We start from the raw sequence: 288,358 nt of genomic DNA on the forward strand, positions 1-288,358 counted from the left end.
GCTTCTCTGCAGGGATGAGTGAATGTCTCTCAGGCCCCTCTCAGCAAAGAAAAAAATATCGAGGATTTCGATTCTCTCAGCTCTCTCCACATCCCGTAGTCGAGCCATGAAGGGCGTTTGCTGGCGTCCCCTAACCTAACCTAGTGGCCGGCGATAGGTAAGGAAAAAAGATTTAAGTCTACAGATTTCCCCTCTCGGTGACCCTATCTTTCAGTAAAACCGTCTAAGATGCTTCATACAGTCAAAAAGAGACAAATGAACAGCTGTACGTGCTATTTATGTTAAATTACAGACATGTTTTTATTAAATAAGCCACTCACCGTTAACTTGATGGAATAAAAATGACCAATTTCTTGTTTTTTTTTTTTTGCCAATTAAAAATATACGCTCAAATAATTTAGGAGACTAATCAAGAGCTATTTGAAACCCACTTCTATTTTGTACCTAAAATATAAAAATTGTCAGAACTGAGCCATTTTGATTTAAAGATATAAAAAGTATTATTACTGTGAGGCTTTTCAAAGATCGTTTTATGCGAGTAAAATGGCCCTGTCAAGTATAACACACAAATGTGTATGTGTAGAAATGTTTTGCATCATGCCCAGTAGAATCTTTTTTCAATTTAAACTGCAAGGAGAAAAAATGGACAACTTTCCTTTTGGATTTCCACATGGTTTCACATACATCAATGACAAAATAGTCAACAGGGAGCCCAGAGCTGGGCTTCACATCTAACTCTGAATTTCTTGCACTTATGGTCATCTGTCTTCTCATCTATCAACTAGGATAACAAGTCCTTCACACAAGTAAAGGGCTAAAAGTTAACTACTGGAAGGATGCTACTCATATTTTGTCCTTGTTCTTAGAAAGAAATGCAATGTTGACCCTGCCTCATGCTGTTTTCATCAAATGGGCACACAACATACAGAATGGAGCCAGACAGGGCAAGATCTGGTCTGGCAGGTGGGAGGAAGGAATCTGAAGGGGATAAATGCCACCAAATGGCAGGAAGGCCAAGTGGCCAGTGCATAGGCAAAGGAGTGGGAGGGGGTTGAATGGCATGTAGTTCTGCCTGAATGCCAGGAGTCAAACCCAACGCCATAGCTCTCTGCATTCACCCCCATGAAGGTCACCACCTCTCAGTAGACAAGTCCAAACAGTCAACATCTAAAAGGCCTAACAAACTTCGGTGACACTTCCCGGTCTCCAGATGGCACTAGGCAAACCACCAACTGGCTTCCTTATTAGAAGGGAATTCCTCTGGAAAATAGACGTGAGAGGCCACCTCTTGTGCAAGCAATGAGGTTGTGAGCTTTTATGACCTCCAATCCCCACCTGGTGAGTAGTGGCCAGGTTTTCTCACCAACACCCTTTGTCCAAATATTTTGAAGACAGTGGTGTTGAAGAATGAACAAGCTGTGCAGTTTTAAAGTAGAAGGCCAGTTTAGTTGCTACTTTGGCTATCAACCAATAAATGGCAACAAAATATTTGGTTCACTAGAAAGATTAGAAAACAATAATTGAAAAGGGACACCATAAGATAGAACTATAAAAGCGAAACTCTAATCTGGGTTTAGATGATTTTTAAAATGTATTTTTAATTTAAAAACCATGAAAAAACTGGAGGTAGAGTAACAGGCTTTACGACATAAAACTGCCCAACTTAGCTCCATTATTACATTCATAATTACTTCAGGGTTTCCTCTGCCCTATCTTTGGGTCCTCTGTGAACCTGAATAAGTGTTTTTCTCCTCTTAGATGTCCATCTCCCACCCAGAGTAACTGGGTTCTCTTGCCCCTTCAAGTCTACTGAGTTTTATCCACCTGGGCCACTTTCTCATTTTGCCTTTCCAAGCCACTATACATGATAATTTGTTCCAGGCCAGCTCATTCCTTCATTTACATTGCTCACCACTGAGAAGATACTCAGTTTTCTGCAGAATGTAATTAAAGATACTACAATTTTTAGCAGCTGCTTAAAACCCTTCCTGGCTCTCCAAAACCTTTATGCAAGTTCTTCAGGGTGGCATACCAGGTCCTCCGTCCACCATCAAGCCTTCCTTTCACCTTTCCAGTCTTGGCTCCTTACAACTTCCACATTCCAATCTTCTGGCATTAAACACCCTGCAGTCATCCTAACATGGCCTTGCTGCTTCACACCCTCCATGTCTCTGCCTGGGATACCTTGATAACCGCATATCCCACATCCTTGTGCCAGCATTGCAGCTACCCTATCTGTGACACTTACCTATCCAGGACTGCCCTACCTTTCTGGTCTATAATTGCAGCAGACCTCTCTGACCAACCCCAACTTAGAACCACCTTCCATGTCTCACTCTCTAGACTCTCCCTTTTCTTCACTGACCTTCAATATTAAGTCTTGTAATCCTAGTGGCTTAGATTGAGACACTAAGAATAACCATAACATTGGCCAGCGCCACTTATATCAATTTCCCCCTGCAACCATCTCCCACATTTTTTTCCTTTGAAATCGCTGTCAAGCAAAGTAATCGTGCAAACTTTGAAAATCATTTTAAATAATCAAGTAATTTAAAATACATTTGTAAACTACACTGATTCCACATGTCCCAATTAGGCTTATTCCCTTTTCTAATGTTATATTGCAGAGTTAACAGTTTCACAAAAATAGTTCACTTGAAATCAAGAAGCTGGCTGCATAAGAGTCCCTTCTGTCCTTAGTTTTCCAACCAGACAAAAAGTGTTCATTAAAGAAATAAAAAGTAATCCAAATTTGTACCAACGATTTGGCTAACGAGAATTGCCAAGTACAGGTGTTGACTGAGGCACCTAATAAAACTAGGGGAAAAGAACCAAGGAGGTTGGTCAGGATTTGAAAAAACTAGTCAGAAATGGAAAAACAAAACATACAAATAGACATGGAGAAATTAATTAACCACTGATTTCAATGTGGCACAATAAAAATAATCTCTTCCATTTGTATAGAACACTAATTTTCAATGCGACTTCTACATATATTACCTGCCTCCCAGGCTAGAGAGGGTGACACCCCCATTTTACAGTTACAATAGTCAAGACAACAGGGCCCTGAATCTTGATGACGTCTGGGCTAAACATAAGAGCACCTTTAGCTGCTGTGGTTTCTTATCCATAAAACACAGCTATCTACTCTACCAGCTTCACAGGATGGTTGTGAGGGAACAAGTGAAACTGCTTTGAAAAAGTAGTAAATGCTAAACAAATGCAAAGAATCATCAATCAGAGGATGGCAGGCAAATAGATGGTAAAGTCTGAGTGTAAGAGTAGAATACAAAAAAGTCAAAAGAATGGCAATAAAAGAAAAATCATTCTTAAGAAAGACCAATCTTATTCACTGGACCATTCTCTCAGCTTTACTGTACATTACAGTTCATTTTTGAAATACAAATTTAAACCTTAAATTTTAAATACATAATTCCAGGGGTTAGCGGACTATGGCCTGCGGGCCGTTTTTGTGAAGTTATACTGGAACACAGCCATGCTCACTAGTTCATGTAGTCTACTATGGCTGCTTTGGTGCTACAATGATAGTTTCAACAGAGACTGTATAGCCCTCAAAGCCGAAAGTATTTACTACCTAGACCTTCACAGAAAAAGTCTGCAGACCGCTGCTTTATTTAATTGTGGAAAACTATTATTAAGTTGTTCATTTGCCTGTCAATAATGGGTTATCCCTTATGCTTGGTTCATGTTTCAAAAAGGAAAGAAATAAGGAATCCAAGGGAAGTACATTTAACTTTTTATTACTTTTTAAAAATCCAAATTCAGATAAATTAACACACTAGGTTAGAACCTCAATGGTATTGGATACATTATATAGTGGATTTCTATTACTAAAAAGCCAGTTGGAATATGGCCTATACGAACCAAAGAGTGTATACAAAATGGAAGTGGTCATCAGGCAATAATTGTTTCCTTGGAACTCTGCACCGACTGTCCATGCTCTGTGGGGACTTACACATTCAAGTTTGACACAGTTGAAAAACCAACTGGAGCTGCTTTTCCAAGAATGTTCTGTTGTCCTTCAAATAGAATTCCATGTTATTTCTTTCTTGCCTTAAGCTCTTATATCTTTCAAATGACCTAAGCTGATGAACTGGAGTAAACACAAACTGCTACAGTTATCAATGAGCAAGCCTAGTTCACCAATACTTCAAAATAAACAGACTTCACAAGTTTATTTCCATTCCTAACAGTGGAATAATAACTTAATTTTGTTTACTTTTGTCTTTGTAGATTTCTGTCTGCAGCTCCAGTAAGAATGCCAAATCAGATGGCTTTTAGGAAATGCTCATAGGAGAGAACTAGTTATTCCTCACACTGAATTTAAGTCTTACAAGATTTCTGCAGGTTCATATGTTAACGTTCTGATTTAGCCTACCTGTAAGTCTAGTTTATTTCTGTACACACTTCCAAATAATCTTCATAAATTTTCACTTCTCTAATTGAAATATAACACCTTGACTGATGAAATATAGTTTCATAACTATAGAATTTTAGTGAAGATATAGAACATTAATGAATACTTGTGTTTTAATACATCACTACTCCTATTTATTACATGTTCCAATAGGCCAATAGAATGAAGCACTAAGACACGGTGAAATCTAAACTTAAAACCCAGATGGAACTGCCATATAGATTACAAATGGGTCTCCCCACCACAGAATTCATATACAAAAGCCCTTCGGTATGTAGCTTTTCCTGAACAAATACATTAATACACTTTTTGTTTTTTACATTTGTAAAAATTCAAGGTTTTAATAACATTTCTTTGCAAGACATTTGGTATAAGGTGGTTAATAAATATTAGAAAACAAACACTGTACCAAAATGGATATGATTTGTGAATAAACCCTAAATAAAGTGGCTTTTGGAAGAACTGGATTTTGCAGCAACCAACTTTATAAAGAGGTCCATCCACTCTCAATGGAAAACACCCAAGCATACCATTCACTAGGTTCGGATATCACCACAATATAATGAATTCTAAGAGTATGGGGTTTGATTTATGGGCAACCCCAGTACAATCTAGGAGCCCAACATGATAAAAAATACTAAAAGAATGCTTCACCATTCCTCAGGCCATTACATTTCCACCTTATCCTACTCTTGTATTAGGATATATGTATATAAATGTCAACTACTAATGTAGTTAAATTTCAGGAGAAGCATGCTTAAAGATACACGAGGAATGTTTAGCCTTAGTTTTTGATAGTATTATCCAAAGTGTCAGTTGAAAGAAATTAAGCAAATAATGTTAACAAATGAAAGACAGATACACAGCAGTAGTGGGGGTATAAAAACCTCACCTTTCAATTAACTTGAATAATGTTCTATTTTCTATTCTACAACTGAGCGCTAGGGAGCTAAACTATTTGTGAATTACATCTTTAAGAAGACACACGCACACACGCACACACACACATACACTTATTCAACCCCTCTATGCAGCCAAAAATCAATACAAGCCCTTTTCTAAAAGACTTTAAAGGTGATTAATATTCATTTAATGCTCTTAATGTATTTGGAAATCAGAAAATTATTTTTCACCACAGATTCCAAAGAACTTCAAATAGAGCTCAATTTAGTAGAAAGAATTGGTGTACCTGAAAGCATTTAACCCACACATTTTCAATAAACCCTACATCTTACCTGCAAGATTCATATCATGAGAAACAAATTTCATTTTATTAAGACAAAAGCTTACTGTCCAATTTATACTCCCATCAGACAGACTATGTATTGGTATGTTAAAAGTACTTTTGAATAAAAGTGGTGAGAAAGAAACCAAAAAAGTACTTTATATATAGTTAAAAGGTTACATAATATAAGCAACTAAATATTAACTTTTAGTTTCTTTTTTATAAGATCTTAAAGGCAAGTCAGAAGGAAGAGAAAATGGAAGTACCAATAAATTACATTTAATATACCATTTTGGCTTCAGAAGAGGATTTACCTACAGCTTCTGATCAAATTTGTTGGATCATATCAATCGTACTTAAGTGGTAAGAAATCATACTTTTCACCTTTTAAAGGACTTACATGTCACAATATAGGATGTGGAGTCCATCAATATATAGATACATATTTTGTAATGAAAACATCTTGTGTAACTATTAATTGCATGATTTTCATATTAAGGTTTAAATACAGGTGTTTTGAGTCTTTCTAAAAATAACAATATAAACTATTGTTTTAGGTGGTCATTTGCATAGCAAACTATTAAACTAGAAACTCAGTGGTTCTAGGAAAACTTCATATTATGAATAGTTCCAGAAAAATGTATTCAAATCACTTCTCTTACAAAACTGTAACCTTTATTTGTTGATCCAACAGTATGTTAACCACTTTTACCCCATCCCCACTTTACACGGTACACCAACCTGAACAGATTTTGTGCCGCAATTTCATTCAAAGGGTTTGTCATTCACTTTATGATTGTGCTGGATAATCCAGATATAAGCAAGTCTGGAGATTTTAAAATATGGGTCCCCTGTATGAGAGTAGCATAGTTTATAGTATACTTTTAAAAATGGCATTCAGTAATTTTGCCTTTTGAACAGAAAGATATCTTCAAATTGCAAACACATCTATTTCCACAGAACAATTTGGTCAGGAAATTTTATTTGAACATTCTAAAGCAATAATGCTTTAGATGTTACTTAAGTGTCCCAGACAGGATTAACAAAATTAAATGTCTCTAAATTACAAATTTGGCTCCTGTAGGAGTCTCAGAAAATAAACAGAAGAAAACAACCCCCCTCCCAAAAGAAGTATGACACACACATTTTGAAGAAACCCCAATGTTTCATGCAATGGTAGGCAAGATGTAAAAGGCCACCCAAATCACACATTTCTACACCAATCATCATAAGAAAAAAGTACTCCATAGTCGATCTGTACATCCAAATGCATTTGGGAATCTATACCTACGTTACATTATTTAATGTTATATACATTTATTACCCACCCCCCTTGTTTTTAATAATTTCTTATGTAAAACCTTCATTCAAACCCAAAAGATGTAAGACTAACTTGGGGGGAGAAAAGATAATCACTTTAGACATTCAGTTAAAATGTAGTTTATCTAAATCTCAAAATGTTTAATAAAAACAAGTATCTTCTCCATTTAACACTTTGCTTTCTAACTGTACAGTAAATTGCATTGTAGAGAGTACACTTCTGTCTTCAAACTGTATCTTCTTTGGATGGAATTAAGATGTAACTGTATAGTTTTAAGATAAATAAATGGGAAGTTGGTCCAACTAAGATGACAGCAGATATATTACATGCAGGATTTAATATTTTCTAATTCTCTCTTTTAAAAAAAAGGATGCAGTTGGATTGGGGAAAAAAAAAAGTCAAAAAAGAACCCAGATTCAATATATAAAAATGTCCCACAATAGGTCGACAATGGCAGTAAAAATAACAGGAAAAAAGTAATCTTTCTGGAACATCATTTTTCAATAACATAGAAACACTAAGTGCCAGGAAGATTCCTATTCATGTAATTTTAGCATCCAAGTTTCCCTCTATTTATTTTATTGGAACAAATGCTTTAAATAAACTATTTGTCCTCTTCACTGAAGAGAGCTGGTCTATTTCATCTTTAATGAGCTAGTTTTTGGGAAGATTAGCCATGTACTGTAGTAATGCCTACTGCATAAAATCCAAGCATTTGCTGTGAACAGTTGGAGAAAGCAGTCAGGAAGAACCTAGGATCAATGGAAATAGATGTTACTTTAAGCCATCGACGAAAGAGAGACCCACAAAGTACCCAGTGTGTTAAAGCCCAAATCTCTTCTTGCGTTTGTTTGTTTTTGCTGTGCAAGTTCCACCCCTATGAAAAAGAAATTGATCCGAAGTTCCAGGTTTTCTTGGGTCTCTAGTCAATTTTCACATTAGTATAGATTTTTCGGACAAAGGCACTTGTTCCCATGTAACCAATCGCTCCTGCAAAGATAAAATAAGATGTTCTGAAACAAATACATACAGAGCAGTATCCATCATTTAAAATCAGTAAATACTCTATGCTCTGGAAAGTTATTCTTTTTCAAAGAAAATATCTTTATGTTAGTATTCTCTCTGAACTTACTAAAACTGTATCATTTGCTCTGCAAATCACCTGATACCATAATACACTGAGTCTGACCATCATACGCCAAGTCTAATCAAGTAGCAATTATTTCTTGTATAATCAGTAACTACAGAATTAAAATACATCTCTTATAAAGCAAGAATAATTTGATAATGGCAAAAGGTTGTTAAATCAAAAAACATGCCTTCTTTGATTTGAAGATATATCATTCTAGGTCATTAAAGTAAAAATCAATATATCTTCCCAAAATCCAATAGATAAATAGTAAGAAGTGACTGAAAATTCTCTTAAGGAAGGACAGGGAACCATGTCCCAATAGCAGTTGAAGCTCTAGAGAAGAGGCATTTTCCAACAGCTTCTTTTTTAAGTTGTAGAAGCTGTGTAGTTGGTAGTAGGGATGACATATTTGCGGGAATAGATAGGACAGAGAGGTAAGTGGGTCAGAAGTTTTGAAATGCTGTTTTTTAACAATTAGCCTCAACCAGAGCTTAAAACACCAGAAATCAGGGATGTTTGTTTTGTTAAATAAAATATTTATCTCCTGTGTCTAAAAGAGTGCCTGGCATATAAGATACTTGGTAAATATTTGTTGAATGAATGAATGAACTGGATGGTTCTTTATTGCAAATATAGGTTGGTGCAAAAGTATTTGCAGCTTTACAACTACTTTTGTACCAACCTACTAAGGGTTCTTTAGGACAATGCAGTTGGTTATTGAACTGTCAGAGAAAAAATCTCCATTGGTCTTAGGAATTTATGATGTCACCCAATATTATTGAAAGCTTAAAAGAAAACCTTCCATTAATTAATAATAGTAAGTGCACACATAAATGCCTAATTAGTCACCCTTGAACCAATCTTTTAGTGAATCTTTTATTCACTAAACTGGTGAATGAAAGGCAAGAATCAAGCATCTCTCCTGTTTCTCCTATATATGAACTATACCCCAAGGCTACCAACTGGTTGATGAAAGGAAGGTTATCCTTATGGAAGTATTCCAGCTAACAAATATAAAAGGAACAATAGAATTAGAATATTATAACCACTAATGAATTATCTGAGCTAGGCAATAACTATCAATGGCTGCTAACTTCACAAAGTAATAGAACCAGAAATTATGTGCTTCCCTGATAAAAGCTTACACACCACCTGTTAAACATTCTTGGACAAGTATTCTTGAGTATGATCAAGCCTACAGATCTAACTACCACTTGAAGAAATTTTAAATGACACTTCAGCAATATGATCAGCAAAATCCAGAGTGTGGAAAATTCTACAGAAATTGTTTAAGTTTTAAAAATAAATTGCAAGTGAGAGAGAGAATATCTATAGATTAAAAGAGCCTTAAGAGACATTTTAGCCAAGCAATGCATGAATCTTAATTGATCTCAAAGCAAACAAACTATATTTAAAAAGAAGTCATTACAAGTGTGGTAAATCTGAACACTAACTGAATTATTGCATCATATTAAGAGATTACATTTATCTTTCAGGGAGAGACATATACTGAAATATTTACAGTTGAAATGACATAAGGTCTAAGATTCATGTCAGAATAAAAGGGGGGATACAAAGTGGGAATATAAATAAAACAAGATAGGCCATGAGTTGATAATTACTGACACTGGGTGTTAGTACATGGGGACTCACTATATATAGTATTGTCCCTATTTTTGTATATATTTGAAAGTTTCCCTTTATTAAACATTAAAATACAAAAAACCAAAGTGACAAAGCAATACTATTTCCACTTATTTTTGCAATGACTAGTCATTTCTTTTATAATAGGACATAACAATATTACATTTTAAAATATTGATAATGCATTTTAGAATAGTTACAATACAATTCTTTACAGGATAAGAGAAAAATCATTCAATTTTGTGAAAATACACCTGAATCCTTACGACATGAAAAGATGTATAAAATTTTAATTAGCGTCAAAAATTTTAATGGTATAATACTAGTCCAATAACCAAATCCAATTTTCCAAATGTACAAAACATTGTTCCCCTTTGAGCAGAAATATGCTTAAAATCAAAACAGTATCAACCTAGAGAATCATTTTTCCTAATCTTATGAGTACCTCAAGAATAAACTTACAAGGGCACGACTTTATAAAAAGAGAATACTGAATATGCCCTCTAGAAAAGTAAATATCTTAGGAATAATAGAGGTGCACTTTTAAACTTAATTCCTCAAAACAAAAATGCTATGCTCATAATATCCCACCTTAATGTAGTCATTTTTTCCTACATTAAAAAAATCAACAAGTATTTTTGTTTTAATATTTGTTTTGTTTTAAATTTGTTTTACTGACTTAAGCATTTTAGCAACATAAATTGATGGATATATATAATTTTTGTATTATGATGACATTCTAATGAGTTCCAGTCTAAACAGTTTCTCCCCACCTGTCCCTGAAAAACGAAGCACTGAAGGCATATAAACCCATTAAAGAATAAATGCTGGGACATTGCCAGAACAGCAGGGAACTGTAAATGTGCCAAGATTTTCAGGCAGCAAGATGAAATTTCAGCAGGAAAAGCACTCAAAAAATTTAGCTAGATTCATTCCATTTTCTTTGTAAATGTCAAGATGTTACCTCTCTGGGTCTTCCTAAGATCACATATAGAAAAAGTCAAGTCAAGAAAAATTTTTTTAACACTCTGCATAATCGATTCTATACCTCACTGAATGCTGGTGATAATCAAGAAAAATCTCAGATAAAATAAAGAGGAGTCCAGTGAACAATACTCTGAAGAAAGGATGGCAAATAATACTGAAGGAACCTTCTGACTGCCCAAGAATAGGGACGTTTCCACCTGACACAATGTAGTTTTAACCTTCAGTCCCTCTCATCTTTCCCTCAAAGTTGGTTACTAATTATCACAGGGAATGGCTATCACAGCAGCTATAAATAAACATGTGACTATAACATAGAGAATGATCTTTCCTTGTGGAATGTTTCACTACTTTACAGACAATCTCATTTGTGTGTGCACACACACGTGATCACATACATAGTGTATATGAACTGAACAGGCTCTTTTGATGGAGAAACAAAGCAATCTTGGTACCCCAAAGGTGTCCATAAATGTCACACCAAGACCTAGCTTTTAATAAGATTACCATATCTTATATATATCTTATATAGCCAAAGGTGGAATTATCAAATACACACATACATACATAAATAGCCAATGGCAAGTAACAGAAAAAGGAGGAAAATTATCCACTCTCTGAAAATGTTTCTACCATGATTAGTCCCGCAGCCTTACATCATTCCTACAAAGTGACTAAGGGATCAGTCTCATTTATCAAGTAAAACGCATCATTCCTACAAAGTAATTAAGGGACCAGTCTCATTTATCAAGTAAAACACTGAACCCGAAAAAAAGTGAGTTACTTGTACGAGTTTCCCTTAAGTTACCTCTGCAGGGACTTAGAGTCATAAAGTTGTTCTGAGATGAAAACACAAGGTGTGGAATCCCACAGAGACTGTGCAGAAACACACACAATTCCAGAGCAGAAGGAAGCCCAAGGACTTTCAGCCTTCATCAATAGCAGCAGCAGCTACCCCTCACTGAGCATCTACCAGCCACCTGATGTTTATCCACATTTAATCACTGAATCCTCTTTATAGCCCTATGAGGTAGGTATTATTTCTATTTTGCAAATGAGTAAAGTTGAGGAAGAAAGGTTAAATAATTTGGCCAGAGTAACATGGCTATTAAGTGGGGAATTCACACCCAGAATAGACTGACCCCAAAAGGCCAGCTCTTTCCATATCTCACCATGTAAATGGCTATCCTTACTACCTAATAACAGTCCCAGCACTACACTTAACACTATTCCTCACAACCACTCTGAAAAGATATGCCCATTTTACAGATAAAAATGAGACTTAGAAAGGTTAATGTGACCTCCATGGCCACAAAAAAAACTGAGCAACAGCATGGACATTTATTCCAGTGCTTTCAGGCTCTCATGCTTATGCCTTTCCCATTTATCATACTGTTTCCAAAAGTTCTTTATTTTCTAGCTATTTCACACATTCTAGAGACTCTATCATATGGTGAAAACTATTACCTCTTCCTTTTAATAGATAATTATGATAGATCCATAAATAGTGGTTTTATCCCCACTTTACAAAAGCTTAGAGAGCTTGGGGAACTAGATCAAGGTGGAAAGCATACATATGGTACAGCTAGAACTTAAGACCAGTCTGTAGATACCCAAGTATGCAATCATAACAAGTAAACTGTGCTGTCTCCTAGGTGTCTCCTGGTTTCTCCAAGAATAGGCTGAGAAGTTTCCAAACAGCAATCATTCAGGCAACACCTTAACATGCCTACATCATGATCTTCCATTGAACCTAAGCTTTAAAAATTGCCAATTCTCAAGCCAGGCACAGTGGCATGTGCCTGTAGTCCCAGCTAGTTCAGAAGCTGAGTCTCTAAAAACAATAAATAAAATGAAAAAGCCAATTCTCAACATGAATGAAAAACTGTGATATGAAATTTTGTGCTACACAGAATTACTAGAATTTCTATAAAAATAGAAATTAATAAGGTAATAAATTATGTTGTGGGGGAGAGTCAAAAGGACTGAAATCAGACTCGGGTTTATTTTGGTGTTTCTGATCAAACAACAGATAAAATTTCTTAATTTCCAATTACTGTATTTTTCTGATTTAGAGAAACTCAGATTTACTCATGATGTTCAAAGAATTTCAAAACTTACCACACATTATCCCCAAGGCTGTGCTAAATACTGCCATATATCCAAAGTAAAATGATGTTTGAAATAAGCCATACATCCTGAAATAAAACAAAATATATATAGGATATCCATTTTTACTTTCAACATGAGGTCTTAAATATTAGTATTTAAAGGACAAATTTAGTTTCCTAAATAAAAGGTGAAAAAATGTCTCCACTTACTTTGTTTTGAAAAAATAGTAGTAAAAGGAATACATGTAAACATAGATTGCAGTTGATGCAGCAGAGAGAAAACTTGTCCATTGCCTGGTGGGGGGAGGGGGAGAGAAGATAAATCTCTTTTGAATGAATGGCACTAAAACAAAGATTTTAAAGCAAAGAATTTAATAAAACATCCTTTAAAGTCCTTTAAAACTTATTTAAAAAACAAACGCATAGACATGGTATTTAAATTTATCAACAAGGAGAACATCTAAGAATTAGAAAGCTCAATCTTGAATTTTGTCAGATTCCTTATTACCAGTGACCATAAATACACCATTTCCTTTTTCATATCTAAGTTTCCTTGTGTTTAGAATGGAGCAATGCTTCTCATAAAACTCTTTTCATATCAAGCACTTTGTAAAAAATATTTCTAAACAGTACTCCATTAATACATTAAAAATTTGATATTGTTTTTTCTCTAAAATATGTATCATTTTTATAACTGGAAAAAAATCCCTATGCTATTTTAAGTAACAACATTTCTATACAGCTCTTTACTCCACTTGATAGATTTCAAAGGAAATCTTATTTTAAAATATTATGGTTCCCCAAATTTCTTTCCACAAATAGGTACTTACCACCTGTAATCTTCTGCATTTAGTAGAAAATATGTGCACACAATAGTCACACAGACAGTCACAATGCACAGGATAACCAGCACCAGCATCATGAAGCCATAGACATAATAGATCTTATATGCCCAGAAAGACGTGAAGATGAAATACCTAAGTAAATGCAATAAAGACACAGGTTTCCAGTCTTTATTCTTAAAGCTCACTCTGCTCTTCCTAAGTCTCACATTTTAGTTCTCATTTTTTTTCACTTAATGACTTTCTTTCAAGTATCTTCCAACAGTTTCTCTTACCATGTCTTCATCAATTAAATCCACTAGAATTCTCTCAAAAAATATTTTCTTGAATAATCTTTGAAAAACTGATTCTTCAGTAGGGCATTCACCTCTACACAAACTGAATAAAACAGAAGCTTAAAGAAGTATAATGTAGAAAAGAACAAATGAAAATAGCTAAAAAATCCGTATTTGTATCCATATTGTTTTGTAGATACAACACAATTCAAGCAATGTAGTTTGTATTTTATTAAATAGAAAATAAAATACTCTATTAAATAGAAAAATAAATTAGAGCAATAATGTATAAAATTAGGAAAAGCAGGCCTAAAGAAGATTCACACTGTCTTCAGAGGACAGCAAGGGAAAAGGCTTTAAGATTTTTAATTAAGAAAAAGATCTTTCACTCTAATCCATTATCAAGTCATCATCAAATTACAACAGAGCCTTTCAGCCTCTTTTCTTTTTCTTGTTGCCCAAGCTGGAGTGCAGTGACACAATCTCAGCTCACTCAACCTCCACCTCCCAGGTTCAACAGATTCTCCTGCCTCTGCCTCCTGAGTAGCTGGGAATACAGGCACGCACGACCACGCCCAGCTAATTTTTTGTATTTTTAGTAGAGACGGGGTTTCGTCATGTTGGCTAGGCTGGTCTCGAACTCCTGACCTCAGGTGATCCACTCACCTCGACCTCCCCATCATTCATTCTTTCAACAAATATTTACAGAGCCCCTATCATGCATCAGGAAAGCAGTGAGAACAGAACAGTAAAGACAACAAAGTCTCTACCCTCAAGAAGATTACTAGCTGGTTGGGAAACACCAGTAAAGACCATGATACACTGTGATATGTGCTACACGAATGCACATAAAGAGCATCTTCCCACTGTAGCTGAATGGGGCTTTATGGGGGAAGAAGAATCAGATAAGGAATGCGGAGGGTAAAGGGAGCTAGAAGAATGTTCCAGGTATGCCAGGCATGGTGACTCACGCCTGTAATCCTAGCACTTTGGGAGGCTGAGGCAGACAGATCACCTGAGGTCGGACGGATCACCTGAGTTCGAGACCAGCTTGACCAACATCATGAAACCCCGTCTCTACTAAAAATACAAAATTAGCTGGGCGTGGTGGCGCATGCCTATAATCCCAGCTACTCGGGAGGCTAAGGCAGCATAATCGCTTGAACCTGGGAGGCGGAGGCGGAGGCTGCGGAGAGCCGAGATAGTGCCACTACACTCCAGCCTGCGCAACAAGCAAAACTCCGTCTCAAAAAAAAAAGAACGTTCCAGGTACAGGAGCAGCAAAAGCAAAGGTGAGCAAATAAAGGGAATCCACTGCATTTTGAAAAACTAAAAGTAATTCACTATGGCTAACGCTTTAAATGAAGGGGAAAGTACTAAGAAATGAAGTTGGAGAAGTGAACAGGGCCAGTTCTTATGCTATAAAGACCCTTAATGGCCATGTTATGGTGTTGGGACCTCACCTCAATTAAAATAAGAAGTGTTAAGCAAAGAAACGACATGACACCTTAAAAAGACCACTTTGGCTAACAAATGGGTAGGAGAATGGGTTTGAAGGTGGACAAAACAGAAGATAAGTTGAAGAAACAGCAGAGAAGTTATCCAGTGGAACACAGTGCCTGGAGAAGCACGAAGACATGTGGTTCAGAAGTACTGGGGACAGGGGTAGAAGGGAAAAAGAAGTCACAGGTCAAGTCTGGATGAAGGCACAAAGCATTGTCAGACTGGAACTAAAGAAGAAGTTCCTGAACTGACTTTAATAAACCACGAGTTACAGAGACACACACTCCAACTCCTAAGGCACTTATGCCCATAGCATATGCAGAGCTGGTAAGTGACAACCAAGAGTTGGTCCATATCTATTTATGTCAGTTGTACCTGTTAGTACCATTAGACTAAACTGACTAAATTAAATGTTACATAAACCAATAAACATCAGAGTAAAAAGGATGTGTGGTTACTATAAAAACTATGTTGAATGCTTTGGAAAAATTCGATAAAGTGAGTCCCTTTAAAAAGTTATAAAATTCGATGTGATTGAGATGGCTATAGACTGGGGGACAAATGTACAAATCTAGAAGGATTCTGCACTTAGAATGCTTCAGATAGGACTTTATGTTCTTGCTTCACTTTAAAAAGGCTGGAAAACACAGGATCTGTACTACGAATGTCAAAGGAAAAAAATGAAAAAATTCCAATGAAAAAAAAGACCAAGGCTCTATATTAAAAAAAAAAAAAAAAAAATCAGTGAAGGACGTACATTTACTTGTCTTAAAATAAAATACTATGTATGTATCTTTTAAAATAATTATCTTACATGAGCCAACTTTTTCAATTAACCAACTACCAAATCCAATTACGTCTGTTAAGGAGACTCCTACCATACAGGAGACAATCAGCAGTGGGGCATCTGGAAACATGTAAGGCTATTTTAAGTTGTCACAATGACTGGTGTTTAGTGGACAGGAGCCAAGAGTGTATAGCTGCAATACCTGAGAAAGTCCCATACGGTGAACTTTCTTGCCTAAAATAACCAGAGCATTCCCATCAGGGGGCATGGGGACACAGACTAAGAAAAGAAAGGCTTTTTTATTTTGCAATGGTGACAAAGGATGCAGATGTAAAGCACAGTAAGTGGCACAAGGTGGCATACCTCTTATCTCTAAATACATACACACTTCCTAGCACTCCTGCAGGCCTCTATGGAAGGAACCTAGGAAATGACTATGCATCAAAAGATGTCAGGGCCTAGACGGACTAGTAGGTAATGGTTTACCTAGTTCCCTAGATCCTCAGAAATAGAAATATTTTTAAAATACAATAAAAACCAGGAATTCCTTAAATCATGCATATGATCAAAGGCTGGTCTACCATTCTTTAACACATAGTTTTGATTTCTAAGATTTCCTCTTAGGTGAGGGAGGTCTAGAATACAATACAAAAAGGTATAAACATCACTTGAATATTTAAGAACACAGCCAACAGCTACCTTTATATAGCCTATTCCCTTTCTGGAATCATGGAATTAACAGACTATTAGATGTTCTCCCAACTGATGACTTTACATGTTCCCTAACTCCTAAATTGTCTTACTATAATCAAATCCCTCAAAACATAAATACATTATCAAAACTTACATTTCAATAAAGATTGAACCAAAAGGTAAAATTCCACCCAGGCAAACAATAACCGCAGGCTCCATGAACCTGGAAAATATAAAAATTAACAGTAAACTTCTAGTATGATTTCCATATTATATCAACACTGATAACAGAAAGCAGGTACTTGACACTTAAAAAATCATCTCTAAAGGATAGAAACAAACCAGTAAAATGAAAAGCCAAAACCCAAAGAGGCACAATACATAGGTGGGACTTCAAATTAGCCATAGGTTATAATCAATATTCTTTCTGCATTAAAGACTGAGACAAGTATATGAAGAACACAAATTACTGACACTGGCAGAACTTGAAAAAGTCTCTAAGTATTCCCTCTGGTTCTACTAGACTCCCATAACTTCTTAGAAATCTACAGGCATTTATTCACAAAAAGCCAAAGGGAAAGAAATGAAGAGTCTAGAGACCTCCATTTGAAATAATGTTTCCCAAATTGTGGCCTTGCCATCTCTTTGCTCACTCTCTCCTTGGTTCTATAATTCGTTTTCCTACAAATTATACAATTAAGGTATTATGAGTTCTCATTTATAATGGCACCAAAGAAATAAGAAACAAAATTGAAACTTCATTCATTCATTCCACAAACATTTACTGACTGTAATTGGTAATTCCCCACCTGGATGCCTTCTCTTGTCTCTTATTTCTCTCCTGAAAGCATTGGCTCAAATGTTCTCCCTTTAAAACCTTTGCTCAGTCTCCCAGGAAGAGGTGGGTCCTTCTCCCATTCTTCCACTGCCTCTTGAAAATACCTCCACCACAGTACTTACCACGCTATACTGTAACTGTCCAATTCCAAATACGTGTGTGTACATATATATAAAAAACCTCACTAGATTATAAACCCTGGCAGGCAGAAGCTATTCATCTAGGTATTTCCAGTGCCTAGCACAATACCTGGCACAAAAAAGATCCTAAACTAATAACTATGAAATTAACAAACTAAAAAACTGAGAAGAAAATTGTAAAATTTGAGAGATTGAAAAAAAAACTTAAAAATCATTTAATGTAGTCTTCTTACTTTACAGGAAGCCAAGACCTCACAGAGGTTAAAACTGATCTGCCCAAGGTGACATAGTCAATGAGAGGTAGATCTAGTATTCAGATTTAGGTTCCCAGGATTATACTCCCCAAAACAGAGGCACACACAAGCCTTCCTATACCTAATTGCAACGCATCTCTGGTGAGGAAGCTCTCACCAGACCTCTCCTTCACTGGCCCTAGTGACTTAGAGGAACTTTTGTGACTTCTGACTATGCTTTTCCTTTAAACTTACCCTTCCCAGTAAGGATATTGATGGGTCCTAACATACTGATTTACAAAAAAAAAATTACTTTAAAAAATAAACTACAGGCCGGACGCGGTGGCTCACACCTGTAATCCCAGCACTTTGGGAGGCCAAGGTGGGCAGATCACGAGGTTAGGAGATCGAGACCATCCTGGCTAACACGGTGAAATCCCGTCTGTACTAAAAATACAAAAAATTAGCCAGGCGTGGTGGCGGGCACCTGTAGTCCCAGTTACTCGGGAGGCTGAGGTGGAAGAATGACGTGAATCCAGGAGGTGGAGCTTGCAGTGAGCCGAGATCACACCACTGCACTCCAGCCTGGGCCAGAGTGAGACCCCATCTCAAATAAATAAATATATATATATAAAAATAAATAAAATAATAAACTACAAAAGTTCTAACCAAAGTCTCTCATAAGCACCAATCTAAGGAAAGAAAAGAATATGACCATTTCAAACTATAGGGGCTATTTTATTCATCCTCCATTTCTATAAATGTCTACATGCCTCCATGTCTAGAAAGGACAGAACAAAATTATCACCTATTTGTATAAGCACCTGAATATGCTGTACTTATAATCTGGTAAAATATCTAGGGACAGAGACTTTATATATATATCTCCGTTATTATAAAAATGTAGAGTCTACTTACTATACAACTGTTCCTATAAACAGGGAATGTAATAAATGTACACTAAATTGTACAGTACTAAAATATCTGGAAAGATAGTAAATATTTCAGATTCTGCATGTGATAGCAACTCTGACATTACTGATGTGCCAGCTCTGATGTTGTACTATAAAAGCAGCCACAGAGAATACGTAAACAAATGGGCATGGCTGAGTTCCAACAAAACTTTATAGATAAAAACAGGCAGCAGGCCAGATCTGGCCTGCAGGATTAGTAAAACTGCAGCTTTAGTTCACACCCACCTCTACACCATAGGAAAGCATTTGACTCAACTGTAAATGGCACGATATTCAGAAAGTGGAATAAGGGTATAATTTATTATTACTCTTAACAATGCAGGTTAAAGGAAATAGTAAAATGAACTTCTTAGGCTCAAACTTAAGATTGTCATTCTCATAAATACATACCAATTCTAAAGTTACATGTACACAACAGCCTTAAGAACTTATATATTGTGTGAAACAATCGCATAAGATTTAGCATTCTCTTTACCATTTTTTCTCCGGTATAGGACGAGGCACAGCATTGACACGACAAGGAAAGTTGGGCTGACCTGACAGATTTCGGCCAAGTATTGTACCAACAAGATTTAGAGGAAGAATAACAAAAAAACAGATGCAACAAACGGCCACCTGTAAATTAAATAAAAATGTGTGATTACTCAGAGACCAATAACATTAATATAAACAAATAAAAGAGACACAATTTAAACACAATTTGATCACAAAAGAAAATGTTTAAGTTCAATATGAGCTAAAATTGTGCAAGAAGTACACTAATGAAAACAAAAAGGTGTGCTTTAAAATATTAGAACTAAACTGAAACAAGTTGAACTAGTTCTTATCCAATTTGGTTTTCCATTCTTTCCTATTCTTCCACACTATCTCTGCCACAATCCCTTTTTCTCCTCTTTCACTCTCAGCTGTCATGCTTTTTTAATATATTTATCCATTGTCTTTCATTATTATAACCAACTTACTTATCTGGCTATGCTTTTTGAGCTCATAATATGCACTAAGAGCTTTATATGTGTTATTTCCTTATTTTACAGATGAAGGAAAGGAGACTCAGAGAAGGATAAGTAACTTCCCATAATTGCATAGCTAGTGGAGAGCCAGACCAAAATTTCAACTCAGATCTGCCAGCCTCAAAGCCCACGCTCTTTTCTATTCTACACTACCTTGGAATCCTAATAGAAGCAGATCGCTATCTATGTGTCACTAGTAAAATAGTACAAATATTTTTCTGCCCATTAGTAGTGCAAAGTCTAAAATTATAGAGAAGACCATACGGAGATTCTAGAACCAAAGTGGCCAATTAGAAACATATTTATTTTTGTGACTTTTTTTCTTTATAAAATCAGCTCTTTTCCGGCCAACCATCTAATTAAGATCATTTCACTCTGAACTTCTGTAAAATGGAGTAGAATTGAATCACCTCTAAGATCTCTTTAAATTACACACTTTAGGTTATAATAAATAGAAAGTAAAAGTGAGAGAAAAACTGAATGAAACATGTGAAGACACTGATTGAGAGAAATGAAGAGATATGGGGTAGGAAATCCACAGTGACTGCACAAGAAGGAAAGATCTCTTTGAACCAATATTATTAAAAATTCTTCCTTAGATCCTTTTGTGTGTGTAGATGTGTTTTTAAACAAGCCAAAGGGTATTGTCATCTCCTTTTCAGATAAAACATAAATATGTGAGAGTTACAGAGCTCCATAATACCATTTTAAACATCACACTCAGGAACTCAATTTATCTGTTTCAGTTTAGGCCTAGGCCTATGAATAATATGAATTTATGCTCACATTAAAATACATGAAACGTGAAAAATAAGCAGGTGTTTTTAAGATAGTTTAAGCATTATGTTATGAACTATACATATGTCGTAAATATGGGGAGTGATAAATTCCATCTCAATTTTTGCTTTTACTTTCTTAATAACTACAAGACTCATAAACCTTAACACATTGTAATAAAGACCTATATATTTTTCCCTTAGTTTACCAGAACTCTAATTTCAAATAAGAATTAAAGAGAAAATGAAGAAAACATTCCTATGTTGAATTACATGGTCTAGAAGAATGGTTTTCAAACTGTTTCAAAGAACTCTCAGGTCCTACTGAAGAGCTTCTGGGATTCCACAAGCATTTGATTTGAGTATCCTCTTGAAAATAGTTTCTTTTAAAATACTTTCAACTGTAATAAGATATATATAGATCAAAGGAGTTCTATACCAAGTATCAGTACACTGGAGATATCATAGCCAGGTTAACTTGTTTTCATGCAAATCTCAGAATAAAGTTTCTCCTGCTTATCTCTGTGTATATACTGAACTGAATGAATTTTGTCACTGATTAGGAAGGCTTGTAATGCTATATTGGTCTTTTATTCTATCTCCTTCACCTCATCCCAATTAAGGCCTGCACATATTTGTTCACTAAAAATTGTATAAGCAAAAGTACTACTACAGCACAATGTGTGTGACAGACAATTGAGTGGCAGCTGAAGTGAGGGCACATCTTGCCTTCTGTGCACGTAACAGTCAATAAAGGAACCTACTACAGTCTCAAAAAGACATTATCAATTGCTTAGCATTTGTCAACATTTTCCCTTTTGTTGTCCAACTTTTTAATATATGATAAAAAATGTGAGCAGTTTGTTAGAAATAGTGATTAAGCTGTGAAACCAGTTCCCTACTCCTTTATGTTCAAGTTCTGGATGAAGTTACTTGAAAAATACTCTAAGATTGCAAGGCAAGCTGTTAAAAAAAAAAAAAAAAATTCACATGGAATGAACTCATTTGTGAAGTAAGAATTTTTCTCAATACTGATAACTAAATAAATTGGGTGCTGAAGATAAGTAATAGCTTACTTTATTCATACCCTTGATATTAGATTTGTATTCATCACAACCTTATTGCTCTTATTAAATTTAGAGTGTTAAAAATACTTAATTTGTAAAATACACTAATAAGATCATCCTTGTATCTGTTTTCTGTCTGGGCTTCCACATTATTTTGAAATGAAATTTAGCAGCTAAGAGGGTCTAATATATTGGTGAAAACCCTGGAACTCAAATTAATATGGGGCTCTCCTCTATTCCCCTAGTGACTGTTCAGAGGAGAGTGAAAGCAGGCAGTGGGGAGAAGAAAGATTTACTCCATGTTGAGGGCCTCCCTTATCTACAACAATAACAAGTTAGAATCAAGTACTGCCTATTGGTGCTTAATACCCCAAAGATCTACATACTGATCACATCTTCTCAATCTCAGACATAAACCAATAATTTGGCTATTACTTATTCTATCTTTGCTTCCAGACTGGCCTACAGGCCAATATCTCTCATAAACTTAGATGTAAAAACAAATTTTAGCAAATGTAATCTAACAATATATAAAACAAACAATATATCATGACAAAGTGAAGTTCATCAAATGAATGCAAGACTGATTAAAGATTAGAAAATTAATGCTTTCACCATATTTTCAGAATTAAAAAAGAAAAATCACCGATCATCTCAAAAGATGCAGAAAATGCTGTTCTAAGATCGAACACCTATTCAAAATTAAAAAAAAAAAAAACTTGCAGCAAACTACAAATAGAAGGGAACTTTTAACAAGCTGATGAAAGGTATCTACAAAAAAATTAGCTATTATTTTAATTAACGGCATAAACTAAATGTATTATTTTAATTAACGGCATAAACTAAATGCCTTCCTGCCAAGATTGGTAACAAAGAAAGGATGTCTGCTCTTGACACTTCTATTCAACATTATACTACAGGTTTTAGCCACTGCAATCAGACAACAAAAAGATAACAGACATACAGATCAAAAAAGAGAAGTGAAACTGTTTAAATAATTTGATAATCTATTTTTTTAAATAACACTATGTACCCACAAAAATTAAAAATAAAAAAATTTTTGATCTATGTAAAAAACTAAAGTAAAGCAACTAGAACTAATAAGTGAATTTTGCAGGGTTGTAGGATACAAAGCCAATATCCCAAAAACTGTTTTCCTACATATAGTCAACACTCAAAAATAGGGTGTAAACTGTTCAAGTCCACTTACAAGTGGATTTTCTTCTGCCTCTGCCACCCCTGAGACAGCATCCCTGAGACACCCTTCCTTCTTCTTCCTCAGCCTACTCAATGTGAAGATGATGAAAATGAAAATCTTTACTATGATCCACGTCTACTTAGCAAATACATTTTTCTCTTCCTTATGATTTTTCTCTTTTTAAGAGACAGGGTCTCACTATATTATCCAGGCTGAAATGCAGTGGCTATTCACAGGCACGATCATGGAGCACTACAGCTTCAACTCCTGGGCTTAAGTGATCCTTCTGCCTCAGCCTCCTGAATAACTGGGATTACAGGCACAAACCGCACACCCAGCTAACCTTATGATTTTCTTAATAACATTTTCTTTTCCCCAGCTTACTTTATTGTAAGAATGCAGTATACAATACATAAAACATACAAAATATGTGTTCATCAGTGAGGCTTCCAGTCAACAGTAGGCTTATTTGTAGTTAAGGTTTTGGGGAGATTTTCAGTTGAACGGGCAGGGGGTAGGGGTCAGCACCCCAAACCTCATATTGTTCAAAAGTCAACTGTACTCTCATGTGCCACATAACAATTTTTTTTTTGGTCAATGATGGACCACGTATCTGACGTTGGTCCCGTAAGATTATAAGACTGTATTTTTACTATACCTTTTCTATGTTTACATACACAAACACCACTGTGTTACAATTGCCTACAGTATTCAGTACAATAAGATGCTGTACAGGTCTGTAGCCTTGTAAGATTAGGCTATAACATACAGCCTAGGTGTGTAGGAGGCTATACCATCTAGGTTTGTGTAAGTACACTCTGAGATGTTCACACAATGAAAAAATTGTGTAACAACTCATTTCACAGAACATATCCCTGGCATTAAATGATGCATGACTGTAATAGCAATAAACGATCAGAATTTGAAATTTAAAAATGGCCGGGCATGGTGGCTCATGCCTGTAATCCCAGCACTTTGGGAGGCCAAGGCAGGCGGATCACCTAAGGTCAGGAGTTCAAGGCAAGCCTGGCCAACATGGTGAAAGCCTGTCTCTATAAAAATACAAAAATTAGCTGGGCGTGGTGATGCACACCTGTAATCCTAGCTACTGGGGAGGGTGAGGTAGGAGAATCGCTTGAACCCAAGAGATGGAGGTTGCAGTGAGCCAAGATTGCACCAATGCACTCCAGCCTGGGCAACAGAGCAAGATGCCGCCTCAAAAAAAAAAAAAAAAAAAAAAACAAACCAGAAATCTAAAAAATATCATTCACCAACAGAATAATATGAAATACTGGAGAATAAATTCAACAGAAGATGGACAAAACCTGAACACTAAAATCTATGAAATGTTGCTGAGAAAAACTAAAGATATCTAAATAAGTTAAGAGATATACTCTGCTCATTAATCAAGACTCAATAATTTTAAGATGTCAATTTTTCCCAAATTGTGCTACAGATTCAATGTAATCACAATCAAAACCCCAGAAGACTTTTTATAGAAACTGGCAAGCTGCTTCTAAACTTTATATGGAAATGCAAAGAATATTAGAAAAGCCAAAACAACTTTGAAAAAGAATTGATTTCAGGACTTTACAAAGCTATAGTAATCAAGACAATGTGGTATCAGCATTAAAAACAAGACAAATTGAAATAGAACAAATCAAAATGAAACAAGAGAAAATCCAGCAATAAAAATCCACACATACATGGTAAACTGGTTGTCAACAAAGGTGCTAAGGCAACTCAACAGAGAAAGGATAATCTTTTCAACAAATGGTGCTGGAACAACTGAACAGTCATATATAAAACAAAACAAAACCCCTCTGACCCTTAACTCACACTACATACAAAATTGGCCAAAAATGGATCCTAGACCTAAACTTAAGAGCTAAAACTATAAAATTTCTAGAAGACAACATATAAGGAAAGCTTACTGATGTTTAGTTTGGCAAAAGACTTCTTAAATAAGAACAGAAAAAGTGCAAAGCATAAAAGAAAAAACATACCAATAAATTAGACTTTAAAATTAGTAACTTTGCCCTTCAAAAAATATTCTTTAGATTATGAAAAGACAACCCACAAAATAGGAGTATATACTTACAAAATACATATAAGACAAAGGACTTGTATTTACAATATATAAGAACTCTTATCACTCAATAAGACAATCTATTAAAATAGGCAAAAGATCTGAACATTCATTAAATAAAATATACAGATGGCAAAAAAGCAAATAAAAGATCTTCAACATGATTAGTCATTAGGAAGTGCTAATTAAAACTGAAACACCACTATATACTCACTAGAATAGCTAAAATTAAAAAGACTGACTATATCAAGTGCTGGCAGTGATGTGGAACAACTGGAATTTTCACAGAATGCTGACAGAAATGTAAAATGCCAAAACTATTTTGGAAAAGTTTAGCAGTTTCTTGAAAACTTAAACTACCATATGACCCAGCCATTCCACTCCTAGTTATTTATCCAGGAGAAATGAAAACATAAGTCCATAGAAAGACTTGCACATAAATACCGTAACTTGATTTGCAATAGCAAAAAACTAGTAAATTACTGGGTAAATGGATACATTATGGTATAACCATGCAATTGAATAATATTGGGCAATACAAAGAACAAACTATTCATAAATGCAACATCAGGCCGGGTGTGGTGGCTCGTGCCTGTAAACCCAGCACTTTGGGAGGCCAAGATGGGTGGATCACCCGAGGTCAGGAATTCAAGACCTGCCTGGCCAACATGGTGAAACTGTTTCTACTAAAAATACAAAAATTAGCCAGGCATGGTAGCACTTGCCTGTAGTCCTAGCTACTAGGGAGGCTGAGGCAGGAGGATTGCTTGAACCCCAGGGGCAGAGGTTGCAGTGAGCCGAGACCGCACCACTGTACTCCAGCCTGGGCTACAGAGCAAGACCCAGTCTCAAAAATAAAAATAAAAAAATGCAACATCAATGAATCTCAAAATAATTCTCGTGAGTGAAACAAAAAAGAATATATACTGTATGAGCTATCATTTAAAGGAAATTCGGTAATGCAAATTACACTATGATAAGAGAGATCAGGCTGGTAGTTACCTAAGAATAGGGGAGAGAAAAAAGAAGTAAAGAAAGGATGAATTATAAAGGTATACAACAAAACTTCTGGATGTGACAAACGTCTTTATCTTGAGTGCGGTAATGGTTTCACAAGTGTGTGTGTCTGTGTGTGTATATATATTAAAATTCATCAAATTGTACACTTTAAATTTATGCAATTTATCATATGTTAATTTTACCTCAGTACATCTGTAAACACAAACAATAAAGGAGAAAAACCATACCCGCTGCTCTCAGAATTAAGCTAGGATTCCTTTTGACAGAAAGGAAGAAAAGAAAAATGGCCCAAAAAAAAGAACAAAAACCCATCATCACCACCACCAGCACAACAACAAAGAAAACTAACTACGGGAGAGTCTTGGTTTTCTGTTCTGTAAAATAGGAATAACCACACCACTAGCTCTGCCTATCTCTTTGGGTTCTTCTGAAAACCAGACAAGACAATGCGTGTGAAAATGCTTTGTAAACTACAAAGTGCTACACAAATATATTATTATTGATCCTTATTATAATTCATCTTCTTAGATTTGGCACATCATTTCAGTCAGGTGAGATCTTTTTAGATGCTGCCTTCATTATTTCATATTACTATTTCATTATTTTGTATTACTAGTTTCTTCCCTAGTCTCACATCCCTTTTCAATTGAATCAGCAGAACACCATGTCTCTAAGTTATTAATAATCCTTTGAATAGGTCACAGTCAAGAATATCTGTCACCTTCTACTAAAGGATAGCATGTACATACTATGGCTAATACTTCGATACTCTTATAAGGTAGAACCCACTTTCTTCCTTTCCCTCCTGGAAAAGTAAATTTGCCTGCCCAGTTTTACAGCACCTCTGCTCTCACACAGTTATTCAAACATTACTTAATATGATCTCTCAGTATCTCTGAAAGATCATTTTTATGAGCAACAAGACTTTCAAGCTAAGGCAGCTGGGTACTCCTATACAATCAACTGCCTTGCGTATCTTAGGCTTCACTTCCCTCTTACCAGGGAATCTTTCCTCTTACTTTTCTTGTTTACGGGTTATATTTTATTTGATGAAAAATAAAGAGGAAGAATGGGATGGAGCCATTCTTTTTTTTTTTTACTTTGTTACATCACTGATCCCACATGAGACTTTGATCTTGATATCTTTATAAAATCCTTTTGCTTGCTTTAGCGTTTGTGAACAGCTCACCTTAGATAACGAAGCTTTTCTAACATTAGTTTTATAGATCTTTCTGTCTTTTTTTTTTTTTTTTTTTTTTTTTTTGAGATAGAGTCTCACTCTTGTTGCCCAGGCTGGAGTGCAGTGGTGCGATCTCAACTCACTGCAACCTCTGCCTCCCGGGTTCAAGCGATTCTCCTGCCTCAGCCTCCCGAGTAGCTGGGATTACAAGTGCCCACCACCACACCTGGTTAATTTTTGTATTTTTAGTAGAGACAGGGTTTCACCACATTGGCCATGGTGATCTCAGGTGATCCACCCGCCTCAGCCTCCCGAAGTGCTGGGATTACAGGCATGAGCCACTGCGCCCGGCCAGTTTTATAAATCTTTCTAGAAAAGAAAGGTGATTAGTTCCCATGGTAGCCTGCCTCTGCGAGTTTTAAAACTCTGTAATTTGGTTCTTTGTCCTTTGGAATCTTACAATAAGATCAAAACTTAGGATCTGAGATTTACAGCCCACGAAAGAAAGACTTCATGTCTAAAACCCTTTTCCAGAAAATCTTGGCGAATCCTTTCTCACTCCCAAGGAACTCTTACAGGACCAAAACCTTTGGGTAGAGCACCTAAATCATTCTTGGACAAATTCCCAAAATAAAAAGTTTTTAGCTTTCCAGAATCAATCTAATTTTTTTTTTCTTTTTTTGAGACTGAGTCTCACTCTGCCACCCAGGCTGGAGTGCAGTGCCGTGATCTCGGCTCACTGCAACCTCTGCCTCCTGGGTTCAAGTGATCAAGCGATTCTCCTGCCTCAGCCTCCCGAGTAGCTGGGATTACAGGCCTGCACTACCATGCCCAGCTAATTTTTGCATTTTCATTTGAGATAGGGTTTCACCATGTTGGCCAGGCTGATCTCAAACTCCTGACTTCAAGTGATCCACCCGCCTCAGCCTCCCGTGCTGGAATTACAGGCGTGAGCCATCGTGCCCAGCCAGATGTGGAAACTTTCATAGAACAGAGAATTAGAGTGAAGATAACCCAGAAAAAGGCCTCAATAGCCAAGAGATCAAAGGAACAGGGGACAGAAAGAGATAAGGCCTGGGGAAGAGCACTTAGGAGGATCTGAAGACTCTGATTCTCAAATTAAGGTATTCAGTTAGTAGGGGTACCTGGCTTCTCAGACACATGGCACCTATGGTCTGGGAGCCTTTTGGCTCACAGATCCATCCCCAGATCCCAGGAACTGGAATCAGGTAAACACTACAGATTGGGTTTAAAGCAGGACAGACTAATTAGCTTGAAAGAAAGCTCTGAGCATTAAAATTTTTTAAATCCCCAAGTGATTCTAATGTGTGCCCAGGGTTGAGAATCACTGAGTTTATGACAATATGTAAACATTTCCTTCAGAATGTCAAGAAGTCAAACAACTAAAACCACAAACTTAAGTAGTTCAAGTACTTAATGAAGAGCTGGGTGAAACATTCACCTCAAGTTCTTCAAGTTCATGTTCTAAACAAGTTTTCATACTCTTAAATGGAGAACAGGAGACGGTAAAGTACATACCTAATTAAAACATGAGGCCAGGGGAATGCCCTTCCCCCAGTATTCCTTCATTAGACTAATGCAAATTAAGAACATAATATTGTAGGAGCCTGCCAAGTATCAACAGTTAGTCTTTTACTCACTAAAGATCAATTTTATAAACCTTCTCTGGCTCAGCACAGACTTTAAATATTATATTCTAATAATTTGTAATTAAATTATCTAAAGGCAAATTACACTGAATATTAACATTTAAAACTCCATTTACAAATTGGTAAAAATTTACAATTTTAGCGAGACAAAGCAACTTTGAAATACCATTTTTACCAATATCAAATTCAAAACTTTCTGAGAAAAATTTTAACAGAATCAGAATTTTAATTTTTAAAGCACTATGAAAATAATCAATTCAGCAGATGATCTTTGAGAAGTAACTTGACTCACTCTATGTACTTTCTGATGGCCTGGAACTACTACAAAGCAAATTCTTTCCCTGTCTAGTGTAATTAATTACCTTTCCCTTTTCTAACCATTATCACTTACTTTGGCTTGAAAAAAAAAATTTCCATTCTGAAACAAGTTTCAAAATATTTCTAACTAAAAGGTATTAAAGATTTAATAAAAATGTATAATATTCAATGTGTCTTTGAAAAAAATTGGACTATAAAACAAAGTCAACTGGAATTTTTGGGAAACTATTTGTTAACTCCCATATAATAGAAAGAAAACCCAAACAAGATTAAAACAGATATTGTTGGCTCTAATGGCAGTTCTATCATTAACTGCTTGTATGATTGTGACTAAGTTATTGAGCCTCTGTTAAAAGCAGTAACCACCCTGCAATTTGCATTGGCATATATATGTATGAACATGTATGCACAAGCGTACATTAAGCCTTCACTCTAGTTTAGGCCTAAAATTCTGTTTCTAGTAAAAAGGTAATACCAAGAAGAATTGAGAGACCGTGGGTTAACTCATTTTATGGGTTCTAGTTTTAATATATTTAAATAATTCAAAGCATTTCCAAGCCTGTGATTACAGGTAAGATATGCAAACACATTTTAACATCTATTATAGCAAAGTATATTATTTACAAAAATGCTTAGTGAGATTCTTTTTTTTTTTTTTGACACGGAGTCTGGTTCTGTCGCCCAGGCTGGAGTACAGTGGCGTGATCTCGGCTCACTGCAACGTCCACCTCCCGGGTTCACGCCATTCTCCTGCCTCAGCCTCCCGAGTAGCTGGGACCACAGGCGTCCACCACCACACCTGGCTATTTTTTTTTTTTTTAATTTTTAGTAGAGACAGGGTTTCACCGTGTTAGCCAGGATGGTCTCAATCTCCTGACCTCGTGATCCACCCACCTCAGCCTCCCAAAGTGCTGGGATTAAAGGTGTGAGCCACCACGCCTGGCCAATGCTTAGTGAGTCTCTAAGAAAAGTATGTTAATACAAAAAAATGTGTCATGGAAAAGCTTTACTTTCTACCACTGCACTCCCCTATCACCTTAAAACACCCATGTTTTGTGATTGTCATTATTCTTTCTCTAAAATATATTCACCAGTTCTTCCTATCTCTGATAAAAAGCTATAGCGCTCTCTTTTAAAGTCAGCCTTTCACTTTACTGGCTCACAGAATCAAGAAAAAATAAAAAGCCAACTATAGGTTTAAACTTAACCAAAATTTTATGGAGGCTAACAACAGTAGTATTCTCCTCATCTAACTTTCCAGGACTGAGTACAAACTGACTGAAACCATCAAAACATCTAACAAGACGTATTTTGGAGGGACAGTAGGTCTCAGTTAGAATGTGTATACTTTTTCAGTTTAAAAGTAAGATTCAAGCAACTCACCATTGTTCCAAAAGGAATGGCTCTTGAAGCATGGTAATAAATGGCTATGAAATTGATGAAGAAGGCAGTGCCACACACCATAGCTGGGATAAGGAATGCCCCAATAAACATCTGCTTTATCCATCTCCTTCCTGAAAAGAAAGGAAACTATGAAAGTTTAATATAATTATTTAGTACCAAATTATTTGTTTGAAATTTTAATATAAAGATCATGAAATTTAACATCTTAATAATTGTTTTAAAACAATAGCTAACAAATACCAAAGATTTTCAAGTACGTATAGTGAAATCACAGCTTCTGAAGTGGGTGCACTGGAAAAGAGCAATGACCTGTAATAAAATATTCTGACGTTTGTCTTGACTCTGCCACTGAACTGCTGTGAACTTTCATAAGCCACTCTCTCTAGGCTACAAGTTGGCCTAGAAAGGGGTTTTTATTACTGGTTTAAAATAAACTGATCAAAAAAAAGAGAAAGGGGTTTTAAAACTATTCCTTGGAGTTCTGGAGCTTCTTGGCATGCCCATGAAGTCACTAGTGAAGAAAAATCCCAGGTCCCCTTACCCCTGCTTCAACCAGAACAATTACATTTCAACAGCTTTACACATTGGAGTTTCATGTAAGTTTTCATTTAAAAAGCAGGTTATACTGCTTTAAAAAGAAGAAAAAAGTCTAAAAACCAGTGAGTTTAAAAAAAAAAGAACCTCACAAGAAACCCACTTGTGATTTTTCAGCACCCTAAGACAGGGCAAAAAAAAATTAAACGTGAAATAAAAAATAAAAAACCCTGAGTTAGATAGCCTCTAAGTGTGTCCTTAGCTCTAAAATTATAATTGTAAATATGTATCTAAGAGCATTTCTATGTGTGAAAAGAAAAAAAACCAATGTGTTTCATAAGCTCTCTCTCAGCAATCAGAACTACAGATTTATAAGTTTTACTATTTCTCTGTACCTCTGTGTATTGCCAAAATTCTATACATTGAGCTCCTAGTATTCAAATAATGAAGGGAACAAATTTTTGAACTATGTAATAAAAAAATCTTCAATTGTGCTCATATAGACCAGAAGAGAAACAGAGAGCTGTCTTTCTAATACAGCAGAGGGTAAAGCTGGCAGAAAATATCTTCAAACAGCTTAGAAACACTGAATCACTATCAAAATTCAATTCCACAATCCGCAACAGGGACCAAACAGAAAGTACCATAGAAAAATAAGCAATACCCTAATTTTTGTTTTCTGCTATATAAAGTTCTTTTAAAACATCTGTTACAGAATTATTACCTAAAATCATAACGTTCCTCCAGAAAAACTCCTTAATTCTGAGTTTTCTCTCCTGTTTCATTTCTTTTCCGGTTTAAGTTTCAAGAACCTCTCCTTTCTAACTGATAGCCAGCATTGGAACAACACAAAAAGGTAGTGATTAATTAAAGTATTACTTCTATTTAATTCCAACACCTTTCTAGCATTTTCTTTTCCTGCACTTTCCACTATCTTCTCAGATTCAGACATGTATCAACAAAACTGTGGCTGGGCGTGGTGGCTCATGCCTGTAACCCCAGCACTTTGGGAAGCTGAGGCGAGTGGATCACCTGAGGTCAGGAGTTCAAGACCAGCCTGGCCAACGTGGTGAAACTCTGTCTCTACTAAAAATAAAAAATTATCCGGGCATGGTGACACGCGCCTGTAATCCTAGCTATTGAGCAGGCTGAGGCAGGGGAATTGCTTGAACCCAGGAGGCGGAGGTTGCAGTGAGCTGAGATCGTGCCATTGCACTCCAGCCTGGGAGACAAGAGCGAAACTCCATCTCAAAATCAATCAATCAATCAATCAATCAATCAATCAATCTCCTTATCCAACTCTCTATTTCTCCCTTTCCTTCTAACAGTCAAAAAGAATCCTGTACACATTCCACTGGGTACAACCAGTAGCCCAAGTATGCATTGCTGTTTCTACTGCTCTTCAAACCCTTGAAGTCTCTGGCTAAGGTCCTGGATACCACTGGCTTCAAACTAGATCTATAGCATTATAGTGCACTGAGGACAGTGTGAAGACCTTGAGCTTCACTGTAGTTCAAATCCTGAGATAAGTCTGAAAAATCCTTGATCCCCTGGGTTGACTTCTACATTAACCTGGTTTTTGAGGCTTGATCAGACAAAATATCAGGACACTATCAGACCTCCTCGGGACACTATCAATCAGAATATAATCTTTAGATTACATTTTGTAAGACTTGATATTCCTAGACCTGAGCCTGAACTCTGTCAGCTTTCAAGAATAAGTGTAGTAAAGGAAAGTTGGGCTGGGTGTTCTTAACTTGCAGTCAGACTAAAAACAAATTTATGTCCAACTTTAAATAAATTTCCTGCTTTAAATAAATCTGTTTCTGCTGTGGAGACTATTTTGAGAGTCATAAACTAAAATTTTGGCCTAATTAATTTCCAGGTCAAATTCAAAGTAGAAGTTACCTCTTGTGTCCTTATTTCCTTAGGATGTAGTCCTATATGATAGGACTCATTTCCCATACCTGTGAGTCGAATTTAGAGACTGAACATCTACCTAAAATAGTCAGGAACCCATAGTGACACTCCCTCAGTCAATCCAAATAATTATCTATACTGAAGGTACAGGTCACATTAAGTCTAGGAAGATTAATAAAAAAGCAATGGTAAACCAAGATATAATCCTAGGCTCCGATTTCCTATAAGTGTTCCCAGTCTACTAAAAGAAGTCAGGATCCCCTAATGCTGACACTGCTTAAGATGGGCTGTGGAAAATCACAACTCCATCCTTGGAAATAGAATTTTAAGGTATTTCAACAACACTTCATTCATAAACTAAAATGCAAATCTACCAATTTTTGTACTTTTCTGACCTCAGACTACTGCAAGGAATACAAGGCATTTCTGAATGCCACTGCAGAAAACACCACCAAGGAGCAGTATCCTTGTATTATCGTATTAGTTCCATCAATTTCAGGTAATAGTAGTAAAGGAGCAACAGGATATTTAAGACAAAGTGCTCTTAGCAAGAGACTGTGACAGTGACAAAGAATAGCAGAAATCTTTGCGAAGGGTCCTTTGATAAAACTAACAGTCAACAGAAATACGTAACTTTCCTTCCTATTCTCTTTCCATTGTCCAGAAACTTTACCCACAGACCATTACACATGCCTTTATATTCCTCTATAAAGCTTTTTTTCTGTGTGGATGCATCACATGGAGCACATCTAGAGCCAGGCACCTCGCACATCTAGAGCCAGGCACCTTAAAGCAAATAGTATCAATAACTTAAATGCACTCTCCTACATACTCCTCAGGGCAAATTACATGGTGCACAAAGGAGATTATCTACTAATTATTCATAATTTTAGGAAATAAAACACGAGAATTCCACAAAAGCAAGATAGAACACACAATAGGTTTGGTAGAAATTATGTGAAATGAGATAACAAAGAATTTTACAATGGCTGTTCTGCACATTTTAAATTCCAAATATCTCACAGTAGGCCAGGCACTTTGGGAGGCCGAATCACTTGAGGTCAGGAGTTCCACAGCAGCCTGGCTAACATGGTGAAATCTCGTCTCTACTAAAAATACAAAATTAGCTGGGCATGGTGGCACACACCTGTAATTCCAAGCTACTCAGGAGGCTGAGGCACGAGAATCGCTTGAACCCAGGAGGTGGAGACTGCAGTGAGCAGAGATTGCACCACTGCACTCCAGCCTGGGTGATGGAGTGAGACTCTCTCAAAACAAACAAAAAAAATCTCATAGTATAATATTAGTATCTATAATTAACAACATGAAGTGAGAATTCGTAAGCTACCTCCTTGTCTAGCATACAGACTTCCTCCAAAATAACCATTCACTGGAGATGTAGCAGCATAGACAAATATGGCTGTACTGAGCATTGATCCCCTCCTAAAAAGGCAAAAAAAAAAAAAAAAATTAAAACCAACAATTTAAAGAAAACATCATACAGTCTATTATATTAGCATTAGTTTAATTTCAAAGATAACTTTAACAGAAACACAAAAATATCACAACCTGGACTACAAATAAAACTCAAAAGATTCTCTATAGTGAATGAATTTGTAGTTAAAACTGCATTTACATGATACCTGGCTGATCCTAATTTTTTTATCCTGCAGTTAAATGTTATGATCTATTCTAAGCAAGTATTTCACATTTATTTGGCAAAAATACTAGAAGCTGACACTAAAACTGTTTTGTGACCCTGTAAACCAATCCCATAATATGGAACAAGATGTTCATCTGTTAAGAAAAATGACTGGAACAGTCTGTTTCATAAGTTGATTCAACTGCTTATGATTCTTGCCTGCAAACAGAAATAAAATAGTAGTATAATCCATATTAAATACTATTATTTTAGATGGAATAACACTGAGACTTTCTCTGTTTCCCTCATGCTGCTGAAAATGATTTTTAGGCCGGGCACAGTGGCTCACACCTGTAACCCCAGCACTTTGGAAAGCCAAGGTGGGCAGATCACGTGAGGTCAGGAGTTTGAAACCAGCCTGGCTAACATGGCAAAACCCCGCCTCTACTAAAAATACAAAAATTAGCCATGTGTGGTGGCAGGTGCCTGTAATTTGAACTACTCGAGAGGCTGAGGCAGAACTACTTGAACCTGGGAGGCAGAGGTGGCAGTGAGCCAAGAACACGTCACTGCACTCCAGCCTGGATGACAAAGCAAGACTCCATCTCAAAAAAAAAAAAAAAAAAAGTAAAAAGTAAAAATGTAAAAATTAAAATCAGACATACAATTTTAAAAAAGCCTATAGGTCCTTCACTTCTTTGTTCACAAATATTCTATGGGCATTCCCTCCCCATGTCCCTCAAATAAACCATTTTTATCTACATTGAAAAACCTGCTGAGGGAGGCAACAGTCCTCCTTATTCATCTCTCCAAGACGGGATGTGGGGAACATCTGAAGAGGTATTTAGCCTACACCTGCCACAGCCTTACCACTCTCCACTTAAAAGTTCCAGAGTAGCAGCAGCAGCAGCACTAACAAGCTTACTCCTCACCTTCTCAAACTCCATGCCTTCTCAATATCACACTATAACAGGCACCCACATTGATACTTATCCCCTACCTTATACCCTCAAAATATTTTTCCTCTGATTGCTATAGTGACCACAGAGGCAAAGTAATTTTTACGTTATATTATCTGCTCTTTATCCTTTAGAATCATTCCTATTCAAGTGATTTATCCCAATTTTGTGTGCAAATTTTTCATTTTCTCACCACTTTGTATTATTATTTTCTCTATTTTCATTTCCGTAACACAGCAAATTAAGAAAAGAGTTCTGGAATAAGATTGCCTAGGTTCCAATCCCAGCTCACTAACACTCTTTACTAATAAAGGGTGCTCATTGATCTCAGTCAGATTATTTCTCTGAGCTTTAGTTTCCTGGTCTGTAGAATGGAAATAGAATAGTTCCTTCATAGGGTTGATGTGAAGATAAAGGGATCAAATGTGCATGAAACACCTAAAGTGAAACCTCAATAAGTTGGCCACTTTTATATAATAATAAATCCTTAATGCTTTTAGTACTTACATAAGTAATGAATTACATTCACTTCAAATAAACAGAACACAGAACAACCACTTACAGTAATTATAGGCTAAAATAACAATGCACGACTTGCCTGCTAATATTATACATTAGTGAGTGGTTTCTTATTTACAAAGGTTGAAGGTCTTTAAGTAGAAGAGCTTCTGCATTTAAAAAAAAAAGAGTTGCCGAATTGTAACATTAACATTTTGAAAAGTAAGCGGCAAAAACTTGGATTCTAGAAGAGATTATCTTCTAGTGGCTCTTAAGACTGTGATAGTACAGCCAATGTCAATTCGATAGTGATTAACTTAATCCAGTGTTTAACGCACGACTTCTTGGTAGATTTGAAATGTTTTCTTATATTTAGGGTCCAGCTTATCTGAAATACATTATGCCCGAAAATATGAACTACTCATCAGAACTCTGAAGTTTAGATTTGGGTTATTTTAAAGCTCATGTGGTAAATGAATTAGAAAGGTTATATTAAAGAAATACAACCAACACTACAGAGAAATAGGTTTGTTGGTTAATACATATTCACTTCAGTTCAACAAGCATTGACTGAATACCTTCCACATGCAAAGCTCCTTATGTAGGTACTTTGAGAATTCAAAGGTAAGTTATGACCTGATCCTTACTCTCAAGGAACTTACTATCTAGTAGAGGAAACAAATATTTAGTATACAGTTAAATATTTAATATGCAACTAAAGAGCCATTCTTTCAGCAAGGATTTATTGCTTGCCCGTCAAATGCCAGGCATATAGAGGAAAGAGTGCATTATGAACTAAAACAGAGGCATGAAATATAACTAGAGAAAAGTGTCATTCTGAAGGAGGACTTCATAAGGCCGCACCTGAAATGCCCAAATTATAATCGCTACCACCCAGGCACCAGAGTGTGTTTGCTTCATAGAGGTTGAGGCTTTCTGAGCACTGAATAGGGACCTGAGATCTTCTGTGAATGTACAACTTTTTCACATAATTCAAAGACCTCAAATTAAGAATTTCTTACAAATGGTTTTGTTTGCAAAGAAAGAATTACCAAAACTCGTGTCAAGATAGGATGCATACTGATCTAGGAGTTTTTTTTCAAAGAAGTCATCAATTATTTTTCTAACCTTATGTGACTTTTTCATCACTCTTTTTACTATTATTTACAGGGTTTTCTTCTACTCTGATGTTTTCCAGTTCTGAAGGTAAATATGAAGTAACTTAGTAACTGAAATTCTTGAACTTCTGATGAAGCTCTAATTGGATCTTCAACTTTAGAAAAAAAAAGCCTATTTACTTTGTCAAACAGCTCTGGATTGAAAGTAACCTCTGTTCATATCTTTAATGGAACATATAACCTTTATAACTAACCACAGTGTTCAGTAATGCTACTAAGTTTTGGCATGTAACAGAAAAATACAGATTACTGTTCATTATTTGTCTGTCTGCATTTATGATATTTATCATAAATTGTAAGATAAAGGAAATAAGTAACAATATAATTATGATTGACTTAAAAGATTCCAGTGATTAAAACTATTCAAGAACAATAAAAACATAATACAGTTAAGTGTAGGCACTTACTCAGTATATAAATCTTCTATCATTGCAACAATAATAACGATGAGAGACACAGCAAATATCTGACATCCAGAACCAATCAGAGAGGAAAATATCAGTGGGTGACTTGATGGTCTAAATACATCTCCATGCACCTGTTTCCATCCATATTCATCTCCTAGGTCTCTATCCTATATACAAATATATATAGAGAGAGAAAAGCAAATCATTCAGAATCAAACTAAAACATAGTAAGTATGTAAAAATTACAGTTGTAAGTTTCCTCCCTCCAAATTTATAGCTACTTAAAGAAATACAAAATATTGAAAAAATATATTCCAAACTTAGAATGATCACTGCCTTAATAACAATGTTAAAATGCTGAGGTTCAGGAAGTTGACTTCTGGTTGTGCTCAGAGAATCTCAAGTAACGGAAAAAGAAAAGGTTTAGTAACAAAAAGAAATGGTAAAATTGGGAGAACAGTGCACTGACTCTCTTAATGTCACTTTCAGACACTATTCTTGCTATTCACATCATAGCTGCAGCTCATATACAATCAGGGGCTAGGTGGAGAAATGAAAGAGAAGAGTATCAAAACCACTACCAGATCCCCTAAGAATGCAGAAATGTCCTTTAGCGCCTAGAATCTAAGAAAACATATGGGGGAAATATTCGATATGAATGTTTTTATTTAACAGTCTATATACATTTTTTTAAAAAGAATTCAATTTTTACTTTGCAACCTTAGTAAGCAAGTGCTCTTTAAACAGTTTCTAACACAGCTTGCTTCTAAAACAGTATTTCCTAAGCAATAGCACTCCCTCAAGGTAATCTGTTTTGGTGGGGAGAATCCTAATCAGATACAGTTAAGAGGCACCAAATGCTTTATCCACCCTCTGATACTTCACAATATACCCTAGTATAGTAAAATTTAAAATTTTAAACTATTTCCCAAGCCAAGCACGGTGGCTCACACCTATAATAACAGCACTTTGGGAGGCCAAGGCAGGAGGATCACTTAAGGCCAGGAGCTCGAGACCAGCCTGGACAGCATAGTGAAATTATCTCTACAATAAATAAAAAAATAGCCAGGGGTGAGGGCTTGTTCCTGTAGTCCTAGCTACTCAGGAGGCTGAGGTGGCACAATCACTTGAGATCGAGTTTGAAGTTACAGTGAGCTATAATCGCACCACTACACTCCAGCCTGTCTCTTAAAACAAATTTCCTAAATTTATTTAATGATACAGTATACCTATACCAAATATCCACTAGCTAGCACTCTATATAACACACTTTTTGTTCTCTAACTTAGTAAAAGAACTTAGAAAACAAATCTTTCCTCTGAACCCACTAAATTGAACATAAATTAATCCTTCTACCCATTCCCTGAATTTTAAGCAGTATTTAACAGTATTAGACATATTCTTACTTGGTGGCAAAACTTGGCTTGAACTAACAAGAGGTTACACTACTTATTTATCCCACTTCGGGTGAATGTTCTTATGTTTTGCTGAAAAAGAGTTAATATTATTTGATTACAGGGCATGGTTACAGACCACACTGGGCATTTTACATCTTTCTTAACTCTAAAAATCCTGAATTGTGGAAACTCAAAGACTTCCGATAAGAAATTATGACCTACCTCCCAACATTTAAAACTTAACACTCAGTTAAAATGTTTCTACAAATATCATGTAAATGTTTACTCACCATATCATCCATTTCTTCCTCTTTACTGTACCGAGCATAATCTTTCCTTAATGTTCTCATTAAAATCATTGAAACTAAGCCCACCAAGAAGATCACCATCATGAAGGAGTTGAAAATTGAAAACCAATGAATCTAAAATAACAGAAAATAAAATGTTACCAACCTGCAATATCAGCCACAAAATTCATAGGTTCCATGAGGACAACTGGATGTCAATGCAAAGAAAAAAAAAAGTCTTTAATTAAATCCTTTAGACAAAAATCCAAATTTCAGACACTTTGAGGATGAGTATTCATTATGCCAAGGGGATTGGCTTTCTTTACAATAAGCTCCCATATGTTGAAAACATGCTACCATTTATATAAATTTTCAAAATCAAATTTATTGTTAAGAAAAAAAAAGTACAATTTGGCCATATAGCCTATGCTATTCAGCATTACATGGAAAAAACGTGGGCTCTGGAGTCAAACATTGCCAACTTTTGACTATGTAACCACGGTTTTCTCATCTGGAAAATGGAGGAGATAATACTTATCTTGTAAGTGATTTGTAGGGCTTAATAATGTATATATAAAGTATGGCACCTTAGATACTCAGTAAATGTTAGTTCCCTTCCCCCTAACTGAACAATCTGAAAACCTCCTTAAAATACTAAGACTAAACTATTATAGCTGGCTGCCATGGACTTAGGTCACCATCCTGAATGATTTGCTTCACTTGCTCCAGGTTAGTTCATCCTCACCCTGTCACCATCATTATTCAGCCCTTTCCAAATCCATGTTCCATAGAATATTGAGGCATCCTTTAGTTCCTCAATGTTCTTGAAGCTCTTGGCTTTGATTTTATCCACATATTTGTTACAATATTACATCTAGATTCTGGTTCATAATCACAAGGTACTACTCAAAATGTAGCACATCTGATTTGAACTAGGTCTGTGGCACTGCTCAGTTATTTCTTTATTTACATTTTAATTCCCAAAAGATCTTTAGGGATAGTCCCCAAATTTCTCTCCTCTCTTCAAGGCCCCAATGCCATCCTTTCTGCTGCCTTCTCTTGAAGCAAATCCTGTCTTCTATGACACAACCTTTCCACATCCACTTTTTGAGGTGTTTTTCCTCTCATTTTGAGGTGTTTCCTCTCATTTTGAGGTGTTTTTCCTCTCATTTTGCATCCCAACCTCTCCACCTTTCACCAGCCATCAGCAATCTCCAAAGGTCCTTACCTACAATGATGTCTACTCCCTGGGGTTGTCATAAAGTTTAAACAATAAAGGTAAAGCAAATAGTATAGTGCCTGGCACATCATAAACACTAAATAAAATCTAAAAGTTATTGCTATTATTCTCTTTTGAAGTGTTTGCTTCATCTTTTGTCCCTCATTCTTTTCATCTTCTCACCTCCCGATCCTTTCAATGTCAATACTTTTCAAAGGAGACATGTTCCAGTTCTTCCCTCACTTCCTCCAAAACACAATACAATCTCACTTTTGCCCCATAAAATTTCTCTCAAAGGCCTGCAATGAACTTCTAAACCAATTCAGCAGCCAATTATCTGCCTCACTCTCCTTGATCTCTCTGCCACATCTGACCTTTCCTGACACTACAGCATCCTACTTCACTGACCGCTGCTTCTCCTCTTTCATCTTCTGTGCTGGCTCCTCCCATCCTTTGTGAACTTCTCCAAAAGCTCCAGTCTTAGTACTCTGCTGTGACTTCTTTAGGCTCTCAGAACTTTTAACCAGCATTCCAATGATGATGATAACACCCTCGCCCCCACCTCCCATCCCACCCCAAATCGCTAGTCTTCTTTCTCACGCAGTTTCAGGCTTTTGCTAACTACAATAATTTCCACTTGAATATCTTTCTGGAACTGCAGACTCAGACTGCCCTAAAGTACACTCATAATCTTCCACCTCATATATAACACTTGTTTCTGATTCTCTAACTTCTGCTAATGGTACTAACATTTGGCTTTGAAATTTTACAATTATCTCTGGCTCTTCCTTCTCCTTAATTCTTCACAGGTAATATTAAGCATGTATTTTTCTTCAAAATAACTTGTATCTATCCATTCTGCTTCATTCCCATGCCATCACCTCCTACCTTGATAGCACTAGTGGCCTCCTGGTTGGCCTTTTTTTTGGTCTCTCCCCTTCCTTTCAATTTATCCTGTAAAAAGCTATCCAGGAAATCTTTCCAAAGCAGGTTCATATATCACTCCTCTATTCTAAAATTTAGAGTTGTACACCCTATTTCTCTCATATCAAATCTAAACTATCTTCTCCAATATTCTATACTCCCTGTAATATGGCCATCTCACCTTATCTAGTCAACTTTTCTTTCCATTATATTCTATATTCCAATAAGGCTTATCCCTCTTCAAGAACCCACAAGCACGGCACACTCACTTCCACCTCTGTATTTTTCTTATAATTTCTTCTCACATAGGATCTACTTCTACTCCCCTTAGCAAATTCTACCCAGTCTTTATATTCCAACACAAGTACCTTCCCCTCCATGAAACCTCTTATCTACATATTCCAGTTCTTCATAGATATCCTCCTGCTCTAAAATTCTACAGGTACATACATATGTATTGCTGTGTATGATTAGGACATATGTTAACTTGGGCTAACGTGCTGAATATGTGCATGAAGCTGAAGGGTAGTCCTGGCTCTGTTATCTACCCTGAGGTTTCAGCAACGAGATAAACTCTATGGCTCTTCTTGAAAAACAGGAGACAGCCTCTTCAGAAGACTATTCCTTACTTCATTCAACAATTTATTTATTGAGTATCCAGTAAAATTATAAAGGAACCAAGAAATGCATTGTTTTTTGAAATGTTTGCTCAAAAAAGATTATATAAATCTGAGTTTATTGTAAAAGTATCATTTAAGGTTCATAAAAGCAGTCTATGATTTTCCAAAGATTTGATTTTGTTCCCACCCTGGGATGTTAACCCAGAAAAGCTCAAGAGGGAAAGAAAAATGACACATATCATCTTTTAGTCAATTTATCAAATTTTTAAAAATAAAATAAGTTTTATATAGTTACTAGTAACTATACTAATCAGACACATGTAAAATGTTGAAATTTCTAACAAGGCTCTGCTATTTTCTAATCTAAGATATACACTATTATAATGTAGTAATAACCTGAAATTTTATAATATTCCTTTATTCTAAAAATTATGAGATGTTGTATAATTGTGAAATTATTATACCAGGGAAAATGCTTCTTAAAAATAAAGAAACCTGGTGTCACAAAGGGGTTTACTAACCCTACTAATTGCTGCATGCCAGCACCCTCTAGTGTCACTAATCCTGAAGCTGCACCCTCAATTTGTCATAAATTTTAGAATGCAACTGGAGATAAATAACTATACCAACAATACTGCCTCTTACCCGCTATGTGCCAAACACTGAACTAGGTGCTTTATATCAACGTGAAATTTCCCAACAGCTCTGCAAGGTACTATAATCCTTGCTTCACTATTAAGGGAACAGAAGCTGAAGAACTGAATCATTTAACCAAGGTCATAGTAAGCAGCAAAGCATCAGAGTTTGAATTCAGCTTTAGCTCCTTTGCCTGTGCTGTTAGTCACTGTATTAGAAGCAATCCCTATACTGGTACAGTACATCATATCCCCTCCTTCTACTTAAGGAAAACGATGCAATATTTCTCTCCTTTTCCTCCTGCATTGCCAGTTTTGCAATCTCCACTGAACCCCATCAGCATATAAAGTTAATGTTTTTCTTACATTTAAAAAAAAAAAAAAAAAAGAAAGAAAGAAAAATCTCCTAATTCCATTTTCCACACTGGCTACTGCACCACTTCTTTGCTCTGCTCCCTTTAGCAGCCAAGCTCCTCACAAGTCCATAACTGCTGTCTCCAATTCCTCTCTTCCCATTCTCTCTTACAGCAGCTCTGTTCAGGTTCTGAATGCCCCACCATTATACCAAAATCATTGTCAAGTTCACCAATGACTCCAGGTTAATCCAAGTCACTTTTCAGTGCTCATCTTACTTGATCCATCAGCAAAAATTCAGAGCTAATCTCTCTATCCTCCATGATACACTTTCTTCTCTCGGCATTCAGAACACCATACTTTTTTTTTTTTTTCCCCAAAGCCTTTAACTCAACTCCCCTGTTCTTCCTAAACTCTTACTACTGCACCTAGGGCTTAGTCCTTGGTCCTCTTCTCTCTCTACATCTCCCTTTCTTAGCAATTATTACTTCCAGTCTGATAGCCACAAATATGATCTAAATGCCAATTACTGCAAAATTTGTATCTCTAGCCCAGACCTCTCTCCTGAACTCCAGGACTGATATATCCAATTTGCTGGTCAATATCTCCATTTGGATATCGTACAGACACACCAAAACGAACATGTCCCAAACTGTATCCTAATCTTCCCCTCTAAATCTCCTCCAAATACAGCCCCAGTGATGTCAGCTCCATTCAGACTGAAAACCCTAGAGTTTGTCTCAACCCTTCTTCACCTTCCTATCAATCACGAAATGCCGCCAGCTTTAACTTCAAAATATACTCACAATCTAACATCTTTTCATCACCTACCCTGCTACCACCCTGATCTGAGTTATCTTACCTCTTATCTGGATTGCTACATCAGCCTCTCCACTGGTCTCCCTGCTTCTACCATTGACTTCCTGAACCCACATAATAATTTGACCCTTTAAAAACAAAAGTCAGATTTGTTACCCCCCTGCTGAAAACACTACAGTGCTCCCCTGCCCCCTCTGCATTCAAGAGTAAAATCTACAATCCTTAAAATGACCATGGATGATCTGGCTCCTGCTACCTCTCTGACTTCATCTTCTTGCTAATCCTCAAACCACAATAAGCATATCCTCACTTTAATAGGCTTTTCAATGGTGTTGCCTCCGCCTGGAATACTCTTTCCCCTAAATATCCACATTCTTTATTTCCTTCAACTCCTTCAAGCTTTTGCTCAACAGTCCATTTCAGAGGCTTACCTTGACTACATAATATAAAACTGCAACTTACCCGACCCAATACTCTTGTTCTGCTGTCTACTTTTTCTTTTCTGACACACTTCTCTTTGAATAAAATGTGTTTTACTTATTGTGTTTATTTCACGTCTCCTCGACTAGAACGTAAGTTCCTAGAGGTATAGATTTTTGCCTTTATTTTCTAATGTATCCTACTTACCTAATACAGTGCTTGGCAGATAGCAGGTGCTCAATTAATATGTGTTGAAGTAATAAATACAGTATACCATTCTATAGTGAAAATACTAAAAGGCAGTCTTTCCCCTAAGTTGTCAATGTCCAGTGGGGCTAGAAACAAGGCAGACCTAAGAGTTCCAGTAGGGAGTGCCAATTAAGAGCCTTCATATCCTCAAATGTTATCTAAATCTTGAAATTATCTGTGTCCATACCCTATTGAGGATTGCCTGAGCATTATACTCGAGGAGAACACACAGCAGGTGGGGTTGAGGTGGGGATTGAGGTAGGGGAGAAAATTTTAGCTCCAAGAGTAGTATGCCAAATCCTTCAGTAAAGACAATCCAGGCAGGGCACAGTGGCTCACACCTGTAATCTCAGCACTTTGGGAGGCTGAGGCGGGTGGATCACTTGAGGTCAGGAGCTCAAGACCAGCCTGACCAACATGGTGAAACCCCACCCCTACTAAAAAAAATACAAAAATTAGCTGGGCATGATGGTGTGTGCCTGTAATCCCAGCTACTCAGGAGGCTGAGGCAGGAGAATCGCTTGAACTGAGGAGGCGGAGGTTGCAGTGAGCCAAGATCATGCCACTGCACAGCCCAGGGGACAGAGCAAGGCTGTCTCACAAAAAAAAAAAAAAAAAAAGACTAAATCCCAAATAGCTTAATTGTTAAAATCTCTGAACCCTGAGGAAGATCAGAAGTAGTGATAGGTTCCAGTAGAGTCCAAGAATGGAACCTAACAGTAATATGTAAATCTGAGACAACAAAAACTTATGGGCCATCTCAAAAATAGGTGATTAATAAACTTTAAAATTCTAGTCTAAAAGATTAGATCAACCGCCCTGTCTGGGAGGTGAGGAGCGCCTCTGCCCGGCCGCCACCCCGTCTGGGAGGAAGTGAGGAGCGTCTCTGCCCGGCCGCCCCATCTGGGAAGTGAGGAGCGCCTCTGCCCGGCCGCCCGGTCTGGGAAGTGAGGAGCGCCTCTGCCCGGCCGCCCGGTCTGGGAAGTGAGGAGCGCCTCTGCCCGGCCGCCCCCTCTGGGAAGTGAGGAGCGCCTCTGCCCGGCCGCCCCATCTGGGAGGTGAGGAGCGCCTCTGCCCGGCTGCCACCCGGTCTGGGAGGAAGTGAGGAGCGCCTCTGTCGGGGCGGCCCGGTCTGGGAAGCGAGGAGCGCCTCTGCCCGGGCGGCCCCGTCTGGGAAGCGAGGAGCGCCTCTGCCCGGGCGGCCCCGTCTGGGAAGCGAGGAGCGCCTCTGCCCGGCCGCCCCGTCTGGGAGGAGAGGAGCGCCTCTGCCCGGGCGGCCCCGTCTGGGAAGTGAGGAGCGCCTCTGCCCGGGCGGCCCCGTCTGGGAAGCGAGGAGCGCCTCTGCCCGGCCGCCCTGTCTGGGAGGTGTACCCAACAGCTCCGAAGAGACAGCGACCATCGGGAGCCGGCCATGAGGACGATGGCGGTTTTGTTGAAAGGAAGGGGGGGGGGAAGTGTGGGGAAAGGAAGGAGAGATCAGATTGTTGCTGTGTCTGTGTAGAAAGGGGTGGGCATAGGAGATTCCATTTTGTTCTGACTAGGAGAAATTCTTCTGCCTTGGGATGCTGTTGATCTATGGCCTTTCCCCCAGCCCCATGCTCTCTGAAACATATGCTGTGTCAACTCAGGGTTAAATGGATTAAGGGCGGTGCAAGATGTGCTTTGTTAAACAGATGCTTGAAGGCAGCATGCTCTTTAAGAGTCATCACCACTCCCTAATCTCCAGTACCCAGGGGCACAAACACTGCAGAAGGCTGCAGGGTCCTCTGCCTAGGAAAACCAGAGACCTTTGTTCATGTGTTTATCTCCTGACCTTCTCTCCACTATTATCCTATGACACTCCCATATCCCCCTCTCCGAGAAACACCCAAGAATCATCAATAAATACTTCATAAATTAAAAAAAAAAAAAAAAAAAAAACAAAACCCAAAGCTCACCTAAATCTGAGTACCCAACAGAGAAGCTGCACATACATGAAATAGCAAATAAGACTGTATAATAAAAAGTGCTAAATTGAAAAAAAAAAAAAAAAAGTAAAAAAAAAAAAAAAAAAAAAGGAAACCACAGATGAAGAACTAAAGGAAATCAGGAAGACAATGTAGGAAAAAAATGAGAATATCAATAAAAAGACAGAAAATACAAAAAAAAAAAAAAAAAAAGATTAGATCAAAAGAAAGCAGCGGCAATTCAGGAAGAAATTCAGAAGAACAGATATATCCCCTTATGCCTTGTCTTTTTATCTCCATCCTTGAGGAGGAAACCACCAAAACAAAGTGTGACTTTTGCTATAAAGAATCAAAACTACCTGTACAAAACCAACACTAATGCCACCGGCTTTATGAACTAAAATTCAGCAAGTATCTGTCGGTGGGGGCTGGGGAAGTGGGGGGCCATTTCTTCCCATTCTTGATGTTTCTTTCTACATGGAAGGATTTCCACAAGCAGAAATTCCTGATCTCAATCTGTTCTCTCATTACCTCCTTCTGATGCATACATTCTGTTCTTTCTCACACCGTAAGTTGTATAAGGGCAAGTGCCCATGTAGGGAAGCCTATACTATACTCTCTCTGAGTATGTTAAGTCTAATTCTGAGTTTCAGTAGTAAGAAGCCCACTTGATCACAGATAGATATAAGCCACATTCTCCAGTATTCACCTCATTAGAAGGCCAATGCGCTATCCATTGCGCAACGCAGCCATCTAATATTCACCTTATTAGTGGTATTTTGGCTTCCCGTATGTTATATTCTTCTTTGTGTATCTCTTAATTGGTTTAAACCACATGCACAAAGAAGGAAGTTTTTGATTGCTCCTCTAAAACTCCCCATCACCCTTATGATTTCAAGCTCATACTTTAAATCACCATTAGCTAAATCTTTCAATCCACAGTCCTCAACACAGTGCCCTGCAAATGACAGATGCTCAATGTTTGTTGAACGAATTGGTGCACATAATCAATGTCTTAAAATATACTATTTACCTACCCGATGTTGAAAAAAGGACGGATCAAGATATTTGTCAAATCGATCTTCAAATTTCACATCTGACTTTTTCCATTTTACCTAAAAAAAAATTTTTCATTTGAAAATAAAGGCCAGTAAACAAATTAATAATCTGATGACAAAACTCTGAGCAAAATATAGATTTACACACACTTAGAATTAAAATTCACTAGAGAAACGGAGGAAAGTTACTTACAACATGAGAAGTGGAAACAGTTATGATAAAACTAATCAACTTTTCTGTTTATTGACAAAACTTAACAACTCTCCTCAGAGGGGTGATTTCAATTCTCAAGGACTGTTTACTTTTGTTGACTTACATATTATGACCTGATAAATGTGATATGAACTGAATTAGTATAAGCTCATATCACAAGTGTCTAAATCAATTAAAATAAGAATCTGTACATCTGCCTGGTGTGATTCTGTCCTGCACGGCTATTCTCTTGAGCAGAAATCATTTATCTCCGTCTGCCTTCTCTCCCACCTAAGTGCATGCTGCCACCCCATGGAAGATTCGATGGAAATGGACATGAGCCCCCTGAGGCCCCCGAACTATCTTTTCAGTTGTAAACTAAAGGCCAACAAAGATTATCACTTTAAGGTGGATAATGATGAAAATGAGCACCAATTATCTTTAAGAACGGTCAGTTTAGGGGCTGGTGCAAAGGATGAATTGCACATTGTTGAAGCAGAGGCAATGAATTATGAACGCGGTCCAATTAAATAACACGGGCACGTTTGAAAATGTGCCAACGGTTTCCCTTGGGGGCTTTGAAATCACACCACCAGTGCTTTTATGGTTGAAGTGTGGTTCAGGGCCAGCGCATATTAGTGGACAGCATTTAGTAGCTGTGGAGGAAGATGCAGAATCAGAAGATGAAGAGGAGGAGGTGAAACTCTTAAGGATATCTGGAAAGTGATCTGTCCCTGGAGGTGGTAGCAAGGTTCCACAGAAAAAAGTAAAACTTGCTGCTGATGAAGATGATGATGATGATGATGATGATTTTGATGAGGAAACTGAAGAAAAACCACCAGTGAAGAAATCTATACAAGATAATCCAGCCAAAAATGCACAAAAGTCAAATCAGAATGGAAAAGACTCAAAACCATCAACACTAAGATCAAAAGGATAAAAATCCTTCAAAAACAGGGAAAAAAAACTCCTAAAACACCAAAAGGACCTAGTTCTGTAGAAAACATTAAAGCAAAAATGCAAGCAAGTATAGAAAAAGTGCATTGAACCGTCCAGGGCACTACTGGTAAATTAAGCCCAAAGATCGGGAGAAAGGAAAAGGAGAGACAAATGTAGTCCATACTGAGTATCACCAACAATCCAGACTGAAGTCTTCTATTTTAATCTCAATCTCCTTTTCTGATTTGCCACAGATGCCTCTTCAGGCTGGAAACAATCTCACTCTTGGTTCCCTAAAGCACTTTCTTCTGACTGCTGTGATTCAGTGAACCTTGCCCTTTGCTTTCTATTACTTGTGCATTCGCCTCTCCTCTGACCATGTTCTGAATCACCTTTGTATCTCCTTAGCTGCTCAATAAATATTTGAATGAATAAAAAAAAGAATCTGTAAATCTTGATATTTTTAGACTGCATTACTTTTATTACAACTATAAAATTTCTTCATTAAGTTTAGTTATACAAGGATTATTTGCATCAGGTACATATGCACAAGGCTTGAAAAACTTTCAAAATTGACTACTAGCAATGGACTCATTCCAGCTACGAGGCAATAACTGGCAGAGGCTACCTACACTGAGTTTCTCTCTCATTTCTACTATTTTTAAGCCTAAGAGAACAGAAATAGCCTGACAGTTGCTAAAAGGCCCTGACAAGCTCTCACTGTGCAGGAGTATATTATTCCAACTGACAGAGAAATCCATAATAAACTATATCTATCCAGCAACTTTCAATACAGCATCACTTCTATCTGCAACATTAAAAAGGAAAGGGAAACAACACGAAGTACTGCAATCTAAAAATGTAACCATAAAGATATGGTTTTTTTTTTATGGTCATAAAAATATGACTGGGTTAGTCTAATTACCCAGTTACAACAGTAAACTTGGCTGTACCAAATGGTTTAGGTCCAGCAAAGGCATAACTGGTATCTAATACTACAGACCTGAAGCAAATCCTCTCTTTGCTTTTAGGAGGCTTACTTAGGTACACTGAGAAAATATAGTTTTAATAATATTCTGTTGCATCCCATTTCAAGCTACATTTTCATTTACTAAAGTTCAAAGCCACAAATTGTTGACATCGGGTCACAAACACTACTTCCTACATTAAACTATTTGAATACTTACAGAATATGACATCTGGATTTTAGTATTTGGAACCAGTTTCACCTTTCCTTCACTAGTTAGATTAACATCAACAATTCGATTTCCATTAAAACCTATTTCAAGTTTTTTGTAGGTCCAAAGATAGTAATCTTCTCCATTTTCATCAGCCTCACCAACAATACCTACGAAAGAAAAAACACTTTATACAAGGTAATACCACTTAATATTTAAAATATCCTACAAGCTAAATGCTCATTAAGTTTGTTTTTTTTTGTTTTTGTTTTTGTTTTTTTTCACCTCTGCCCTCTCTCCCTCCCTGGCCACTCTTGGCTCCCCCTTCACCTTCCACCATGATTGTTAAGTTTCCTGAGGTCTCCCCAGAAGCCGAGCAGATGCCGCTATGCTTCCAATATAGTCTGCAGATCCGTGAGCCAATTAAACTTCTTTTCTTTTTAAATTACGTAGTCTTAGGTACTTCTTTATAGTGGTGTTAGAATGGACTAATACAACTCCCTAACATCTCAAAATTTCAGGGAAGTGCTTACATCACCATCTGCCAAGGTTACCCAGCTATTAGTGGTCAAACCAAAATTAAAATCAAGGTTTCCAGACCCCTAGTCTAGTACTTTCTCTAATAACCTATGATCTATCCATTCCCAGTAAGATGTACACATGTATATATGGGTACCAAAACTTAACATGTCTCCTTTTTATACCTCAACTACTGGATCTGTCCCTGGGAAATCAGCAAAATAAAAGGAGTGGTGAAGATAAATGGTAATAAGGATACAGTTTAAAATTATCACTTCAATCACAATTTGGGATATTGGAAAAAAAAGATCGACAATGTTAGGGAAATATTATAGGTGGTAGCTGAGGATACATCTCTCATGCCCTCAGACTGCCAGCTATTTGTCCAATGTTCCCCACCCAAGCCTAAACAGTTCCCAATAGCTTTATAAGTTACTCCCCCTACACTTTAGTGAGTATTAGGGAAAAATATAATCATATTTATAAGATATTATTTATTAACCAAAGTGATTCTAATTGGTACAAATTCAAGGAGTATAGTTTTGTTTTGCTTGGGATTGTAGGGGGATAATGAAATCCTTCTTTTATCTTTATTTTTTATTGAAACAAGGTCTCACTCTGTCACCCAGGCTGGAGTGTAGTGACACAATCATAGCTTACTGCAGTCTCAAACTTCTGGGCTCAAACAATCCTCCTACCTCAGCCTCTAGAGTAGTCAGGACTACAGGCAAGTGCCACCACGCCTGGGTAAATGTTTTATTTTTTTGTAGAGATGAATCTCGTTATGTTGCCCAGTCTGGTCTCAAACTCCTGGCCTTGGCTTCTCAAAGTGCTGGTATTACAGGCGCCAGCCACCACACCAGCATGAAATCCTAATAACTAATTTTTTTTTTTTTTTTTTTTTTTGAGACAGAGTCTCGCTCTGTTGCTCAGGCTGGATAGAGTGCAAGGGTGCAATCTTGGCTCACTGCAACCTCCACCTGCTGGGTTTAAGCAATTCTTGTGCCTCAGCCTCCCAAGTAGCTGGGACTATAGGTGTGCGCCACCATGCACAGCTAAATTTTTTGTATTTTTAGTAGAGACAGGGTTTCGCCATGCTGGCCATGGTGGTCTCGAACTCCTGGCCCCAAGTGATCCACCCACCTTGGCCACCCAAAGTGCTGGGATTACAGGCGTGAGCCACCGCACCCAGCCAATAATTAATTTCATTAAGGTTTATTTACCTATCTACTCTGAAAACCAGACTTTAGGGGTAAAGACATAATTATATCAAGTAAGAAGCTACTCTCTAAAAGGCATTTAAAAGACTCTGAAACCTTTACCCCACGAAAAGTCAGATACAAAGTTGTTTTTTTTTTTTTTTTTCTGACAAGGATTCTCCACGGTTCAGACATTCAAGGACATCCAAAAGTATTTCCCCAAACAGGGCATATTCTAAAATCCCAGGGCTATAATAAATTTAACACAGGAAAGCACAGTTGCCACTGTTGCTAACGAGCCCCACAGCTATGACTGAAAAAACCTAAAGCATGATGGCTTATCCCTATATAATCCCAGAACTTTGGGAGGCTGAAGCAAGTGGATTGTTTGAAGCCAGAAGTTTGAGATTAGTTGAGGCAATAAAGCAAGACACCTTGTCTCTACAAACACACCAAAAAAAAAAAAAAGAGCCAGGCGTGGTGGTGTACACCTGTAGTCCCAGTTGCTCAGGAGACCAAGAGAGAAGGATCACTTAAGCCCAGGAGTTTGAGGCTATAATGAGCTATGATGGCATCACTGCACAAACCTGTAAGCAAGGAAAAACAACAGGGAAGAAACCTGTTCTCTCAAATATGAAGGAGGCCCAAACCCATGGGTTTCCCTGAGCTACAGGCTCAGAAAAATCTTTAGTGAATATTCAGCACATCTTCCTATCACTGTCAGAGCGGATCAGAGAAATGTCTGTGTTACCATAATAGTAACTGCAGTCATTTATATGATATACTTACTCCATATACCTAATTAACATGCAACACAGTAATGATGATGCATATAATTATCTCTTGATATTAACTTTCTAAATTTCATCTTAGTATGATATTAAATGCTGATCTGATATGTTCAGACTTTGACAGTTTACTGCTCATGATGACAGTAATCTGCTAACAATTTTAAGCATTAGAAGAAACATTCATTATACATAACAACAGATTTCCAGAGACAAAAGAAAGAAACAATTAGAGAAAAATGTGATCAAACATATTGGCCATGACAGCTGGCTATGCTTTGCATTATAAATAATTTAATCAAGTCCAACATAAATGATTTTGGATTATTCATAAATTGGCATTAACTATTCCATAGCTCTTCTCCATTAATATGGATAAATAAGAGCAAAAACATAAACATTTTTTAGCAAAATAAGCCATTCAAGAAACTATCATATCAAGAAACCACACTACCACAGTACCAACACAAGAAAAAGACAGAATGAAACTTCAAAATACTATTAGTCCCTTTAATTGTATTTAAAAGAACAAATTAAGATATTAAAAAAATGGAAGCAGAAGAAATTTTTAGATTGTTCTAAGCACCTTCTCATTCTTGAATCTGAAAAGTTATACTATAAAAAAGTTATATTTTAGTCAAGTTTCATGTAACGCATGGCAATGTCAAAAATTCTTCAAGCAACAGGTGACCATAAAACTGGTATTAAAATCATTCTATAAAAAACGGTGAAAACACATTTACATCATGATCCAGTACACAATCACCTTAACAGAGTCATTATATAAATTCTGATTATGCAAATTTTCCCAAATCTTAAATACAACATACAATACTTACCCCATATTGGTAAATCATCTATGTACATCTGGTACCAGTAATGATTTTTTATGGCATATACAAATGCATCTCTCTTTTCTTTATCTAAATCAATTTCACAGTAAGTGGCTGGCATCACATCATCTGCACAAAATAAAAATTGCAAATTAGCCCACTAGTTTGCAAAATAGTTACTTTAAAAAAAAAAAACAAAAAACAAGAAAAAAGCCAACATTTCCTAAAGTTAAAACTTCCATTCACAATAGCTGAATCTGAGTGATAAATATGTGTGGGTTCAGTGTACTATTCCTCCCTTTTTTTGTGTATCTTTAAGACTTTATAATGAAAAAATTTTAATCATCTTTATTTTCAAACATTACCTAAGTGAAATCATCCCTTATATAAAGAAAATTATGCAAGAAAATTTATAAAGTAACTTTAAAATAAATTCATTTTAAAAACAAAAAAAGTTTAAACACATAACAAAGTTTTTATTTAATATATATATACAAAAGCTCAAGAATATGATCATAAACAGAGATAACCATTTCTAGCTATAAGATCTCTCTGAGATAAACATTGATTTTAACATTCTTGGAAAGACAAGTTACTGGAAGCCACAGATTCTATGAAAACACCCAGTGACTATTCATAAGCAGGAAGATTAAAAGGCAAACCTCTATTCAGCAAGCATCACTGTTTATAAATTGCCTTAAAGTCCCCTCAAGATGAGTCATTTTCCACCCCTGACTGCTTTCAAAAATACTGCTACTATAATTCTATTCAGATGGTTTCTAATGTACCTATGTTTTGTAATGTACCTATGTTTCTAATAAAACAAAAGAAAATCCAAAAAACCTACAAATACTAAACATGTCAATCAAAAGAAGTTGTTTTGGTATATTAAGCAATTAGAAAAAAATTAAGAAATCATTCTGAACAAGAACAAAAAAGCAAGTACAAGTTTGTTTTTAAGTTCTATACTATATTTGTACTATAATATTGGTTATTTGAAACATGAAATGCAATTTCTCTAAAGAAACATTATTAAACTTTTTATTGATCAAAAGTTCTTAAACATAAATTGTAGCTACATCATTTAGTGGCTCAAAGAAATAGCAATCTAATTTATAACTCAAGATGCCCAGCAGTATGTCTCCCCAATCCTTAACAGAGAGAGTAGCTTCCCATATTATAGACCAACCTAAAGTGGGTACCCCAAAACTACAACACCAAAGATGGCAGTAAACATTGAAGTCCCATGGAAGAATGTCAGGGAAATACTCTCTCACCCTCAAAGTATGGGAAGAAAATTAATTTGTCTCCAACAACAACTCCCACATAGATTTTCTTTCTGCCCAAGCCCTCCTAGGCAGCAAGGAATTTAGGATTTTCATGATGGCAACAACAAACAAACAAACAAACAAAAACTCTGAGGCTGACCAGTGAAGCAACAGAGGGTTAAAAAATGAGATTGCTCCAAAGGGTTTCTACAGCAGGAGCTAGAAAAACTGGCAGCAAGAGATCCCCAAATGGGATCTCCATGGAGTATGATAATGAACAAAGGCAGCAGGCAACTGCAGCTACAGAAGGGATATTCAGAACCAAAGGAAGGTCCAGGTTTAAGGGACAACAAATGGCCACAGTGGCAGTAGGGGACCTCACAGCTACCTCTGCAAAGCCATTGAATTCCTTGCCGTTAGAAACAAATATTCATTGATAATGGTCATTAACAATGTGGTAGATTTAAGTAGGAAGCTCTAAGATATATACAGTATGGCTTTTTTTTTTTTTTTTTGAGACGAAGTTTCGCTCTTGTTGCCCAAGCTGGAGTGCAATGGTGTGATCTCGGCTCACTGCAACTTCCACCTGCCGGGTTCAAGCAATTCTCCCGCCTCAGCCTCCTGAGTAGCTGGGATTACAGGCATATGCCACCAGGCCTGACTAATTTTTTGTATTTTTAGTAGAAACGGGGTTTCACCATGTTAGCAGGCTGGTCTTGAACTCCTCATCTCAGGTGAACTGCCCGCCTCAGCCTCCCAAAGTGCTGGGATTACAGGCGTGAGCCACCGCACCCGGCCAATCTGTATAAAGCTTTTAAAAGATTCCTCAGAGTCTGGATTTTAGTCCAACTCTTTGTTTCCCAATTGATGTATCTGCCTCTACGCTCAAGCCAAACTCAATTCCCACACACCCTGTGCTCTCTTGGCCTCTAAACTTTTTTCCTCATGCTGTTAACTCTACCTAAAATGTCCAGTCTAAAATCCTCCCCATCCCCCAGTCCTTTCCTCCACAAAGGAATCCCTGACTCCCCACTCCCCACACTTCTCATACCCACTCCCATACCTCCCTTATGGCACGTAGGCCTGTACCATTTTCTACCTCATACCAGTACCTTGCTCCTCAAAAACACCATTAGGTCTTGAGTGCTTTGTCCATAACTGATTATATCCTTTTTATCTCCAGCCATGCCTGCTCTAGTACCCTGCACAGACTAGGCACTAATAAACAAAAAATTTTAAGAACATAATTTTCCATTTATTTGGCAACGGAAATCACTACACATATTAGGGTATGTACCTATACACGCATCTGTGTATGAATAGTGTCTATGTTTGTACAGAAGGAGAAAATGCCAATTTATAAACAAATGAAATTTTTGAACAGAGTCTCTCAGAAGGATTGACAAAGAGGTCTTGAAGAGTATCTTTAACTCATGTAAAGTCTAGAAACGAAGCGTGTTAAAAGGGAAAATCTATTACTATGACAGGCTATATAAAAAGGGTGTTGGTTGGTCATATCTTAATGAAATTCCTCTTCCAGGCAGGTAGACAAATACAAACATCACAAATAACTGAAGAGTCTCCGGCTGCCCAACTGAAACAGCATTTCCCTCAGGAGGGAGCCAATTTGAAGATAACTAATGCAATGTGTATGAATATGCCAAATCATTATTCAGCACTCTATAGATCTGGAAAACAATCTGAAAAATCTACCAGCATAAATCAGTGCTTTAAAATTATAATAGGCTATATCTTTCGAAGGTGAAACACACATCCATGAATTCTGAAAAAGATGCAATTAAGATTTTACTAATGTAAATAGTTCTTACCAGGGAAAAAAACAAAGTAGTAAAGTGGCAAATGTTAACCTTATTTTTCAAACAGAAAGCAAGGTTAGGTAGATTCTGAACACTACGCACTAATAATCTACCATCAATCCCCAATAAAACTCCAGGCTAACAGTTGAATAGGCAGTGAAAGCACTGAGAAAAGAAAGTAGTAATTATTCATGAGTTCTCTAAGAACACAGTATGCCATACTTTGTTTACTTTCTCTTTTGATAACATTACATTTGGAAAATGAGAAACAGTCTACCTCTAATTCAGCAGCACTTGGCAAAGTCTCTCTTCAAAGAAATCAATATATAAAAATTTATAGAGAAATGGGCAGAAAGGTGAGGTTTATTCTGAGCTCTAGTATCTAGTAGCTATGTGAATAAAAAGCAAGTTATTTAACTTCCATGAACCTCTCAGTTCCCTTAATAGAGACAGCATCTATGCTATCTCCTTCCCAGAGTTAAGAATTAAAAGCATCAGGCCAAGCGTGTTGGCTCACACCTGGAATCTCAGCACTTTAGGAGGCCCAAGGCAGACTGATCCCTTGAGCCCAGGAGTTCGAGACCAGTCTGAGCAACATGGCAAAACCTCATCTTTACAAAAACCAGAAAAATTAGCCAGGCATGGTGGTGTGTGCCTATAGTTTCAGCTACTCAGGAGGTTGAGCCCGGGGAGGTTGAGGCTGCAGTAAGCTGTGATGGGACCACTGCACTCCAGCCTGGGCGACAGTAAGACCCTGTCTCCAAAAAAAGAAAAAAGGATTGAAAGTGCCAATATATTCACAGAAAGTGTTCTTAAGTTTCCTTGGGCCTCACACCCCTTTGAGAATCCAATGAAAGTGATCTTTCCCTTGCCCACCCCCTGAAAATGCACATTCACATACAATTAAGGTAGAATTTCAGAGGGCCTGAAGACCCCAGAAACCAGAGCTCTTGGTTGAACTATGCATACCCAGAGCATACTATAGTGCTGGAATGCAGTAAGATACTCAATAACTGCTGAATTAACTAGAGGAAAACAAGAACTGGAAAAACTGATATATTCACGGTTAATTAAATAACTATATAAAGAGTATTGATTAACTGACCAACCTGACTAGCAGTATAAACAGTGTAATTTTTTCTAAATGACAGTTTGGCAACATGTGTCAACAACTGCCTTAAATATGTTTATACCCTTTGATTCACTAATTCTACTTCCAAGAATTCATCCTAATAACAGATTCAGAGACGTACTGAAATACTTATGTGCAATAGCAGAAAAAGAAAACCAAAGAAGGATGGAAGGAAGGATCAAAATATCAAACAACTAGAAAATGGGAGAAAAGGCCGGGTGCAATGGCTCACACCTGTAATCCCAGCACTTTGGGAGGCTGAGGCAGGCAAATCACGAGGTCAGGAGATTGAGACCATCCTGACCAACATGGTGAAACCCCGTCTCTACTAAAAATACAAAAATCAGCTGGGCGTGGTGGCACGTGCCTGTAATCCCAGCTACTTGGGAGGCTGAGGCAGGAGAATCGCTTGAGGTTGCAGTGAGCCAAGATCACACCACTGCACTGCACAGAGCGAGACTCCGTCTCAAAAAAAAGAAAGAAAATGGGGGAAAAAAACCACAGTATCCAAGTTACACAAGACTATGTAGGCACATTTAAATGAGTAATTAACAGTATGGGGACAAGCGCATAAAATGTCAAGAGAACAAAAGCAGAACAAAAACTACATATAACTTACTAAATGTGTTAGAATGTGCTTGAAACAGTGTCTGGCACATAATATGCACTATATAAGGATTTGTTAAATAAACTTTAAAAAACATATATAGAATGAACTCAACTTTTACATATGTAAAACAATGTGGATAAACACAAACACAGAAGGACTGAAGAAAATACAACAAAATGTCAATGGTAATTATATCCAGGTTTATATTTTCTTGTAGTTACTAAATTGTGTATTTGAACTTGTATCACTGTTAAAATCAGAAAAATATATATGCATATACATTCCTTTAAAAAACAAAAAACAGAGATGCCCATATTTATCAAATCTGCAGTTAGTACAAAGTATAAGAAATCGGTAATAAGAATTGACAAATTTCAGATTCAAATTATTTGGTCTGGCTAAAACACTTCGGTTGAAACCAACAGGACAAAATATCATACCAAGTTCCCAGACTTCCACTTACAAACAAGGCAGATTTAACCACAAGTATATTTCTTCTCTCTCCTAAAACCCATCAAAACGTCAGTGAAGGAATAAAAAGTATGCTAAGTCCACAAAGACAAAGAGAAGAGACGACAGTGGGAAAAAATATATATATATATACAAATATATATATATAAACATATACATTTATAAATATATATTTATATATAAATATATTTTTATATAAATATATATTTATATACAAATATATTTATATATAAATATATATTTATAAATACATATAATTATAAATATATATAAATATATAAAAATATAAATATATATAAATATATAAATATATATAAATATATAAATATATATAAATATATAAAAATATATAAAAATATATAAATATATAAATCTGTATAAATATATAAATATATAAATATATATAAATATATATATATTTTTTTGAAGTGGAGTTTTGCTCTTGTTGCGCAGGCTGGAGTGCAGTGGCACAATCTTGGCTCACTGCAACCTCTGCCTCCTGGATTCAAGCAATTCTCCTGCCTCGGCTTCCCGAGTAGCTGGGATTATTACAGGTCCCCGGCTAATTTTTGTATTTTTTTGGTAGAGACAGGGTTTCACCACGTTGGCCAAGCTGGTCTCGAACTCCTGACCTCAAGTGATCCACCCGCCTCGGCCTCCCAAAGTGCTGGGATTACAGGCCATGAGCCACCGTGCCCGGCCGTGGGAAAAAGATTTTAACAAATTTTTAGGAAATGGAAAACAGTTGTAAGATGACAAACTACTAATAAAGCAGGAAAAACATAACAGGAGAGTGATGCCTGTAAGGGAGGGAACTGGTGTCACAGAACCCAAGAGACACTCAGGACTTGGAGGCACTACAGACCTCAAAAGCTAGGGGGACCGATGTAGGACTGAACACAAAGGGAACTGTATTAAAATATTAAGTATGTACATAAACGGGTTGGATGGCCAGGTCCCCTCCTCTACCCTTCATACAGCTAGACACATACTGTACCCTCAACTTATCCCTGTAGTAGACCAGTGGCACCTTCCTCTAGAGAACTTAAACCAGAGGGGCTCCAGAATCAGGGACAGCAGGAATAGCAGAAGCTAGGGACTGAAAACAGCATGGGGGATTACCTGAAGTAAACATCTTCCTGCTGAATAAGTAAATCTGCCATCCCCCCACTCCCTTTTCCTCACCCTTTGGCAATCAGGCCTATATTCCCCAGGCAGATATATGGAGGGAAATACTGCATAGTGAAGATAAGAACAGCCAAGATTGAGAATCACTGAACTAAAAATATATAAGGCTCTAAACAGCCCTTGGCATCTCTTCCTATCTGCAGTACTCTCAACTTAACAATTAACTCTAAAGAAAAAAATACTTGTAAAATAATTTCAGCCCTCTGTTAAGTTGGGAAATTCAAGGAAGAAAAAAATTCAAGGGAAGATCAATAAAATAAACAGAAAGAAGGAGTCCTGTAGAAGTCACTGATTTTTCCACAATTAACACACTTCATTATACTGCAGAAAATTCTCAAATGGGGGAAGGGGCAGGACGGGTGGGTGGTGATCTCTTCTAGTTAAGAATTACTATTCCAGATCATCTAATGTTCATAATGAACCAATTATTGTAACAACAAGTAGGCACAAACTGTCTGGGTGCTAGACAATTTATTAAAAGCATACTATGTCTTAACAGCTAAGGGTGCAATGGTGAACAAGAGTGCTACTATAATAGGCTAGTACAGCAGTGTGGGGATAAAGCAAAGTCTATAATCAATAAACTAACATTTCATAATCGCAAATACAAAATCAAGTTGGAGCTACAGACCCATGCTATGTGCTATTAGTATTCCTAATTACCACTTTTCGAATATAAACTATATACCAGGAACTTTGATAAATGCTCTACATGCATTCTCATTTAAACCTGACACTTCTATCAAATACATATTATTTCCCACACTCGACAGATAAGCAATACGAGATCAAAGAGGTTGAATAATTTGCCCATGACCACACAGGTAAGCAGAGGCAGAGCTGGATGCATCAAGTCTCTCTGACCCTAAAGCACATCTTCTTTCCACACTATGATGGCAAGGTTCGAAGAGGTACCCTCTAAAACTGGAGGGTACTGAATTCAAACTATGATGGCAAGGTTCGAAGAGGTACCCTCTAAAACTGGAGGGTACTGAATTCAAACCAGGTTCAAGGATGCCTAACCTAAGTCAGCCCTTCTACATTTAATGCATTTTCTTAAAATGGTCTCAATTTAGCATTTTTGTCTAGTGCTAGAATATAAGATTATTAGCAAGAAAAAGTTGTGTATAAAATCTTAAGTGAGAGGCATCCTGTATTAGAGTTAGACTATCATTAGTTCCTTTAAATAGTCTCTTTAGTAATCTTCATTTCACAAAACGATACCAATCCATGGAGCCTGACACAATCTAATAGGTTAAAAAAAGATGTGTGTGTATGTATATGTAAACACGTATGTATGTGTACATATAGTTTTCTCTGGTTTCACATTTCCAAAATTTTGTTTTATTTGAATATGCCTTCAGAAGAATCTTTAAAAGTCAAATATTCAAGAGATGAAAGATTAAGAATACATGGTAAATATTCCTATAGTTCACAGGAGACATAATGTTCCAGTTTCTATTATTAGTATGCTATGATACACCATGGATAAATCACTTTATCTCTGGGCTTCTGGGAGAGGGAATTGGATGACACAATTTCAAAGGTGCATCCTATTTTTTAAATGTTTGGCTAAGTGACAATCTACAACACTTTTCAAAGCATGATCGACTTTATCTTTGAACACAGCAAGCAAAGAGCTACAGTAGAGGGAGAAGATAAATCTAATCAGTATCTACTACTTCATCTGGACCACTTAATTTAGCAGCTTCTTTAGCAGCATATCCATGCTGGAGGTGGAAACTTGGTAAGACCCTTAGGAATCACCAACTCTCAGAGAATAACACTTGGCCAGCTTTTCTTTTTTTAATCTAAAAGTGCTTAGCTTAGTCTGAAAAGAAAATAAATCCCACTTCTTTACCCATGAAAACCATATTCCTCTATTTAAATAATCTCTCCATCTCAGCCTCCAGGAACTAATAAAAGGGGGTTTAAGATTGCCGAATAAGGCACTGGTACCAAAACAGATACATAGACCAATGGAACAGAACAGAACCCTCAGAAATAATACCACACATCTACAACCATCTGATCTTTGAGAAACCTGACAAAAACAAGCAATGAGGAAAGGATTCCCTATTTAATAGGGGGTGTTGGGAAAACTGGCTAGCCATATGCAGAAAACTGAAACTGGACCCCTTCCTTACACCTTAAGCAAAAATTAACTCGAGATGGATTAAAGACTTAAATGTAAGACCTAAAACCATAAAAATCCTAGAAGAAAACCTAGGCAATACCATTAAGGACATAGGCATGGGCAGACTTCATGTCTAAAGCACCAAAAGCAATGGCAATAAAAGCCAAAATAGACAAAAGGGATCTAATTAAACTAAAGAGCTTCTGCATAGCAAAAGAAACTATCATCAAAGCGAACAGGCAACCTACAGAATGGGAGAAAATTTTTGCAATCTATCCATCTGACAAAGGGCTAATATCCAGAATCTACAAAGAACTTAAACAAATTTACAAGAAAAAAAACAAACAACCCCATCAAAAAGTGGGCGAAGAATATGAACAGACGCTTCTCAAAAGAAGACATTTATGCAGCCAATGAACATACAAAAAAAAGCTCATCATCACCGGTCACTAGAGAAATGCGATTCAAAACTACAATGAGCTACTACCTTATACCAGTTAGAATGGCGATCATTAAAAAATCAGGAAACAACAGATGCTGGAGAGGATGGGAGAAACAGGAACGCTTTTACACTGTTGGTGGGAGTGTAAATTAGTTCAACCATTGTGGAAGACAGTGTGGCAACTCCTCAAGGATCTAGAACTAGAAATACCATTTGACCCAGCAATCCCATTACTGGGCATACAACCAAAAAATTATAAATCATTCTACTATAAAGATACATGCACACGTATGTTTACTGCTGCACTATTCACAACAGCAAAGACTTGGAACCAACCCAAATGTCCATCAATGATAGAATGGATAAAGAAAATGTGGCACATATATACCATGGAATACTATGCAGCCATAGAAAAGGATGAGTTAACATCCTTTGCAGGGACATGGATGAAGCTGGAAACCATCATTCTCAGCAAACTAACACAAGAACAGAAAACCAAACACCTCATGTTCTCACTCGTAAGTGGGAATTGAACAATGAGAACACATGGACACAGGGAAGGGAACATCACACACCGGGCCCTGTCAGAGGGTGGGGGACTAGGGGAGGGATAGCATTAGGAGAAATACCTAACGTAGGTGACGGGTTGATGGGTGCAGCAAACCACCATGGCACGTGTATTCCTATGTATCAAAACTGCACGTTCTGCACAAGTACCCCATATCTTAAAGTATTAAAAAAAAAAAAAAAAAAAGATTGCTGAATTAAGTACTCTTCTTTAGTAAATATAGATGAGGATCTCAAAAACTAATGAAATCTGTACACAGTAGCAAAGTAGGATTCAGGAGTTCTGCCTATTCTCTCGTTGGTTCCCCTTTAATAAACTAGAAATATACACCAAATATGGAAAAAGAGAAAGTAGATGATTACATATAGTACCAAATCTCAAAGATCACATTTTCTAGTTTAAGTTTTCTTGTTATTTGTGACTAAATACTTAAATTACCTAATTAAATTAAAACACAAGCCTCAAAGGTATGTTTACAGTGATTCATAAAATTACAGGCCACGCCACTGTGGTTTAAATTTACAACTTAATTTTATAATTAAGCCCCAAAGACTATAAACGGGGGGATGGGGAGGGGGGAGAATGTAAATAGATACAGTATACCTATTTTCAACAATAACTGAGCAATTTTTAAAACAAGAATAAAATTTAACAACTCGAAATTAAAGTAACATTATCTTTGAAATCTCATTGACATTCTTCTCCCCAAAGTACTAAAATAATAACATCTTTAGTACTAAAAATACCAGAAGTCAGTTACTATTCATATTACACATGGAGACAATGAAGTCAAAACTGCAGTAAACAATTTTACTAAAATGAATACAGTACCAAAAAAAAAAAAAAAAAAGAGGAGGATTAAAATCCAAAGCTCCTGTTTACAGGATCCATGATGTATTCAAAAACCAAGACACCTAATCAAAGATCCTGCAAAAATTCAATTACTCAAGCTTCCGTTCACCATGCTAAAAATGCCTGTGCAGGAAATACACTCTCTGACAAACTTCACAGGGAAAAATGAAAGTATAAACACACTCAAAGGACCTGATAAATGGATACCTGCATAATAACTAGATAAGATGAAGTATTTTCCCCAAATTTAACAAGTCTTTGACTTAAAATTTAAATATCCTATAGGTATTAACAGGATAAATTAATACAACACTGATAAATAATACATGCTAAGCCTGTGGTACAAGTTTGAATTTGAGGCTTCACACAAGAATTTTAAGTATCCACGCATCCCATTACAGCCTCAGACCTCCAGAAATTACTTTGTTAAATATCTATGGAGGTCTTCCCGGGCCACATGTGTCTAATCAATAGGGGGTTTACTAGAGAACACTTTTCAGAAGGAAGTATGTGAAGGAAATACAATTTTATTAACAATTATCTATTTTATTATCTTATAAATATTCAAAGGAAATCTTTGTTAATTACTAATATACTTTCCTAAATGCAATATACCTCATTTACAGACTAAAACACACTTTAGAGTCTAAAGTAGTGGTTCTCAACTGGCGGCAATTAGCAATGTCTGGTGACTTTTTTGGTTTTCACAACCGGAAGGTGCTACTGGCATCTGGGGGTACAGGCCAGGGACTCTGCTAGACATCCTAACATGTACATAACAGCTCCATACAACAAAGAATTATCCAACACCAGAGTCAATAGTGCCAAAATATGAAACCCTTGTCTACAATCCGAATTGCACTGTAAGGACTATTAAGGTTTACTTACCTTTAAATTTAATATCCAGACCACTAAATTCCAATTCAACCCCTTGAAGTGCTTCTCCCAGAGTTTCATGGTAATGACTGATACTTTTTTTTGACCCCACACAGAATGGAAGTGAAAAGTACTTATATGTTTCTTGACGATTATGGTAGGGCCCAACAGTATTCATCCATAAGACAACTTCCTCTTTATCTTGATACTGAAACAAGAAAAGCAAACAAGAATTAAAAAAAAAAAAAAAAAAAAACTAATTCAAATTAAGGGAATATTTGTTATGTGTTCTAAACAAAAGTGCATCATCTCTGTTCAGGAAGCTATAAAATAAAATACTGGAAGCTTAATCCGATGATGAATGTCCACATCTTAAAAATGAAACTTTGTGAATTTTAAAATTATATCCTCTGATTGTAGTCTCAGGCAGATACACCTTTCCCAAACTTTGTTTTATAGAAGACAGTGTTTAAGCCCAATAGCTCATAAGAGTATGTCTATTATTTACATTTATACTATCAAATAATGGCAAACCTGCAACCAGCATGATTCACCATGCTAATATAGACAAGGAAGGACGAAACAAAATCAAGTTTATCCAGAACCTCATGTTAATCAATTAAAAAAAAAAAAAAAACTAATGTTGCCAGCAAGCATAAATAAAATTTCATCTCCTTGTGAGACTTTCACACAGCCACTGGTCAAAGTACTACAGAGGACAGAAATGACCAAACACAAGGAAGAAGACTGCTATAGAACCTCCACAAGTCCATTCAAGCCAACATTCTATCTTGTTAGCAGCCTGAAAGACATGCACTATATGCATATTTCTTTGAATAAGTAATTACGGAACTACATATCAGTGAATATTATACATGGCTAAATCTGAAGTGTGGTCAATAACGACTTTGAGTAGTTCCAAGGTACAAGTGGGAGGCCTGTCAAAGATTTCTAAGATCTCGACAAGTTTAAAGTTCCAATGATTCTATGGAAACTGATTACCATGGTAATTTTAAAACTAATAATTCTAAGTAGTAATATAAATTAAAGACAACATTGGATGCATTTAAATCAACTAATAGTGCAGACATTAATTCACTGAACTATTACTTACTAAGTGCTTAGCATGTGAAACAACTGTGTTTATAACTGAGGATACAGCTTTGAACAAGATGTGTTCCCTGCCCTACTGGGGGAAAGATGGGCATTAAACAAGCAATAATAATAAGGTAGGTTGCTATGGAGCACATAATAGAAGAAGTTATCCAACTGGCCCACTATGAAATCCTTATCTCCAGTCCTCCATCTAAAACTAGTTAATAAATAAACATTTTCAATCAAAACCTAACATCTCCAAAACCAAACTCACCTACCCAAATCCAATTCCCCCAGCTTCATTTTTCTAATGGTACCACCATTCTCTCAGACATGGAGACTCAAACCCCAAATCTCTCTGCACTCTAGGGAACCCAAAAACATTAACTTGTATGTTCTTACCAAAAACATCTGCCTTTTTCTTTTGATTCACACGATTATCACCCTAAGACTTAGACCTAGTCATCTCATTTTCAAACATAAATGCCTCACTGTTCATGTAAGACAACAGCCAGGTCATTAAGGAAATAACAAATGATCTCACCTTTTGAACACATGTGACAGGTACCAAGTATCGCATTAGGTATTAAGAATATAAAAGTAAGTAAAATACTGTCGTTTCCTTAAGAAGTTCATAATCCACAGTGGAATCAGACAAGTAAATGATTAACAAAGAAAAAGTAAGTATTATAATTAAGGTAATAAAGGGCTATTGTAGCAACAATAAAGGAATGATTAAATTCACTTTGGCAGAGAAGGTCAGGACGAATAACAATTTGGAAAATCATAAGCTGTTTCAAGGGAGTTCAGAAAAACAACTGTAGATAATCTTCACATAGGAAGTAATGAATCAAAGGTCTAAATGTTAATGTATCTGTATATCTGCATTCATTACTATTCTTTTTATTTGGGGAGACTGACAAATTTATGTATGCCCCCACTCTTCCATCCAATGCTCATGGCCACACAATACTAATCAACCAAGTTACTCCTTTCTGCTGAACATAGATATTGCCTCAGAGTTCTCAAAACAGTGCTCTAAACCAACCACTACCAACTAATGAGAGTTGGTATTAGAATTAAAACTTGTTCATAGCCGGGTACGGTGACTCACACCTGTAATCCCAGGACCTTGGGACGCCAAGGCAGGCAGATCACTTAAGGGTAGGAGTTTGAAATCAGCCTGGCCAACATGGTGAAACCCTGTCTCTACTTAAAATACAAATATCAGCAGGGTGTAGTGGCACACGCCAGTAATCCCAGCTACTTGGGAGGCTGAGGCAGGAGAATCACTTGAACCTGGGAGGTGGAGGTTGCAGTGAGCCTGAGATTGCGCCACTGCACTCCAGTCTGGGTGACAGGGCGAGACTCAGTCTCACAAAAAGAACCTATTCACCAAGGCAAATAGATATTTAATAAATATGATGGGAAAACACTGAAGAAATGCTGAAATGTAAAGTTCATTGGCAACTTGGTAAAAGAAGCTTGAAGTATGTGAAATGATTGATACGTACCCTGACTGTAAGAGTATCTTTTCAGAAAAATAAGGGGAGGTAACATAATTCATCTATTTAAGAGCAGAATGTTGAATGAGACGACCTATTAAAGAGCACCTTGCCATTAACCCTGCTGAGTCTGCAGAAATGTTATAAATGTAACTTGTGAAAATAAGCACAAAAATACTTTTTATATAAATTCCAATACTTTTCCTTTAAAAATAGACAACTTTTTTTTTAAAATAAATACCTTTAAAAATAGGGCATCCATTTATTTTATACAAATTAAAACATAAGGACTAAAATAATTTAAGGGTCCCAGTCGATGTTAAACCACATATTCCGAAGTTACTCATTTTAAACATTTAGGAACCCTTAACAGAGTGGTAGAGTTGTGATGTGATGCCAGTACTGTAACAAAATTTATAACATTTTGTAGTCTAAGATTCTTTCTGGGAAGAGGACTGAAACAGTAATTAGAAATTCACATACTGAGGGTTTAGGGTGAATAGCAAGGCAAAAATAATGCTTCTTTTCTTTTGTTTTGCTCCTTATTATGCAGACTGTGGTTTAGTACAATGAACTTAAAATGTTTACTTTTCATCGCAGCCCTTGATTGTCCCTGAGAATAAGTGCTTCCAAGACAAGATCAAGAAGAGTTCTCTCTCAAAAGAAAATGTTTTAAAATATTTTGAAATTAAAAAATACCAAAAGACTTCACACAACTTCTGAAGGAGAAAACAAAACAAATAAAAACCTTTCCTTTCCCTAAAGCTTTGATAAAGCCCCTGAGCTCCACAGTCTGTGGGAAGAGAGTGCTAGGCCCAGAAGAAGGTGGGGTGGAGTCACAGAAGCACAGCAGTGAATCAGGGGATCCCTAAGCACGATAATAATCCCTTTCAACTGAGGCTTCCCTGGGAAACGGCCAAGTGAGAAGAGGCCAATTCAGGCTACCGGCATTCTTCACCTACTTATTTTCCAGCTCTCAGAAGAATCTCACTGCTACACTTATGTCGTCCGCGCTGGCCAAAACGGTTTATGATATTGTCTTCCTCCCTTTTCTGCCTCATCTTTTTGTGTGTGTGTGTGAGACGGAGTCTTGCTCTGTCACCCAGGCTGCAGTGCAGTGGTGCGATCTCGGCTCATTGAAAGCTCCGCCTCCCAGGTTCAAGCCATTCTCCTGCCTCAGCCTCCTGAGTAGCTGGGACTACAGGCGCCCACCACCACGCCCGGCTAATTTTTTGTATTTTTTAGTAGAGACGGGGTTTCACCATGTTAGCCAGGATGGTCTCGATCTCCTGACCTCGTGATCTGCCCGCCTTGGCCTCCCAAAGTGCTGGGATTACAGGCGTGAGCCTCTGCGTCCGGCCCCGCTTCATCTTCTTTCTTTTGTCATTCCCCTAAATTTAGAATGCCCTCTTTTCTCCACTTAGCCAAATTCTACTAATCCTTCCGAAATGCTCAAATCCTCCTTTTTCAAATCCTCAGGTAAAGCCTTAACTCACCAAACCCTAACATGACATATCTCACCATTTTTGTAATAATAACATCACTAACTAACAATAAATACATACTATGAGCTAGGTATAGTTCTAAGGTCTTTATATGAACATTTAAATAATCGTCTCAAAATTCTATAAAATAGGTCCTATTATTTCCCTATTTTACAGACTAAAAACAAAAACAAAACTAAAGAACAGAGATGTTAAGTAATTTGTCCAAACCAATCAGCATCAAGTTTAAAAGGTTAGTATTTTTGCTAATCCCTAGTCAGCTTCATTCATTAAAGAGCAAAAAACTAAATCAAGGAAATATGAAAACAGTGCCAGGTGTACAAAGCAACTAAAGACAGTCCTGAACACCGAATAACTTTTCCATGTGAGCCTTTAATCTGCCTGAAAGAAAAAAACCTTCTAAGAAGCTATTTGCACTCTAATCTCAAAAGGAATGACCTTTATTCTCAAGAAGTCACCAATGTTGGGCCCCTCTTATTTAAATACTGTTTATGTGTTGGGGGGGTACCAAAGTTTTCCTCCTTGACAGAGGTAATGAATTAATTATTCTCAGGAGAAATGCTTTAGAAGATAATATGCTTACGTGGTCATGTGAAATCTGAATAAGAAATCACAATTTACATAGATGGGCAAAGGACTGAGGGTTCAGAACAAGCAACCAAATGCTATTCTTCACTTTCATACAAAGGGGAAAAATATACGTGTTTACTGCAAAATAAATGTTCCAGAAATCATAATTTCAAAGCCTTTAAATTATTAAAACACACATCAGAATTCTAATACAAATACATTAGAAATGTAATTTTGAATAGTCTCTTGAGATAACTACTCTCTCTCAAAAATAGCTTTGTACCTAAATAAACTTTCAGTCTATCATTGAGTAGAGCTGAAAATAGGACAACAAATTACAGCATTTAACAATCTACATTAGATAACTCAAAAATTCACTTACAGTAAACAGCTTATACTCTTTATAAATTTTCAGTAAGTTTTAAAGAGTTCCTATACTCCCAACGGAGACAAAGACAAACGGTTTCCATTCGCCAAAGTAAATCAAACAAAACATTTCTGAAATCACTCAGTGATATAATACAAAGTATTTATGAGGCAGAGGCTGAGTAAATGATTCTAGTAGGCATCCAGTCTGTCCAACATTAGAAGTCTCAAGATTACCAGAAGTACACTGGGCCACAGAGAAATAGGGAATTTTAGCCTAGGTAGGACCCCCAAATCAAAACAGGAGACTATGCATCTTAAATGAATAACGGCCTGAGTTTGTTCATTGTGCTTCCACACTGCATATCCTTGTCACTAATAGTTCGCTAATTATTCAAGTCGTTCAACAAGCACTGATCAAATACTATTTGTGCCAAGCACAGTGCTTGCGTATGTAACAAACCAAAAAAATAAAATCTGACTTTGTGATCTTGTTAAGGAAACAGAACCCATAAAAATTCAAGGCTACAGTGCAAACCATAAAATGCTCTAAGATTCCTGTGCCCCTAAGTACTGGGTTTCTGCTGCTAACACCTTTACATATTATAACTATGGAATTACATGTACAAGACAGGTAGAAAAGACAAGACTGGCGATCAGGAAGCTCTGATTCTTTCTGTGGCCTTGAGCAAGTCTCTGAACCTGTACAGGCCATTAGGAAAATGAAGAGTTTTGGATTAAATTTTTGAGTCTTTCTAGTTCTAAAATTCTATGATTCTCAATCTGAAATCGTTTTTAATGGAGTCCTTCAGAATCTTAAGAGACATAGTAATCTAACTCTAGATGCTTCCAAGTGCTCTGAGTTTTAGAAAACCAAATAAGCATAAACATACCTTTCACTGAATATAAAGAAGACTATGTCCCTTCAATCACTTATTAAAAGCCTGTCTTCCACAAAAGTGTTAATTTTCATTTCAAACAACGTCTGTAATGCATATGCTTCAACTTTTAAAAATTAAAAGGAACACATTTTTACATATTCTAGATATGTACATACAGTCAATAGCACATTTCCTTTTCAACACTCTTCAGAGAATATTAAAATAACTTTGGATAAATAAGCACATAAAATATATACATATATACCATAGGGTCAGGCACAGTGGCTCACACCTATAATCCCAGCACTTTGGGAGGCCGAGGCGGGCGGATCACCTGAGATCAGGAGTTCAAGACCAGCCTGACCAACATGGAGAAACCCTGTCTCGACTAAAAAAATACAAAATTAGCCGGGTACGCTAGCGCATGCCTGTAATCCCAGCTACTCAGGAGGCTGAGATAGGAGAATCGCTTCAACCCGGGAGGCGGAAGTTGCAGTGAGCCGGAAGTTGCAGTGAGCCGAGATCACGCCATTGCACTCCAGCCTGGGCAACAAGAGCGAAACATAGTCTCAAAAAAAAAAAAAAAAAAGAAAAAAAGAAAAAGAAAAAGAAAAAAAAATACCATATGGGTCAGATAGCCACCTGAATCCTAATTCAAGTAGGTACAGTAAGAGATATCAGGGGCTTTGGGGAATGGGCATAAGGTACGGTCCCTTCTTAGGACAAGCTATATAATTTGTGGGACCCAGTACAGAAAAATAGAGAGCCCCTTGTTCAAAAATTTAAAACTTCCAAGATGTTACAGGACAGCATGAAAACAAGCTCTCACACAGTCTTGTGTGACGACTATTCAGGGCACGTGCCCATGAAGTCAACACTATCGCTCCTTAATGCTAACCCAAAGATCTCAGGAACAACTCATCATGGAGCCACACTCATTCGAGCATTTAAGCACTTAAAAATCAATATAGAGAACCGCTCAATACCTAGTGCTTTACTGTTTTATTTTTAGGATAAAGAAGAATAGAGCATATGGTGGCTCACAGTGTAGAAGACTATCAACTCAGAATGCCTAAGTTCAAATCCCACCTCTACCCCCTACCAGATGTGTGTTATCTGCAGGTGACCTCACCTCTCTAGATTCACTTTCCTCATCTACAAAATGGGCATATTACTCACCTCATAGGTTATTAATAGATGAGTTAATATGTGTAAAATACTTAGAACAGTGCATAGCCAGCAGGGCATGGTGGCTCACACCTGTAATCCCAGCACTTTGGGAGGCCGAGGCAGGCAGATCACCTGAGGTCAAGAGTTCAAGACCAGCCTGGCCAACATGGTGAAACCTCGTCTCTACTAAAAATACAAAAATTAGCCAGGCATGGTGGCAAAGCACCTGTAATCGCAGCTACTAGGGAGGCTGAGGCAGGAGAATTGCTTGAACCCAGGAGGCGGAGATTGCAGTGAGTGGACATTGTACCACTGCACTCCAGCCTGGGTGACAAGAGCAAAACTATGCCTAAAAACAAAAAAAAAACAGTGCATAGCCCATTTTACTACAAAAGACATAGCAGGTATTATCTGGAAACAATCTTCACAGACAATCTAAAAGGCCAGCTTCAGCTTCTAAAAGTTATTGTTTGATAATTCAATTCTACACATATTTACTAAACACCTACTCAGCAACTTCCCCACACCAATGTCTCCTCTTCCTTTAGTATTATTCTCTCTTTACTAGCTACTTCTGCTTCTTTGATAGAAAAAAAATAAATAAAACTCACTTGACCATAGCCTTTTCAGTACTATTATCTGGCTAAGAGGAATGCCTAGTTTTTGAGAAATATTTTCAAGAAATTTAGAAAACGCAAAAGATTTTGGCTAATAGTGAAAAATAATATAAATGACATCTGAATTTTATGCTTATTTTTAGACGCTATTCTTCCTATAACTTTTTTTTTTTTTTTGCTTTTTACAATACATATTTGGCCAGGTGTGGTGGCTCACGCCTGTAATCCCAGCACTTTGGGGGGCCAAGGCAGGCAGATCACTTGAGGCCAGTCGTTTTGAGTTCAAGACCAGCCGGGCCAACATGGTGAAACCCCCTTTCTACTAAAAATACAAAAATTAGCTAGGTGTGGTGGCGCACGCCTGTAATCCCAGCTACTTGGCTGAGGCACGAGAATCGCTTGAGCCCGCGAGGCTGAGGTTGCAGTGAGGTGAGACAGCACCACTGCACTCCAGCCTGGGCAACAGAGTGGGACTCTGTCTCAAAAATAAATAAATAATAGGTATTTAATAATGGGTAACCAAATAAGAGCAGTTCAATGTAGACATATAGTAATATAGATTCTAAATTTTTTGTCTAGCCACCATCTCATATATACCATATTCTCTTTCGTGGCAGTCAACAAAAACCTTTTATCAAATATCTTATATTCAATTACTAGAATAAAAAATTGAAATAGTCCTAGCAATAAAACTGCATTGAAATTACACTTTTAATTTGTAAATTATTCTAAAGCCTTTATATACATCCAATTTGTAAAATTTTAATTGTTTCCCTATTTACAGCAGTGTAAGTCACAAGATTACAAGATTAAAAAGTAGAATACATTACACTTTTGAGCTTATATGCCTGTATCACGGAACTACACATTGAGAGTTCTGAGTTTCATATGGTAAATTTTCCTAAGTGTTTTTTTAATTGGAAATATATTAGTAATAATATCATTAAACAAAAGGATGGATGCCTATTGAAAATTTAAAAATAATCAAAGACCCAAATCTATACATGGTCCCTGTATACCATGTGAAACAATAGCAGTTCTTAAACTTTGAGACAGCTTATCTGATGAAAGAAAACAAAAGGAAATCGTTTTAAGCTGTTTAACCTCCCAACAAAATTATCTTAGGTGAAACACCCCAAGTACAGCATAAAAACATGTCACCAATTCAAGATTTGTGTCTCTAAAGAAATATATACCTACACAGGTAAGAAGTTTCTGGCTGTGACCGAAGGTAGAACAGTCAAAAGTTTAGAGCTTTTATTAGCTAAAATAAGAGCCCAGCTAGCCAAGGGTCCAGCGAAAAGTTTTGTTGATTACAAATAAAATCGGGTCCATTAAATAGATAAGGACGACTGCTTCATTTCCTCACTTACCAGAAATGACATAAGACTCTCTCAGATCTTTCTTATTTAGTACAAACACAATCTCTCATGGAAACTCCTATCATTAACAGTAAAGGTATAAAAAACAATTACTCGTCAAGCAAACTCTCAACTTACCTGACCTTCCTGCCTTGCTCAAGTCTACCACTCTGAAAATCACAGTTACAGCCCTAAGTGAAAGCCACCTGAAGAGTCGTTCACATGCATGTTTTGTTGTGAGAATACCAATTAAATAAACTGCCAGTCACCTTTAGGCCAAATGCAAAAGGGACTGTTTCTGGCCCTGACCTGAAGACTGGGAAACGTCAAGACCCTTTACTGTCAGAAGCTGCCTTAGTTAGAGACTATCGGGATGGGGGTCTCACTTAGGGGCTGGAAGGTGAAGAGAAAGTTACAAAAAAGGCCTAGGAATTGAACGCGTGTAGGTTGGGTGCACTTACAAGTAAGTGTAAACTGCTCTTCAATTCAAGTTTATTAATGCTGCCCCACCCCAGGGTTTTAATCCGGTCTGGGCAGAAGCGGGCGAAAAAAGCCAAAGAGGACCATCAAGTGTAGCATATTTCCTGGTTAGTGGTTGCCGGGTAATCACGATGCATCCATCTTCCTCCGCGTCTCAGCCCTCAGTAGCCAGAAGGCAGTCTCCTTCCCTGGGGGGCAAAAGCCCCGAGCCCAGCCTGCCCGTTGCCCGGCTCCCGCGGTGGATGAACCCCAACCCTTCCCAGGCTCCTTCCTGGCCCCAGGGTCCCAGGACCCCCGAGACCCTGGGGTGCGGCGCCACTGAGGCCCAGGCCGGGGGAAGGAGGCCCTGGCACTCGGGAGCGGAGCCCTGTCCCGGGAGCGCACGGAAATGCCTCCACGCTCCCAAGGTTCCTGCTCCGCCAGGCCCAACCGGAAGGAGTCCTCGGGCCGCAGCGGGGCTCCACCGGGCCGCCGGGCCCTCCGGGCTGCGTGGGGCCTGCCTCAGTGGGCAACTGGGGAGCTAGCCTGGGGCGGCCGCGCTGGCCGGGGCGCCTCACCGTGTGTTCGTGCTCGTCCGCCCGGGTCCGGGGCAGCAGCAGCAGCAGCAACAGCGCGGCGGCCGCCGCCACGCCAGGAGCGCCAGGCAGCGGCCTCATCCTCCGCGCCCCTCCGGCCCGGAGCCGGCCCACCGACTCCTCCTCCGCCGCCGCCGCCGCCTCCGCCGCGGCCGATTCGCATCCACGGGGCGCGGACAGACGCACAGGGCCCGGGCCCAGCCGCTGCCTCCTCTGCCGCCGCCGTCGCCGTCACCGCCCGCTCCTGAGCCTCCCCCGCCCCCCGCGCCTCCTCAGCCTCTTCCTCTGACTCAGCCACGTCATCCGGCCACCCCGGCACGCGCCGGAAGTGCCTCGCGACGCGGGGCCGCCACCGCCGCCGGGCCGAGGGAGGGCCGGGCAACCGCCACCTGCGCGTCGGCTGCCTCTCGGCTCCTGGGAGCCGCGGCGCTACCGGCGTGGTGAGCACTTGGGCGGGCGCCGAGCAGGCTGGGCCCCGGCGCAGTGGCCTGGCCTGGAACGCAAGGCGGAAGCCGCCTCCGGGCCGCGTCCCGGTGTTTCGGGTTGTGTAACCTTGGCTAAAATGCTTAAGCTTTTTCCCTGGCTGCCAAATGGGGCCGATCGTCTGACCTGCTGCCTCCGGAACTTGAGGGATCAGATCAAATAACCCTTTCCTGGCGCTCGTCTGCCGCTGTGAATGAATCACGGGCTCCTGTAATCACCGTTAGGAGAGATTGTTAAACTCGTACAGGGTTGGATGTTTTAAAGTTACTGAATACTTACTGGACCCCTACTATTCAATCAAGACATGCTAAGTTAGCTTGCCATTCTTGTTCATTTATGTGTTTACTTAACTATTTCTGGGTCTCCTCTTCCCAGTCATAAATACCTCTTGGAGTGTAAGCTCCTTGGAGCAGAGATCCTGTTTCCGTATTTCCTGTACCTAGAACAGTGCCAGATCCGTAGTAGAGACTCAAACAAAAAATCTTAAAAAAAAAATAAGAATGTGGCACCACCATTTACACAGGCCTCTAAGCCAAAAATCTGGAACTTGTCAGATTGTCTCGTCTTCTCAGCCATCAGCAGTCAACAAGTTCTAGCATTTGGTCTCTTAAAAGTGGTTCAAGAGTTTATTTTTCCTCTCCTTCCTCTGCCAGTACCAATCAATCTTCCATATCACTATGTATTGCAAGAGTCTCACAAGAGGATATCCATCACTGACTGATCTTCCTCCCCTGTTTATCATCCCCAACAGGTGCCAGAGTGATCTTTCTAAAAAGAAACCAGATTATATCGCTCACTCCCTTGCTTAAAACACTTCTTCAATGTTAGGTAAATAAATCATGGAGTCACCACGAAGGTTTTCATCTGCCAGGCACTATTCTGAACGATATTGGCTCATTAAATTCTCACAGAAACCCTATGCAGCAGATACGGTGAAAATGTTCCTGTTACAGATGAGGTAACTGAAGCATAGAGAGCTTGAGTGGCTTGCTGAAACACCAGACCCGCTCAGTCTGGCTCCATAATAGGTCTTTTTGCTGGTAATGATTTACCAACTATACAGCCACTTTAAAAAAAGGAAATAGGTAAGTACTGGCATGGAATGATAACCAAGAGGTTCTGTTAAATTTTCAAGTTGAAGAAAATAAGAGTTTAATTTCATTTTATATGGCAATATGTTAGTCTGCCCATAGAAAACAAACTGAAAGATTATGACAAACCATTATCAGTGGTTAACTTTCTACTTTGTACATGCCTATAAATGTTTGGTTATTTTTTACAGTGAGCATGTGCTAACTATGTAATCAGAAAAAAAGTTCCCTGCTAAAGGATGAAGTCCAAATTTTTGCCTATTTTATCCCTAATTTATTTCCCTAACTTTACCTTCCACCAATCTCTATGCTCTGCATTCACCCGTATATATTTTTACACCTCTGTGCCTTTGCTCTTTATACTCCCTTTATCTGGAATGCTCTGCTTCACCTTGTGCCTTAGATATTATCCTTTCAGACCTAGCTGATGATCACCTCCTCAGTGAAACCTTGCATGATCCCTTGGGAAATGGAGCATTCCTTCTTTGGGATTTCAATAGCATTTGGCGTGTTGTTTTGTAATTATCTATTCACATTTCCTCTTCTATACTGCATTCCAACCTTTTTGATTGCAGGGACTATGATTTGTTTGTCTTTATATCTGTCCCAGCTGCTGAGATAGTGCTTGTCACATCATAGGTATTCAACTCTTTGCTGAATGAATGAAGACATTAACAAGTGAAAAGTCAAATAGCATAGCAAGATTTGAAGAATGCTTTCTAGATAGTGTAAGAAACATCACAAGGCAGTACATGATTAATTGCTGAATGAATCATACACCAGTAATTGCTGTAGAAATCAGAGGAGGCATCGTATACATCTTTGTATATCCTCCCGAGCACCTAGCAGGGTGACTTGCTCATAGTGAAAGCTCAGTCAATTCTGTGAATGAATAATCACTGCTCTTGAATGAAGTGATGATGTGCAATTGAAGAACAAGCCGTGTAAGTGCTACATTAAGATGGATGTGTAGTTTCTTAAGTATCCATCACCACCCTCCACAGATTTGAGGTAGTATGCATGTGGCGGGTGTTTTGGGGAGGACTGGGTTGGCAAATGCTTGCAGGTAGGGAGGACACAAGAAAAAGTATATTCATTTAGGGAGGAGAGATTAAAACCAGGAAACTACACACACAACAAAGAACAGGCATGACAGTGTACTTCTAAAAAGGAACACAAAAGGTGGCCAACTGTGCAAATGGTCAAACAGGCAGTAAAAGCAATGGGCAATGAGAGAAGTGGGAAGAAACCCTATTTCAGAGGAGTATTTGGGAAAATTTAATGGATGGAAGAGCAGGTAGAGCCGTTAATTCAACGATTATTTATCAAGCATCTACTATGTACCAGGCACTCTGGTAGGTACTAGGGGAATTATGCTGATAAATGGCATTAGGGGATACAAGTCTGACAGCAGTAGGTGTGGAAAGAAGGAAAGGGAGATAAAGTAACTGATTAGAGTAAAAGAAGTGTGGCTTCAAAGATCCTAGGTGCCTGATGACCTCAACAGGACAAAACACGGCTCAGGTCACCATCAAAATTAGGGTTGTTTCACTAACTGGGGAGTGAAAAACATTAACATACCTTATTTCACAACTTATTTTATCTGGGTGAATGACCTCATTCCCTGACACCAAAAAGGATGGCAGCGGTGGGGAGGAAATGCCAGTGAAAGGAGATCCCACCTCCCCCAGTGGCTATACAGCCTCTTTCTATGGTAGCTCTAATAAGACTCCATTTTGGTTAAAGAGCTTATGACCAGCAAGCAATCCAGAAAACAAAAATGTCAGTCTTATTTTCATTCTGGGTAAACATGATCATCAAAACTATTAGGTATGGGGGCTAGGCACAGTGGCTCACCCCTGTAATCCCAGTACTTTGGGAGGCCGAGGTGGGCAGACTGCTTGAGCTCAGGAGTTCAAGACCAACCTGGGCAACAGAGTGACACCTCCGTCTCTTCAAAAAATACAAAAAAAAAAAAAAAAATCTGTGCATGCTGGCACGTGCCTGTGGTCCCAGCTCCTCAGGAGGCTGAGGTAGGAAGATGGCTTGAACCCGGGAGGTGGAGGTTGCAGTGAGCTGATTGTGCCACTGCACTCCAGCCTGGGTGACAGAGCCAGACCCTGTCTCAAAAAAAAAAAAAAAAAAAGTATTAGGGTATGGATTGACCACATATCTTCTGATTTCTATCATCAGCTACTTTTTCTTTGAAATTCTATTTCTTCTATTTCTTCCTTCTACTTTGTTATGTTTGTCTTGCTAGTTATGTACTTCAGCAGGGTGGGTGACAGTTCATCTATTGCTATTTGCCATTTTCCATCTCCACCGTTTCTGTTCTGGCTGTAATGTTCTAGACACAGATCTTCATGATTGCTCTGAGTTCTTTCTTTAGGAAGCCATTACTGAGAACATTTAGTTCTTGGACTGAAGAGCAACTAAGGCCATTAGTTTCTTTGTGTGGTTCCTCTTTCACCGTCTCTCAGTTTTTTAACTGATATAACAGTGAGACAGAGCAAGGAACAGCAGGTGCCACATAATAAAAAGAGCCTTGCCAATTAGGTGGTGATGCCACTAAGGCTGTCTCCCTGCTTCTTGTGATAAAGAAATTCCACACCCTCTTTCTGAGACTTAGACTTAACAGAGTTGAAGAGACCTAGACTGTTACCAAAGACACAACTCTCCACTTCATAGGTGATGAAACATAGAACAAGGTAGTCAAGTTATGTGAGCTCGTCAAGTAAGTAGCACACCAAAATAAAAGACCAGGTTTCCTGGCTTCCAAAACAATCTCTTCCCTATACCATGCTAACTCTTACTGCAGAGACAGCAAAGACATTTTATCCTAAATGGGCTTTGGCGACTAGCCTAAATATTAAATTTGAACTCAATTGAACATGGACACAAACAATGGTCACCAAGTCCCAGAACAGACTGTGTGAGCCCTTTGAGGCATTCATCCAGCGCTGTTTTGGAGAAATCTCTATTTCAATCTATTCCTATACGTTAGTTACTGAAAAACAATAGACAACTGCAAAAACAAGTTGACCTTTTTGTGTTCCTTGAGCCTGGTCACAAAGGGCCCTCGTGACTGGACCTCATGCCAAACAACTAGTTACAAAAAGAGCTAGGGTTCCAGACTGCGCCAAAGCTTCATGAGACCTCTCCTTGTCTGCATGGACGAGTGGCTGACTCTGGAGCCCAGGCTGTTGCTTCCCAGTCTGGTGGTGAATCCTCTATAGTCTGGTGAGTGTAAATACATATATATATCTTTTCCCTTCTCCCTTCCCGTTGCAATTTGCTTATTATATCATTTGCTTATTGTATCATTTGCTTATGTCTGCATTGCCATTTGGGATAAAGCTTGTTTACCCTTAAAGGTATTGTGTGTGTGTCTCCTCCCCACGTGCATTTCCCACACAGAACACCTAAGAACCTATTTTTTATTATTTTTACGAGAAATGAATTCCAAGTTGTGCCTCAGAATTCAGAATATATCTTTCAACCTCCTACTCATCCCCTTACTGTCTGGCCAGCAGGAATGAATGAAGAAGACTATTTTATGTTCTTAATAACTTGCTTGGAAATGAACAGAGCACAATTTATCAAACCAAAGCAAATATTTATACAGGCAGATCCCTTAAAATTGAGGATTAATGTTTAGGAAGAATTTTTTAGAATTTTCCAAATTAACCACTTGTCTTTCTCAGAAATAAATCTGTTACTAATGCTTCCTCCACCAACCAGCTGCAAAACCACACGCTATTCTTTGAAGGAGGAACACAGAAAACCAGCTTACTTCCTGGGGCATTTGGGAGAGGGATCTAAAAATCCTAGTGATATGGGAATGACTAGAACCTTTTTTTTTTTGTGTAACAACAAAGCTAAAAGGGGGTGTGTAACTTAGCTTGACTTGTAAAAATATTCGTAGAAGTCATCTATATTTTACCACTTTGTGTAACTAAGGCAGAGCATTAGAGATTATTCACATCATTAAATATGTCCAGTTAAATTATTAAATTACAACACCAAGCTCTTGTTCATAGTCTCTCAGTCTTCAGCTGGGCACGGTGGCTCACGCCTGTAATGCCACCACTTTGGGATGCCGAGACGGGCGGATCACTTGAGGTCAGGAGTTTGAGACCAACCTGGCCAACATGGTGAAACCCCATCTCTACTAAAAATTAGCTAGGCGTGGTGGCAGGTGCCTATAATCCCAGCTACTCGGGAGGCTGAGGCGGGAGAATCACTGGAACCCGAGAGGTGGAAATTGCAGTAAGCCAAGATGGCACCACTGCACTCCAGCCTGGGTGACAAGAGCAAAACTCTGTCTCAAAAAAAAAAATAGTCTCTCAGTCTTCATACTTTGTTGCTTAGTTGGATTATCTGCTCCTAGGTTTTAATATAAGATGAAATAAAAGTGCTGGCCTAGGAATTGGAGGCCAATTTACCTTAGGGGCAAAGGCAATGGTGGTGAATATACCCAACAGCTTCACTTTCTATGGAGCCAGCTTGTAAAATCTTGGGCAAGGATGGTGGCAGCAGAGCTGTCTGCCTAAGCATCATGTAGAAAACTTTTTAATGGTTTCTTTGGACCCTAGCTTGCAGTGTCATTTCTGATCCTCATTGTATTGGAAATCCATGGTTTTGTTACATAATGTATTCCTAAAAATGTGTACACATGTGTTGAATATGTGGAAGTTGAATATATTTATGTTATAAATGAGCAGTTCTCTTTCTGGAAAATGAAAATTTTCACCTCATCACTACAGACATTCTTTGATAACACAGTCCCAGTGTTTCATCCAAATTCTTTCATTTTCTTCTTTTACATATAACCAACCATTTTGGATGTTAAAGGAACAACCAGTGAGGGCTTAAGATCTGCCGCTTTTGACTTGGCACTCCTGATCAGTTCCATCCGTGTCTCAAGTGTATCACATTCATGAGACACAGGCTTGTCATCAGCAACTTCAATTTTATGTTTTCTACTTAGTTTTATATAAGAATACAATGCAACAAAATATTCATATATTGCACAAACAGTGATGTGCATACAAAGATGCTAACAACATTGGCTGGTAATAGGCTTTACCATGTTACGATCTAAATGCTTGTTCATCAGAGAATGTACAAAATTCTAAATTTGGCATCCAAAAGGGGGCTTACAGTTATTGAATATTCTTCCCAGCCCTATTTTTAATCAAATTCAAGTTTGCCTATGATGAAGACTATAAGTAACAGGGCAAGCATACCAACATCAAAATTCTTCTTCTTATCTCACGTGCCCCTATTTCTCCCAAATAAGTGACAAGGAGAGTAAAAGGATCACTGAGGGAACATTTGAAGAATGCTACTAAGTGCCAGGCCCTGTACAAGGTAATTAATTACTACAAACACTCTCGTGATGGACATGGCCAATAGTGTATTTTATGTCAAAAAACAAAAACAAAACCCAAGATTCCAGAAGCTGTTAAGAGTCCTTGTTTCAGTACTCTTCAGTATGAGTCCTTATTTGCAGGACTGAGGAATGAAATTGAGAAAGAACCTTTAATCATTAGAAAAGGACCCAATAAAACTGTACTTAAATGGATCATTAATGTGGATTTTTTACATTCGTGTGGGATAGAGAATAATCCCATGGGAAGCAAACACATTTCGAATATTTTTTAAAGAAATAGTTCTGATTCTAATTTTACTGTATGTTTAGGCATCATTAAGGACCTCTGATTTGAAGGTAGATTTATGTGCCAGGGACTCCAAATTCATGACATATTTTAAGGCTCCATATTCCATGCAAAAATGGACTTACTGAGCATGGTGGTAATAATAAGTATGTAAAAAAGAGATAACTACAGTCGTACTTTGGTATCCATGGGGGATTGGTTCCAGGATCCCCCAATATCAAAATCCACAAATGCTCAAGTCCCATATATAAAATGGCATAGTATTTGCATATAACCTATGCACATCTTCCTGTATGCTTTAAATCATTTCTAGATTTCTTATAATATCTAATACAATGCCTACACATCACTATATTTACATGAATTCAGCATAGTTCTTGACATGCAGCAAATTCAAGTTTTGCTTTTTGAAACTTTGTAGATTTTTTTTCAAATATTTTTGATCCAAGGTTGGTTGAATCCACAGACACAGAACCCATGGATTTGAAAGGCTGACTGTATTTCTATTTGAGGTTTGTTTTTCCTCCTCAGAACCCTCAAGGAAGAAAAAGTCAAAGGTCCTCCTCTCTCTATGACCAGAAATAAAACCTATAAAGGAAATAGAGCACTAAGTGGGGTCCCTGGAATCCCCAGCTTCTGGTTTCCAATGACTTCTAGATGTTCTCTGGAAACATAACTGCGTTGAAACCATACTGAAGTATAAATTCCCAAACTGAAAAGAAAACAAACAAACTTGGTAGTCTCATGCCTGGGAGATATGGAAGATGGAAAATTCTGGAAGACCAATAGGCACTGATGAATTTCTACATCTGGGCATTTCTTGAGGGAGAGAGGGCCTGGCTATTTGGAGATGGAAAATGTGGTGACCTAGAATGAGCAGGCCCAGTCTAGACTAACCTCTTTATTTAACCAACTGAATTCAGTCTTGGTTCCAGACTTCCGTGGAACCTCAGATTTGCCTTCTGTATAAGAGGAGTTTATACTAATCCCTCTCTAGTCTTTTTCAGTTTGTTGTGTGTGACCAGCCCTAGCACTTAAATACCCTGCTGAATATACAGAAAAAGTAGAAGAATTATTTTAAAATTAGGTCACTTATCTTCTTACTTGAATACTACAAGTCTTACACTATAACCTCTTCTAGAAATGAGGCTGAACTAGCAAATACATAAAGACTAATATAAGTGCATTTCAGTAAAATCACTGGTGAAGTACATTTATGATCATTCTTTTTAGCCTTCTGATATGGCAAATTAGAGGTAAGTATTTCGATTAAGTCTTCATCCTTTTGGCAAACAAGTATATGGTTCGATACACTTGGTGATGGTGAATAAAGCCCTTAGTTTTTCACTTCTTCGTGCCTTAATAAAATCTTCGAGGCAAGCCCAAACCAGCAGGGCTGCAGCATTATCAGCAATGAGAATGGATCTTAAGGTCAACAGTCGTGCTGTAAAACTCAACATGAAGACATCATTAACAGGCTGAAGACTGTGAGTCTTAAAGTCCTGAAGTAGGCAGGTTTTAGGAGGTGGAATCAGCGTCCTCTGGGTGGAACAGGTGGAGGAGGATGGAAGGTCTCCCTGGTCGGAGGCCTAAAATGAAAGATAAGGCAGCTCTATTTAAAAACTAATTTGATTAAATAGTTCTTAGGAATGCACAATTTGTTGCAAACTTGGTATACTATGCAAAGGACACAATCCTCAATGAGACAGGACACACATATGAATGTATGAGTGACACGCATGCTAGCTGTGGCTTGCAATCCTGGCGGCACATTAGAAACACCAGTGGAGCTTTTAAAAATACCAATTCCAAGGATCCATCCCAGACCCATTGCATTCTAAGCTCTAGAGGATAGGACTCAAGCCACAAAGCTTTTGAATAGTTTCCCTCCCCAAACAGCTGTCCTCACCAACCCTTTCATTATCTGATGTTTTGCCATCTTGGGGCCTTGCTGACCCTAGAGAGACTGCCCCTCCCAGGATAAGCTAATTCCTAGAAACAGCAAACAAGCTACCTGCCTTCCAGTGCTAAATATACCTTTTGTATGCAAACCAACCAGTCCAGATGCATGCCCCAACCACCTCCTCTATGGGGCTTTCACACTCCACTTTATGGGGCCACCATCTACTTGCCCTTATCACCCTAGGCCAGGTACCAGACAACTAGAGTCAGCCCTTATGCCTCATAGCCAGTGAAATTATTCAAACCAGCCAATTCTAAATCTCACCCAGGCTCACCTGTTTTGTCCCATGGAAACCACAATAAAAGCTCTTGTCCACATTTTCCCCTGCTCCTCTGCCTCCTCAGTGGCCCTCATGCTTCCCCATGTAGCCCCCTATGGGTTGATGTACCCCTGTTTTGGGATCTGTGAGTATAACAAACTATCTTTTCAATGGCAGTTGTCTCCTGAGCTGTTGACTTTGCCATACCTAAATAATAGTAAAACCTAGGTTTTAAAACACCAGCAATTCTAATAGCCACTTGGGAGACACACTGTAGTAGGGAGATCTGTTGAGAGAGGAATTGGAATTTCTAAAGCCTGCTTCTCATGACTGCTTCCTCATGAGATAACTGTTATCCCAACTGTTACCCCAACTCTGCATCTGCCTTCCTAGAAACTTCCCTCCATGTTATTCTGTATGGTTTTTGAACAGTCTTAAATGACATTCCAGGTAGACTAGGGTGAGTCTATTTACAGACAGGTTCAAGGATTACAGATGGCATTTCCACGTGTGTACTGTAAAACCAATATTTAATTCCCTTGGAAGAAAGTCAATAAGTCAAGAAAAAGAGCTTTGTTAGGTGCTATAATTGAACTGTGCCACCCTGGAGTTGCATACTTGAGGATTGATTGAATCAATGAGTAAATATGTACTAAATGTGTCTTGAATGCAAGGTTTGTGTAAGTCAAGGAAATGACAACTGAGTTGGGAAAAGAGGGGCTGCCTCAGGAGCAAGAGAGGGAGGCAGGAGCAGAAAATAAGAATCACAGACAACCTTGGGAGGTCCCGCCCTAGTCCCAGGATTAGATGGCTTTGTATGGTTGTCACTGAGTGAGTGAGCTTTATACCATGAAAACAAAAGGATGGCCTCCTTCTATCTCTTCAGCCTGCCCTGTGAGTTTGGGGTTATAGGAGAAAGCCAAAGGGCATGATACCACTTTTACCTAAGCAAATTTAGCCTGCCCACCTCTCTGCCACCTTTCTTTCACTCTTTCTTTCTTTCAACAAACACTAATTTACTTTATATCCACTCCTGGGTATGGGATATAACAGCAAGTAAAGTGGTCATGGAGTAGGCCCTCAAGATGATGCAAGTGTGTGGATGAGACAGACAATAGGCAAAAATCAGTAAACTCTACGCAGCATTTTGATAGGGGAGGTTCAGAACCTACAGGAACATATAGCATAGACATTTATGCATATATCTCTGTGTGTGCAAGTTCAACACCTCTGCAGTTGTTTTCTCATCTGCCAAACAGAGGTAAAGATCCCTACGTGGGAGTACCATGTGAGGCTTGGAGATGACAGTAGGAAAGTAGGTAGCAGTTTCTGGCTTGGAGTAGGCACACAACAAGTAAAGCTAATAATATGATAATGATGATTAAAGATCTATTTTGAAATCTGTTCCCCAGGTATGCCCCATGAGCCTTACATTTTATCTTCTACCACAAAGACAACCATGATTTCCTCCCGGCCCCTCTTCGTCTTTCTGCTGCCACACTGTGCAGCTGGGGTGGGCCCATGGGCATACCCTCTCTAGGTTTCATTCTGAGGAACAACTCCACCTAAAGATTGGAAGCTACATCTCAAGGAAACTTATTTATAATTTCAGACCTATAATTATAGTGGGTTTTGTTTGTTTTGTTTTTTGTGTTTTTTTGAGACACGGTCTCACTCTGTCATCTAGGCTGGAATGCAATGGCGCAATCACAGCTTACTACAACCTCAACCTCCCAGGCTCAAGCAATTCGCCCACCTCAGCCTCTCAAGTACCTGAGACTACAGGCACACACCACCACACCTGGCTAATTTTTTTTTTTTTTTTGGTAGAGATGGGGTTTTGCCAAGTTGCCCAGGCTGGTCTCAAACTCCTGAGCTCAAGGAATCCCTCCTCCCTGCCTCGGCCTCCCAAAGTGCTGGGATTACAGGCATGAGCCACTGTGCCTGGCCAAGAGTGTGAAGTTTCTTTCACTCATCTATAACCCCCCTGCATATTGTGGTAGATGACTTGATGGCTACTTTTTTAAGAGCTCCGGAAGTCCAACCCAAACAGTACCAATCTATCCTTCCATCCATTCACTTAATACAGTGAGTATCTTTTAAGTTCCTAGTATGTGCCAGTTACTCTGCCAGGCACTAGGGATAGGAGGAAAAAAATTAAAAATCAAAAATGGTGTCTCACAGGTTCGCCATTCATTGAGGAGACACATCTACACAAGGGTTGCAACACGGAGTGTATTATCAGAGTACAGAATATAATAGAAGTGCTTGGGAAACCAAAAGAAGATTCACTCTGCATGGGAACATTAGGGAGGGCTTCACAGAGGAGGTGATGTTTGAACTGAGTCCTAAAGGATGTATAGGAATTTTCAAAGCAGAGAGTAGAAGGGAGTAGGAAGACAGCATTCCAGGCAAAAGGAACAGATTGGGCAAAGAAACAGTACAGAGTGGCAGAGCTCACTGGGAATGCTGAAGTGGCAGATCATCGGTGAATACAGGAGAGGGGTAGGACTTGAGCTAGGCAGAGCCAAAGAATGCTGAAATACACAGAATTAAACGTGAAGGCTTTTATGCCAGGCAATGGCATCATCAGCTATTCCTGTTCTAGAAAGGGCACTCTGGCTGCAATGTGGAGGAGGGAGTGACTGGAGGAAGGGAGGTAAGTGTGGGCCTTCAAGAATGAACTTAGGCACTGGCAGATGGAAAGGAGGGTGGATCTGACAGCTGAAAGAGCAGCAGAACGGACAGAGCCTGAAGACACTGGATATGAGAGCTGTGAGTGGGGCAGGTATCGAGGATGACTCCCAGGTTTGGGGCTTGGGGAAGGGAGAGAATGGTCCCACTGTCTCAGGCTGGGAACTCATGAGAAGAAGGCAGTTTGGCGTAGAGAATGGTAGGTGGGCTGATGAGTTCAGTTTTGCACAGGCTATGTTTGAGATATTGGTGGGGTCCCTGAGTGAAGATCCCCAGTCAACTGCAGGAAAGAGAAGGCTGAGATGGAGATGGAGACTTGGGGTCTTTGTCTGCTGGTGGCAATTCAAGCTCTGTGATAGCATGTAGAGAGAGCAGAGGCAAGGACCAGAACCGGGATGGAGTGGGATGGAGGCTGTACCACCAGTGCTGTTTGGTTTGGGCCAGGGGTTAGCAGGGAGGTTAGAACACGGGCAGAGAAGAGACGCTGATTCCCAGATCTGACAGTGGAGTCTAGGACACCAAGATCAGCCTTCAATCCTGTCTGTAAGCAGGTCAAACATTGAAGTCATTCTGGAGAGAGTCCCATTTTATTATCTGCTCAAATATCCCCATATTTTATTGTGAAAATTGCATACTCACACGTCTTTTTCACACCAAAAATGCACCCAAACCCCAAGTTCTATCAATTACAAACTGCTTTGTAAGCATTGTTTCTTTAGCAAAAAATGTTTTCCTCCTTTTCTCTCCCCATCTCTATCACAACATGCTTCCAGACTCCTCAAACAACTCAACCACCATCTCTTTTTACACATTTACATGCTTCCTAGTTTCTATCCTTTAATTTTTGGAACCTGTTTCCCCGGTTGTTTTCTCTTTCTCTTCTGTTAACAAAATCCTACCAAAACCTTGTAGCTAAAGTTTTAAACTTGACAACTCTTTTGTCTTGGTACAATTAGACAACTGCCTCCAAAGTCCTCATCTTCAGGAATAAAAGGCCTTGGATCTTGAACCTCCTCCCCTAATACTTAGACTTTCTTGGAGAGGTATAAAACAATGCCTATGAGATGAAGTCTGGCAGGTTTGCCACACAGAGCAAGTCTCAGCCCAATCTCAAGCCCCAGTTTCTACATCTGCAAAATGGGATAACACTAAATACCTACCTCTTAGGATTGTGGAGAGAATTAAACAGGATAATGCATTTAGTATGTTTAACCGAATATCTGCCATATAGTAAGTCTCAATAAATAACAGCATTTATCACCATCACTGCTCTTGGTAAGCCCTCCAATCACCAACTATGTAATAATTTTCAAGCAACAGAGCACAATGCAAATTCGGGGATGGGACTAGATTACTGCTAAGCTTCCTTCCAGGACTAATATTCTAATCCATGCCTTCCAGTCTACACCAGGAAAGCATGCCCGGTGGGTGTGGCACAGCTTGGGCCTGGGCGATGTTTGAGTAGCAAGTGCCAACACACAAATGTTGCTGGGAGCACATGAGAAAGTGATAAATAGCAAAGGGAGAAATGGAAAGATCCTTAGCACAGAGCCAGCCTCTCTTTCCAGAAAACCAGAAGAAAGGCCTCCTTGTTGCACTTTCTCAACAAATTCCACTGATGAGCTTCATCTGAAAGTTTCAAAATGCAAAAATCAAAACAAAACACAACCCTGGTTGAAGAAAAGCTTCCTCCTTCGTTATGCCCCATCAACACATGAACATTTTATTTTAAACATCAAAGAGTTAACTCCTAAGACAAGCCTTGGCTTTTATTCCCAAGGGCTCCTTTCTGCATCTGTGGACACACAGCTAGCTGTGACCACTTTTTCCGTTACTCCACAAGACCGAACCATAAAAAGGTTCCTACCAGAGGCCCAAGTATCATATAAACAAAGGCATACATCAAAATCTAGTAAATTAGTCAAATTCTTTAGTCTAATGCTCATCTCCAAATCCCTAGATATTAACTCCTCTCCTGTTTAAAAAAAAGAAATGACTTATATTGCTGAGTTCTTACTATAGGCCAAGAACTCAATGCTTATGATTCTGCAGGAAGTTCTGTTATTATCCCCATTTTATAGACAAGGAAATTGAGGCTGGGCATGGTGGCTCATGTCTGTAATCCCAGCACTTTGGGAGGCTGAGGCGAGCAGATTACCTGAGGTCAGGAGTTCGAGGCCAGCCTGGTCAACATGGCAAAACCCTGTCTCTACTAAAAATACAAAAATTAGCCGGGCGTGGTGGCAGGTACCTGTAATCCCAGCTACTCGGGAGGCTGAGGCAGGAGAATCATTTGAACCCAGGAGGCGGAGGTTGCAGTGAGCCGAGATCACACCACTGCACTCCAGCCTGGGTAACAGAACAAGCATCTATCTCAAAAAAAAAAAAAAAAAGGAAATTGAAATACATGAAAGTTAAATAGTTCTTGCAAGTTTGCAAATAGCTGCTAGAGACTTGACCCCAGGTAGTGGGGCTCTAGAGTCAGGCTTCCCACCACCATACGATGTAGCCTGTCACCTGCATTTTCATTTCCAATTCCTTCATATTTTCTGTTCCCCAAAAGGCACTGTCCCTACAGTCCAGCCAAGGGAATTAGTTATTGGAGAGTTGAATTCTAGCCAAACAGATAAAAATGATTTTAAAAGTTGGCATTTTTCAATGTATTTCATTTATGAAACATTGCATTTGCTATTTAAAGTATTTGCAACTAAATAATGCATCACTTAAATTAATGAAGGGTCCACACTGAAATGTGTCCAATGGAGCAGGCATTTCAATTAGCTCTGTGCTTATTCTTTTTTTTGAGACAAAGTCTCTCTCTGTCACCCAGGCTAGAGTGCAGTGGCATGATCTCTGCTCACTGCAATCTCTGCCTCCCGGGTTCAAGCAATTCTCCTGCCTAAGCCTCCCAAGTAGCTGGGACTATAGACGTGTGCCATCATGCTCGGCTAATTTTTTGTATTTTTAGTAGAGATGGGGTATCACCATGTTAGCCAGGATGGTCTCGATCTCTGGACCCTGTGATCCGCCCGCCTTGGCCTCCCAAAGTGCTGGGATTACAGGCATGAGCCACTGCGCCCAGCTCTGTGCTTATTCTTTAGTCATCTTAGGTGTTTCCAAATCCTATTCTCCCCTAGGATTCAGAGATAAGGGAAAAATTTCGTATCAGTTTTGATGTTACCTCTGTGAGGCAGCTCTCGGAGGCACCCTGGGGGGTCTCTCGAGGGACATGGTGGGTGTCCCATCCACTTGTGGGGGGCCTGGACTGCGACTTCTGGTAACCTCAGGGACTTCATTGTCCTACAGCAAACAAGATGAGAAAGAAAGGCGAAAACTACATTCAGCAACCAGTATAGCTGGACAACCATAACTCAAAAGCCCCTTGGTCCTCCTTAGGCTGGGGCTGAAGGTTGTTCGCAAATTGATAATCAACCCAGCTTTCCATTTCCTCCTGAAGTCACTGAGGGAGACAATCTGGCCCCAATGATAATTAATTGCCTGAATTCTAATTCTTTGCTACTCAAAGTGTGTTCTGTGGCCGGTCAGCATCAGCATCACATGGAAGCTTATTAGAAATGCCCACCCAAGGACTCTTCTCAGAAGGCTTCAGAGTTGGCAGTGACTCATGTGGCCCCTCCTGCTTGTCCCAGCCACTGGTCCCTGGATCAAGCTAGACACACGTCCCAAATTGGGCCAACTTGGAATGGGGCCTCAACCTAAAGCAGCAACTTACTCCCTGCTCGGAGGCCTAGTGGACTCGGGACTGTGGAGAAGCAGAAGGCAGCGGTGTGAGGGGAAAGAAAGCGGATGTGCAAAGAGAAGCAGAGACCAAAGAGCTTTTGGGCCTGGGATACACAGAACAGTGACCCCGGCTCCCTCTGGCAGGTCCTGCAGCTCCTAATCCAGACCCGGAGCATGGCCCCTAACCCTGGATCCCCTGAGACTCACCTGCTCCTTCCCACAGATGCCCCTTTTGGTTTCACTAGTAAGAGTGGATTTCCAGCTGTCTATTTCCTTCCTTCCTTTCTTTCCTTCTTTTCTATTTATTGAGGTGAAGTTAACATAAACTTAACCATTTTAAAGTGGACAATTCAGTGGCATTGAGTGTATTTACAATGTTGTGCAACCTCTATCTAGTCTTAAAACATTTTCATCACCCCAAAAAGAAACCCTGTGTGATGGTGAATACTGACTGTCAACTTGATTGGATTGAAGGATGCAAAGTATCGATCCTGGGTGTGTCTGTGAGGGTGTTGCCAAAGGAGATTAACATTTGAGTCAGTGGGCTGGGGAAGGCAGACCCACCCTTAATCTGCGTGGGCACCATCTAGTCAGCTGCCAGCCAATATAAAGCAGGAAGAAAAATGTGAAAAGGAGAGACTGGCTTCGCATCCCAGCCTACATCTTTCTCCCATGCTGCATGCTTCATGCCCTCAAACACTGGACTCCAAGTTCTCCAGTTTTGGGGACTCGGACTGGCTTCCTTGCTCCTCAGCTTGCAGGCGGCCTCTTGTGGGACTCTGTGATTGTGTGAGTTAATACTACTTAATACACACACACACACACACACACACACACACACACACGTTCTGTCCCTCTAGAGAACCCTAATACACCTGTCCCCATTAAGCAGTTTCTTCCCATTCCTCCTCCCTCCAGCCCCTGGCAACCACCAATCTGCAAACTGTCTCTGTGGATGTGCCCACTCTGGCATTTCATATAAATGGAAACCTTTTGTGCCTGGCTCCTTTCACCTGGGTTTCTATCTCTTGCGATGAAATGACCCCTAGGACAAGATAAGTGGGGTGGAGTCCCAGCTCTCACCTCGTTGTCCCCTTCCATCCCGCTGCTCACACTGAGGAGGCTCCGGGTGCTGGAGCGGTTACTCGTGCTACCTAAAGGGCAGAAAGAAAATCAGCCGGATTGAGGATTCCTTCAGGCTAAAATAAAATAGAGAACTCTAGAACTTATTTAGTTTTATTGATATAAATAATACATAAGCTGTAAGTATGCGGTTCTTCAAACTTTGGCCATCTTATACTTTTTGTTTTTTTAGAGACAAGGGTCTTGCTAGAGTGCAGTGGCATGATCACAGCTCACGGTAGCCTCAAACTCCTGGACACAAACGATCCTCCTGCCTTAGCCCCCTAAGCAGCTGGGACTACAGGTGTGTGCCACCACACCTAGCAAATTTTTTTTTGTTTTTTGTTTGTTTTTTTTTGTTTTTTGTAGCAACAGGATCTCACTCTGTTGAGCAGGCTGGTCTTCAACTCTTGGGCTCAAGCGATCCTCCTGCCTCAGCCTCTCAAAGTGCCAGGATTACAAGTGTGTGCCACTATGTCCAGCTTTATACCATTTTATTAGAGTTCAGTTTTTCTTTCAGCGTGAAACAAAATTATTCACTTTTTGATGACTAACTTTGGCATTACTGCTACCATTGACTGAGGGCTTTGAAAATGTGATTGCCATTTAACCCCTATGAAAATCCTGTTTGATATTAGTGCTCCAATTTGAAGGACAAGACAGCAAAGGTGTTCTGATTCTCAGCTCTTCAGTGGTATTTCTAAAATCTGCAAACTAACTTTGTTGCTGCAGTTTTTTACTTAGGAATTCTAGCAAACAGGTATGTATCACCCATGCAGACACACCTTGTAATAAGGGGCCAGACCCTTTGACACAAGACAAAATGCAAAGTACACACTCAAAAGTATAATTTTTTTTTCCCCAAGACTGAGTTTTGCTCTGTTACCCAGGCTGGAGTGCAGTGGCACGGTCTTGGCTCACTGCAACCTCCGCCTCCCAGATTCAAGGGATTCTCCTGCCTCAGCCTCCCAAGTAGCTGGGACTACAGGCACGTGCCAGCACGCCTGGCTAATTTTTGTATTTTTAGTAGAGACAGCGTTTCATCATGTTGGCCAGGCTGGTCTCAAACTCCTGACCTCATGATCTGCCCATCTCAGCCTCCCAAAGAGCTGGGATTACAGGTGTGAGCCACCATGCCTGGCCCTCAAAAGTATAATTTATGTTCACGGTCAGAATTGTGACTGTGAGTTTAGGCACTTGAGGCTTTTCAGTTGGGAATTTATCACCTGTACCATTAGAATAGTACCATCCAATAGAACTTTCAGGGCATCTTTTACTGTGTGTTACCCAATATGGTAGCAAGTGGGAAACATGGCTAGTGCAACCAAGGAAATGAATTTTACATTTTATTTAGTTGTAATTAACTTAAAAATGTAAATAACTGCGTGTGGCCAATGGCTACCATACTGGACAGCAGAGCATTAGAATAAGCCCCAGCACATGGTGATCTGGCAGAGAAGAAGAAAAAATAAGAGTTAATCAACAAAAACTAGGAGATCTTAACTTTCATTTTCCAATATTCTCAGTAACAACATAGTCAAGATCTTAGGTTTGCTGAATTTCCACTTCAAATAGCTCCTGATCATGTAAGTTTATAGGTAGTCAAAAAATAGTTTTGACTGCATTCTGGTATCAACTTTGACCGAATTAATTTAGATATTAGCTTGAATAGAGCAGGTTAAGATTATAATTTTGAATTCTTTTTTGGGGACAGATTTTTAAATAAAATAATACATCAAAATGTTTCTATAATCCAGGGGATGCAGAAGTTGTTTATTAAGGGTGCGGTGGCTCATGCCTGTAATCCCTACACTTTGGGAGGCTGAGGCGGGTGGATCACGAGGTCAGCAGTTCAAGACCAGCCTGGCCAAGATGGTGAAACCCCGTATCTACTAAAAATACAAAAATTAGCTAGGCGTGGTCATGGGTGCCTGTAATTCCAGCTACTTGGGAGACTAAGGCAGAGAACTGCCTGAACCTGGGAGGCAGAGATTGCAGTGAGCCGAGATCATGCCACTGCACTTCAGCCTGGGCAACAGAGCGAGACTCCGTCTCAAAAAAAAAAAAAAACAAAAACAAAAACAAAAAGGAACATGTGATCCTGTCCCTTTCTACTCGTTACCCATACACAACACTGTTCAAGGACCAGGCTGTCTTTTTCTCCCTACTCTTCCCAGCCCACTCCTGTCCATAAGTCTAAAACCTCCTCAGTCTCCAAGGCTCAGGACAAATGCTATCAAAACCTCCCCACATTCCCCTAACTAAAAGTAGCCCCTCGGGCCCACAGGCCCCCATCCCTCTGTGGCTAAGCTTCCCCATGCCATTCCTCATTGTTCATCACATTCCCTTACGATGAGCCATAATCCTTTTGAAGGTTATCTACTAGCAAGAAGTCATAAAGCTGCCACAGGCACCGGCTCCATGACTCCGGAAACTCATACCCATCAGTTCCCACTGTCCCTTCTGCTGGCATTCTTAAATCTTCAACCCCAGTGTTTGGCTCTGAACCTTGGCCCTGGCCCTCCCCTCTCCAGGCTGATGACTTGCTTGCCCAAATCCCCTCTAGGCTACACAGTTGTTAGGAGACTCTGGCCCTAACTCCCATCATCTTCACACTTGCCAGGGGGAAGGGGGGCAGTACCCATCCCTTGGTAGGCTTCTACCGTCAGGGGAGAAGTATCGGACAAGCATCTAACGCCATGCTACTCTTGTATGTTCCCTTCTCCGTTACAAGCCTCCTAAAGACAGGCTCTGGTTCTTTTTCATCTTTGGTTCTCTAGCATACAGTCTAGCTCAGTATACACAGAGCTGTCCTCAGTATTTGGTGGATCAATGAGTGAGAGAAAAAAATGACCATATAAAAGTATAATATGATTCTTAAGAAACTTGGTTACACTTGAAACTAGCATCTGTTTTAAAAAAGAAAGAAAGAAAAAAGAAACTTGGGCCAGACAACCTAGGAGGTCAACAGCCTTTCTGTCATGAAATTTTTGTTCTCTTAAACATAACACTAATATCTGGCGCTTGAATTTTTAGTTATAACCAGATTTAACCTGCAACTGTTTTTCTGTGGTTCCCAAGAGATGACAGCTGCACCATAATAAAAACAGTGCTTTTTTTAGGGTGTGATTCAGGGGGTTAAGGGGCAGTTGGTGGATAAGCTGGGCCATCCTCACGCTCCCTCCCTGCCATGGGAACTATTTCTATTTGGAAGGCAGTACACCCCCACAGGTGAAAGCACAGGAAGATATGGATGTGAATCCCAGACCCCCTGCTTGCTTGCCAAGAGACTTGGGGCAAGTCGCCTACCCTTTCTGCTCCATTTTCTTATCTAGAAACTCACAGCACCGTTGTATAAAATGAACCCGAAAATATGCTGACATGCTTGGCACAGGGCATGCAAAGAGAAAGCATTTGATTAATGGAAGCAGCTATCTACACCATTATCCATTTCAAGATGGTAGACTAACCACCAGTGACCCCCAGTCAACCCCCTGCCCAGGATCCACACCTTTATATGCTCCTGCCGCACTCTAGCTTAGCCATGTGACCTGCTTTGGCCAATATGGCATTAGCAAGTGTGATGCAAGCCAAAGCTTGATAGGCACTAGCACACTGGAGCTTTTCCTTTTGGCCTATTCCCTCTCCAGATCTTGTTGCCATATAAAAGGCTATGAATTAAAGGCCACGTGTAGAGAGGCCCCGGAGGATGGGAGGTTTCCTTGGATGTTCTAGCCCAAGCAGGGCTTACTGCTGAATGCTGGCTCATGAGTGACCCCAGCCGATGCCACAGAGGAAAGATGAACCACCGTCCCCACTGAGTCCTGTTTAAGTTGTAGGATAAGGCATAAATAAAGGGTTGTTTTAAGCCACTACGTTTTGGCATGCATGGTTTATTGCATGGCAAGAGATAACGGAAACTGTATAACAGGGGCCGGGTGCAGACTACAGCCACAAAGTAGAGTAAAATCCATTGGTCTGTCATTTAGTAACATTTTCTAACCAGATGAGCCAGCCAACCCTGGGCACTAAACCACTGCACAAGGGGAAAAGTACAGTTTATTCTTCCCATCTTCTTCTCACCCCAGGCTATCCCCCAAAAAACATATACAGAAAATCTGTTCAATTACTCTGGACCTGAAATTAGTGCATTTCTCTTGTTAAATTTCCAGCTGTCACTCTCCTCCCCCACCCTGGGATGCACTGTTCTCACCCTGAGAGGGTTCTACCACTTCTCCTCTCCTCCTCCACAGGTCTGAGAGACAGAGATAGCCACCTGTCCCTTGCCCCTTCTGCCACCTGTGATCCCTGAGGACATCTCTCCCATTCCTGAACTTGTAAGAATTCTCAAATTGCCCCCAGTGGGCTTTGCATACAAATGATCACCCCCATTATGTAAAAGGAAGTTTTCTCCTCTGTCCAGACTAGACTTCCCAGGCAGTCATGTGATAGGCTGTGGGTCTGTTTTGACAGGTAACAATGGCAGAGACATTCACCTGAAAGAGAAAGGAGCTAGGATCTACTCGCACCTTTGCCATTCACTGGCTATGTAACCTTGGGCAAAATTCTCTCTTTCTGGGTCACAAATACCCCATCTATAAAGGATGAAGGAAAACTAGCTCAGAGGTTCTTGACCTAAGTCCATGGGTGGGCAAAATTGTGTGTGTGTGCACACAGACACATGCATACACCTGTGCATGTGTCTCGGGGACACAGCCAAAGTATGTATCAGATTCTCAAGGGGCTTTGTGATGCAGAAAAGATTAAGAACCCCGGGGTTAGATAACCTTCCTGCTCCAACATGCATTATGGGGTTCTCTGCCCGACATTTAAGGAGATATGAGTCCTGAAATTCAGCTGCTCTCTGGCTCTTTTATTGCTTTCCTAGCTGCTTTGTTAGCACTGAAATATATGAAAGAAGAGAAACTCAATCTATGTGGCTTGTGAAACCAATGTGTCTGGAGTCAGCTAACACTGCCCTGGATATGGGAACAAAGCCCTCAGCTCCTGCATGGTGCATCAGGCTGTATTGTCTGTGCAATCAGATGACTATTGAAGCTTTCTAGCCAAAAGGAAGGCATTTCCTAATTAGATCCTCAACCTGCCTGTAAAGTTGGAATGTTCAAATTTGAGTTCATTATTTTCTTTTTTCTTCTTTCTTTTTATTTTACTTGAGTCCATTGTTTTCTGATATTTCTGACTCTGTGCCCTTTCCTTTGCTTTATCATAGTTGAGGAAGCAGCAAAGAATGGTGGCTAAGAGCCTTGGCTCTGTATCCAGAATGAGTTCAAATTCCGGCTATTCCACATTAGCTATTTAACCTAGGCCACAGCACTAAGCCTCTTGCTTCCTCCTCAGTAAACAAAGATGACAGTCCCTATTTCATAGAGCTTCAGTGAGAATTAAATTAGATAAGCTATAAAGAGGCTTAGAATATAGTAAATGCTCAATAAATGTTACCTATTAGTATTAGGTTTTGATATTTAGAAAAGGGCTAGAGTAATAATTATCATGTAACTGGGCTTCATGGGTTACAAAGCAAACCTCATAGTCAAACAGTAACTCGGCCTCACCTTTTATACCTCTCAAACCCAAACCAGCCCCACTGGAGATCTCCTGGGCTCTTAAGAGGATGTTTCCTAAGGTCCAAGGGTACCAGCTGGAGCCCACTCGAGAAGACCCCACCCCCGCACCCCCAGCTGCTCACTTGCTGTGCTGGAGGTGCTGTCTGTTTTCCAGTCTCCTCGTCTCAGCTCCGTCCTGGGGGGAATGACACTTTTCCTGGGGCCACTCTCATAGACTCCAAACTCCACTTTTGCAGGCAGGTGCTGTGAGTGCCGAATTGGGACCGTGATCTCCAAGTCTGGAATTGGAGGAAAGAGGGATAAGCTGTCAAGATACCAGACTGTCACCTGCCAAGCTGCTCAGCGGCTTCCCTCCACCTGCCTCTCTCACAGGAGCCTGCAAGGGAAGGGGAAGGGAAAAGACGATGGGAGAGGGAGGGGCCCTGGGTTGGTGGCCCCCTCCCCTTCAGCACTGAAACTACTGAATTCTGTGTGGCTGTCACTGAGAGACTGAAGAGAGGAATAGAATAATGTGAGAAAGGGACAGAGAAGCACTTCTGCATCAGGGAGCGGAAAGAACAAACCATAAGAGAAAGGTTTGGGCTCTCAGCCCTGCCACTTAGCATCTGTGGAACTCCAGCAAGACAGTTCTCCTGTCTGAATCACTCCCCTCATCTGAGGAGGGGTATGTCCATCCTTGACTGTAATAACAGGCTGCCCTATGCACCAAGCAGAGTTCTGAGAGCTATGGTATTTTTCATTCATTTAACCCCCACAACACCCAATAAATAAATATTATTATCATCAATGCCAGCAAAAACTAAGGTACAGAGAAGTGACGTAGTATGTCCTGTCAAACAGCTGGTAAGTGGCAGAGCTGGGATTTGAACCCAGGCTCCTGAGTCCAGGCTCTTAACCACTGCTTATACAGCCTCTTGCTCTCTGCATAAAGAATGTATGGTGGGTGGGTGGGTGGGTGTGGGCTGGGTGGCCCACACGCACAGTAATGACCCAGAAAGCTAATGAAAGGAGGTCCTTCAGGCCTATGACAGATTTTGTGACTTGCAAGGCCCATGGGGTAAAGAGAGCTGATGCCTTTGTCGAGCAAAGCACTGACCGGACCTTCTTGCTGGCTTAGCCCTGCCCAGAGGTTGTCTCTGTTCCTCCCTACATTTCCAATGCTGGGTTCTAGGAGCAGAAAACAGCAACTCTGATGAGTAGAAAAAAAGTCTGGGGGCAGCAGCACCAACTTCCTCCTGAAGGCAAGATGTGCTCCTGCCTCAAGACTCCCCCGGCTGCCTAGGACCTTCTCAAGCCCAGGGGCAGGGTTTATACAGCGGTGGCTGTACAAACTTGGGTAGAAGAGGTGTTAGCTTTGGGGATGTGTGCTTTTATCTTCTGGTACCACTTCCTCCTCCACCCCTACCCTTCTAGGGGACAGGCGTGGCAGGAAGTTCAGAGAGTCCGGGGCAGAGGTGGCTCCACCTACCAAAGCCAGAAATCTGGCGGGGTGAATGGATAAACTGGAACAGGATGAAGGAGCAGTGAGAGGACAGGGCACACCAAGTCCCCCAGAACATTCTGCACAGAGAATGATCAGAGTGGATTGTTGGCTTGCATAGGCACGAGCCTTCCTCATCTGGAGACTCCGGCTCCAGGTGTAGTGTATGGTCCAAGTGTCCAACCAGCTTCCTAGGGTTTTGTGTAATCCAGGTCTTTTTCACATGCTGGGGCTCTCTTGGCTACAACCATGCCGTGGAAGCACCCACCCCAGCTTGGAGTTACTTGGACAAAAGATAGCCAGGGGCACTCTCACATGGGTGGCACCCACAGTATCTTAGAGACCAAATGAGTGTCAGTCTTTTTTTTTTTCTTCCTGCTCTGACTTAGATTTTTAAAAATCATTGTTTGTTTGAGACGGAATCTCGCTCTGTCGCCAGGCTGGAGTGCAGTGGCGCCATCTTGGCTCACTTCAACCTCTGCCTCCTGGGTTCAAGTGATTCTCCTGCCTCAGCCTCCCGAGTAGCTGGGACTACAGGCACGCGCCACCACGTCCAGTTCATTTTTGCATTTTTAGTAGAGACAGGGTTTCACCATGTTGGCCAGGATAATCTCAATCTTTTGACCTCATGATCCACCCACCTCAGCCTCCCAAAGTGCTGGGATTAGGCATGAGCCACTGCACCCAGCCAAAAATCACTTTTTTAAAAGGGAGATTCTGGTCTGCTTAATTAACTTCAAGGAGGCAATTTTTTAACCTCAACTAGTTCTATAAAGAAGGAAAGTAAAATACACAGGAAAAAATAGGGAGTCAAAAGTTCAAAAAATCAGGTAGAACCAGTCCGAATGTTTATAAAATCCTGATATTCTTTGAATAAAGGTACAATGCTAGGAATAGTTATCATGATTATATTGCATAGTGCTTTCCCAAAGTGCATTTATATGCATTATTATATCTCCTTTAAACTTCATGACTTCTCCATTAAGTAGATAAGTCAGGTTATAGCACCCAGTGAGGAAACTGAGGCACAGAGTGGTTAAAGGAATTGGATCATAAAGTGATTCAGTGACAAAGCAGGAATCAGAACCCAAGTTTCCTGGGACCCGGTTAGCTCCTCTACGTCCTGCTCCACAGGACACACCTAGAACACAAATATTGATTATCTTCTCTGTGAGGCCATGGCTCTCACCAGCCCTTCTCTAATTTCCTACGCCATCAATGCTCTGTACCAGCCCAGTAAGAGCAAACAAATCCCTGGGGTTGGAGAAAAACGGGCAAGTTATTAAGAACAGTCTTAATTTTTAATTCTCTTTGGCATTCTAACCCAAATTAAAGATTACTATTTTTTCCCTAAGGCAAACGAAGTTCTCAAATGAATAGTCAGTCATTGTGTTTAGAATGGGTTACATTCTTAGAAAAGATCCTTTAAGCACAAACATTATTCATCAACCCTAATTTTCCTATAATGTTATCGTGTGTCAATAATATGTCATATTTACTCAACCATAAATGATGCCTTCTCTTTGGCAAATGCTGCCCTTCAACCTCAGCATGCAGTACAGGGTCCAACTTCTAATTGCCTGAGGCTGTTTCTCGTAGCAGAATGATGAGTGCCCCTCCCCAAGCAGGCCTCCACCAACGGCTGATGGGGGCTGGTGTATAAATGTCCCAGCTGTCTCGTTGCTCAGGTGGGTGTTCTCCACTGACTCCTCCTTGTCTCACTTCTCCATCCCCTACCACTTTCCCTGGGATCACCTCCCACACCAGCTATTTGCTCTCAAATCCTTATCAGGGGAGAAAAGTTCTAGAAATGCAAGTGGTAATGCTGGCACAACACTGTGAATGTACTTTATGCCACTGAATTGTGTGTGTGTGTGTATATATATATATATATTTTTTTATTTTATTATTATTTTTTTTTTGAGACAGAGTCTCGCACTGTCACCCAGGCTGGAGTGCAGTGGTGCGATCTTGGCTCACTGCAATCTCCGCCTCCCGGGTTCAAGCGATTCTCCTGCCTCAGCCTCCTGAGTAGCTGGGACTAGAGGCACTTGCCACCACACCCAGCTAATTTTTGTATTTTTGGTAGAGACAAGGTTTTGCCATGTTGGCTGCTCTTGAACTCCTGGCCTCAAGTGATCCTCCCACTTCGGCCTCCCAAAGTGCCGGGATTACAGGTGTGAGCCACTGCACCCAGCCTGAATTATGCACTTAAAAATGGTTCAAATGGTAAATTTTATGTTATGTATATTTTATTACAATAAGCACCACAGACAAGGAGGCCCTTGGGGCTGACAGGCAGAACATTCTCCCATATAGATTGCTTGCCGTCCCCGGTCATTCTTGTTTGGTATCAAATTATATACAGTTTAATCTCTCAATAGTTGTGACATTGATTAAAGCCCCTGATATAAGAAGTACAAATACTTAACACCCGTCTCCCCAAAATATCCTTGTCAGAGGGTCTGCTTCTTGGAGAGTGGGGGATGGGGGCTGGAGATGAGCAAACTAAGACATGCTCTTTTGGAAAAATGTAGACATTGACCATTCTAATTTAGACTATAGCTACTGGTGGGTATAAATCACTTGTTCAGAGCCTGAACAGCCTTGGGTGAACCTTGCATAATGTTTCAGAACTTGTGATTCATTCTGGATGGCCCTGCCTGAGAGGACCTCAGCCAGTGTGTGGGCCTCTGTGTAATCATGTGTGGACACTTTGAGGAGTAACTCCCATGTGCCAGGCACTGCGCTAGGCACTGGTTATACCCTAACTCATTGAATGCTCCCTAATGGGGTGGGCACTTTCACTTTTACCATTTTGCAAAGGAGGACTGAGGCTCAGGGAGGTGACATAACTCGCCCACAGCTCCCAGCTAGTGAGGGGTGAGCAGTGAGCAGGAATTTGACCCCAACCTCGCTGGCCCCAGAGTCCATCCCTGTACCACTCTACTCCTCTGCATGTGCGTCTGTCCTGCTTCAGCACCTCCAGTGGCACCAGGTGGAGCCCAGATGAGTGGTCAGGATGTGATGAGACCCAGAAGGCTCAGGTCTTGAGCCCGGATGGCTGAGCACATGTGACTCCAACACTAGGTCTCCTGGGCCTTCAAACACTGGGTGTACCGCCAAATCACAGGTTTCTTGATGCTGTCTGTATTTAAAAACCTGAAATGTCTCATTCCATCAAGACTTCTATCTTTGGGCTCATGGACTCTAGTTTTAAAAAGCATCTCAGCTCTTTTATCACTGAGACCCCTATTATCTGACCCTAGGATGTCTGTGCAGATCTCGAAACAGCTTTCCTGCCTTGTCTCCTTTCTCTCCCTCTCAACCAGGAGGACCGACAAGTGTGAACTCAGGTACCAGCAGCATAAATTTAAAATCCAGACACCCAAGCAGAAGACATAGGATGACCTCTCTGACCTTCTGCGATGGTTAAAACCTCTTAACCCCTCTTCTCCCAAAATCATTAACATTCACTAGGTTAGTTCTATCTTCAAAACACTGTGTTAGGCATGGTGGAACAGACCCTAGTAGGGAAAGCCAGACCTGTGTGAATACAAAGATAACTGACTCATTAGCTACCAGATGGTGAAGCTAGTGTGTCATAGGTCTCTGTATTTGGCAGGGTGCCTGGTGCTTGTTAAGTGTGGAATGAATGAGTGGTATCACCAAACAGTTTCCTGAAACCGACCATTCCAACACAGCCTTCTAGAACTCCATCACTGTACTGTTCTGCACACTGGGGACTCCACGGAGCACACAGCAGACCAGTTTTTGTCCATGTGGAGCTTCTAGTGGAAGGCAGATGGGGTGTTGGACCATAACCTTGAGAACAGAAACAAAAGATGATTCCAGTCTGTGATATGTAAAAAGAGAGGACGCCAGGGAACAGAAAGTGAGTCACAGAGGGCTACTCTGGGGAGAATGGCAGAGAAGGCCTCTGATGAGGAGATGCTACACTGAACTCTGAAGGATGAAAAGGGCCTGAAGGTGAAGATGTGGGGAAGGGCAGGGGAATGGCAAGTGCACAGGCCCTGAGGGAGAAATGCTCTTGGCTTGTTAGAGCGATAAATAGGAGTCCAGGGACTGCAGCACAGGGTTTGGGGGAGAATGGAGGATGAGCTCAGGGGTCAGATCACATAGGGCCTTGTAGGCTGTGAGCAGGAATGTGTGATTTTACCCTGAGCGGGACAGAAGCCCCTGGAAGGCTTTGATCAAGGGCATGGCATTATCTGATTTTTAAATTTTTTAAACATCATTGGCTACAATGGGTTAACTATAGAGGGGCAAGAGTGAAGATGGGGAGATGACTGAGTGGCTTCTCCCTTAGTCTAGGCAAGAGATGATGTGGCTTGGCTGCAGCAGTGCCATAGGAGATGGTTAGAAATGACCAGATTTAGGATGTGCTTTGGAGGCAGAACATCTGTGGACTGCTGATGGCTTGGATGAAGGAATGAGGTGATAGCAACCAGAGACAGAAAAAGAGAAGTGCCAGATGAATGGAATGGGTGGGAGGTCCCACATATGCTTGAATGAGGAAGGAATACCATGGCCTAGAGTGGTCCAGGAAGGTGTTACTGAGAAGGGGCTGCCAGGGCTGGGTCTTGCAGCCCAGTAGTTTTCATAAAGGTGAGAAGGAAGAGGCATGGCATGAGCAAGGGGCCCATGGCAGGAGAGAATGTCCCCTTTGGAGACCAGGGTGTTACCAGCCCATCTAGGTTCATGGGAGGTCAGGCAGCTGATGGCAGCTGGAGAGAGACTGTGGAAGCTGTGCACAAACAGGGCTAGATTTTAACTTGGTTCTTCATGTAATAGGGCTCCATTCAAGATCTGAGTGCCTCTGAAAGCCTTCTCCTGCATGCTCCTCTTGCTATAAGGCTGGCCTCGGTTAATCACAGAGGCCCACTATGCCAGAGGCTCTCTGTGGGAAGATGCACTGGGGGCAAACGCCAACTTCTTGCTCAAGGGTGGTGATGCCACATGGCTGGCACAGGGGTAGGCTTAAGGGGAGCGGGGGCCCAGTCCATAGTGTGTACCACTGGAATTTGTGGCCCTGCTATTGCACCATGGAAGCCCTGCTACACCTGGGGCATGGGCTTCTGAAGCACTATATGGTGTGGATGCAGATGACGCCATTGCTCACCAGAATCAGAAATAGACACTGGGTAAATGGGATTTTCTCCCTTCTCTGCTTAAAAAACATACGTCCTCCTAATTGCCAAGGGGAGAGTCAGGTGTCTGCAGAGGAAGTATCACCATCCTATTTGAGTGAAAAGATGGAAGGATGCAGAGTTGAATCCACTTATTCACTTCTGGGCATGTCTTATGTACCAGGTACCAGATTGTTTACAGAATAAATAAGATATAACCATTGTCCAAAAGGCCTTTACAGTCTAGTGGGGGACCCAGATCTGTAAACAGTGTGACGAGTGCTGGGCAAGTGGTCTGCCCACTCAGGCCACAGCCAAAAGGAGAGTCAAGGACAACAGATGACAGCAATGTCCCACACAATGCAGCACCCTAGGAAGCCACATACCTGTCTGCTTTCCTGATTTTTGCTTCTCTCTCTGTCTTCGGGTGATGCTGTCTCTTAGCCGTTTAAGATTTTCCTGGAAAAAAATTTGGTTTATTTTTTAAGTGTACAACAGGATGATACCCTCTGGACATGAGCGTTTCTTTCAGATTGTATGCTGTTTGCAGGGTATATCACATTCCAGTCACATTTACAACATGCAAATGAGGCTCAGCGCATTCACAGTCAGCCCCCAGAGAAATCCAAATACTCACAGAATCTGTGCCTGAAGAGAAGACATCTCTTCCACAAGAAAGTGTCTTTCCTGCCCTCTGGTTCCCAGCTCTGTTCTATATGGCCCCTCTCATGTATGCCTCTTAGCCCAGCTCACAAATACTCCACAGGTATTCCTGTCTCTGAGACTGTGTTCTCACATCACTCCCCTGACCTTCAGGGATGTTGGTTCCTCTCCATGAGTCTGGATCAAGGCCCACTTTCTCCCTGAAGCCTCCCCAGATATGCCAACCATCCAGCACTTCGGCTATGCTGCTCCATCATGTGTGCACACTCTTGTGCCTTGCCTCTTTGAGATACTGTGAGCTCTTCAAGGTCAAGAGACCACGTCTTGTACCTTTCCATAATCCTGCCATCTGGTCCATTGTAGTCATTCAATAAATGTTGAATAGACATGTAAGGGTCAAGATTGTTGCTATTTTAGTCAATTAACAATAACACCGAAGTTAAGTGCCTGAGCATTCTAGGTAAAATGTCCCGACAATCTGGCTGGAGCAGACGGTTCATGTCAGGGAGTCGCAGGAGGCCAAACTGGAAAGGGGGGTTGGTCTGCAGCTGCAGGCTGAAGAGACTGAGCTGTGTCCAGGAGGCAGCAGGGAAATACTGAACATTGTGAGCTTGTCATGGCTTTAAGGTTCTAGTGAACTAGAGAAGAAGGAACAGAGGCCAGCAGACCTTCCTGGAGACTATGGAGTATGCCAGATGCAGGCAACAGAAGCTGACCTGGGGATGTGGCTGGGGGAATGGAGAGACAGGAGCAGATGCAAGAGGACAAATGCCGCAGAGCAGGACCAAGCAGGACACACTGCTGACTGACTGTGTGGAAGCACGGGAGAAGGCCAAAGAGACTCTGAGGTCTGATCTCCCTCTCCAGAAGACAATGTGATGAGCACAGAGAGGCTGCTGGGAAAGGAAAGCGGCCTTGAGGGATGGTTTGTTGTTAGACACACACACAGCTCACATGCTGTGAGCCTGGGGCACCTCAGAGGGACAAAGCCAACTGGTGGCTGGAAACATGGAACTGGAGACACAGACTTCATAGAGAAGGAGCTGAAGGAAAGCTTCAATGTCCACTTGTGAGAGAGTGACATGAAGGAGACAGAGGAGTGGACAGAGAGGCAGAGGAAAAGGAAGATGAGGCCTCCACCCAGGAACGTCTCCACACCACCAGCCCCTGGAGGGGAGATGCTCAGGAAGTGCCCGGAGGCTCTCAGGGAACCAAACAATGTGAACCCCCATGAGCTGGGATTCTGCCGTATTGAATATAAACCCGTTGTCTGCTATGCCCAAGAGTTCTGGGCCAGCTCATGGGAAGGGAAGAGGTCTCTTAGATAGAAACACAGAAAGACATGGCACATGTATACCTCTGTAAAAAACCTGCACGTTGTGCATATGTACCCTAGAACTTAAAGTATAACAACAACAACAATAACAAAAAAACCATACTTGGAAAGGATTTACCTTTCTGCAACAATGGACTGGTACATACAGGATGATGGTAATGATAAGGCACGTAAATTATGTTCCCACTGGAAACCTGCCCTGTCCACCCCTTCTCATTTCCCTTAACCTTATCCTCAAACTACTTTAGCTGAGAAGCTTTCCAGCAGACTGAGTTAGTGGTGGCTTATACCTATTTATATTTGTATTAATTGCTTACAGATTATACCTCATATTAGCAATTACCTTACACTACAAGAAAATGTAAAAAAAAAAAAAAGAAAAAGAAAGAAAGACAGCTAACATTTATTATGTATTTACTACATACCAGTCATGCTGCTTACAGTGGCTTATATCACCTAGTCCTCCCCTTTCACATGAGGCACAGCAAGGTCAAGGTCATCCAGCCACAAATAGCAGAATAAAGATGTAAATTCAGGCTGCCAGCTCCAGAGCCCTGGCTGTTCTTAACTACTGTACCACGTGGTTGCACAACTTGGCAAGGAGCAAAAAAACATTGTTTAGCCAGGGCCAGCCTTTTCCCAGCAGGACTGCAGCCTGCTGGGGGCTCCTGACTGAAAAGCACCCGTGATTCCTGCATTCAGCTCTCCAGAGTGCCCTCCCATCCTTCAGGCCCCAAAAGGGAGGGAGGCAGCTGGCAGAGCAGGTGCCCCTGTCTTAAGGAGCACTAAAAAGGCGAAGGTATAGTGAAGGGAGCACAGGCTCTGGGGTGAGAAAGGGGAGGTTTGGACCTTGACTGCCTCTTCGCCTCTCTGAGCCTCAGTTTTCTGTAGAACAGGAGGAATAATACTTATTTCTTATGCGTGTATGAGGAGTGAAAGAGATCAGGTCTATTTAACGCTGAGCACGATGCCTAACATAGCACTGTCACAGGTCAACAAATGCTGCCTGATGACACACTTCCCCACTCTTCACCACTAATCCTGTCCCAGAAGACAGGCTCCTATCTCAGCCCTGGAGGGGTGCTGCTTACTCCCGCCTCGATAGCTGGTATGTCAGATAGCGTAAGAACAGAGATTAGAATACACACCACCAGGGTCTATAGCCATACCACCCTGAACGCGCCCAATCCCATCTGATCTCTGAGAGCAAGCAGGGTCGGGCCTGGCTAGTACTTTGAAGGAAGCAGCCTGGGGAGGTGGAAAGAGAAAGCAATAGTTCCAGTCCTGACTCGGCCCCTCACTAGGGAAGATGCCTTGAACGTGTCCCTTAACCTCCTGAGCCCCATTTCCTCCTTTTTAATACAAAGGCATTAGTGGACTAAGAATGAGCCTCCTAAGGTTGAGTTTGAGTTCTTGTTTTGTTTTTAATTATACATCATGTACACTTATGATACAGGTATGGAGTTATATATTCTCATAAAAGCTTCAAACTATACAGGTAGAGCAAGAGTCTCCTCTGACACCCCAGTCCTCCAATCCCAGTCTTCTCCCAAGAGGTGGCCCCTGGAATGGGCCTGAAGTGGCTGTTTCCAGATCTTTGTCCTTGCATTTATATACACATCCATAAAAATACAGAGTTTGTGTGTGGACGTGTCTGAGTTGTTTTAATTTGGGTGGTTTTGTATCTGCAACTTGTTTTGTTCATTTAATCATATTTCTTGGGAGTTTTCCAAGTTCTCTTTGAGTGCTAAAGTGTGATAGTTATGAGGGTATTTGGCAGTAGGAATAGAGAGAGAGACTCTGAAAAGAAAAAAGCTGGAAAGCAGAAGCAGGGAGCCAAATGCAGAGAGACACAGCAGCAGAGTTAGTGTTTGTAGTTGAGTCTTTGTTCCTGATCTCAAGCCTCATGGCACCTGGAAAAGCTACCCAGCTCTCAGCCAGGGAGCCATGTGGTTACAGACTGAGGTGACACTCATACACACTCGCTGGTTCACAATGAAACTCAAACGTTCGCAGGCACAGCCACAGGTGTCCAGGTACAGCAATACACAAGACAGCCATGGCCCAGCCCTCCGCTACTGTCAAGTGGGGAAATAGACATGAAACAAATTCCATACGAAGCTAGTTACCTGCTGGAAACGAAAGGACTCCGATCGTTTCTTCTGGTTGAGCTGCCACTCTTTGAAGTGGAGCACAGCCTCATCGACATTGACAATGCCCAGCTTCACCTGCTCCTGGAGGGTGATAAGCTGCCGCTGGCCTGGCGTTTTCATCCCCGCAAAAGGGTCATATATACTCGACTGGGGCCTGTCCCTCCATGGTCTGACGGGCGGCCCTGGAAAGGATGGCAAAACTCAGCTTGACACCTCCCCCAGTGGGGACCGCTCACCAGAATTGTAGGGTTAATGAGGCTGGTCACAGGCTCAAGAGGACTCTTCTCAAAAGAACAATTACATGTGGCCAAGAAGGGGGAGATACAACATAAAATCGGGGGAGAAGAATGCAGCTAATAATTCCAAGGCCTATCACACTAAAGTAGACAAGGCTGCAATATTTAAGGGAGGTGTGAAATCTGCTGACTCTCCCAAGTCTTAATTATTATTATTATTTTTAACAGGCTTCATTCATCTCATTTTTCTGGTATGAAAACCCTATGTTGTAGCCACAGCTGGAACCTGAGTCTTCTGCTTAGAGACTCTGGTGTGGGTCTTGAGAGATGGTCAGTGAATTCCTGGTAGGGAAACTTGGTGAATACAGTCTCTTTCCAGAGGTCAGGGATCAAGTTGCTGTCAGTCTTAGAGATGGCATCAAAGGTGGCCCAGGGTAGCAGTGCAGTCCCTGGCCAAGGTGTAGCAGCCATCAGCAGCAGCTTCTTGGGCACAGAGGCCAAGATGATGCTAGTGCCTCTGGGGGCAGGGATGAGGCACACCAGCCCAGAGCCAGTGGCCTGTCACATTGCAAAGGCTGGTGTGCGGCTTGCTGATCTTCTTCCCCCTGTAGCCTCTCTGTGCGGGTCCAATGGAGAGCTTGGCTGGGATGATGGCCCCTTGGATGGCAGTGGCTACCCCCTTGGAGTGCTTAACACCCAGACAACATGGCCATTGTAGTCCTCAAAGGCAACAAACACCTTGAACCTGGTGAAATGGCCAGCATGGGTCAACTTCTGTGCCAACATAATCTTCAGAACCCCATTCTTGAGAGATGACCCCAGGAAAAGGTCAATGATCTCAGACACTTTGATGAGCAGAGAGAAGACAGCTCTCCCAGGACTTGATCTTCATGTCTTTGGCCAGGTGGTCTAACTTAGTGATAGGCGTTGACTGCTTGTTCTCAGCCTTACCTCCATGAGCTCCAGAGCCTTGGCCCCAGCCACAGCCACAACCTTGGCCTGAATGTCACTGCCAAAGCCTCCAGGGAGGCCATCGCAGCCTGCCATTCCAGGACCCCCAGGCCCTCCCACTGCGTCAGCATCATCCACCATTTGGTGTTTTCTTGAAGAAGCAGCCAAGCCTTAATTATTGAGACGCCTTTAGACAAGCATTTCTCAGCCTTGGCACTATTGACATTTTGGGCCAGGTAATTCCTTACTGTGTGGGTGTGTCCTGTGTATTGCAGGATGTTCAGCAGCATCCCTGGCTTCTACTCCTTAAATGCTAGCAGCACCCCCTTCTTTAGTTGTGACAACCAAAAATTTCCCTTATATTGCCAAATGTTCTTTAGGGAGGGGGTACAAAATCACTTCCAAATGAGAACCACTGCTTTAGACTTAAATCCATACCCAGAAGAGAATATACTGGAAGAGTTTAGCCAGGATGCTTCTCTTAGCCCCACTGTCATCCCTCACTGTCTCTAAGCAGCATGGGGCACAGTGATTGTGGACCCATAGGCATGAAATGCCCCAGGAGACTGGAACATCAGTGCAATCCTGACACAGGCCCAATAGCATCAGGTATAAAGTAGGTGTTGGCTTCCAGCTGGCTACCCTTGGGTTGTTCCTGTGCCAACCTCTCTTCCACATTACAAATTCACAGTTCTCTGCTTTGGAGCTTCTGGAGAAATATGAAGCCAACCCTCATCTCTCTACAGGCTGTGACTTCAGTTCTGTGGGGAATGAGCTACTCGCAGCGACCATGGGGCCACTGAGGCAACTTGACGTTTCACTCAATTCATATAAGGCTACTTGAATGTAAATTTCTCCAGCAGGACTCCATTTGGGCATTGCGACTCAGGGACATAACATGAAGAAAAAAGAGAAATGGCTTCAACCGGTGAATACTTAGCCTCAAAGACATTTATCTATCATTCTACCCAACCATTCACTTATCTGTCCACACACACCCACACATCCTTCTCCCAGGTCTGCCCTTGTCAAGGCTCTCTTTAATGGTGTTGGGAGACATGGTGGAGGAAAAAACAAAATGCACAAGCCAACCAGTTCCAGTTTCCCACTACCAGAACCCTTGGGGGATGCCTTCAAATGTTTAGATGGTGTCATGGCTACTTTTCAAAAGAATCCTCAATGGGATAATACTGAGTGTTTCTGTTTAGCACAAGGAAATTAATCAAGAAAAAAAGAGCACTTAGCTCCTCAAACTTCCTTTAAAACTGTTTAGAAAAATAAGACTTCCAAGTTGTTCCCCAATGGCAAGCAAAATACCTTTTAAATAAAAGTTGAATCAAATTATAGTTTAGCTAGTATAGATAAAGTAAGTAAATAGCCCAGAAAGGCTGTATCATTAGGTAAAGACTGAGTGCTGGGCCGCCTACTTTCATCCTGTTGGCATCAACCTCCATTTTTAGATTGTACTTTTATGTGCTTTATGTACCCTTTCCACTAATTAAGGTCCTTTGTATGACCAATTTGTACAGCATCGTAGGGGACCCTGATCTCTTTCCCTCCCCCTTTACCATCAGTACAAGGCTCTCAGACAGTGCCACGCTAAAGTATCCTTGGATCTCTCTAATTAATTAAATAATTTATTTAATTTTTATCTAATTAATTAATTTATTTAATTTTAGAGACAGGGTCTCACTATGTTGCCCAGGTTGGTCTCAAACTCCTGGCCTCGAGTGATTCACCCCCCTCAGCCTCCCAAAGTGCTGGGACTACAGGCGTGAACCATGATGCCTGGCCTAGATCCCTCTATTTTTCAATGTCAAGGAGCTATTGTTACACTTGGAAATCACTGACCTATGAACACTTCAACCACACAAAAGTTCAGTTCATATAACACGTGGCTTACCTTTCCTGATGCTCTCTGAGGAAACATAGAAATTCCCAGGCCGCTCTTGACTTTTTTCTGCAAAAACTATGAGATAAAGAATATTCTGATTACCGAAAAATTATCAAAATCCAGTACAAAATAATAATAATAATGAATCCATACCTAGGACCACTGTATGTGGTTCTGTAAATCAAAATTGTAGAAAGAGGCAATTAATGAGAAGGACTAGGAATTGTCAAGTAATGGCAGACTAAACAGACACAATCTCAAACTAGAAAAACAAAGCTAGCCAGAGGACATGATCAGCATTTACAAGCTCATTGCAGAAAACGGTAATGGGAACAAGCACATGTGCCTGGACCCCTGAGCACCTGAAGCTAGCCACGGAAAATGTGAGCCTTAAAATTAGAGAATAAAAGGAAGTACCATTTAAAATGCCAGCTAGTGCCATAAGACAGAACTCTAAGCAGTAGAATAGCAAAATGTGTGCACAGCTCCAAAGAGATTAAGATGAAGTCACTTATGAGGGACAGATTCATGAAGGTTAGGAGAGAAAACTGGCACATGAGAAATGTGGTAAGATGACATGGTGATTATGGCTCCCTGGGCTCTGAAAGAGGCTGTCTGAATCCAAATACTAGCTCTGTGGCTTGTGAACCATATGATCTTGGACAAGTGGCTTGACTTCTTCCTGTCCCTATGTCTTATCTGTGGAATGAGGATGATAATCGTTCTTTCACTGGATTGTGATGAAGATTAAATGAGTTAATACATGGAAAGTGCTTAGAACAGTGCCTGGCCCATGTAAACACTCAGTGTTAGCTTTTATTATCATTATTCATATCTAAACTTTGAGACTGTTGCCAATAGTCAGCAATACCTTGGCATGCTAGTTAACCCAAGGGATGGCTCTACAATGCCTTACAGTTTATAAAGTACTTCCTTCTGTATTATTTCATCTGACCTTTGCAATAAGGCTATAGCAGAGTATTAGTATGTATTATTAGGACATGTATTAATCTATACGTTTACTATTACAATACCCATTTTATAGATGAGGAAACTAAAGCTAAAAAGGGTGAAATGGCCCAGACATTGTGGCTCATGCCCATAATCCCAGCATTTTGGGAGGCCGAGGCAGGAGGATTGCTTGAGCACAGGAGTTCAAGACCAGCCTGGGCAACACAGCAAGACCCTGTGTCAAAAAAAAAAGAAAGGTGAAATGACTTAGCCAATATCCTATGCTGAACAGCTGGAAAATGCAAGAGCTGAGAGATGAACCCAGGTGTTCTGGCCTCCAAGCCATTGCCCCTTTTGTCATCTCCTGCCTCTCTCCTTTCCTTTGCTTCTCCACAGTTTCCTAGCAAGTCCATCAGGGCTCTTGAGGAATCACCTGTGCCCCTGTCCAAACATCTCCCTACAATGAGCCATGCCATCAATACTGTTCCCTACTCCCTCTGCTATTTAGGAATTACCAGCATATATTTGCATGCTTCTTAGATTGAGTTCCCTCAGAAGCAGAACCCAAGACAAGGATTCAGGTGCAAGTTGTCTATTTGAGAGGTGATGGAGGTGAGACGGGGAAGTGGATGGTGCAATGAATGGTTGGCTATCAAGCAAGTTACACTGTGGGCAACCTAGGAATGACTAGAACGCAAGGTAGAATGAGCAACTAAGAATTCTCCCACCGGAGGGGGACAAGTAAGCTGCGGCACTCATCCATACCTCCTGTCAGGCACTGGTTGAGGGCAGCAACTCCGTGTGTTAATTCCCCAGTGCTTTCAACCTGTCCTATAAGAGGGCAGAGAAGGTGCCAGGTGCCAGAGGAAGCCCTCAGGCCGAAAGACACAGGTGCTGACAGGTAGGGTCCAGCCAATGAGCACAGAAATGCAAAGGGCTAGAGGGACATGGGCAAGAAACCAACAGTGTCTGCTGCTCATGCCAAGGAGATAATACCCAAGGAGACTGCAGGCCACAAGCACTGACAGCACCTGGCAGTACATAATATCTCACAACTGTATTCCTACCCAGTTCAGGGTTGCTGGATTTCGCAAAACAAAAATGTGTCTACTATTTGGGACATACACTAAAAACTCATTTGCCATTTATTTGAAATTCAAAGTCAACTGGGCATCCTGTATTTTATCTGGCAACCCCAACCCAACTACCTAGGGCTCTGGGTGAATGCTACCTTCCCTAGTTTATAATTCCCTTTTGCCACACCTCCAACAACATGATGATACCATCGAAAAATAGAATATAGTTCAGGAGCACAGATCTGGAAATTTTTATTTTTTCTTTTTCAGACAGGATCTTGCTCTGTCACCCAGGCTGGAGTGCAGTGGCTCAGTCTCGGCTCACTGTAACCTACACCTCCCAGGCTCAAGCAATCCTTCCACCTCAGCCTCCTGAGTAGCTGGGACTCAGTGCATGCCACCACACCTGGATAATTTTTTGTATTTTTTGTAGAGATGGAGTTTTGCCATGCTGCTCAGGCCAGTCTCAAACTCCTGGGATCAAGAAGTCTGCCTGCCTCAGCCTCCCAAAGTGCTGGGATTACAGGCATGAGCCACCCCTCCTCCTATTTCTAATACTCTTATAGTACTTGTAACCATATTATTGCAACCAAGTCCAAAAAACAGTGAAACTAACAATGCTATCAGTATCTAACTAATGTCCCAGGGATGATTAAGAAGAAGTCAAAACCTTAATTTTTAATAACATGGGTAGATGGACAGCCTAGCATAGTGGCTAAAAGCCAGGGCTGTGAAATCAGACTCCCTGAGTTCAAATTTTGGCTTTGCTATGCAATGGTTGAGCGACCTCTGTAAAACCTCTATTTCCTCATCTGTAAAATGAGATAATAATGGTCCTTACCTAATAGGTTATTGTAAAGATTAAATGGTGTGTTCCAGATAGAGCATTCTTGATAGATTTCAATAAATGTTAGCAATTCAAATTTCATAATAATATCAAGAAGGGTTTCAGGAGATAAAAATGTATTAGGGTTCTTGTTTACCTGCCTTTGCAACTGTGCGTAAATACTTCCAGGAAGGCCAGCACTGACTCTGGTCATTACTCCTATTCTAGCTCCAGAATCTGTCCCAAGATATGACCCTGTCTCGTAGGGCTGGTTGAAAACCATTTAGAAGGGGATAGTCTCTGAGCAATGGTTCAAAAAGCCAGGTCATCCAGGAAATCCCTGTTGAGAAGCTCCAAAGACTCAACTGGACATCATTCCCTGCCACACTTGCCTTTAAAAATGTATGGTTCGTTGTCAGGCAGCTGGTGAGCACCAGGAGCAGTGGTCTCTGGTCTGGGCACTGGGACAGGGGGCCTGCTGGCCAGGTCCACAGAAAAGGCCTCATCATCATCCACCGTGTGATAAACGTCTTCTTCCTGACCAAGATGGCTCTGATCTCTCTCCAGATTGGTCATTCCCATGCTGTTGCCTAGAAACGCAGAGAAAGGTGACTGAAAGCAGTGGCCAAACAAACTGGGTGATCACCAGTCATAAAGCAGAGTGACTTCTTTCCTCAGTGCTGCCCCCTAGCAAAGGACTTTCCCCAATATCACTTCCTGTATCGTCTGCTCAGAACACCACACAAAGCAACTGAGAAAACACTCATGTCACCTCCATTAACACCCAGCGATGCAGCGAAAGGACATGAGCACAAGGCTTTATCATCTCTGTTTTACTGCTGGGATTCAGTTATTCATCCCATTAGGACTAAGGAAAGTCCTAGGTAGGACTGTCAAAGCCCTAGTTAAGAAAGGTGGGGCGTTCACTGCCAACTGTCCAATAAAAGTGGTACTTCTTATCTAGGGCTTGAAACAGACTGCCCAAGACTCTCCTCTCAGGAAAACTTTTCGTTCTAGAGTTGGGGTCAGCACACATTTTTTTAAAGATCCAAATAGTAAATATTTCAAGTTTTCCAGGCCATAAAGTCTGTTGCAGGTACTCAACTGCTCTTGTGACATGAAAGCAGCCATATATAATACTAAATAAATGGTCGTGTTGTGTTCCAATAAAACTTTATTTACAAGACAGGCAGATGGCCAGGCTGTGGTTTGTCTACCACTGTTTTAGAGTTTTTTCCTTCCTCTTCACTGTGAAAACGACTTTTGTCCCCTTCTGAGTCCCATCCTCTTAGCACTCTGCTTTCTATATCTACTTGATCAACAGACCGCACCATACATTGTAAATGATTGGACAGGGTTGAAGAATTACCCACGCAATTTAACATCCTCCACCTTTGAAACCTTCAATAATAATAACAACAACAATAAATCTTCATTAACTGCTTGTTATGTGCATGGTGGTGCTCTGAGACCTAATGCATAATAACTCATTTAATTATCACAACATTTATCTCATTTTACAATGGAGGAAACTGAGTCCCAGAGGACTTGAGTAACTTGCCTAAGGTTTTCCAGCTAACTGGATGGGAAAATTGAGAATAGATCAGAGTTCATTTTCCTAATCACTATACAACACAGCCTCAACTTAGTATCTTTGTTTATATTCACCTCCTTCACCAGCAAGTAAAGTCTCCTGAGGGCATTGACCATATCTTATTTTCCTTTGTATCTCTAGCCCCAACATCCAGAACAGTGATTTGCACATAGTAAGGACTCAATAAATTTTGGTCAAATAAAAACAACACATGCATTTTAAAAAAGGTCTTACTAGAGGCAACTTGTTTACCCAAACAAGTGGCTTCACTGGTTGGAACTCCTGGCACACCTCTAAAGGGCTGATGGGGGAGCTCAGGGTAGAGGGGTCGGGGAAGGCAGAGTGCCTTTATTCACATCACCTGCCATGTATGCAGCAGCCCATTCCTTGAGGGGAGCAACCCTCATAGAGAACCAGACAATGTCTTGCATTTGTTTCTCTTTCGCTCTTTTGGCTTCCCTGCTCATGGCTATGACTTACCTTCTAAAAACTTGCGGATCATAGAGTCCTTAGTGGCCTGAGAGAAACCATCTCCAGGGATTGGGTTAGATGTACTGGCCTGAAGCATTTCAACATCTAGAAGGAAAAGGAGACTAAGAGTTATCTATTGTTCTCCTCCACAGGCAAGGAGATTTTTACAGATGGAACTATGAGGTTTGGCAACTCTCTTAAGAGATTCAAGCATTCATCAATCTATCCATCCCTCCATCCATCCACCTACTCAAGAAGGACACCCAGTAAGTGTGGGGCATAAAAGAGAGCAACGTGCCCAACCCTCAGGCTCCTCCTTGCACCACAGGTCTCAAAGGGTAAAGATATGCTTATTTGCATTTGAAAGAATGGGTTCAATTTTGACATACTACATCATCGCATTGTTTATTACAGAAAAAAATGGAAGCAGGAATACATTGTGTTTTATATATACATCTATATATATATATATATATATATATATATATATATATGGCAAGGTCCCAGGCTGGAGAGCAGTGGCTATTCACAGGCACAACTACAGCACACTGCAGCCTCGAACTCCTGGCCTCAAGCCATCCTCCCACCTCAGCCTCCCAAGTAGCTAGGATTACAGACATGTACCACCATGCCTGGTTTACAAATTGTGATCTATTCAAACAATGGAACATTATGTAACAATTAAAAAGAATGTACTGAAGCTATTTCTATCAACATAGTTACTTTTCAAAAACATAATGTTGAGTGAAAAAGTTACAGACAGGTATTATGGTATGATATTGTTTATATAAGGTTCTAAGGCCTACAAAAATATAGTACAAATTGTTTATGAATTCATAAATATGCAGTAAACACATAAATATGTTGGGAATGATAAATAATGAATTTCTGGAAGTGGTTTACCTATGGAGAGGGAGAGAGGATAACTGGATTCCGGAGGGGGTTAATAGAGGACTATAACTGGAACCATATTATTTAATTTAAAAAAAAATCTGACATAAAAAAGGAATAGAAAGGAAATACATATTCTTGAAGATTCTGATGAATCTGAAGATTCAGAATCTTCAAAAAATACAATATTTTAGATAATTAATATGCTACCCAAAGGGGGCAAAATTAGATTCTATTTTCGTATTTGCTTATATACGTAAAAAAGAAACTCTGGGCCAGGCATGGTGGCTCACACCTTTAATCCCAACACTTTGGGAGGCCAAGGCAGAAGGATCACTTGAACCTAGGAGTTCGAGTCCAGCCTACGCAACACAGTGAGACCCCATCTCTACAAAAAAAAAAAAAGAGAAAAAATTAGCAAGGTATAGTGGCATCTGCCTATGGTCCCACCCACTTGGGATGCAGAACTGGGAGGATTGCTTGGGCCAAGGAGGTCAAGGCGGCAATGAACTATGATCATGCCACTGCACTCCAGCCTGGGCGATAGAGCAAGACCCTGTCTCAATAACAACAACAACAACAAAAAAAAAAAAAAAAAAAAAAGAAGAAGAAGAAAGAAAAAAAGAAAAGAGAAGAAACCCTGGAAGGAGATATAAGAAATTAATATCAGTGGTTTTCTGGGAACTGAGAAGATGGGGATAAGTAATACAGAAAGATATTCCACTGTTCATCTTCTTATATTTTAGCTGTTCAGCCTATTCAAAAAAATAAAGAAATGCAGTATTCTGACATGTTTGTGTTACCTTATTATCCAAAAAACACACAAACAAAAAACAACCTCCTTATTTCTACTTCTTCAGTTTATGTCTCCTGGCATAGTGGATGCATTACATAAATATAATGTACCTTGATGTCCTCCAGCTCAGGGCACTACAATTCCAAATGAGGAAACAGTAAATGAATCCCGCCCGCCCGCTCTTGTCACCACTGAATTGTATAACAGACTAGAAAGTTTAGGGTAATTGTACTAATCCTGAAGCATACCTAGAGATGCATTCATTATTTTAAACATGTTCTGATAAGAACTCACGCCTAATTCATTCTTTAAAAATTCAAGACCAGAAAAATTCTACTTATATGAGACTTTCAGTTTAATTTGCTTAATTGTGTTTCATGGAACATTTTCCTCATGGAGTTAGAAAACTGGAGGCCGGGCACAGGGTGTCACACCTGTAATCCCGGCACTTGGGAAGGCTGAGGCAGGAAGATCGCTTGAGCCCAGGAGTTCAAGACCAGCCTGGACAACACAGTGAGACCCTGTCTGTATTAAAAAAAAAAAAAGAAAAAAAATTGGCTGGGCATGGTGGTGCAGGCCTATATAGTCCCATCTATTCAGGAGGCTGAGGTGGGAGAATTGCTTGAGCCCAAGAGATCTGGCTGCAGTGAGTTAGGATCACGCCACCGCACTGTAGCCTGGGTGACAGAGTGAAACCCTGTCTCAAAAAAAGAAAAGAAAAATGGGAAGGAACACATACTCTACAGGTGTATGCCCTGCTAAGAGCAGGACCCTCCTCTACCTGACCAAGACTCTGTACTGCCTTCCTTCTTCCCAATTCTTACCCCAATCTCCACTCCCACCGGCCTGACCTTGGCCCCAGTTAATTTTTGAAACTTCAGTTTGAAACTCATCATTAACCCAGCAATGAAGCACCAAGGAACTTATCCCAAGGGAAGACATGCTTGGGTCAGACACCCCTAAAGATGAGGGGAGGGAGAAACTCCACAGACCTGTGGTCCAGCTTTATACTGCCCAGTGCTGAACCCTCTAGAAAACCATACCTGTCTCAGGCCCCAGCATCTCCAAGAACCTTCTCCAGGGCATAGCAACCTCAGGACCATTTTAATCACTAATCACCAAATTTCCCAGGCTGATAATATCAGAGTGCAAACCTCACACACACAATCTGTCAACCCAGTTGACAGAGTGGTAAAAGCCTCATGCAATGGTCCAGCTATTTTCACTAACAACATTCAATTTGAGAGAGTTGATTTGCATATCGGAGAGGTAGGTGCGAAACTGAAGGAGCTATAAAGAGAATTTGGGGAAATAAAATGTGGAAGAAAATAGTAGAAGGAAGAGCAGTCCTGGCTGGGCCTGGCATGCTCATATATACAGATGCAGATTTCCACTCTGGGTACTATAACCCCTTTCCTAATGTGCTCATTTGGGGAGGAGTTAAAGAAAGAACTTAAAAAGAGAAAAGAACAAGCCAGGTGCGGTGGCTCACGCCTGTAATTCCAGCAATTTGGGAGGCCAAGGCGGGTGCATCGCTTGAGGTCAGGAGTTTGAGACCAGCCTCATGGCAAAACCCCATCTCTACTAAAATACAAAAATTAGCTGGGCATGGTGGTGCGCACCTGTACTCCCAGCTACTCAGGAGGCTAAGGCAGAAGAACAGCTTGAACCCAGGAGGCGGAGGTTGCAGTGAGCCGGGATTAACACTACTACACTCCAGCCTGGGTGACAGAGCAAGACTCTGTCTCAAAAAAAACAAAACAAAACAAAAATAAAATAAAATAAAATAAAACAGAAAAGAATGAGCACCAGCAATGAGACTTTCCACCAACTCTTTCCACGAAGAAGGACATCATTTCTATGCATTCTTGCCAAAAATTCATAACCTCGGCCCAATTATAGAAAACATCAGACAAACTCAAACTGAAGGGCATTCTATAAAATAACTGATCAGTGCTCTTCAAAAGTATCGAGACAAGGAAAGACTGAGGAACTGTTGCAAACTGAAGGAGACTGAGAAGAAATAACCAAATGCTTTATAAGATCCTAGAAAGGAGCCTGGAACAGAAAAAGAGTATGAGTGGCACAACTAGAGAAATTTGAACAAGGTCTATAACTTAGTTAGAAGTATTGTGCCAATGTGATTTCCTGGCTTTGGTAATTGTACTATGGTTATGTAAGATGTTAATACTAAGGGAGCCTGAGTGAAAGGTATGCAAGAACTCTGATGTTTTTGCAACTTTTCTCTCTAAAAGTATTTCAAAATATTTTTTTTTTTTTTACAAAAAGGAGAGGAGGAACCACTATAGCAAAACTAAATAATCATAGCTCCTGGGGATGACCCCATGATCCTCCTTTCTGTCTGCCTACACTATCAAGCTAAGTACCTTCCAATGAAACTGTGGAGCACATGTGTGTGGATGCAGTGATTGAGATGGTGCTAAATGAACCACTTGTGAAAAACAAATATTTTTATAGTCACACCTTAACTGGTGGTTAAGAGCAAGATTTTGGAAGCAACAATGTAGGTGGCTAAATATCAGCTCTGTGACTTGGTAGAGTTCTTTGGCCTCCTTGAACCTCCCTGAGAGTGTCTCACAGGATGATTAGAAGCGTGGGCATTAGGATTGAAATGCATAAGTTCCAATTGTGTTTTTCCCACTTCTGGCTGTATTGACTACACATCCACCAGTCCAACACCAACCAGTATTTTTAGGTTCAATCGAACATTCACACTCACAAGATGACCCTGGGACATGCTTGGCACCAGTCCACTCAGAAAGATATAGGACACAAGCTAGCAGGGCAGGGAAGAGACCTGGTCTTCCTTTGAGCCAGTCCTTGCACCTGACCAGCAGCTCAGATGCAAAGAGACAAGATCCATAGCAGGCCGCGCTGGTGAAAAACCTCATGTCCTACAAGAGCAATTTCTCTCATAGCAACTCCAGAGGCGGAGCTTCCAAGGTCCCCATGAGAGGTATGCCAGAGTCAATGCCCTCAGGAAAGCCCAAAGAATGGTGTCCCTTTCAAGTATTTCTAGTTCCTGTACAGATCCTCCCAGTTCCAGATGCAATTTACCAATCAGGAGCCATTTTTATTGTAGGCAATGTTGCCTGGAAACATAGTTGACATTTGGCTCTTATCAGGTTACCGGGGTAACAGAGCTAGGAAGTCAACTGAAGGTCAAAATCTTATGCAGAAAGGGAAATGATAGCTATTATATTTTCTCTTTGCCCATAATTATCTTGGGCCAAGTTTTTAAAATCCTCTCAGCTTATCTCTCTTCTTGTCTGTAAAATGGTGATAGTAATAGTACGTATCTCACAGGTTTGTCATGAGTATTAGGAGATTGCCAACTGCTTAGCACAGTATCTAGCACATAGGAAGTGCTAAAGGAATGCTAGCTACTATTATTAATATTACTATTATTTTTATTGTTAAATTCTATACCCAGGCTAATGTCCTAAACAGAGAACAATTCAAAAAAGACGATTCAATTTACACTTCTTTAAACAGGACCTTTATTTGTTTGAACCCAAGTTTTCTGCCTTCAAAGTAATGAATGCTTATAAGTTCATTGTAATATTTGAATTTCCACACATATTCTCAAAGACTTCATTATTATATTTAGCCTAGTAAAAACTATGCCTACTCAATATATTTATATTTGAATATACCTAAAGCACGGGAGGAATCTTCAGACAACAAACATCAATTCTTTACCATAGAGTTATTTATGGAAATCTGATTCACAGACAAGGCTAGCCAGGTGCAGTTTCTTTATCATGGCTTCTGGACACTAAGTACTGGCTTGACAGAGCCAGCAGGCTTCTTCCCTTCTTGGTGAAGGGTCTGGCCACTGTGGTCCAGACCAGACTTGGAGCTCCCATGCCCATTTGCCTTACACTTCCCTGACACCTATCACACTCTTTATTAGTGGCCCAAAAGTGAACACCAAGGGGCAATTCCAAAAGCTCTTTCACCCCTGCTGGCACCACTCCATGCCACCAAGACCATAGGGAGAGGCCAACCTTCAGGACAGAGCCTAAAGCCAGAGGATCCGAGGCATGGCTGGAAGAACATGATAGGGGCAAAGGTGCAGGGAGGAGAGACAGGGTGGTCTCCAGACACAGGGGAAGACCCGAAGTCAGGAGTAAAGGCACTGACAAGGGCCAGAGCCAATTGAACAGACTGCATGCAGGGAACAAACTTAAGTCAGAGAAAGGCAGCAGCTGAAACCAGGCAATTAATAGAGACCCAGGTGATGGCCACTGAGCAACCAGTGCAGGTCGGCATCACGATCAGAAGCATGGACTTTGATATCTTGGAGACCTGGGTTCAAGCCCTGGCTCTGACTCTTACTAGCTCTGTGTCCTTGGGCAAGTCACTTGACATCACTAAGTTTCTATATCTCCATCTGTAAAGTGAGGATAAGTAACAGTACCTACCTCATATGATGATCATTCAGGCCAAAGGAGACAATGCTTACAAAATGCTTACTAATAATGCCAGGCACTACATTTTCATGGGTACCATTATTATTATATTGAGGCAACTTAGTTGGTATATTAGTTTTCTATGGCTGCTATGACAAATTACCATTTAAAACAACATAAATTTGTTATCTTATAGTTCTGTGGCTCAGAAGTCTGAAATAGGTCTCACTGGGTCAAAGTCAAGGTTTTGTCAGGGCTGCATTCCTTTCTGGAAGCTATAGAGGAGGATCTGTCTCCTTGTCCTTTCCAGACTCTAGAGGCCACCTGCATTCCTTAGCACTAGGCTGTCTTCTGCCATCTTCAAGCCCAGCAATTTTGGGCAGAAAGCTTAGCTGAACTGAGTCCTCCCCTTGATGCCCTCTCTCTGGTCTGTTTTCTGACGCCCCCTTCCACTTTTAAGGACCTTTTTGATTATATTGGGCTCACCAAAGTGATCCAGGATATTCTCTATATCTTGAAGTCAGCTGATTAGCAATCTTGATTCCATCTGCAATCTTAATTCGCCTTTGCCATGTAATCTAGCATACACACAGATTCAGGGGCATTATTCTGCCTCCCAAGATAGACCTAAGCATCAGGCATGGTCAGCCTGCCATGAATTTCCTTCCCATACTGGGCCAGTGAAGGGAAGAGAGGACAGAAATTAGGGCACACTCAAGTGAGTCCATCATGTTTACACACAAACTGGGTAGCCTTGTTCTGATATAGACATTATTGAGTCTCTAGATGTGCACTGCCTTAAATGAAGTTACCCAAAAATGATTTTTCCATTTATATTATAAAGAAAATGATTTTTAAAAATCTTTAGTTGAACATAAATATCTTTGTAGACCAGGAACAGCAGATGCCATACACGGGCCTCCATGCCCCTATTCCATTTTCATGGCAAACATCACTAACCAATCATAGCATTCTTTCTGTCCTTTTCAACACAGCACCCAGGCACTCAATACTGGCCAACTGGGGCCAGTATTTATTACAGGTGCGCTGACTCATGCCTGTAATCCCAGCACTTTGGGAGGCCAAGACAGGAGGATCACCTGACATCAGGAGTTCAAGACTAGCCTGGCCAACATGGCAAAACCCCATTTCTACTAAAAATACAAAAATTAGCTGGGTGTGGTGGTGGGCGCCTATGGCCCCAGCCACTTGGGAGGCTGAGGCAGGAGAATTGCTTGAACCCAGGAGACAGAGGTTGCAGTGAGCTGAGATTGCACGACGGCACTCCAGCCTGGGCAACAGAGCGAGACTCCATCTCAAAAAAAGAAAAAGAAAAAAAAAAAAAGAAAACTAGGCCGGGCACAGTGGCTCATGCCTGTAATCCCAGCACTTTGGGAGGCCGAGGGGGGTGGATCATGAGGTCAGGAGTTTGAGACCAACCTGGCCAACATGGTAAAACCCCGTCTCTACTAAAAACAAAAAACAAACAAACAAACAAAAATCAGCCAGGCGTGGTGGCGTGCACCTGCAATCTCAGCTAAAGAGAGTATAGGCAGGAAAACTGCTTGAACCCAGGAGGTGGAGCTTGCAGTGAGCCAAGATCGTGCCACTGCACTCTAGTCTGGGTGACAGAGCAAGACTCCATCTCAGAAAAAAATAAATAAATAAATAAAATAATAAAAAAAATAAAAAAAATTATAAAAGAAAAAAATACTGGCCAATGGGCCTTGGCATGTGAAATTATTTTTAAAATGCTCTTTTCCATACCTAATTAGGCACTAAGTCCTGGTATTAGCAGATATTATCTTTGTAATAACACTTTTTTAAAAGGTACCTGGTTACCTGGAGTTAATGAGTGATAAAACCCTCTCAGGCTCTAAATATGACAACCCCACATGTACACATAACCCGGGCATACAGTGAACTACACAGAAAACTCTGTTAAGTGAAGGGAGTCTGTTTCTAGACAAAGAGTATTTTGGGAGGGAAATCAGAATAAATCCCTGCATTCCTGGATGCTCAGGGCTTGTACTTCAGATCCTAAGCACTTAAACTTCATGACTTGCAAATTAAAAATAAACCAACATGTACTGAAACCTGCCGGTCTGAGGAGAAAGTGCAAAGTTCTTTCATTTCAGCAAAGAAAAACAACAATAATGACAAGGAGACTCTGGGGCCACAGCCTCCTTCTGGAAAAGCCAGCTATAGAGTCACACTGCACTGTATTTAAGGAGTCAGTCAGAAAGAACCCACTCCTGGAATGCAAGAAGCTTGAACAGATGAGAGAACACCCAGGCAGGCACTTAATTAAAGAATGAATCAAGAGCAATAGTGAATTCTCAAAGACACCCATATGATACTCCTCATGGGACACAGACCACTTAGCTGCAGTGGAAACTCCATCCAGATTATATGCTGTTAATTTAATAGAAAACCAAGTGAGTATATAATACAGTGAAATGTCAACTACTGAAAGACTATTCTTCTAGAAAGGCTTTCAAACCCTGAAAGTAAGCCAAAAGAATTTTTTTCCCCAGCAAGGATCTTTCGTGGTCAAAAAGAGCGCCTTAGAGCAAGGAGCATCATAGCCAAACATTCGAAGAGAACCTGGAACATAATGGGTGAATTTGCCCCCAGGTAGAATGGTTTGACTGACCATGTCAATAAGAAAGTCCAGCTTTTCTGTACCCTAAAGAAGTAATGGGATGGAAGAAAGAGGGAGAGGAAGATGTGGGAGAGATATACAATCACTCACACACACACACACACACACACACACACACTCTGTGATAGTTAATTTATTTTATTTTTTGAGACAGGGTCCCACTCTGTCACCCAGGCTTCAGTGCAGTGGTGCAATCACGGCCCACTGCAGCCTTGATTTCCCAGGTGATCCTCCCACCTGAGCCTCCTAACTACAGGCACGCACCACCATGCCTGGCTAATTTTAAAAAAAATTTTTTAGAAGGGGGTTTTCGCCATATTGCCAGGCTGATCTTGAACTACTATACTCAAGCGATCTGCCCACTTTGGCCTCCCAAAGTGCTGAGATTACAGGCATGAGCCACCATGCCTGGCCTGTGATGGTCAATTTTAGGTGCCAAATTGACTGTATTAGGAAATACCTAGAGTGAGGGTGTTTCCAGAAAAGGAGCATGAGAGTAGAAAAGACCCACCCTCAAGGTAGGCAGGCATCATCTAATCAGCTGAGGGCCCTAATAGAGCAAAAACAGACAAAAAGTGAACTGGTCTCTCCCCAGGGGCTGGCATACACTGCCATACACTCTTCTCCTCCTGGTTGGACATCAAACTCCAGGCTCTCCACCCTTTGGACTACAGGACATACACTAGCTGCTCTCCCCTCGGGTTCTCAGGCTTTCAAGCTCAGACTGAGAGTTACACAATCAGCTTCCTGGTTCTGAGGCCTTTGGGCTACGTACTTTGGACTTCTGAGTTGATGCAGGAATGAATTAAGACTTTTGGGGCAACTGGAATGGAATGAATGTATTTTGCATGTGAGAAGGACACAAATTTTGGAGGCTAGGAGCAGAGTGCCATGATTTGAATGTGTGCCCCAAAATTTCATGTGTTGGAAACTTAATCCCTCCATCCTCATGAATGGATTAATGTTGCTATCATGAGAGTGGGTTTGTTATCACAGGAGTAGCTTTGTTGTAATAGCAAGACCTCTCTGGCTCTCCTGCTCTTGCCCTTTTGCCATGTGAATACTTTCCACAATGTTATGATGCACAAGATGCCAGCACCATGCTCTTGGACTTCCCAGCCTCCAGAATTGTGAGCTAAATAAACTTATTTTCTTTACAAATTGCCCAGTCCATGGTGTTCTGTTATAGCAACAGAAAACGGACTAAGACACACACACCCACACACACACACACACACGAGAATAACAGTGTAAAATTAGAGGGCTAATGAGTGATGGCTGGCATTGGCAATGAAGAAGGGGCTGAGGATAAATAGTTTAGGAGAAGCTGCAAACAAGTTCTGTGGTTTATGCAGACAAATGCCTCAATACAGTACCCCTGGCAAACACAAAGACCCTCTGCCATGCAGGAGTGAGTCTATGGGATGCATTTGTGGTGCTGTGCAGTGAGTCACATGAAGTAGCCCACCTGAACACAGTCCCATCTGCATTCTCGAAGCAGTGTCTTTTTCCTTCATAGCACTGTCACAGTTTGTGGTTATATATTCAGTTATGTGGTGTTTTTTTTTTTAATATCCAGCTCTCTCACTAGAATGTAAGCTTTGAAAGGCAAGTTTCATGCCAGCTTGTTTACTGACTCATCATCACCTGGCACAGCGTGATTTAAACACATGAGAGGTTTGATAAATATTTGTTGAATGAAAGAATGAACGAACTAATAAAGGAAAAGCAAATGAACACATGAATATGAAGGCATTTGGGCTTTGTGAAGGAATCTGGGCATTTCCCAAGCTGAGAAAAGAGAAAGGCAATTTAGGCAGAAGGAAGAGTCAAATGCGTGGGAACATGAAAGAAAAGGCAGCTTGTAGTGACCAATGGAGTTACTGCCACCCTGAGATATCCCACACTCGGGGACATGTAATAGATGTCTCAGTACCACCTATCAGGTGGGTGAGGTCTTTGCACTGGAAGACCGACACACTATTCCACCCACAAAGTCGAGAATTACATCTTATTTTCTGGTAGCTCAAATTCAAGAAATCGTTGAACACCTATTGTGTACAGCACTGGGATAGGCACTGTGGATGATACAAAGCTGTAAGACATGCTTCCTATCGAGGCCAGGAGAGGGTAACCAGAGAAGCACGTATATAACTAGAGCCCAAGGGGATGTGTGTGCAGTGTCCCAAGGAAAGCGTGACCTGCAAGCTGTGCAGGTTCAGAGGGGAGCAAGGTTGCTGCTGGCAATGGGGATTTTATCTTTTAAATGTTAAAACATTCAATCCAGTGTGCTTTCACTAAGTCCCTATGTCCCCAACATAGTTCTTGTATTTATGGAGGAGCAAAAAGCAACAGGAAGTCAAGAGGTACACTGAGCTCGTCTCCCTGCTCCCCAGTGAGTTCTGTCCTTGCAGGTAAGAACTCATGCTGTGCACCCAGGCCCACGGGCCTTGAAGTATCTCTTGGCTCTACTCGCCAGAATCTTCCCAAAAGGGATGGCAGGAGGATGACAGAGCCTCAGCAGTCACAGGGAGGCAGGCTCCTGAGAGAAAAGGATGCAGATAGGAAAGACAGTATGTTTCATAAGCAAACCAGTAATGTAGTCATTTTGCATACAAATCATCCTTCAGTTGGTTTCAGACCTACAGGGCTGGGCTGTGAGGTCCTTTACAGTCCCCAAGTGTGCCCCCAGCTCAGACGGAACCCAGCTTGCAGAGAGGGGCTGTAATCAGAGAGCTTAGGTAAAGAAAACACTGCTGGAAATGATCTGTTACAAAGATGCCAGTTACCAAGGAGGTTGCTAAGGGAAGCTGGCAAGTTAGCTAGAGCTAAGTCAGCTCTCCACTACATAAACACTTGAGCTACAGAACCATGAGGTAGGGACCAGGGGTTCAGAAGAAAAGTTCAATGCAGGGGTAACATGAAGCAGAACAGTCCTCTGGGATTGATTAGTGAGTCTGCAGTTTCTAACGGCAAGATGATAATGCCTTTCTCCTTTCGCTCCTTTCACTTTATGGAAGAAAAATGAGGCTCTCAGGTATTGAAGCAAAGCTACAACCCACAAAGCAGATTACCCTGGAAACAGACTGGACAAGGGCCTCCCAGAACTGCCTCCCAAGGCCATTCTACCCAGAGCCTCAGAGAGGTGACCAGTCACTGGGCAAGCTTTCAACACAAAATTAATTACCTAGGTCCAGGGACCACCAGGACTACCATATCATTCCCCAAGGTAAGGGCAGGGGACAAAGAACTAAGTGAGAAAAAGATGAGGAGATAGTGAAAACACCCACGGACGTTTGCCTTGAGTTTTATTTAATGTTTGCATAAGCTTGTCCTTAATAAAGACATTTTATCTCTTACATAATAAGGTGTGAAGGTTGATGCTTTAAATATGTGGGGTCTTTTTTTTTTAATTTTTGAGACAGCGTCCCATTTTGTTACCAGGCTGGAATGCAGTGGCGCAGTCATGGCTCACTGCAGCCTTGAACGCCCAGGCTCAAGTGATTCTCCCACCAGAGCCTCCTGAGTAGCTGGGACCACAGGCATGTGCCACCACGCCCTGCTAATTTTAAAAAAAAAATTTTGTAGAAACGAGATCTTGTTATGCTGCCCAGGCTGGTCTCGAACTCCTGGGTTCAAGCAATCCTCCCACCTCAGCCTCTCTAAATGCTGGGATTACAGGCATGAGCCACCATGCCCGGCTGATCTGTGGGGCCTTGATCAAAAAATTCTTAAGAGAATTGGGAGCAAAGTTGGTTTGATAACAAGACAAGACACGTAGTTACCACCTGGTGGCAGCATATCTAAACTAAAGACTTGTGAGTGTGACGTGTGTTTGTGTGTGTGTGTGTGTGTGCATGTATACACCCACGCAAGCAAGTTCAGGGGAAGAAGAGATTGGAGCAGAATTGTACAATCTCAGGGTCAGAACCCAACACCTCTCTCCAGCCCCATTTCAATTAACACTGGTAGCTTCCCCTATAACCTTCCAACTCAGGTGGTTGTCTTGGATTCTCTTTGGAGAAGCAACCTCATTACCACCCCTTTCCCAAACTCAAGTCAGAAAGATTTGTCCCAACAACAGTTAGGTGATCTCCAAAGCAGTGATCTGAAAGTGGCCTAAAGCCTGCCACCCTAAAGCCCGTTTGTCCTGTGATTGAATCAATGAGTGAGCAAGTGAGTGAATGAACACAGCCTAATTTCCTTAATATGGTTATTTTCAGGCTCTAGGGTTACCACAGTCAATGGTGGGGCACTGATAAACGTGGCAATCTAGACATTTAGAAATAGCTCCTGTATAAGTGTCCATCTCAGGGCTGACAAATGCAGACCCTAGACGGGCAGGCCAGGAGAGCCCTATATTCCAGTGGGACAGCAGACAGATTTGCCTCCTGGGAATTCGAAGACACAGATTCCTGATCCAGTCCTCCCTTGATGGGACTTAAGTAAGTTACTAAATCTTGGAGCCTTAGTTTTCTTTCCTGTGAAATGGAGATCATCCCATTCACTAAACCCTGGGATGGTCAGATGAGATCACAGAGATACAGGCAGTCCATGGACTTTTAAAGGGCTGCCAGATGTTCCAAGTTATTATTCTGCTGGGCGGTGCTGCAAATACGCATTTTAGATTTAGCAGTTTGTCCTTCATCCTACTCCTTTTTTTTTTTTTTTTTTTTTTTTGAGATGGAGTCTCACTCTTTCGCCCAGGCCAGAGTGCAGTGGCACTATCTCGGTTCACTGCAAGCTCCGCCTCCTGGGTTCACGCCATTCTCCTGCCTCAGCCTCCCGAGTAGCTGGGACTACAGGCACCTGCCATCACGCCCGGCTAATTTTTTGTGTTTTCAGTAGAGACAGGTTTCACCGTGTTAGCCAGGATGGTCTCCATCTCCTGACCTCGTGATCCACCCGCCTCGGCCTCCCAAAGTGCTGGGATTACAGGTGTGAGCCACCACGCCCGGCCTTTTATCCTACTTCTTTATGAATTAAGCTGCCTTGTCACCTACAGAGCCACTGTTAGTAAAATAAATTATTCCTCCCCAGGTCCAAGTTGCTGCTGCTTCTGAGCCAGGAGGTAAGTGATCATTCTTAAGGTTAAACTCGACAGCCACAGAGACAGAAACACAAACCAAACCATGTCTAGAGTTAGAAAATTCAGAGTTCATATAACTGGGGAAATGAAAAATGTGGGCCGGGCACGGTGCCTCATGCCTGTAATCCCAGCACTTTGGGAGGCCAAAGCAGACGGATTGCTTGAGCTCACAAGTTCAAGACCAGCCTGGGTAACATCACAAAATCCCGTCTATATGAAAAATACAAAAAATTAACTGGGCATGGTGGTTCACACCTGTAGTCCCAGTAACTCAGGAGGCTTAGGTAGGAGGATGGCTTGAGCTGGGGAGGCAGCGGTTACAGGGAGCTGAGGTTGTGCCACTGCACTCCAGCCTGAGTAATAGAGCCAGACCTTGTCTCAAAAAAAGCAGAAAGAAAGAAAGAAAAGAAAAGAAAAGAAAAGAGAAAAGAAAAAAAAAGAAAAATTAGTGGGTTTCCTTTTCCCATGCAAAAAGCAGCCAAATTTGACAGCCTGCCTCCCCGCTGGTAGCCTCCTTCCAGCTCCACGGCATCCAGAAGCCCCCTGGCCCGGGTGACTTCACAAGTTGCCAGTTGGCTACAAAACCAGGCTAGCTCCAGAGCACACTGCTGCCTTGGGAAGCCCTGGTAAACCTCACCGATCCTGCTGTGAGGGGCCCAGCAGACCAGGAATAATGGGAGAGACACCTGTGGCATTCCCTGCAGGTTTCCAGTGCTGTGGTGGGAGCATGGCATGTGTTAGAACATCCAGGGGGACAGCAAGTGTAAGGCTCTGTCAACACTAAACTGCCAATAAAGTAGGGCATTCTTTAATTGTCCAGTAGTTTCATAGCAAAGACACAGGGCAGAAAGGATGATGCAGTCTCCAGATTCAAGTGGGTACTGGTGGTTCTCCAAGTGTTCTTTTGTGAGTGAGTCCCTATTCCACAATGGAAAGGACTGGGACTTACCCACTTCCCCGCCTGTATCTCCAACACCCAGAAGAGATCAGTAACTGAAATGTACCAGATGCTCCAGAAATGCTTATTAGGTATATGGATAGGACTATGGGCAAGGCTAGGGGGCACCAGAGGCTGCTTTGTTATCCAATATCTGGAGCTGCAGATAGGGGAGGAAAGGCTATAGAGGCTAGATGGTTTTTCCAAAAGGAACCACGACTAAAATACGTGGTGTTGGATAACAATTTCTGCAGAATATGGTCCTAATGACAGAGAAATCTGGATTCAAATCTGGGCTCTATCACTGATTGGCTGTGACACTTTGGGAATGTTCAGCCCCTCTGTGCCTCTGTTTCCCCATTTGTAAAGTGCAGGTAAGAAAAGCATCCTAGCGGGGTAACTTTCGGACTTCAGGTCCGAAATCAAGGGTGTGGATGGTAGCGTTGGTGCTTTCTCTCCCCACATCCATGCCAAGGCACAGCTCATTCTGGAAGAGCTTCCACCAGCACTTCCAAGCCTCCCAGTAGGGTGCTGGAGAGGAGCTTTTACTGCTCTTTCCCCTAAAGGAGCACCCAATCTGAATGGCAAACACCTAACAACTGCTGGACCACATCTTGCAGGTTCTGGGTCAGTGTCAAAGGCCTGCTGGCATCAAAGACTGCCTCTGGCCCTCTGACCAACCTATGCCTTCTCTCCAAGGCATCGTGTTGGTGCCTGCTCTTCCATGAGTTCATGGATGGGAAAGTCAGGCCTGCCTCCCTGTGGGCCCAGGGCCCTACTGTCTTCTTTTCAGGCTGAAGGCTTGTAATACTCAATATAGCCCATTCCAGAAATTCCCCCATCCATAATGCTGATACCTTGGTGGATACTTCTCTTTCTTGAATCTATTAATGAAAACCAGACAGAAGGAGGGCTAAGTCTCCAGTAGTGCCTCCACGTGCTTAGCATTTGATAGCAAATGATGGTAACACATGAATAAGCTTCTTAGAGGGCCTGCTGTGTGGGTCTCCTGCTTCAACTCCAGTATGTGCGTGGAGATCAGATCCACTGTTACCTAGATCAGCAGTTCTCAAGGGTGGTGGCACTGCCCCCTGGGGGCGTTTGGAAAATCTATGAGGGTATTTTGGGTGGTCACTGAGGAGACGGCATTTAGGAAAAGGGGGAAGGACCCTAGACATCCTGCTATGTGTGGGACAGCCCTGCCCAATGAAGAGATGTTTCATGTCCCTCATGACTTTCAAATATTCCCCTAGACATATATATAAGTTTTAAAAAGTACGTATGATACGTATTTATACTTATGTGTATATTTCTACATATCTGTGTATATGTACAAGTATGTCTGTATTTTTAAATTTAATGTCAGCAGATACAAGCAAAAATATAGACAAATATACCTATCATTTTATTACTAATTATTACCAATGCCATATTGGCTGGGAGTCACAAGTCACTAACTTCTCTCAACTCAGTTATACATTCCTATTGTGTTTTCAGTTTAGGTGTTGGAGGGGAACTTTTACTGCTCATTCACTTTTGCCAAAATGCATTACTTTTGCATTGGAAAAAACAAGATAATAAAAAGTGGGCAAAGTCTGTTAGACAGTTTATAAGAAAAATCATGATCCTGAAGAATGATATTTTGAAAATAAGTTTACTATATATTAATGCAATAAAATCAAATTACCCCTCGCTCCACAAAAAAATCTGCTTATTATTTTCTGAGCCTAGAACCTAAACTGTTTCACATATAAACACATCTTATTTTTGTAAACACTTAATTTTTTAGAAATTCAGTTTCTATGAAAATGGAAAGGAAATCATAAAGAGTTGTTCACCATCTAGGAAAATCCAGGTGCCAATGCCAACATTGTTCCCATCATTTGAGCCACCAAGACTGCAAATGTGTCAGTTAATGTTTGAAGCCGTTGACAGCGATTCTGAGTGTGTCTGCATCTAACCATTTTGTCATGACTTCTAGTGCAGGCATGTTTGAGTATGCCCTCTTCTTTAATTTCTCTTTCCTATTTCAATTAGGGAAGTATATTTGATTTCTGAGAATTTTATATGTAGGTAGGTTATACAATACATAAAGCTCATGTCAGAGTAGGAAAATGTTTGTTATAAAAAGGACCCATGGAGACTGAGGGCTGAGAGCCACTGACTTGGCCTCTCAGATCACGAGGCAATGACTTCATCAATTCTGACTTCCAGATATTTGCTTAAACTCTCCCAGCAGTCATAACAGAGGAAGTTTGGAGAAGAATTCTGCTTGTCACAGCACATGACTCCAGCCCTAGCTTTGTGTAAAACAGGACCTTCATCTCTCTGGGGTGAAGTGAGGGTACGTAGGGACTGCCCCACGCCGTCTTCAACCGGAATGAAAAAAGCTGTTTCTCAGCAGAAAGGTGAAAGCAGAACTCGGCTGTGCTACTTACAGAGGTCTTCAGTGGCAGCTGGGACAAAGGCAGCCATGGACTCATAGAGATCCTCGTCACAGCCAGGGTTGAGCGAGCATTTCATAAGCAGGTCTGTGGAAAGGTGGGCCATGGACTCGTACACAGCGTCAGCCTCCTCCCCTTGCATCAGTTCCTCTTTAATGTGACTCTTGAGCATGTCCACCGTTTCCTGAAAGAGAAGATGAGGCCCACGGCGCCCTGAGGCAGCCTGACTTTCTGGGTGGAACTTGGCCCCTGAAGGCACTTGTGGCCAGCAAAGTAAAGGCTCTCATGAGTCAGGATTACAATTGGTTGTGTGTATTTGTATTTTCCCACCTGACTGAAAGCTCCTTGAGGCCAGGCTTCCCACCTTTTTTAGTTTCTTTCATGTTTTTGTTTTAATCTTCATATCTTCCTACAACACTAAGCACAGAGTTAGGCACTCAGGAAATACTCATTAAATGTCCACTGACCAGAGGATACAAATTAAAAATTACTTTCCCATGGCCTGGTGTGGTGGCTCACACCTGTAATCCCAGGACTTCAGGAGGCCAAGGCGAATGGATCACCTGAGGTCAGGAGTTCGAGACCAGCCTGGCCAAAATGGCAAAATCTCATCTCTACTAAAAATACAAAAATTAGCCGGGCATGGTGGAGCACTCTTGGAATCCCAGCTACTCGGGAGGCAAAGGCATGAGAATTGCTTGAATCCAGGAGGTGCAGGTTGCAGTGAGCCAAGATCGCACCAGTGCACTCCAGCCTGGGCAACAGAGCAAGACTCTGTCTAAAAAAAAAAAAAAAGAATACTTTCCCATGAGTACCTTTTAAATGTCAGGTACAATGCTAGGTGTTTGCCTATACCCTATCTCCTGTAATCCATTCCACTACAGCTTGAGAAAGGTATAATATTCTCTAGTTTACAGACGAGAAAAACAAAGCTCACAAAAATCTAGTATCTTACTCAAGGGCTTGCAATCCTGATTTCTGATCTTTCTTCTACACCCTAGTGGTTCCTCCAAAGGGAAAAAATGACACAAGAAGGTGTGACCTTTATTGACTAGCCACGCAGAAATTCAAATGAGCTGAACAGGAATGCAGCTAAGGTGTTCTTGCCCTGTGTGCAGTCAGAGGTCACTCCGCAGCTTGGCACACTAGCCCCTGTCAGGAACCCTGACAGTTTCCAGGGGTTCCAGCCTCGATTTTATGTCCTATGTGCCCAAAAGGAGAGATGATCTTGGATAAAGTGTCCTGACATCAGAAAGGTTCTCCCCTGCCTCCCACTGCCATCCTGCCTCCATGTGATTGTGAAGCCAGAGAGGTGACTTCCCTGAAACCCCTGCACAACTTTTCCTGGTAAGAAACTTTGCTGTTTCACAATCCTTATTTCAGCATCAACCCACAAAAATCCTCATTTTCACCACCACTGCCCTAAGATAGCTAATCTTTTATTGACACTTCGTTAGTTTCCTCACGAGACCCAATAAACCAGATGACCGCTGTGAAATGTTGGAGATTCAAGATCTCACCTTTGGTTTTGATGTGGTGAAAAAAGGAAATGGGACAGTTCTAAGAGGCCATAAGCAACACAAAGGGACAGTCTTTTGGTCACAATGCTGAAGCTGCATCGGTTGAAGGTGACCATAGGGAGAAAGCAAAGATGCTATGACCTAGATTAACTTCAGCACAAAATGAAAGTGCATCTTTAAACATCCCAGTTAAATACAGCAGGATAACAAACCCTGGCTTCAGTATCAAACTAGGTGCAAATCCTGTCTCTGCCCTGAATAGTTTGTGGCCCTAAGCACAATGACCGTGCCTTTCTAAGCCGCTTTCCTCTTTTGTAAAGTAAGGCTTGCAATACTGTCAACTTCAAAGGATTGTGGTGGGGATTCAATGAGATAATACATTTTAAAATCAAATACATTCAATAAATACTAGTTACTACTATGAACACAGTAGGTTATTAATAAAAACTATTGGCATGGAAATGAAATGCTACATTTGGTACATTTGTGACTTTAAGAAAAAACTGAGTAAATACACCCAGACTGAGAGCACCTTTTAGCCTTATTTGTGTCAGTGATGCCCAAAAAAAGGACTCACACCATTTTTTTAAAAACACTTATACACCTGTAAACACTGGGAAGTCCCCTCTGTGCCTCCGTGAATCACTGTCTTGTAGATTTTCCAACACAGAGCAGAGAGTTAAGTTTCTGGGGCGATATCAGGCTCCATCCTGTCTGGAGGTCGAGAGCAAGACTGGGCTATGTTTATTGCTCCCTGTGAGGTCACAGCCCCATGCGAGAGGCTGAGATATTCTCACGTACCCTCTGGGAGTCTGTGAAGAAGGAGGAAAACCACGAGGGACTGGGATCAGGAAGAGCAGCTGCTTCCTAGGCATCAGAGGCAATATTGCGGCATGGAATAAGATGTAGACGTGGGGTGCGATCAGCCTCAAAGAAGGACCCAAAAGTCAATGTTCGAGGAGGAGCTGAGGGCCCCAAACCAGATGATCAGATAAACTGGGCATACCTGCCTGTCTTAACACGGGACCCAGGCAGAGGGTTAGAAAGAGAGAGCGAGGCTGTCAGCAGAAGGTGCGCCTTAGAGTTGCTGCCCTGATGCCTTTCCAGGTGCACAGCTTTATTGTGGTTTCTGCTGAAGAAGAAACCAAGCCCAATACAGTTCACTGGGGCCTGAAGGTGGGTGAGGCAGCATCCCACCATGGTGCCCTGGAGGCAGGTGAGGAGGTGGGGGGAGATGATCAGCCTCTACCTTCAGCAGATTCACTCTATAAAGGTTTCTGTAAATTCTTTGCGGGTGAACCTCAGTGCTTAATAGAAATGATTCCCTTTTACCTTCAAAAGAACTCTATGACTCGAACTATGATTATCTTCCTTCTGCATATTAGGAAACTGAGAGAGGATACGTGACTTACCCAACGTCACAAGGCTAACAAGTGTTGGTACAGGAATTCGGACCCAGGTCCATGTGACTCCAGACCTCATTTCTTAAGCCCACACATACTGCCCACGGCCAGAAGAGGCACATGAGGACATGCTAGAGATAAAATCTGTTCGTATTTTGGGTGAAAGGGCAGCCATACTACCACAGAGTGCATTTCCAATCCTGGGCCCCTCCTGCCTTGACCTTACCACATACTCGTCGATGAACTGCCGTAGGTCCCTGAAGCCGTGTTTCTCAGCGATGGTGTTGGGGTAGTGGCCATGCTTGTTGGCCACGCTGTATGCCTGCAGGGCTCCTGGGCAGGTGAGCAACAAGGCAGTGAGGTTCTTCAGTCCATACTTTGCAGCAAAATGCAACAGGGTGGGCAGCTCTTCATCCCTCTGATCTGAAAATTATCAAGGAAAACTTAATAGACAGATAAAAATAAAGGCACAGGGTGCCCTTGTTCATGGAGATGAAGCTGCCAAGACTAGCATGGCAACAGAAGGCACTCAGCCATTACTTATTGATTGACTGACCTAACATCTAACAGCTTCCTTCAGGACACCACTGAAGATCATGTCCTCAGATGCAGAGGAAATAATTTTTTTTTTTTTGAGATGGAGTCTCACTCTGTCACCCGGGCTGGAGTGCAGTGGCACAATCTTGGCTCACTGCAACCTCTGCCTCCCAGGTTCAAGTGATTCTCTCGCCTCAGCCTCTCAAATAGCTGGGATTACAGGCGTGCATCACGCCTAGCTAATTTTTGTATTTTGAGTAGAGATGGGGTTTCACCATGTTGTCCAGGCTGGTCTCATACTCCTGACCTCAAGTGATCCACCTGCCTCGGCCTCCCAAAGTGCTGGGATTACAGGTATGAGCCACCCCACCCGGCCATAACATTTTAATTAATTAGCAAATCTAATAATGAATACCCTACCATCTTCTCTAACAGGACTGGAGAATCCTGAGAAAAAGTACCAATTCAAAATATGCCGGGTTTGTTTAAAGGCTTAACTAACAGCCACACAGTACAATAGGAATCATGTTTTGAACTTCTCTGCAAAGTTCAGAGCATGTATTTCTTAAAGCTATTGTTTCGTGCTGATTAAAAGAAAGCTGTTCATCCTCTTAGCCCTTATTCCTAATTTCATGATAAGTACACCAAGTAATCCTGGCTATGTTCCTTAGACTTTCCGCTGCCTTTAGTTCTCAACCAGAAAATACTTCCAGACTATCACAAAAGGACCTGGGAGGATAAGTAAGATAGTATTCAGAATCTTCCTATTCAGGGGAGATTTTGAACATTGGTCTTAATGCACACAAGCCCTGCCAGGACGTCAGTTCACTCTCTAATTGGTGGAAAGCAAAGTACTCCAGAGAGGTGCTAGGTCCCCACGGACCCCTCCACCTACTGACATCTGAATACAGCAAGTTAAACTCAACCAAGAAAATGGACATGTTTGTGTTTGCGGAGCTGGGGATAAATCTCTTTTTTCATAAACGTTTATTTTTAAGCCCAACAACTTTATAGACATATATTTATATACAAATGTATATTTTTTAACATGACAAACCCAGCCTTCTATTCCAAATATGACCTTGGAATGAAGGGTCTGAAAATATTCCCAGGATCTCCAATTGTCAGGCTATGAAATACTTTCTCCTAAGCCCCAAGCTTAATAGAGAATAGTCACATCTACGAAAGTGCTGCAAGAACATTCCATAGTAGGAAAATGGGGAGAGGCAATACGAAAGAGAATCCCCCAGGAGAAGGCCTTGAAAGTCATGCAAACTCATCCTCATGGTTCTCTTAGACTATAGAAGGATGGAACGTAGGCAGAAGGTAACCAGAGACTTGGGTCCCATTTGTGTAGTGCAACCATGGCATGAAGTAACGGTGGTGTCCACAGAAACACTACAATAGGCATCCTGTCCAGAACACCAAGCATCATCCCTGTGCAAGGGGTGTGACTCTCCCAGCTCCCAGCATGTCACATGTGCACAAGAGGCTGCTCCTCCTTCATTAAACAACTACTTGTTTAGAGCCTACAAAGAGCCAGCCACCCAGGAGCAGTTCCAGCCCTCACTGAGCAGACAGCCTAGCAAAGAAGACAGACACAGCTGAGGAGTGCTAGGTCAATGGCACCCAACATGCTGGTGGTCGGGGGTGCCAAAGCAGGTGAATGGAACCTACTGGAGGTTTGGAGAAGGTCTTCTGGGGAAGTGCTACCTAAGCTGCTATAGGGAAGTGAGAGAAGTTAGCCAGGTAAACAGCAACCAAGGCAGGAAGGAAGGACTGTCTTTCCATGAGTCTAAGTGGCAAGAGACAGGTGAAAAAAGCTCATACCTCCTGCAGATCAAAGCATAGAAAAGACAAGGAGTGTGGAGAGAGATGAGGGCTTGTTTACAGGTTAAGCAGTTTGGATTTTATCTAGAAGGCAACTGGGAACCTCCCCTGACAGTACTTAGCTTACCTGCTCCTCATGCTATCCCTATGAGGAATAATCATAACAAGCTCCAGTGGCTTACGCCAAACCAATTTAAAATCACTCATTTCCTACTCCTCTGTAAGCCACCACATGTGTTTTGAGAAGGGGGCAAAGTATTCAGATTTGCAATTTAGAAGAATGAGGCTAACCAGTCAAGAATGAGTCCTTATCACAGGATAGGTTATAGAGAAGGGACCCAGAAGAGTTACAGCAGAAAGTAAACGTGTATGTTGATGGGATGCTGAAACCAGCGTGGGCTGGAATCAGCCCACGTTGGTTTCCTGAGGTTTGACTGTCAACTTACTTGTCATCATATCTTCTTCTTCCAGCTGGTTGATTCCAAAGAGGTGCAGTCCGCTTGCAGGGATATTGTTCTTCAGGGATTCGGTTAGCAGTTTATCAAGGGTCTCTGTGTTGTAGGGCACAATTTTAAAGGCCTGAAAACAAAAGTGAAGATGGTCAGATCTGAAATCCAGCTCTCTTCCATCCCACAGATTCAAGACTGATAAGCCATGAGCAGAAATTACATGCCCAGAAAGCTCAGGTTTCCTCGTAATATCCTTACCTGACACATGAATTCCACAGGATTCGCGGCATTGGACAATAAATTCCCAATTTCTTCCATGTCAGTATAATAGCTGATAATGGTTTCACACACCACTAAGTCCCCAGAATATATCTTCAGAGAAACGTTCCCAGATGAAAGGTCTGAACAGAAGAAAAGACACTATCAAAATTCCCAGGAAAAACAAGCATCCAGGGAAAAGTGGCTGTGGATATACACACTCCATCTGAGTGGTGAGAACACTAATTGGGGGCTGGAAGAAAGATCTTGGAGGTGAGCTGGGGCGGGAGTGACGGAAAGGGTGGAGGTAGCAGGTGAGCAAACCAGCACATGGGCAGGGCTCTGGGCCACAGCAATTTATCCTCATTGGGGTTGCAACTTAATTTTCAAAAAATTTTCATCTTTTTACTCACTACTGTAGGCCCAGTGCCTCAATGAACAGGAAGAAAATTTGGGTTTAAGGCACTTTACACAAAGGCCAGTGGTCACAGAAGGAGGGAAAAACCATGGGAGGTGAAACTGTGTTTCTGCCACATTGGGGCAGCTGAACTGGCTCACTGCAAGTCATGAGCTGCTGTCATGACTACGCGCTCTCCCTGGGGCGGGATGCTATACCACAGGAAGGGGTTTTGAGGGGGCAAGAGAAAATTAAAAATAACACCAACCACAGAGATTCACAAAAGAGGAAATGCGACAATAGAGGCCATGGAAAAATATTTACCCACACTAGTAATCAAAGAAATGCATATGAAAACAATGGACTACTCTTTAAAAAATATCAAAGTAGCCGGGCGCCATGGCTCACGCCTGTAATCTAGCACTTTGGGAGGCCGAGGTGGGTGGATCATGAGGTCAGGAAATTGAGACCATCCTGGCTAACATGGTGAAACTCCGTCTCCATTAAAAATACAAAAAAATTAGTCAGGCGTGGTGGCGGGTGCCTGTAGTCCCAGCTACTTAGGAGGCTGAGGCAGGAGAATGGCGTGAACCTGGGAAGTGGAGCTTGCAGTGAGCTGAGATCACGCCATTGCACTCCAGCCTGGGAGACAGAGCAAGACTCTGTCTCAAAAAAAAAAAAAAAAATCAAAGTAGCAAACATATTTAAGATGATAATACCTGGCATTGGTGGCATTGGTGACAGCATAGCAAATAAGCAATGAAGCCCTATGTCATCACATTCACAGCGGACTACTTACTGGGAGCCTTCACGGAAATGGTGTACTCATTCTCCAGCTTGGCTTCCATCCTTACAGAGGGAGAATCCTCAGGAGAAAACTCTGCTTCCGTCGCCACCCTGTCATCCAACTTACATCTCACAATAACGTAGACAGTGGTTTCTGCCTGAAACGGGAGGCCAGTCATTGTCCCCTCTCCCTCTCAGATCCCCGTAGGGTGTTGGGCCCGAGGTTCTCCCCAGTTCTCTTGCCCTAGCTCTACCTAGTGAGAGTCCTTGGGGACAGGGTGGACTCAGTGGTCCAGTGCTGGGCAGTGAACTGTTTGCTACCAGTCCCAACGAGACAAGTCACAAAAACCAAGAGTAAATATTTACAGCAATTGGATGGAGTCATTTTATGTCTGTTGAAGCTGATAATAATAACAATAATAATAATAATAATAATAAAACTTAGCCGGGCACGGTGGCTCACGCCTGTAATCTCAACGCTTTGGGAGGCCGAGGTGGGTGGATCACAAGGTAAGGAGTTTGAGACCAGCCTGGCCAACATGGTGAAACCCCGCCTCTACTAAAAATACAAAAATTAGCCAGGAGTGGTGGTGGGTGCCTGTAGTTCCAGTTACTCAAGATGCTGAGGCAGGAGAATCACTTGAACCCAGGAAGCAGAGGTTGCAGTGAGCCAAGATCGCGCCACTGCACTCCAGCCTGGGCAACAGAGGCAAGGCTCTGTCTCAAAAACACACACACAAACACACACACACACACACACACACACACACAAAACAAAACAAAACAAAAAAAACCTTAAGGCTGATACTTTATACGCTTTTTTTTTTTTTTTTTTTTTGAGACAGAGCTTCACTCTGTCACCCAGGCTGCAGTGCAGTGGTACGACCTCAGCTCACTGCAACTTCCACCTTCCCAGGTTCAAGCAATTCTCATCCCTCAGCCTCCCTAGTAGCTGAGACTACAGACACCTGCCACCACTCCTGGAAAATTTTTCTATGTTTAGTAGAGACAGGGTTTCACCATGTTGGCCAGGCTGGTCTCGAACTCCTGACCTCAGGTGATCTGTCTGCCTTGGCCTCCCAAAGTGCTGGGATTACAGGCGTGAACCACAACATCTGGCCATTTATATGTCTTTTTATTTTATTTTGCATAGCATTTCTGTTGCATTGTTTTTAATGAAATCATTGGTCCATTTCAGAATTGGACATCTTTTTAGAGTCCTTCGCCACAGATAGCTTGAGAAGCTCTGCTCTAGACCAGTCTTGCTACTCAAGGTGGAGCCAAGGGAGCAGCAGCGTGGGCATCCCCCGGAAGCTTGTTAGAAATGCAGAATCTCAGGCCCCTCCTGGCCCCACTGAGCCAGAGTCTGCATCATAACAAAATGCCCAGGTGACAAGCGTGCACCTTGCAGCCTGAGAGAAGCCCTCCTGAGCTCTGCTCTTCATGCAGTCCTGGATTTTACCACTGGGCAAAAAGAACTTCTCGGGGGATTAATTTTCCCAAACCATCGAATAGGTCTTTTAGCTTGCTTTAAGATCTCACACCAAGCCTGCCAAATGGAGTGACTCTGCTGTGCTGGTTACGTGGGGGAATGAACCTCTCAGTCTGAACTGGTGAGGGCAGGCTCTCCAAAAAACATGAGGAAAGGAGAGATTCCTGGCCATAGCAAATCCCCAGATATTCCTCCTAAGACTCTGCTATAAAGTCCTCAGATTAGCCCTTCATGACAAGGACCATGAGAGGGTGTGGCAAGCTTGGACTTTATGACAGGTGATGTGGGGGGTGATCCTGGCTCCCGGGGCTGCTGAGGCTGCACACACATGTGCTGTGGTGGTCATCCCTCCTGCTGCAGGCCCAGCCTTGTCCCACCTACACCTTCTGCCAGGGAGCATAAGAAGCCAATGAGAATGTGTGTCTCCCCTACTGACAGCCAGGACCCAACCCCGGCCTGCCCCTTCCCCTCCCCCCAGGATCCAGAAGCCTGAAATCGGCAACAAGAATCCTGGGATAACAGGCAATCAAGACAGGAGAAGGAATGAGAGCCTGGAAAAATCACAGAGGAGAGTGAAGGAGATCATGCTTTGGTTCCAACCCTCTTTACCCATGGGCACCCAAAGCCTGACCAGAGGGGCATGGGGAAAGCAGGAAGTGGCATGGGAAGATTTAAAATGGAAATGTCCACAAAGGCATGGCCAGTAAGGCAAAGGAGTGAGATAGGCTGCGTATAAAGAACAGGGACTGTGGGGACCCGCCAACTGGGGGATGCATGGCCCATGTACAGGGTTGCTCAGCCCCCGCCAGTCATCTCAAGCCTAGTATGACCAGATTCTGATTCAAAGGAAGCTGGAAACACAGATTTTTATGCCTAACTTTTTAAAATAAAATATAAAAATAAAGATGGGAGTCTCAGCATGTTGCCCAGGCTGGTCTCAAACTCCTGAGCTCAAGGGATCCACCCGCCTCAGCCTCTCAAAGTCTTGGGATTACAGGTGTGAGCCATTGTGCCCAGCCAATGCCTAACTTTTAAAACACTATGCAGTCTAGACCAGGCATAGTGACACGTCTGTAATCCCAGCATTTTGCGGGGCTGAGGTGAACGGATCACTTGAGGCCAGGAGTTTGAGGCCAACCTGGCCAACATGGTGAAACCTCGTCTTTACTAAAAATACAAAAAAAAATTAGCTGGGCATGGTGGTGTGTGCCTGTAATCCCAGCTACTTGGGAAGCTGAGGCACAAGAATTGCTTGAATTTGGGAGGCAGAGGTTGCAGTGAGCTGAGATCTCACCACTACACTCCAGCCTGGATGACAGAGAGAGACTCTGTCTCAAAAAATAAATAAATAAACACTGTGCAGTCCAAACCAAACATGTCTGATATGGTTTGGCTGTGTCCCCACCCAAATCTCATCTTGAATTGTAACTCCCACAATTCCCAGTGAGAGGAACCTGGTGGGAGGTGATTGAATTATGGGGGGCGGGTCTTTCCCGTGCTGTTCTCATGATAGTGAATGAGTTTCATGAGCTCTGATGGTTTTAAAAAGAGGAGTTCCCCTGCACAAGTTATCTCTCTCTTTGCCTGCTGCCATCCATGTAAGACATGCCTTTGCTCCTCCTTGCCTTCTGCTATGATTGTGAGGCCTCCTTAGCCATGTAGAACAGTAAGTCCAATTAAATCTCCTTCTTTTGTAAATTTCCCAGTCTCAGGTATGTCTTTATCAGCAGTGTGAAAACAGACTAATACAATGTCTATCAGTTAAATCTGGCCCAAAGAAACAGTTGGCAACCCCATGTAGGAAGTGCTTGCCCAATGCCTCATGGCCTCAGCCTGCACAAAACCACCCACAAGGGTGAGGAAGCCAGTGCTGCCCACTGCCAAGGCTCCCACGTCCTCTCGCCTCAAGGAGCCTGCAAAGCCATCTTAGCAAAGAGCTTGTATCCATAAAGGAAGCATTCTGCTGCTCTGAACTATCATAAATGCCACACGTTTTTAATTAGGAAAGGAAAAATAATGAAAAACCATCAGTACTAAGGTAGGATTCAAATGGCAGTGGCTCATCAGTTGGGCCCTCACACTCAAGTCATCTGTAATGTATGCCCCACCCCTGAAAATCTAGTCATATGATGTATGGCATTTATCTGATCCCTTTAAAAAGCAATATTGGCCAGTTGGTTTCAGCCATCAAGCTTCAAGGCACTTCCTTCGGCCATGGCAGTGGCCAGCGATGGAGAAGCAAGCTGTCAGATGCCCAAGATGCATTTCCTTCCTCCCAGCACTAGGCTACCAGGAAGAGACACAGGCCTCTAACTCTAGGGTTAGCGTTAGTGTCTGGAATGCTCCTGTCTGCTGGTCTCCTAGGTGCTCTATGTTATTACTGATCCATAGAACAGAAGTCTTAGACTGATGACACACATCTCCCTGGGCTAGTCTCTCTCTTACTCAGGGGAGCTGGGTGTCTCCAGGGCCCGGGTAACAGGGTACTCAAAAGAAATCCCAAAGGAAGGCTGCAGTTATACTGAGGTGCAATACGAGAACCCACTCTCTTTACTACAACAAATGCATGCATTTGAAAAGCCCAAGTGCTGACATCCAGCTACCAGGCCCCCAGCAGTGCCTACCCCACAGCGAATGCGGTCCGGCTGCACCACCATCAGGTTCCCAGGCGAAGTCACCGTCGGCAGGCTCTGCTGCTTCGAGTAGGAAACAACCTTCTCGTCCTCAGGCTCAGTGTCAGTGACTGAGTCACAGCCAGAATCTACGAATAGAGGACACCGCTGAATGGGAACGGCAGGAAGGAGAACTGGTGGACATGTTCCACCCCATGAGAGCCCCAAATATTGCAAAATAGGAAATGGCTCTGAATGTCAAACTAATACAAGCAGAAGGGACTGACTCAGGAAATCATGAAAGGGGACCTAATGAAGAAAAGCCAACCAGCACGTAGGCCACAAGGCAGGATGACAGCAAGAGGGATGACAATGGTGGAGGGGAAGGCCAGAAAGTCTGAGGCTGCAGGTTTAGTCTTAACCAACGGGTTTCTGGAAGCTTTACCTGCAGACTTCCTGCAGGGATGAAGAGGAGTGAGGAAAGGAAGGAGGCCCTTTCCCCTTAGGTGGGTTCAAGTAGGGACTGTCCACTTAAAGGTCATTCTTGGAACATCAAGTAAAACCTGCACTGTCCAGAAAGCCACTAGGTCTCAGGGTTATGGCTAGCCAATGTATCCCCTCTGGAAGCAAAAGTGAAAAGCAATCATTTTCAACAAACTTTAGATAAATCTAACCAGGCTCCACAGGTAACACCTGTACCATGGAAAGATTGGAGCATGCACAGAGTCAGGGCTGGTGAGCAGGGGTGTGCAAATGTGTGTGGTATTGGCACAGAATGAGATGCTGCTGAGAACCTACCAGAGCTCTAAGGCAGGGGCTCTTAACCAGAATCTGTTAATTGATAGACCTACCTCTGAGGTTGTGTGCAAGACTGTGTGTGTGTGTGTGTGTGTGTGCACGTGCATGCACACGTGTACGCATTTGCCTGCACTTTTCTGGAGATAGTTCAAAGCATTCATCAGATCCTCAAAGAGGGCCAGAATACAAAAATGGTTAAGAATGGTTGAGAGGGCTGGGTGTGGTGGCTCATGCCTATAATCCCAGCACTTTGGGAGGCCAAGGAAAGCGGATCACCTGAGGTCAGGAGTTCGAGACTAGCCTGACCAACATGGTTAAACCCCGTCTCTACTAAAAATACAAAATTAGCCAGGTGTGGTGGCACATGCCTGTAATCCCAGCTACTTGGGAGGCTGAGGCAGGAGAATCACTTGAACCTGGGAGGCAGAGGTTGCAGTGAGCCAAGATTGCACCACTGCACTCCAGCCTGGGTAATAAGAGCGAAACTCCGTCTCAAAAAAAAAAAAAAAAAAAGAATGGTTGAGAGGAGAGAGAAGTTTCATCAGTCTATTTTTTGGGTTTGCTCTTATTCATTCCTTAACCACTTATACAACCAGCCAAATGTGTAGGTACGTGAGGGAACCCGAGGATGAATCAGACACTAACCTTGCCTTCAGAGAGTCCATCATCTAAAAGGACAGGAGAGGTGAGAAGCAAGGGTTAGTTTGGCTGATTCCTGCAGCCTGGTTTCCTGGAAGAAAATTGGCCTCTGCAGAGTTTGTGGCAACTGTCCTGGTAGAATGTTAGGGTTACGAAACAGCTGCTGATAGGCACCCTAGAAAGCTGTAACCGCAGGCTTTCACCCTAGACCCCAGGTCATGCTAGGAAGAGGCTGTGCTTCCACAACCATAAAGGCCGAGGTGGGGGCAGGGCTACAGGGCCTCAGTACCACTGTATCCTATTGCTCTAACTATAAGACACTGACCCCTGGCCTGCTCAGGCCAGCAGAGGGGCCGGGGCTTCTTCCCTAGCCATGCAGCTTAAAATCTCAGTAGCCTAGAGTGGAGGTCCCGTCCCAGAGCCTGGCATCTGACTGCTGAATGTCTATGGGCTGCCCTAAAGAGCAACGGGCAATGAGGCAGGTACTCTTGTCACTATTCCTCCTCCGTGATTTTTCCCAAGACATGCTACTCCAGAATGCCTATTTGAATGCTGCCAGGTCTTTGTCCTTGTCTGTACGTCAGGCAGAATCTAGGGTTAAGAGGTAGAGCAAAGGACCCGGAGTGTTCTAAGCAAGGCGATATGGTTTTTAGCTGGGCATCAGAACCATCAGTCTCCTCCAACTCTCCTTCCTAATCCTCTTGGCTCTCCCCTCACTCCCTGCAAAAGCTAACACAGTAAGCTGCCATTTTCTCTGCTGAATATACCCTTCCCCACACCCTTCTCTCCTTGACTGATGACTTCTAAAACAGCCAGGGCCCATCACCCTGGACAGAGCTATACATGCCACCCAAGCAACCCTCACTCAGCACAGGAGCTTGTGACGGAAAAAGCCAAAAAGATCAGGGACAATTCACAGTCTTCTTCTTAAGGATTTCATGAAGTTTCAGTTAATTATTATTAGATTCCTGGACATACCATTTTAAAAAATATTTCTGAGGTTCTTCTGGGATGAGAAAGTAATCCCATGGACTTGAAACATTCAGTTACTTAAAATAGAAAGAAGCTCCTTGGAACTATTTCTTGCTCCAGAATTTTTTAGATACTATCCTGAGTGGCCACAGTGGCTGGAGTGGCTCAAACTCTTGCCAATTACCTATTCTGATATATCACACAGGTATAACCTCTTTGGGATGGACCCACAGTGCAGTCTACCATTGTTTCAACAAAGACAAATCCTTTATTTCTCCCAAAATACTGGCCCACTAGTCTATATTTTAAGAAATTTTAAGAAACACATTGAAGTGAAAAGTCTACGGTAAGAATTCATATTAAAGTGAGAACTCTGTGCTAAGAAAATCTCAATGCAGCCAGGTGTGGTAGCTCATGCCTGTAATCCCAGCACTTTGGGAGGCTGAGGTGGGAGGATCACTTAAGGCCAGGAGTTCAAGACCAGCCTGGACAACATAGTAAAACTCTGTCTCCACAAAAAAAAAAAAAAAAAAAAAAAAAGCAATTTTAATAGAAAAATATAAAGTATTGAAATTGTCTTTAAAGAAGTAAAAAACCTGACTAAATCAATAACCATGAAAAAAAGTAATAACCATGAAAAAACACTCCTCAGTTTTAAAATAATATTTAGAGTAAAAGCCATACAACCTTCTTTGAATTGAATTTAACATTTTATTTGGGACAATGTTCTTCTTTATAATACTAATTATTTCCTACCCTGGAAAACTCCATTTATATAGGTATTACGTCTTCTAGTAAAGTTTTAAAAAATAATAAAGGATAGTCCTATTTTATATTAAAGTTATTAAAAAACAGAATGGACAGAGCAATTGAATACAAGAGATAGTCCAGAATTAAGGCTTCATTCCCATAAAAACTTAATATGGGATTTTAAAAAGCATTAAAAACCAGTACAGATCTGTTCTGTGAAAGACATTGTCAAGAGAATGCAGAGATAAGCCGTCGTGTGGGAGAAAATATTTGCAAAAGACATATCTAATAAAATACTTGTACCCAAAATATACAAAGAACTCTTAAAACTCAACAAACAGAAAATAAAAAGCCTGATTTTAAAAAAGGGCAAAAGACCTGAACAGACACTTCACCAAATAAGACACATGGATGGCAAAGAAGCCATCTGTATATCTTGAAAAGATGGTCCACATCATATGTCATCAGGGAAATGCAAATTAAAACAGCAATGAAATAGCACTACAAATCTATGAGAATGGGCAAAATCGAGAACACTGACAACACCAAATGCTAGTAAGGAAGTGGAGCAACAAGAACTTGCATGCTTTGCCGAGGTTCTTCTCCTTTTCTGGTAGGAATGCATCCTTTGCCAGTAGGAATGCAAAATGGTACAGCCACTTTGGAAGACAGACTTATAAAACTAAACACAAGCTTACAAAACAATTCAACAATCATGCTCCTCAGTATTTACCAAAAAGAATTGAAAACTTACAGTCACACAAAAACCTGCACACAAATGTTTATAGCAGCTTTGTTCAAAACAGCCAAAACTTGGAAGTGACCAAGATGTCCTTCAGTAGGTGAATGGATAAAGTGCGGTACACCCAGACAATACAATACTATTCTGCACCAAAAAGAAACGAGCTGGCAAGCCCTGAAATGCCACGGAGAAAACCTGAATGCATATTACTAAGTGAAAGAAGTCAATCTGAGCCAGGCATGGTGGCTCACCCCTGTAATCCCAGCACTTTGGGAGGCCAAGGTAGTTGGATCACCTGAGGTCAGGAGTTCGAGACCAGCCTGGCCAACATGGTGAAACCCTGTTTCTACTGAAAATACAAAAATTAGCCAACCATGAGGCTGAGAGGCTAATACAAAAATTAGCCTCTCATGAGGCTGAGGCAGGAGAATCACTTGAACCTGAGAGGTGAAGGTTGCAGTGAGCTGAGATTGCGTCACTGCACTTCAGCCTGGGAAACAAGAGCAAAACTCCATCTAAAAAAAAAAAAAAAGCCAATCTGAAAACACACTGTATGATTCCAACTATATGACATCCTGGAAAAGGCAAAACTATGGATCAGTGATTGCCAGTGGTTAGGAGGAAAGAAAGAATGAATAGGCAGAGCACAGAGGCTTTTTAGGGCAATGAAACTACTCTGTATGATAGTATACTGGTGGGTGCATGTTATTAGACATTTGTCCTAACCAATAGAGAATACAACAGTAGGTGAATCCTAATATAAACTCTGGCCTTTGGGTGAGTGATAATGATGCATCATGTAGATTCATCAGTGGTAACAAATGTGCCACTCTGGTGCTGGATGTTGATGGGGGTGGGAGGAGGCTGTGTGTACGTAGGGGCAGAGCAGACATGGAACTTTGCATGCTTTCCACTTAATTTTGCTATGAACCTAAAACCACTCTAAAATATAAAGTCTATTTCAAAATATTAGCCAGGCATGGTGGCATGTGCCTGCAGTCCCAGCTACTTGGGAGGCTGAGGTGGGAGGGTCGCTTGAGTCCAGGAAGTGGAGGTTGCAGATTATGCCACTGCACTCCAGCCTAGGAGACAGAGCGAGACACTGAGAAAAGGCAAGGACAGGACAGGAAAGGGAAAAGGGAAAGGGAAAGGAGAGGGGAAAGTGAGGGGTACTATTTAGATTCTTCCTAATTCTTATAACTCCAAAATAAAATTTAGATGGATTAGAGGTTAAAATGCAAAATAAAAATAAACAAATTTTAAAAATTAAAAAGAAAATACATGTGAACATTTTATCAGTGGTTTGGGAAAATATTTGTTAATCAAACAAACAAAAAAAAATCACAATCTAAATGAGCAAGACTTGATAACATAAATTTAAAACTTTAGTAAACAAACAAAAAACTAAAGTCAAAATGCTGTAGCAGCATCATTCCTAATAGTCAAAAGGTGGAAACAGCACAAATGTCCATCAACTGATGAATGGATAAACAAAATGAGGTATGTCCATATAATGGAACATTACTCAGCAATAAAGAGAAATAAATTTCAAAACAATATGTTGTTTTATATAAATAGAGACACATTTTCTTATTATAATAGATAAATAAGGCTGGGCGCAGTGGCTTACACCTGTAATCCCTGCACTTTGGGAGGCCGAGGCGGGTGGATCACCTGAGGTCAGGAGCTCGAGATCAGCCTGGCCAACATGGTGAAACCCTCTCTCTACTAAAAACACAAAAAATTAGCCAGGCATGGTGGTGGGCGCCTGTATTCTCAGCTACTCAAGAGGCTGAGGCAGGAGAATTGCTTGAACCCAGGAGGCAGAGATTGCAGTGAGCCAAGATTGCGCCACTGCACTCCAGCCTGGGCAACAAGAGGGAAACTCCATCTCAATAAATAAATAAATTAAATAGATAAATAAATAAAAATGAATGACGTACTGACACATGCTACAGCATGCATGAATCTTGAAAACATTATGCTAAGTGAAAGAAGATAGTCATAAAAGACTACAAATTATATGATTCCAAATATATGATATGTCCAGGACAGGTAAATCTATAGAGACAGAAAGTAGATTAGTGGTTGCTTTGGGCTGGGGAGATTGGCAGGATTGTGGGACAATAGCTAAGAGGTATGAAATTTCTTTCTGAGGTGATGAAAATATTCTAAAATTGATTGAAAATATTCTAAAATGGATTATGGTGAATATTGCACAAATCTGTGAATATATCAAAAAAACATTGAATTGTACACTTTAAATGGATAAATTGATGGTATGTGAATTATACCTCAACAAAGAAACCAATGGCAGGCTGGGCGCGGTGGCTCATACCTGTAATCCCAACACTTTGGTAGGTTGAGGCAGGTGGATCACCTGAGGTCAGGAGTTCAAGACCAGCCTGGCCAACATGGTGAAATCCCGTCTCTACTAAAAATGCAAAAATTAGCCGGGCATGGTGGTATGTGCCTGTAATCCCAGCTTCTCAGGAGGCTGAGGCAGGAGAATCACTTGAACCCAGGAGGCAGAAGTTGCAGTGAGCCGAGATCGCACCACTGCACTCCAGCCTGGGCAACAGAGCGAGACACCGTCAAAAAAAAAAAACACAAAAAAACCCAACGGCAAATCACAAACAGTTTAAAAATTTGAAGTAAAAATGACAAGGGGCTAATCTTCTTAATATATGAAGACATCACGAAATCTCTTTTAAAATACCCCAAGACCAATAAGAAGATAATTCATAAAAGAAGGAATACAAATTACCTCCCCATTCAAACAAATATCATTCATTCTCACTAGTCATCATGAGAATGCAAATGAAAATACAATGCTGTCTTGCTATTTTACCTTTTCAAATTAGAAAATGCTGTGAAGTACACTCAATAAACTTTAAACTTTAAACAGTGCGGGGTTTAAAGGTGACTGGAGGACAGATACTCCCCAGCTGCTGAGGGAAGTACAAACTGCACAGTCTTTCTGGAAAGCCATGTGTCCACACCCAGAGAAAGAGAAGGCCTTGAAAATGTTCACAGCTTTTGCCACATAATTCTATTTCCAGAAGTCTCTCTTAAGGAGGAAAATAAAAGTCCAAAATAAAGATTCGGAACCAAGAGGCTTTGCATCAGTGAAAAAACTGAAAACAACCTAAAAGACTATTAAAAACATTATTTTCAAAGAGTCCTAAGTGACGTGGGTAAAAGCTTACGGCATGCGAAGCGAAAAAGCAGGATATAAAATTATATCTCAGATGCTGCAGGATTTCAATTACATAAAAAAATGCATTTTAAAAGGTCAGAAGAAAATGTGCGGCTGGATTCTGCATGCTTCTTTCCTCTCTCCCTCCCTCCTTCCTTCTACCATTTTATGTATTTTAGTATTTTCCATAGTGAGAAAGCATTTCTTTGATAATGGGGGTAGGGTAACAGAAAAAGTAGCAACTGAATCTATTAGCTAATCTTTTTTTAAAATAGGCACAAAACCAATGCAATCTATTAGCTAATAATTTTGCCCAAGAGCCCAGCTTGACACAAATGAGATTGATGCTAATAGTGCGGCACTTGGCAGATATTTCCCAGCATTCAGACAGGCCATACAAAATAAACAATTCCTTCCAGTAGGTCTATTCATTTAGTCACCTTAGATAGCCACCAGCAGCTCACTCATTTCAGGAAGTTAGGCAGGATGTCATTCATTCTGCAGGGTTATTCTGGTGGCGCTGATTGACAAGCCACAGTGGCCTCTTCCACAATGCACTACGGAGAAGGCAGAATCCCAACAGGGCCAGGGTCCAAGCACTTCAGCAGATTAAAAGTTTCCTTCAAAGGAAATGCCCACTCAGACACAAGCACTGCTCTTACCCACCTGACAGAGTGGGGTGGTCTCAGACCTTCCCACCTGAACATGTAGATCCCTCTTGGACCACTTCCTGCTTTGAAGATAATACCACCTTTACTGTCCTGAGACTCAAATAATAATGCTTGAGCGAAGGTACTCTGAAAACCCCAAGGATCCTCCCCAGTGTAAAGTATTAAGATGCCAATAGCATCCTCACTGCTTTAAAATTTCACAATATCCTCTCAGCTTTTATGAAGTCTAGAGAAACTCTGGAGAAATGATTGAAAAAGACTTTCTGTGTGCATCTGGTTCTTCAAAGTGTCATCTATAGAGGATCCATGTAATAAATACTCCTTGAATTCTATGGCAGGAAAAGTCTGTCTCTTCAGAGAACTTGAGTGCTTTCTCTTATCAGACAAAAGGAACGAGCGAACATTGGTATATTTCACCTTTGGCCCTTGCTGCCGGGTAGCTCGGTGACAAATTTGGTTCTTAGCCTCTTTCACACTGCTGTCCAGGTCCTTGGTCTTGCCTATTTCTCTCTTTTATATTGTGTTTAATGTTTAAGACTGCTTCAAATACTTTGGAGATCCAGTCAGTATATGAGTTACTGTCTCTCAAACCAGTGTCTGGTCTGCGGAAAGTCCTTAGACACGTTCTTTATGAGAATCGGTGTCTGGGCTCTTCATTTAGATCATAATGCCTTTTAAACGGGATGAAAGAATTTTTCAGATTATATGAATGACCATGCTATAAAGGGGGTGCTGCCACAGGAGTCTGAGCCTGTGTTTGTGTCTGCAATCTCTGCAGCTAGGTCATGCTATGCTAAATGTCAGAGGTTACTGAGGAAAGAAGGGGGCAGGATGATATGGAAATGAGACATTTGTGCCAACTGAACACAAGGAGATTTTCCTGTACACTACTTTATATAGAGAAATGTGGTGGGAGATCCAAGCCCCAAAATAACACAGGGGAGACGCAGCAAGACTCCCCACAGATTGGCGAGTACCACAGCCTCCACACAGTGCACAGGACGCTGCCACAATAAACCAGCATCCTCCATGACAAAATGAACGTGGTCGATTTGCCTTTTATTTATTTTATACCTATATTTGTGTCTTGTTCATTTGTTTTGCTTTCGGAGTTGGGAAAGAACAATAAACATAAAGAATTAAATATGTATGACTATCGAACATACAAATAAAAAAAGAGTTAAACAGGCCGGGCGAGATGGCTCATGCCTGTAATCCCAGCACTTTGGGAGGCCGAGGCAGGTGGATCACGAGGTCAGGAGATCGAGACCATCCTGGCTAACATGGTGAAACCCCATCTCTACTAAAAATACAAAAAATTAGCCAGGCGTGGTGGCGGGCACCTGTAGTCCCAGCTACTCGGGAGGCTGAGGCAGGAGAATGTCGTGAACCCAGGAGGCGGAGCTTGCAGTAAGCAGAGATCGCGCCACTGTACTCCAGCCTGGGCAACAGAGTGAGACTCCATCTCAAAAAAAAAAAAAAAAAAAAAAAAAGAGTTAAATATGTCTATGCATATTTAAACAACATCAAAATCATTAATTAGTTGACACTAAAGCTTCGTAATATTTATTTCCTTTAAGGGGAATCTATACACTATTTGGGTCTGAAAAAAACTGTATGAATTTTAAATGTAATAAATATATGTATGCATTTGGACCCACAACTAAGCTACATGGAGTAGCTAATGCTAGGTAAGAGCTGGTGACAGTCATTATTATTACTCATAATGATAATGATCAAAGTTCCCATTTGTTAAATATTATGGTGACTGCTCAATAGTCCTAACCTCATTTAATCCTCAGAACAACCCTGTAAAATAGGAATCAATGCTTATTCCCATTTTATAGATGAAAATCCAGTGCCCAGAAGGAATGAAATTACCCAGCCAAGATCAAGCAGCAGCACAGAGCTGAGGTAGGAATCCACTCCCCACCCCCAGGTGCCACTGCCCTGCCTCCCTTCTAGATGTGGCCCAGGGCAGTGGAAGGTGATATCACTTCCTATTCCTGGTCTGGGGTTGTGACTCTGCAGTTCATGAAACACAACCTGGAGCTTTTGCTGTCACTGACGCCTAAAGGTGCTGCCTTGTTCCGAGCAATGCTGCCCTGGTTAGGTATGCTGTGACTTGCCACCATGGCAAAAGGGCACATTCCAAGGATGGGGTTTAAGTCAAGAAATATTTCATGCCAATGGAACCATCCATGGTCTTTCATGCCCTAGTGGCCTCCAACCCAAGGCTGCACTCTCCCATTTTCCAACTGAGCTTTCACACCACAGTGCTCACTGCCTCTTTTCACTATACAATGTCTGGTACTCGGTCGGCGCTCTGGAAGGGGTGTGGAAAAGAATGACATTTGCTGATCTTGGAGAATATTTTTCAGAGGACACAAACTACTCTTGTAAGGCAGTATTAAACGTTGAGAAATGCATAAACAGGCATGGTTCTTAAAAACAACCAGAACTGCCATTTTTTGAGCAGTTACAATATGCTAGGAACTATGCAAAACACAACATAAATTATTTCATTTTATCACAGCAACTAGATCAGTATCATTCTGCATATTTTACAGCCAAAATCTAAGTACACTGTCCAAGTCACCCAGTGTGTGCTGTAAGGCAACCTGACAACAATTTAACCAAACCCATGCTGTCATCCATCTGCCAGGGTTTCCCATACCATGAGCCATGCACCCTGGTGAGACCAGGATGATTCTAGAGTGTACAGCATCAAGTTGGATGATAAAGAATTTTTTCAAGAAAAAAAAAGTGTACAGCAAACATTCCAAAACACTGAACCACACATTAAGAAAACAGTCCCCTTTCAAATCTTTCAGTTCCACTTAAATCAAAAAGAAAGACTTCAACCAGCAAAAGAATGCCTTCAACACCTCTTTACCATGCATTTCTCCTTTTGCACCATAAAGGGAACAGGGCCTTAAGCCCACAGGCGTCTGTAGGAATCTGTATACCACAGAATTTAATACCAATGTATACTTTTTATTATCTATATTTTTATATCTACCTTCTATAGTCTATATCAGGAGATACTGGTTTTTTCATGTAGAGTGGCAAGGTTTCCTTTTAAAATATACTTACTTAGAAAATATGAATTGACTTAAAGAAAATATTAAGTTAATAGCACAACAAAAAAATTTTGGAAAGAGTGGTGATGGCTGCGCAACATTGTGAAAGTAATTAATGCCAATGAATTGTATACTTTAAATTGGTTAAAATGACAAATACTCTGTTACCTACATTTTACCACAATTTTTAAAAATTAACCTCATACACCAAAAACTGCTGAGTTGTACACTTAAAACGCGTGAATTGTATGGTACATGAATTTAAGAAAATAGTAGCACTATGGTACAAACATAAGCCAAAAACAAGGTTGGTGGTTCTCAAATGACTGAAGTTTGGGAAACGCTGCACTATGCTATTTTGCTTCCATTTCGTTAAACTAATTATTTTTTAGTTTAAATAAGGTAAAGTCAAGGTGGGAAGGCAGGATGAAGGCCTGTAGCATAAACATGCTGAATTCTTTCTCTAAGTTTTAGATACAAGGAAAAAGAAAGTGAGCAGAGAAGGAAACTAAGGAGATAAGTTCAACTGAGAATTAAGAGCTTGCCACCAATCTACTCAAAAACGGAATTAAACAGAAACGGTCACTGGGGCCAGTCAGGGGAACCTGTGTGTCTCTGTGCTGGGATGAAGTAGGGGGGTATCGTGGTTCATGTTCAAGACTTCCAGTGTGGCTGATGAAAAAAAGACTGAAGAAGATTCAAAGATTTCTTAGAAGGATGCAGACAAGCAACCTAAGTATTGGGGTTCACAGAAGAAAGGGCTGTGTTTCCTCTGCATTTGTATTTTAAGTTGAGGACTCAGATTTAACCACCACACGGGGCCAGGCGCAGTGGCTCACACCTGTAATCCCAGCACTTTGGGAGGCCAAGACAGGCAGATCACTTGAGGTCAGGAGTTTGAGACTAGCCTGGCCAACATGGTGAAACACCATCTCTACTAAAAATATACAAAAATTAGCCAGGCGTGGTGGCACACGCCTGTAATCCCAGCTACTCAGGAGGCTGAGACAGGAGAATTGCTTGAACCCAGGAAGCGGAGGCTGCAGTGAGCTGAGATCGCACCACTGCACTCCAGCCTGGGCGACAGAATGAGACTGCATCTCAAAAATAAAATAAAATAAAATTTAACCACCACACAAATGGGGCAGGAATATAGAGTTACCCAAGGTCTGGAGAAGCTTCCAGAGGCTTTTCCACTCAGGATGAAATTTCTCAGCTGTGATGATGTTCATTCATCCTACCTAAGCCACAGTGATGAAACCATGAAACAGCTATTTTTCAAAGCCCCGAATAAAATGTTCCAAAACCTGAGCTTACTACGAAGTTTCCTAGTCACATAGCAAGTGTCTACACAACACATCTGCCACGTTCTAGCACTGGCCTGGATCCCACAGGAGAATTCCAGAAGTGTGTCCTGTACAGCTGTGTCCCTTAAGGAGCTTCCAATGAATTGGGAAGATGAAGCCCCGCATGAAAAAACAGGGAGGCCGGGCGCGGTGGCTCATACCTGTAATCCAAGCACTTTGGGAGGCCGAGTCAGGAGGATTGCTTGAGCTCAGGAGTTTGAGATCAGCCTGGGCAGCATTATGAGACTCTGTCTCTACCAAAAATACAAAAAATTAGCTGGGCGTGGTGGTGTGTGCCTGTGGTCCCAGCTAATCAGGAGGCGGAGGTTGCAGTGAGCTGAGATCGCACCATTGCACTCCAGCCTGGGTGACAGAGCGAGACCCTGTCTCAACAACAACAAAAAAAAAAACAGAGAGAATTATGTGATACCTTATCACCAGGCACCAACCTGTACGATGAGACTATAAATAGAACTAAATTAAGTTAATGTTTCTAAGTGTTTAGAAAAGTGGGGCCAGGTGAGATGGCTCACGCCTGTAATCCCAGCACTTTGGGAGGCTGAGGCAAGCAGATCATGAGGCCAGGAGTTTGAGACCAGCTTGGCCAATATGGTAAAACCCCGTCTCTACTACAAATACAAAAATTAGCCAGGCATGGTGGCACACGCCTATAGTCTCAGCTACTGGGGAAGCTGAGGCAGGAGAATAACTTGAACCTGGGAGGTGGACGTTGCGCCACTGACTCCAGCCTGGGTGACAAAGCAAGACTCCATCAAAAAAAAAATAAAGAAAGAGAGAGAAAGAGAAAGACGAAAGAAGGAAGGAAGGAAGGAAAGACAGACAGAAAGAAAGGAAGAGAGAAAGGAAGAGAGAGAAAAGTGCTTGCACATGAAAAATTCAGAAGTTGAGAAAAACTTCCTAAGAGATGAAGAAGGCAAGCTCCCCTCGGTCAAATAGCACTGGGATGTTGAACTTACCCTTCTGTAAAAAAGGCATGATATTTTCTATTTAAAGTAATAAAATAATTCATTGTTCATTTCCTTATCCCTTCAACAAACACTCATTATTTATCAACGAATAATAAATATTCAAAGCCTATCCCAGGCTCCCCCAAGAAATGGAAGAGTGAGAAAATTTCTGTCCTCACTGGTACTGGAGAGACCACACAGGAGAGCTGGGAGGACTTTCCTGGCAGAGGAAAAGCATGATTAAAGGCACAAAGGCACGAGAGCAAATGATGTGTCTGGGCCACAGGAAACACCTTCTATATGGGGGAAGGGCTGTGTGAGAGGCGAAGGGAGTTTGGGTGTCTGAGAGGACCCTGATTCCCATGCAGGGTGTATACTGGAGACCTGTCAGCAAAAAGTATTCAGGAGAAAAGGAAATTCTGTAAAATACAGATTGAAAATGCAGTTTATTTTTCTTAAGTTGAAAACTATCTTTGCTTGTTTTTGAAATAATTCCAGACATTCAGGCAGAATATATCAGCTCTTTTGTAAAGTCTGGTCAAAATTGAGAACACGAGTGGCTGACCACCCATCCCACCCCGAGCAAGAGCTGCCTCCAGATGCATAAAATAACACAAACGAGTGGCTAACAAAGTGTTACCAAGTCAACATCCTGCTCTATCTGCTTTCAAGAACAAATAAGATGCTATAATTAACCAATGTCTGAAAAGGTACCACAAGCATGGTTTACAGTATGCTTAGAAAATGATTCTGAAGTAGGCTATAAACATGCCTCCTGTTTACACTGCATTTATCTTGTTTACACTGGCTATTCACTCAGAAATTCAGCATCACAGCTATTGTCATGTCCTTAGAAAGCACAAAAGGAAACCTCAGACCTGGCCTTGTGTCCAGATTCCCAGTGTGTGGATCCAGTGAAGGAGCCTTTGCTCTACTGCAAATATATGTGGGTTCACAGGGTTGGAGGTGAGAGGCTTGCAATGGTGGGACTCAAACCTTAAGTTTCAATAACCCCCACCTTCCCCCACCTTCCTGGCAAACATCAAGACTGCTTTTTCATTTTAGTCATCACCATGGGTCTTTCTTCTTTGCTCACCCACCTTGGTTATTGGGTATTGAATTTCCCGTCCAACTAACCCCCTTCACTTACAAAGCTCCCAACAGAGAGTGACAGGTATACCCAACCCACAAGTCACCAGCTACCCCCAAAGTCACATACAGTCATCAGACTGATGGTAAGAGGGTCAGTGGAATGCCAAATTCTTACCCATCAGATGTCTTACTGACACTAAAGTCAGGGGAGGGAGGAGGTGACAATTATTTAGAGGTGTTAGTGTGAGTTAATTAAAGTGACATCAATCATTGTTCTCATCACCGTCGTCATCATCATCATCATCCTCATGATGCCAAAAAGATAAGGCAGAGTCCTACAGATACTTTCCTGACTCAGACTTTAAATACAGTCATGGCCAGGCACGATGGCTCACGCCTGTAATCTCAGCATTTTGGGAGGCCAAGGCAAGCAGATCACTCGAGGCCAGGAGTTCGAGACCAGCCTGGGCAACATGGCAAAACTCTGTCTCTACAAAAAATACAAAATTTAATCAGGCATGGTGCACGCCTGTAGTCCCAGCTACTTGGGAGGTTGAAGTGGGAGGATCACCTGAGCCCAGGGAGGTCGAAGCTGCAGTGGCCCATGATTGTACCACTGCACTCCAGCCTGGGAAATAAAGTGACACCCTGTCTCAAAAAACAAACAAACAAAAAATACAGTCATGGTGGTCACACTGTCTCTATGGAAACAAAGAGAAAGTTGTAGAAACAAAGAAAGAGGAATGAATCCACTCCTTCCCTCCTTCCACACTCCCATGCTAGCTTCCAGAGGTGGTTGGAGCTGGTAACTTTTGGAATGCAGGTGGGCTCACCCATCATACGCAATCGTTTTGCCATCCCAGTGTTCTGTGCCAGATGCAGACTCCTAAGGCTGCCTGATTTCACTGCACATCGGTGAATTTGCAGCGCTGGGTAGAGGGTTCTGGGTCAAGGATCTACTGACATCAGCCCAAATCTTTTCCAGCTCGCACAGACAAGGAACAGTATTTCCTTCATTCATCAGGTAATTCACCTGGCCCTCCTCAAGGTACTTAAGGTTCAAGATCAAGGGAGCAGGACAGGAGGACAGATGACCTCAGGCCTCTAAGACTTTTATCCAGCACTCCGCACCCCCTTAAATAAATGAACTATTAGCTCTAAATGAGCTATTCAAAGTGTTCATTTCTTGTTGCTGTTTTTTTAAAGCAAAGGACTATAGCTTTTCCCTTCCCCTCCCCAACCCACCCTACCTGCTCTTCAGCTTGAGCAAAAATAGCAAAACAGCTGAGGCTGCCATGACAACCAATGAAAGCACCATGGTGCCCACCCTTGTCCACCGATGATAAAACCTGCCTGCGGCTCTTCCAGTCCTCTCCCAGCTGGGGCTGGGGCCTTCTAACTTTCTTCCAGGTTCAACCTTCAGGAAGCTTTCCCAAATAGAGCTGCTCTATCCTCAACCAAGAAGCCAAGGGTCAGTTGGAGTTGTCTCAGCAGCCAGTGCCTCTGAACTTTTTGATTTGTTCTCCTTTGCTCCTTTCCGTGTCTCCAGGCACATGTGACAGAGATGACTGTCTCCATTTTGCAGATGGAAAAATAGAGGCATGGGCCATGAACTGACTGGCCCTAGTTCATAAGCTTCTGGTTTAATGGTAGAACCACATGCAGAATTCAAAGCTCCCAACTCCAGATCTGGTTAGCAGAAGAACAGAAGGAACAGCCACTCTCAGAAAACATGACCCAAAAGGGGAAAAGATTCTGCTAGGTGAGCTGCTTTCCAGCCACAGACTGACATTCCCTCAACCAGTCTCTGGGATATAAACCTGGGAAGGGTTGGAGGAAAATCTACTTCCCCACCATGGTAAATGGGCTGCACAAAAACCCACCTCTATCCTGGATTCAGCGTCTCGGGCTGCATCTACCATGCACAGGCAACCAGAAGAGCACAGGTAAGCTTCCTTGGCGGGGTTTATCAGGATCCTTAGGGAGCACCATCCAACCTGCATCCCATCTCCACACCTGTGAGAAAGTGCTCCCCTCCAGGCACCCAGGTCTGGAGGCCTGCAGGCCCCTGTTTCCTCGTTCAGGAAACCCCAGTGTTGCTAACGAAGCAGGAGCTACCACAGCCCCCCGAAAGGCTTCCTCTTTCTTCATCTCTTTCCGACACTTATAAATGTGCTTCCTCTCCCTATGTAAATTTCGTTCAAATGGCACAACACAGGCTTGTCATGAGGCCATTAATAACTCACCTTTTCACAGGCTCTTCTTGGTTTCCTGGTTCAGGAATCAATTCTTATCTAGACAGACACTGACGTCTGGCTTTACTGGTGTGAGGACGGACAAATGGGCTTTGTTTGGGGCAGGCCACATAAATGTGATTTATTTTCACTAAGTCAAGAACTGAGAGGCTGAAGGCAACTCTTGACAATAACTAAGCAAAGAAATTGAGAGTAAAATTTCTTCCCTTTTGTCTCTCTCCCACTCAATGGTCAAAGTCCCAGGAAAGGCTGAAATGGTGTTTACTTTCCCCCACTTAGGCTGACCCTTCGCATTCTGACCAGCTGAAAGGATGGAAATGGCTGGTCAGTTTCACTTTCCACTTTCAGGAAGGGTAACTTTCTGTTCTCATCCCTCACCATGAAAGGCTGCGTCTGGCTTTGTGGCTTGGTCAAGGCTGGGTGGAGGTGGGGGTGTGATGTTTCTTGGTGAAGGGCTTAAAGAAATATGAAACAAGATGGCATTCCAAATTCTGCATAAATATAGGCCAAAATCAAAACTCCTTTAACCCAGGAGTTGCTGGCCTTAGTGGTCCAATATTAAAATCAGGGCTATTAAGGCCAAGACTCTAAAGATATTCTACAGTATTTCCTAGCAGCACAAACGCAATTACTAACAGATTCTGGAAAAGCACATTCAGCTAAGCCACGGAAGACCTGGATTCAAGTCCCATCTCTGCCACTTCCTGGGTAATCTTGACATTTCTAAGCTTCAGTTTCCTCTCCTTTAAGATGGGTTTATTTATGCCTGCCTGGTCTGTTGCACAGGCTTATTGGAATTAAGTGATCAACATGCAGAAGCCCTCTGAAAACTGAAAAGTGCAAGACAAAGTTAAATCAATTAGTGTTGTTTATCTGTTGACCAAATTGTTCTTCTAATAGACTGTGATTTCTTTGAGAACAGATTCCCTGACATTCATTCATCTTTGTATCCCCAGGGCTTAGAATATAGTGAGAAATCAATAAATGCTTCTTGCATGAATGGATGAATCGATGAATGAGATAAGACCAACCACCTAAGTTACTAGCAGGGAAAGCAACACCTCAGGGAGGACCACTGTAAGGCTTTGTGCCTGGAGGCTTTTAGTGTGGAATCTGGAGAGAAACAGGAAACTGTCTAACCCTCTAATTTATGATACCAGCCTGAACCAAGCTGCCCTGAAAATTCTGCATGGTACACTGTGTTAGTCCCAGTCTTCCGAAAAACAAAAGCTAAAATGAGATTAAACATACAAGGTGTTTTGTTTTGTTTTGTTTTGTTTTGTTTTGTTTTGTTTTGTTTTTTGAGACGGAGTCTCACTCTGTCACCCAGGCTGGAATGCAGTTCTGCAATCGCGGTTCACTGCAACCTCCACCTCCTGGGTTCAAGCGATTCTCCTGCCACAGCCTCCTGAGTAGATGGGATTACAGGCATAAGTCACCATGCCCAGCTAATTGTTGTATTTTTAGTAGAGATGGGTTTTCACCATGTTAACCAGGGTGGCCTTGAACCCCTGACCTCAGGTGATCTGCCTGCTTCAGACACCCAAAGTGCTAGAATTACAGGTGTGAGCCACTGCGCCCGGCCATACAAGGATTTTGTCAGGGAAAGTGCCTGGGAAGGAAAATGGGGAGGGAAGGTGGGAAAACCTTGTAGCTGTCTGAGCCCAAATGAATAAGAAGGGGAAGGAAAGTTGGGTGGAAGCGTCCTAGACCACTGAGCAGGCTAAGGAAAGTTGTGCAAATCTGTCAGGGAGTCTTCAAACAGAAGTTGGCCATTGGCAAGTCTTGCGTCTTCCAGAAATGGGCCTAGTATCCCTGCCATGCTCAGTTATTGACTGGGAGCAGCCTGCAGGAAGCAGGGCCTTGGTCAAAAGCTATGATGGATTCAGAGGGTGGCACAGGAGCCCTTGGTCGGTTCTACTCCCAGCAACTGGAGATCTGCCAGGCATATTCTCATGGCCACCACATACATGGCAGTGCTTCAAAGCATGGAGTTTAGGGTCCATGTAAATGGATTGAGTTCCTGCTATTACTGGATGGCTATCTTGGGCAAGTTACTTGATCTCCTAAAGCCTCATTTTCCTTATTTATAAAATAGAGATTATAATTCCTACCTCTCAGGACTGTTATTGTTGAACACTGTGTCTGCCACACAGTAAGTGCTCAATAAAAGGAAGCTGTCATTTCTCTGACTGTTAATATTAATAACAATAATAATAATATATTATTCACAAAGTACTTCTATTAGCAGTTAGGACCTAAAAACAGCCCCCACTGTTGCATACTCGTATTAGAATTATATAAGGCCATCATAGGGACGTGGGACATGGCCTAAAACCATAGTTTGGCAGTATCACAATTCAAACAACCAAATCAGTTTGCCTACAAATGAAAGGTCAGAGGGACTTTACCAGTTTGGCTCTTTCCATGAGGGGCTGCCAGGGTGGGTTGCATTGTGCCAGAACCTGCCTACAACCACAACTCCTCTCCTGTCTTCTGCTTGCCGTGGTTCACTGGCAGTGTCCTCAGCCTGTCCCGTGCCAGCTGTGAAACCACATCTGTCTCTGAAAGCAAGCATTGTCAGGAACCTTCACCCCAAGAACAGGATCATCCTCAGGCTCTGAGAGACAAGACTCTGCTATGCTGTATCCATTGTAAGCACCTATCTCAGGACTTTTTGCTTGTCTTTATCTGTGTGACCTTGCTTTTTTTTTTGACTTTGGCCAACTGATAGTGGTCATTGCTGGCTACTGCTGGCCGGTGGCCTTACATCTTACCAGAGTCACAGAGCGTCCCCTTGTTGGGCTGGCTATGACCCGAGGTCATTACAGATTTCATGGCCCCAGCTGAGCCAGCTCGGGCCTCTCCCAGCCTTGCTGATCCTCAGGTCTTAGTGACAGAAATGACCAAGAATCTATAAGAAACTCCAGACACATGGAAGCCAGGCTCTTACCTCTTTCACTGCTGCCTTAGAGGCCTTTTTTCCAACTCCCTTTTCCAAGAAGGTCACCAAAAACACACATGGGGATTTTCTGGGGATTTTTTTTTTTTTTTTGGTGTTTTTTTTTTTTTAAGAATGACCTTGAGTTACTCCAACTGAAAGAGTGCAAATTAAACTTAAAAACATTTATTTTGTTTAATAATTAACAGCTTACAAAGCTGGTCAAGCTGTATCTTCCAGAATAATAATCCCCATTCCACAGGGACTTCTTTTCTAGGGAGTTTTAAGTTTCCGTATTGGAGCTGGAATCTAACTGTTGAGCTGCCAGTGTCAACCTGAGATTGGACAGCATAGGGCACAGAGTCAAGGACGGACTGAACCCTCCCAACCAAGCCAAACTAGGCCTTCCCATCTGAGGAAAGAGTGGGTCATGCTGGGGTGGAGGGAAAGCCTCAGGGCAGGAGAACAGGCTGCCCACTTGTCACACAGCCTCCAGCAGGAAGACCGAGCCCATCTCTGAACACGGTTTGTTTTTCTCCACTGGTCCTCCAAGCCAGAGTGAGGAAGGGCTGAGCCCACCTGATGTCAGACATGCCCAGTGTTTGAGAGGGGGAACTGCCATCATCAGGGAGAAACACCGATTCAGCCAATCTTCTGCCCCCGCGACACATAAAAGTATGTGCAAACTCAGTGACTAGCCTCATCACACCACCTTCTTTTGCCTCTTGTTTGCATTTATCCTTCCCACCAATCGAAAAACCAATCATGTTTGGTTTCTTTGCAAATCCAAACTCTTTAAGAAATGATACCCTGAAGTAAAACTTGGGCGTTCTCACACTCATACCCCGAGGTCAGCTGTTCAAAAACCCACCATTCACCACTTGGCCTTGGGTGAGCCACTTCCCCTGGCAGAGTCCAGTTGTCTTCCTCTGTATTAAGACAGAGTGGAAAATAACTATGTGATTTCTGAGGGTCTGTCCTGCCCTGATGCTCTTTGAGTCCACTGACCTTGCTAACTACCTCCTCACTAAGCGCACGCACACAAACACACACACACACACACACACAAAAGGCCTTTGACCTTCTGCAAACATTTATCTCCAACAAACACAGTTTGGTCACATGCAATACAAGACATGAAGTGAGACAACACACTTTCCGGTTTAGAATCACAAGCGTGAGGACAAAACATGGTTTTCACTGTTCATTTACGTACAGTTATAGAAACCACTAGAAACCTAATCAACATTGGGATCAGGATCAAGAAGAATCTGTCCCAGGGGTTCTCATCACCTCAGAGGGAGGTGAGAGTTTTTGCAAAGGTCTTGCCAGAATGATGAATTAGAATGGAGAAATTGTGTAGCTTTTAGAAGCATAGCCAACATTATATTACAACTTTATTTATTTATTTATTTATTTTTAGAGACAAAGTCTTGCTTGCTCTGTTGCCAAAACAGGAGTGTAGTGGTGTGATCATGGCTCACTGCAGCCTTGACCTCCTGGGCTCAAATGATCCTCCTACCTCAGCCTCCCGAGTAGTTAGGACTACAGGCATATGCCACCACACCCAGCTAATTTAAATTAAAAAAAAATTGTAGGCTGGGCACAGTGGTTCATGCCTATAATCCCAGCACTTTGGGAGGCCAAAGTGGGCAGATATCTGAGGTCAGGAGTTCGAGACCAGCCTGGCCAACATGATGAAACCCCATCTCTACTAAAAATACAAAAAAATTAGCTGGGCATGGTGGCATGCACCTGTAGTCCCAGCTACCAGGGAGGCTGAGGCAAGAGAATCACTTGAACCCAGGAGGCGGAGGTTGCAGTGAGTCGAGATCACACCACTGCACTCCAGCCTGGGTGACAGAGTGAGACTCTGTCTCAAAAAAAATTTTTGTAAAGGCAGGGTTTCTCCATGTTTCCCAGGTTGGTCTCAAACTCCTAGGCTCCATGGATCCTCCCGCCTTGATCTCCCAATGTGCTGGGATTATAGGCTTGCACCACTGCACCTGGCCTATACCATAATTAAAATTTTAAACTATTATTTTAATAAATGCACTATAGAAGGAGGGTGTGAGTCAAAACGGAGCATGGGTTAAAACAGGTAGAAAATTCCTTCCTTGGGATCTTGCAACCTATGACCCACCTCTCCGCCACTCCTCTGAGCCTCTGTGCCCACTGCCTGAACACCTTCCTCTTTTTCACTTTTCCTTTTCATGATATTGTAGTCCTTTGTATGTTGTGTTTTGCCAACCCTGCAGTCACAATATAGTTTATTTCCTCTTCGTTCCGGTTCAACAACCTTCCAAAAGTAGAGACACAGACCCCTGTAGGGGAAGAGGAGAGCAACCCACTAATACCAAGTAGGCAAGGAGCACCTGGAAGGTTCTCATACACAAAAACCTCCCCCACCTCCACATTCAACTAATAAAAGCTTCATCTGAGTTATCACACTGAGGATGATGCAAATGCTCTGGGGAAGGTTCAGCTTCACAGACAGTCACACTTTAGTAAGAATTATTTTTGAATCTTAGATGATCAGAATTTGAAAGAACCTGAAGAATCATTTAGTGCAAATCACACTGAAGGATTTTTTTTTATCATGGTCAACCTCTACTTGAATATTACAGAGACAAGAGCCCCCTTCTTGAGTCTACTCCACTGACGTGCATTTTGAATTATTAATATCTGGGCTGGGTGCAGTGGCTCCTGTCTATAATCCCAGCACTTTGGGAGGCCAAGGTGGATGGATCATTTGAGGTCAGGAGTTTGAGACCAGCCTAGCCAACATGGTGAAACCCTGCCTCTGCTAAAAATACAAAAATTAGCCAGGTGTGGTGGTGAGTGCTTATAGTCCCAGCTACTCAGGAGGCTGAGGCAGGAGAATCTCTTGAACCTGGGAGGCGGAAGTTGCAGTGAGCCAAATCTCGCTGCTGCACTCCAGCCTGGGCGACAGAGCGAGACTCCGTCTCAAAAAAAAAAAAATTATTAATATCTGTGAAAGCTCATCCTTATCTTTAGTCCAACCTTGCAGAATCTGTTAAGATAGTTCTGCTGCAAGCAAGAGAAATCCCAACTCAAAATGCCTTAAACATTAAGGACATTTATCTCCTGGAATCCAAAGCCCAGCATTCAGGCAGGTTTGGGGTTGGTAAATGTTCAGCCACAGCACCAAGGTCCCAGGTTCTTCCCATTCCTCTATTCTATCATCTTCAGCACAAACTTCATTCTCAAGCTGGTGGCAAGACAGCTGTGGTAGCCACAGGTTCACTTCACAACAAGGTCCAGAGGAAAAGAGAAAAATATTCCCACGAGCATGGAACAGTAACTCTTCCCTTCATTCTAACTGCTCCAACTTAGTTCACATGACCAGTCACCGTTCCAGGGGAGTGCCATGCAATCCCCAACCTTGTAATCACCCAGGGTGGAAAGAGTGATGGGACTCCCACTATCATGTCCACCCTTCCTGCCTCCCAGCAACCTCCACCTCAAATAGAGATCTCCCTTACCCTGCAACTCAGAACACAGCCTCAGCCCTTTCCAAAAAAATGGCGCATAAATGGTTCCAAGCTTCTTGGCTGTTCTTCTCTGGACATATTCTAGTCAGCCAGTTTCCTCCTAAAAAGGTGGCACCCAGAATGGAACACCATTCTTGGTAGAACATACTGAAATTATTCTAGGACAAAGGAGGCGTTCTCTTATTAAGGTAGCTTAATACTATGGTAGCTTTTAGCGGCCACATCATACTACTGATTTTTTTTTAACTTTTAAGTTCAGGGGTACATGTGCAGGTTTGTTATATAAGTAAACTGATGTCATGAGGGTTTGTTGTACAGATTATTTTGTCATCCAGGTACTAAGCCTAGTATCCAATAGTTATTTTTTCTGATCCTCTCCCTCCTCCCACCCTCCACCCTCAGGAATGCCCTGGTGTCTGTTGTTCCCCTCTATGTATCCATGTGTTCTCATCATTTAGTTCCCAGTTATAAGTGAAAACATGCAGTATTTGGTTTTCTGTTCCTGTGTTAGTTTGCTAAGGATAATGGCCACCAGCTCCATCCATGTTCCTGCAAAGGACATGATCTCATTCTTTTTTATGGCTGCATAATATTCCATAGTGTATATGTACCACATTTTCTTTATCCAGTCTACCATTGGTGGGCATTTAGGTTGATTCTACGTCTTTGGTATTCATACTATTGATTTCTTTTTAACAGGTACTCAACTATAAATTCTGCAATTCACTTTCACATGGTGATGCCATGTTGGATTTCTGCTGTGCTGCACTAGTTCAATTGCATTTATGGACCTAAAAGCAGAACTCAGGATTATCATATTGAACTAGAACAAGATAATGTTGAATAATGCTTCAGTCACTCAGTGTAAAATCTACCCAGTCACCTACGAGTGTTATCCATCAATAAATCTGTATTCATTTGCTAGGGCTGCCATAACAAAACACCACAGACTGTGTGGCTTAAACAATAGAAATTTACTTTCCCACAATTCTAGAGGCCACAAGTCCAAGATCAAGGTGTCAGCAGGGTTGTTTTTTTCTCGGGCCTCCCTGCTTGGTTGCAGATGGCTGGCTTCTCACTCTGTCCTCCATAATCTCTTCCGTGTATGCACACATCTGTGTCCTAATCCCCTCTCCTTCTAAAGACACCAGTCATATTGGATAAGGGCCCATCTATATGACCTCATTTTACCTTAATTACCTTTTTAAAAACCCTATCTCCAAATCCAGTCTGGTTCTGAGGTACGAAGGGTTAGGACTTCCAAATACGAATATAAGGTAGACAGAATTCATCCCATAACAAATGTGATGTCTGACTTCTGTGTATGCCTCAAAGTCAGAGAATAACTGGCCACAAAACCTAAGACCAGGGCTGCTGGCTTTCCTCTGGACACTCCCTCAAGGACGACCATTAATCCAATTATTTTCTCATGTTATGCTGAGATCAGTCTCATGTTATGCTGAGATCTGGAGAGCAGATTTCAGCTAGGTTTGGGAGAGTGTTGACGAGAAAGATCATTCTGGAAACTTGGGCCCAAAAGGGGGCTCTAGTAGGGTGTTTCCACAGTCAAGAGTAGGTGACTCTGGATATGAAGGCGCTGAACCGGAGGCTGCTACGCAGAAGATGAGTCATAATGGAGAAGGGTAAAGGAAGAAGAGCTGGAAGGTTATCAGAAGGCAAATCTGGTGACTTCCCAATTTTACTTAGGACATGGGTAGCAGCAACTGCATCTGGAATACTTTAAAAATTATCCTGAGTGCCTGTATCACAGAGTGACTATGCCTGTATGCAATTACCCAGGAGGGCAGTGATGACCACATTTTGCTCAGGGACTTAAAGATCCAGGTTTCTATAGATGTGTTAATGAAAAGTAATTGGTATACTTTCTCACTCTTATAGACTTTAAAAAATATGGATACATAAATATATGTATATATAGAGAGAGAGATAGAGAGAGAGAGAGAGAGAGATAAACAAGGGAGGGAGGGATGCACTATTAGAGCAACTACACACAAATACCAGAGAATGAAATAGCTAGCACTACAGAGTAAGATTTCGATAAACAAACACCTGTTCATAGATCAGTTACTCCTGATCTTTAAGTGTCCCTTCTTAGATTAAATGGCTTAACTTAAGGGGCAAAGCCTGCTCTCCAGGTCGATTTACAATTCAAATGATTGAAGCTTTAGGGTAACTCGATGTTATTACTCCTCTGCTGATATTTTTTTCTTTCCTTCTTGCTGATAAGAGCAGGTACTCAAAGGATGGGAATCGTGACTGGAGGGTCATCAAGATGGCTGAGTCCAGCTCCTGCATCTGTTGCTTGAAGCTCCTTTCCCACATGCCAAATGCCTACTTCAAACCAATGACACTGGCACATGGGAGTTCACCTTTGCAAGAGCTGCCTTCTCTCCAAGGATGCTTTCCCTTCTTCCGTTTCCTCAAGGAAGAAGTCAAGGGAAAAGAGAAGCACCTTTCTTCCTTCCCTGCTCTAATTTGTACCGTCTCCCCATGATGAGATAAGCCTGTGCCGACTGATACCTGGGTGTGGAGCGAGCTGCATGTGACCCCGTCATTCTTTTTTCTCTTCACCCCATTAATAAATGCTTTTTAGCCACTTCACCAACTGACCCCAAGCCTCACCTCTGGTCTCTAATCAAAACCTTAACAGGGTTTTCCATAAACTGAAATTTACATTCAATCATCACCATAGCAACCATCACACAGCATTAGATACAACTTTTCCATCTCTGATGTAATCTACTTTTTTTTTTAAAAGAGCTGCTTTCCTCTTCAATTGCAAATCCAAGCTATTCAGAAGAAAACCATTAAAAATCTATTTTGAAAAAACTACATTTAAACAGACTGTGTCAAGGTTCTTAAAACAGGTATTTGAAGTGGTTTCTAGACACTTAGTAACATACACTTATTCCCCCAAATGGCAGCCATCATTGCACAAGTCTCCAGGATTTGGTCCAGTGTTAAGAATCGAACAACGCTTCTGTGAAAACTGTCACAACCAAAACTTAAAAGGTGCCCTGAGATAACAACTGCAAGCCAGGGCATACAATTCTGTTAATTTCTAAAGGATGTCCACATCATGTCTAAAAATAAATAAATAAAACAAGGTTGGACTGTACAGTGTGTAACTGGCAAATCCCCCAAAATTTCTGGAATTCACCTAGTCATCCAAGAGGAATTATTCAATTGCTAAAGTGGCTTAAGACTGTGAGAATAGGCAACTGTAAGGAGAGTACGCCACAGATAAAGAGATAAATCCTCATTCAAGAAGTCTAAATGTTTCTCACTCTATGAGTACAATGCTGTAAGAGAGGCCTTGAATATTCAGAGATGTTGGAAACGTATTTCAGATTTAGAAACAGGTAAGAAAAGACACTTTCAGAAAATGTACTGACAAAAAAAAATCTACTTATGACACTAATCCCACTAACAAATTAATGAACCCCAACCCATCTCATCACTTCTATATATCTCATTCCATTGCTACTTAGAATCCCAGAAACTGGGCAATTCAGTTGTATTGAAAATTGAGATAATAAAATCAAGTCAATTTTCCATAAACTAAATCATTTTATTCTATGTATTTACAGCCGAACTGTGATGTAGTGATAGTCCATTCATTTAATTCATTCATCAAGCATTTATTGAGCACTAGATGCTACCACGTGCTGAGAGCTGCATTTAATAAAGATAAGTGACACATCATCCAAGACCTCATTACTTTTCTAATTCATAGGATGGCAGATGTTTTATGCTCAAATGTCAGGGAAGTTGTAATCCATTTCCTCTGAATAAACATTCAAGACTGTGTCTATATATAGGAAGTAATGCTGGTCACATGACTGTGCTACTCATTTTAATAACTCCAGTCTGGACACTTGAATTAGACTGATGGCTAATAGTCTACCACTTTTATTATTAAGACCTGGTAGGCCTCACCACAAGGCATTTATTTTGAGATTTCTGAAAACGCCCTGACTTAGTTCCAGTGCCATTCTGCCATTTAGGAGATAGGGCTGAATTCCACCCCAAACAACAAAGAAGCTCCCCTAAATGCTCCTAACAGTTAAGCACTGTGTAGAGCAAAGAGAAGCCATTCTTTTCTATTAAAGACCATTGGCATAGCTAGTTAGGCAATGTGAGCAAGGAGTGGGTTATTTCCAAATAGTTGCCAAAGTATCTTACATGCCCAGAAGTGAGAAGTCTTGCATATTAAGTGTGATAATATATACAAGAAAAACACTAGCTCAGGAATGGGATGCTGGTTTCCTCCCGGGTGCCAACTCTAGTGGAACGGCAGTGGATGGCCACCCCCCTGAACGAGGCTTGTGCTAAGGCCAAGGCCCAGCTCAGTGAGACAAGATGCCTTGATTCACCAACAAAGTCTGATCTGGGAGCAGACAGGCTGTGCTGTACAATGTGTTCCACTGTCCAAGGCAGCCTGGACCATGCTGCAGAGGGAGAGGCAGACCTATGCCACTGAGTTACTGGAGAGAGTTTGCAGAAATAATCAGAAAGAACATCCCAGTGCATTCAAAGACCAATGAACCTGTGCTGGCAATCTTAAGAAAAACTTTGAGGTGCAATTGGCAGAACTTAAGACAGAATGGGTACCTGCCAAATTGTTGGAAAAGATAAGAGCCAACCAAATGTATTCCATATTGAAATTTAAAAAAAACTTCACCAAGAACCATCAGCAATGGAAAACCTAAATAAGATCACAGAAATTAAAGATCGCAGCAGTTGAGGTGGCACTCTCTGATAGATGTTGCCAATTAACAAGACAAGCTGAGGATAAGGATAAAATCCTTTTGTAAGAGTTGAACCAATACATGCATTGCAACCAACACCAGATTCTTGGTTTTTTGTTTGTGTTTGCTTTTTCAAAAGATCGGTAGGAAGATCACAATCTCCCCAACACAGCCTCCTAGAAATGATGCAGATGTGTGGCTTTTGTGGTGGAAGGAAGCAAAGAATGTTTTGGGTATCTTCTGTAAACTTACTGCTGCTTTTGAAAAATATAAATAAATATATCTACAAAAGTCACAAAATTCAGCTTATGAGTTATTTATGTTACGGTTTTCTTTTTTTAGAGTTCCTTAGATAACCAGTATCAAATCTAAAATGATCCTTTCATGGTTTGGGAGTGGTCATTCCAGTGGTCATCAAATTCAAGATGCACAAACCCATCGCTGGTGTGAACTAGGCAAAGAGAGAGCACCTCCAAATCTCCCCCATCCTGGGACTTCATTGTTCAGGTCCACAAAGCTGGGAGAAGCAGAGGCAGCCAGGCTGCGGTTGGGCAAGAAAGGACACAAACCATCTTCATCTGCCCACAGCCCCTGGAGCCATAGTTGTGCTGGTAGCCAATGCTGATGAAATAGCAGACACAAGCCGTGGGTGAGGAAGGTGGTGGCAAGGAAAGAAGTGAGATGTGTCTCCATTCACTATCTCAGTTACATCTCCCACAGCCCTGCAAGGTGGGCATTTTCACTGCATTTTACCCATAACTGAAATGAAGCCTATGAAAGTCTTGCCCCATAACCCAGAGCTGGTGACTAGAGCTAGGATTAGAGTTCTGGCCTGCCCTGGTCTGAATCTTAGGCTTGCAGCTTTGGCCAACTGAGTTCCTTCATATCCAGGGTCCATGTCCGCATGTCCTTATCCGATGCAGCTGTAGGGAACTAGTTAATTCTGACAACACAGGGCAGAGAATGGAGGCATCTGCAGGGATGACATGTGTGCCCATCCCTGCTGAGTAGTAAGTCCCAGATGCTGAAACTAGCCACCAACAGACTAATGCCCACACACTGGCTGAGCTCCTGAGACCCTGGACAGCAGGGCCTGTCTTTGCTACAGAATCTGTAATCCCTCTGCCACGTCCCATATAGCACCAAGTCCTCACTAAATTCAAAGAGTGGGTGTTTAATAAATACATATTAGTGGGAGGGCAGCAGAAGCACCTGAAGCAAATATGAAAGTGCATTTGACGCTTTATTTAGATCATGAGTGTTCTGAAAGCATTTTTTTCCTTCACAATTCAGGATGTAGGCAGTCAATGCATATTTGTGTCAGATAATGACTGTCACCCTAACCAGACAGTAATTTAATCACTCTGTTCCAAAGCTGCTTCAGCAGAGAACTAACTAAAATATCTGTGCTCCAAGACGTCAACCCAACAGCCAGCCAACTAAACAGCATTTACACTAAGATCTCTGAGAGCTCACACTGTGCTAAGCGCAAGGAAAATCCCACAGAATAATAATACTTGGGCCCTGCTCCTACCGGACTTACACACTCTAGCTTGGGAACCAAACTGGAATTCAGGAGACGATTCGATAAATGAGTGTTACCCGTGGGTGTACCGCAAATGAGCTCCACAGGAGTCCACAGCAAAGAGAAACCACAGGTAACAGAATTTGAGTTGGATGGGCTTGGGTGGTAGGACAAAGGAGAGAGACAAAAAAGATACAGATTTTCCCCCAGCCTCTTAAGAACATAACAGCATTCCACAGTATCCACAAGAGCACCCGTAGCTTTTGTGATATTCACCCAGTCAGCCCTCAGCATTGTGCGGCTGCTTGACTAGGACTACTTTATGCCCCTACCATCCTCTATTAAATACCAGAGACAGCACAGTCAGATTCCTGCAGACTGCGTGTGCAGCTGTGCATCATATCTCTTCCACTCAACATCTAGAATGCAAACCCAAACCAACTTGGTTCATTAACATTTGCAGCAAAAATACATAAAATTTCAACATGGATCCCACATGGGCCCGCTCTGCCCTGTGAAGGGCAGAATGGATGGAGGTGGGTGTGCCCAGGCCGTGCCCAGGCCGTGCCTTTGAAAGCCACTGCCTTGAACACTCCTTTTTGCCTCTGCGTTTTAGAAACTGATCTCTTGATCTCTGTTAGATGACTGATTAAGATCTCCTCCTTTCAAGGATGAATTGGAGCCTTCTTTGATTTTGCATCCCTAGCACAGAGCCTGGTCCACGGTGGGTGTTTGATAAATAGTGAATTAAGGAACACATCCATTTGTCCAGGCCCACCCTGTGAGTGCCAATCTCACACTTCCAAATGTCCACTCTGCAGTGATTTTGGGTTATGTCATCATTACCAGATCAGCACTCCTGAGAGTGAATGCCCAACCCTCCTCCAAAATTAGCTGCCCCTGTAGACTATCATTTCTCTCAGTGACTGTATTCTTCCAGTCACCCACGCTCAAAATCTTATCTTCTTGTCCTGCTTTCTCTATTTTTCCCATTGAAATTCCCTTCTAAATCTCGTACACGTATCTCTTGCTTTCTAATCCCAAGGCCACCATCCGTTGAGGCCCTAACCACCTTCATGCCTGCATTAAAGACTTTGTGCACTAACTTCCTCCACAACTCAGGGAAGCATGTAAACACTAGACCCACCCTTCCTTCCCTTCCGGCTCTGTGGAACTCACCACTGCTCTTCCTTCCTCCGCATGAACTGCACATGGAGTCTGCCCATCCCTCTCTGCCATCAGCCCTGTCCCTGCTTTATCCTAAGGCCTGAACTTGGAGTGGCATCTGGGTAGGCAATGGTTGGGAAGCTAGTTAGGGTGACTTATTCACAGAGCTGGTTTGGAGCAAATCTGATAGGGAGGCATGAAGGGGTGGGGGACAGGAAATTTCCCTTGAAGAAGCCTTGGCAGAGTAAGCACACTCTTTCTCTTCAATGTTATGTTTATGTGCCGGGGAGCTATTGCAGATTTAGGGACAAACAACTCACCCATCCGCCCGCAAGCACCTCATGGCATTTTCACTGTTTATTTGACAGGCACTTCAGGGCCTTTTGCTCCTCCCAGCCAATGTCATTCCCCACCCAGGATAAAGATGAGGCCTTGCAAAAACACACCACCTGAGCCCTCTATAGTTCGTAAATAGTGATAGTAAAGGGGGTTGGTGATAAGAATCAAAGGGCGAGGATAAGATGTCACAGGAACTTAGCACTTGCTACTATCTCAATAAAATATGAGCCCATGGAAATGTGCTATGATATATTCCTCAGAAAATGTTTATAACATGGCTTTCATTTCTTTCTAAAATTAATTTTCTAATTAAAACATAAAAATTACATATATTTACCATGTACACCATGATGTTTAAAAATATGCACACATTAGGCCAGGCGCAGTGGCTCACACCTATAATCCCAGCAGTTTGGTAGCCCGAGGCAGGTGGATCACTGGAGGTCAGGAGTTCAAGACCAGCCTGGCCAACATGGTGAAATCCCATCTCTACTAAAAATACAAACACTAGCTGGTGTTGTGGCACATGCCTGTAGTCCCAGCTACTCAGGAGGCTGAGGCAGGAGAATGGCGTGAACCCAAGAGCGGAGCTTGCAGTGAGCCAAGATCGCACCACTGCACTCCAGCCTGGGCAACAGAGCTAGACTCTGTCTCAAAAAAAAAAATTCAACACTCTTAAAATCCAATCCTTTCTTTCAGTGTCATCCTCTCCATGAAGTTTTCAACTGTCCACACCATTGAAAGCCCTTTCTTATTTTGCAGATTCTATGTACATGCCAGTCCCACAGCAGGCAACTTCCGTGCTTAGGAACTGAACTCACCCACTGAGTTCTCCGTCTTCCCTCTACCCCACAATCATGCACCATGTCCTGCTCGTCCTGTCTGCTTTTTACCCCTCCAAAGTGTTCCTCCTTCTCCTTACTCACTGCCCCTGCTCAGCGCAGGCCCACAGCACCTCTCCCCTGAAAGAATGCAGCAGCCACCTGCCCAGGCTCCAGCCTCCAGCCCTGCCTGACATGGCCATTCCAGGTGTCAGTGTTCTCTCTTAAATCTAGTAGAATTCTATTCTCTGTTACTACTGTCCAGGAATCCTAATCTGCCCTTCAGGGCATCTTCAGACAACACTGTTCTTATTTCCACATAAAAGTCCTTCACATGTTTGAAGGTAATTATCATGTATCTCCTTGGTATTTTCTTCTTTAGGAAGACAGCAAAGTATAAAGGATGAAACTCTGAGTTCAGTGTTGGAGGCCTGGGGCTTTTGATTCTAACCAGTTGAGTATCCTTGGGCAGGTCATTTGTCAATGCTGAGCCTCTGTGCCTCAGTTCCACCCCACCCCAAGTCTCGCTCTGTCACCCAGACTGGAGAGAAGTGCAGTGGTGCAATCACAGCTCACTGCAGCCTTGACCTCCTGGGTTCAAGTGATCCTCCCACCTCAGCCTCCTGAGTAGCTGGGACTATAGGTGTGCACCACCATGCCCAGCTAATTTTTTGTTTTTTTTGTACAGATGGGATCTGACTATGTTTCCCTGGCTAGTCTTAGACTCCTGGGCTCACACAATTCACCTTGGCTCCCAAAGTGCTGGAATTATAGGTGTGAACCACTGCGCCCAGCCCAAAAGTCCAAAATTAAACACTCCCAGTTCTTTCCTCTATTCCTCAGGCCCAGGCATGTTTCCAGATCGCTCATCTTTGTATTGCTTGATAAGAACAGCAATCTCCTTTTGGGAAAATCTTGACCCCTCCACATTCACCAAGTGGTGTGAATGGCAGCTGCCAAGTTTTTAGAAAGCCCACACTCCAGGCTACCAGAGTGGACCAATCATAGTCCTCTAATCTCCTGGCCACAGTTAATCCGCCTAGAGTAAGGCACCTGACCAATTAGATCCTACCCTGAGATTTTTAAATTTTGGGCCAGAGAAAATAAATATTGGTTCCTTTTTAGGGCTGGAGTTGGAAGACGTGAGGTATGGAAGCTCCTAGGGGCTGTAATTCTTCTTCTTGGAGATGACTCATCAGAGAGAATGACGCCAATATTCGGAGACACAGAAATGAGAAGTGGAGAGGTAACCCCACGGAGTTCCAGTCCTTGGCTCCAGGTATCTCTGAGGACCAACTGCACCCCTTCTCTGACCATAGCTTGCTTAATTCCTCTTTTTCCCAGGTTGGAGTTCCCTCTTTCCAAGCAAACAAGCACAAAGCAATACATTAGCCTTTCAAAGCAGGCCTCACATGGAGACAGCTGAGGCTCGTCTGTACCTCCCCCAAACCCTCAAACTAACTCCCCACTCTCCCCACCTCCCGCAAACAGCAACTCCAGATGGGTAAATGGAGTTTGTGTATAATACAAGAAAGGATGTTATATCTTACTATATGGCCACTGTTCCCAAGGGAAACTCAAGATGCATCTTAGAGCAATTGTGCCCCTTGTTGATTCATACTGAGCATGTGGTCACCTCAGAACTTGAGCTCTTTTTCATGTAAACTGTGGAAGCCAATCCTTTCCCTTTGCCATGCTATGATTGTACAGTTGGGTTTTATTTTTATTTTTTTCTTGGATGGGGGAGGTGGTGGGCAAGGCTTGGGACCTAATTGCAATAATTCAACACTTAACTTAGTTAAATGTTATACATTGGACTGGGGCCAGTGTTCCAGCCCATCAAGATTGTTTTAACTCAGGATTCCATCACTGATAGCAGAATTTCCCAACTGGTCTACCAAATAGAATGAATTACAGATGTGCCAGGATATTCGTTCCTTTCATTCTTTGCTTGGTGAAGTGAAGCTTGGGACACTTAACCCAAGTTAGTGGCTCCTAACTCTTATCATTTTCTGAGTATTCCTATTTCAAGTTTCCATAGTTATGGTAACATTGGGAAGGTAAATGTTTTATAACATAAAATTACTTACTAACAAAAAAATGCTCATTTATGAAATCAGTCCCTACTTAAACATCTCTGCTTGCTTAATCTTGGTGCATGTTTTCATCCATCAAGTCATATTTTTGTTGCTTAGTCTCTCCCAGATTTATGATTTCTCCACAATAAACTATGAATGCAATGTGATTTGGTTTTACAGGGTAATTCTAGATTTTGCAAAAGAGAAATTTTTTGCAGTTGATGAAAGTGATGTTGGAAAACTGTATCACAAGTAAAGCTGCTGACGGTTAGAGAGGTTACCTACTGGACAGAAGAAAACCCATACAGATGCTTTCCAATAATCAAAATCGAATAAGATTACATGGTGGTTAAGAGGAGGCCTTAAGAAAATTGTAAAAGTCAAGTGTGTTGTGAATCATATTTCAATACAGCTGTTTTAAAAACCCAAATGTGAACTAAGAAATGTTATATTATGGCTGGGCGCAGTGGCTCACGCCTGTAATCCCAGCACTTTGGGAGGCCAAGGAGGGTGGATTACAAGGTCAGGAGATAGAGACCATCCTGGCCAACATGGTGAAACCCCATCTCTACCAAAAATATAAAAATTAGCTGGGCATGGTGGTGCATGCCTGTAATCCCAGCTACTTGGGAGGCTGAGGCAGCAGAATCGCTTGAACCAGGGAGTAGGAGATTGTAGTGAGCCAAGATCGCCACTGCACTCCAGCTTACTCTGACAGAGCAAGATTCCGTCTCAGAAAAGAAAAAAAAGAAAGAAATGTTATAATGTTTTAGCATAAAATTACATCATAAAAATGTACTCAAACCCTCCTGTACAAAACCTAACAACAATTGATTTAGTCCTTGTGGGGTTTTAGAATTAGCCTATAAAAGGGGTATAGCTCAGTGGCAGAGCATTTGACTGCAGAATTAGCCTATAGCTGAAATTATAATCAAAATTGTGTTAATATAATAAATAAACTTATTTTCTTAATATTTAGTTTTGTTTTTCAAAATAAAAGTCCCAATCAAGAATTTATTTTTGTATTTACTATGAAATTTTGACCCAGGCTTAATTGTATCCACCTTAAGTGAGCTTTTCCCAGGATCAGTTGTCTTCAGATTATGAGGGCTTCCTAAACCTGCCTTGTTGCCATTCCTGCCATTGTTGCAGCTTTCATCCATTGCTCCTTGCCCTGTCCACTGTAGAAACATAGAAAAGGCCCTGCCCCTCTGCTCTTCCATGTGACAGGCCTTCAAAACTCTAATGATAGTTCTCGTGGCTCCAATAAAACTTCTTTTCTTTACAACAAGTTCACTTCCTTCAACTGTTTCTCATCTGACAGAATTTGAAATTCTCACATTCATTCTATTCAATCATTCAACAATTTATTGAGAGCCTGCCATGTCAAGTACTGTTACAGGCCCCAGGAAGACAGCAGTGAGCAATTCCCCCAACTTCCCACCCCACCCTGCTCTTCTGAGGGAGGCTTCCATTCTGTTAAAGGGACAATAAACAAAATGGGCGAATAAATGAATGGATGGCTGGACAGATGGATGGATGGATGGATAACTGGACGGATAGATGGAAAGATGAATAGTTGGATAGATAGATGAGTGGATGGACGGATGGATGGATGGATGGATAGATGGATGGTTTGTGTGTGCACTCCTCAGTCAGCCTGCCACTGAAATGTTGAATACTTCTCCAGATAAGCTGACAAATGTAGGGTAGAGGAAGAGCTTCTTCTCTGATGCCAATACTTCTGTTCATAAACCTTCACGTAACACTTTCTTGGAAGTGACATTGCTCTGTTGACTCATGTCTTCAACTAAAGCCACGAGATCTTACATATGCTACTCTTAAAATACATATCCCTTTATCCTGTTCTTGTGCATCTGTTGGACTCTGTGCAGAATTTTATATTGATCCTTATTACTTTGCAATAGACACATATTTAGAATGTAAAATCTGCAAACTGCAGGAACATATTAATATATGCACATCAGCATCACTGCTGTCTACAAACTTAAGAAGCAAAATGCTAATTTTAAAATTGAGTGCTTGAATAAAGCTACTCTAAAAGTTTAGATAGTCCTAATTACTACTCTGAAAAAATGACTGCCCTGCCTGAAAGCCCATAGTTAACCTGGGCTCTAGGATACCATTAAATAGCCAAGCATGTAACATTTGCCATAATTACAAGCTGGGCCTTTTCTTCTCTTATTCAAGATGGTTGCTCAGGACAGTCATTTTTTTCTTTAAAGGATGCTGTAAGGACCTATCAAAGAGGCCCCCATGATATCACAGCTCTGCTTTATGATTCAAAGGGAGCATCTTTCATACCTCTGGATACTCCTGGCATTAAGTAATTAATAGGGTAACTGGCTGTTTAGTGTCCCTCTCCTGCTAGGACGCATAAACTTCACAACAGCAGGGGGTGCATCTGACTTTTTCATCAAGTCTCCCCTGGATCTTGCACAGTGCTGCACCCATGACAGACACTCCATAAACTCAATAAATATTTGATGAATATAAACATAAATTTACAGTCTCATCTATGCCACTAACTAATATTGGGCAAGTCATCTAACTCCTCTGGGTCCTACTTTGTTCATTTTAAACTAAAGGGATTAGTCCAGATGATCCCAAAGTTTCCTTTTCCCTCCCCTCCCCTCCCCTCCCCTTCCCTTCCCTTCTCTCCCTCCCTCCTTTCTTTCTTTCTTTCTTTTTTTTTTTCAGGGTCTCCCTCTGTTGCCTAGGCTGGAGTGCAGTGGGGCTGTCCTAGCTCACTGAAGTCTTGGATTCCTGAGCTCAAGCGATCCTCCCATCTCAGTCTCTCAAGTAGCTGGGACCACAGGTGCACGCCACCACGCCTAGATAATTATTTTACTTTATTTTTGTAGAGATGGAGGTCTTGCTATATTGCCCAGGCTGGTCTCAAACTCCTGGGCTCAAGTGATCCTCCTGCCTCAGCCTCCCAAAGTGCTGCACTGGCCCTTTTCTAATGTTCATATTCCATATTTCCATCTTGTTGACTCAATGGCTTCTTGCCTCTGTTCCCCATCAAAGACTCTAAAGCTAGATTGTTTTGCAGAGTATGGGCAAGTTTTAATCACATGCATACCCTGGACCATGGGAAAGACTAGGGCAAAACACTCTTTAAAGGATTTCTATAACCTACAGGGACTCCTAATTCAAAGTGACTACAAAAAAAAAATAAATATTTAGGCTGCCAAATAACTATACAGTTATTTCAGCATTACATTTTTCCAGAAAAAAATCTATAACACAAAAATACAATCACAGTCAGAGATCTTTTCTGGCAACAAACCCAGGCTTTGAGCAAGGATATTCAGAAAATTTTAGAAAATAAAAGGAAAACCCTGGTTCAGAACAAGTTAACAGGTTGGTTCCGTTTGGAATACTAAATGCCAGATCCTGCAACAGAAATGTTATCCCACATTTCACATGCTCTAAAAGCCGAGTCAATTGCTAGTGCTAATATTATTCTGTCTGCTAGTTATGATGAACGTCCTTCCTATCTTATTGCAAGCTTTAACTACAACTACAGCCTCAAACATTAGCTGTACGTGTAAAAAGAAACTTATTTTAGTCTAATTTAAAAGTAGAGCATTTTCATTTCATCATCAGCCTCCCCCGCTATTTCCTGTGTTATCAGATGTTGGAGAGTAAACCAGCAGTCTGTGAAACTGGCAAGCTGGTAGACAAAATAGGCACATTCAACCAGCATTTTCTTAAATAAGAACCTAAGATGGTCTGACTTCTTAATGGTGATGGAGAAGATGCACATATTCAGAAGTTATAAACCCAGAAGAAAAAGTACCAAGGAATTCCCAAAATGACTAACCCAATTCTAGAGGTTTCCTCCAAAACTCTATAGATTGCCTCACTTTTATGCTCTCCTTTAAAAAAAAAAAGACACAGCCAATTTAATCTCTGCAGAGACAGACCTATACATATCCCAAGGAACTAACAATTCCAATTGTTAACTAGCTCCTAGACTGGCATACTCAATTCTTCTGTGGGACAGGTTGTTGTATCTGGCACATTTTTAAGTATGGACACAGAAAAATACATGTGCTGTGTAGGCTCTTGTTTGAACTTGAAGAGTAATTTTCTGTTTAGAAACACCCTATGTTACCGAAGACAAATTTGCTCCATGGAAATGGTTGACAATCCAAAGGGCATCAAGCCCCTACATAGGATGCTCATGGGAGGGACATCTTTTCTGCAATTGGGACATTCAAAATGGTCCCAAGAGTTAGGAAAATGGGTAATAACTCATGAATATACTCACTCCTCCAGTCATCCATCCAACCACCATTTACTAGGCATCTACCACACATAAAACATTGTCAGTAAGAGACCAGTATTGTTTTTCTAAACATAAACAGTGAAAATTTTAAAAGTCCCCAAGTTTTCCCCACAGAACAGCAATTTTGATCAATTACTGATTTTGTTCATTTTTCTGTGTCTTAGAAAACCAACTGTCCTATTTCAGTCTAAATTTTACCAAACTGGCTGAAATTGAAAATTTTCTGACCAGAATGAAGACCATATGACAAGCCTATTGTGGTTTCAATAATTTCTCCAATGGGCAGATCAAGAATCATTTAAGGCATTAAATCATCCTCTTTCCTGGGCCATCTCAGACCTACTCTGGGTCATGTGAATGGCTGGTGGAAACCAAATTGAAAAGCTGTGAAAACATCCTGTAATAACAGGGAAATTAACAAACCCATTCTGTAATGCATATTTACCCCCATTTCCTCTGCCCCCATTATCTTTCTATGAACCCACATGCATAAATCTTCATGCAGACCATAGTAAACAGTACATGTAAAATGTTAAATACATACATTCCTTCATACCCACACAGATAATGGTATAATGTGATATACTCCTAAGACTCAACTTGAGCTAATGTCCATAAACAGAAAGTTATTATTAATGCATTTAAAGTTTCGTTTAAAATTCTATTGTGAAGGATAATTGGTTAGCTGAAATGAATATACTACCATACCTTGATAGGATTTGGAAAAATATTAGATCGAGACCCAGTAATGAAATGCAAGGTATGTAAAATCACACATAGTTGGAATTAAGAAATTTCATGGCTGTAAATGTCTGAGATGTCAACATATTTTCCCCATAAGCATTTTAAAGAGAACAAAAATAGATCCAGAGTGGCCAAGTGAATTGCCTCAGGTGGCTCAACCAGTTTCTGTAATCTGGAAATACACACCCTTATTCTCTTACTGATTGTCATAAAGATTGTAGTAACCTAAGAACACATCAGCCTAAATTTGACAAGAGTCAAAATATGACTCAGTGATAAGTAGCTGTTCTCTCTTTATAGGCATTAGCCCACCCCGAGTGAGTGACGGTGCAGTCATTACAGCAATAACACAAACCAATACCACGTTGCTTCCACTTATCACATCACCCTAATGAAGCTAAGGAAAAAGGCCACCAAGTCTGTACACGTGAACTTAACTTGAAGTGCACCCTACTTGGATTATCTGAGTGCAAGCCCAACATCTTCCTCTAGATTCTGTCATTTTTCTCTTCAAAATTCCTAACTAAAACAGGCTGGGTGTGGTGGCTCATGCCTGTCATCACAACACTTTGGGAGGACAAGGGGAGGACTGCTTCAGTCCAGGAGTTCGAGACTAGCCTGGGCAACATAGTGAGATCCTATCTCTACAAAATAATTTTTTTTTTTAATTAGCCGGGCATGGTGGTGCACGCCTGTGGTCCCAGCTATTCAAGAGGCTGAGATGAGAGGATCGCTTGAGCCTGGAAGGTTGAGGCTTCAATGAGCTGTGATGGTGCCACTGCACTCTAGCCTGGGCAACAGAGCAAGACCCTGTCTCAAACAAACAACAAAAAGTAACACATGAACACAGAAAAATTAAAACACTGGAGAAATGTCTAAAACAAAAAGTTCCAAATGTCCTCCATCCACCCAAAGGTAACCACTATCAACAGTTTTTTGTGTATCCTTTCAGGAAAAAAAGTAATGCATATACCAACATAAATATATTTCTTTTTAAAACATACCTAAATCACATTATACTATACACACTCTTCTGTATCTTAGTTTTTTTCTTTTTATAAATCCTGGCAGACTTTCCATATCAACACAAACAGAACTGCCTGGTTCTCTCTGAGGTCTGGATGGTATTCCATTGCATAGACGCAACAATAATCTATTTAACTGGGCCCAAGGCCAAACATTATTTTTTGAAGGGCAGACAAGCAGCCTGGTTTGATTCTGTCTTCACAAAGGCTGCCAGGAGCTCCGTTTCATTAGTTCTGATGGTAAGCTGTCATTTCGAGGACAGAAACTCTATTGTTAATCAAAGCCAATTTTGTCTCAACTAACATTGTATTTCTGGAGCTTGGGAACACAGCTAAACAGGTGACAAAATATAGAAGGGAACAAAGAAGCGGGGAGTGGGAAGGAAAAACAAGAAAGAAGAGGTCAGTAGTGAGGGAAAGAAAGAAAAAAATAGGCCGGACGCTGTGGCTCACATCTGTAATTCCAGCACTTTGAGAGGCCGAGGCAGATGGATCACCTGAGGTCAGGAGTTTGAGACGAGCCTGGCTAACATGGTGAAACCCCATCTCTACTAAAAATAAAATAAAATAAAACAAAATAAAATAAAATAAAATAAAATAAGCTGGGCACAGTGGTGCATGCCTGTGATTCCAGCTACTTGGGAGGCTGAGGCAAGAGAATTGCTTGAACCTGGGAGGCAGAGGTTGCGGTGAGCAGAGATCATGCCACTGCACTCCAGCCTGGGTGACAGAGAAAGACTCTGTCTCAAAATAAATAAATAAATAAATAAATAAGTAAAATAAATAAAGCAGTGTTATACAACGTTCCAGCACCTGGCAGATGCTCATTCAATACCTTTGAAATGACTGAATAAATGAATGAGTGAAGAAACTAGAATAAGTGTACTTTTAACACTTAAAATATTAAAATATTAGGCCCGGCGTGGTGGCTCACGCCTGTAATCCCAGCACTTTGGGAGGCCGAGGTGAGTGGATCACCTGAGGTCGGGAGTTGGAGACCAGCCTGGCCAACATAGAGAAATCCCATCTCTACTAAAAAAACCCCACAAAATTAGCCGGGCATGGTGGCGCACACCTGTAATCCCAGCTACTTGGGAGGCTAAGACAGGAGAATTGCTCGAACCCAGGAGGTGGAGGTTGCAGTGAGCCGAGATGGTGCCACTGCACTCTAGCCTGGGAAACAAGGGCAAAACTCTGTCTCAAAAAAAAAAAAAAAAAAAAATTAAAATATTAACTGATATATGGCTCCTATTCTCTGAAAAGCAAACATTCTTTTTGAGCTTCACTGTCCAATATGGCAGTCACTGGCTACACATGGCTACTGAACATTCGAAATCTGTGTTGTCTATAAAACACATACTAAATTTCAAATATAAAAGAAAGATGTAAAATATCTCAGTAATTGTTATATTGCTTATATATCAATAAGAGAATATTTTAGATATATTATTACATAAACTATATCATTAAATTAATTTTACTTGTTTCTTTTTACTTTTTTTAAATTACTGCAGCTGCTAAAAAATTTTGAATTTCACATATGGCCCACATTATACATTTTTTGGATAGCGCTGGTTTTGAATGTAGATGCCGTCACAGCAGTGACTGTCTTTCCTGCTCTAACTCAGCACCCAACACAGGGCCTTGAGAATATAATAGATGCTCCATAAATAACCATCAGATGAACAGTTGGCTCTGATATCTACATAAGGCAATAACCAGGCCTTGGACTACAAGACAGGAGGCCCTCACCCTGATCCTAGCCCTAATGGAAAAGCAGGTGTGTGACTTTGGGCAAGTCACTGAAACTGCCTGGGCCTTGTTTCTGTCATCTTTAAAACGGAAATAACATTAACATCTGCCTTATAGGGAAGCTACACAGGCCAAATGAAATAATGTCGATAAAAGGGTTTTGAAAGAGGGTAACACAGATGTCAGGTCCCTCCTGAATTCTACTATTCTCTTCTAGTAATAGTTGCAGGAGAAGTGAGATGCAAAAAATACTGAAACAACAGGGTAAGAAATTGACCGATAAAATTCCTACATCTGATGTTTCCATTCTGGCATACATTAGAAAATTCAGACAGAGACAGGTGCAAACTTGAAATTCTCACACGAACGGAAATTTCAGCATTCATGACTCCCTTTTCCCCGTGGCTCACCAAACACAGTTGACATAGGAACTCACAGACACTTCTTTGAGGGACCATGAAAGTGTAACGTGAACAGGAGAAGGCCCTCTCTGGGTGGCCGCCAAAGCGGCAGGAGAGGCCGAGTTTACCACCCCACCAAGAGCTCTCGGCTTTGCAGGAAAACTGTAATCCTGGGCGACTCTGAAGGCTCAGGGGAAAATTTCCATGGGCACAAAATCTATTGTAGGCATCAGTCCTCGTTAACTATTCCAGGAGCAGCAGGCAGTGACTCACAGTTAGGAGTGTGAACAGCCCCTGATTCTGCAAGGCAGTTAGGGTATCAGGCAGGGGAAACCCCAAGTGACTCTTGGACAGGCTGTAGCTTTTTGGTGACATTGGAAGGATTTCACCATCCCAGCTGGTTATCTTCTTCCCAAATCAGAAAGATCATTTCAAAAAGGAAGAGAAAAAGAAAGCGTCCTTCAGCAGGGGGTATTTAAGGAGGATCCTGGAGGAGGCAATTGCAGAGTGGCTTAAACCACAGCAGAGAAAGAGCAAACCCAACAGCCCACAGGCACAAGGCACCAGGACAGCAGCACCACAATCGTTGCTTTCAAGAGATCCAAGCCTAGATTTTCCCCTCAGTCCTGCAAGGTGCCCCATAAGCCCCAGAAGTCATCCATGACTTACCATCTGCAAGGCCACCACACCGAGCAGAGCGCAGCAACTTCCCCTTTGCTCAGAGGGTCTGACTCCCTTCTCTTCTCTCAGGGCTGCTGCTTGTCACGTGCCAAGGCCAAGCTCTGAGCCCCTTGGGACTACTGTGTCATGACCTGCCCATAATAGCCTATAACAGACCACAGGGCCTGAGCTATCGCAGGCTCCTGTGACCCAAAAACCAAAAGACAAGACACCAGGCATGGAGCAAAGCTCAAAGCCGGGCTGCACAGCAGAACCAACTTGAAGGCTTTTTCAAATTCATATTCCCAGGACAAACCTCTAGAGATTCGTATTCAGTAGGTCTGGGGTGCGGCCCAGGTATCCACATTTTAAACATAGTGCAGGGAAATTGCCAATGCTCAGCCTGACTTGGAAATTTATGGCCTGGAGCACTGAGGGAAGCGTCATTTTCTCTGATCCTTTGTCTTCCTTGAGCATTCTTCATTCTTTATCTCAGTGTGGAAGAGGAGGGTGGAGAGGGAAGACTTAGGGGAGAAGTAAGGCCAAGTGTAAGCTTTCTAGGCCCAAAGGCCCTGTGTTCCAAAGTGAGTTCCAGTGCTTACCCCAATCATTTAACCTCTCTGAATCTTAGTTTTCTCATCTGCAAAATGGCGCTGAAACCATCTGTGCACTTGGGGTTGTGGGAGGAATAAATACATGTAAAACACCTGATGCATTACACAGGGTAACTGTCATAAAAACCATTCATCTTCTTATGAATTCTTTCCCTGAGGAGAGGAGGGTACACGTTCTCCATACGACCATCTTTGCAAGAGAAACTACAAATGTAAACAACAGACTGAACCAAGCATAAAGAGAATAAAATAAAATAAATAGCAGTAAGGAAGGCGGTAGATTCAGGTTGCATGGGGGAGGGTGGGGAGATGCTGAGAGCAGGCTTGCAACCCTGTCTCTGGGGGCTCTATAGCAGTATGATCCAGAGGAAATTAACAGAGATTCACAAAAATTTAGGCATGAAGCTGTATGAACATTTATTGCAATATTATTTATAAAAGGGGAAAAATTAGAACTTAAAGGGGTTTTTTTCTTCTTTAACATTATGACAAACACAAATTATTTCAGAAAAAAGTTTCTTTTTAAATTTAAGAAAAGTTACCCAATGGAAGATTTTTCAGCTATAAGAAAGAAGAAAATCTTGCCATTTGTGACAATGTGGATGAACCTGGAGGACACTATGCAAAGTGAAATAACCCAGATACAGGAAGGCAAATACAATATGATCTCACTTATATGTGGAATCCAAAAAAGTTGAACTCATAGAAGCAGAGAACACAATGGTGTTTACCAGGGACAGGGGTAAAGAGGGGGACTTGGGGAGATGCTGGTCAGAGTTGAACTTTCAGTTTTAAGATGAATAAACTCAGGCCAGACGTGGTGGCTCACGCCTGTAATCCCAGCAGTTTGGGAGGCCGAGGCGGGAGGATCATGAGGTCAAGACATCGAGACCATCCTGGCCAACATGGTGAAACCCCACCTCTACTAAAAATACAAAAATTAGCTGGGCGTGTTGGCACGTGCCTGTAGTCCCAGCTACTCAGGAGGCTGAGGCAGGAGAATCGCTTGAACCCTGGAGGCGGAGGTTGCAGTGAGCCGAGATCACGCCACTGCACTCCAGCCTGATGACAGAGCGAGACTCTGTCTCAAAAAAATAAATAAATACATAAACTCTGAGAATCTAGTGTACAGCATGGTGATTATAGCTAATAATACCACATTTTTTACTTGAAATTTGCTAAGACTAGACTTTAAGTGTTCTCACCACACACACACACAATGGTAACTATGTGTGCTGATGTATGTGTTAATTAATTTGATTGTGATAATCATTTCACAAAGTATATGTATAAAAAAACACTTTGTACACCTTGAATATATACAATTTTTATTTGTCAAGTGTACCTCAATAAAACTAGAAAACATTAATTAATTAATTAGTTAATTAACTTAGGAAAACATTTTGGAATCCATTTGATTATAGCTGAAAGCATTTTTAAATATTCCTTTATTTTTCTTTTTCTTTGAGACAGGGTCTCGCTCTGTCTCCCAGGCTGGAGTGCAGTGCCGCAATCACAACTCACTGCAGCCTCAACTTCCAGGGCTCGAGCAATCTTCCCACCTCAGCCTCTCCAGTAGCTGGGATCACAGGCACATGCCACCACGTCCAGCTAATTTTTGTATTTTTTGTAGAGACAGGTTTCCGCCACATTGCCCAGGCTGGTCTTGAACTCCTGGCCTCAAGCAATCTGTTCCCCACAGTCTCCCAAACTGTTAGAATTACAGTTGTGAGCCGCTGCACCCAGCCCTTATGTTTTCTTTTAAACTGTAGTTTAATATTCAGACTAGAACATTAATATCAACAAAGGCAGGCCAGATAGACATATCCCTCTAAATTTTTCCCATGGAAATCAAAGGCAAAATATATGATACTTGTGGGTACCATGAGAGCTTCTGAAACACAATGGGAATGGAGAGGGAGGGGCGAGGCAAGGAGAAAATAATGCATATAAAGAAGCAGACAAGATCTCCACTGTAATACTATTAATAAATAATATTAAGAGAATTCGGTTTAATGCTTCCCTCCACCCTCAACACACACACACACACACACACATCACACGAATGAGAACTTTTGCAAAAACACTCAATATCACCCACAGAGTCCTTTCCCACACAGTCTAACAGAATCTATTTTTATATTCCATTGAGATTTGAAGCAAAGAATAGAGCCCCAGTAAAAAGAGGAAATAATTTCTGTGCTGTACCTGGGGTTTTCTCACTTCCTTATTTTAAAATAATCTTCCAACAAGTCCAAAAAGTCAGATCAATAGTCCAGTCTTCTATGCACAGGTATACATCACTGCAGACATTTTGGAACTAAACTGAATCAGTTAAAAAGGTTCTCGGTAAATTGCCATCTTCTTAGAAAACTTATAATGATATATTACAGTGCTGGAGGCTGAAAGAAACCTTCCAAATCATCTGGTCCAACCCCATCATTTTACAGATGAAGAACTTGGAAAATAAACTGGCTGATCCAACACACTGAAGACTCTAATTAAAACATGTGCTTAATTTTAAGGTGGCTGACAAATTTGGAGATTGGGGTGGGAAATAAAACCTCCAAAACATATTTTAGTAGTAATTTTGATCAAGGGGCTTATTAAATGAAGAAAGAGTAAAGATTGTGATCTCAGTAGCACCCCATCCCAACATCTAGAAACCTGAAAGATTGAAAACTGCCAGAGTGAACGCACCGAATCCATGAGCAGGGTCAAAGGAAGAGAACGCAGGAGCTCTACCCTGAAGTCTGATGGCCTAAGTACCAAATACTGGCCTAATTTTATACCTAACTGATGGGTGTCCAGGAGCTGCCCTGATGTGATGGTGCCTCCATTTCCGGAGAAGTGGAGATTAGAGAAAATACTTCCCATGCGACAGAGGTACATGACCATTGATCTGACAAAAGAAAGGTGGCTTAGACCCCTTGTTTGTACTCACTGGTACCTGGACCAGCAGCATCAACATCACCTGTGAGCTTGTTAGAAATGCAGAATCTGGCCGGGTGCGGTGGCTCACGCTTGTAATCCCAACGCTTTGTGAGGCTGAGGCAGGCAGCTCACTTGAAGTCAGGAGTTCAAGACCAGCCTGGCCAACACGGTGAAACCCCATCACTACTAAAAATACAAAAATCAGCCAGGCATGGTGGTGCATGCCTGTAATTCCATCTACTTGGGAGGCTGAGGCAGGAGAATTGCTCGAACCCAGGGAGGCAGAGGTAGCAGTGCCGAGATTGCGCCACTGTACTCCAGCCTGGGTGACAGAGCGAGATTCTATCTCAAAAAAAAAAAAAAAGAACAGAAAAGAGAAAAAAAAAAGAAATGCAGAATCTTGGCCCCACCCAAGGAGTCAGTATATGCATATTTACAAGATCCCCAGGTCCTTCTGTGCACATTAAAATTTGAGAAGCATTGTTTAGCTAGCATAGCACCAAAAGAAAGTATAATTGACTACCTGTAATCTAAGTTTCAAGAATAAAATAACCTCCTCTACTCTATTACCCACTCCACTCTCTTTGATCTTTAAGCTTTACTTTAAACTTTAAATGGTCTAAAATTTAGCCTAAATTTTAAATGGGCTTAGTGAATATCTCATTAAATAGTCCTTTTTATCAAAAGGTATCTCAAAGTTAAGAAAAATATACATATAGACATGTAAATATTCTGGGACTTTTATCATTTTAAAGGGTTACATAAATTATAAATTGAGGTATTTTTCATGCTATTTACTGCTGGGGTCTGAGTAGGAACATGACCAGTATTTCTTCAGCTGGGAGTCAAAAACCTCAGGTATACCAGGTGAAGGAGGAAAACTGAATTCAGAAGAGAAATGTGTTCCTGGTGAAAAGGGGAACTTTTTGTAAGGGAATGTTATGATCAAAAGGCTGTAAAGGTCACATGGCCCAACCCTGGTCCCAAAGCTAAATCCCTTTACAGCACATCTGCAGTATCTACTCTCTTACTCCTGGAGATGTGGCGCTTACCACTTTCAAAGGCAACCCATTCCACCTTCACACAGCTCTAATAATTAGAAAGTTTTTCCTAAAATGTGTCTCCCTCTAGTTTCAATAGCCCTACAATCAATAACTCCACAATTATTGTCTCTACTATTAATTCATCCCCATTATCAATTTTCCATTGCATTTATTTATTTATTTATTTTGAGACAGGGTGTCACTCTGTTGATCTCCAGGCTGGAGTGCAGTGGCTCAGTCACAGATCACTGCAGCCTCAACCTCCCAGGCTCAGGTGATTCTCCCACCTCAGCCTCCCAAGTAGCTAGGACAACAGGTGCACGCCACCATGCCCAGCTAATTTTTGTATTTTTTGTAGAGACGGGGTTTTGCCATGTTGTCCAAACTGGTCTCAAACTTTGAAGCAGAAATCCTTCTGCTCCAGCCTCCCAAAGTGCTGGGATTACAGGCATAAGCCACTATGCCCAGCCAATTTTTTTTTTTTTTTTTTTTTTTGAGACGGAGTCTCGATCTGTCACTCAGGCTGGAGTGCAGTGGTGCAATCTCGGCTCACTGCAAGCTCCGCCTCCTGGGTTCACGCCATTCTCCTGCCTCAGCCTCCCATGTAGCTGGCACTACACGCGCCCGCCACCTGGCCTGGCTAATTTTTTGTATTCTTAGTAGAGACGGGGTTTCACCGTATTAGCCAGTATGGTCTCAATCTCCTGACCTCGTGATCCGCCCGCCTCGGATTACAGGCGTGCTGGGATTACAGGGATCCCAGCTAGGATTACAGGCGTGAGTGCTGGGATTACAGGCGTGAGCCACCGCTCCCGGCTATGCCCAGCCAATTTCTTATTGGGATTTTTTTTTTTTAACAGAGAAAGTCAAAGAAACAAGTTTCACGTATTTATTTCTCATGGGACTGGGCAGCTGGTGGTAGTAACGTATATGAAAATATTAGCTTTTGCTTTTATTTTGAGGTACCTTAGGAAAACCTCATGTATGCAAGAGGAGTATTTTAAAAAAAGATGGGTTATCACAAGTTATAGGGAATGTACCTAAGGACACAATTATCCCAGAAATGTAGCATAGGGAGAATACTGTCTTTAGACACTGTTCTAGCCCTAAGCCTCCTGGGAGTCAAAGCAGGTATGAAACGGGGCAAGAAGGTCATACTTCAAAAATATTTAAGATTTTCTGGCCTAGGTGAATCACAGATTTTTAGCCTTGGGAAGTGTCTGAGATCAAGTCTAAATCTGCCACTTACAGAAAAGGAAACTGGAACTCAAAGAGGCAAAAGGACTTGCTCAGTACTAGGCATCTGGTTAGCAGCAGAGCCGGGTAATGCAGTGTCCCTAACCCTGGTCAATGCTCTTTTTCTACACTGCCAGACTCTGAGTATCAGGTTTGTTAAGAAAGCCTGTTCAGCAAAAAAAATCAGGAATATGGCATCAGAGTCAAGGCCAACCAAGGGCCATGGCTATGGAATACCCAAAAAGCAAACCCAAGCCATCCTAGCACCGACAGAGATCTTGAATCCCCAAATTCACAAACGTAATACCAGACAAGAAAGTTATATTGAGGCTATAAGCCTTCCTTCCTTCTCTTCTCTTTCTTATAATTCCATTTGTCTCTATATCCATTGATTCTGAACTGCAAAGATATCCCACTAAGCAGCTTATTTTAATCTCTCATTAAAGTAATCTCTTTCTGATGAGAAGTTCCTGCTCTTAGAACAGGAGCATCCTGTAAATGAGTTCATTCTTTCCAAGACACTTGAAGCTAAAGGCTCATAGCATACTGAACTACAGTCTTTGGTAAAAAGTGAAATATTAGAAGAGATCAATTTATCCAGGCATTGAATCACTGGACACATCCAAACAATATTAAAATAATCCTTTTTACTATCTACTTCAAAAAATAACACTACTGTATTTTTTTTTTTTTTTTTTTTTTTTTTGAGACGGAGTCTCACTCTGTCGCCCAGGCTGGAGTGCAGTGGCACAATTTCGGCTCACTGCAACCTCCGCCTCCCAGGCTGAAGTGATTCTTCTGCCTTAGCCTCCCGAGTAGCTGAGATTACCGGCACGCACCACCACGACCAGCTAATTTTTGTATTTTTTTAGTAGAGATGGAGTTTCACCATATTGGCCAGGCTGGTCTCTAACCCCTGACCTCATGATCCGCCCACCTCGGCCTCCCAAAGTGCTGGGATTACAGGTGTGCACCACTGCACCCAGCCACACTACTGTAATATTTTAAAGAACAATCTATTACAGCATACAGTGTGAGATGCCCAGTCAGTGGCAATATATCCATGGTGGGTTCCAGCAGCTGGCCTGCGAGATCCTAATGGACCGATGCAATGACATAAGATCATCCACAGAAACAACCAGTTGTATCTCAGTTTTTTGTAAGTTTGGACAGATCACAATTCCTTCAAAGTAATGAAAGGCAATCATGCAAAAATGAATTATATGCTTTTTCTATCATTGTCTTTCTAACGTAACGATAAGCAAACCCTAGAAAAAGTACTAATCCAGGTCCCGGCATTTCAGGTGAGACATGTTTTACATTCACACTAGTGATTTATGTTACAAAATGAGAAGGAATCTTACTTTGTTAAAAGACATGGTCATATTTATTGGTTTAGAGTAGCCAATTCCTGGGATAAAAGCATCTAGGAAGTTACGTTACCTTTTTAAGGCCACTGAAAATTAGTAAATTCTTGATTTCGTTTATCAGATGGCATGGGGTGGGTGAGACAAATTAACGCCCAAGTCACACCAGGGATAACTGAGGCACAGTTAAATCAGGACCATAATTTTCCAGGCTTCTTTGCTGGCGTCAGGTATATAAGAGCTCATGTGGCAAGAGAACAGAATATAAACGCATAGCCCATTCATAGCCCACAGTGAGGCAAAAATAGAAAACAAAAAGAGGCCGGGTGTGGTGGCTCATGCCTATAATCCCAGCACTTTGGGAGGCCGAGGCAGGTGAATCACCTGAGGTCAGGAGTTTGAGACCAGCCTGACCAACATGGTAAAATCCCGTCTCTCCTAAAAATACAAAAATTAGCCGGGTGTGGTGGTGGGCACCTATAATCCCAGCTACTCGGGAGGCTGAGGCAGGAGAATCACTTGAATCCAGGAGGTGGAGGCTGCAGTGAGCTGAGATCACGCCACTGCACTCCAGCCTGGACATCAGAGCAAGGCTCTGTCTCAAAAAAAAAAGCAAAAAGAAAGCAAAAAGAGGAAGAAAAGCTGTGATATGTGTCCATCCCAGAGCATGTCTTCTGTTACTGTTAATCAGAGTGTGTGTCACACTTCCTGGGGCCACTGAAGTCACTAACCCCAGCAGAAAGGATCGGAATTTTCCTACTCTAAAAGGAGAAATGGCAAAATATAGAAGCTAGGCTGGTGGGAAATAGAGAAGAGGGCTATTTCTCTATAAACATGTTATCGAAAAAAAACAATGCCTTGGCCGGGCATGGTAGCTCATGCCTGTAGGCCCAGCACTTTGGGAGGCTGAGGCGGGTGGATCATTTGATATCAGGAGTTCAAGATCAGTCTGACCAACATGATAAAACCCTGTCTCTACTATAAATACAAAAAAATTAGCCAGGCATGGTGGCATACACCTGTAATCCCAGCTACTCAGGAGGCTAAGGCAGGAGAATCATTTGAACCTGGAGGCAGAGGTTGCAGTCCACTGAGATCACACCACTGCACTTCATTCAGCCTGGGTGACAGCGGGAGACTCCATCTCAAAAAAAAAAAAAAAAAAAAAAAAAGCCTTTTTCTTAACAAAAATGTGAAGGTTGCGTGATGATAAAATGGAAGTAACATGCAAGCAGGAGAGTGGGCAGTCTTGTTCCTCACACCAACAGCAAACTAAGTCTCTGCCTCCCACCCCCACTACTTTCTAGACTGGAACTCTGTCCTGTGTCTTCCAAGGCATAGAAAATTCTAGAAAGGGCTGGGCGTGGTGGCTCACACCTGTAATCCCAGCACTTTGGGAGGCTGAGGCAGGCGGATCACGAGGTCAGGAGATCAAGACCACGGTGAAACCCCTTCTCTACTAAAAATACAAAAAAAAAAAAAATTAGCTGGGTGTGGTGGCGGGCGCCTGTAGTCCCAGCTACTCGGGAGGCTGAGGCAAGAGAATGGCGTGAACCCAGAAGGCGGAGCTTGCAGTGAGCCGAGATTGCACCACTGCACCCCAGCCTGGGTGACAGAGCGAGACTCCGTCTCAAAAAAAAAACACGAAAATTCTAGAAAGAAGGCCTTTGCCCTAGTACAGAAGACAAGGGACAGTGTCCTCTTCCTCTCTTGATAGTCCAGGAGAGCTGTCCTGCCCCTATCCCACCCCAGAAATAGGCTGCTCTAAACCCATAAATATGACCAGGTCTCTTAACATAGTGAGATCCCCGCTCATTTTGGAATATAAACTTACACCTAGGACCTGGATTAGTAACTTTTCTAGGGCTTGCTTATCTTTAGAAGAAATCCTTACCTTCAGAAATGGCTTTTTTCACAGCTGCCACGTAGGTCTCTGGCTCATCGTCACAGGTGAGCTCCTGCCAGTGGGCCCAATCTGGAAAGAAGTCTAGGAACTCCTCGCTGTCCCGCACGCCGCAGAGCAGCCTGACCACGCGGTGCGGAGGATGGAAGGCTCTCTGCAGCAGGGGCAGCAAGGCGGGCTTGTGGAAGTGCTGCACCAGCTCTGCGGACAGCAGCACCACGACACAGCGAGTGCTGAGGAAAAGGCTTAGGTCCTCTGCCGAGAAGGAGGCCTCGGGGCCCAGCCTGTGAGTCAGTATCTTCTGGCTGCGGACCTGCCGACTAGACAGGAACAGGGTCTGCAGGTACTGGCACCATTCCTCGGCATCCGGGCTATAGACGATGAGGATGTCGCATCCTCTGGGCACCCCTGGGCAAGAATGAGGCACAGAAGCATGTTAGCACACCTCCCCTTCTAGGTGGCTCCCGAGAGCCTGCAAAGGTAGAGCATCCAGACGCTGGGTCTGGCACCCACAGTCTTTCATGGTGTGCCTCCAGCACACCAGCATACCTCACTCACGCATTTCTTTCCCCATTAACAGTCTGTGTTCCAATCATACCAGACTCCTTATCTTTGCCCAAACATACCACGCTTTTTTATTATTTATTTATTTATTTATTTAGAGACTGAGTCTCGCTCTATCACCCAGGCTGGAGTGCAGTGGCCCAATCTCGGCTCGCTGCAACCTCTGCCTCCCAGGTTCAAGTGATTCTCCTGCCTCAGCCTCCCAAGTAACTGGGATTACAGGTGCCCGCCATCACGCCAAGCTAATTTTTGTATTTTTAGTAGAGATGGGGTTTCACTATGTTGGTCAGGCTAGTCTTGAACTTCTGACCTCAAGTGATCCACCCGTCCCCGCCTCCCAAAGTGCTGGGATCATAGGTGTGAGCCACCAGGCCCGACCCCATACTGTTTTAGATCCTTGCACGAGCTACTGCTTCTGCCTGGCATGCACCTTCCCCCCACACCTGATGCAGTATGAGATCATAACAATAACAACAATAATAATAAATAATAATAATCGCAAGAGTAAACACTTATATAGAGGTGACTATGTTCCAGGCCCTCTTCCAAGCACATTGCCTACTAAACTCATTACATCTTCACAGCAACTTTAGAAGGTAGTTACTATTATTAGCCCATTCTTTAAAAAAATGAGAAACCTGAGGTGTGACAGGTTAAGTAATTTGCACAAGATTCACAGTGGCCAAGTAAGGATTTGAGTTAAATTAGATATTTCATGTAAACTGCTAAGCATAGTGCTTGTCATATAGAAAACCCTCAGGAATTGGTAGCTGGTGTCATTATCCTCACATGAATATAATAATGTGTCATATTAAAGTGCATGGTAGTTGTGAACTAATGCTGTGACCTCCACAATACAATCTGCAAGGTGTCCCTCACCACACCTGGCCCATAACATAGGTTTTCTTCCTCTAATAAAGCACAAATGCCAAAAAGAGAGTCAAAAAGGGCTTTCAGGGATCACTTGGCCCAAACTCCTCATTTACAGAAGAAAGAAACACTTCATCTAGGAAGGTTAAGGGACTCGCTCAACTTCATACTCTAGATTACTGGCAGAGCCAGAACTGATGCTCACGTTGTTCCCTGGTTCCCAGTCCAGCCTCCTTCCCAACTCACCTGCACCACCCATCAGGAACTATGTCAAGAATCTTACGAGTAATAAGTCATAACTTCCAATTACCAAAGTTCAAAAAAGCTTGGCTCTTAATGTAACTGTTACCACTGTTTTGGGTCATCATCTCTCCATGAATTCAACAAACTGTTCTGTGTGTGGTTTGGAAGAGGTGAGTATAAAGTGTCCATACAACACAACAGGGAACTCAGAGAAGGAAGCTGGTCACATTTTATGAAGGTTGGGAACCACCTAAGTTGTAGACTAAAACAATTAAACGCTAGGCCTGGGCCGCATTTCATTGATGCTTCCTGTTGAAAACGACAGAGGCAGGACTTAGGCAAGACCTAGAGGCTCTGAAAAGATCATAGGATGAATCCTCTTTCCTGCCCCCATCCAACCCACCACTACATTCAAACCAAAAAGCAACATGTACAATGCAAGCCCAACATAGTTCTGATTTCCCCCAGGATGATATTACCAATTTTTTGTTGTTGTTGTTGTTGAGACGGAGTCTCGCTCTGTTACTCAGGCTGGATGGAGCGCAGTGGCACAATCTCGGTTCACTGCAAGCTCCACCTCCCGGGTTCACGCCATTCTTCTGCCTCAGCCTCCCAAGTAGCTGGGACTACAGGCGCCCGCCATCACGCCCGGCTAATTTTTTTTTTTATTTTTAGTAGAGACAGGGTTTCACCATGTTAGCCAGGATGGTCTCGATCTCCTGACCTTGTGATCCGCCCGCCTCGGCCTCTCAAAGTGCTGGGATTACAGGCGTGAGCCACCGCACCCGGCCATATTACCAAATTTTTAAAAATAGCAAATAAAACGAATGTTTGCAGTTTCATTCTTTTTTTGAGCCCCCCTGGTTTTCTGGAGCCCTAATCCAGTGCTAATATAAAGCCCACAGTAGACTTCTCAGCAGGAGCAAGTTAATCAGCCTGAGAGTATTTTTGAAGGGAAGGTGTACAAATCTTTTAAAAAGGCAATCTTAGACAAACAGTATAGAACTGGCGAAAACCAGTCAGCAATTCTGACGGTGCCCTGGACATTTGTGGTTCTGTCACGGTCTGTCCCCTCACTTGTGAACATAATGATCCTTTTCAGGAATGCCTACCCTGATTCCAAAGCTTACACAGATTAAGGACAAAAAGTTAACGCACCCGTGCTGCAGCCTGCCATAAAAATAAATAAATAAATAAAAATCTTTGCTGCTTGGATCTTTTTTTTTCTGTGTAGAATATTTCTTTATACCTCAATGGAAAAATAATTTCAAGACTATAGAAGGTATAACATTGGCAAAGCTACATAACTATGCAACTGACACTGAAAAGCAGAGTTAAAGTATCAGAACATATTTACCTTCTTTCTGTCCTTCCTTCCTATGTGGCTGGTTTATCTTAAGAGGCAAACATTCTTCTAAGTGTGAAGTGTTATTGCAGATGTGTGTGCATGGGCACGTGCCATCAGGTAGGAAAGGTGCAAGACTTTACATTTCATTATAACATTAAGGATGCAATGTTAGTGATGCTGTGCAAGGAGCCTGGAGCATTTTGTAAAAATGCAAAAGTGAAAAAGGGTAGCCACCACCTTCCTCTGCATACATATGCGTATCATCTCAACAATTTGTGCTGTAGGCAGAAGGAGAATAACATCTCAGGAAGGGATGGTTGTGGTCCCATATACTAGTGATGAAGAAACCATAAGTAGTGTTTTCAATAGGGTTGGCAAGTGATGGCAAAAAAGTGAAGAAGAGGGAAGAAGAAAATTTCCTAAGCACAAGAAGAACCCTTAAGAAGGCAGCTTGGGGCCAGGCCCAGTGGCTCATTACTAATCCCATCACTTTGGGAGGCCAGAGCGGGTGGATTGCTTGAGCTCAGGAGTTTCAGACCAGCTTGGGCAACATGGTGAAACCCCGTCTCTACAAATAATGCAAAAATTAGGCCAGGCGCGGTGGTTTATGTCTGTAATCCCAGCACTTTGGTAGGCCAAGGCGGGCGGATCACGAGGTCAGGAGATCAAAACCATCCTGGCTAACACGGTGAAACCCCGTCTCTATTAAAAATAAAAATAATAATAAAAAAAAAATTAGCCGGTTGTTATGGTAGGTGCCTGTAGTCCCAGCTACTCCGGAGGCTGAGGCAGGAGAACGGCGTGGACCTGGGAGGCGGAGCTTGCAGTGAGCCGAGATCGCGCCAGGGCACTCCAGCCTGGGGGACAGACTGAGACTCCGTCTCAAAAAAAAAAAAAAAAAAGGCAAAAATTAGCCAGGCATGGTGGTGTGCTCCTATAGTCCCAGCTACTCAGGAGACTGAGGCAGGAGGATTGCTTGAGACTGAGAGGCAGCTTGGGTTTGGGGGCACTGATTGACTTAGTAGTAAAGCAACAGCTTTACACTGTTCTAAAGACCACATGGCCATGAGCGATTACTCCAATTTTATAAGAAGAATTTAGTGACCCAAAAGTAAGTGAACATTTTTAAAATGATAAACTCTAGGGCCACTGAGGGAATGGGTACTCATTTCCCCCTGGATCCTGTCTCACCAGTTAACAGCAGATCCTGCTCCTCTGTGAACAGCACATCATAATACTTGCTGTTCATTAAAGACTCCAAGTCAAGGGCTGGCCGCGGTGGCTCGCGCCTGTAATCCCAGCACTTTGGGAGGCCGAGGCAAGCGGATCACCTAAGGTCAGGAGTTCGAGACTAGCCTTACCAATATGATGAAACCCTGTCTCTACTAAAAATACAAAAATTAGCCGGGTGTGGTGGCATGCGTCTGTAATTCCAGCTATTCGGGAGGCTGAGACAGAAGAATCACTTGAACCCGGGAGGCGGAGGTTGCAGTGAGCCGAGATCGTGCCATTGCACTCCAGCCTGGGTAACAACAGCGAAACTCCGTCTCAAAAAAAAAAAAAAGACTCCAAGTCATCAAGGAAAGTTTAAATTGTGATTCAGCTCTGTTTCCTGAGCACTGATCATGTGTTAGTCACTCTGTTAAGCATCTCATGTACATTCTCTCATTTAATCCTCAGAACAATCCACAAAGTATATGTTATCAAAAAGCCCCATTTTACAGACACAGACATTAAAACTCGTTGAAGATTTACTGGTGCTGCTGCCCAAGCGCACACTGTTAGTCAGTGCCAGAGCAGGGATCTGACTCCAAAGTCCATGCTCTTAATCTCTAAGTTGCACACAATTTAAAAAGTCAAGGAAATACAGAATATAGTTTAGAAAATACAGTCAATAAAATACATCTAGTGCCATGGGTTTCTCATACCATTCTCCAGTAAAAGGATCCAGAATTCCTTAGTGAAATGATGGATTCTAGGAATGAGTCTAGGATTAAATATTTCCTGGGGCAGGAAATATTCAATATGAGCCTGGAGAATCTTGTAGTGCCAGAAAGTAACTGCTCAAACAAAAATTCAATGACAGGCATATGTCAAAGGAACACGAGTCAACTCAAAGCGCCCAGTGGCAAAAGCTGGAACCATTTGAGCAACAAAATAAATAAAATAATATTGAATTATAACCCAAAGCATAAAAGAAATATACAGGAGTCCATACTGATACGAAATAAATAATTGAATAAATACATTGGGGAAAAAAGACAAATCTCCCATGCATAACAATTCCGAATAATTTATGTAGATAGATAACTCCACCCTCAAGGAGGTAGAGTGTAACTCCTTATACAGAGAACTTAGTGTTTGGCTGTGTCAAGTGAGTTCTTTCCAAGGAGCACAGTGTGGAAAGGGAGAAAAAAAAAAAAAGAGTAAATTTATAATAGAGAAACCCAGTGATCAAGGTCAGCATCGACAGTCACAAATCATGTTGAGAGTGTGTGCCCTGAATACCACGGGCTGAGACTGCCACTTTACCTCTGTGGTCTTCCTCCCTGAAACCCAGCACCCTGGTCTAATTATGGGAAAAAATATCAGACAAATCCCGACTGAGGGCCATTCTACAAAATAACTGACCAGTACTCCTCAAGACTGTCAAAGTCATCAAAAACAAGGAAAATCAGAGAAAATCACAGCCTTGAAGGGCCTCAGGAGACATGACTACTAAATATAACGTAGTACCTGAGATGGGCTCCTGGAACAGAAGAAGGACATTACATAAAAACTAAGGAAATCTGAGGAAAGCCTGAACTTTTAGTTATGAATAATTTATCAATATCAGTTAATTAATTGTCACAAAAACCACACTAATGTAAGATGTCAATAATAGGTGAAACTGGATGTGGTCTATATGAGAACTCTCTGTACTATCTTTGTAGTATTTCTGGAAATCGAAAACTGTATTTAAATAAAATTTTATTTAAAAGTATCATTGAGGCCGGGCGCAGTGGCTCACACCTGTAATCCTAGCACTCTGGGAGGCCAAGGCGGGTGGATCACGAGGTCAGGAGATCGAGACCATCCTGGCTAACATGGTGAAAACATGTCTCTACTAAAAACACAAAAAATTAGCCGAGAATTGTGGCGGGCACCTGTAGTCCCAGCTACTCAGGAGGCTGAGGCAGGAGAATGGCGTGAACCCAGGAGGCGGAGCTTGCAGTGAGCTGAGATCATACCACTGCACTCCAGCCTGGGCGACAGAGTGAGACTCCGTTTCAAAAAAAAAAAAAAAAGTACAATTGAAATAAAAAGCACTTAAATCTCCTATATTTAAAAAACAAACAAACAAACAGAACAGCTATTCAAAATGTCTCATTCCTGGCCAGGAACAGTGGCTCATGTCTGTAATCCCAGCACTTTGGGAGGCCAATGCAGGCGGATCACTTGACGCCAGGAGTTCGAGGCCAGCCTGGCCAACATAGTGAAACCCCAACTCTACAAAAAAAATACAAAAATTAGCCAGGCGTGGTGGCATGTGTCTGTAGTCCCAGCTACTCAGGAGGCTGAGGCATGAGAATTGTTTGAACCTGGGAGCAGAGGTTGCAGTGAGCCCAGATCGTACCACTGCCCTCCAGCCTGGATGACAGAGTGAGACCCTGTCTCATTAAATAAATAAATAAATAAATAAATAAATAAATAAATGCACAGTGTCTCATTCCTGGGGTTCTAGTGTTAAATTCAATTCCCTTTGAGCGAAAGTATTTGAGGAGAAATTAATTACTGCCTCAGACTAGTTAACATTACAACCTATTTGGTCACTAACTTGTGGTGTAACTTAGACCAATTACTAAGTCTAGGCAAATTTGCCTTGATGTAAATGAGGACAATGAAATCTATCACCTTCCCGAATATTGCTGTGCTGGGAAACTGAAAGATGGGGAAGTTTTTAAAAAGTCCAAAGTGAAAGTTCCAGTCCCTTTCCGTTGTGCTGGGTAACAACATAGGACTAAATGTTTTGTCACCAAGTCTGCCTTATATGGGGGAAACTCCTTTCTTCAGCAATAATCCTTTTCCTTTAACCTTAAGTAGTTTTTCCACTTATCCCCAATCACGTCTCTCTTTTTTTTGCTTGTTCATTTATTAAGAGAAATGAAACACATGAGCCAACAAGGAGTCCACAAGCCCTAGACAGAAATGAGGAAGGGTCTTTCTTTGTCCTTGTAAAACATAAAGAACAGATTTGGCTACAGAAGGAGAAAGAAATGGATCACAGCAGAGGAAGGGGAGGCTGTAGCAGCAGGGAGTCCATGGGGTAAAAAGCCGGGGCTGAAAGAGAGGTGCCTTTGCAGGATTCTGAGCCCAATGGAGGGCCGAGCATGGTGGTTCACACCTGTAATCCCAGCACTTTGGGAGGCTGAGGAGGGCAGATCACTTGAGGTCAGGAGTTCAAGACCAGCGGGAAGGTGAAACCCTGTCTCTACTAAAAATACAAAAATTAGCTAAGCATGGTGGCGGGCGCCTGTAATCCCAGCTACTCGGGAGGCTGAGGCACGAGAATCGCTTCAACCTGGGAGGCAGAGTTTGCAGTGAGCCAAGATCGTGTCACTGCACTCCAGCCTGGGTGACAGAGTGAGACTCTGTCTCAAAAAAAAAAACAAAAAAACAAAAAAGAACTCACTGGAGAGAAGTGCAGACAGGAAGTGCCAGAAAGCTTCTCAAACCACTCAGCCCAGACCATTTCTTCAGCCTATAGGTGACTCTGGCACCCCATTCATCCATCCTGGAGCCCCATGTTTGAATCTGAACACCATATTTGAAGAGGGATGAGAGATAGGGAAGGTGACCAGGATAAGGAGAGATGTGGTCAATCATATCAGGAGCTTCCCACCCCAGAAGGTGTTCAAATTTAGGTACTGGCAAGAGTATTGAGAGGCCTCAAGGATCACGTGGAAGTTAAGATCACAAAAAGATTAAAAGTCCCTTCAAGCTCTATGGTCCTGTAAGTCCAGGAACAGTAGAAGGAACTAGAGAGAAGACGAGCCTTGGAGAGAGGGGGCAAGAGATGGTATGAGAGCTGATACACAGAGGAGAGAGTACTAGTCTTTCTTCACCCAGCCACAGACTTGGCCACTTGGGAAAGTCACTCATGGATCCTCTCTCTTTCCTCTCGCTCACGTGTAAATACACAAGATGCCATCAGGGGCCTAGAGAATCTTGTGGAACAGGCCGAGTCCATTTCATTTTATCTTCCTACCCAAGGTCCTTTCAAAGACAGGGAGCGTAACTTCCCCTGGATCTCAACAAGCAAACACGTCTTTCAGAAAATAATATAGATTAATGCTTCCCCTTCAGTGGAAGGGAATTTAAGAATTAGGCCATAAAAAGGAACGAAGTATGATATAAGCTACAGTGGGATGAACTTTGAAAATATTATGCTATGCAAAGGAAGCCGGTCACCAAAGACCACATACTATGTGATTCCATTCATATACAAGCCCAGAGTAGAGAAATCTATAGAGGCAAAGTAGATCTTAGGGCTGGGAGAGGAGAGGAGAATAAAAGGTTGATACCTAAAGCATACAAGGTTTCTTTCTGAGGTGATGAAAATGTCCTAAAATTGACTGTGGTGATGGCTACACATATCTGTAAAGATACTAAAAACCACTGAATTGTATGCTTTAAATGGATGAATTGTATGGCATGTGAATTATGTCACAATAAAGCTGCTTTTAAAAGAAAAGAAGAACATACAGAAGGGTGGCTGGATGACTCCAAAGCCCACAGCATCTTCGCAAGTGGCATTGCTCTCACCACTATTACCTTCCCCCGTGGGTCCTTGTACTTCCAAACCTCAGGGAACCCGAGGGACTCCAGAGACCCAACTCTCAATTGCAGCACGTGGAGTGGTGTCTCGCCACAGAAGACGCAGACAGCAAGACAGTTTGACAGCTCTAACTATTACAGACACCTGCAGAAGCTGCTACAGAGCCCATAAATAGCCCCAGGTTTGCCCACCGGACTAGGGTCCCCCTCTGAACTGGAGCTCGCCTTCCTAGCTCCTTCGGCTGTGCCCACTGGAGAGAGGTACACAGGACGCTGGACAAGAGGAAAAGAGAGGCCATTTTCTCAGACTCTTCCACCCAAAGGCCCTCCCAGTTTGCGGTTTCCTGGACTCAGCAGCCCAGGGCCTGTCCCTGAACATGGAAGGAGGAGGCGGCTTCCCTGGTTTATTATCTGGCTTCATCTCCCTCTGCCCCACAGCCCACCTACTCCAGCCACTCTGGCCTACTCCCTTTCCTTTAACGCACAACATACACTCATTGCTTGGAGCACTCTTCCCCAAAGAGTCTCCTCCCTCTCCTCCTGGAAATCTTGGCTCAAATGTCCCTTTCTCCACCCTGGCCACCTCATTTGAAAATTCTAACCCCAATCTCCCTCACCCTTCTTTATTGTTTTCCCATAACACATGTCATACCAGAGGTTTTCCTTATTAAGTGTATATTACCTGCTATTACTAGGCCTCCTTATTCATAATACAGCTTCTTTTAGCCTCCAGAGCCCAGCTGGAGAGCCAGGAGGCTGTGATTAACTACCTTCCCATCCCCTTTAATGAGCCTGTAGTACCAAATCTAATAGAACAATCACCCCTGGCCTTTTCTACCTCTGTTTCCAAAGCACCGTTACCAGATCCTCACAGGATCTGGGGAGAGCTGGCTCTTCATTCCAGTGTTTGCTCACCTCCTGTAAGAACAGTGCCTTCTCCTGGCCACCTAGATTTTTTCAAGGGGCACCTGCAACCTGTTTTCACGTGTTATCCCTACTAAAACATCATAAAGTGGGCTGGGAAAATACAAGTAAATCCATTTGTAAACACTGTAACTCTACCTCCTTTCATCTAATAATTCCTTGTTTACTTATTGCTTTCCTCTATAGGACCATAAACTCCTGGAGAGCAGAGACTAGGTGTTTCCTGCCCACCATGGACAACATATCAGGTGCACAGTATCCATTGGAGTGCAATAGTAAGGACTCATTAATTGTCTCCGTTATCATCATTATGTGGTTGTCCTGGATCTCCGTCAGTGAGCGACTTGCCAAGTGTATACACCCATGAACCAGAAGGCAACCCAAGACCAGCCAGAAAAGACGCTTAGCACCCTTTGATAAGTACATTTACCCAGTGACCGCCAACTCTCCCCATTCCCCAAAGTTCTGCAAAGGACGCAGGAAAAGTAAAGTTCAAGGAATAGTGTTCCTAGATCCCTAGCAAAGTTCTAGACCCAGAACACAAAGCCTGGGAGGGGTGGAGGAACGGGACTTGGGAAGCTGTCCCAAAGGCCCCCGGCTGATCTCTCCGCACCACCTAGGACTGCCTGAGCGCCCCCTGTGGGTCCACGAAGCCCAGGAGACGCGTTTGGCCCGTAGACCGTCCACATCGCCTGCCCTCTGCTCCTCTCAACTCGCCTCTCGCTTCAGAGTCGGAGGAACAGGGGAAGAGACGCTCAGACACTCCTAGGGCCAGAGGTGGAGGGAGCGAAGGAGACTCTGAAGAAGTGGGAGGGGGTCGGGCCAGGCAGGGGCTGAAAAGAATCGCGCAACAGGCTGGGACGGGAAACACGGGAAAGTTGGAGTGGGAAGTTTGCGACAGGGAACAGAGAAAAGAGCAGAAAGAGGGCAAGATTCCCGCACAGAGGACGCAAACAGAAGCGAGCGGGGGAGCGCGCCTCAAGGGGTGCGGGGGACGAGAGAGGGGCCGGGAGGCCGGGGACCCGCGGCGCCTGCCTACTCACCTGAGGCTGCCATGCCGCGGGGCGCCGCTCACATCCCTGGCTCGCTGCGTGCCCGGGGCCGGGGCCGGGGCCGGCGGCGTCCTGGCTCGGGCTGGAGGGGCGCCGGGCTCCGCGCAGGACTGGCCGCCGCTCTGGCGCTTCCTCCCTCAGGGCAGCCCGGCCTCGCCACGAGGGCGTGTCCACAGAGTCCGCCCCGCCTGCGGGACTCGGCCCGCGGCACCTGCACCCGCGGCCGTTGGGGAGGGGAAGTGAGAACCCCATGCCGGCCGCCGGCCAGCTCCCCCCACGGCCCCCTGCTCGGGGGCAGCGAGAAGGCGGGGTCTTCGCGCCACGTGCGCCCCACTCCTCGAGAAACCAGCCCTGATCTGCCACCAAAGGGCAGCCCGAGGTGGAGGGGGTGTGGGGAGGGGGCGGAGGGGGAGAGCGTGGGGCTGCCAGGCCTCTGGGAGACAGGGCGGGGGTGTGTGTGCGTGTGTGAGCACCAGCTGTCCAAGCCACCTCCTCATCCCTTGGGGCTTTGTCCCTAAGCCCCTGCTGCCCCAGCAGGAAAAGGGAGGGGACAGGAAGGGGAAGAGGAGGAGGGCTGGGCACCTGGCCCTGGGTGCTCGGTGTTGCCCTTGAGTGCCCTCCTGGATCTTTCTCCATTTCCTTGGATCTGGTCTCCTGATGGCACATGAACATTAATTATAATTTCACATGATAAATGTCTAATAGAGTTTATCTGCCATTCATTTCCTGTGTTGCTGTCTGCTGGGCGCTGCGTTTAGCACCTTACACACATTATCGCATTGCATCCTCACAGCAACCTTCTGAGGTAGCACCTATCACTGTCTTTACATTGGAGCCAAAGAAACAAGCCAAATACCTTGCTCAGGCTTCCACAGAGAATAAAAGCTCCCGGAGGTTCAGTACCAAGCCAGTCTGCTTCCAGAGCTAGAGCTCTTGCTTAACCCTTGCCTTCGCCTGCCCTCTTCTTGGACTCCTCCCTTTGCCTGCTGCTGAAATTCACCTGAATAGCACATCCCCTTGGAGTTCTCAACAATCCAGGGGCCAGAAGATGGACCCAGAGAGCAGAGATGAGGGAAGGTTAGGGCTGAAGTCCAGGTGGAAATAAATGAAATGGATTGAAGAATGGAAATATTAGGATGAGGCCGTGCATTCATTTTCTACTGTTGCCATAATAAATTACTACAAATTTAGTGGCTTAAAACAACACCAATTTATCATTTTACAGTTCTGTAGCTCAAAAGTGTGACATGAGTCTCCATGGGCTAAAATCAAGGTGGTGGCTGGGCTGGGTTTCTTTCTGCCAAATAGAAGGGAATCAATTTCCTTGGCTCTTTCAGCTTCTAGAAGCCATCCACATTCCTTGGCTCATGGCCTCCTTGTTCTGTCTTCAAAGCCAGATGGCCCTGCTTCTGTCATCATATCCCTTTCTCTGACTCTATTCTGTCTCCCTTTTCCAGTTTTAAGGATCCTAGCGATTGCATTGGGCCCTCCTAGGTAGGCCAGGAAAATCTCCCTATTTGGAGAACCTTGCCTGAACACTGGTCTTCCTGACTCCACCCTCTTCCTTCTCTCCCCAAAGCCTCTCTCGCTCTTCACAAGTCTCTGGGCCTGGCCAGTTTGTGTTCTTTGTCACAGACATTTCTACTGAGCGTGCATCCGTCTATTCAAGGTCAACTCCCCTAACGTTCCCACTGTTCAAACGCATGTTCCTCCCTTCCAGCTCCGGATGTTAGGGAGAAAAGGCCCTTTCCTTCCTCCTAACCAAGTGCATATGGACAACTTTTAACCTAAAGGATATTTCTAACTTGTTAAACCATTAGAAGTCACCTGCCAGTTGCAGGTAAGGTTTTGGGTGCTAGGTCAGCTATCCAAACTCTGCTCCCACTCCTGGCTAGCAGTGACCACTGGAATTGGAGCGAGAAAAGGACTCAGAGACCAACAGTCCCTTGGTGAGAAGACATGACTAGTCCCTGACTCTGGCAATTTCACTCAACAAATTTCTTTGTATAACAGGTGGAGCCAGATTGGGGAAAGTAATGTCTGTCTGGTTTTGCACCTCCGTATGGCGGGTTTTGCAGAATAGGAGTGGCGGGGATAGGAAGGAGAGCAGCTGCCCCTCTGGAAGACCTTGCTCCACCCCATACACTGGCTCTCTCCAAGTTCTGCAGTCGGTCCCTGCAACACTGGGTGGTAGGTGAATTGGCTTGAGGAATAATGGAGAACCCGAACTTGGCTGCTGCCCTACAGTTCTGTTTGGCCTGGCAAAAGGGAGAGGCTGGAGAGGTAAACATGTGTCATCCTAAGGAATGGGGGCCTGAGGGCAGGGCAGCAGAAATCCCTGCTTTTTACATCTTCAAGGTGTTATTTCATAGCCTCTCAGACCTGGGGATCAGAGCCTTTTCCCTGGTTAGCCAAACCTCCCTTACTAGGACAAAATGTGAAGGTGGAGCAGTGTGTCACCATGGATGCTCATGATCCATCCAAAGTGGAGTACCTTCATGGAGGTACTTTCATGGAGTACCTTCCTATGAGGAAGGTACTAAGAGTATACACATTTTACAGATAAGAAGTTAAATAGGCTGGGTACAGTGGCTCATGCTTGTAATCCCAGCACTTTGGGAGGCCGAGGCAAGTGGATCACAAGGTCAGGAGTTCGATGCCAGCCTGGCCAATATGGTGAAATCCCCATCTCTACTAAAAATACAAAAATTAGCTGGGCATGGTGGCGCGCACCTGTAGTCCCAGCTGCTCAGGAGGCTGAAGCAGGCAGGAGAATAGCTTGAACCCAGGAGGCAGAGGTTGCAGTGAGCTGAGATTGCGCCACTGCACTGCACTGCAGCCTGGGCAACAAACAGAGCAAGATTTTGTCTTAAAAAAAAAAAAAAAAAAGAATTAAATAGCTTTTGCCCAAGGGCACACAGCTAGTAATTTGCAGTGCTGAGTTTTGAACAGGAATAAGGAGTTCGAGAGCACCAGTGCCTGTTTTTGCCTTGTGAACTCCCTGGCTTTATAAAGACTCCTGCCCTTCCTATCTGCCTGAGACAATTTCAACCCAGTTCCAACCCAGTAGGACATAATATCAAAACTCGATGCAGGCAATTTGGGAACATTTGTGGCTTTCAGGAACAAGTATCTTTGCAGATGAAACCTAGAAGCCTACCCCTCCTTCCCTACTCACCAAAATGGCCACTCCCCATGAAGGCGATGCCACTGCCTGTGGGCCCCTGCTTGGGCCATTTTGAGTGGTGGCAGTGCCCATTGCCAGGCCCTGGACCTCAAATTCAGAGAAACAAAATGTTGGGTATCTGCCATGTGGCTCTGATAAGATAATTCACCTGACTCATGATCACTGGGTTAGTAAGTATCAAAGCTAGATTTTGAATTCAAATCCATTTATTATGCCAGAATTGCCTCCCTTGTCATGTGTTGTGATTTAGAAGCCATGACAGTTGTCTCATGGCCATTGTTCTTAAGGGCAGCTGAGGACGACATCTTAGAGCAATTGTGCCACCTTGCTGATTCATATTGAGCACATGGTCACCTCAGAACGCCAGCTCTTTTTCATGTAACTTGTGGAAGCCACGCCTTTCCCTTTGCCACATCACAGTTGTACAGTTGTGTTTGCTTTGCTGGTGGGTGCTTGGGACCCAACTGCAATAATTTAATGCTTAATTAAACATATGGGCCGGGAGCAGTGGCTCACACCTGTAATCCCAGCACTTTGGGAGGCTGAGGTGGATGGATCACCTGAGGTCAGGAGGTCAAGACCAGCCTGGCCAACATGGTGAAACCCTGTCTCTACTAAAAATACAAAAAGTAGCCGGGTGCAGTGTCGGTCACCTGTAATCCCAGCTACTCGGGAGTCTGAAGCACAAGAATTGCTTGAACCTGGGAGGCAGAGGTTGCAGTGAGCCAAGATCGCGCCACTGCACTCCAGCCTGAGTGACAGAGCGGGATTCCATCTCAAAAAAAAAAAAAAAAAAAAAAGAAAAAGAAAAGAAAAACAATGACAACAACAAACATTATATGTTGGATTCGGTCCAGTGTTCCAGCCTGTCAAGATTGTTTCAACTCAGGATTCCATCACTGATGGCAGAATTTAACAACTGGTCTACCAAAAATAACCTTAGCAACAAGGAAAAGGGGTGTCACTGAGATTGCTCATCGCCCACCTAATATTCATTCTCCCCTGGTTTCTTAGGAACAGAATTCCAATTTTATTTGGGGACCACAATGTGCTCCACTAAAAGACTCCATTCCTCAGCCTCTCTTGCAACTTAAGAGGAGGCTGATAAGGTGTAAATGGAAGGGGTGTCCCCGAAAATTCTTTATAAGAGGAGGCTGATAAGGTGTAAATGTAAGGGGTGGCCCTGAAAATTCTTTATAAGAGGAGACTGATAAGGTGTAAATGGCTGGGGTGTCTCCAAAAATTCTTTATAAGAGACTTAACTCTGCTGACAGACATCCTTTTGGCTTATCTCTTTTTCTTTTACTTCCTGCCTGTAATGTGAATGGGATGGCTGGAGATCCAACAGCCCTCTTAGATCATGAAGTGACCATGTAGATGGAACCCATACACTAAAGATGGTAGAGCAGAAAGCTGGGCAGAGCCTGATTCCCTGATGACCATGGAGCTCCCAAACAAGCTCCAGGTTTCACATCTCTGACAACATTTACAGGCGAGGAAAAATAAATACATCTCTGTCTTGATCAAGCCATGATTATTTGGGTATTCTGCTATGTGTAGCCAAACCTCATTCTTCACTGATAAGGGAATGGAAGCTAGCATTTATTGAGCACTGACTATGACCCATGAACTCTCTTATGCTATCTCAGTTAATTCTCACAATAATAACTTCACAAATGAAGAAACTGAGAGTAAGTGAGATTAGATAATGTTTCCTGGATCATTCAACTGGCAGCAGACCTGGAGTTCAAACCCAGATCAGAGCCGGGAGTGGTGGTTCATGCCTGTAATCCCAGCACTTTAGGAGGCTGAGGTGGGCAGATCACCTGAGCTCAGGAGTTCAAGACCAGCCTGGCCAACATGGAGAAACCCCGTATCTACTAAAAATACAAAAATTAGCTGGGCGCAGTGGCGCGTGCCTGTAATCCCAGCCACTTGGGAGGCTGAGGCAGGAGAATTGCTTGAACCTGTGAGGAGGAGGTAGCAGTGAGCCAAAATCGCTCAGCCACTGCACTCCAACCTGGGTGACAGAGCAAGACTCTGTCTCAAAAACAACACCACCACCAACAAACCCAGATCAGTCTGAGCCCAGAGTCCATGATCTTCCCACAGTACAAAGACAGTACAATGACATATTGAATGGCTTCCAGAGAGTTGATTTGAAAGTACTCCCTGAGGGCCGGGCACGGTGGCTCACACCTGTAATCCCAGCACTTTGGGAGGCCGAGGCAGGCGGATCACGAGGTCAGGTTAACCATCCTGGCTAACACGGTGAAACCCCATCTCTACTAAAAATACAAAAAATTTGCCAGGCATGGTGGCGGGTGCCTGTAGTCCCAGCTACTTGGGAGGCTGAGGCAGGAGAATGGCATGAACCCGGGAGGCGGAGCTTGCAGTGAGCCAAGATCGCGCCACTGCACTCCAGCCTGGTGATAGAGTGAGACTCCATCTCAAAAACAAAAAAAAAAGAAAGAAAAAAAAGAAAGTACTCCCTGAGGACATGTGGTGCTGTCAAGTCGGGGCCACCGTGAATCCTAGGCACTTCAAGTCCCGTGCAGATGGTAACTTCATTCATGCGTGAATGCATATCTTGCACATTTCCTACTTCTGCCTTTTGAGGTGCTGAAGCAGAAAGTCTAGGCAGCTGTGACAAAAAATTTTAGGACTTGGCTTCATAGACTCTAGAGTGTTAGAGTTGGAAATCACTCTAATAGGTCATTATTGGACACATGTGGAAACTAAGGCCAAGAGACACAAAGTGACCATTCTAACACCACACTTTGAGTTGGAGGTTGAACCAGGACTAGAACCCTGGTCCCTATTCCTAATCTGGTGCCTTTTTGCTATATCCAGCCACCTACTTTCTCCCTACCAGTACATTCAAAAAGTAACTGTAGAAATTCTTTTCTTGATCTGATGCTTTAACTTTGCAGTTCTTCTCTGTAAATCTACCACTGGCTCCTAGAGGGCTAATCAAACCTTGAAACTCTTACATAAGCCTCGCTTGGGTCATAATATATCATTTTTTTTTATATATTGCCAATTTACTAATATTTTGTTAAAAATTTTTGCAACTATGTTCCTGGAAGATATTGGTCTGTAATTTTCTTCTTTGTAATGCCTTTTGTCAGTTTTTGGTATCAGGGTTAATCTAGCCTCATAAAAGGAGTGTGGAAGTGTTCCTTCTCTATTTTCTGGTAGACAAAGATCAGTGTTTCCTTAATGTTTGATAGAATTAGCCAATAAAACTCTCTAGGTTTAAATTTTTCTTTGTGAGATTTTGCTAGAAATTTCAATTTCCTCAATAGATATGAGGCTATTTGGATTTTATATTTCATCTTGTGCCAGTATTAGTAAGTTGTCTTTTTCAAGAAATTTGTCCATTTTATCTGTATTTTTAAATTTATTGACATAAAGTTATTTATAATGTTTTCTTATTATCTTCTTAACGTCTGCAAGATTTGTAATGATAGCTCCTCTTTCATTTCTTTTTTTTTAATTTTTAATTCTTACAAGTACATAGTAGGCATATATATTTATGGGGTATATGAAATATTTCCTCTTTCATTTCTGATACTGGGAATTAGTGTTTTCTCTCTCGTGTTTGTGTGTGTGTGTGTGTGTGTATCTCTGTCTGTCTCTATCAACTTGGATAGATGTTTATCAATTTTCTCGATCTTTCCAAACAACTAGTTTTTGGTTTTGTTAATTTTTCTATTGTTTGTTTTCTACTTCATTGATTTCGTTCTCATCTTTGTTATTTCCTTCCTTTTACTTACTTTAGTAAGTTTAAGGTTCACTTTGCTCTTATATAGCAAACGTTGAAATTTTGGCCACCGATTTTATTCCTTCCATCTTTTCTAATGTAAGAATTTAAAGTTATAAATTTCCCCAATTTAGTAGTTTTGCTGTATCTCCCAAATTTTGATATATTGTATTTTCATTGTAGCTTAGTTCAACATATTTTCATGTCCCCTGTGATTTCTTCTTGGAGCCATAGGTTATTTAAAAGTGAGTTAAGCTGAGCACAGTGGCCTGTAATCCCAGGACTTTGTGAGACCTTGTCTCTACAAAAAAAAAAAAAAAAAAATTAGCCGGGTATGGTGGTGTGTGCCTGTAGTCCCGGCTACCTGAGAGGCTGAGGTGGGAGGATTGCTTGAGCCTAGGAAGTTGAGGCTCCAGTGAGCCGAGATTGTGCCACCATACTCTAGCATGGGTGACAGAGTGAGACCCTGTCTCAAAAATAAAATAAAATAAAAAGTGAGTTAATATTCATATATTTAGGCTTTTAAAAATATATATTATTGTTATTGAGTTCTAATTTAATTATGGTCAGAAAGCAGACTGTATGAACCTTTTAAATTTATTGATTTTTTTATTCAAATCTTTGTTAAAAATATAAAAGTAAAAATAAGATTCAAAAACATCTATTGATACTTGTTTGATGGCCCAGCTTATGATCGATCTTGGTGAATGAGCATTTGAAAAGAACATATGTTCTGCAGTTACTGGGTACAGTGTCAATCAAATCAAGATGGTCTGGTAATACTGGATTGTACTTGACATTGTACGTGACACTTGTAGAGAATCTGGATTCCATTATGCCTCTGAAAAGTTTTATTTTTAAGCAGGCAGTTATTTTGGCTTGATTCAGACTGCAAACTCTGTCTTCTTTACTGTGGTGGGCAGCAGCAGAACTCGCTGCCCAGTTTTTTCAGCCTGTAATGGGCTGCTCAGAGCCTTCCCTACAGAAGTCGGCCAGAGGTTTGGGCAGAGTTCATGCACAGGGCCTGGAGCTCTCCTCTATTGCTCACTCCTTTCTGAGATAACACCCTCCTTTTGCAGCTGCTGTGTCCTTTGGTCTCCAACGCAGTTACACAGCATAGCATCTATCTGAATTTTAGCCACGGCCCAGGACATGGAATGGGGCCTGCCCTCTGACAAAAAGCTGGAAACTGAGAACCCCAGTGCTGTTCCTTTCTTCTAAGCATTGGCTCTTCTCCAGTGTTTGTCTACTTTTTTCTTGTTCTCCATTGCCTTTAAGTTCTTGTTTGTGTTTCTTTTGCTCAGTTAATAGTGCTGCCTCTGGGATGACTGGTCCAAGAAACAACTTGTGTATTGTTGGGAGCATCTTGAGCCCAAAAAAGAGGTGGACTCACTGAGCAATGCCTGAGGTGCCACTCTGTAAGGAATGCTAAAACATCATAGGAATAAATCAGATATATGGTGCCAATTAACTCAAGTTTTTTTTTTTTTTTTTTTTGAGACAAGGTCTTGCTCTGTCGCCTAGGCTGGAGTGCAATGGTGTAATCCCGGCTCAATGCAACCTCTGCCTCCTGAGTTCAAGGGAGTCTCATGCCTCAGCCACTCAAGTAGCTGGGATTACAGTCAAGCACCACCATGCCTGGCTAGTTTTTGTATTTTTAGTAGAGACGGGGTTTCATCATGTTGTTCAGGCTGGTCTCGAACTCCTGACCTCAAGTGATCTGCCCATCTCAGCCTCCCAAAGTGCTAGGATTACAGGGGTGAGCCACTACCCTGGCCTGACTCAAGTTTCTATGTGTGAGTCCATATCTAATACATGAGATGCAAATTGTTTCCTGATTAAGTAAACACAGTCCTCAAGTGGACGCTTAAGAACAAAGAAAGTCCCCATTAACCTGGACACACTTCTAGGTCAATACACATGTATCTAACTCATTCTTTTTTTTTTTTTTGAGACGGAGTCTTGCTCTGTCGCCCAGGCTGGAGTGCAATGGCATGATCCCGGCTCACTGCAAGCTCCACCTCCCGGGTTCACACCATTCTCCTGCCTCAGCCTCCCGAGTAGCTGGGACTACAGGCACCCGCCACCACGCCCGGATAATTTTTTGTATTTTTTAGTAGAGACGGGGTTTCACCGTGTTAGCCAGGATGGTCTCGATCTCCTGACCTCGTGATCCACCCACCTCGGCCTCCCAAAGTGCAGGGATTACAGGCGTGAGCCACCGCGCCCGGCCTAACTCATTCTTTTTAAAAGTTGTGTAATACTCCATAGTGTAGGTATACCATAATATATCAATTCCCTACTCAGGGAAGTTCAGTTATTTTCCTTCAGGTTAAGCACATCTTTTTGCCCCTACAAAAGCCATGTTACAGTAAATCTCCTTGAACATATTTCTTCATGTGCTGGTACTATTCTTTTTGTAGGATAGATTACAAAAGTATTGCCAGAGGTGTATGAACCAGAACAACCTCATCTTGAATAGGGGCTGGGTAAAATAAGGCTGAGACCTACTGGGCTGCATTCCCAGACGGCTAAGGCATTCTTACTTACAGTATTAGAAAGGAGGTCAGCACAAGATACAGGTCATAAAGACCTTGCTGATAAAACAGGTTGCAGTAAAGAAGCCAGCCAAAACCCACCAAAACCAAGATGGCAACGAGAGTGACCTTGGTCGTGCTCACTGCTACACTCCCACCAGCACCATGACAACTTACAAATGCTGTGGCAACCTCAGGAAGTGACCCTAGATGGTCTGAAAAGGGGAGGCATGAGTAATCCACCCTTATTTAGCATATCATCAAGAAATAACCATAAAAATGGGCAACCAGCAGCCCTCGGGGCTGCTCTGTGTATGGAGTAGCTATTTTTATTCCTATACTTTCCTAATAAACTTGCTTTCAGTTTACTCTGTGGACTTGCCCTGAGTTCTTGCTTCACGAGATCCAAGAACCCTCTCTGGGGGTCTGGATCGGGACTCCTTTCCTGTAACAGTATTGCTGGATCAACGGATATGTGCACTTCAAAATATATATTATTATAATACTTCCCAGAGAGCCTGAAGAAGCTACTTGGGAGGCTGAGGCAGGAGAATGGTGTGAACCCAGGAGGCGGAGCTTGCAGTGAGCCGAGATCGCGCCACTGCACTCCAGCCTGGGCGACAGAGCGACACTCCGTCTCACAAAAAAAAAAAAAAAGAAAGAAATTCTCATTCCACACCCATATCAATAGTCTCACTAATCTTTTCTTATTTTTTGCCAATCTGATGGATTAAAAAAAGTTATGCTCATTATTATCATGCTAATTAGCATTTCCTTGAATACCAGTGGGATTAAGAATCCTCCCCTCCCCTCCCCTCCCCTCCCCTGCCCTCCCCTGCCCTCCCCTGCCCTGCCCTCCCCTCCCCTCCCCTCCCCTCCCCTCCCCTGCCCTCCCCTGCCCTCCCCTGCCCTCCCCTCCCCTGCCCTCCCCTGCCCTCCCCTGCCCTCCCCTGCCCTCCCCTCCCCTCCCCTGCCCTCCCCTGCCCTCCCCTGCCCTGCCCTCCCCTGCCCTCCCCTCCCCTCCCCTGCCCTCCCCTCCCCTCCCCTGCCCTCCCCTCCCCTCCCCTGCCCTCCCCTCCCCTCCTCTGCCCTCCCCTCCCCTCCCCTCCCCTCCCCTCCCCTGCCCTCCCCTCCCCTGCCCTCCTCTTCCCTCCCCTGCCCTCCCCTGCCCTCCCCTGCCCTCCCCTGCCCTCCCCTCCTCTCCCCTGCCCTCCCCTGCCCTCCCCTCCCCTCCCCTCTCCTTTCCTTTCCAATGGAGTCTTGCTCTGTTGCTCAGGTTGGAGTGCGGTGGCTCAATCTCGGCTCACTGCAAGCTCCACCTTCCTGGTTCACGCCATTCTCCTGCCTCAGCCTCCCGAGTAGCTAGGACTACAGGCGCCCACCACCAAGCCCGGTTAATTTTTTTGTCTTTTTGTAGTACAGACGGGCTTTCACCGTGTTAGCCAGGATGGTCTTGATCTCCTGACCTCGTGATCCGCCCGCCTCGGCCTCCCAAAGTGCTGGGATTATAGGCATGAACCACCGCGCCCAGCCAAGAATCATTTCATATTGCCTATGATTTGCATTTTTTTCTGGAAGTGCCTGGGGACATGCTTGCCAAATTCTAATTTGATTGATTGTCTTTTTTTTTTTATTGGTTTGTAAGAGCTAAGGTATGTTAGCAACTTTTCTCCTTTGTCATATATATTCTAAGTATTTACTCTAGCCTATCATTTGTCTCCTGACTTTGTTTATGATTTCTTTCACTGTATAAATATGTTAATTTTTCAAAGGTGATGCGTGACTATTATTGTTAGATGTGACTCTTAGGGTTTCTGAGTTTCATCTTCTACTTCAGAAGGTCTTTTTTACTTTATAATTTTATAAACAACTTCTTACATTTGTATCTAATATTTTTATTTTTTACATTTAGGCTTTTAATCCATCTGGAGTTTATTTTTGCATATGAAGTGGGGTAGAAGTGTAACTGTGTTTTCTTCCAGATGGATAGTCAGTTCTGCTAGCACCATATATTAAGTAAACCATCCTTCCCCCTCTGAATGAAATGTCATCTTTATTTATATCAAGCTCCCATTTGAATTTGTTTCTGGATTCCTTATTAGATTCTACTTGTATTGTTTATTTCTGTGCTATATATATATAGTTTTTATTATAATAGCATTGTAGTAAGTTTTATGATGTAGTATACAAGGTTGAATTGTGTTTGACTGCTAGCAACAGATATAAATAACAGAGGTTTACACAAGAAGCAATTTTATTTCTTTCATGTAAAAGAAGTCTGATACAGGGTCGGGTGTGGTGGCTTACACTTGTAATCCCAGCACTTTGGGAGGCCCAGGCCGGTGGATCCCCTGAGATCAGGAGTTCTAGACCAGCCAGGTCAACATGGTGAAACTCTGTCTCTACTAAAAATACAAAAAAATTAGCCGGGTGTGGTGGTGCACGCCTATAGTCAGTCCCAGCTACTCAGGAGGCTGAGGCAGGAGAATCACTTGAACCCAGGAGGTGGAGGTTTCAGGCAGCTGAGATCTCGCCACTGCACTCCAGCCTGGGTGACAGCGTAAGACTCAGTCTCAAAACAAGCAAACAAAAATAAGTCTGATATAGGATGCCCAGGATTGGCATGGAAGAACCACGCTTATCAGGAGCCCAGACTTCTTCCATTATATTCTTAGCTGTGGTTTTCACTCTTATGATCTCCTCATGCTCCAAGATGGCTACTGAGGGATCTCCAGCCATAAATCCCTTATTCCAGGTAGGAAGCAAACAGAGTAGGGAAGGCCCAAAAGAGCACAGGCCAACTGTCTGCCTCCTTTTTAAAAGCTTTTTTGAAACTCTCACCTAACAGATTTATTTATACTCCCATCTGAAAGGGAAGCAAGGAAATAAAGTCCTTTAGATGTTAAAAGGTACCTAGTTAGTCTCAGCCACATCTAGTTAGGTAAACCCTCCCCATGCCCATTCTTTTTTTGTTAATTGGTTATTCTCAGACATTTATGTTTTTTAATTAATAGATGTTTTAGAATTATGGAAAAATAGAACAGATAGTACAGTTTCCATATATCCTGCCCGCTTCTCATATAACCCCTCCCACCACACAAACAGTTTTCCCTATTTTTAACATCTTGCATTAGTGTAGTACGTTTATTACAATTAACGAACCAATATTGGTACATTACTATTAACTAAAGTCCATAGTTTACATTAAGATTTACCCTGTATTGTATACTTCCAGGGGTTTTGAGATATGCATAGTGTCATGTGCCCACCGTTACAGTATCAAACAGAATCATTCTGCCACATTAAAAGTTCACTGTGCTTCATTTATTCATCCCTTCCTAAACACTCCTGAACTCCTGGCAACCATTAACCATTTTATTGTCTCTACAGTTTGTGATATGGTTTGGCTCTCTATCCCCACTCAAATCTCATCTCAAATTGTAATCCCCATGTGTAGAGGGAGGAACCTGCTGGGAGGTGATTGGATCATGGGGGCGGTTTCCCCCATACTGTTCTCGTGATAATGAGGAAGTTCTCACAAGATCTGATGGTTTTAGAAGTGGCCGTTTCTCCTGCGCACTCTCTCTCTCCTGCAGTCTTATGAAGAAGGTACTTGGTTTCCTTAGGCCTCCTCAGACATGTGGAACTGTGAGTCAATTAAACCTATTTTCTTTATAAATTACCCAGTCTTAGGTAGTTCTTTATAGCAGTGTGAGAACAGACTAATATAGTTTGCTTTTTCCCAAATGTCATACAGTATGCAGCCTTTTCAGACTGGCTTCTTTCACTTAGCAATATGCATTTAAGTTTCCTCCATGTCTTTTCATGGCTTAAGAGCTCACTTCATTTATGATTTAGTAATATTCCATTGTATGGATATACTATTAGTTGGTTTATCCATTCACCTATTGAAGGAGAGCTTGATTGTTTCCAGCCTTTCGCAATTGTGATTAAAGGTACTTATGAACACTTGCGTGGAGGGTTGTTGTTAGTTTTTGGTTTTCAGGGATTTTTTCTAGGCAGGATCTAACTCTGTTGCCCAGGCTGGAGTACAGTGGTACGATCATAGCTCACTGCAACCTCAAAACCTTGAACTCCTGGGCTCAATCAATCCTCCTACCTCCTGGGTAGCTAGGACTATTAATTTTTAAACTTTTTGTAGAGATAGAGGCTTGCTACGTTGGGCTCAAACAATCCTCCTGCTTGGCCCTCCCAAAGTGCTGGGATCACAGGCATAAGCCACAGCACCTGGCCTGTGGGCAGACTTTTATGTGGACATAATTTCAGCACAATTGGGTAAATACCTAGACGCACAACTGCTGAATTATACAGCAATTTGCAGTCCCCTAATGACATATGGTGTTGAGTAGCTTTTCATATACTTATTTGCCATCTGTATATCTTCTTTTGTGAAGTGCCTATTTAGGTATTTTGTCCATTTTATAATCAGACTGTTTGGGGGTTTTTTACTGTTGAATTTTAAGAGTTCCTTGTATATTTTGGATGCAAGTTCTTTATTTCTCAGGTGCATGTCTTGCAGAAATTTTCTCCCAATCTATGGCTTGTCTCTTTACAGTCTGAACAGCGTCAAACTTTCACAGAGCAGTAGTTTTTTGTTTTAATGAAGCCCAACTTGTCAATTTTCTTGTTTCACGCATTGTGCTTTGGTGTTATATCTAAAAAGTAATAGCCAAACCCAAGTAACCAAGCTTTTCTCTGATGTGAGCTTCTCAAATTTTGATAGGTGTGTGCTTTACATTTAGATCTATAATCCATTTTGAGTTACAGGCATACCTTGTGTTATTGCACTTCACTTTATTGTACTTCTCAGATTTTGTGTTTTTTTACAAATGGAAAGTTTGTGACAACCATGCACTGAGCAAATCTATTGGTACGTTTTTCCAACAGCATGTGATCACTAGTGTCTCTGTGTCACATTTTCATAATTATTGCAATCTTTCAATCTTTGTTTTATTGTGATATCTGTTATGGTGATCTGTGATCAGTGATATTAGATGTTACTATTGCAATTGTTTTAGGGCACCGAGAACTGCGCCCATATAAGATAGTAAAATAGTTTGTATCTTTCATGGAATTGGTTAATTTCATCTAAGTTTTCAAATTTGTGGGCATAGAGTTTGTTCATAATATTTCTTTTTTTTTTTTTTTTTTTTTTGAGATGAAGTCTCGCTTCGTTGCTCAGGCTGGAGTGCAGTGGAGTGATCTCAGCTCACTGCAACCTCTGCCTCCTGGGTTCAAACAATTTTCGTGCCTCAGCCTCCCAAGTAGCTGGGATTACAGGCACGCATCGCCGCTGCACCTAGCTACATTTTTGTATTTGTAGTAGAGAGGGGGTTTCACTATGTTGACCATACTGGTCTTGAACTACTGGCCTCAAGTGATCCACCTGCCTCAGCCTCCCACAAGTGCTGGGATCAGGTGTGAGCCACCAGGCCCGGCTGCTTTATTATCCTTTTAATGTCCATGAAATCAGTAGTGATGACTCCTCTTCTATTTTCCTCCTTCCTCCCTCGCTCTTCCTTCCTTCTTTCCTTCCTTCCTTCCTTCTTTCTTTCTCTTTCTCTCTCTCTCTTTCTTTTCAGGGTATCACTTTGTCACCCAGGCTGTAGTACAGTAGTGTCATCTCAACTCTTCACAGTCTCAACCTCCCTGGTTCAAGCAATCTTCCTGCCTCAACCTCCCAAGTCGCAGGAACTACTTACTGTACAACAAGATGGGGACTCCTACAGTGAGCCGAGATTGCACCACTGCACTCCAGCCTGGCAACAGAGAGAGACTCCATCTAGAAAGACAGAAAGAGAGAGAGAAAGAGAGAGCGGAGGGAGGGAAAGAAAGAGAGAGAGAGAGGGGAGGGGAGGGGAAGGAAGGGAAAGGAAGGGGAAGAGGGAGGGAGGGAGGAAGGAAGGAAGGGAGAGAGAGAGAGAAAAGAAAGAAAGAAGGAAGGAAGGAAAGAGAAAGAAAGAAAGAAAGAGAAATAAATTAATTAATTTTTTTTTGAGACGGAGTCTCACTCTTGTTGCCCAGGCTGGAATGCAATGGCGCGATCTTGGCTCACTGCAGCCTCCGCCTCCCGGGTTCAAGCGATTCTCCTGCCTCAGCCTCCCCAGTAGCTGGTATTACAGGCATGTGCCACCACGCCCGGCTAATTTTTGTACTTTTAGTAGAGATGGGGTTTCACCATGTTGGCCAGGCTGGTCTCGAACTCCTGACCTCAGGTGATCTGCCTGCCTCGGCCTCCCAAAGTGTTGGGATTACAGGCGTGAGCCACCGCACCCAGCCAAAATAATATTTTTTAAATTGAGGTAATTCTATCTACAAATGCAGAAAAGACTCCTGTTTTAGCTGCAGACTGCCTTGGTCCAGGGTACCGCAAAGCCTAGTTTAAGAGTCACTGCCAGGTCACACGTCATAGGTCCGTCACACACACTCAGCAGCCCTTCCACCAAGGCAGCCCTGACCTTCTGTTGAGTCTTGCCCCTCGGGCCGTCCTAGGTCTCCAACAGCTGGCCATATGGGTAGGCCCAGATTCTCATGGGGGTCCTCCTACACATGGTCAGTGGGAAAGAAATCAGCTTTCTCTCCTGGGCAGCCCATGGACTTTGCTGGGTGATGAGGGCTCCTCTGTGAACTGTGAGGGAGCTGTTGCCTCCTGAGCCCTTCCCTGGAGGGCCTCCTTCCTCTGGGACTCTCTCGCTTCTGTGTCCCTTCACTAGCAATTGGTCTTGGGTCCTGACAACAGGGATCAGGGCTTGGGGCTATAAGTTTTGTGTGTACATGTCTTCCTCATCTGGCATTTTCTACCTTCCGATGTCCTTAAAGTCCACATATGACTTGCCTAATCCAAAGCTCCTTTTCTATTTAGAATTTCTGCAAGCCTTTTCCACCCCTTCTTCTGTGCCGTCCATTAGCTTAGGCACACTTCCCTTTCCCAGGCTGGCCAGCCTTCTGGCAGAAGTCCCTCAACCATCAGCCAATCCGAGTCTGGCAAGGCTCATGATTTAAAATAAATATATAGATAGACATAGATGATGTAGATATAGGCACAGGTCCCTCTATTAGCGCTTGTTTTTCATCATTCTAAGGAATCCTCAACCACATAGACAGTTGACTAGAAGACCTCACACATGTGCATTGAAATTTCCTCCTGGATATGTCACCTCCCTCAAATTGTTCAAGCTCCCAAGAAGCTGTACAGGAAAGGGTCCCGGGTTTCAGGGTTGGAGGACTCAGCAGGGCGTCCCACGGATGTTTCAACACTTCCCCTTCCCCTTCTGGGCCCTGTGCCTGCCCTGAGCTGCAAAGTCGCCCAGAACAGCCACCTCTCTCTGCCTCACTGACTGCAGCTCTGCCCAGCAACATCTCCTTCCTGGCTCATGAGGCAGCTCACTCCCTAAAAACCTCCCCTAAACCCCCTCCGTGTCCCTGCAGGGTCCTTCTTCCCCCATTTCCCCTGACCACACACACTTCTCTCACTTGTCCCCACATTCTATTTATTTTTCAGTTTATTGTGGTTACTGATTTACTTTTTTTTTTTTTTTAATTTATTTTTGAGGCAGAGTCTCGCTCTGTCACCCAGGCTGGAGCGCAGTGGTGCGATCTCAGCTCACTGCAACCTCTGCCGCCTGGGTTCAAGCAATTCTCCTGCTTCAGCCTCTCGAGTAGCTGAGACTACAGGCGCCCACCACCACACCCAGCTAATTTTTGTATTTTTAGTAGAGACAGAATTTCATCATGTTGGCCAGGCTGATCTCAAACTCCTGACCTCAGGTGATCCACCCACCTCAGACTCTCAAAGTGTTGGGATTACAGGCGTGAGCTACCACGCCTGACTCCCTTATTTTTTTTCTTTAGAGAAATAAGGTATTGCTCTGTCGCCCAGGCTGTAGTGCAGTGGTGCAATCACACAGCTCACTGCCACCTCAAAATCTTGGGCTCAAGCCGTCTTCCTGCCTCAGCCTCCTGAGTAGCTAGGACTACAGACACACACCAACATGCCAAGCTAACTCAGTTCATTTTTGGTAGAGACCGAGTCTGGCTATGTTGCCCAGGCTGGTCTTGAACTCCTGGCCTCAAGCAATCCTCCCACCTCGGCCTCCCAAAATGCTGGGATTACAGGCAGAATGCACCATGTCTGGCCTTGTTTTACTTTTTAATGTAAAACTAATATATATTTATCATGAAAGAGGAGGGGCCGGGCACGGTGGCTCATGCCTGTAATCCCAGCACTTTGGGAGGCTGAGGCGGGTGGATCACAAGGTCAGGAGTTCAAGGCCAGCCTGGCCAATATGGTGAAACCCTGTCTCTACTAAAAATACAAAAAGTATCTGGGCATGGTGGCGCGCACCTGTAGTCCCAGCTACTCCAGAGGCTGAGGTGGGCGAATTGCTTGAACCCGGAAGGCAGAGGTTGCAGTGAGCCAAGATCACGCCACTGCACTCTAGCCTGGGCGACAGAGCAAGACTCCATCTCAAAAAAGAAGAGAGGGGGAGGGAGGGAGAGGGAGAGAGAGAGAGGAAAGGGAAGGGAGGGGAGGGGAGAGAAGGGGAGAGGAGGGGAGGGGAGGTAAAGCAAGCCCTAGTTGAGGAATTAACTAGTTCTGGATATGGACTGTGTTGGTGGGACCAGCTTAAAGACGGAAGAAAAAGAATAGAAAAACCCGCTCCATCTCCTTTAGTGTTCCCTGCCTCCCCAGAAAAATATACTTTCTTAAAGGTACAAATGAAAATTGTAAACCCAATGCTAGCTATGATCTTTTTGAGGTCCACTGAGCAACGCAATATTCTCCTTGGGTTAAATTTGTGTTACATTTATCTGAATCGATTGAAATTCAAGAAACTATAGGCAAAAAAGTATTTAATACTCAGCGCAGAAAAATTAAAACAGCAAAGTCAAAAGGCAAAAATAAAAATAAGCCGCAGTCTCCTCAGTGAGCAGCAGCACCGTAAGAACACAATGCATTCAGGCTTTCCTGATGCTTCTGTATAAACAGGTCGACAGTCTCTCATCTGTAATTCCCCCAGGCAAAAATCCCTGGAACCACAAGGTCGTTTTGTTTTCCAAGTTTGTAGTGAATTTATTTGGCTGCACCACCTGATCTAAACTGATGTGGTGCTATTTATATTCTTTAGTTATCTCACTTAATGTGAATACTCATATGTTTCACTGCAGAAATATTAATGAATTTGGCTGTTGTGAGTTGCTACCTCAAGCACACTAAGGATGTTCTGTAATTATGCACCTTTGTAAAATCTGAAAAAGTTTGAATCACAAAATACATTGACCCCCAAGGGTCAGAACAGTGGACCTGAATACTTAAAAGAAGCCATGATAGTGCTCACTGCGGCAGCCCATATACTAAAATTGGGACAATACAGAGGAGATTGGCATGGCCCCCATGTAAGGATGACAGGCAAATTCATGAAGCATTCCATATCCAAAAAAAAAATTTGTTTTAGGCCGGGCACGGTGGCTCATGCCTGTAATCCCAGCACTTTGGGAGGCCGAGGCGGGCCGATCACTTAAGGTCAGGAGTTTGAGACCCGCCTGATCAACATGGTGAAACCCTGTCTCTACTAAAAATACAAAAATTAGCTGGGCGTGGTGGCGGGCCCCTGTAATCCCAGCTACTCGAGAGGCTGAGGCAGGAGAATCTCTTGAACCCGGGAGGCGGAGGTTGCAGTGAGCCAAGATCACACCATCGCACTCCAGCCTGGGCAACAAGAGTGAAACTTCATCTCAAAAATAAAATAAAACACAAAAATTAGCTGGGCGTGGGGTCATGCACCTATAGTCCCAGCTACTTGGGAGGCTGAGGCACGAGAATCACTTGAACCTGGGAGGTGGAGGTTGCAGTGAGCCGAGATTGCACCACTGCACTCCAGCCTGGGTGACAGAGCAAGACTGTCTAAAAATAAATAAATAAAATAAAAATTTTAAGAATTAAAAAAAAAAGTGATGATAAAACAGTGATGCTGTACAGCATCTACATGTTCTAGGTATTGCCAAGTACTTTGCATATATTAATCAAATGCTTGTAACAATTCTATAGGGTAAGTACTGTTACCTTCATCTGCATTTTACATATGAGGAACAGGATTACATTGTACCTACTGTTTCACGCTTGCTTTCTGCACTTAATATGTCTTGAACATATTTCAATTGAGTGAACATTCATCCACAGCATTGTGGCTGCATCATGCCCTGTTGTGTGGCTGTGCTATCATTTCACCTGTCCTCTGGTACTGGACACTTAGGTTGCTTCCATACCCTTTCTTTTTGGTGCATTTCTCTGTGAGACCCTTCAGTACAGGCTTGTGAGTCATCCCTCTCAAACCTTTGATCATGAGAAGACAGCACACCCCAGTGGCTATTGGCTCCTTGAGAGGAAGCTATATCTTCCTACCTCTTGACCATTTATTTCCCTTTTAATATATTTTTTATTTTTTCCTATTCTAACAGAAATGTGCTCGCTCTTTGTATATCGCTGTCTAATCTCCCAGCATTTGAGAGATCCATTTTGCCATTGTTGGGGCAGGATCTGAGATGGCCAGCATCCCTCACTTCAGGCAACACAGCCTCTTTGGTTTCCTACCCTGAAATCCTGTCAGTTCTACTGACCTACTTCCCTCTCTGTGTGACTTGGTTTCAGAAGGTTAGTATGTCGTCGGTGTGAGGTCTGCATCCCTATTGTCTGATGCTACATATTTAGTTGAATGGGTCCTCTCTTGATGTCTTTTAATCTTGATTCTTTTCCCAGAGTTGCCATTAAATTGTCCCATGCCACTTGTATTAGTTCCCTGTGGCTGCTGTGACACATTACCACAAATTTCATGGCTTAAAACTACACATTTTTTTTTAAATTTTGAGAAAAGGCTTCACTCTGTCACCCAAGCTGGAATGCAGTGGTGCAGTCTTGGCTTACTGTAACCTCTGTCCCCAGACTCAAAGTGATCCTCCCACCTGAGCCTCCCAAGTAGCTGGGACTACAGGCGCATGCCACCATACCCGGCTAATTTTGGGGGGATTTTTTTTTTTGTAGAAATAGGGTTTCGCCATGTGCCCAGGCTGGTCTGAAACTCCTGGGCTCAAGCAATCCGCCCACCTCAGCCTCCCAAAGTGCTGGGATTATAGACATGAGCCACCAGGCCTGAACCAGATGTTTATTCTTTCACAATTCAGGAGGCCAAAAGTCTGGAATCCAGGTGTCAGCAGGATGGCACTCCCTCTGAAGGCATGGAGGACAATCCTTCATTGCTCCTTCCAGCTTCTAGTAGCTCCAGGAGTTCCTTGGCTTGTGGCTGCATAACTCAGATCTCTGCCTCCCTCCTCATATCACCTCTTTTCCCCCTGTCTCTCTTCTATGTCTCTTATAAGAACACTTGTCATTGGATTTAGGGTCCATCCAGATAATCCAGGATGGCCTGGGCGTGGTGGCTCATGGCTGTAATCCCAGCACTTTGAGAGGCCAAGGCAGGCAGATCACCTGAGGTCAGGAGTTCGGGACCAGCCTGGCCAACATGGTGAAACCCTGTCTCTACTAAAATAAAAAAAAAAATACAAAAATTAGCCAAGTGTGGTGGCACACACCTGTAATCCCAGCTACTCCAGAGGCTGAGGCAAGAGAATCACTTGAACCTGGAGGCGGAGGTTGCAGTAAGCTGAGGTCGTGCCACTGCACTCCAGCCTGGGTGACAGAGCAAGACTCCATCTCAATACAAACAAACAAAAAAACCCAACAGATAATCCAGGATGATCTCACCTTGGGATTATATCTGCAAAGACCCTTTTTCCAAACAACATCACATTCACGGGTTCCAGGGGTTAAGATGTGGGCCACCTTTTTGGAAGCCACCATTCAGCCCACAATAATATCACTCTTCCCAAGTCTAGGGATTCGTTTTTTCCCCTTCACACTCTCCAGGTGGGACCTCTTGCTCTCTCACTTCCCATGCAGGACAGCCTATCCCCCTAGGAGATCTGTCAGTGGATCTGTGTGGAGTTAGACTATGGGTATGAGAAAAATGGTTTCTTTCTTCTGCTGAACCATAAAAGAATCCCAAACCAGTCCTTTCACATACATTAAACATATTTTCTTCATCAAATTGGGTGTTGTTACTTATACTAAAACTATGGGCAGTTTTTCTTTACCCCCAAAATCAAAGTTTACATTTCAAGGAGGAAAGAGTTCTTTTTTTGAGTGCTTAGAATACAATAAGTGCTGTTACACTATCTTATTTAACCCTCATAACAACCCTGAGTCTTACAATCCATTTTCTCTTCTTCAGAGAATGGAAAACTGAGGCTCAGAAAGGTTAAGTAACTTACTAAAAATCACACAGTAAATAGCGGGATACAGCTATGTCAACCCCAGAGCTTTTTGGTTCTGTCTCTACACCAAACTGCCTTTGGGAATTTTCCAGATGAGGTGAGTGCAGCACAGACACAATAAATGGTACAGAAAAGCCAGGCATGGTGGCTCAGGCCTGTAATCCCAGCACTTCAGGAGGCCAAGGCAGGAGGATGTCTTGAGCTCAGGAGTTTGAGATTAACCTGGGCCACATAGTGGGACCCCGTCTCTAATAAATAAATAAATAAATAAATGGCACAGAGGTCACTTACCTAATGATGGCAACAGGAACAGAAGCTTGCTCAACTCCCAGTAATTTGCTCTTTCCCCCATACCATATTCTTGGCTTAGAACATAAGGTATCATTTGGGCTGACAGAAAGACACACATCCTGATTAAGCTCAGAAAGAACCTGAACTTTGGAGTGAGAGCCCGAGTCTATTCCAGTTCCTCTGCTTGGTAACCAATGCTCCTGGACCAGTCAGTTGGCATCTCTGATACTCAGTGTCCTTATCTGCAAAATGGTGTAATCATGCATCCACCTCTTTGCATCCCTGTGAGGACTAGGGAATGCATGCTGAAATACATGGTATGTAGAACGTGTTCCACAAACAGCAGCTATGACAACTATTCATATTTCGATTGCATGCCTCTTCAGAAGTAAAAGGCTTTTTCAATGATAAAAGAAAAAGTAATTCATGTTTATGATAAAGAGTATAAAGCCACACCTTCCCCATCCCAAAAGATCCCGGACCTCATCCCTGAAGGTGGCTATTGTTAACAGCACCTTTTGTGTGGTTCCACAAATTTTCTATGCATTTGGAAGTATATATATATTCATCACACAAATAGGATCATAGAAGTTCACTGCTTACTTTTTTCCCTAAGTAGTTGTCCCAGTTGTGCTCCCCAGGAAGCAAACTCTGTGAAGGAATTAAGTGTGCACGGCTGGGCGTGGTGGCTCACACCTGTAATCCCAGCACTTTGGGAGGCCAAGGCGGGCAGATCACTTAAGCCCAGAAGTTTGAGACCAGCCTGGGCAACATGGCAAAGCCCCATCTCCACAAAAAATACAAAAATTGGCCTGGTGCAGTGGCTCACACCTGTAATCCCTGCACTTTGGGAGGCCGAGGCAGGTGGATCACCTGAGGTCAGAAGTTCGAGACCAGCCTGGCCAACATGATGAAACCCCATCTCTACTTAAAAAAAAAAAATACAAAAATTAGCCGGATGTGGTGGTGGATGCCTGTAATCCCAGCTACTCAGGAGGCTGAGGCAGAATTGGTTGAACCTGGGAGGCAGAGGTTGCAGTGAGCGGAGATTGCACCACTGCACTCCAGCCTGGACAACAAGAGCGAAATTCCATCTTTAAAAAAAAAAAATAGAAAAATTAGCCAGGTATGGTGGTACATACCTGTAGTCCTAGCTATTCGGGAGGCTGAGGTGGAAGGATTGCTTGAGCCCAGGAGGTCGAGGCTGCAGTGAGCCGTGATCACACCACTGCATTCCAGCCCAGGCAACCAAGTGAGACCCTCTCTCAAACAAACAACAAAAAAAAGGAATTATGTGTGTGCGATGCATGCTTACCAGGGAGTGCTCCTGGAAGCGCTGCCTGTGGAAGGAAGGACAGAGGGAAAAGTCTGGATGCTCGGACAGCCTGGGAGGTAAATGGACCCTTAGAAAGCCCTGGGCCTTTCCATCTCCACTGCTGTCAGTGGACCAGCCTGGGCTGGGCATGTCCTTGGGCATCTTTGAAGGGGATGACAGTAAAGGGCTGTCTGCTCTCCCTGCTCCCAACTGCCCTGGCGTGCTCCTGGCCGACTTGTCTAACTGCTGAAGACCCAGGCTCTGTCGGTGAGTCTGGCTTCACTAGGCTGTGTTACTTTTAAACCAGTTTTATGTGAGTTTTTACTGTCTGGGGAGAGTCACCATTACCTTTTCTTCTTCCCCTTTTGACAGCAGAACTTCTGGTTCCTCTTTGGCCGCAACCTGAGGTAAAAGGTTATGGGAAGGGAAAGGATGAAGCTCTAGACACATTTCTCTGACAAATATCGAAAACAGAAAGCAGATAAGGATTCCCATCCGGTAAAAGACAAGCACAAAGAGTCATTCACACACGTGACAATGGGCCCATTCTAGCCACTTCCCCTTTCAATAATCTTTTAGTATTTTCCTTTGTTCAGTACTTGATGAATCAACCACCAAGGTGAGAATTTGGAGCTGTTGCCCCACGGTCTGAAAGGGTCAGATGCCACTGCCCTGCCCAGGAAATGCCCACAAAAGGGGCTGCCGTAAAACTCAGCATACTCTATGGACAACCCCACCCCTCACCCCCACTTCCTTCTCTCAAACTTAGGCACCCACTCATTCATAGAAAAGCAAAGATTCCAGCCTGGACAACATAGCAAGACTCTGTTTCTACAGAAAATAAAAATAAATTAGCTGGAGCCAGGCACAGTGGCTCCCACCTGTAATCCTCGCACTTTAGGAGGCCAATGCGGGCAGATCATTTGAGGTCAGGAGTTCAAGACCAGACTGACCAATATGATGAAAACCCGTCGCTACTAAAAATACAAAAATTAGCTGGGTGTGGTGGCGCACACTTGTAATCTCGGCTACTTAGAAGGCTGAGGCATGACAATCACTTGAACCCGGGAGGCAGAGGTTGCAGTGAGCTGAGATCATACCACTGCACTCCAGCCTAGGTGACAGAGAGAGACTTTGTCTCAAATAAATAAATAAATATAAGCTGGGCATGGTGGCATTCACCTGTGGTCCCAGCTACTTGAGAGGTGGAGGCAGGAAGATGACTTGCACCTGGGAGGTTCAGGCTGCGGTGAACTCTGATCATACCACTGCACTGCAGCCTGGGTGACAGAGCAAGATGCTATCTCAAAAAAAAAAAAAAAGAAAGAAAGAAAAAAAGAAAGGCAAAGAAAAGAAAACAAAGAAAAAGAAAAGAAAAGATTGGGAGAGGTGGACCAGGCTGTATTCTAGGGATGAAGACCTTTGTGAAAGCAGAAGTTAGGCCTTAATCCACGCTACAGGTAGAGACGCAAAATGGTACAACCATTTTGAAAATTAGTTTGGTAAGTTTCTTATAAAGTTAAATAAACAACACATGAGCCAGCCATTCCACTCCTAGATAAATGAAAACCTGTATTCACACAATGACTTATACATGAATGTTCACAGCAGCCTTATTCATAATAGCTCAGGCTGGAAACAACCCAAATGTTCATCAGATTAGAAAACTGTGATATATTCTTACAACAGGCTGGGTGCAGTGGCTCACGCCTGTAATCCCAACACTTTGGGAGGCCAAGGCGGGCAGATCACTTGAGATCTGGAGTTCAAGACCAGCCTGGCCAACATGGCAAAACCCCGTCTCTACTAAAAATTAGCAGGTTTGGTGCTGTGTACCTGTAATCCCAGCTACTCGGGAGGCTGAGGCATGAGAATTGCTTGAACCTGGGAGGCGGAAGCTGCAGTAAGCCGAGATCATGTCACTGCACTCCACCTGTGTAATAGAGTGAGACTCTGTCTCAATAAATAAATAAAATAAAAATAAAAAATAAAAACATTCTTACAATGGAATACTAACTAATCAGTAATAAAAATGATGCACTATTGATGTACACAAAACATGCATGAGGCCAGGCGCAATGGCTCATGCTTGTACTCCCAGCACTTTGGGAGGCCAAGGAGGGCGAATAGCTTGAGGTCAGGAGTTTGAGACCAGCTTGGCCAACATGGTGAAACCCTGTCTCTACCAAAAATATTAAAAATTAGCTGTGTGGTGGTGTGCTCCTGTAATCCCAGCTACTCAGAAGGCTGAGGCAGGAGAATCACTCGAATCTTGGAAGCGGAGGTTGCAGTGAGCTGAGATAGTGCCACTGCACTCCAGCCTGGACAACAGAGCAACACTCCATCTCAAAAAACAAACAAACAACAACAAAAAGTGGATGTATCTCAAAAACATGTTGAACGAAAGAAGACAGACACAAGAGTACATAGTATATGACTCCATTTATATGAAACTATAAGAAAATCAGTTCAATCAGTGACAGAAAGCAGATCTATAGTTGTCTGGAGCTATAAAGTTGACTCATGCCTGTAATCCCAGCACTTTGGCAGGCCAAGGCAGGCAGATCACTTGAGGTCAGGAGTTCCAGACCAGCCTGGCCAACATGGCGAAACCTGGTCTGTACTAAAAATACAAAAATTAGCCGGACGTGGTTGTGGGCACCTATAATCCCAGCTACTTGGGAGGCCAAGGCAGAAGAATTGCTTGAACTGGGGAGGCGGAGGTTACAGCGAGCCAAGACTGTACCATTGCACTACAGCCTGGGTGACAGAATGACACTCCATCTCAAAAAAAGAAAAAGAAAAAAAAGAGTATGAGGTAGACCTGGCATGGTGGCTCACACCTGTAATCCCAGCACTTTGAGGGGCTGAGGCGGGAGGATTGTTTGAGCTCAGGGTTCAAGACCAGCCTGGGCAACATGGTGAAACCCTCTCTCTATTAAAAAAAAAAAAAAGAGAGAGAAGAAGAAGAAGAAAAAAAAAGAGCCTGAGGGAACTAGAGACTAATGGAAACATTCTATGTCTTGGCTATAGTGGTTATTACATGTAATACAAATTTGTGAAAATTAGTCAAAGTATATACTTTAAGTGAATGAATTTCATTTTATGCAAATTATTCCTTAAAAACAATTAAAAAATAGAATACATAGCAAGAATATTAAGAAAAATGTGGAAAGTAAACAAAATCAGGTGTTTTTGATTTTCTAGCTATTTTAACTTACTATAATTTACATTAAAACTGTGCAATAGGCCAGGGGTGGTGGCTCACGCCTAGTAATCCCAGCACTTTGGGAGTCCAAGGCAGGCAGATCACGAGGTCAGGAGATTGAGACCATCCTGGCCAACGTGGTGAAACCCCGTCTCTACTAAAAATACAAAAAATTAGCCAGGCGTGGTGGTGGACGCCTGTAGTCCCAGCTATTCGGGAGGCTGAGGCAGGAGAATGGCCTGAACCTGGGAGGCAGAGCTTGCAGTGAGCTGAGATTGTACCACTGCACTCCAGCCTGGGCAACAGAGCGAGACTCCATCTCAAATTTAAAAAAAAAAAACTGTGCAATAAACATTAGAAACACTATTAATATAAATCATTCTGTTAATAAAGGAGTATGACCCTAAGATCACCTCAATAGGTGCTAAGAAGGTATTTAATAAAAATTAAAACTCATGTTCTAGAAACAAAAACAATGAAGAGAAACTAATAATAGCTCTGGCCAGGCACAGTGGCTCATGCCTGTGATCCCAGCACTTTGGGAGGCCGAGGTGGGCGGATAACCTGAGGTCAGGAGTTCAAGACCAGCTTGGCCAACGTGGCAAAACCCTATCTCTACTAAAAATACAAAAAAATTAGCCAAGCATGGTGGCACACGCCTGTAGTCCCAGCTACTCGGGAGGCTGAGGCATGAGAATTGCTTGAACCCAGGCAACAGAAGGTTGTAGTGAGCTGAGATCACACCACTGCATTCCATTCTGGGTGATTGAGTGAGACTCTGTCAAAAAAAAAAAAAAAAAAAAGAAGAAGAAAGAAAGGAAGAAAGAGAAAGAGAGAAGGAAAGAAGGAAGGAAGGACAGAGAAAGAAAGAGAGAGAAAACTTCTTTAACGTGATAAAGATTATCCATAAGAAACCAAGAGTGTTGGTATCCAAGACAATATTAAAATAAAAATTTTTTTAAATTAAAAAAAAGAAACCAAGACCAAACATCACAGGGAATGGTGAAATAGGCATTTTAATGACAAGTGCCTGCTAACATCTATGACTCAGCATTGTACTGCAATATCATTCTGGAATCACCATTGGGTCTCTACAGGGGAGGTACATACACCCTTAGAGATCTATACATACATACCTTCTAGGAAATGTATTGGAAGAATGTGGAGCATATTTGGTTATCATAATGATCAGGGGGTTGATATTTTACATATAAATTCAAGGATTAAGTCCTTTGCAAGGATTTAATAAAACACCGAAAAAATTCCAAGAATGAAACTAGTGCATAGTGTGAGGGAATATTGTACTTTGCTTTTTCCAAATTGTATCAAAAGCTGTTGAGCATTTGGAAAAATCTTGTTACCTGTAGCACCACGGTAGATATTTGAGTAGCCTAGTATCAGTCTAAATTTGTGTTGTCACATTCCCAGTGGTAATGGACATAGATAGAAGTATCTCTGACAGCTTCATTATGGCTGTTAGTATATTTCCGTCCCTAACATTTACATATTGAAATAATACTATCTTATTATGGAATTCTTTTCCTTAGGTTCTCCTTAAGTCCTTATTACCTTATAGCATAATACTGATGGTTTAGAAATTATGAGATTAAGTGGCTTATATTGCCTACAAATTTCATTTTAGATTATTAAAAGTATTGTTACATATTCTTTGTTATAAATGTGATGGAATTAAGAACCACTGTTCTAGGCCGGGTGCGGTAGCTCACACCTGCAATCCCAGCACTTTGGGAGGCTGAGGCAGGCAAATCACTTGAGGTCAGGAGTTTGAGACCAGCCTGGTCAACATGGTGAAACCCTGTCTCTACTAAAAATACAAAAAATTAGCCAGGTGTGGTGGCATGCGCCTGTAATCCCAGCTACTTGGGAGACCGAGGCAGGAGAATTGCTGGAACCTGGGAAGTTTAGGTTGCAGTGAGCTGGGATTGCCCCACTGTACTCCAGCCTGGGCGACAAGAGCGAGACTCTGTGAAAGGAGAGAAGAGGGGAGGGGATGGGAGGGGAGGGGGAAAGAAACACCATTCTAGTGCTATAAGCAAAGTAACTGAGGTAAAATACAGGAAGGAAAAAATAGAAGCTGTTTGTCAGAGATATAATTGTATTAGAAAATTCAAGAGAGGCAACTAAAAACCATTAGAATTGGTAAGAGAGGTCACTATGGTAGCAATATTGGATAAATGTAAAAGGTATGATTGACAATGATACAAACAGCCACTTGTTTTATTTTTCTTTATAAATATCAACTTTCCTTTGCAAACTTAACACCTAACTCTAACCCTATGCTCGGAAGGGTGGGTGGAGGGTGGTGAGGAAGACTAAGCATTGCCCAGGAATGTCTCTTCTGCCACATGGAATGATTTTGTTCAGTATGGTGGTGATTACCTATAGAGGTGAAGAGGGGATGGTGAAGGGGAAAGCAAGGGCCACAGTCTCCCTGTTACACTCTCTCCTCTGTTCCATGGGTCAAAGCTCTCAGCAGGAGACTAGACCAAAATAATGTATGGTCTGCAGGGTAGGCTGTGCCCCGGGACTATGATCTTTCCTCCACTGGGTTCCTTTCCATTTTCATTAAAGAAGAGAGAAAGAAAGAGAGAGAAGGGAAGGAGGAAAAGAGAAAGTAATTTTTTAAGAAAGTAAAGAAAGAATAGTGAAAACAAGCAGAAAAAGAGGGGTACATATGTGCATGCTGGGAACAAAGAAGGATATGCTCCCAAATATTAAAGTACTTGACTGACTTAGGGAAGGAGATGTTGAGGGGCAGTATAGATGACTCTTACTTTATGCAATCCTGTGTTTAAAAATTTTTACAACATGGTCTAGCAATTCCACTCTTAGGGGTATAGCCAAGGGAAATGGAAACCTATGTTCACACAAAAACTTGTACATTAATATTCACAGAAGCATTATTCTTAATAGCCAAAAAGTGAAAATAACCCAAATAGCCATCAACTGATGAATGAATAAATAAAATGTAGTATATCCATATGACAGAATATTATTTGGCAATAAAAAGAAATGAAGCCCAGACACTGTGGCTCACACCTGTAATCCCAACACTTTGGGAGGCCAAAGTGGGAGGATTGCTTGAAGCCGGGAGTTCAAGACCAGCCTGAGCAACATAGCAAGACTTCATTTCTATCTTTTCTTTAAAAAATGAAATACATGCTGAACTGAACATGGATGAACCTTGCAAACATTATGCTAGGTGAAAGAAGCTAGTCACAAAGGACCACAATTTATGAATCCGTTTTTATGAAATGTCCAAAATAGGCGAATCTATGGACAGAAAGTAGAAAGTAGATTCGTGGTTACCCAAGACCAAGGAAATGAAGGCATTGGGGGATGATGGCTAAAGGGTGCAAAGGTTCTTTTTGGGGTAATGAGAATATTCTGGAATTTACTGTGGTGACGGTTACACATACCTGTGAATATACTAAAAGCTATTGAATTATACACTTTAAATGGGTCAGTTGTATGCTATGTGAATCATATCTCAATAATAAAATTGTTAATAAAAACTTTGTGAAGAGCATATATAACTTTTATACTAATAAACAAGTAGTACTTTTATCTGTTAAATGTACATATTATCATATGGATTTGTTAGCGGTTATCTAACAAAAGTGGGAGGGAATACAATGTAGCAATGGCAAAAAAAAAAAAAAAAAGTAAAGGAAAAGAAAAGCAACACACAGCGGTGGACAAAAGGGAGAATCCAGAAATAGACACCACTAAATATAAATTCATTATATGATACTGTAAGCTTTTAAAAACCCTGAGGTGAGGGCATTTTCTTTGAATGGTGTTGGAATAATTGCATAGTAATTTGGGGAAGAAATTAAATCAGATTTCTATCTTAACAACACACTGCAAAAAGAAACTCCAGATGGTTTGAAGTATTCAATATAAAAGTCACATTAAATAAAATTGAAAAGAAATGAGAATTGATTATTTATCAAATCTGTGAAGGATTGGTAAATTTCTCAACTCAGAAAGTATCACTAAAGCCAGACATTCAAATATGCAAAATTTTTCATTTCTACACCTTAACAATTAAGCAAAATTAAGATAAGAAGACATCATATTCAAAAAATAGGCCAGGCGCAGGGGCTAATATCTGTAATCCCAGCACTTTGGGAGGCTGAGGAGGGCTGATCTTTTGAGCTCAGGAGCTCAAGACCAGCCTGGGCAACATGGCAAAATCCAGACTCTACAAAAAAATTTAAAAATTAGCCAGGCATGGTGTCACAGACCTGTGGTCGCAGCTACTTGGGGGCTTTAGGTGGGAGAGTCACTTGAACCCAGGAGGTCGAGGCTCCAGAGAGCCATGATTGCGCCACTGCACTCCAGCCTGGGTGACAAAGTGAGACCCTGTCTCAAAAAAAATGTACATTCATCACAAATATGACAAAGGATTAGTAGGGAAAAAAAGAATTCATAGAAAGGTCTTATTCTAGCTACTAAAAAGAAGAAGAAGAAAAGAACCCAGTGGATAAACGCACAAAAGAACAGACAATTTGCATTAGGAGAATTAATAGTAAACAGAAATATATTAAAAGGCCCATAATTGATAGTAATCAAGAAATGCAAATTACAGCAGCTGCATTCTGAATCCTGGCACTACTGTATTAACCTACATGATGCTTTAGATTCTGAGCCCTTACTTGCTTCAGCAAATACACCTGGTTTCCCTTTCTCTTTCACAGAGCTCAGTTAGTGCCCAAATATAATAACCTCATTATCTATAGGAGGTCAAAATTATCTCCCATTTATTCTTCCTTTCCCCCCACCTTTATGACCCATATTTTTTCTGGAAAAAAAATAGTTATTGAATGGCTGGGCTCAGTGGCTCATGCCTGTAATCCTAGCACTCTGGGAGGCTAAGGCGGACGGAGCACTTGAGCCCAGGAGTTCAAGACCAGGCTGGGCAACATGGTGAAACCCTGTCTTCACATACACAAAAAATACAAAAATTAGTCAGGCATGGTGGCATGTGCCTGTACTCCCAGCTACTCAGGAGGCTGGGGTGGGAGAATCACTTGGGCCCAGGAGGTGGAGGCTGCAGTGAGCCGTGATTGCGCCACTGCATTCCAGCCTGGGCGACAGAGCCAAACACTCAAAAAAAAAAATTGTTGAAAATATATAAAAATACACTGCTTCCAATTCTTTTTTTTTCCACAAGCAAGTTCTAAGTCCATAATGCATGCATATGCGAACTTTTTAACCCATGAGCTACCAGATGTCTCATGATTCCTTGAGACACCTTTTAGCAGACCTATTAAGTGGCTCTGATGAGAGGATGAGAGTGACATCTTCCAGTACCTTTTCAGCTTTCCCTGACTCCCAGCCTATGCCTTGCCCTCTTCCCAAGTCCCTTACCATGACGCCTGCTCACAACACTCCATAAGCCCTTCCTCTTTCCTCTCTGCATCCCTATGACTTGCCTATTATGACACGGGCAGTGTCTCTCTGATACTGACCCTTCAAGCCTCTGTTTTGACTCTTGCCGTATATCCTCAACCCTCCACTTTTTTTTTTTTTTTTTTTTTCAAACGGAGTTTTGCTCTTGTTGCCCAGGCTGGAGTGCAATGGCATGATCTCGACTCACTGCAATCTCCACCTCCCAGGTTCAAGCGATTCTCTTGCCTCAGTCTCCCGAGTAGCTGGGATTACAGGCATGTGCCACCACGCCCAGCTAATTTTGTATTTTTAGTAGAGACAGGGTTTCTTCATGTTGGTCAGGCTGGTCTCGAACTCCCGACCTCAGGTGATCCACCCACCTCAGCCTCCCAAAGTGCTGGGATTACAGGCATGAGCCACCACGCCTGGTGTGCCTTTTTTTTTTTTTTTTTTTTTTAAATAAAGAAAGATATGATTTGTTTTTGTTTGGAAAGTGGTGGTGTTAAGTTAGCCAAAAAGCAAGAATAATTTAATTATAATATTTGATAATACTGTGCTGATACAGTCTCATGCTGCTGATGGACGTAAAAAATGACATAAAGGCCATAAAATTGTGCATTTTTTTTTAGCATTTAAAAGTTGTAAAAATCGCTAAGCGTGGTGGCTCACGCCTGTAACCCCAGTGGGAGGCTGAGGCAGACAGATCACTTGATGTCAGGAGTTCGAGACCAGCCTGACCAACATGGTGAAACTCCATCTCTACTAAAAAAATACAAAAAAAAATTTAGATGAGCATGGTGGCATGTGCTTCTGTAATCCCAGCTACTATGGAGGCCGAGGCATAAGAATTGCTTGAACCCAGAAGGCGGAGGTTGCAGTGAGCCAAGATCGCACCACTGCACTCCATCTAGCCTGGGCGACCAAAAAAAAAAAAAAAATGTAAAAATGAAAATAAAAATAAAATAATTGTATACTTTATATATTTACGGGGTACAATGTGATGTTTTGATCTGCACTCTTTTTGATTCTATGAACGTGTGTGTGTTGTGTGTACAATAGCAAAAAAAATGACATTCTCCAAATGTATAGCCACAAGGAAAGAGTTAAATAAATTGTGACCTGGTCTCCTTGCAAAGATTGATTGGAATAGGGATGGACACTTGACCCAATAAATCCATCAGCCAACAAGTGACCTATAATTTCTGTAGCTTGGTGAAAATAAGGTAAAGTGAGCCTATTAAAGACTCTGTCTCTCTCTCTCTCTCTTAAATTAAGAAATGCTTATTGCCAATTAAGTATAGGTATTAGAGCTGGAATATCATCTACACCAGTTGTTCTCTAACTTTAATGCTCATGAGAATCACCAGAGGAGCTGGTTAAAACATAGATTGCTGGGACCCACAGAGTTTCTGATTCAGTGGATTCAGGGTAGGGCCCAAGAATTTGCTTTTCTAGTGTGCTCTCAGATGATTCTGATGCTGCTGGCCAGAGTGCCACACTTAGAAAACCACTGATCTAGGCGTTATCAAGAAGCAACTATTTCTGGCCATGAGCAAGTAGCAGCTGTGCCACAAGCAGGAAGCCACCGTGAGAAGCAGAGATGAGCCACAGTTCCTGACTACTTTCCTGTTCCCCTGAACCCAGCTGTTCTTGGGCTCCTGATTTTAGAGTTTCTGTGACCTCTTCGAATCTGTACACTAAACTCCATTAATGAGTCCCTTCCTTGCAACATAAAACGCCAGCCTAGAACACAGTTGAGAGAATATCATACCCTCCCATGGAGATAAAGTTCATTATCCCCAACTCCATTCCAAACCACTGGCTGGGCAACCAAAGTTAACAAGTTGGCATGTGTTTTTCCATACCTTTTCTAAGTTCCATATACACATATATCCAAGGGTTTTACTATTTCTTGTTTTTTTTTTTTGAGATAGAGTCTTGCTCTGTCGCCCAGGCTGGAGTGCAGTACTGCGATCCTGGCTCACTGAAAGCTCTGCCTCCTGGGTTCACACCATTCTCCTGCCTCAGCCTCCCAAGTAGCTGGGACTACAAGCACCTGCCACCACGCCTGGCTAATTTTTTTGTATTTTTAGTAGAGATCGGGTTTCACTGTGTTAGCCAGGATGGCCTCAATCTCCTGACCTCGTGATCTGCCCGTCCCGGCCTCCCAAAGTGCTGGGACTACAGGCGTGAGCCACCGCTCCTGGCCTTACTATTTCTTTTATATGCCAAAAATAGATTGCTTTGTGTTAGGATTCAGATTCTGCTCCTGAAATAGATCAACATATTTGTGACTTAAACAAGATGGAAGTTGACCTCTCTCACACATAACATCCTGAGAAAGGTGACCCAAAACTAGTGAGATGGTTCTAAGCTCTCTGAGGTCATCTTGGATCCAAGATTCTTCCATACTACAGCCTCATCATTCTTCGGGGGTTGCCTTAGCCACATTCTCCAGGGTGGTTTACACCATGTCTGTATTCCAGTCAACAGGAAGGGAAAAGGAAGGGGGCAGGGGAAACATTACTTTTCTTTAAAAACAGAATCTCAGCCAACAAACATGTGAAGAAAAGCTCATCATCACTGGTCATTAGAGAAATGCAAATCAAAACTACAATGAGATACTGTCTCATGCCAGTTAGATTGGTGACTATAAAAAAGTTAGGAAACAACAGATGCTGGCGAGGCTGTGGAGAAATACAAGCGCTTTTACACTGCTGGTGTAAGTGTAAATTAGTTCAACCATTGTGGAAAACAGTGTGGCTATTCCTCAAGGATATAGAACCAGAAATACCATTTGACTCAGCAATCCCATTACTGGTTATATACCCAAAGGATTATAAATCATTCTACTATAAAGACACATGCACACGTATGTTTATCGCAGCACTATTCACAATAGCAAAGAGTTGGAATCAACCCAAATGCCCATCAATGATAGACTGGCTAAAGAAAATATGGCATATATACACCATGGAATACTACACAGCCATAAAAAAGAATTAGTTCACGTCCTTTGCAGAGACATGGATGAAGCTGGAAGCCATCATTCTCAGCAAATTAACACAGGAACAGAAAACCAAACACCACATGTTCTCACTCATAAGTGGGAGTTGAACAATGAGAACACATGGACACAGGGAGGGAAACATCACACACCGGGGCCTGTCAAGAGGATTGGGGACAAGTGGAGGGAGAGCATTAAGACAAATAGCTAATGCATGCGGGGCTTAAAACCTAGATGACAGGTTGATAGGTCCAGCAAACCACCATGGCACATGTATACCTATGTAACAAACCTGCACATTCTGCAAATGTATTCCAGAACTTAAAAAAAAAAAAAAACTCCACCACCACCACAGCAACAACAAAAATGAAATCTCAATGGTACACAGATAATTTTTAATCATTTCCCCTTGGCCATAATTTAGAACCATATACACAACTAATTGCCAGGGAGGTTTGGAAACAGAGTCTTTAGCTGATTAGTCATGTGCCTGGTTAAAATTTGGAGGTTCTATTACCAGAGGAAAATAGGGAGAATGACTCTTGGGGGGATATTTAGCAATCTCTGCCACACAGACTATACACAATATTCTTCACTTTGCTTATTTCATGTGTCCCTCTAAGTAAATAGAGAACAAATCTGGTTTAATAGCTGCCTAATATTTCATTGTATAGTTATATCATAATGTATTCAGGCCAGGCATGGTGGCTCACACCTGTAATCCCAGCACTATGGGAGGCCAAGGTGGGTAGATCACTTGAGGCCAGGAGTTAAAGATCAGCCTGGCCAACATGGCAAAACCCCGTCTCTACTAAAAATACAAAAATTAACTGGGTATGGTGGCACATGCCTGTAATTCCAGCTACTCGAGAGGCTGAGGCAGGAGAATTGTTTGAACCCAGGAGGCAGAGGTTGCAGTGAGCAGAGATGGCACCACTGCAGTCCAGCCTGAGTGACAGAGTGAGACTCCATCTCAAGGAAAAAAAAAAAAAAAGGAGTATGGTATTTTCCCAGGAATAAATTAAAAAATAAATGCACATTAAATTTTCAACTTTCAGTTATATTCCACTACTCTAATATAGTAGCTATTTTTAGTTTTTGAAATCTTATCTTCCAGTCTTTATCTGTATAACCCAAAGGTCGGCCTCCTGGTGATCCCAAATTCTCCACCTCTCTAGGGATATTTGTTTTGTTTGATTTTGTTTTCCCCCCTCTCTCTCCCAAGACCCTCTCTTGCATTTCTGACTCATGGTGTTCTTAGAACATTCTCTTGGGCCATCTCTTCTCTTGAAGTCTCTAGCCTCCTGTCCTTTTGCCCACCTTTCTTTCTCTGATCTCACCCTTCATCTCCACCAGCTTCTCCCCATTTCTGCCCACCTCTGCTTGCTCCAGGAAATTAAAAATGTGTCTTTCTTTATTTTGAAGAGCAATGCTGTGTTACTTATCTCACTCTAACCCAGGCCAGATTGCTACAATACTCTAGATTGCTACAAACATGAGGGTCTTTGAAGTATTCAGCACAATTAAGAGAGCTCACTTTCTGAGGATTTCTGCCTCTAGTTTTTCAAAGGAACAACACGTTTTTCTCCCTGCTCCATATGCATAAATCTTACATAATTGTAATCACAGTTTATGTACATACATATTTGTGCTTTACTCTTTTTCATTTGGTGTTGTTTCATAAGTAGTTTTCTCGTTGTGAGTCTTATCTTGTAAAATTGTATAATTCTGGCTGGGCATGGTGCCAGACACCTGTAATCCCAGCTACTTGGGAGGCTGAGGCAGGAGAATCGCTTGAACCTGGGAGGTGGAGGTTGCAGCGAGCCAAGATCATGCCACTGCACTTCAGCCTGGGCAACAAAGTGAGACTCTGTCTCAAAAAAACAAATTGTATAATTCAATCCTGTAAAGGTGACTTAATTCACTTAATCATTTCTCTAGTGTTGAGCATTTAAGATATTTCTACTTTTGTTGGGGAAAATTTGTTGTAAAATATTTTTAAACAACTAAAATCTCTTTCTATCAATTATGTTCTGCTGGGTGCAGTGGCTTATGCCTATAACCCCAGCACTTTGGGAGGCTGAGGCGGGCGGATCATTTGAGGTCAGGAATTGGAGACCAGCCTGGCCAACATGGTAAAGCCCCGTCTCTACTTAAAACACAAAAATTAGCCAGGTGTGGTGGTGGGCACCTGTAATCCCAGCTACTCGGGAGGCTGAGGCAGGAGAATCCCTTGAACCTGGGAGACAGAGGTTGCAGTGAACTGAGATCATGTCACTGCACTCCAGCCTGGGCGACAGAGCAAGACTCTGTCTCAAAAAATTTAAAAAAATACATATTTTCTGAAAATAAACCCCCAAGAATATGCAGAAGGGAGGGAGAGGGGCTACATTTTTATTGCCTTTAATATGTATTGTTAAATTTTACACAGTACAATTCTACCAATTTATAATGCCATTAACAACTAATATTTCTCCATAGCCTCACTTGTGTTGATTTTGTTTTCAAAAAAATGTTTCAAATTTATAGATGCGAAATTACATCTTGTTAATATTTCCATTTTCATGTATTTGATTACTAGTACTATTGAAAAGCTTACCACTTACTTAAATTTGTATTTTCTTTTCTGTATATTGTCTGTGTCCTTGTCTGTTTGTAATTGGCTTCTTGATACTTTTTTTATTTTTTTATTTTTTTATTTTTTTTGAGATGGAGTTTCGCTCTATCGCCCAGGCTGGAGTGCAGTAGCGCGATCTCGGCTCACTGCAAGCCCCGCCTCCCGGGTTTACGCCATTCTCCTGCCTCAGCCTCCTGAGTAGCTGGCGCTACAGGCATCGGCCACCACGCCCGGCTAATTTTGCTTTTTGTATTTTTAGTAGAGACGGGGTTTCACCGTGTTAGCCAGGATGGTCTCCATCTCCTGACCTCATGATCTGCCCACCTCGGCCTCCCAAAGTGCTGGGATTACAGGCGTGAGCCACCACGCCCGGCCAGCTTCTTGATACTCTTAATCATAAATTTAATAAGAGCATTTGCTGATCCTTTATCATATCTGCTGCAGCTATTTCCTCTAATCTCTTCCTTTCCGTATTTATAGATTTTGTATATACTCTTATTTTTTATCATGTCCTAGCAGCTCAACTTTTCCTGTATTATTTATTGGTTTATGCTAGAAGGTAGTAGAAAATAGTTAGAAATGTATGAATTCAAATTCTAACACTCTTATTCCTGCCCTGCCACTCTGGGTGACTGAGCAAATTACATAGCCTCTCTAAGCCTTCTTCCCATCTGTAAGAACCTGATATCACTAATAATGGCACTGAGCACACAATGTCTTACAAGGATTAAATGAGATAATGCAGGCTGGGCGCGGTGGCTCACGCCTGTAATCCCAGCACTTTGGGAGGCCGAGGTGGGCAGATCATGAGGTCAGGAGATCGAGACCATCCTGGCTAACACGGTGAAACCCTGTCTCTACTAAAAATACAAAAAGTTAGCTGGGCATGGTGGTGGGCGCCTGTAATACCAGCTACTCAGGAGGCTGAGGCAGGAGAATGGCGTGAACCTGGGAAGCGGAGGTTGCAGTGAGCCGAGACTGTGCCACTGCACTCCAGCCTGGGCGACAGAGCAAGACTGTCTCAAAAAAAAAAAAAGAGATAATGCATAAAGTGCACCTGGTACATAGCAACTGATAAAAGTAGGTACATCATTGTATTATTACTGTCATTCTTTTATTCGTTCAATAATTAGAAAAATGATTGTTTACCATAGCTGTGATAAATGACTGACTTGCTTTTTTACTAGTAGCTTTGTTTTTAATCTCTTTCATCCCTATGCAGCTCTTTTTTTTTTTTTTTTTTGGAGTCTGGCTCTGTCTCCCAGGCTGGAGTGCAGTGGTGTGATCTCGGCTCACTGCAACCTCCGCCTCCCAGGTTCAAGTGATTCTCATGCGCCACCACACCCAGCTAATCTTTGTATTTTCTGTAGAGATGGGGTTTCGCCATGATGGCCAAGCTGGTCTCAAATTCCTGACCTCAGGTGATCCACCTGCCTCAGCCTCCCAAAGTGCTGGGATTACAGGTGTGAGCCACTGGGATTACAGGAGGCAGCCAGCCTCCTATACAGCTCATTTTGATGTATAATGGGTACATCTGAAGCAAGAGAGGGAGATGGAGTCCAAGCACTAGAGCTCACTCATCAGGGATTCTCATGGGGGCAGTTATGAGGGAAATGGGGAACATTCTCATGGGAGGAGAAAGGCTTATAAATTAAGCTGGAGAAGTTCATTAATAAATAGGCTGTCCACATTAACACCTGTCAATAAACAGGATTCGAAATGGCAGGTGAGGAGCTACAGAAGGTACTGCATCTGGAAGCCTGGTGGGCAATGGCTCAGAGTCTGAGGGCCAAAATGAGGAAGTGCGGTATCAGCATGGAGCAAGCCAAGCCCACGGGGGCAGTGAAATGGGCCAATACTTAATCAGTATGCACCACAGTCTCACCATACAGTGAGACCCAGAAACACATTTGTTCTGCTAGAATGCACATTTCTGTCATGGGAATCAGCTCACTGCAGAAGTAAAATTATAGCCATCATCAGGGAAGGAAGAAGCACTCAGCTCAGCTGCTACACTAATTGCATGAGCCCTTTCAGCTATATTTTAGGAAAATTTCAATGAGCACACACACCCAGGGCCCTCTTCCCCAGCTCTCAGCCAGGTTGCACTGCTTCCTGGATCCACCTGACTAGCACTCAGAGCCCACCACCATCTGCACTCTTTCAACACTTGCCAGACCAGCTCTAATTAAAGTGTTGCCAGCATGTTCCCACTCTATCATATTGAACATTTTAAATATCTACTGTGACAGTCTCCAGCCACACTGAGGCAGTCTGGGCAGTCCAAGTTATCTCCTTATGTGCAAACCACTATTTTTATTAGCATTCTGGTTACAGATTTGCACAGATTACGAGTGATCTGCCTCTAACCCTATTTTCCCCATAAGCCCTATTACTCTTACTGCTTGATTTTGCCGAACACAAGGTTCTTCAGGAATGCCTAAGTGTTGGGTGCTCCACGCACTGCCTCGAATCCTCTTGGCCACACCTCGATTCCTGCTATTATTTGGGGACACAATTCTATGCAGGCTTCAACTCACCTCCTGTGGCCCTGCCTCACCCCAAGCATGCGCCGCACATCTTCCCCGACCCCACAAGGTTCTCCGATGCGGTGGCGTGAGGTGCCTGCGGGAGCACCCCGGCACTCGCTGATGTGAAACCTACAAGCGCGAGGGTGTTACAACCTTCAAGATGACCCTCTGTCAATGCTAAATGGGAGTTCGTGGGGGAACACTTACAATTTCTGCCTTTCATCCATTGGGTGGTCAGTTTGAGGCACTATCTGTACAACTCCTCAGAAGTTTCTGTTGGGATAGAAGCCCCCGTACTCACAGCAGTCACCAACGTGACTGGCTTGGCTTTTTCTTCTTCCCTGGTCAGTTTCCTTAGTTTCCACCCCTGCTGCCTGGGATCACCACTGTCCACAGTAAACTACACACACAGTTTCTTGTTCCAGGCTTGTCTTTCCAGGGGAATAAGACAGCATGTGCTGCATTAAAATGGAAACACCTTTACTTACCTTTACGTACTGTTAATCAATAGTCACTGGCCAATTCTTCCAAGTGGCCTTTACCATCCCTTCTCTGTAACTTCCTGGGTCCCCGTTTGAGACTCCCCCAAAGGAGTAATGTCACGCACAGCAGGAGGCTGCCAGCAGGGGGCTCCAACCCTACAGCAGCATCTGTTCTGAAGATGCATCAGTTGGACTAGTGTTAAATGCTTTAGATTTCACCCTGGCATTGAGATACAGGTAAAGATAAGTGCCTATTCAAGCCCTATGTTCCTTTTACTGGCAATTCATGTAAACCACACTCCTAATGAATTGAGGACTAATTTTTTTTTCGAAGCAGGATCTCTCTGTTGCCCAGGCTGGAGTGCAGTGGCACAGTCATAGCTCACTGCAGCCTCAACCTTCCAGGCCCAGGTGATCCTCCTGCATCAGCCTCCCAAAGAGCTAAGATTACAGGCAGGCATCACCACGCCCAGCTAATTTTTTTTATTTTTCGAAGAAACAGGGTCTCACTATGTTGCCCAGGCTGGTCTGGAACTCCTGTACTCAAGCAGTCCTCCTGCTTTGGCCTCCCAAAGTGCTGAGATTACAGGCCTGAGCCACTGAGCCCAGCCAGGAACTGTTTTAAAAGGCAAGGTCAGTGGACTAGGTATTTGAACTATACATTCATGGCCGGACGCAGTGGCTCACTCCCGTAACCCTAGCACTTTGGGAGTCTGAGGCGGGCAGATCCCCTGAAGTCAGGAGTTTGAGACCAGCCTGGTCAACATGGTGAAACTCCGTCTCTATTAAAAATACAAAAATTAGCCAAGTGTGGTGGCGCGTGCTTATACTCCCAGCTACCTGGGAGGGTAAGGCAGGAGAATCACTAGAACCCGGGAGGTGGAGGCTGCAGTGGGACAAGATCGCACCACTGCACTCCAGTCTGGGTGACAGAGCAAGACTCCATCTCAAAAAAATAAATAAAATAAAATAAAATGAACTATACATTCATTATGCATGACTCAAAAAGGTTGGGTAAATATGAAAAGTAATAAGAGACCTAGCAAGGAAATAAAGAATTATGAGGCCAAAGGCCGGGCGCCATGGCTCACGCCTATAATCCCAGCACTTTTGGAGGCCGAGACGGGCAGATCACGAGGTCAGAAGATTGAGACCATCCTGGCTAACACAGTGAAACCCTGTCTCTACTAAAAATACAAAAAATTAGCCGGGCATGGTGGCCGGCGCTTGTAGTCTCAGCTACTCGGGAAGCTGAGGCAAGAGAATGGCGTGCACCCGGGAGGCGGAGCTTGCAGTGAGCCGAGATGGCGCCACTGCACTCCAGCCTGGCGGACGGAGAGAGACTCCCGTCTCAAAAAAAAAAAAAAAAGGCCGGGCGCGGTGGCTCACACCTGTAATCCCAGCACTTTGGGAGGCCGAGGCAGGCAGATCACGAGGTCAGGAGATTGAGGCCATCCTGGCAAACACGGTGAAACCCCGTCTGTACTAAAAAATACAAAAAATTAGCCAGGCGTGGTGGTGGGTGCCTGTAGTCCCAGCTACTTGGGAGGCTGAGGCAGGAGAATGGTGTGAACCCGGGAGGCAGAGCTTGCAGTAAGCAGAGATCAGGCCACTGCACTCCAGTCTGGGCGACAGAGCGAGACTCCGTCTCAAAAAAAAAAAAAAAAAAAAAGCACTATAGTGGTTCCTCAAAAATTTAAACAAAATTACCATATGATCCAGCAATTCTACTTCTGGATATACATACTAAAGAATTAAGAGCAAAGATTTGAACAGATATTTATACACCCATGTTCATAGCAGCATTATTCACAATAGCCGAAAGGTGAAAACAACTCAAATGTTCATCAACTGATGGATGAACAAACAAAATGTGTGATATACACACAGATATATATACAGTGTGATATACATATTCAAATGTTCATCAACTGATGAATGGATAAACAAAATGCGTGATATACATACAATGGAACATGAGTCAGCCTTTAAAAGGAAGGACATTCTGACACATGCTACAACATGGATGAACCATGGATGAGATATGCTAGGTGAAGTAAGCCAGATGCAAAAGGACAAACATTGCATGATTCCACTTATGTGAGGTAACTAGAGTGATAAAATTCACAGAGACAGGAAGTGTAACAATGGTTACCAGGGACTGGAGTTGGGGGAAGAGAATCAGGAGTTATTGTTTAATGCAGCAGTCCCCAATCTTTTTGGCACCAGGGACTGGTTTCGTGGAAGACAATTTTTCCATGGACAGGTGTGGGAGGGGAAGATGGTCTTGGGATGATTCAAGGGCCTTACATTTACTGTGCACTTTATTTCTGTTATGATTACATTGTAATACATAATGAAATCATTATACAACTCACCATAATGTAGAATCCTTGGGAGCCCTGAGCTTGTTTCCCTGCAACTAGGCAGTCTCATCTGGAGGTGATGGGAGCCAGTGACAGATCATCAGGCATTAGATTCTCATCAACAGTGGGCAACCTAGATCCCTCCTATGTGCAGTTCACAGTAGAATTCATGCTTCTATGAGAATTTAATGCCACTGCTGATCTGACAGGAGGCGGAGCTCACGTGGTAATGCAAATTACGGGGAGCGGCTGTAAATACAGATGAAGCTTTGCTCCCTCACTCATCACTCACCTCCTGCTGTGTGGCACGGTTCCTAACAGGCCATGGACCGATACAGGTCTGTGTACCCTGGTTTAATCGGTACCAGGTTTCAGTTTGGGAAAATGAAATGTTCTGCAGATAGATGGATGTGATGGTTGCACAACAATGTGAATATATTTATGCTACAGAACTATACACTTTTAAAAGTTTTAAAATGTTTTATATGAAACTGATATGTTTTCAGAAAAAAATACATTTCATATTATGTGTAATTTACTACATTACATGAGTATAATAATAAAAACCTAAAACTCAACAGATGGTTGGGAGGCCGAGGCGGGTGGATCACTTGAGGCCAGGAGTTAGAGACCAGCGTGGCCAACATGGTGAAACCCCATCTCTACTAAAACTATAAAAATTAGCCAGGTGTGGTAGTGCGTACCTGTAATCTCAGCTACTTGGGAGGCTGAGGCAGTAGAACTGCTTGAACCCAGGGGACGGAGGTTGCAGTCTGCAGAGATCACACCACTGCCCTCTAGCCTGGGCAGCAAAGTGAGACTCAGTCTCGGAAAACAAAAAACAAAAAAAAAAAACCTCAACAGATGGGTTTATACTTTATTAGCTACAGTCAAATCAATCGGTGAATGGAGCAGGGGTCAGAAGAAAATTCCCAGAACACAGCACAGAGGAACAGAAGTTACCCCAAAGAGTAATATAGAATTTATGCTCTAGTCTCTGGCATTGGTTTTATGAGTCCTATTTTGGGGTTTCCCCTTTTATAGTAGAAGTTAGGCTTAATATGAGCTACCTTACATGCTCACTCAAAGGAAAAAGAATGCCAGCTTTGACATAAGCATGCATGTGCATTGTTTCATTTAATTTAATTAATTTCATTTCATTTCATTTCATTTATTTAATGATTCTAAGAGAGAGGAACCACGAATCCATTTTTGGGATGGATTCTGAAGTCAAGTAGCTTACCCAAGTCCACACACGAAAAAGCCAAGATTCAACACAGGCTAATACAACTCCAAGCCTGTGTTCTTTCTAATACATCAGCCTGTGCCTCAAATGTTTATTCATTCATTCATTTAATAAATAATTACTGTAAAAAATTAATTAAAAAATAATTATCGTGTATCTATTACAAGTTAAGACTAGGGGCCAGGCAAGGTAGCTCACACCTGTAATCCCAGCACTTTGGGAGGCTAAGGCAGGCAGATTGCTTGAGCTCAGGAGTTCAAGACCACCCTGGCCAACATGGCGAAACCCTGTCTCTACTAAAAATACAAGAAAATAATAATAATAATAAGCTGGGCATGGTAGCAGGCGCCTGTAATCCCAGCTACTCGGGAGGCTGAGGAAGGAGAATCACTTGAACCCGGGAGGCAAAGGTCACAGTGAGCCAAGATCACACCACTGCACTCCAACCCAGGTGACAGAGAGAGACTCCGTCTCAAAAAAAAAAAAGAGAAAACAATAAAAAAAAAATCTTTTTCAATGGCTCCTCTTCTTCCCCAACTTATTGACACTGGTTTGGGATTAATATGTTTCAATTTCTTTTTTTTTTTTTTCATGCCCTCCAGGCTGGAGTGCAGTGGCACATTCATGGCTTACTGCCACCTCGACCTCCTGGGGCTCAGGTGATCCTCCCACCTCAGTCTCCTAAGTAGCTGAGACTACAGGTTCATACCACCATGCCCAGCTAATTTTTATATTTATTGTAGAGACGAGGTTTCACCATGTTGGTCTCAAACTCCTGGGTTCATTGATCTATCTACCTTGGCTTCCCCAGCATGCTGGGATTACAGGTGTGAGCCACTGCACCCAGCCAATAAGTTTCTGTTTTGTTGTTGTTTGAGATAGAGTTTCACTCTGTTGCCCCAACTGGAGTGCAGTGGCCCAATCTTATCTCCTTGCAACCTCAGCCTCCGGGGTTCAAGTGATCGCCCACCTCAGCCTCCCAAGTAGCACTTTGGGAGGTCAAGGCAGGCGTATCACCTGAAGTCAGAAGTTAGAGATCAGTCTGGCCAACATGGTGAAACCCCATCTCTACTAAAAATACAAAAAAATTAGCTGGATATGGTGGTGGGTGCCTATAATCCCAGCTACTCGGGAGGCTGAGGCAAGAGAATCATTTGAACCCAGGAGGCAACCCAGTTGCAGTGAGCCAAGATTGTGCCACTGTACTCCAGCCTGGGCAACAGAGCAAGAGTCCCTCTCAAAAAAAAAAAAAAAAAAGAAAGAAAGAAAGAGTGTACTCATTGTGGGGCTAGCCAAGCTGAAGGATGAGAGATAATTCTCAAATCCACCTCATCAAGAATTTGGAGGGTAGGGTTTTTCATGGATAGCTCAGTGGGCAGGGGGTTAGAGAATGAGGAGTGCTGATTGATTGGGTCAGCGATGAAATCATAGGGGATGAAGCTGTCTTCTTGTGTTGAGTCAGTTCCTGGGTTGGGGTCACAAGACCAACCAAGCTAGTATCTTGGTATGGGTTACTGGTCTAAGTGGAGCCAGCTGGTCCATCAGAATGTAAGGTCTGAAAAATACCTCAAACACCAATCTGATGTTTTGCAATAGTGCTGTTGTCTATAGGAGCAATTGGGGAGGCTACAAACCTTGTGAACTCCAGCTACATGACTCCTGAACCATAATTCTAACCTTGTTAGTTTTACAAAGGAGGTTTCAATCCCTGAGCAAGGAGTGCATTAATTTTGGGAAGCACTTGTTATCATCTTTGTTTTAAAGTTAAAGTATAAGCTAAATCCCTCCCATAGTCAGTTTGGCCTACCCCCAAGAATGAACAAGGACAGTTTGTGACGTTAGAAGCAAGATGGAGTCAGTGTTGCATTTCTCTCACTATCTTAATTTGTGCAAAGGCAGTTTCAATCTCACTGTATGCAAAAAAAAAAAAAAAAAAAAAAAGCTTTTTGTGTAATAAAGTAAGAGATGAAGAGAAGTGGTTCCCATGAAAACTGTTATTTTTGCCACACAAGCGTAAACTGAAAAGGTTTCTGCAGTTTGTAAGCCAGCACTGCTTAAATAGACTGTTTCCTGGTTGGGTGCATTGGCTCATGCCTATAATCCAGCACTTTGGGAGGCCAAAGCAAGTGGATCACTTGAGGTCAGGAGTTTGAGACCAGCCTGGCCAACATGGTGAAACCCCGTCTCTACTAAAAAAAAAAAAAATTACAAAAATTAGCCAGGTGTGGTGGCACACGCCTATAGTCCCAGCTACTTGGGAGGCTGAGGCAGGAATTGCTTGAACCCAGGAGGCAGAGGTTGCAACGAGCCAAGATCACACCACTGCACTCCAACCTGGGCAACAGAGTGAGACTCCATCTCAAAAAAATAAAATAAAATACTGTTTCCCAAGTTTTGCAGCAATAAAAAATGAAATTAAGAAGCATGCTTAATATAAACATTATGTATACAAACAGATTTACATAAGTTTGTTTGGACTTGCTTCATAACAATTGGATACAAGAAATATCACATTTCTTTTTCTAAATCAAATTAAACTTAATTCACTCCCTACAAGGATTGATAGTAATTCACCTTCCATCATTTTGGGAGGCTTCTATACTCCCCAAGAACTCAATAACCCAATTTATAGGCACCACTACAGATATTTTCTAATGTACCCTAGCTCCTGAAACTGCGTTTGCAAAAATTATGACCGTAAGAGAAATCTGCCATAGTTGACTCCATCTCGCTTCTGACCTCCAAGCTGCCCTTGGTCATTCCTGCACATAGGTCAAGCTAACTTTGGGAGGAATTTAGTTTATAGTTTTACCTTAAAACAAAGATGATAATAGCCTTTCCCAAAACTAAACCTCCTTTATAAAACTAATAAAAGACCACAAGGTTGGGATTATGAGAGGGGCCTGAATTCTGATAAGATAGGCATAGTTTCTATAATCCCTTACCACTCAGGGGTCATGTGGCCAGAGATCACAAGATTTGCAACTTCCCCAATTGCTCCTATAGATACCATCACTATTGTAGAACCTAAGATTGGATTTTTGAGATATCTTTCAGACAACCCCACCCTGACTTGTAACTAATGACTCAACTGATCCTGTGACTCAATGGATGTGGAGCATTTTCCACATCCTTGTGATTTCACCCCCCAACCAATCAGCAGCACCCATTCTCTAGTCCCCTGCCCACCAAATTTGCCATAAAAACCCTAACCTCTGAGTCTTCAGGGATACTGGTTTGAGTGATAACTCCAACTCTCCCATGTGGGCAGGCCTCACTTCTATCAAACTCATTCTCTACTGCAATGCTATGGTCTTGGTGAATTGATTTGGTCTGTGCAACAGGCAGGAAGAATCCGCTGGGCGATTACATTCCTAGTCCAACTACCATGGTCTATTCAAGAATAGGTGACCTCCCTTGCTGATGTCCATTCCCTTCCAGCTAAGCTTCAAAGCTGGAGTGCCCCAGGCAGCCACATGGTCACAATATCAGTTATCTATTATTGCATAACAACCCACCCCAGCCGAAAGTTTGGTGCTACCATCTGGCTTACTCTGTTGGGTAAATGAACAAATGATGCCCCAGGTAATAGCAAACAGGTGAAAAGGGCACTATTGAACTTGAAAATTGGTGCTTAGCTTTAATTCACATGTAGATTGTCTTATTTGTCTTAACACAATGGCCACTTCTACTACAAGCTCATTGTGCAAATTTGCAAAACATAAACCACAGTCTCTCAATGAAAATTCCTTCCTCAGTATAAGGAAGGTGACTCTGGAGGCTTTTTTTTTAATTCTTCAAGTTCCTAAGAATTGGATATTATTAGGTAAATTACCTATTTGATTGTCTAAATGGCACTCCACTATACTAAAACTCAAAGTAACTCCCCAAATGCCTTCATAATCTAATGGCAAAATTCAATGTCAAGTGTGTCCAAAAACTCATAACCCACTCAACAGATAGAATTCAAATGTGGCTGGGTGTGGTGGACTCATGCTTGTAATTCCAGAACTTTGGGAGGCCAAGGCGGGTGGATCACTTGAGGTCAGGAGTTCGAGACCAGCCTGACCAACATGGTGAAACTCCATCTCTACTAAAAAAAAATACAAAATTAGCCAGGTATGGTGGTGCATGCCTGTAATCCCAGTTACTTGTGAGGCTGAGGCAGAAGAATTGCTTGAACCCAGAAGGCAGAGGTTGCAGTGAGCCGAGATTGTGCCATTGCACTACACCCCAGGCAACAAGAGCAAAACTCCACCTCAAAAAAAAATAAAATAAAATAGGCCAGGTGCGGTGGCTCACGCCTAGTAATCCCAGCACTTTGGGAGGCCGAAGTGGGCAGATCACGAGGTCAGGAGATCGAGACCATCCTGGCTAACACGGTGAAACCCCGTCTCTACTAAAAATACAAAAAATTAGCCAGACGTGGTGGCGGGCGCCTGTAGTGCCAGCTACTCGGGAGGCTGAGGCAGGAGAATGGCGTGAACCTGGGAGGCAGAACTTGTAGTGAGCCGAGATTTCGCCACTGCACTCCAGCCTGGACAACAGAGCGAGACTCCGTCTCAAAATAAAAATAAATAGAAAATAAAAAATAAAAAGAATTCAAATGCAATTTGATCTTCTTACAAAATAGAAAATGTTTCTGGAAGTGTTTCTAGAAAGGGCCATTCATTAAATGTTAAAAGCTATCTAATTTGCCACTAGCTAGTTCATTGGCAGTAAAAATATGAGTTAACAGTAATATATTACAGCAGTGGTTCTCAAATTTTAGCCTGCATCAGAAGCACCTGGACAGATCATTAAAACACAGAATGTTGTTGCCTCCCCGCTCCCCACCTGCTAGGGGTTTTACCTTAGCTCTGGGTTGGGGGTCTGAGAATTTGTGGTTTTTGTTTATTTGTTCATTTGTTTGTTTGTTTTGCTTTAATTATTTAAAAATTTTACTTTTTAAAAATTTTTACAAGTCCACAACATCATGAGAATTTGCATCGTGAACAAGTGCCAGGTGATGCTTAAACTGCTAGGGAATCACACACTGAGAAACACTGTATTACAAGGAAGGGAAAAGCTCTTAGGCTAACTATGAAACGGACATAAATTCTGTTTTATCCAGGGACAAAAGAGGCTCAAAATTTAGCTTTGGCCTGGAACACAGGCTAGTGGGGCTAGTGGTTGTCAAGGGTGCTGGGGACGTGTGTGGAAGGAGTGGAGGCTACATTCTAAAAGAAGAGGATGCTGATGCCATATTTAAATATGAGAAACTAAGTTGCTGGAACCACCAGTTTATCAATGTGGTACATGCCACAGGCATTGAAATCTAACTCCAATCTAGTGCCTACACCCTGTTTTCTCTACCACTACCATCCTTAAAAAATGAAAAAGAAATTATGTTCACTTTAGCCTAACCTCTCAAAGCCCCAGGTGTGAATAGTTTATCTGATGATGAAGCTTATAAAATTTTACATGTGATTTGCCATTATCAGGATGTAAAGCACTTTCACATTTATTACCTTCTTTGATCAAAACAATCCTATGTGGTAGACCCTGTTATTCTTATTATACAGATAAGAAAATTTAATCCACAAAGGATAAATGACTGGCTCAACATGAGAGCTAATAATTATCAATGCCAGTGCTCAAGTCCAGGCTTTTGAAGATCAAGTACTAAAAGGTTAAGCTGTCCAAAGATGTAGATTTTCAGAAATGTAGAAGCCAAAAAGAAAATTTGTTACCCTTATTATTGCTGTTTCTCAAACATGTTAGGAGTAATAACATTTAAATACATGTAACACTGTTTTCACGAGGAGATAGCATAAAAAATAGATACCATCACAACAAAGATGAGAAAAAAATAGAAAGCAGCTGGGTGCAGTGGCTCATGCCTGTAATCCCAGCACTTTGGGAGGCCAAGGCGGGTGGATCACCTGAGTTCAGGAGTTCAAGACCAACCTGGTCAACATGGCGAAACCCCTAAAAATACAAAAATACAAAAATTAGCTGGGCGTGGTGGCACGCATCTGTAGTCCCAGCTACTTGGGAGGCTGAGGCAGGAAAATTGCTTGAATCCGGGAGGCAGAGGTTGCAGTGAGCCGAGATTGTGCCCCTGAGCTCCAGCCTGGGTGACAGAGCGAGATTCCATCTCAGAAAAACATAATAAGAAGAAGAAATAGAAAGCACGTTCTCCCATTTTCAAAATAGCATTATTTAAAGGATATAACTTGTGGCTGGGTGCAGTGACTCATGTCTGTAATCCCAGCAGCTTGGGAGGCCGAGGCAGGTGGATCACTTGAGGCCAGGAGTTCGAGACCAGCCTGGCCAACATGGCAAAACCCTGTCTCTATTAAGAATACACAAATTAGCCAGTTGTGGTGGTGTGTGCCTGTAGTCCCAGCTACTTGGGAGGTTGAGGCAGGAGAATGCTTGGACCCAGGAGGTGGAGGTTGCAGTGAGCCAAGATTGTGCCACTGCACTCCAGCCTGGGCGACAGAGTGAGACCCCATCTTAAAAAATAAAAAATAAATAATAAAGGGTACAACTTGATAAATGTTATAGAGACACGCCAGTGATCATCACCGCAGTCAAGATAATGAACGTATTCATCAGCCCTCAAGGTTGCTTTGTGTTCCTCTGGACCCCCACACAAACCTACCCCGTCTCCAGACAACCACTGAGCTGTTTTCTGTCACTATGCATTAGTTTGCATTTCATTTTTTTTTTTTAAGACAGGGCCTCACTTTGTTGCCCAGGCTGAGGTGCAGTGGCATGATCACAGCTCACTGCAGTTTCAACCTCTCAGGTTCAATCAGTCCTCCCACCTCAGCCTCCTGAGAAGCTGGAACCACAGACATGTATTGCCGTGCCTGGCTAGTTTTTTAATTTTTAGTGAGATGGAGTCTCTCTATGTTGTCCAGGCTGATCTCAAACTCTTTGGCTCAAGAGGTCCTCCTGCCTCAGCCTCCCAAAGTGCTGGGATTATGGGCCTGAGCCACCATGTCCAGCTCCTACAGTTTTATGTAAATGATATCACACAGTATGTACACTTGCTTGTCTGGCTTATTTCTCTTAGCATAATTATTTTGAAATTCATCCATGTTATAGTATGGGTTTTTTAACTTTAATTTTTATTTATTTACTTATTTTAGATGGAGTCTCACCCTGTCACCCAGGCTAGAGTGCAGTGGCGCGATCTCAGCTCGCTGCAACCTCCGCCCCCCAGGTTCAAGTGATTCTCCTGTCTCAGCCTCCCAAGTAGCTGGGACTTCAGGTGCACGCCATCATGCCTGGCTAATTTTTGTATTTTTAGTAGAGACAAGGTTTCACCATATTGGTCAGGCTGGTCTCGGACTCCCAACCTCAGGTGATCCACCCACTTCAGCCTCCCAAAGTTCAGGGATTACAGGCAGGAGCCACTGTGCCTGGCCTATACCATGGATTCATAGTTCATTCCTTTTTGTTGCTGAGTGGTATTCTGTTGCATGGATATGCCACAGTTTCTTCTTCTTCTTTTTTTTTTTTCCTTCAGCCCCAGAGAGTTAGCTACAGTTTCTTTATCTGTTCACCTATTGATAGACATTTGACTTGTTTCTAAATCTTGGCTATTTTAAATAAAGCTGTATCAATAATCATGTACAAGTCTTTGTATAGATATGCTGTATGCTTTCATTCTCTTGGGGAAAATTCTTAGGAGTGAATTTATATGGATCATATGAGAGGTTTATTTTAACTTTTAAAGAAACTACAAATCTGATTTTCAAAGTACTTGTACATTTTTACATTCCTACCAACAACAGAACAGAGTTCTAGCTGTTCCACATCCTGATCAACACTTGGTCTCATCAAGCTTTTGAATTTTGGCCATTCTAATGGGATTGTAGTGGTATGGCATTGGATTTAAATTTGTATTTCCTGATGGAATACTACTTAGCCATAAAAAGGAATGAATTAATGGCATTCACAGCAACCTGGTTGGGACTAGAGACTATTATTCTAAGTGAAGTAACTCAGGAATGGAAAACCAAACATGGTATGTTCCCATTCATAAGTGGGAGCTAAGCTATGAGGATGCAAAGACATAAGAATAACACAATGGACTTAGGGGACTCAGGAGAGAAGGGTGGGAAGGGGTGAGGGATAAAAGACTACAAATTGGGTGCAGTGTATACTGCTTAGGTGATGGGTGCACCAAAATCTCACAAATCACTGCTAAAGAACTAACTCATGTAACCAAACACCACCAATCCCCGCAAAACCTATGGAAACAAAAAATTTTTTCAGCCGGGCATGGTGGCTCACGCCTGTAATCCCAGCACTTTGGGAGGCCAAGGCAGGCAGATCACCTGAGGTCAGGTGTTCAAGATCAGCCTGGCCAACATGGCAAAACCCTGGCTCTACTAAAAATACAAAAAAAAAATTAGTTGGGCATGGTGGTGTGTGTCTGTAATCCCAGCTACTAGGGAGGCTGAGACACAAGAATCGCTTGAACATGGGAGGCGGAGGTTGCAGTGAGCCGAGATGGAGCCACGGCACTCTGGCCTGGGTGACAGAGAGAGACTCTGTCTCAAAAAACAAAAAAACAAACAAGTGGCTGGGCGTGGTGGCTCATGCCTATAATCCCAGCACTTTGAGAGGCCGAGGCGGCCAGAACACCTGAGGCCGGGAGTTCGTGACCAGCCTGACCAACATGGAGAAACCCCGTCCCTACTAAAAAAAATACAAAATTAGCCAGGCGTGGTAGTGCATGCCTGTAATCCCAGCTACTTGGGAGGCTGAGGCAGGAGAATCGCTTGAACCCGGGAGGCGGAAGCTGGGGTGAGCCAAGATTGCACCATTGCACTCCAGCCTGGGCAACAAGAGTGAAACTTCATCTCAAAAAAAAAAAAAAAAAACAAGCAAAAATAACCCCAAACAAGCAAACAAACAAAAAAAGAAAACAAATGACTCAAATTTTTTAAAAGATAAAAGACACTTTAACAGAGAAGATACACAGATGGCAAAATAAACACATGAAAGGATAGGCAACATCATTAGTCATTAGGGAAATAAAAATTTATTTATTTATATCATATATTAATAAAATGTATTAAAACAGTAAGATGCATAGCAATTATTGACATTTATACATCTAATAACAAACCTTCAAAATATCCTCTGTGCTCTATCCATGCCTCTCCACCCTAATGGTTGCTCAAAATAAGAAAACTATCAATGTAATTCATCAGATTAATATAATAAAAGGGAAACACCACATGATCAACTCAACTGATGTAGAAAAGGCTTTGACAAAATCCAATACTCTTTCATAAAAAAAAAAAAAAACTTCCCAGAAAACTAGGAATGTAGGGAAAATTCCTCAACATGATAAAATACCTAAACATGATAAAAACACATCCAATATTATACTCAAGTGTGAAAGACTGAAAGCTTTCCCTCTAAAATCAGGAACAAGACGAGGGTGCTACTTTTACCAGTTTTAAATTATTATTATTATTATTATTATTATTATTATTATTATTATTATTTGAGATGGAGTCTCAGCGTTGTCGTCCAGGCTGGAGTGCAGTGGCATGATCTCAGCTCACTGCAGCCTTCACCTCCTGGGTTCAACTGATTCTCCTGCTTCAGCCTCCTGAGTAGCTGGGACTACAGGTGCCCGTCACCATATCCGGCTAATGTTTGTATTTTTAGTAGAGCCTGGGTTTCACCATATTGGCCAGGCTGGTCTCGAACTCCTGACCTCAGGTGATCCACTCGCTTCAGCCTCCCAAAGTACTGTGATTACAGGTGTGAGCAACCACACCTGGCACCCTAGGGGTTTATTTTCAGAAAAATAATTTGAAGGAAAGAGAATTTTATTTATTTTAGAATATTTTATAACCGTTTTTCCCTATACCAAAAAAAAAGTTAAAGGAATGTCTCAAATGTTTAACAGTAGAGAAATGATTAAGCCAATTATGCCATCTCTACATGACGGAATTATACAGTTTTTAAAGATAAGACTCATGATGAGAAAACTCATGCAACATCAAATAAAAAAGAGAGTATAACAAATTTATATGTATATATATTTGGTAAAATAACATCAAATCAAAGTAGAACACAAATTTGTGTGTACGTAAACTGTGAATACAGGCCAGGTGCAGTGGCTCACTCCTGTAATCCCAGCACTTTGGGAGGCCGAGGCAGGCCGATCACGAAGTCAGGAGTTTGAAACCAGTCTGGCCAACATACTGAAACGCTGTCTCTACTAAAAATACAAAAAATTAGCCAGGCGTGGTGGTAGGTGCCTGTAATTCCAGCTTCTCGGGAGGCAGAGGCAGGAGAATTGCTTGAACCCGGGAGGCAGAGGTTGCAGTGAGGCAAGATCGCGCCATTGCACTCCAGCCTGGGCGACAAGAGCGAAACTCCGTCTCAAAAAAAAAAAAAAAAAAAAAGACTATGTGAGAGTTACGCATATGGAATAGGGAGAAAGAGGTGTTCCTTTGAAAAGCTGGAGGCAGAAATCATCAGAAAGTGCACTCTCTTTGCTGGGCCAAATACTTCATAGACTCTCATGGTTGTAGCAATCTAGAGTTTAGAGCGGGCCCGGGTTAGAGTAAGATAAGTAATACAGCATTTCTCTTCAAAATAAAGAAAAATGGCTGAGTGCAGTGGCTCATGCCTGTAATCCCAGCACTTTGGGAGGTTGAGGAGAGCGGATCACAAGGTCAGGAGATCGAGACCATCCTGGGCAACATGGTGAAACCCCATCTCTACTAAAAATACAAAAATTAGCTGGGTGTGGTAGTGCGTGCCTGTAATCCCAGCTACTTGGGAGGCTGAGGCAGGAGAATCGCTTGAATCCGGGAGACAGAGGTTGCAGTGAGCTGAGATTGTGCCACTGCATTCCAGCCTGGCAACAGAGCGAGCTCCATCTCAAAAAAAAAAAAAAAAAAAAAAGAAAAGAAAAGAAAAGAAAGAAAGATGAATTTTAGTAACTTAGCACAGTGACTCACGCCTGTAATCCCAATACTTTAGAAGTTCAAGGCAGGAGGATTGCTTGAGCCCAGGAGTTCAAGACCAACCTGGGCAACACAGTGAGACCTGGTCTCTACAAAAGAGAAAGACAAATTTTTAATTTCCTGGAACAAGCTAAAGTGGGCAGGAGTGGGAAGAAGCTGGTGGAGATGAACAGTCAGATCAGAGAGAGAAAATGAGAAAGAGTGGACACCGGAGACTTCATATTGTAAAGATGGCAGTGCCCCTCAAATTGATCTGCAGATCCAGTGCAATCCTTATCCATGTCCCAGGTGACGTCTTTGCAGTATAAGCTGATGCTAAAATTATATGAGATATCACAGAACCTCTTTTTTTTTTTTCAGTCTTGAAACAATAATAACAAGTTGGGAGGACTCATACTCCAGAGGCTGAGGTGGGGGAATCGCCTGAGCCCAGAAAGTCGAGGCTACAGTGAGCCATGATCATACCACTGCACTCCAGCATGGGCAACAGAGTGAGACCCTGTCTCAAAAAAGAAGTCTCCCTCGTGACATACAGTTTACCTATATTACAAACTTGCACATGTAACCCCTGGAACTAAAATATAAGTTAAAAAAAACTTTGAAGAAAATATGTGTACATTTTTATGACTTTGGATTAGATGATGATTTCTTAGATATGATACCAAAAGCACAAGCAATCAAAGAAAAAAATAGGTAAATTGGGCATCATCAAAATTAGAAACATTTGTGCTTCAAAGGAAACCATCATGAAAGCAAAAAAAACCCACAAAAAATATTTGTAAATTATATAGTTGATAGGAGTCTAGTGTCCAGCATATATAAAGAAGTTTTACAACTCAATAACAGTAAGACAAATAATTCAATTTTTTTTTTTTTTTTTTTGAGATGGAGTCTCGCTCTGTTGCCTAGGCTGGAGTGCAGTGGCACGATCTTGGCTCACTGCAAGTTCCAACTCCCGGGTTCACACCATTCTCCTGCCTCAGCCTCCCAAGTAGCTGGGACTACAGGCAGCCGCTACCATGCCCGGCTAATTTTTTTGTATTTTTAGTAGAGACAGGGTTTCACCATGTTAGCCAGGATGGTCTCGATTTCCTGACCTCGTGATCCGCCCACCTTGGCCTCCCAAAGTGCTGGGATTACAGGTGTGAGCCACTGCGCCCAGCCCAATATTCCAATTTTTAAATGGGCAAAGGATCTGAATATACATTTCTCCAAAGAAAATATACAAATGGCCAATAAAAAAATGAAAATCTCAACTCCTTTGGCGGTCAGAAAAATGCAAATCAAACCCATATTGAGATACCAGTTCACACTTCCTAGGATGGCTATAATAAAAATAGATAATAAGTGTTGGTGAGAGTGTGGAGAAATTGGAAACTTCATGCACAGGTGGTAGGTAAGCAAAATGGTGCAGCCACTTTAGAAAATAGTTTGGCCAGGCGTGGTGGTTCACGCCTGTAACCCTAGCACTTTGCAAGGCCGAGGCAGGTGGATCGCTTGAGGCCAGGAGTTCAAGACCAGCTTGGGCAACATGGTGAAACCCTATCCCTACCAAAAAAAAAAAAAAAAAAGACCAGGCATGGTGGCATGCACCTGTAGTGCCAGTAGTTCCAGGTACTCGGGAGGCTGAGGTGGGAGGATTGCTTGATCAAGAGAGGTGGAGATTGCTGTGAATTGAAATCACACCACTGCACTCCTGCCTAGATGACAGATCAAGACCCTATCCTAGAAAAAAAGAAAAGAAAAGAAAATAGTCTGGCCATTCCTCAAAAGGTTAAACATAGAGGTGCCGCATGATTCAGGAGTTCCGTTCCTTATGCATATATCCGAGAGAATTGAGAACATATTATATGTTCACACAAAAACTTGAACATGAGTGTTAATAGCTTCATTATTTATAATGGCCATAAAGTGGAAACTACCCAAATGTCCATCCAATGCTATACTTTCTGCCTTATAATTGGGATATTTATACCACACAGGTGGGCACACTCAAAGGGCCATAGAGTAAATATTTTAGGCTTTGTGGGACAAGAGGCGAAATTGAAGCAATTATATAGTCAGTTATAGAAAAAAATTTACCACTAAAAAATGTAAAAACCACTTTCAGTTCATGAGCACTGCAAACACACAACAGACGGCGGGGTATGGTGGCTCATGACTGTATTCTCAGTAATTTGGGAGGCCAAAGCAGAAGAATCACTTGAACCCAGGAGTTTGAGATCAGACTCTACAAAAAAATACAAGAAAAAATTGTACTTGGGAAGCTGAGGTGGGAGGATCACTTGAGCAGGGGAGATGGAGGCTACAGTGAGCCATATTCATGCTACTGCATTCCAGTCTGGGCAACAGAGTGAGACTCTATCTCAAAAAACAAACAAACAAGCAAACAAACCAGGGAACAGCCATGATTTGGTTTCAAGCTACAGTTCACTGACCCCTAGTTGAAACTATTTATATTGAAGGTGATTAGTGATACGGTTAAGTTTAAATCTGTTATCTTGCTATTTGCATTTCTTTTTTCCTCATCTGTCTTTTATTTTCACTTTTTTCCTTTGCCTCTTTTTTGCATTAAATAAATATTTGTTATGATTCCAAGTTATTTTATTTGCGTATTTGCTATATTTTTTTATTTTAGAAGTTGCTTTAGGTTTTATAGTATATATCTTTTACCTATCACAGTTTTTCTTAAAATGAGATATGTTTTCATGTATAGTATAAGAGCCTTATAAAGCATACTTCTGGCCTAGCGCAGTGGCTCACACCTGTAATATCAGCACATTAGGAGGGTGAGGCGGGAGGATCCCTTGAGGTCAGGAGTTTGAGACCAGTCTGGCCCACATGGTGAAACCTCGTCTCTACCAAAAATTACAAAAATTAGCTGTGCATGGTGGCACACATTTGTAATCCCTGCTACTCGGGAGGCTGAGGCAGGAGAATCACTTGAGCCTGGGAGGCGGAGCTTGCAGTGAGCCGAGATTGTGCCACTGCACTCTAGCCTGGGCAACAGAGTAAGACCCTGTCTCAAAACAAAAACAAAAACAAAAAACCATATACCTATTTATTATTATTATTTTTTTTTTCGAGACAGAGATCTCGGCTCACTGTAAACTCCGCCTCCCAGGTTCAAGCAATTCCCCTGCTTTAGCCTCCCAAGTAGCTGGGATTACAAGAATGTGCCACCACACCCAGCTAATTTTGTATTTTTAGTAGAGACGGGGTTTCTCCACGTTGGTCAGGCTGGTCTTGAACTCCCGACCTCAGGTGATCCACCTGCCTTGGCCTCCCAAAGTGCTGGGATTACAGGTGTGAGCCACTGCACCTGGCCTATATATATTATTTTTAAAAAACTGTAAAGGTCTTGGCACAGGGCCAGGCCCAAAGGGATCATACATGAGATTTCTCTACCCTAAAAGAGGACTTGATAGTTAAAGTTGGGTGGTTCTATGTGTAAATTACGTTGGTAACAAAATTATCATGTATGATAAACGTTTTTACATATTTATTAATTTACTTCATCTTCAAATGTTTCCAAATTTTGCTTTTTATGGAGCATTAATGCTGCTGTCATTGAAAGGGCCTGGCATTCTTTTATTAGTGTGAAAGCAACTGGAAACATTTAAAAAAGAAAGGTAAAAGAGCACCATCTAAGAAAGGCAGAGAAGGCCGGGCGCAGTGGCTCATGCCTGTAATCCCAGCACTTTGGGAGGCCGAGGCAGGCAGATCAGGTGGTCAGGAGTTCAAGACCAGCCTTGCCAATATGGTCTGAGGCAGAAGGATCACTTGAGCTCAGGAGTTGGGAGGCTGCAGTGAGCTATGACTACACCATTGCACTTCAGCCTGGGCAACACAGTGACACCCTGTCTCTAAGGAAAAAAAAAAAAAAAATATATATATATATATATATATATGTATATATATATATATGTATATATATATTTTCCTCTGATTAAAAAAGGCAAAGCACCCAGCTCAGCATATATGGTGAAACCCCATCTCTACTGAAAATACAAAAATTAGCCAGGCGTGATGATACACGCCTGTAGTCCCAGCTACTCGGGAGGCTGAGGCAAGAAAATGGCTTGAACCCGGGAGGCACAGGTTGCAGTGAGCCGAGATCACGCCAGCCTGGGCAACAGAGCAAGATTTCATCTCAAAAAAAAAAAAGAAAGAAAGGCAGAAAAATTATTTTCTAAACTTAGTGTATTGTCCACACTGTCAGGCAGCTAAAGAGACCATTCTTTACAAGAAATCTGCCGAGGCTAAAAAGCAGGAATTAAGGAAATTTGCATTTTTAATTGAGTTTGTATTGCAAAATTAATATATGTTAATGATAAACAGTTAAATAGCACAGGAGAGAAAAAGTCACAGCCCAATCTTTCCTCTCAGAGATAACCATGATTAGCAGTTACTTTTTTATCCTTTCAGAAATCAATGACACACTCAAATAAACACACTCCAAAATGGTATAGAAAACATAGTTTTTCGCAAGTTGCTTTATTTTTATCATTTATTTATTTATTTGAGATGGAGTCTCGCTCTGTCATCCAGACTGGAGTGCAGAGGTGTGATCTCGGCTCACTGCAGCCTCCGCCTCCCAGGTTCAAGTGATCCTCTCTCCAAGTAGCTGGGATTACAAGCGTACACCACCACGCCTGGCCAATTTTTGTATTTTTTAGTAGAGACAGGGTTTCGCCATGTTGGCCAGGCTGGTCTCAAACTCCTGACCCCAGTGATCCAACCGCCTCAGCCTCCCAAAGTGCTGGGATTACAAGCATGAGCCATCATGCCCTGCCGCAAGGTGCTTTTTAAAATTTAGTGTATCTTGTTTATCTTCTCTATCATAGCCTAGTGGGCAATCTCAATTAACAGCTGATTAGAATGCCATTCTATGGAGACACCCTCATAGGGAAATCCAAATAGGAACAACAGTCCCCTATTTGTGGACATTCAGGATTTTGCCATTACCAACAATACTGTAGTATATACCTCTTACGTATACGTATGAATGGTGTGTGTGAACATGCACATATATATCCATTTGTCAATATGCATACAATATATGCAGATATATATGCAAACATGTATATTCATGTATGTACATCATATTTACAAATATATTTATTTCAGCTTTGATTTTAATAATCTGTAATTAAATAGTGAATTGTTAGGAGCAAGAGTTCTGAAGACAGAATCCTTGGGTTCAAATATTGGCTCTATCACTCTGCCTTGTGTGACCTTGGGCAAACTACTTTGTGCCTTGGTTTTCTCTTCTGCAAAATGAAGATGTTAACAGTACCTGCCTCTAGGACTGCTGACAGATTCAAGTAAGATAATCAAAGTAAAGCACTTAGCACAGCACCTCATACGTAGCAGAGGTCTAATAAATAGAAATTATTATTCCTATCAAATTTTTTTTCACAGATACCCTCTCAAAAGTATAAAGCTATATGATAAATCCTTAGAATTAAAATGTTGGATGAAACGGTATATGCATTTAAAAGTTACAATAATATCAAATTACTCTCCAAAATATCGTGCTAATTTACACTTCTACTTACAAGGTATGGGATTGCCTATTTCTCTATATCCTCATGGCAATACTTCACATTATCAAACTTTTTAATACTTGTCAATCTTATTGATGGAAAAGTGGAATTCACTATGAATGAGACTAACCATCTTTTCAGGTATGTAAAGGTCAATATTTCTCAGTATGATTTACCTGTTCATGGGCTTTGCCCATTTTGTTGTTAGGGTATTTATCTTTAAATTATTTAATTTTTAATTTTATTTTTTTTTTGGGACAGGTTCTCACTCTGTCACCCCAGCTGGAGTGCAGTGATGCAATTATGGCTTACTGCAGCCTTGATCTCTCAGGCTCAACCGATCCTCCCACCTCAGTCCCCCTGAGTAACTGGGACAGCGGGCATGCTCTACTATGCCCAGCTAATTTTTGTATTGTGTGTAGAGATGGGGTTTCACCATATTGCCCAGGCTGTTATTGAACCCCTGGGCTCAAGCAATCAGCCCACCTTGGCTTCCCAAAGTGCTAGGAGTACAGGCATAAGCCACCACACCCATCCTAAATTATTGATTTTTAAGAACTCTTTCCATATTAAGGAAAGTAGCTCTTACAAATATTCAGGCAGGATGCAGTGGCTCACACCTATAATACCAGCACTTTGAGAGGTTGAGATGGGAGGAATGCTTGAGGCCAGGAGTTTGAGACGAGCCTGGGCAACATAGTGAGAACCCATCTCTTTAAATATATATATATACACATATTTTATTTTGCTGTGCATCTTTTGACTTCAATAGTATTCTTTCCAATAGAAACATTTTTTGTGAGTCAAATTTTCCAGTTATTTAAATTGTGGCCTCTGGATTTAATATATTCCTTCAAAATGACTTCCAACTCCTGGATAATAAAAACACTGCAGCCATTATTTTTGGACTCAATTTTTAATAGTTCAATCTTTTTAACAAGTAAAACTTTGATTCATAAAAAACATGTTAGTAAAGAATAAGGAAGAAAACTGATTTTATATTCTCCATAATTGAATTTGTCTTATCATTATTTACTGAATTATCAATCTTTTCCTTGCTTCTTCAAAATGTCACATCTATCATATAATAATTCCCTTTATGTATTTGATGACTTTGTATATTGTATGTGTCCTTTCTGATTCTTCAGGCCCTTCACTTACACTGCTATTTTTTTTTTTTTTTTAGACAGAGTCTCGCTCTATAGCCCAGGCTGGAGTACAGCGGCACAATCTCGGCTCACTGCAACCTCTGCCTCCCAGAACATGCACCACCATGCCCAGTTAATTCTTTTTTTCTCGAGATGGAGTCTTGCCCTGTTGTCCATGCTGGAGTGCAGTAGCATGATCTCAGCTCACTGCAATCTCTACCTCCTGGGTTCAAGCTATTCTCCTTCCTCAGCCTCCTGAGTAGCTGGGACTCCAGGCACAAGCCACTAGGCCTGGCTAATTTTTGTATTTTTAATAGAGATGGGCTTTCACCATGTTGGCCAGGCTGGTCTTGAACTCCTGACCTCAGGTGATCCACCCCCCCCCACCGGCTTCCCAAAGTGCAGAGATTATAGGCATGAGCCACTCTGCCCAGCCATTACACTGCTATTTTTTAATGAAGTTTTTCCAGGTATTAAAATCATAGAATTCTAGCATGAGTAGGTTGTTCAAAATCATCTAGTGCAGTCTCCAGTCAAATTTAGACATTTATTTCACTTCATACACGACAGATGGTCACCTAGCCCCAGCTTGGATATTTCTAGCAATGGAAAACTCAAACTCCATATGACAGATGCTTCAGTTTTTGATCACTTCTAGTGATTAGAAACTTACATCATATTGTGCTAAAATTAGCCCTCCTGAAATTCCTGTCCACAGCTTCTACTTCTACTCTGACAGCATACAAGACTATCAAATCTACCAACCTGTTGATGTATGAGGTCATTGTCCTCCCTTTGGCCTTCTTGATGGAAAAACATGTTTTTTGTTTGTTTGTTTGTTTTTTAGACAGGATCTTGCTCTGTCACCCAGGCTGGAGTGCAGTGGCGTGATCTTGGCTCACTGCAAACTCTGCCTCCCGAGTTCAAGTGATTCTCCTGCCTCAGCCTCCCGAGTAGCTGAGATTACAGACACCTGCCACCACTCCTGAAAAATTTTATTATTATTTTTCAGTAGAGACCAGGTTTCACCATGTCAGCCAGACTGGTCTCAAACTCCTGGCCTCAAGTGATCCACCTCCCTTGGCCTTCCAAAGTGGAAAAACATGGGTATTGATCCTTCTACCTCCCCTCCCATAGGCTAAACAATTTGTCTACTTTTTGAATAATTAACCAGTTAGTAATGTGATTTCTTTCTTGACACTGTATTTCAAAAAATACATGTCTGTAAAATAAAAATTCATAATCTTCACTTCCTACCTTTCAACCTCCTTCCAATTCCCTCTCATTGAAGAAACTAATGATAACCTTATGAGGCATAAATTTTAATTTTTTTCTATCCATATACAGAAATATGAGGTTGTTTGTTTGTTTGTTTTGACGGAATCTTGATCTGTCGCCCAGGCTAGAGTGCAGTGGCACAATCTCGGCTCACTGCAACCTCCACCTCCCGGGTTCAAGCAATTCTCCTGCCTCAGCCTCCTGAGTAGCTGGGATTATAGGCTCTCACCACCTCGCCCGGCTAATTTTTGTATTTTTAGTAGAGATGGGGTTTCACCATGTTGGCCAGGCTGGTCTTGAACTACTGACCTCAGGGTGATCCACCCACCTCAGCCTCCCAAAGTGTTGGGAGAAAAGCTGAGTGTTGGGAGAGAAGCTGAGGCAGGGCTTGCATGTCTGCTAGACTTGCAGGCTCCTTGCTTCTAGCACTCCCATTATCTCAAGCAGCCGTATGTTTCTCATTCACTTGATACACTGTTTCCTTTCAACTCCGGCATTCTCACCACCTGTTTCTTTGTTTGAGCACCAATAAATAGCGTGGGCTCCCAGAGCTGGAGGCCTTTGCAGCCTCCACACTCGCCATGGGCACTTGGTCCCACTTTCTCTCTCAAACTACCTTTTTCTCATTCCTTTGACTTCATCGGACTTTGTCGCCCCCATGACCTGGTGTTGGGTCTGATCACCCCCACACAAAGTGCTGGGATTACAGGCATGAGCCACCAGACCCAGCCAGTGCTGAACATTTTTCTAAGTCAATGTATATAGAAATCTATAGCATTCTTTTTTTGAGACGGAGCCTCGCTCTGTCGCCCAGGCTGGAGTGCAGTGGCGCGATCTCGGCTCACTGCAAGCTCCGCCTCCCGGATTCACACCATTCTCCTGCCTCAGCCTCCCGAATAGCTGGGACCACAGGCACCCGCCACCATGCCTGGCTAATTTTTTGTATGTTTAGTAGAGACGGGGTTTCACCGAGTTAGACCAGGATGGTCTTGATCTCCTGACCTTGTGATCCGCCCGCCTCCCAAAGTGCTGGGATTACAGGCGTGAGCCACAGCGCCCGGCCTGCATTCTTTTAAATAACTTCAAAATATTTTTTACTATGGGTTTGCCATAATTTATTAAAACATTCCCTATACACATTAATGGTGATTCCAGATTTTTTGGCTATTATAAAAGAAATGATGTAATGCACATCCTTACATATAAATTGTTATATACCAGTGCTTTTATTTCTATAAAGCACATTTCTAGAAGTGGGATTACTGGATCAAAGGGTATGTTCATATTAAATAAGTCATTTGGCTTCAAAGTCCTGGGATTATATGTGTGAGCCACAGCACCTGGCACAGTCTTTGTTAAAAGAGGTTAAGCAAAACAAATGTTCTCTTTTATTTTCTGCTATTTTAATAGTTTTATTTTTTTGTATTGGTACTTTCAATCTCTGTGGGGTTTACTATTTATAGTGTGAGTCATATGAGGCAAAGTTCTAACTTTGTTTTCTTCTAGATAGAGAGCCACCTGAGTAGTGCCTCAGCCTCCCGAGTAGCTGGTGTTACAGGCATGCACCACCCTGCCCTGCTAGTTTTTTGTATTTATTTTTAGTAGAGATGGGTTTCACTGTGTTGGCCAGGCTGGTCTTGAACTACTGTCCTCAAGCGATTCACCTGCCTCAGCCTCCCAAAGTGCTGGAATTACAGGCATGAGCCACAGCACTCAGCGAAAATACACTTTTTTAAAAACAAAGCCAAAAGATAAATTATAGACTGGAAGATAATATTTGCAAGATGTAACAAAGTGTAAATATTATTAAAATATAAATAACTGGGCCGGGCACAGTGGCTCACGCCTGTAATTCCAGCACTTTGGGAGGCCGAGGCGGGCAGATCATATGTATATGATCTATCTATCTATCTATATATGATCTATATATGATCTATAGGTATATGCTTCAAATTAATAAGAAATATATAAACAAGCTCATAAAATGGGCAAAGGATAGGGATAAAAATACACAGAAAGAAATATAAGCAGGCCAGGTGTGGTGCCTCATGCCTGTAATCCCAGCACTTTGGGAGTCCAAGGCAGGTAGATCACTTGAGCCCAGGAGTTTGAGGTCAGCCTGGGCAACATGGCAAAACCCCATCTCTACTAAAAACACAAAAATTGCCAGGCGCGGTGGTGGCTCACGCCTGTAATCCCAGCAGTTTGAGAGGCCGAGGCAGGTGGATTGCCTGAAGTCAGGAGTTCAAGACCAGCCTGGCCAACGTGGTGAAACCCCGTCTCTACTAAAAATACAAAAATTACCCAGGCGTGGTAACGTGTGCCTGTAATCCCAGCTACTTGGGAGGCTGAAGCAGGAGAATCACTTGAACCCGGGAGGTGGAGGTTGCAGTGAGCAGAGTTCGCACCATTGCATTACAGCCTGGGCAACACAGTGACAGAACAAGACTCTGTCTCAAAAAAAAAAAAAGCAAGTGGAAGCATGTTCACAGTGTCGGTGATAGAAGCGATGTTTTCCAAATATTCTGTAACGTGGTTTTCACAATTTAGAAAAGAAAAACGTAACATTCTCGTATTGGTTTTGTTGTTGTTGTTGTTGTTGTTTTGAGACAGTCTTGCTCTGTCACCCAGGCTGGAGTGCAGTGGAATGATCTCCACTCACTGCAAACTCCACCTCCCTGGTTCAAGCGATTCTCCTGCCTCAGCCTCCCGAGTAGCTGGGATTACAGGCGCCTGCCTCCAAGCCTGGCTAATTTTTGTATTTTCAGTAGAGACAGGGTTTCACCATGTTGGCCAGGCTGGTCTCAAACTCCTGACCTCAGGCCATCTGCCCACCTCGGCCTCCGAAAGTGCTGGGATTACAGGCGAGAGCCACTGTGCCCAGCCTCTCATATTGTTTTCTAAGCATGTTGCATGTTCTAGAACCTCATTTTGCATTCTGAATGCAATTTATACTTCTGCCAAATAAATCTTACATTTATTTGGCAGAATTCTTCTACAACCTGAACTAAGAACAAAATTCTCATTTCATAATACTTTCATTTTATTATCTTCTTTACTTGCAACTAGAAAAAGAGGAAGTATGAGGGGTAGCTTTAGAGGGGGATTTTGATCCATATAAAGAAGCAGTCCAGAAAGGGAACCTCAAGTTCACCTGGCTGCCCTTATTGTACAGAAGAGGAAACTGTAAGCTAAGAGAGGCAAGACCTCAGAAACCAGAGAGTATGTAAATGTGTAGCATCTGCTGCTAAACTTTGTCGTAGCTCACCCAAGGGAGTGTTTTACCCTGTTGTGGTCCAGCCCCTTCTCTGCAGTCACACACTTTCCAGAAGGTCCCTCTGGTGCAGGCTCACCACTAGGTGGCACTGTGCACTACTGGGCTAGTTCTGGTAAAATACCCCTCTCCCTCCCTCCCTCCCTGCCTCCCTGCCTCCCTGCCTCCCTGCCTCCCTCCGTCCCTCCTTCCCTCCTTCCCTCCTTCCCTCCTTCCTTCCCTCCTTCTTTCCCTCCCTCCCTCCTTCCTTCCTTCCCCTCTTCTTCTTCCTTCCTTCCTCCCTTCCTTTCTCTCTCTCTCTCTCTGTTTCTCTCTCCCTTTCTTCCCTTCTTTCTTTCTTTTTTTTTTGAGTTTCCCTCTTGCCACCCAGGCTGGAGTGCAATAGCGCGATCTTGGTTCACTGTAACCTTCACCTCCCAGGTTCAAGCAATTCTCCTGCCTCAGCCTCCTGAGTAGCTGGAATTACAGGTGCCCACCACCATGCCCAGCTAATTTTTGTATTTTTAGTAGAGACGGGGTTTCACCATGTTGGCCAGGCTGGTCTCGAACTCCTGACCTCAGGTGATCTGCCCACTTCTGCCTCCCAAAGTGCTGGGATTACAGGCGTGAGCCACCGTGCCTGGCCTCTCTTTCCTTTCCCTTCCCTCCCCTCCCCTCCCTTCCCCTCCCCTTCCCTCCCCTCCCCTCCTTTGCCTTCCTTTCTTTTTCTTTCTTTCTCTTCTTTCTTTCTCTCTTTCTTTCTTTTCTCTTTTCCTCTTTATTTTCTTTTTAATTTAAATTTAATTTAATTTGCAGAGATGGAGACTCCCTGTGTTGCCCAGGCTGGTTTCAAGCTCCTGGGCTCAAGTGATCCTCCCACCTCAGCCTCCCAAAGTGCTAGTATAACAGCCATGAGCCACCGTGCCTAGCCGGAGTTTCAGTTTCTATGGACAGGTGTTTTCGGGCTTGCTAAATCATAATTCTCCAAAATTCCTAAGATCAGCCAATTTTAAGAGCAGTAATTTTTTTTTTTTTAACAATCTTGCTCTGTCACCCAGCTTGGAGTGCAGTAGTGTGATCTCAGCTCACTGCAACCTCCACCTCCCGGGTTCAAGCAATTCTCATGCCTCAGCCTCCCAAGTAGCTGGGATTACAGCCACGCACCACCACCCCCAGCTAATTTTTGTATTTTTAGTAGAGATGGGTCTCACCATATTGGCCAGGCTGGTCTCAAATTCAAGCTATCCGCCCATCTTGGCCTCCAAAAGTGCTGGGATTACAGGGGTGAGCCACAATGCCCAGTTTGAGAGTAAATATTTTTGAGGAGAAAAAATAATGTTCTTAAAGAAATCACAGTCTAGGTCTAACATGAAAATATAGGTGAGGAGTTTTTAAATGAATTGTAACATATAGTAGAGCTGATATTTGGTAAAGATAGATTTTGGTTTGCTTGGAGTAGGGGGGTAAAGAGCTGGACATAAATAATTTGCCAGTGTTTTGTCAGTAGTTCTCAGAGGAAAGAATACACAGTACTGATTTGAGATGGCCAGTCCCAAATTTAGTAGGAATATATTTTAGAGTAGAAGAGAACAATTCCTCTGGTTACCATACTAGAGTTTAAAAGAATAACTTCTAAAAGAACATCCAACTCCTTTTGTGCTCATTCCACCTTGACCCCTGTGATTTTGTCTCCTGTAATCATATCCACTAGAATAATTAAGTCCTGAGCACATACATGTTCCTATCATAGATACTAACAAATGGACCCCAGATCCGTTGGTCAAAAGAGTCCACCACCCTTATTAGATGCTCATCCTGCACTTATGATGTCTTACAAAGAGGTTCAGTCAACCACACATAAACCTGTCTTGGAAGAGAAACTACAACAGTGAGCTTCTGGGAACCCAGGGCACCTGAGGTGTAGGTGGTTCTGTATGGGAGAATTGCTTTCTCACCTATTAGGCTCAAGATTCACATCAGGTAGCCAGCCTTTCCTGGAAGGAGGCAGTTCCTATCAGACCCTGAGGATGTCTTGGGAAAGTTGGCCAGGAAAGGGAAACAAAGTAAAGATAAGGATTCAGGAAATCATAGGAAAATATGTATTTCTTAAGTAATGATGGTTATATTTAGCTTTGTCTAAACTTTAACCTATCATCAGACTCATGGCACTGTAAAATCATTTTTGTGTGTATTTAGGATGTATTTGTATTACTTGCATAGTGAAGTTTTCCTTTTTTTTTCAAAACATCCTGACTTCACCTCAGCAAGATTAGAAGATAGAGTTTCTCTGACCCTTTATCTTTTTCTTCCTTCCTTTCTTTCTTTCCTTCTTTCTTTTCTTTCTCTTTCTCTTTCTTTCTCTTTCCCTTTCTTTCTCTTTCCCTTTCTTTCTCTTTCCCTTTCTTTCTCTCTTTCTCTCTCCTTCCTTCCATCCTCCCTCCCTTTCTTTCTTTCTTTCCTTCCTTCCTTCCTTTTTTCTTTCTTTCTTTCTTTCCTCTCCTTCCTTCCTTCTTTCTTTCTTTCTCTTTCTTTCTTTCTTTCTTTCTTTCTTTCTTTCTTTTTCTTTCTTTCTTTCTTTTTCTCTCTCTCTCTCTTTTCTTCCTTGACAGGGTTTCACTCTGTCACCCAGGCTGGAGTGCAGTGGCATGATCAGCTCACTATAGCTTCAATCTTCCCAACCCAAGCAATCCTCCTACCTCAGCCTCCTGAGTAGCCAGGACCACAGGTGTGTACTACCATGCTGGCTAGGATTTTATTGTTTAAAATTTTGTATTTTGTAGAGACGAGGTCTCTCTCTGTTGCCCAGGCTGGTCTTAAATTTGTGGGCTCAAGCATTCCTCCCACCTCAGCTTCCTGAAGTGCTGGGATTACAGGTGTGAGCCACCATGCCTGACCTAGAATGTTAAAAATAATACTTTTCAGCCCTTTACAATTTGGAAGGATGGTCTCTGACACTTTCTTATTTCAGGCTGTTATATGCTATTGTCTACCCCATCTAAGAGATAAGGAGTCCAGTCCAAGATTAATAACTGATGGTGTAGCCTCCAATGTCCAACCTTGCAAATGGTTAGTAAGATCTTTTTTCAGATCTTTACACTTCAGAACAAGGATGAATTGATGGCACTGTGAGCAGCAATAACCTGAGAAGCAACTGGTTTTCTATGTCTAAGGTTATCCAAGATTTCTTTAATCCGCAGAATTTGGGGCTAAGCCTGTTGATTTTGCTAAACTTTTAAGGTGCTTTTTAATACCTTATTTTACAAGTTGGATGTGACACTTTGGACTGTCTCAACTCTTGCAATTCCTTGCCATTCAAAAATCTTTTTCCTATAATGCAAAACTGTAGTCAATTTCACTTACCTTCTTGGGCTAGTTGCCTAACTGCACAAAGATTGAATTTTATATGTAAAAAGGAAATCCTAACAATATATGCCTTCATAGTTTGTCAAGAGCATCAAATGGCCGGGTGCGGTGGCTCACGCCTGTAATCCCAGCACTTTGGGAGGCCGAGGCAAGTGGATCACAAGGTCAGGAGTTCAAGACTAGCCTGGCAAAGATGGCGAAACCCCATCTCTATTAAAAATACAAAAAATTAGCCGGGTGTGGTGGCGGGTGCCTGTAATCTCAGCTACTCGGGAGGCTGAGGCAGAGAATTGCTTGAACCTGGGAGGTGGAGGTTGCAGTGACCCAAGATCACGCCACTGCACTCCAGCCTGGGCGACAGAGCAAGACTTCATCTCAAAAAAAAAAAAAAAAAAGAGCATCAAATGAAAATCTATATGGGGCCAGGTGCGGTGGTTTACACCTGTAATCCCAGCACTTTGGGAGGCAGAGGCAGGCAGATCACTTGAATCCAGGAGCTCAAGACCAGCCTGAGCAACATGGGGAGATCCCATCTCTACAAAAATACAAAAATTAGTTGGTCATGCATCTGTAGTCCCAGCTACTTGGGAGGCTGTGTTGGGAGGATGGCTTGAGCCTGGGAGGTGGAGGTTGCAGTGAGCTGAGATAGCACCATTGCACACCAGCCTGGGAAACACAGCCAGACCCTGTCCCCGCCACGCCCCCACCAAAAAAAGAGAATCTGTACATGAAAATCCTCTGTGAAATATAAAAAACTACACTAAGACTAGTTGGCTGTCCACACACATGCTTTTGTATATGCACACTTGGCAAAAGTGGTGAGATTTCAGATGATCTTTGGTAGAGTGGGTAGGAATTAAATTAGCAGAGAGGAGAAGAGATGAATCACTTTATGGGAAAAATGACATGACACAATAAAGAACAGTTCATCTAAACCAAATCAAGTTCAAGGAGAAACATGAGATGAATTCCCTTCAGAAGAACGATGCCCACTATTTCTTAATTATAATTATGTACTGTTTTGAAAATTATTTCTATTGCAATAAGATATGAAATAGAAATAAAAGGAACAAACAGTAAAAATGAAGAAACAGATATTTTAGATGATATAGTTTCAGTACTAAAAACTAAAAAGAATTGGTTAAAAGTATTGAAATTAATGTAGGTTTAGTAAAATAGCTAGAAACAAATTAATTTGCAAAGAAGCAATAGCATTCCTGCAACTCATTGGAAAAGATAGTGAAATTTTGCCTACCTGTGATTCTTAATGCAGTTACTTTTCACTTCTCAGTCAAGTGCCTTGTCTAAACCAATTCTGCTCTTTCCCACCACCATCCCCTTGAGCCTACATTGACACTACCCTGAGGAGAATCTCATGTATTGTATACATATATATATAATATATATATATATATTTTTTTGAGTCCGAGTCTCACTCTGTCTCGCTCATGCTGGAGTGCAGTGGCACAATCTTGGCTCACTGCAGCCTCTGCCCGCTGGGTTCAAGTGATTCTCCTGCCTCAGCCTCCCGAGTAACTGGGACTACAGACGTGTGCCATCATACCTAGCTAATTTTGTATTTTTAGTAGAGGTAGGGTTTCACCATGTTGGTCAGGCTGATCTTGAACTCCTGACCTCAAGTAATCCACCCACCTCGGCCTCCCAAAGTGCTGCTGGGATTACAGGCATGAGTCACCATGGCCAGCCTATATATTTATTTTTAGAGAATAAAATTTATCTTCAACCTTCTGTGTTAGCACTTTGGGTGGACAAGGATTGTCTGAGAAGAGAGCTAAAGGCCCTCCATAAAATTTTTTGGTTTTGTTTCTGTTTTTCTCCCTTTCAGTGTCTCCTAGGTCTTGCTTTCCTTCCAACCCTCCAATAACTGTTAAGAAATATAATAACTAGCAGACTTTTGTGATAAGCCTGCAATAAATGCCAGTGTCTGTCTGCACATGGAAGTAAGTGGCTAATTCTCTCTCTCTTCTCCACCCACTTGTTACTTAGGCACAGACTCTGGCAGGGTTAGCAGAGTTCTAGAACCACAGTCTCTCTCAGCCAGTATATCTGCCTTGCCCACCAAGACCTCGGGAGGATTTTATGGCCATAGCCTGACTGCCCGCAGCTTCTGTTGTCAGAGAGGTTGGCACCCTCAGGTCCTTGGTCTAGAGAGTGTTCCTGTCTCTGGCCCCAAGGGGACTTTGGCCCTAAACTTGATTTGAAGTTGAGGAATGTTGGAGGGGCCGGGCTGTGACTGGGAGGGCTGGTGATGGGAACAGAATGTAATTGAGGAGGATGCAAAGTGCCCCTCCCTTTTACTGTTACTAGGAGTCTCCCTACAGGGCCAAACTCGGAACCAGCAAAGGCACATGGTGGGCATGGAGGGGTCTCAGCAGGGGTTTGGTGAGTGGGTGAATTTGATTCCTCTACTCTCTTGTTCCGCTTCAGCTTAACCCTGTTTTTTCCTGTTGAGCAGAGTGCCTGGCCCCGACTGAGCCTTGATCACCTGGTATAAATTGATGTCTTGCTCCATATTAAATGCTGTGCTAGATGCTTTATTGTCAGGTCATCATTTAATCTTCCCATCAAGCTATTGAAATAGAACTATTATAATTCACATTTTTCTGATGAAGAAACAAAAAATTAAAGAGGTTAAATCTCTTGCCCAAACTACCTAGTAAGTGGCAGAATCAGAGAATCAAACTTTGGTATAATTTTTTTTTTTTTTTTGTGAGACATAGTCTCGCTCTGTCAGCCAGGCTGGAGTACAGTGGCATGATCTCCACTTACTGCAACTTCCACCTCCTGGGTTCAAGCAATTCTCGTGCCTCTGCCTCCCAAGTAGCTGGGATTACAGGCATGTGTCATGATGCCCAGCCAATTTTTGTATTTTTAATAGAGATGGGGTTTCACCATATTGGCCAGGCTAGCCTCGAACTCCTGACCTCAGTGATGTACCTGCCTCAGCCTCCCAAAGTACTGGGATTACAGGCATGAGCCACTGCACCCAGCCAAACTTTGGTCTAATGGGCTTTTAAAAAAATAAGCATTTTAGCCAGCCATGTTGGCTCATGCCTGTAATTCCAGCACTTTGGGAGGCCGAGGCAGCTGGATCACTTGAGGTCAGGAGTTCGAAACCAGCCTGGCCAACATGGTGAAACCCTCATCTCTACTAAAAATACAAAAATTAGCTGGGCGTGGTGGTGCGTGCCTGTAGTCCCTGCTACTCAGGAGTCTGAGGCAGGAGAATCGCTCCGGGAGGCAGAGGTTGCAGTGAGCTGAGATCACACCACTGCACTCGAACCTGGGTAACAGAGTGAGACTCTGTCTCAAAAAATAAATAAATAATTAAAAATAAACATTTTAACTGTACAATAGCTTTAGATTTACCAAAAAAAGTTACAAATATGGCACAGGGAGTTCTGTATACCCCATAGCTAGTTTCCCCCCCACTTTTTTTTGAGACACAGTCTTGCTCTGTCACCCAGTGCAGTGGTGTGATCTCGGCTCACTGCAACCTCCACCTCCTGGGTTCAAGTGATTCTCCTGCCTCAGCCTCCAGAGTAGCTGGGATTACAGGCACGTGCCACCGCACCCGGCTAATTTTTGTATTTTTAGTAGAGATGGGGTTTCACCATGTTGGCCAGGCGGGTCTGGAACTTCTCCTGACCTCAAGTGATCCACCCGCCTCAGCCTCCCAAAGTGCTGGGATTAAAGGTGTGAGCCACCACGACCAGCCCCCTATTGTTAACATCTGACATTATCACAGTACATTGTCAAAACTAGGAAACCAACCTTGGCACATTGGTATTAACTAAACTCCAGACTATAAGCCAGTAGTTTTAACTAGTATTAACTAAACTCCAAATTTCACTAGAGTTTTTTTCCCCTAATACCCCTTTTCTGTTTCAGCATCCAATCCAGGATATTACATTGAATTTAGGGGCGAATGTGCTTTTAACCATGATCTAAACCTGCTTAGATGGCTGTTTCCAGCTCCATCCCTGTGCTCCCTTCTAAGAATTTCCATTCAACATAGGGAAGGAGAAGGAACCAAGATCCTAAGAAGATCAGCTCTAAAAGCCACCTCTTCACTTCTCATAAGCATTTCTTGGAAGTACAATCTCCAGAACTAGAATCTAACAAGATGCTCTGTTACCTTAAAGAAAAAGAGTGTTTGTTGTTGTTGTTGTTGTTTTGTTTTGTTTTGTTTTGTTTGAGACAGAGTCTTGCTCTGTCACCCAGGCTGGAGTGCAGTGGCCTGATCTCAGCTCACTGCAACCTCCACCTCCTGGATTCAAGTGATTCTCCTGCCTCAGCCTCCTGAGTAGCTGGGGCTACAGATGCATGCCACTATGCCTGGCTAAATATTTTTGTATTTTTGGTAGGGACCATGTATTTTGGCCACCATGTTGGCCAGGCTGGTCTCAAACTCCTGACCTCAGGAGATCTGTCGGCCTCGGCCTCCCAAAGTTCTAGGATTACAGGCATGAGCCACCACACTCGGCCAAAAGAGTGGTTCTATGGTCAAATAAATTCAAGAAATGCTAGGTGCCAAATCCCTCCTTGAAGAAACAAAGTGCCCATCAACAAGACAAAATTCCTCAGGAGTCCTGCAACAAATAAGCCACGTTATTTGGTTCAATAGACAATTATCTCAAGTCTCAGTCATTTGTGTACTGCCGTCACGGCTTTTGCCATATCAGCAACCTGAACTGTTACTGACTTGATCTTCTTTCTTTAAATCTATTCACCTTTTAAAAGGTACATTCTAAAAGAGCATTTTATATCACTACTATAAGTGGAAAAATGAGGATCATTTGCCAAAATTAGTTAGAATGAGTAAAAATATTAATTTGATCCCAGAACCTGCTCAGGTCATCCCACCTAACACCAGTGAGTGTTCCATATGACCGTTTGGGAAACACTGGTTAACAGAACACCCTTTTCCGTAACACCTGTTAACATCCTGGGGATACTTTGGGAATGCTGGTCCAGTTGGTTTTCCTCTGAGGCCCAGACGATCAGGAAACATGCCTAGGGCCGCACGGGTAAGGTCCAAACTAAAGCTGAAGTCCCCTTCCCACCTCTCTAGTGCTCTTCCCACAACCTTACTCAGGTTCTAGGGTTCAGACATCTCCCGGGCAAGGCCAAAAGGGATTCCATGAGGGCCAAGGTCTGTAATACAGAAGGTTCAGATTTCATGTGATCAGGTTTTGATCTCATGTTTGAGATTTTTTTTTTTTTTCTTGAGACAGAGTCTTGCTCTGTCGCCCAGGCTGGAGTGCAGTGGCGCGATCTCGGCTCACCGCAAGCTCCGCCTCCCAGGTTCACGCCATTCTCCTGCCTCAGCCTCCCGAGTAGCTGGGACTACAGGCGCCTGCCACCACGCACGGCTAAGTTTTTTTGTATTTTTAGTAGAGATGGTGTTGCACCGTGTTAGCCAGGATGGTCTCAATCTCCTGACCTCGTGATCCGCCCACCTCGGCCTTCCAAAGTGCTGGGATTACAAGCATGAGCCACTGTGCCTGGCCTCATGTTTGAGATTTTAAAGAGATCACCACACCCAGCTTAGAAGGTTCCCCATCCTTCTCTACTCCCGGGGAGAACTTGGGTCTGATTCTTGGTCAAAGTAAACAGGCAGAAAGGATTTCTGATCTCAGCTATCATTGCTGCCTACACCCTGGCAACTCCCATCCACAGACCATTGCACTTTGGACAATTCTTCCTAAAGTCATGTTATTTTAAAATTTAATTGTGTTTGAGCACAAAGGTGTTGGCAATAGGGGCGCCCATAGTTAATTAGTAACAGAGAGCAGTAGATAAAACAGATACTTCCAGCTTGGCTGGACACTAGTCAGCCTTCTGCTCTCCCTAAAGAGGGCCCTGAAACATGAGTACTCAGTGCACTTGTGTCTTGGCTGACTTTTCATCCCAAGAAGCTAGACCCCAGTGTCACTCTTCCCTTCTCCATTCAGCCAATCGCTTGATGCCTTGAGTGGATCTGACAATGTAATGCTCACTACTCCTACCCCAGCTGGTATCAAACATTCAGGCCAGATGTGAGCTCCACTGGGCTTGGTAATAGCTCCTACAGTCATTCACTCCTTTCTTCATTCAAAATGTTGAATGAGCTGGGTGCAGTGGTTCACACCTGTAATCCCAGCACTTTGGGAGGTCAAGGCAGACAGATTACTTGAGCCCAGGAGTTTGAGACTAGCCTGGGCAACATGGGGAAACCCCGTCTCTATTTTAAAAAAGGCCAGGCACAGTGGTTCGTGCCTGTAATCCCAGCACTTTGGGAGGCTGAGGCAGAAGGATCACTTGAGCTCAGAAGTTCAAGACCAGTCTGGGCAATGTGGCAAGACCCTGTCTCTTAAAAAGAATTGGCTGAGCACGGTGGCTCATGCCTGTAATCTCAGCACTTTGGGAGACCGAGGCGGGCGGACTACGAGGTCAGGAGATCGAGACCATCCTGGCTAACACGGTGAAACCCCGTCTTTACTAAAAATATAAAAAATTAGCCGGGCGTGGTACTGGGCATCTGTAGTCCTAGCTACTCAGGAGGCTGAGTCAGGAGAATGGCGTGAACCCGGGAGGTGGAGGTTGCAGTGAGCCGAGATCGCACTACTGCACTCCAGCCTGGGCGACAGAGTGAGACTCCGTCTCAAAAAAAAAAAAAAAAGAATTATAAAAATAAAATATCAGGGCCAGGTGTGGTGGCTCACGCCTGTAATCCCAACACTTTGGGAGGCTGAGGTGGGCGGATCACCTGAGGTTGGGAGTTCGAGACCAGCCTGACCAACATCTCTACTATACTGACAACCCCATCCCTACTATACATACAAAATTAGCCAAGTGTGGTGGCGCATGCCTGTAATCCCAGGTACTCAGGAGGCTGAGGCAGGAGAATCCCTTGAACCTGGGAGGCAGAGGTTGTGGTGAGCCAAGATCACACCATTGCACTCCAGCCTGGGCAACGAGTGAAACTTGGTCTCAAAACTAATTAAAAATGAAAAAATAAAATAAAATAAAATATTGGGCCAGCATGGTGGCTCATGCCTGTAATCCCAGCACTTTGGGAAGCCAAAGTGGGTGGATCACCTGAGGTCAGGAGTTTGAGACCAGCCTGGCCAACAAGGTGAAACCCAATCTCTACTAAAAATACAAAAATTAGCTGGGCGTGGTGGTGTGTACCCAGCTCCTAGATTACTTGAGAGCTGGTCATCCCAGCTCCTCAGGAGGCTGAGGCAGGAGAATTGCTTGAACCCAGAAGGCAGAGGTTGCAGTGAGCTGAGATTGTGCCACTGCACTCTAACCTGGGAGACAAAGTGAGATTCTGTCTAAAAAAAAAAAAAAAAAAGTCTGTAATAAGCTAGCCTTCACTATGTAAACCAAAAATAAAATTCCAAGTTCCCCCAACCATTTGAATGGACCCCTTCTCCTGGCCAAGGAGATTCCAAAGTTAACCTGAAAAACTGGTTCAGGTCATGATGGGAAGGGAGCGTTGGACATGCTCCATTATACCCTCCTCCCTTTTGGAATTCAGGAAAAGCCAACCAGCATTGACATTAACACAGACCTTAAGTCTGATAAGAAACATTTACAATCTATTCTCTCTGAAGCCTGCTACCCGGAGGCTTCATCTGCATGATTAAACCTTGGTGTCCACAACCCTTTAATGTAATCCAGACATTCATGTCTATTGATAATAACTCTTTCAACCAATAACCAATCAGAAAATTTTAAAATCTACCTATGACTGGCCGGGCGCGGTGGCTCATGCCTGTAATCCCAGCACTTTGGGAGGCCGAGGCGGGCCGATCATGAGGTCAGGAGATCAAGACCATCCTGGCTAACACGGTGAAACCTCGTCTCTACTAAAAATACAAAAAAGTAGCCAAGCATGGTGGCGGGCGGCTGTAGTCCCAGCTACTTGGGAAGCTGAGGCAGGAGAACGGCATGAACCCGGGAGGCTGAGCTTGCAGTGAGCCGAGGTCTCAGCCTCCCAGGTAGCTGGGATTACAGGCATGTGCCATCACACCAGCTAATTTTTGTATGTATGTGTGTGTATATATATATATATTTTTTCTTTTTTTTGGTAGAGACAGGTTTTCACTATGTTGGCCAGGCTGGTCTCAAACTCCTGACCTCAAGTTATCCACCCTCCTAAAGTGCTGGGATTATAGACGTGAACCAGCACGCCCAGCCTTTTTTTTTTTTTTAATCAGGCAGGCTCTGAAGCCAGTGTAGGCTCAGAGAGACACTCTACTTTTTTCTATTCAGAACTATAATTTGGTATTCCTACACTCTCCCAGCGACTCTAAGTTATCTCTCTTTTTGCAACCCACCAGTAGCTGTTTTCTGCCAGAATTTGTGGATGTTTTCTTGTGCATGTACCACTTAGTATTCAGCCAAAGACTAAAGGAATCCCTTTGTATTTCTTGAGCTCCTTTTCTGTGTACATCTCTACTTTCTTCTATTCTGCTCAAAAATTACAGCCACTACCACTATTTGGAACTCTGATCTTTGCTTCTTCAGCTCAGCAACATATTTGTATTCTAATTAGGCTTCACCTCTCTGCACCCTGGTTTGGAAAGTGCGCTGGGCAGAAAGCTGTGTTGAATACGGAGCACATTTCATGTATTTCCATTTTCTCAAAGATCACAGGAAGCACTATCTGTTGTTCAATGCCTAGAAACAGTCGCTTCATATATTTGCCAATTTTGTTGTTTCTGATGAAAGAGTAAGCCTGTTACTTCATCATGACCACATCTAGAAAGCCTTGGCATTTTTTTTCTTCTTTGCTTCGTTTTTTTAAAATTAAAATTAATTATTCTTTCTTCTTTCTTTTTCCAAATCCTTCACAATGGGCATTCATTTTATAACAATCTGATAATCTCTGAATTTTAACCTCTAACTTTGGGAGGAATTTAGTTTAGAGTTTAATTTGAAAACAAGGATCATAATAGTCCTTCCCTAAAACTAATCCCTTCCTTGCTCAGGGGCCAAAAACCACCTTTGTCAGACTAATGAAAGGCCACAAGAATAGGATTATGGTAAGGGTCTGAACTCTTCTAAGATGTAGACATAGTTTCTTTCTTTCTTTCTTTCTTCCTTCCTTCCTTCCTTTCTTTCTCTTTCTTTCTTTCTTTTTCTTTCTTTCTTCCTTTCCTTCTTTCTCTCTCTTTCTCTTTCTCTCTCTTTCTTTCCTTCCTTCCTTTCTTTCTCTTTCTTTCTTTCTTTTTCTTTCTTTCTTCCTTTCCTTCTTTCTCTCTCTTTCTCTTTCTCTCTCTTTCTTTCCTTCCTTCCTTCCTTCCTTCCTTCTCTCTCTCTCTCTTTCTTTCTTTCTTTTAGAAGGAGACACAGTTTCTATAATCCCTTACTGCTCAGGGGTCATGTGGCCAGAGGTCACAAGAGTTGTCACTTTCCCAATTGCTCCTATAGATAACATCACTCTAGATGTTATCTATAGTGTAGAACCCAAGATTGGTCTTTTTTGAGATGTTTCTCATATTGACCTCACCCAGACTCCTGAGCCGTGACTCAGCTGGTCCTGTAGTCCCACCCAGAGGCAGACTCAGCTCATCTCATGAGGATTGTTTCCACACCCCTATGTTTTCATCCCCAACCAAGCTGCAGCACCCATTCCCTAGCCCCCTGCCCACCACATTGTCCACAAAATCCCTAAGCTCTGAGCCTTCAGGGAGGTTGATCAGGGTGATAACTCCAGTTCTCCTTCATGGGCTGGCCTTGGGTCAACTGATTTCTTTCTCCACTGCAATGCCATGGTCTCAGTGGCAGGCCTCAGTGATTTTGTCTGTGCAGCAGGCAGGAGGAACCTGTCGGGTGATTACATCACTTTCTTTCCTCACTATCACTTTCTGAATCTTGGGTTTTCATTCTGAGACCGTTTTTCTTCTTCCTGAAGTCATTTTTTAGACATTCTTTTGGTGAAGGTCAGCTGTGGCAGATTCTCTCAGATGTTATTAGCCTCAAAATAGCTTTATTTTTCCCTCATTCCTGAAATATAATTCTTCTAGGTACATAATTCAAAGTGGACAATGATTTCTCTAATTCCAGGTTGACAGTTAATGATTTTTTTAGCACATTGAAGATATTATTGATACATATATTTTCTACCTTTGTTGTTATGAAATCTGTAGTCTAGTTGTCATTCATCTATAGGAAATTTTTTTAAAAGATGCTTTTGAAGGCTGGGCGCAGTGGCTCACGCCTATAATCCCAGCACTTTGAGAGGCCGAGGCGGCTGGATCATGAGGTCAGGAGATGGAGACCACGGTGAAACCCCGTCTCTACTAAAAATACAAAAAACATTAGCTGGGCGTGGTGGCGGGCGCCTGTAGTCCCAGCTACTCAGGAGGCTGAGGCAGGAGAATGGTGTGAACCTGGGAGGCGGAGCTTGCAGTGAGCCGAGATCGTGCCACTGCACTCCAGCCTTGGTGACAGAGCAAGACTCCATCTTAAAAAAAAAAAGATGCTTTTAAAATACGTTTACCTTTGTGTTCTGGGGTTTTACTGTGAGGTATCTAGGTCTAGAGTCCTTTTTAAACTTTTTTTTTTTTTTTTTTTTGAGACAGGGTCTCATTTTGTCACCCAGGTAGAGTGCAGTGGCAAAAATCTCAGCTCACTGCAGCCTCAACCTGCCAAGCCAACTCAGCCTCCCAAGTAGCTGGGAGTACAGATGTGTGCCACCACATATGGCTAATTTTTGTATTTTTTGTATAGATGGAGTTTTGCTGTGTTGCCCAGGCTGGTCTCAAACTCCTGGACTCAAGTGCTATGACTGCCTTGGCCTCCCAAAGTGGTAGGATTATAGGCGTGAGCCACCATGCCCAGACTAGAGTCCTTTTTATTTATCAAGCTTGCTATAAATCATGTTTTGGGCATTCATAAATTTATGTCTTTCATCAGAATTGAAAAATAA

General features: G+C 42.2%; 2 protein-coding genes, 1 non-coding gene and 1 pseudogene across 6 annotated transcripts; 2 read left to right on the plus strand and 2 right to left on the minus strand.

Moving 5' to 3' along the window:
* Nucleotides 1–6,316: 6,316 nt before the first annotated feature.
* TM9SF3 (transmembrane 9 superfamily member 3) lies at nt 6,317–75,328 on the minus strand. The gene is made up of 15 exons (XM_054503073.2): nt 75,056–75,328; nt 64,961–65,156; nt 53,594–53,716; nt 50,258–50,418; nt 47,918–47,995; nt 39,698–39,829; nt 38,011–38,177; nt 34,675–34,769; nt 30,852–30,982; nt 19,616–19,755; nt 17,110–17,178; nt 13,686–13,832; nt 13,066–13,149; nt 12,866–12,942; nt 6,317–7,974 (listed from the first exon to the last, which is right to left on the minus strand). The coding sequence occupies exons 1-15, from the start codon at nt 75,152–75,154 to the stop codon at nt 7,907–7,909; spliced, it is 1,767 nt and encodes a 588-aa protein (XP_054359048.1). The 5' UTR covers nt 75,155–75,328; the 3' UTR covers nt 6,317–7,906.
* Nucleotides 48,444–49,178, plus strand: LOC129044890 (nucleophosmin-like; annotated as a pseudogene).
* A 4,861-nt stretch (nt 75,329–80,189) lies between the features above and the next one.
* Nucleotides 80,190–207,658, minus strand: PIK3AP1 (phosphoinositide-3-kinase adaptor protein 1). 4 transcript variants are annotated; one of them, XM_054503069.2, is made up of 17 exons: nt 207,495–207,658; nt 196,677–197,093; nt 145,028–145,164; nt 140,925–141,069; nt 139,729–139,871; nt 139,468–139,600; nt 136,881–137,077; nt 133,726–133,915; nt 116,483–116,578; nt 114,801–114,998; nt 111,565–111,630; nt 108,451–108,656; nt 104,709–104,781; nt 97,815–97,970; nt 92,069–92,139; nt 90,426–90,544; nt 80,190–83,917 (listed from the first exon to the last, which is right to left on the minus strand). In XM_054503069.2, exons 1-17 carry the CDS (start codon nt 207,505–207,507, stop codon nt 83,860–83,862), a joined length of 2,418 nt encoding a protein of 805 aa, XP_054359044.1. In that variant the 5' UTR covers nt 207,508–207,658; the 3' UTR covers nt 80,190–83,859. The 4 variants fall into 4 exon arrangements, with proteins under 4 accessions (XP_054359044.1, XP_054359045.1, XP_054359046.1 ...); XM_054503070.2 differs by lacking the exons at nt 196,677–197,093; nt 207,495–207,658 and adding an exon at nt 186,964–187,139; XM_054503071.2 differs by lacking the exons at nt 196,677–197,093; nt 207,495–207,658 and adding an exon at nt 186,938–186,968.
* Nucleotides 207,659–226,344: 18,686 nt separating this feature from the next.
* Nucleotides 226,345–226,451, plus strand: LOC129006967 (U6 spliceosomal RNA). Its single transcript, XR_008492153.1, has one exon. It is a non-coding gene; the product is annotated as a U6 spliceosomal RNA (small nuclear RNA).
* The last annotated feature ends 61,907 nt before the right edge of the window (nt 226,452–288,358 follow it).

The sequence above is a fragment of the Pongo pygmaeus genome, chromosome 8 (genome assembly GCF_028885625.2).
Source record: "Pongo pygmaeus isolate AG05252 chromosome 8, NHGRI_mPonPyg2-v2.0_pri, whole genome shotgun sequence".
In the NCBI taxonomy this organism is placed as follows: domain Eukaryota; kingdom Metazoa; phylum Chordata; class Mammalia; order Primates; family Hominidae; genus Pongo; species Pongo pygmaeus.

Excerpts from the sequence above, each read along its gene's own strand:
- TM9SF3 (XM_054503073.2), bottom strand. The coding sequence starts at position 75,154 with ATGAGGCCGCTGCCTGGCGCTCCTGGCGTGGCGGCGGCCGCCGCGCTG. Across the intron at positions 65,157-75,055 it reads CGGACGAGCACGAACACACG|TATCAAGATAAAGAGGAAGT; the intron begins GTGAGGCGCCCC and ends TTCTTGTTTCAG. Across the intron at positions 30,983-34,674 it reads TCTGTATGCTAGACAAGGAG|GAAGGAGATGGATAAAGCAG; the intron begins GTAGCTTACGAA and ends CTTTCTTTTCAG.
- PIK3AP1 (XM_054503069.2), bottom strand. Across the intron at positions 139,601-139,728 it reads CTGTGGAATTCATGTGTCAG|GCCTTTAAAATTGTGCCCTA; the intron begins GTAAGGATATTA and ends TTTTGTTTTCAG. Across the intron at positions 114,999-116,482 it reads GATCCGCAAGTTTTTAGAAG|GCAACAGCATGGGAATGACC; the intron begins GTAAGTCATAGC and ends CTGCGTTTCTAG.